A 288,358-nucleotide genomic window follows, 5' to 3' on the forward strand; every position below is an offset into this window, starting at 1 on the left:
CACGATCTTATAATCTCATTATGGTAATGATATGCAGGGATGTACAAGATCTCACAATCTCATTATGGGAATGATATTCAGGGACGTAGGAGATTTTACAATCTCATGGTAATATTTTTTTTTTTTTTGTATACTGCATCGAGGCTCGTGAAAGAGCTAACATTAACTTCACAAACAAATCGACCGGACAAACAAAGTACACAAAAAGAGGGAGCGGAAGACAAGATGGGGAGAAATGGGGAAGCACACACACACAACATCCGAGAGCAGGGAGATGTGTGGAAGGGAGAGGGCCCGGGGGGAGGAGGCGTGGGAAGGGGGGGGGGGGGGGAGAAGTATAAAGCACAAGGACACCAAGGACTTCCAGGACAAAAGTTGGTATTTCTAAAAGTGGAATTGGGGTGAAATTAGCGGGGGTAGAAAAGATCAAGGTTTTGGATGGGGGAAGATAAGAGATGGTGGTGAACAGCTGTTTTAAAGACTTGGAGGGTGGAGTGGGATTGAAGAGAGTGAGGGAGTTTGTTCCAGAGGCGGGAGAAAAGAGGAATGAAGGAGTGAAGGTGAGCAGAGAGTCTTGATTTTGGCAGTTTAACCAAAAGAGGGTTGCAGGCACATCTTGTGCGACCTGTAGGAATATTTGCGGGACAGAGCCCAGAGAGAGCTGGGGGGGGGCAAGGCCAGAGAGGAGTCGGTAGAAGACGGAAAGACCACCAACCTGCCTGCGGTGAGTGAGTGAGAGGCCCTTGGAGTTAGCTTCATCGCGGGAGATTCCAATGATTCTGAATGCTTTGGTTTCAACAGCGTGAAGGCGAGCTAGGTGTGAGGCAGGAGCACCAGCCCAGAGGGGAGAGCAGTATTCCATTGAGCTGCGGATGAAAGCGTTGTATGTGGTGAGGAGCTCAGGTGTGCCAAGGAAGGACTTCGCACGACGGAGGATGCCCAGTCGGCGACTGGCTTTGGAGGCCAGATTTGAAATGTGGTTTTTCCAGGAAAGATCATGGCAGATAGTGAGACCCAAAAGCTTGAGTGACAGAACTTCTTGGAGAGGATTATTCAGAAAGTGGATGGGAGGGTTGTCCAGTCGGTCTTTTCGGACAGACATCGTAAGAGTGTGAGATTTGTCAGGATTGAAAGACATGTTCCACTTGTTTGCCCAGTCTGTGATTTTGTCAAGGTCTGTAGAGAGTGAGGAGGCTGCAGACTGCCGATCTGAGGGATGAAGAATGGAGCGACAGAGTAGAGTCGTCAGCAAAGAGATAGAGAGGATTGTCAAGAGAGTCAGAGAGATCATTGATGAAGACCAGAAAAAGCACAGGGCCCAGAACACTGCCTTGGGGAACTCCAGCCTGAACAGGAAGAGGAGATGAGAGAAACCCATTCAGGGCCACACGTTGACAACGACTAGAGAGGAAGTCCGCCAGCCATGCGTGGAGATTTCCATGGATACCAAAAGAGGAGAGTTTGGTGAGCAGAGCGGGGTGCCAGACCGTATCGAAGGCACGTGATATGTCAAGGGAGACTGCTCTAATTTCCTGTTTGGCATTGAGGACCTCCATCCATTGTTGAGAAAGCAGAAGCAGCATGTCCAGAGTGGAGTGTCCAGGTCTGAAACCAAATTGATGATCAGAGATCAAGCCATTGGAGAAGAGGAAAGATTTCATATCTGAAGCAATGATGGATTCCATGACTTTGCTGATAATTGGGAGAAGGCTGATTGGTCTGTAGTTGCTGGGATCTGTTTTTGCACCTTTTTTGTGCAAAGCGGTGATGTTGGCAGATTTCCAAGCAGATGGAAGATGACCTTGAGCAAAAGAGAGGGTGAAGAGAACAGAGAAGGGGAGTGAAAGAGCGGAAGAACATGATTTTAGGACCCGTGGGCTGATGCCGTCAGGTCCGGTTGCAGAATCAGAGTCGAGGGTTGACAGAAACTTTTCCACCTTGTCAGGAGGAAAGGACACAGAGTCCAGGAGCAGCTGGGTACGACTGGGTACGGTGGGTACAGAGAGGGATGGGTTTGGGACACAAGATTTAGAGGCAAACAGAGTTGAGACATTCAGCTTTTTCACGTGCGGAGTCAGCCGTGTGGCCATTTAAGGTGAGGGAGGGGATGGAGGGGGAACAAACACCAGAAACAGATTTCACCAGACGCCACCAGGATTTGGAAGAGGGAGACAGATAAGAGAGTTTGGTCCTGAGGACGGAGAGATATTGTTTCCTGGCTCTCCTGAGGGTGGACACACACTTGTTTCGGGCTTTGTGAAAGGAAATGAGATTTCCTTCCGTTGGATTTGCTTTCCAGGAGACGAAAGCAAGTTGTTTCTGGGCAATAGCCTCACCACAAGATTCCCTGTATCATGGATGGGAGGAAGGGTATGACAACTGAAGACGAGAAGGGATAAATCTGTGCATGAGAGAGAGCAATTTACTTTGGAAGAATTCCCAGGATGAGTTGATGTCAGAGGCAGTAGAGATGGGAGACCAGTCCAGATGATTGATGGCTGCTTGAAGACCGTGCCAGTTGGCCTGAGTGAAATGCCAGACTCGTCGATGCTGAGGAGGCTCTCTGAAAATGGTCAGAGAGATGTCCACTTTAACAAGCACATGATCAGAAGAGCCGATTGGAGCAGAAGAGCAGCAGACATTTTCAGGGAAGTTAGTCATAACCAAGTCCAGAAGAGAAGATTCTCCGTTGACTGAGATCCGGGTTGGGAAATTGACAGATTGTGTCAGTCCCAGTGAGTCACAGAAGTCCTTTGCTGAAGAGCCATGGCTGGTGAGAGAGGTACCCACCCCCAGCCAACTGGCATGGTGACAATTGAAATCACCACATATGAGGAAGAGAGAGTTGGGATGGGTAGATAGAAGTTGGTCCATATTATCAGACAGCGAGATGTAGATGGAGTCATCACTGTTTGGTGGACGGTACAACACGGATATGAACAAAAGGTGGGAGCGAAGGGGAAGCCGTAGCCAAAGGTATTCCTGGGGCTGAGGTGGAGAGAGGGCAGTGCAGGGCGAGTGAGGAAGAGTTTTTTATAAAGATAGCAACCCCACCTCCAGGACGAGGCTCAGGTCTATCATACCGGAGGAGGGAGTAACCTGGGAGAGATACCAAGGAATCAGAGACATCATGAAGGAGGAAGGTTTCTGTTAAGCAGATCACGTCTGGTTTGTCAGAAGCAACCTGTATGGAGAGATCAGTTAAGTTTGAGCGAAGGCCCCGGATGTTTGAGGTCCATACTGTTAAGGAAGAGGAAGGGGGAGCATCGGATACAGAACAGGGGGAGGGGGAGGGGGAGCGGTAGGGCAGGGCAGGATGTGGAAGAGGAGGAAGAGGTAGGGAGAGCTGTTGCAGGTGTGTCAGAGATTACAGACCTTGGAGAAAGGGAAGAATGGGGTGGACAAAAGGTTTGATGGTGTTTGGGTGAGGCGCAGTGAGGTGTTATTTGAGGAGGGGGAAGAGTGAGGCAGAAGGTTGAGGAAGATGAAGGTGAAAGTTGGAAGGGGGAAGAAGCGGGGAGGACGCTTTGAGGAGGAGGGGTGAGAGTGGAGTCTAGGAGGGGAGGAGTGAGGGAGAGTCTCGGAGGGGAGGGGTGTGGGGGGAGTTTAGGAGGGAAGGGGCAGCGGGGGAGATTTGAAAGGGATGGGTGTTTGGGAAGATTTGGGGGGGAGGGGGAAGGGGGAAGATTTGGAGGGGAGGGGCGTGATTGGATTTTGAAAAGTGTACGATTTATGGGAAACGAACATTTATTGCAAAATGAGTTTCTTGAGACATTCGAGTCAAAAATACGTTTGAGGACCCTGAAGGGTGGGTGGAGTTCTGGAGAGTTTAGGGAATGAATGAAAGATGCACTGTAAGAGATGGAATTTTTTTTTTGAATGAATAGAATTGGTGAGCAAGTCGAAAGCATCCTTTTATAGAAGAAGTAGAAAAAAGTGTTATAGAATATGACATAATAATAAAGTTCTTCAGGGGACAGATGAAACATGTATTAACAACTTGATCACGTGATCTCGAACAACGTGGTCGAAGAACGAAAGAACAAATAACGAAGAACGAAAGAGCAAAAGAACGAAGAACGAAAGAACAAATAAGAACGCATAAGTGGATAAGAACAGGGAAGGAAAAAAATTTTTGGTTTTTTTTGAGATTTTAAAACAAGGGAGTATGGGTGAAACGACCATGAAAAACAGAAACCGAAAGTAGATGCAGCGTGATCGAAGAACCGCTGAGACAAAAAACAAAAGCCTCAAGCCAAGGTCTGAGGACACGGTAGCCGACTAGTACTACACTAGGCCTCAGAATACACGATACGAAAAAACCGACGATTCTGTACACAGGTATGAAAAACCAACACCAAGAAACCTATTAAAGTCACCCCAATAGGTACATACACCGAAAGAAAGATAAAGATACGACAAAAACACAAATGTGAAAGATCACTTAGCTTCGAAAGCGTGAGCGCATGGAACAGCTTCGAAAAGACCTGACCTCGCCGTGATCTCGCGAGACCTTCCTTACGAGACCTTCATATGCAGGGATGTGTGAGATCTCACAATCTCATTATGGTAATGATATGCAGGGATGTGTGAGATCTCACAATCTCATTATGGTAATGATATGCAAGGATGTACAAGATCTTATAATCTCATTATGGTAATGATATGCAGGGACATAGGAGATTTCACAATCTCATTATGGTAATGATATGCAGGGATGAACCACCTTTCGAGGCCATTTTTCCCCGCAAGCGGGGGTTGGCCTTTTTCGGGGACCGTGGTTGTTGTTTTTTTGGTCCCCTTTTTGAAGCAATGTTTTACGGCCGGATGCCCTTCCTGCCGCCAACCCTTTTTGTCGCCTTTTTACGACAACAGGAATTACCAGTGAACTGGTACTCAATTTGCCGACCTTGGAAGGATGACAGGCTGAGTCAACCCCCCTGGCGTTAATTCCAGCGATCGACCGGGATTCGAACCCAGGATCCGAGGATCCTAAAGCTGGCACCCTAGCCGCTAGCCCAACACCAGGCTGTATGCAGGGATGAACGAGATCTTATAATCTCATTATGGGAATGATATGCAGGGACATAGGAGATTTCACAATCTCATTATGGTAATGATATGCAGGGATGAACCACCTTTCGAGGCCATTTTTCCCCGCAAGCGGGGGTTGGCCTTTTTCGGGGACCGTGGTTGTTGTTTTTTTGGTCCCCTTTTTGAAGCAATGTTTTACGGCCGGATGCCCTTCCTGCCGCCAACCCTTTTTGTCGCCTTTTTACGACAACAGGAATTACCAGTGAACTGGTACTCAATTTGCCGACCTTGGAAGGATGACAGGCTGAGTCAACCCCCCTGGCGTTAATTCCAGCGATCGACCGGGATTCGAACCCAGGATCCGAGGATCCTAAAGCTGGCACCCTAGCCGCTAGCCCAACACCAGGCTGTATGCAGGGATGAACGAGATCTTATAATCTCATTATGGGAATGATATGCAGGGACGTAGGAGATTTCACAATCTCATTCTGGTAATGATATGCAGGGATGAGTGAGATGTCACAATCTCATTATGGGAATGATATGCAGGGACGTAGGAGATTTCACAATGTCATTATGGTAATATGCAGGGATGTGTGAGATCTCATTGAATGAATGAATGATCGTTTAAAGGCCATTTTCCCCGCTGGAGCAGGGGTTAGCCTTGTGGGCCCCATCACAATATGCCCTCCCTGGCGCCAACCCTTAGTCGCCTCTTACGATGCATGCGCAGGGATACATTATGGTAATGATATGCAGGGATGTATGAGATCTTATAATCTCATTATGGTAATGATATGCAGGAATGTATGAGATCTAATTTCATTATGGTAATGATATGCAGGAATGTACGAGATATTTTAATCTCATTATGGTAATGATATGCAGGGATGTGTGAGATCTCACGGTAATGATATGCAGGAATGTATGAGATCTTATATCATTATGGTAATGATATGCAGGGATGTAGAAGATCTTATAATCTCATTATGGTAATATGCAGGAATGTGTGAGATTTCACAATCTCATTATGGTAATGATATGCAGGGATGTATGAGATCTCACAATCTCATTATAGTAATGATATGAAGGGATGTATGAGATCTCACAATCTCATTATAGTAATGATATGCAGGAATGTGTGAGATCTCACAATCTCATTATGGTAATGATATGCAGGAATGTGTGAGATCTCACAATGCTAATGATATGCAGGGATGTGTTGTAGATTAGTGTACAATAAATCGAATGTCCACACCTCAAGAACAATGTCAAGATTTATTCAATGAAGAAGTCATACAAACCACTCCGTTAGTCTTAGACAATGTAGATTTAAACGAAACATCCCATGGGAGTAAAAGTACCGAGACGCTAATCTTCTCCCACAAAATCAAATGGCTTTTAATAAACATTCATTTGCTTTTCTCAGGCTTTCATAGCTGAAGGTAGACATGTCATACACTTACAACTTTATTTGAGGCATGAAACACGATTAAGTACATGTACATTGATAACATTCTATAAGATTTTATAAGTATGTTTCCATAAACACAATTAAGTACATGCATTTTAAGAAAACACATGTACATCTTTACTTACTACATCAAGGTAAAACAATGGAAACGAATCCCCAATAAACAAATAAATTGTTAAAATTGCATTCAGGAACAGCATTCAGACTTGTTTTTAATGTCCATTGTTCATGCAGAGGAGAAACAAAACAAAACCAGGGTTTCCGTTTCTGTGGAGAGTTCAGAGGATTGAGAGACGAGCGATGAGGGGATGATCGAGCATTTCACCGGCCAATGGTAGAGACCGAAGGAACGGCTGTCAGCTGCGCGAGGAGTCCGGTGGTTTCATCCACGTCCGGTGGATCATCACGAGGCGGAACTTCCTTCTCGGTCTCCTGAGGTTATAGAAGTCAGGAAGAGTACAGCACACAAGGGTGTTCAAAATGGTCTAACAGGGTATTCATTTGCACCACAGACCTGCACCTTGTGCTCATTATAAACACTAGGGCATTGCCCGTACTATATCTATATCTAAAATTATATCCCCCCCCCCTCTATTTACATGAAATGGTTTGGTCCAAAGCGAACGGCTTCCGGAGTTTGGTAAAGAAATCGCCATCGCGTGCACAAACGCGCAGGAAAGCGAATGAATCGCAAATTCGTTTTTATTAGTTTTAAAACATCGTTTAACGCCAACATAGCGCCAACATAGTTTGCAAACGTGAAATAAATGAATACGCTCTCAAATGTGCCATCCGAGGCAGAGTGTGTCCGCCACGTTCGGCACACGCGATAGTTCGCTGCTCTCTGATTGGTTGAATCGTTTTTTGGACATAGCTCGGTAAGTAATTGTCCGATTAATATGAAACCTTGAAAAGGCACATCCTCGGGTCCCCAGCAATATACCTGGCAAGTTTAAAGTATATCGGACCCGTGGTTGTCGAGAAACAGCGGTCACAGACAAACAAACGTACAAACGTACAAACAAACAAACACACAGAGATTACTGGAATTATAGATAGATATATGTATGTATATATGTATATATATATATATATATTGTCACGCGTAAGTCACGCGCCTAGTCACGCGCGTAACGTCGCGTGTCAAGCGAGCAGCGCGTTCTTCAGCAGTTTCTTCTGTACGACGCCTTGACATGCGTCCAGTGTTGTCTGCCAAGCGAGCAGTCCGTTCTTCATCCGGTTCTTCTGCACGACGCCTAGTCACGCGCGTAACGTCGCGTGTCAAGCGAGCAGCGCGGTCTTCAGCAGTTTCTTCTGTACGACGCCTTGACATGCGTCCAGTGTTGTCTGCCAAGCGAGCAGTCCGTTCTTCATCCGGTTCTTCTGCACGACGCCTAGTCACGCGCGTAACGTCGCGTGTCAAGCGAGCAGCGCGTTCTTCAGCAGTTTCTTCTGTACGACGCCTTGACATGCGTCCAGTGTTGTCTGCCAAGCGATCAGTCCGTTCTTCATCCGTTTCAGCTGCACGACGACTTGTCACGCGTCCAGTGTTGTCTGCCAAGCGAGCAGTCCGTTCTTCATCCCTTTCAGCTGCACGACGCCGTGTCACGCGCGTAACGTCGCGTGCCAGGCGAGCAGCTCGTTCCTCGTCAGATTCCATTGCGCGTGCACTACGTGCAGCTTCGTTCTCGTAAACGACGACTCGATTGGGGCATTGTCTTTATCTACAATCTATCTATAAGATAGACAGTAAGTAATAAGTATATAGCCGGTAAGTATAGAGCACTTTCGTAAGGCCGGAAGTGAAGTCTACACTGTCCGGAAGTTCGCATATCGCATATCTATCTATCTATCTATTAATGCCCAATTATTCAATTATCGCCAACGTATTTTGGCTTTTTGCAATTTAATCGCAAGGAAAAGTAGAAAGAGAAGAGGGAAAAAAAGAAAAGCCTTGCCTTGCTGCAAACAGCTGCTGCAAACAACAACAACATGGAAGGCTGCACTGTCCGGAAGTTGGCATATCGCAGTTACGATTATTTTAGTGTTAATGGCCAATTATTCAATTAGCGCCAACGTATTTTGGCTGTTTGCAATTTAATCGCAAGGAAAAGTAGAAAAAGAGGGAAAAAAAGAAAAGCCTTGCCTTGCTGCAAACATCTGCTGCAAACAACAACAACAGTGAAGTCTTCAAGTTCGCATATCGCATATCTATCTATCTATCTATTAATGCCCAATTATTCAATTATCGCCAACGTATTTTGGCTTTTTGCAATTTAATCGCAAGGAAAAGTAGAAAGAGAAGAGGGAAAAAAAGAAAAGCCTTGCCTTGCTGCAAACAGCTGCTGCAAACAACAACAACATGGAAGGCTGCACTGTCCGGAAGTTGGCATATCGCAGTTACGATTATTTTAGTGTTAATGGCCAATTATTCAATTAGCGCCAACGTATTTTGGCTGTTTGCAATTTAATCGCAAGGAAAAGTAGAAAGAGAAGAGGGAAAAAAAGAAAAGCCTTGCATTAACGCATTAACGCTTGCATTGCATTAACGGTTCGGCACACGTGATAGCTCGCTGCTCTCTGATTGGTTGAAGCGTTTTTTGGACATAGCTCGGTAGGTACTTGTCCGATTAATTACAAACCTTGAAAAGGCACATCCTCGGGTCCCCAGCAATATACCTGGCAAGTTTCAAGTATATCGGACCCGTGGTTGTCGAGAAACAGCGGTCACAGACAAACACACAGACACACAGACACACAGACACACAGACACACAGACACAGACACACAGAGATTGCTGGAATTATAGATAGATGAAAGCTTTTTACCTCCGCCACCCAAGGTAAACGGAGGTTATGTATTCGCCACTGATTGTATCTGTCAGTTTGTCTGAACAAGATATCTCAAAAAGTTGTGGACAGATTCAGACAAAACTTGGACAGGATGGGTGTGTGACAAGGACGAATTGATGATTTTGGTGAAGAAACGGATGTGAGAATTTTTTAAAAAGTGATTCTTCACCATTGAGATTGGGCTAAAAACGACATCCAGCAGGATATCTCAAAAAGTTATGAACAAGTTGACAAAACTTGGTGGATGAGTTGGTTCGGTGAAAAGAACAAGCAGATTAGATTTTGGTTCAGGTCCGCATGCAGATCCGGCCTATCGGTCCGATACAAAACGTATACTGTTGAGTTTGGTGGAGGTATTCACTCTACCGAGTGCAATTATAATTACCTCTGCTCCCAAAGGTGGATGCAGGTTATGTTTTCACCCGTCTGAACAAATCCACACGAAATTTGGTGGATGTTGGTATGCGATCTGGCCCAAACGATTAGATTTTGGTGACGATCTGGATCCAACAATTTAAGTGATTCTTCACCGTTGGGAGATGGGGCTAAAACGATATCCTACTATATATATATATATATATATATATATATATATCTCAAAAGGTTATGGCTGATTCGGCCAAAACTTGGTGGACAAGTTGGTTCAGCGACGAGAACAAGCAGATTAGATTTTGGTTCATGTCGGATCCAGATCTGGCCTATCAGTGGGATACAACCTGTAAACTGTTGTCGGGTGGAGGTATGCGCTCTCCCGAGTACAGTTCTAGTTGATACTGTGCTATCTTGTATTCCATTTGTTTTATTCGATTTGACCTAGCTTGTAGTTTCTGTGGAAAATTCTGCACACATTCGCCATTCAGCACGATTATTCGATTTAAACAAGATTGACTGTTAGTGTCAATTTTTTTATGATGCAAAGAAGGTGTAGCTACAAATCAATCATGAACACGCTTGACGGCCATCATGCTTTACAGGAGTAAAGTGAATGGTGGACCCCAAGTGTGGACACTAGTCCCTTTAAGATAACATCAGGAGGATGTGAATAACAAACTTATTCATGCAGGTGGAGGCTTTAATCATGGAGGATTGATCACATCACCTCAAGGTCATCAAAATATCCACAGAACTTAGAATTTCTCAAGGCAGAGTTTTAACCGTCATCATGAACCCTTTGCCGGTGCTCAGCACATCTCAATCAACGTCCTACAAATTTAATCCATCAATATTGGCTTAGCGGTGAGGGTGCCAGCTTAGGATCCTGGGTTCGAATCCCGGTCGATCGCTGAATTAACGCCAGGGGGGTTGACTCAGCCTGTCATCCTTCCGAGGTCGGCTAATTGAGTACCAGTTCACCGGTAATGTCATAAAAGGTCCTTTTTGTCATAAAAGGCGACAAACAGGGTTGTCGGCAGGAAGGGCATCCGGCCGTAAAACATTGCTTCAAAAAGGGGACCAAAAAACAACAACAACCACGGTGCCTGAAAAAGGCCAACCCCCACTTTGCGGGGAAAAAATGGCCTCTAAAGGTGGTTTTAATATAGCCAAGACGTGGCTAAATAAGTTATCTGAAAACTTGTTTTATTTGGCCTGGAGAGTTTGATGATCAAGTGGATCGAGTGTAGTCGTACAATGGAAAACGAACACGATGACAGGTCTGCCAATCGTGTCCCATTCCTAGATTTCATGAACCCCTCCGGTACGTCCAATCACATTTGCTTACCATAGTGGCCTCTGGCATATCCACTTTGCCTTTCACACAAAGTAGGGTGTCACGCACTTTGTCAAATTCAGCGTTACTGCAGCTCAGCAAGTCCCGCGGTGGCAAGGTGAGCTGCTCACACAACGTATGTGCAACATTAACCACAGGTATGCAAGGTGAACCCAACATATACAAAATGTCAAGGATGTTTATAATCACTCAGCAGGTGCATTGTGATGAGGTAAAACACTGGTTTGCATTACAAGGTGAGTCGAGGGAAAAAGCAGGTTCTGGCTCACATTAAATTTAACATTGAAGTCAACGGGGAAAATTAAGGAAACTTATTGACTAACACTCCTCTTGAAAAATTGCAACCTTTCCTCCCTCCCCCATTTTCATTATACTCGACCCAACAAATATTTATTTCATTTTTAGGCAATAGCTTAATTTTCTTAAAAGCAGAATCACCATCTAAAATATTGATTACATTAGAATTTAACTCTCGGTTTAGGTATCGCTGTTGAGCCAATGTGAAATGATAAACTTCTTGCTGATCTCATCTGACCCCCTCCCAAACCACATATCATTGAGATTATAGTAAATTATTTTCCCATCGATTTCTTGGCAACATTTACTTTTTTTGCCGAATAAATACAATGTATCAAAACAAGACAAATTTCAATCAATCTCATGTAAAAAGGATACTGAAATATATTTCACCGATATAAATTTGAACAAAGATAACAATAACTTTTGGATTAATCCTATTATGAAGGATAATACGAGCGACTCAATCCCTTTTAAAGCAAGAGCATTCTCTGCCTTTGGGAAGCCATCAATTAAAGTAGTTATAACAAAAGTTACCATTATTTATGGAGATCTATAGCAAACTCGAGGAGGTCATGAAAGATGTAAAAGTATCAAAAAATAAAACTTTTTACTGAAGCTTCCGAAAAGGAGGACCAAACCATTATCTCCAAACACGGTGAAATTTCTATATTCTTCAATAACCCCAAAGATGTAAAACTTGATGAAATGAGAGAAGTTAATATAACGGGTGAAATGTCATTTGTTCAGTAGTAGTTAGGAACCATTTTAAAATTACCTTTAATATTAAATATAGTAGTTGAATCTGTTAATGAAAAAAAGTATGGATAAAGATGGTAATGTTTTTTCTACTAATTAAATACGAGTCATAATTCAAGTGTTGGTGTTGGCTTAGTGGTTCGGGTGCCGGCTTGGGATCCTAGGATCCTGAGTTCAAATCCCGGTCGATCACTGAATTAACACCAGGGGGGTTGACTCAGCCTGTCATCCTTCCGAGGTCGGCAAATTGAGTACCAGCTTGCTGGGATGAACGATCCCAGTGTGTACCCCGGTTTAGAATAGGTACACCATATCCCTGCTCATCGTAAGAGGTGACTAAGGGTTGGCGTCAGGAAGGGCATCCGATCATAAAAACTGCCTCAAAAAGGGAACCATGAGGTCATGGGGCCCGCAAGGTTAACCCCCGCTTCAGCGGGGAAAAATGGCCTCAAAACGATCTTCATTCATTTCATTTTTTCAAGCCTCAATTTCAGGCCTCAATTCATTCAAGTGAAGACTTCGATTATGATAGTGATGACAGTGTTAGTGAGGCTTTATCTTCACAAGACAGTTATGATACTGAGTTTGGTCTAATGATAGCTATGAAATTCGTTTTATAGATGATTATGAAAGCACCGATTATAGTGAAGATGATTTTTAGTTTTAAGTAATCTTTTACTATATAAATATGATGAATCGAAATGATATACCAGATGTTGAGCCTCTTGAATTCCCTGATACTCCATAATTATGATAAATTAGAGAATTGTCCAGCTTGTGATAGAGTGGGATGAAATAGTCAAAAGCCCATAAACAATGTTTATCTTTTAATTAATGATAAAAATATAAAAAGAATAACTATTTTAAAATTACACCACAAATGAATTACTTTGCAAGATTAAGAAAAAGAGCAATCAGAGATTACAAACCCTCACCAGGATGTATTTTGTATTAAAAACAAATATGGCGGCCGAACCACGTGATCGATGACGTCAGCATTATTTTTTTTCTCCACCAATTTATTTCTAGATTATGCTCAAGAAATTTCATCTTGATCAGATGATGTTTTGTACTTGTCAAATTATGATGTCATAATGGAGGCACCTTTGACATTAAAAAACCACCTTTAGAGGTCATTAGAGGTACAATCGCCCTCTAACGGAACTTCCTGGTTAATACATGCTCGGCTTAACGCAGACACTTTGTGCTAAAGACGGTCAATTCTCGCAGCGGTTGTGCACTGCGCACGTGCAATTTACGTGTAAGAATCTTGCGTTTCATACTTTTATTGGTACAAATTTGCGTGGGGAATATGACGATATTCGTGTGTGTAAGCATACGTTCGTCGACAAAAGTTTTGAAGTCTTGGTTCGCGAGATCAGTTGTTTGTAGATGAGAAGCGAACGTTGAACGAGCTCTTCGCTAAATTTGCCAGTGGAGAATTTGACGATGGAGATGACATTGGTGACATCTTTGACCTTTACACCTTTGACATCATTCACAGATGTTATTCCACGAGTTCTTTACAATGAGCCATGTCAATTTTTTTTTTCTATTCAGCGCTTTCGGAGATAGAGGTGCAAAGTTTTTCGTTTTTTCAAAGATAGCGGCCGAACCACGTGACCGATGACATTTTCTTTCTCCACAAATTTAGGTCTACATGACGCTCAAGAAATTTCATCTTGATAGGATGAAGTTTTGTACTTGTCGAATTATGACGTCATAATGGAGGCACCTATGACATTAACATTTTATTCCCGAAGAGTTCTTCACAATTTTTTTTTGTTTTTGTTTTGTATACAAGATCGAGGCTCGTGAAAGAGCGAACATTAATCACAGACAAACCGACAAAACAAATAACATCGGGAGCGGTAGACAAGATGGGGAGAGAGGGGGAAGGACACAAAACATTTGAGAGCAGGGACCGAGAGACACGGAGACATCAAGAGATCTGTGGGAGGGAGAGGGCTTTGGGGGGGAGGCATGGGAAGGGGGGGGGTGGGAGCGGTATAAAACATATGGACACTGCCAGGACTTCCAGGAAAGAAGTTGGAATTTCAAACAGCCGTCACTCAATCTTTTTCTATTCAGCGCTTTCGGAGATAGAGGTGCAAAGTCTATCGGTTTTTCCCATGATGGCGGCCGAATCACGTGACCTATGGCGTCATAATTATTTAAAAAATTATACAGGTGGAGTTGCACCTATGGTGAAATTTTCCTGTCAATTGGTCCAACGGTTGCAGAGAAAATCATATTTATTCTGTGCGGACAAACAAACGGACTCAAATGCAATACCCTCCTCTGGGGAGGGTAATAAGACATGAACGTTAAGTACGAGGGTGATAAACCTTTTACAATGGAAGAGATTGATAAAATTAGGATGACGTTTCAAGGATTTATGTTATTTGCTATTCACGATTGTCATTTTCAGGGAAATATGAACACAAGATATTATATCAATAAAATAATGAATTATCTTGAAATTAAACCTGAACTCAGGATAACAGTTTCTCAAAAAGCCTGTAGAAAAAAAAAAAAAAAAAAAGGATGACTTTTTTTCCAAATATATAAATTAATAATTTTTTACCTGTTTGGGAAAATAAGATACAATTTAACAACCATTAAAATGTTCCAAATTCATCAAGATATCTAATAGTTGGTTCAAGTGGTTGTGGAAAAACCTGTTTGCTTTTAAAGATGCTCCTTACTCCCTCCCAACTTTTTAGATTATGATAATTTAATAATTTTCACAAAGTCAAGTTTTCAACCCGAGTATCAACTATCACAAGGTTTTAATGCAGATCTTCAAAAATGATATCGGTTTATTTAAACTTCAAAACAAACTAAATGATTATAATATTGAAGATATAATACAACTATTTTGTGATACAAAAAAAAGAAAACAAAACAAACCCATAACTTGTACTCGGTGATAATACGGATGATATACCTTCACCCCAAGATTTAGATAAATCAAAAAAGAATCTCGTTATCTTTGATGATTGTGTTAATGAGAGAAACCAAACGGTTATGGATAGCTACGACACAAGAGGGAGACATACTTCTTGTAATTGTATTTAGTCAATCTTCCTGTAATCTTAGTCAATCATACTTTCAACAAGAAACAATGCCAATACTTTTATTTTATTCAAGTTAAATTCAATAGATGTAAATAATTTTTGGAGAGACAATTGTTCTACGTTATGTTATTAAAAGGAATTTGAGGATTACATGAAACACAACTGGAAAATATAAATATATTGTTGTGAAACAAGATGATACTTGATGTTTCCCAATAAATAAATAAATGAATGAATGCACAAGAAAGAGTAAGAAGGTTTAAGGAACAGTTGCTTTCAAAAGTTGTAAAGCAACAGGAAGAGATAAAAAAAAGAAAGGAGACAGAAACTAGCAGGTGAAGAAGCGTTTGAAAGGAATTTTTTTTTTTTTAAACCGCTTTTAAAAACTTTCCAACCCTCTACAATTCCCACAATAGAATACACTCCTGGAAAACCTCAAATGCTCGAAGATTTTAGTCAAGTGACAGAGCAAGAATTATGGGATATAGGAGAATTAGAATATGATGGATTATTTTAACTAGAAAAGGTAAATCAACCTTCTGATTATGTTGTGGAAGCTTCAAAACTGAATATTCAACGGATACAAAAACCTTAGTGGGTCTCATTTCAACAGAAGAAAGTTTCAGAAACAGTTTCATCTCATGAAAGAAAAGGTATCGATACATAATGATAAATTGGCGTTCTTGAGTTCTGCTCAATCCCCTATTAAATTAATCCCTAGATTAATGTTTCTTCTAACAAAATATGGAATACATGCAACCTGCAAAAGAACCTGCTTTTTCCCCTCTACTAAGGTGTATCATTCATAGGGGTGAAGCTGAAAGTGGAAACAAGGTACAGTATGCTCTCACCTTCTTGAGTTTGGTGGACACTGGTTGAGCCTTCTTCACCTTACGTACCTTACTCCAAGCAATACTAAAAACGTCTTTCGACCCTGTTGCCTTCACCTTGTGCTTTCCCATGCTCTGTACACGACCGTCCATGGCAAGTGGTGAACATGCACACATCACGGAATTAAAAAAGACATTGCATGAGAATAGATAAACCACCTGAAACACAAGTGGCAAAAATAAAGTAAAAGTGAAAAACAGCGTCCACAAACATGGGCAGGACAAGGTATTTACGCCCCTGCGGGCAAAAATAAAAACCTCATCATTTGTTGAACTGGTTATTAGGTCGTTAAAAGAACGTTAGTCTTCAACCGACTCAATTTCAGAAAAAAACATCAATAAACAAAATCCCACAACCATGAGGGGTGAAGGCAAGATGATAGAATGCCCAATTCAACCTTCAAGTTGCATATTTCGGGTTGGGGTAGGGGTGAAGGGCAGAATACCACTCCCTAATACCGACGCCACTTTATACCACCACTTGCGTACATAACAAACAGATGGCACTTATAGTAGTCTTACTTTGGTAAAATGCCAGAGGCATAGAAAAGGCCCATTTATATAAGGGTATGTGCCATGTGGCTGAGTAGAGAAAAGAAGGGAAATTCAAAAAATCTCATGTGCATGCTGTACTACCCTTGTGTTCTTAGGAGGAACCAAGTAATGCTCTAGAAAAGTTCATATGAAGGGGCACCAATTTGAATCATGCAGCTGCATGAAGAAGTAAATGTATTTTATTTGCCAGATGTAGGACACCCCTTTATATAGTTCCTCCTCAAAACACAAGGGTAGTCCAGCATGCACACAATTTTTTTTGAATGTCCCTTCTTTTCTATTGTTTGACATTTTCTACAAGCTAGGGCAGTGGTTCCCAACCTTTATGTACTCGCGACCCCTTTCTCAAAACCCGAAACACACGCGACCCCCCCCCCCCCCCCTGCCATCAGCCGTTTCAGTTTTACAAAAGTATCACTGGAATTCCTTTTCTAGGGACTCAAGGTGTCCGGTAATCTCATCCTTCAGGAACTGATCTAGTTCGCCCTCACTCATCCATCACTCCGCAGAGTTTTTCAAACATGGCGATGTTCCCAAGATTGACTTTCCGACGCCAGTTCTGCAGTTTGGATATGAAGGCCCGTAGATTGTCTTGAAATAGGAGAACGTGTGTTTCCCTTCTCTGAAATTTCAAATTCAGCTTGTTCAGCTGGTCAAAAATGTCTGCCAAGTACGCAACCCATTTATTCCACATTTTATCATCGAAGGGAGCCAGAAGATCTCTTTTCTTGCACTTCCAGAAAGAACCTGATTTCGTCTTTCAGCTCGAAGACCCGATTCACAACGTTCCCTCGCGACAACCAGCGTACAGCCGTGTAGAAAAGGACCTCATGGTCAGCATCCATGTCTTTGCAGAGTTATTTGAATAGATGAGTGTTGAGTGCCCCAGCCTTCACGTAATTCACAATTTTGATCACAGAATCGAGCACTTCCCGCAGAGTAGCAGGAAGCGTCTTCCTGGTGAGAGCATATCGGTGGATCATGCAGTGGATGCCCTTAGCTTGGGGAGCCAGCTCCTTCACTCTTGTCTGGAATCCTGACTTCGATCCTAGCATAGCTGGTGCTCCGTCCGTACAAACCCCACACATTTCCCCATTGCAGACCTTCGGTATGAAAAAGGTAGACACCTTTTCCATGACGTCAACAGCTTTTATCATGGTTTCAAGTGCACTACAGAAGAGGAATTCTTCTTTGATGTCGTCTGAATGAATGTACCTCACGAAGCCAAGCAACTGAGAAAATGAACTCACATCCGTTGATTCGTCGAGTTGAAAGGAGAACAACGGAGAATCTTCGATTTCATCCAAAACCAGCTCTTTCACATCCATAGACATGAGAAATACGCCTCTGAAGAGTATTATTCGACAAAGATACTTGCTGCATCTTCTTCGCGCTGGCTTCCCTGAGAACGAGCTTCACAATCTTCAACCTGCAGGGTTTGATAAGTCTCTCCAATGGTGTGAGGCTTTTTGTGTTTGGCAATTTCCAACGCAACTTCATATGAGGCCTCCACTGCTGCTGCACTATGTTGCTGAAAAGACCCACTAGCATCGAGCTTTTGACGTTTGAGAAGCTCATGGCGTTTGAAGAACTCCAAATCCTTCTCTGCGTGTTCCGGATGCTTCGTCTAGGTGACGCTTAAGTTTCGAAGGTTTCATCGACTCTGCACTCAGGACAACATGGCACAAGACGCATTGTGGTTTCTCGACGCCGTTGTTGGCGAGTACTGTGGTGAAGCCAATGTTGAGGTAGTCTTCGAGTATTTGCACCTTTTAGCCATTGCTTCAGATCTGTAAATACAAAAACCCGGAAATAGACTATGTTCATCTTATATCGGCAACACATCGAAAAGAGCGAGCAAAAACTATAGCCAACTCCACCGGCACAACATGTTGTGTGTTCTAGGTATCAGCGAAATGAAAGTTGGGTAATGTTCCCTTCTCCCAAGGCTACCAAGTTCTCTCGATCCCCCAGCCCACCCTCCGCAACCCCCTGGGGGGTCACGACCCACAGGTTGGGAACGTCCCTTTTTGCTGTGAAGAGAAACAGGTTGAGATGGTTTGGTCATGTGTTGAGGAAGGATGAAAGTGACTGGTTGAGAAGAGTGATGGAAATGAATGTAGAAGGAAGTAGAGGACGGGGAAGACCGAGAAAGACTTGGCTAAAGATGGTGGAAGAAGAAATGCGGGCAAGGGGGTTAACAAGGAGAGATGCAGAAAATAGGGCAAAATGGAGAATATTGTCATGGGGACCGCAAGGCTAACCCCCGCTCTGGCAGGGAAAATGGCCTTAAAATGCCTGTTGTTGTTGTAGGGAATGTCCCTTTTCTCAACTTTGCCACATGGCACCATTATAAAAAGGGGCCTTTTCTATGCCCCTGGCATTTTTCACAAGATACATTTTAAATACGAACAAAACGCATTGGTTCATCGTACAAGACTTTATTCAAGAAAATATAAAAGACTTGAAAAAGTAAGGGGAAAAAAAATATATATATTCAACCCAGATGGGATTCAAACCCACAATCCCCAGCTTGGGAGTCTGATGCTTTATCCATTAGGTTAGGCCATCAAGCCAGCATATTATATTTGGGTAATAACATTTTGAAGAGTTATAAAGTGTGTGTGTGTGTATATATATATATATATATATTTAATTTTAAGGCAAAAACTATAGCACTTAGGTGTAATTTATTTTGAAAGCCATTAACTAGACCTATTGGCCGATGTATATTCCAAGTTTCAGCTAGTTTCAATGTTTAGCCTTTGAGATATGAGCGCTAACACATTTTGGGTGGATGGACGGATGGACAGACACAAACGTGATTTTTAGGGTTTGCTAAATAAAACAAGAATGTGGAAACAGACTTCGCTGAAATTTGGAACACATTACCTCATCGTACAAAGCATTTACTTCTGAAATCTGCAGCCGATTTCGTCCAGTAGAAGCCGAGAAACATATTTTCAGTCCCCATGTTAAAGTTGCATACAGAGAAACGATCCCTTATATAAAAGGGAGGGGGCGCTTTGCGCCTCCCTTCAATTCATTGAATCCGTAACCGTTATATTGCTACCTTTCTATTGTTGTTCTACATACCTTGGACTGTTCAGAAAAGATCTGAGGTCTCATGTACCTCTGAAATATGGGTGCTAACCTTGCTGGAGCATGAATTCAAAAATGGGAGCCGGTGTTCATTTTGGGCAAGAGGATCTTGGAAAGGGGCTATTTTGTATACAACATTTCTGGAACCTTTTCATAGCCCTAAAACAGTTCTGGAACCTTTTGATAGCCCTATAATAGTCCCAGAACCTTTTGATAGCCCTACAACAGTTCATAGCCCTGCAATAGTCCCAGAACCTTTTGATAGGCCTAAAACAGTTCCGGAACCTTTTCATAGCCCTACAACAGTTCCGGAACCTTTTTATAGCCCTACAACAGTTCTGGAACCTTTTTATAGCCCTACAACAGTTCTGGAACCTTTTTATAGCCCTACAACAGTTCTGGAACCTTTTTATAGCCCAACAGTTCCAGAACCTTTTTATAGTCCTACAACAGTTCTGGAACCTTTTTATAGCCCTACAACAGTTCTGGAACCTTTTTATAGCACTACAACAGTTCTGGAACCTTTTTATAGCCCTACAACAGTTCCAGAACCTTTTTATAGCCCTACAACAGTTCCAGAACCTTTTTATAGCCCTACAACAGTTCCAGAACCTTTTTATAGCCCTACAACAGTTCTGGAACCTTTTTATAGCCCTACAACAGTTCCGGAACCTTTTTATAGCCCTACAACAGTTCCAGAACCTTTTTATAGCCCTATATGTTCTGGAACCTTTTTATAGCCCTACAAGTTCTGGAACCTTTTTATAGCCCTACAACGGTTCTGGAACCTTTTTATAGCCCTACAACGGTTCTGGAACGTTTTCATAGCCCTACAACAGTTATGCAAACTTTTCATAGGCCTACAACAGTTATGGGACCTTTTCATAACCCTACAACAGTAATGCAAACTTTACGTAGCCCTACAACAGTTCTGGAACATTTTCATAGCCCTACAACAGTTATGCAAACTTTTCATAGCCCTACAACAGTTCTGGAACATTTTCATAACCCTACAACAGTAATGCAAACTTTACGTAGCCCTACAACAGTTCTGGAACATTTTCATAGCCCTACAACAGTAATGGGACCTTTTCATAACCCTACAACAGTAATGCAAACTTTACGTAGCCCTACAACAGTTCTGGAACATTTTCATAGCCCTACAACAGTTATGCAAACTTTTCATAGCCCTACAACAGTTCTGGAACATTTTCATAACCCTACAACAGTAATGCAAACTTTACGTAGCCCTACAACAGTTCTGGAACATTTTCATAGCCCTACAACAGTAATGCAAACTTTTCATAGCCCTACAACAGTTCTGGAACATTTTCATAACCCTACAACAGTAATGCAAACTTTTCATAGCCCTACAACAGTTCTGGAACATTTTCATAGCCCTACAACAGTAATGCAAACTTTTCATAGGCCTACAACAGTTATGGGACCTTTTCATAACCCTACAACAGTAATGCAAACTTTACGTAGCCCTACAACAGTTCTGGAACATTTTCATAGCCCTACAACAGTTATGCAAACTTTTCATAGCCCTACAACAGTTCTGGAACATTTTCATAACCCTACAACAGTAATGCAAACTTTACGTAGCCCTACAACAGTTCTGGAACCTTTTCATAGCCCTACAACAGTTATGCAAACTTTTCATAGCCCTACAACAGTTCTGGAACCTTTTCATAGCCCTACAACAGTTCTGGAACCTTTTCATAGCCCTACAACAGTTATGCAAACTTTTCATAGCCCTACAACAGTTCTGGAACCTTTTCATAGCCCTACAACAGTTCTGGAACCTTTTCATAGCCCTACAACAGTAATGCAAACTTTTCATAGCCCTACAACAGTAATGCAAACTTTTCATAGGCCTACAACAGTTATGGGACCTTTTCATAACCCTACAACAGTTATGCAAACTTTTCATAGCCCTACAACAGTTATGGAACCTTTTCATAGCCCTACAACAGTTATGCAAACTTTTCATAGCCCTACAACAGTTCTGGAACCTTTTGATAGCCCTACAATAGTCCCGGAACCTTTTGTTCAGACCTCGTGTAATGAATAGTACTGCACCATACACTATACAGTAACAGATTATATTTGCATTCACAAATCTCAAATCAGTAAAATTAACCTTATCAAACCTCTCACCGGATTACAAGGGTTATGTAGTTTCGTCTGAAAACCACTGGAAAAGGGGGGGAGGAGGGGGGGGGGGGGGGGGGGATAAAGAAAACTTCGTGAAAAGGCGAAAATCCGAAAGGAAACGTTCAAATCCACGGCACTCGCCTCCTCAGCTTGACGTGTACTAATCTAATCAGGTGATGTTACTGTACCGGAAGTCACCACAGCGCGGTCTTTTAAACAAAGCCGGAAGTACCTTGGAGACGTGAAAAGCCAAGCACCGAAACCTGTACCCTGTCCCGCTTCGATCAGGCTGATTCGTTCCTCGTGCAACTTCAATACCGAGTGGATCACCTGAGCGCTCTTGTTTTAGAAACCATTAACACCTGAAACGCCGAATTACTCAACACAACTTTACAACTTTAAAATTCAGAAACACGTCGCCTACATCATTTAAATCTCCTCACACACAAGGATAGATGTAAAATTAAAAATTCCATTTTGCTCGCAGGACAAACGCGCCGTCCGAGCAGCGGATCGTCCGGCACGTGCGGTTGGAAACCTCGTGATGCAAGCGCCCGCCTTTGATTGGTTGGGGGCGTTAAAGTGCAATTTCCCGCCAAAAATCTTACCGGAAGAGTTCGTCTCTGCATCGCCTGATCGGCGGGTTATCTGCATAGACCACGTTTACAGGTGACTGGTTCGGTACTTTCGGTTCGGTGACTTGGAAGTAGAAGCCGTGAGCGTGCAGCGCGATTGCGGGGTGCTGATGGACCCCGGCGGGACGCGCACACCTGGGGATGAACAGGAGCGATGATGGATCGGTGTGCGCAGCTCAGGAATCGACTGAAGCAATGGGAAAGTGAATTCGTGCGGAAACATCAGCGAAAGCCGCACAAGGTGAGTGTGCGCTTTGTCTTCACCACTATATATATGTATATATATCACATATGTACACATCATATGTGACGTTTCAGAGTTATTTCATCCCCCTGAGCTGTTATCGTGTAATTGTGACACTCAGAATGTGCCGTTTCGTCCACAGGTCGACATCGATGCGGAGACAACAGGTATCAAAGGTAAAGTTCACCTGGTGTTCGACGTGAACGTTTAATGCAGAAGCTCGGAGTTCCCACACCCATGAAGCACCTGTATCGTCTGCCCAATGGGACCAAAGGAATCCCACCTTGTGGGGTCGGGCACACGAGTTTTCCCCCTTCGCTCACCTCCATCCTCCGCATCCCCTCCTTGCATCGTCACCCATGTTACTCTCCACCCCACCCGACCATGGTCCGACGAATATTGTGATGTTTTACAATGGAGTCTTGGGTTTTACATCGACCCAATCCTTGTGAACATCACCTGGCAGATGTCACGGCGCCATTGCATGTTCCGGTCGGTGGTGGTGTGCTTGAAGGTGCTACGTGTGTGTGTGTGTGTGTCCCACAGATGTGTATAAAGAGTATGCCTCACTCAAAGGGAATGGCAGAAACCGAGTGCAATCTGAGGTCAGTGAGTGGTGCTCGGTAAGCAATCGTCACGTTCACCACCGAAGGTGGACCTTATGTTTTCACCTTTGTCTGTGAGCAGGATCTCTCAAAGAGTTGTGGACGGATTCAGACGAAACTTGGTGGACAGGTTGGGTTTGTGACGCGGACAAATTGCTTCGATTTTAGTGAAGATCTGGATCCAAATACTACAATATTTTAATTTGTAATGCGGGGTATTAATCTGTGGTATTAAGTGGGGGGGGGGGGGGGTATGAAGTGGGGGGGGGGGGGGTATGAAGTGGGGAGGGGGTAGTATTAAGTGGGGGGGGGGGGATGAAGTGGGGGGGGGTATGAAGTGGGGTGGGGGTATGAAGTGGGGAGGGGGGGGTATGAAGTGGGGAGGGGGGGTATGAAGTGGGGAGGGGGGTAGTATTAAGTGGGGGAGGGGGTAGTATTAAGTGGGGGAGGGGGGTATTAAGTGGGGGGGAGATTAAGTGGGGGGGGGGGGTATCAAACGGAGGGGATATCAAGCGGGGGTATTGAACGGGGGTTATTAAGTGGGGGTATTAAGCAGGGGTATTCAACCGGGGGGTATTAAGAAGGGGGTTTGTGGGGGGGGGGGTACCAAGCGGTGGTATTGAGCTGCGGTATTAAGTGGGGGAAGGGGGGAGGGGTATTAAGCTGGGGGGGTATTAAACAGGGAGTATTAAGCTGCGGTATGAAGCAGGGGTATCAAGCGGGGGCTATGACGTGGGGGTTATTAAGCTGCGGTATTAAGTGGGGGAAGGGGGAGGGATATTAAGCTGGGGGGTATTAAACAGGGAGTACTAAGCTGCGGTATGAAGCAGGGGTATCAAGCGGGGGCTATGACGTGGGGGTTATTAAGCTGCGGTTTGAAGCAGGGGTATCAAGTGGGGGCTATGACGTGTGGGTTATTAAGCTGCGGTTTGAAGCAGGGGTATCAAGCGGGGGCTATGACGTGGGGGTTATTAAGCTGCGGTATGAAGCAGGGGTATCAAGTGGGGGCTATGACGTGGGGGTTATTAAGCTGCGGTATGAAGCAGGGGTATCAAGTGGGGGCTATGACGTGGGGGTTATTAAGCTGCGGTATGAAGCAGGGGTATCAAGCGGGGGCTATGACGTGTGGGTTATTAAGCTGCGGTATGAAGCAGGGGTATCAAGTGGGGGCTATGACGTGGGGGTTATTAAGCTGCGGTATGAAGCAGGGGTATCAAGCGGGGGCTATGACGTGTGGGTTATTAAGCTGCGGTATGAAGCAGGGGTATCAAGTGGGGGCTATGACGGGGTTATTAAGCTGCGGTATGAAGCAGGGGTATCAAGTGGGGGCTATGACGTGGGGGTTATTAAGCTGCGGTTTGAAGCTGCATTATTACCTTTCAAAAAGGTGAGGATGGAGTTGGATGAAGCTTTGTGGATATGTTGGGTGTGACGAGGACAAATTGTTTCAATTTTGGTGAAGATCCGGATCCCAGAAAATCTTAATTTTTTAAGTGATTCTTTGCCATTGAGAAGTGGAGTGTAAATCAGTTTTTAGCATGATATTTCAAAAAGTTGCTGACGACCAATGACAAAACTTGGTGGATTATTTGGTTCGGCGACGAGAACAAGCGATTAGATTTTGGTTCAGGGCCGAATCCAGATCCAGTCTATCTGTGGGATACAAAATGTAAACTGTTCAACCTGGTGGAGGTGTGCTCTCTACCAAGTACCGGTTTCGTTTTCATTTGGTTCACAGGGTATTGTTTGGAAACCTTTACATGGCCAAATAAACTCACCTATGGGTTTTAAATGTAGATCGAGGTGTGTTTGAATGATACAAACATGGATGACTGAATGGTTTCTTCGTTACATTGTTTTTATTTTGTGCAGGGACTGTTCATTCCCACATGCCTCCTGCAGAGCGCTTGTATTTGGCCTTCGAACTTAGCTTGGGATGTGTACGTGCTAATGGCTTTTGGCTTTTCACTGTGGCAGAGCGATGAAACCTGGGGACAACATCTCAACCGAGGGTCAAAGGTCATGAAACGAGATTCAGATGCTCGAACCCTGGGCAATCCGACTGCTGTCTGCGGTTTGAAGCTGAAAGCCAAACTGGCTCAGTCGTACAAGGTATGGAATTTTCCTAAAATACAAATTGTTTTTTTTTTGTTTGTTTTTTTGTACACAGGATCGAGGTTCGTGTAAGAGCTAACATTAATGACAAAGAAAACAAACGGACGCATAAGACGTAATAAAGGGAGTGTGAGACAAGATGGGGAGAGAGGGGGAAGCACACAAGTACAACATTTGAGAGCAGCGACATCGGGAGATCTGTGAGAGGGCTTGGGGGAGGAGGCGTTGGGTGGGGGGTGGTGGAGGAATAAAACACATGGACACTGTTCGGACTTCCAGGAAAGAAGTTGTTATTTCAGAAATGTGGATCTGGGGTGAATTAGTGGGGGTAGAAAAGATCAATGTTTTGGATGGGGGAAGATAAGAGATGGTGGTGAACAGCTGTTTTAAAGACCTGGAGGGAGGAGAGGGTGTGCCAATTGTGCCAAGGTTTAAAGGCAAGGTGTGCGAAGGAAGGACTTCGCACGACGGAGGATGCCCAGTCGGCGACTGGCTTTGGAGGCCAGCTTGGAAATGTGGTTTTCCCAGGAAAGATCGTGGCAGATAGTGAGACCCAAAAGCTTGAGCGACGGAACTTCTTGGAGAGGATTGTTGAGAAAGTAGATGGGAGGGTTGTCCAGACGGTCTTTTCGGAGAGACATCGTGAGAGTGTGAGATTTGTCAGGATTGAAAGACATGTTCTACTTGTTTGACCAGTCTTTGATTTCGTCCAGGTCTGCAGATACTGAGGAGGCTGCAGACTGCCGATCTGAGGGATGAGGTATGGAGCAGCAGAGAATGGAGTCATCAGCAAAGAGATAGAGAGGATTTTCCAGAGAGTCGGAGAGATCATTGATGAAGTCCAGAAAAAGCCCAGGGCCCAGCACACTGCCTTGGGGAACTCCAGCCTGAACAGGAAGGGGAGATGAGAGAAATCCATTCAAGGCCACACGTTGTCTATGACCAGAGAGGAAGTGTGCAAGCCATGCGTGGAGATTTCCACGGATACCAAAGGAGGAGGGTTTGGTGAGCAGAGCGGGGTGCCAGACCGAAGACATGTGATATGTCAAGGGAGACAGCTCTTATTTCCTGTTTGACATTGAGGACCTCCATCCATTGTTGAGACAGCAGAAGCAGCATGTCCAGAGTAGAGTGACCTGGTCTGAAACCAAATTGATGATCAGAGATCAAGCCATTGGAGAAGAGGAAGGATTTGATATCTGAAGCAATGATGGATTGCATGACTTTGCTGATAATTGGGAGAAGGCGGATTGGTCTGTCGTTGCTGGGATCTGTTTTTGCACCTTTTTTGTGTAAAGCGGTGATGTTGGCTGATTTCCAAGCTGATGACAGATGACCTTGAGCAAAAGAGAGGGTGAAGAGAACAGAGAGAGGGAGTGAAAGAGCGGCAGAGCAGGATTTTAGGACCTGTGGGCTGATGCCGTCTGGTCGAGTCGAGGATTGACGGAAACTTCTCCACCTTGTCAGGAGAGAAGGACACAGAGTCCAGGAGCAGTTGGGTTCGACTGGGTACGGTGGTTACAGAGAGAGATGGGTTTGGGACACAAGATCTTGAGGCAAACACAGAGTTGAGGCATTCATATTTTTCACGTGCGGAGTCAACTGTGTAGCCATTTGAGCGAAGGGAGGGGATGGAGGGGGGACAAACACCAGAAACGGATTTGACCAGACGCCACCAGGATTTGGAGGAAGGAGACAGGTTTGAGAGTTCATTCTTGAGAGTAGAGAGATAGTGCTTCCTGGCACTCCTGAGGGTAGACACACACACTTGTTCCGAGTTTGGTGAAAGGAAATGAGATTACCTTCCATTGGATTTGCCTTCCAAGAGGCAAAGGCAAGTTGTTTCAGGGCAACTGCCTCACCACAAGATTCCGTGTACCATGGATGGGAGGAAGGGTAAGACAACTGAAGACGAGATGGGATAAATCTGTGCACGAGAGAGAGAGCAATTAAATTATTGTACAACAATTCGTACTGTATTATCCTGTACATTGTGGAATTCTGATAGTTTCTTTGTACAAGCATGTTTTAATTGTTATTGTGTTGTACAAATAGCACAATGGTGTCTCTATCCTGCTTTGTATCAAACTCCATTGGCATAATTATCAATGTCTCACAATTCCACGTATATAGCATCTAAATCTACTTGTACGAGTAACTCCTTTATTAGTTCCCTTCCGGTTCCACCGGAGGGGACTATAGGTTTGCTCTTCATTTGTCCATCCTTCCGTCCCACCTGTGGTTTTTCAGACTTTTTTCCCATACCCTTTAACATATTTAACGGAAACTTGGTACCTGGTTTTATGATGATAACTTACAGAACAAGTTCGAGTTTCAGGTTGTTTCGTCAATTTTTCAGAATTATGCTCTTTTTTTGGAGTTAGAAAATATCCCATCGGTAGGAGACATGTATTGCAAAGCAATTCTCGCTCTTGTTCGGTTTGGCCCAGTTGAAAGTCGACTTTTGAAATCGTGCTCACCACGGTGGATGACGTCACAGCATTCCGGTGAGCGGACCTTCAAGCTGAACCCTCAAAGGATTGTTGTTGTTTTAATTTACCCTTGTCATGCAATTGTTGTATGCAATGCCTAGTGTTGGCTTAGCGGTTAGGGTGCCGGCTTGGGATCCTAGGATCCTGGGTTTGAATCCCGGTCGATCGCTGAATTAACACCAGGGGGGTTGACCCAGCCTGTCATCCTTCCGAGGTCGGCAAATTGAGTACCAGCTTGCTGGGATGAATGATCCCGGTGTGTACCCCGGTTTAGAATAGGTACACCGTATCCCTGCGCATCGTAAGAGGCGACTAAGGGTTGGCGTCAGGAAGGGCATCCGGCCATAAAAACATTGCCTCAAACAGGGAACCATGATTATCACGGGGCCCGCAAGGCTAACCCCTGCTCTAGCGGGGAAAATTGCCTTAAAACGATCATTCATTCATTCATTCATTCATTCATTCATGCAATTGTTTTATGGCTCTCCCATCCTGGCAAATCCAATACCTTCCCATCATCCTCGTTTGAGTGGAATATCTGCTAGTTTTGCAATATCTGAAAGTGATCAAAGTTTGCAAAACACCTCCATCACGTGGCCAGCTGTCCTGTGCTTCAGTTAGCATAGCGACCTGCCTTAAGCAGTCACCTGTCAGAAGGAACGAGTGACCACGTATTAAAGGCAGGTTCAATGCATTAAGTATGTGATTATGAAGAAGAGGTTTCTTAATGGACTTTAATGTGATCCTTTCTGTAGCCAGCACAGCTTTGTTGTATTGATAACTCCAGTTCATCTCCTGCAGGTTCGGTCGATGCGACTATCGACTGTTAGCCCTCGCCCACCCGGAGGGAGCCAGTCTAGGAGCAGTCCTGTTGTTGGGCCTGTTTCAACAGATCATGCTTTGGTAAGCCGGCCTAAGATGAAGGTTGATGAAGGACCCTGTGATGAGGAGCTAGGTGGTCATATGGGGACATCAGTGTGGAGAACTCCACCGACGATACAATGGAAGGCCTTGGACGCAGGTTGGGTGGAACGTTGCAGCAGTGCGGCCGGGATCAAAACGATGACGTCCGATACTGCCACGGGATCTTTAATCGACAAACACCTCGAGTCGGAACCAACATCAGATGGTGACGTGAATCCCTCCTTGACCGCCACGTCAAACAGAGACTCTCTGAAACCTATGAAACCATCAACAGGTGGGTTTGATGCTTGCCTTGTAGAGATAGCCAGGTCACCCTCTAATGCTGCTGATGCTTCACAGTGCGGCCTGGCTGTGCTGGAGGACGTGGAGAGAAATGGTGGAATGAACATTTCTGAACGTAAAACGAAGAGGGCAGCCTCGAGCATTGTGGAACCCACAGAAAGATGTACTGAGCGAACAAGTAAACGTGTGCAGAATCCGTCGGGAGGATTGGAGCGAGTCGTAACCCTGCCGGCCGGTGATGCTGACGACCCGCAGGAGGGAAAGGAACGCATCGGCTCCGGTGACTCGCAAGCAGATGAGCATACAGGCAGAGGCCGGAGATCGGCAGCAAGTGGAAGCTCGAGCCGAAAAAGGAGTCGCTCTGCACAGGAGATGAGCGGGACACGGAAACGATGTCGGAAGGCTGAGAAAAGCACAAGTTCAAAGGGTTGTGGTGTTGAGCGTGATACGTACTCGGGTGCACCTACTGGAGGAACCGATGAAGAAAAAGGAAGAGTTGTGAGAGGGAAAGACCATAAAGGAAGATGTAGCCCGTCATCTGAAAACCTCTTTGGGGAGTTCGAGGATGTGATTGTGAGCAGGACGAAGAAACAAACCGGAGCGAAAATCAGGTTTGTTGTGGGTATTTGTGGCTGTTTTTCTTTTCATCTTGTCTGTCGTGTCTCAATGCCATTGGTCTGCTTGGTTTTCCCCCAACAAATGTATGCACAACAGGAATCCGAGCGGATTTCCTTTCGGATAAAGCAATGGACCTTCTCACGATGTCCCGTATGTCGGTCCCGAATCTTGGTGTTATTTTGTCCTGTCGTACTCGTACATGGGTTGGTGGCAGGGACAAAGCTGTTTGGTGGAAAGACCATTGTGGTTCACCAAACAAGTTTGGCTCTTCCTCGATGTGTCCTTTGTACCTGTATTTCCTTCATTGTACGTGTATGGAATTCGGAGAGCTTCCCCGATCTCTTAGCTCATGACGCATGCAATGTAATTCGTTCGTTATAACCGATGATTCATTCCCTCGGTGACACTGACAGTTTATGCCATCTCTTCCCACTTCGCCCACCTCCTCAGGTCGAGTGGAAACTTTGTTCGTATCAACCTGAAGAAGAAGGTGTTTGTGAAAGGTCGACGCGCCGGCGCCAACCTCCGAAAACAGGTTTTCTTTTTCAACCATTAATTGGATTTGCGGATGTAGTACAAGTACAGCTTGTGTCAAACTTTGGAACCTTCGGGAAGTTCTTTACCAACCTAGTCGCGTTTGTTCCATGCGGTTTGTTGGCGATGGTGAAGGTATGCACGTGACAGTTGGTATCCGCCCATGTACTATTAGTTGAGGAATCGTAACACCCGGTACAGAACCGCTCACAGAACTCGGGTTGGGTGCTGCAAATGAATTGGCTGTCACAGAGCAGAAGGCGTGGCTTGTCCTGATGACCACAACCTAGCTCCAGCAGACATCAACCAGGGTCTTCACAGATGTGACGTATAGTCGTGCTTTGTCCCTCATTTGCTCACTCGACACTGACTGGTTAATCAAAATGTCAGACAAAAGTAGTTAAGGGGATCAGTTTGTGCACCTTTTTAGCAGATGGAAGGTGGAACATGACCAAGCCCAAATGACGAGGTGAAAAGGGCAGAGAGAGGATGTGCAAGACCAGCAGAGCAGGTTTCTAGGCCACGTGGGCTGATGCCGTCCAGTTGCAGAGTCAGAGTAAACAGTTGAAAGAACCTTCTGCACCTTCTCTGGTGCAAAAGATAGAGTCCATGAACGGTTGCGTACGACAGTGAGGGATTGGGAACACAAGATTTGGAAGCAAACACAGAATTTCAGCCTTCTCACGAGCAGAGTCGGCTGTGGTGCCATTTGAGGTGAAGGAAGGGATGGAAGGGGAGCAAACACCAGAGACGGACTCGAATTAATTAATTAATCAGTCATTGTCTACTGATGTCCTTGTAATTTATGTAAAACGGCGCTGATGTGTACCTGCACCTTTTGGTTTATGTATGAGATCCATAAACCTTGCATCAATAAAATAATTATACATAAATGAAAATACAAATATATGTATTGTTACAGACGCGGTTTTAGATGTTAGTTTACCGAGCGGTTTGGTATTACCGCGTCCGCACAGTTTACCCGATTCCACTCGAACGTTGACTAAGTCGCGCTATGCTAAATCAATGAAGGAAAGGACACAACGGCTGGGATGAATGCAACGACACAAGGGGTACAGTTCTCAAGACCTCCGGAGGAGGATATAATATTGGTGATGCAGAAACGGGTAGATTACACGGTAAGAGGTAAAGCACAGAAAGATGGGCACTTAGACACAATCTTATCTTATCCCCGACAGACCACAGACAAACGGGACAAGACTGACTTACACGGGGATTGATGTCAGGGAAGGACAGGCAGTCGATAGCTCAAGGTGCACCTTGGCTCAGGGACAGGATACAGCTCGGTCCAGTCCAGAGATGCGGGGAGGTATCGCAGCGCTCGGTTGGTGGCGTCTCTCTTCCTTGCAGTCCAGCGCGCATCTGACGTCACCTCCCCCTTTCTGCGCATGCTCAGCGGGGAGTGACACGCCCTCGGCTCGTTAGCTCCGCCCCAGATGGAATCGGTCCGCCGCTCCTATTGGGTGCGGGGGGGTTACCGGGCTCCGCCCTTGACGAGGAGCTGACAGCGAGCCCCTGCGTGGTAACCCCGTCGGAGCACATGTTCAATGGCGGCTAACCAAGCCGGAGTGAGGACGCGCACTCCCCGCGCCGCCGCCGCTGTTGTTGTTGTTGGTGTTGTTGTTCCATGAGGAAGAGATGCGGGGAGGTATTGGGAGGTCCTAAACTTACTAATGGTGCCATACAATCACATTCTGGTGCAACGAAGAGTCAGAATTAATGGAAACGAGTCCTTAACTGACATAGACTAAGAATAACTAGCAAGATGTCCGAAAGTTGTCTACGTGAGATGCGGTGGACCTGGATGCGACATTTAATGGGGGAAATAGGGGAAGGTCGGGTCTACAGAGTGCTGTTTACAGAAAATGGGACTAGGGAATGGGGGATTGGGGATAGTTGGGAAGTATTGGGGAAATAGGGGAATATTTACAAGCGGATATGGATGGAGGCCAAATCCCATATCCGCAACAGTATGTACAAACTCCTCCAAAAGTTTGGAAGGAAACAAGTGGAAATGCAAAGGACACTTTTTCTGCTTACACAGGTGTGGAAACAGAAGTGGAAGAAGAAGCAGGGAGGTGGTGGTGGTGGTGGGTATGGAGGAAGTTGGCGCAGCCAGGAGGATGATGTATGCTTCAAATGTGGCACGAAGGGTCACTGGGCGAGCAAGTGTCCTGGTGAGTGCACCTGTAACTTGCTTGGACCTTTTTTGAACGTGAAGTTATTAGCTTTTGTATTTTGTTATTTTGTCCTTCGGGAAGTAACCGGGTGTTGGGCTAGCGGCTAGGGTGCCGGCTTAGGATCCTTGGATCCTGGGTTCGAATCCCGGTCAATCGCTGAATTAACGCCAGGGGGGTTGACTCAGCCTGTCATCCTTCCGAGGTCGGCTAATTGAGTACCAGTTCACTGGTAATTCCCTGTTTGTCGTTAAAGGCGGCAAAAAGGGTTGGCGTCAGGAAGGGCATCCGGCCGTAAAACATTGCTTCAAAAAGGGGACCAAAAAACAACAACAACCATGGTTCCCGAAAAAGGCCAACCCCCGCTTTGTGGGGAAAAATGGCCTCTAAAGGTGGTTTTTTTTTGTCCCCCGCCCCTCCGACAATGTCGGAGATGGGGGACATTCAAATTGGTTCCATCCGACCGACCGATATTCTGTCCATGTACGTTTGTGTACGCGATATTTCAAAAAGTGTTGAACATTTAGCTTTTGTATTACAAATATCTATTCCTCATGACGTTATCTCAACCTGATTGGATCACAGCGGTGATTGGCTGAATTCTGCTGCCCTGGGCAACCATCCCCGTAACTTAGCATGTGTACGCAGAAACAGTATTTCAAAAACCATTCAAGATTGAGCTTTCATGTTACACTGTTACAGAGATCTATTCCTCATCTATATATTAAAGTAGCGGCAGTTTTGTGTCCGTTCCTTCACGCTATGTCATTATGTCTATGAAGTCATTACAGCGTACGATGGCTGACTCCACCGGCCGCCATTTAAATGTATATGCCGTTCAGGCTGAACACGTCGTCAAAGTGGTCAAACCTGTCATATATCACAATCGCCATGTTCTACCTTTACGTTTTTCATTCAGTGTGAAACACAAACAAACCAATTGTTAAAATGACCATCAAATATCGAAAGCAAAGGTGTTACGACCCTTCCAACGACACGGTACTTATAGGCCTTCGGCTTCATGCCTGACCTTCAGGCTGCTTTGGACAAATTAGCCCAGGTTTCTTAATGGAGTAGTATCATTTTAGTAATAATAATAATAACGCTCACAATAATATAGTAAATATAACCGTAACACTTTAATCCCAATGTCGTGAATGCAAAGTTAATAGATTGAAGTGGTGTATTGTTCATGAATCAATGATAAGCGGTGCACGGTCCTGATAACCACAGGAGTAAGGAATTAGTCTTGGTTTTTTTTATAGCAATATCGTTTTCTTAATAATGATAACGTAACGTTAATATTGTAGTAAATCTAATCGTAATACTAATCCCTTCGTAGTGACTTCAAAGTTCCTGGAGGTTAAAATATATCATATACCGCAATTGCCATGCTCCACCTTTGCATTTTTCATTCAGTGTGAAACACAAACAAAGCGATTGTTAAAATCATATGCGCCATGGATCTGCATATGTCATGCATACGTGTCATGGGTCTGCATACGTGTCATGGGTCTGCATACGTGTCATGGGTCTGCATACGTGTCATGGGTCTGCATACGTGTCGTGGCTCTTCATACGTGTCACGGCTCTTCATGCGTGTCGTGGCTCTTCATACGTGTCGTGGCTCTGCATGCGTGTCGTGGCTCTGCATGCGTGTCGTGGCTCTGCATGCGTGTCGTGGCTCTGCATGCGTGTCGTGGCTCTGCATGCGTGTCGTGGCTCTGCATGCGTGTCGTGGTTCTGCATGCGTGTCGTGGTTCTGCATGCGTGTCGTGGCTCTGCATGCGTGTCGTGGCTCTGCATGCGTGTCGTGGCTCTGCATGCGTGTCGTGGTTCTGCATGCGTGTCGTGGTTCTGCATGCGTGTCGTGGTTCTGCATACGTGTCATGGTTCTGCATGCGTGTCGTGGTTCTGCATACGTGTCGTGGTTCTGCATACGTGTCGTGGTTCTGCATACGTGTCGTGGTTCTGCATACGTGTCGTGGTTCTGCATACGTGTCGTGGTTCTTTCAACGACACAGTATGTATAGGCCAATGATACTGTACTAACTAATGTTTATTATTAAAGGGGTGTATTATTTCAGAACCCACGACGTTATCTCCCATGGCCAACAAGGACTTTTATCATTACAACAACAACAACAGGCATTTTAAGGCCATTTTCCCTGATAGAGCAGGGGTTAGCCTTTTATCATTGAAGATAATAAATCGTACCGCAATGACGTATTAATACTATACTAATTGCCTATACACTGCCCAAACAAAGGGAGGGTTTACTGTGGAACTCTGTTCCACAGGTCCCTGCTCATGTAATGTAAAGACGGCACTTCGGTATTTTCTGTGAAGTTCATAGGAGAGAACAGCGATGGGAAAATTCCAATAATGGACGCTATTTCCGTATTTACCGACGTACACAGACTTTCTGGTGCCTGGTGGATATATGATCACTTTGATCACGGTAATGTGCTTGCAAGCTTTTGTACTCGGCCAACCTCTCCAAAATACCTCATGAAAACTACAATGGGAGTAATTCACATAATCATGGTCATACGTAAGCATCGCACCCCATCCGGATGAAATGGGTTAAGAAATGAATCAGCATATCGGAATAGCACCTCAATTCCACTATAATCACGGCATGTTTTTCTGACAACGAAAATACGGAAACTTCAGCATGGGTCGTTACAAACAGGGAAAAATAATTTCCCTGCTATATGGAAGGAGTTTCACCCAGGTGAATGTAAAGTGTTTTTGCCAATCTTTAGTTGGTTTTTCCATACAAATTTTTACCTCCGCCACCAAAGGTGGATATGGAGTTTATGTTTTCACCCCTGTCTGTCTGTCTGTCTGTCTGTCTGTTTGTTTGTGAACAAGATATCTCAAAAAGTTGTGGACGGATTCAGACGAAATTTGGCAGAGATGTAGAGTATGCGACAAGGACGAAATAGATTTTGATTCGGATCCGGATTCAGATCCGGCTACTATAATTTTTTAAGTGATTCTTCACCATAGGGGGATCGGGCCAACAACTATACATAGCAGGATATCTCAAAAAGTTATCGATCGATTTGGACGAAACTTGATGGACAGGTTGGGTGTGTGACAAGGAAGAATCGATTCAATTTTGGTGAAGATCCGGATCCGGCTGGTAGAAGTTTTAAAGTGATTCTTCACCATTGGGAGAAAGGGCCAAAAACGATACAAAGCAGGATATCGCAAAAAGTTGTGGACGGATGATTTTGATTAAATGTGATTCTGTATTGTGATTTTCTGATCTACTTTGGGATACAAAACGTAAACTGTTCACCTGGCGGAGGTATGCTCTCTACTGAGTGTGGTTCTAGTCGTGAATAAAATTATATTGAAGGTGGCAGCTGATAGTGGCCACACAGGGAACCTAAGATGGAGGTTTTGGTGGCCAGTGGCACCCAGACCACCGCTTATTTCGAACCCTGCTTGTACTTGCTTTCCTGTATTTTTTAGTATTATTTTTCCTTGTTAAATTGTATCATTTGTGATTTATTAAGAATTCACGTATGGAGTATTGGAGTGCTTTTCCGTATCTCCTGTAGTTTACTTAATTATAATGGAAAATAGTTGACGAGTTTAAGTTGTATCAATTTAAGTCGTGTTTGCAGGAACGTAACCCCGACCTTTTTTTTTTTTTTTTTTTTTTTTTTTTTTTTTGTATACAATATCGAGGCTCGTGAAAGAGCGAACATTAATCACACAGAAAGACAAACCGACACATAAAACATATAACATAGGGAGCGGTAGACAAGATGGGGAGAGAGGGGGAAGGACACAAACACAACATTTGAGAGCAGGGACCGAGAGACATGGAGACATCTGAGAGAGGGCGAGGGTTTTGGGGGGGGGGGGCGTGGGAAGGGGGCAGTGGGAGAGGTATAAAACATATGGACACTGCCAGGACTTCCAGGAAAGAAGTTGGAATTTCAAACAAGGTGGATCTGGGGTGAATTAGCGGGGGTAGAAAAGATCAAGGTTTTGGATGGGGGAAGATAAGAGATGGTGGTGAACAGCTGTTTTAAAGACCTGGAGGGAGGAGTGGGATTGAAGGGAGTGAGGGAGTTTGTTCCAGAGGCGGGAGGAATGAAAGAGTGAAGGTGAGCGGAGAGCCGAGATTTCGGCAGTTTAACCATCAGAGGGTTGCTGGCAGATCTTGTGCGACCTGTAGGAATATTTGGGGGACAGAGCACAGAGAGAGCTGGGGGTGCAAGGCCGGAGAGGAGTCGGTAGAAGACAGAAAGACCACCTACCTGCCTGCGGTGAGTGAGTGAAAGGCCCTCAGAGATAGCTTCATCGCGGGAGATTCCAATAATTCTGAAAGCTTTGGTTTCAACAGCGTGAAGCCGAGCTAGGTGTGAGGCAGGAGCACCGGCCCATAGGGGAGAACAGTATTCCATTGAGCTGCGGATGAAAGCCTTGTATGTGGTGAGGAGCTCAGGTGTGCCGAGGAAGGACTTCGCACGACGGAGGATGCCCAGTCGGCGACTGGCTTTGGAGGCCAGCTTGGAAATGTGGTTTTCCCAAGAAAGATCATGGCAGATAGTGAGACCCAAAATCTTGAGCGACAGAACTTCTTGGAGAGGATTGTTGAGAAAGTAGATGGGAGGGTTGTCCAGATCATTTCCACATGGTCAATGATTTTTAGTCATGGGCGTGTGCGGTTCGGTAAATAACGACGTATGCCATGTACGTGTGCATGTGCAGCGCTCATGGTCGAAGAACCACCTTTAGAGGCCATTTTCCCCCGCAGAGCATGGGTTGGCCTTTTTCGGGCACCGTGGTCCCCTTTTTGAAGCGATGTTTTATGGCCGGATGCCCTTCCTGCCGCCAACCCTGTTAGTCGCCTCCTGCGACACACAGTGAATTACCAGTGAACTGGTGCTCAATTTGCCGACCTCAGAAGGATGACAGGCTGAGTCGACCCCCCCTGGCGATAATTCAGCGATCGACCGGGATTCGAACCCAGGATCCTAGGATCCCAAGCCGGCACCCTAACCGCTAAGCCAACACCAGGCTGGGTCGCAAATCGTTCTTTATTTTCCATGGCTAGTCTGAGTGGGGTGACTGCAAGCTCAACATTAACAATCCCAACATTAATAATCCCAACATTAATAATATACCAGTAAGTCTTTAAAAGCTTCTTACACGATTGCGCTGACGGCCGATCACCAGGCCGGCATATCGGCCGCACATGTGTGGTTTCAATTCATTCTTGATGGCCACAAATATTTCAAAAGTGATCTCGTTCAGATTGAAGCATTTTGGGAATTCGACCACGGAAAGAAGCGCTGTTTGTTTAAAATGTAGCATAAAATATCTGGTGGCTCTTCGACGACATGTAACTTCATTCATCACCTGAAAACTCACCTGGAGAAGTAAATTTATTTTCCCATTCTTATTAAAAAGTAAAGGCCCACCTAGACCTGCTGAGCCTCCTCACTATACCGTGAAAGAGGCAAACAAGAAAATGGCCAGCTCCAGCTCGAAGAATGTGTGAAAACTCTTACGTCCAGAGCTGTGACGAAATTGGTTGCAAATTTATAAAATATGAAGAGTTCAGAAATGATCTTTTCACACATCCTTGCATAGGATAAGCTGAAGAATTCATTATAATAAATAATACAAATAACTAATCTATATAGTATGTAATTAGAAGTGTTTGTGCATTTTAGACTAGACGGATTTATGGAAAAAGGCCATGTATAAGCCTCTCGGTGCATTTTTCGGTAAAAGTTGGGAAACTCACTTTTTAACATAATTAAGGTTTGCTGAATTCGATTAACCCGGTTTAGGGTTAACGATTAATTAATCGATTAACCCGATTCACTTAGGCCCAGTGAATGATTCACCGCAGTCTGCGCTGCGTTATGTTTACGTGAGAAAATGTTCACATCGACTTTGACTTTCAACTCAAAATTAACATTGAATATTCACGTCACAAGTCGGTTTCTTTTTATTCGAAAGACTTTATTTGTACAGTTTTCATTTTTTGTTTACAACAACAACAACACAACAACAACATGCATTTTAAAGGCCATTTTCCCTACTAGAGCGGGGGTTAGCCTTGCGGTCACTATGACAATCTTCTCCATTTTGCCCTATTTTCTGCATCTCTCCTTGTTAACCCCCTTGCCCGCATTTCTTCTTCCACCATCTTTAGCCAAGTCTTTCTCAGTCTTCCCCGTCCTCTACTTCCTTCTACATTCATTTCCATCACTCTTCTCAACCAGTCACTTTCATCCTTCCTCAACACATGAGCAAACCATCTCAACCTGTTCCTCTTCACAGCATCAATCACAGGCTCTATTCCCATCATCTTTCGCAATTCATCATTTGTCTTCCTCTCTCTCAACGATACTCCGCACATCCGTCGAACCATTCGCATTTCCACCCTTTCCAACCTTCGTTGCTGCTCTACGTTCATTACCCATGTCTCGCTCCCATAAATCATAACACTTCTCACACATGCAGCATACACCTTTCCCTTCAGCTTCAACGACACTCCCCTCCTCGTCAGCACGCCACTCAGTTCCCGAAACTTCTTCCATGCACATCTCACTCTAGCAACCGTTGCAGAGTCTGATCCACCTTCTCCATTCAGCGTGTCTCCGAGGTAGCAAAATGTTTTCACACTTTCCAGCTTCACGCCGTCTCCAAGATCTAACTCAACATTTCCTCCATCTGCAGCTCCCTCTGTGCACACCTTACATTTGAATGTAGCTGCCACACTGGTAAATGACCCTCTCAAACCACTACATTTTTGATGAACCCACTCGGCACACATTGTACATTGAATGGAGTTCACACATATGGGACTTGGCGGGAAGCCCGAGCACAAAGTCTAACTTCGTCTATCTTCACACATTAATTTCATGAAAATCATGAATGAACGTCACAACTTACTTCCTTGTCTCGTCCTTTCACATCCTTGTCTCGAGCGATTGATGCATTTATGGTGACACAGTTGGGAATTTTGCGACCAGAGCAGTAAAATGAGGTTCAAATTAATCAGTCAGGTAAGTACAGCAAGCAAACCGAAATATATCTGACAGACGTGGGCCTCCCAAGATGGCGGCTGCACTTGGTGGTGACAAATTTGCTCTGCTCATAATCTTTCCAGTCTTGTATACAGTTTAATGCCCCAGCCCTCCTTCCAGGAAGTGCTCTTGAAAAGTACTTGATGTAGCACTCAATGTTATTCTTGCGTTTCTCGTATCTTTCAGGTTCGTTTCCCTCACTTGCAGCTCCTGCTTTGCCAGAGGAGGAAAATGATGAAGAAGAAGAAAAGGAAGAGGCCCTTCCTACTTTGGATCAGATGGCAGAACAAGCACTCCAATCCAGCAACCCTTCAATGGGTCAGTCAGAGCTAATTATCACTTCAATATTTATTTCTATCTATTTCAGGAAAGGTTTTTGTGGCTTGAGGAAAGGTTTTAAGACCCCAAACTGAACTCTTTTTTTATTGTACAGTACCAGCAAATACCTACCGTCGCTTTGCTGATGGGAATATTAGGGGGAGGAGTAGAGTGGTGAGAGAGGGACAGAGAGAGGTCACAAGGTGGCATTTGCAGTTTCACCACATGTGCCCATCCACAAACCTTCCTGGGAGTTCCCTGAATCCACCGTTGTTGGTTTCATTGAAATCCGTTAATCTGTTCTCAAGTTATAGCCAAACAAACAAACAAACAGACAGGCAGTACTCCTTTTGTAACACAGAAGACTAGCACATTAACAGTAGGGTGATTGCGTCATCCCCCCCCCCCCACCGCTCCTCCCTCCTCCTCCTCCCCCTCTTCCCATCTCTCCCCCACCCCCCCCCCCCAATATTACAATGACACACACACAGGGGGAGGAGGTGGCGGCTGTATGGGGGAGGAGGCGGCGGCTGTATGGGGGGGGAGGAGGCGGCGGCTGTATGGGGGAGGAGGAGGAGGAGGCTGTATGGGGGAGGGGGAGGAGGAGGAGGCTGTATGGGGGAGGGGGAGGAGGAGGCTGTATGGGGGGGGGGGAGGAGGAGGAGGAGGAGGCTGTATGGGGGGGGGGGGGAGGAGGAGGAGGAGGAGGCTGTATGGGGGGGGAGGTGGGAGGCTGGAGGTGGAGGAGGGACGCTGGAGGTGGAGGGACGCTGGAGGTGGAGGAGGGAGGCTGGACGGTGGGGGAGGGAGGCTGTAGGTGGGGGAGTGAGGCTGTACGGTGGGGGAGAGAGGCTGTACGGTGGGGGAGAGAGGCTGTACGGTGGGGGAGTGAGGCTGTACGGTGGGGGAGTGAGGCTGTACGGTGGGGGAGTGAGGCTGTACGGTGGGGGAGTGAGGCTGTACGGTGGGGGAGTAAGGCTGTACGGTGGGGGAGTGAGGCTGTACGGTGGGGGAGTGAGGCTGTACGGTGGGGGAGTGAGGCTGTACGGTGGGGGAGTGAGGCTGTACGGTGGGGGTATGGGGGAGGGGGAGAGGAAGTCGATACTCACTTAATACTCACAGCAGGCATGGCTTAGTACAGGGAAAGAGTAGTGGAAGGGACTGTCTCGGACGGACACATTCACTCTTTTACGGCCTGATTATAGTATTGAATATATTGCATGTCTCTATATGTGTTTCGATGAGGATGTAAATTAAATGGAACACGTGTAAAAAAAGCAAAAAAAAAGCTGTTCTTCTGTCTTCTACCGACTCCTCTCCGGCCTTGCTCCCCCAGCTCTGTCCCCCAAATACTCCTACAGGTCGCACAAGATCTGCCTGCAACCCTCTTCTGGTGAAACTGCCAAAATCAAGACTCTGTTCACCTTCACTCCTTCATTCCTCTTTTCTCCCACCTCTGGAACAAACTCCCTCACTCTCTTCAATCCAACTCCTCCCTCCAGGTTTTTAAAACGGCTGTTCACCACCATCTCTTATCTTGCCCCATCCAAAACCTTGATCTTTTCTACCCCCATTAATTCACCCCAGATCCACTTTTCTGAAACACCGACTTCTTTCCTGGAAGTCTTAGCAGTGTCCATGTGTTTTATACCTCTCTCCTCCCCCCAAGCCCTCTCCCTCCCACAGATCTCCCGATGTCCCTGCTCTCTACTGTTGTTCTTGTGTGCTTCCCTTTCTCTCCCCATCTTGTCTCCCGATCCCTTTAGCATATGTTTTATGTGTCAGTTTGTCTTTTTGTGATTAATGTTCGCTCTTACACGAGCCTCGATCTTGTATGCAAAAAAAAACAAAAAACATTATTTACAGCATGTAGTTGTAATTGTTGTTAGTCATCATGGCTGTGGTTGTTGTTTGTGTGCTCTTTCCGTTTCCATCACACTATGTTGCACGGTCAAATTCGAATAATTGTACCTTGTCAAGAAGCGCAGTTCCTCACAGACGACTTCTTGCCAATGTAGCAGCATATGGTATATAGACAGGAAGTTACTCAGATGGATTACAGCATTCATGACAGGGAGACAATAGAGAGTGACCATCAATGGGACAAGTTCAAGTTGGACTCAAATGAGGAGCGGCATTCCCCAAGGGAGCATCCTTGGACCTCTGCTTTTTATCATGTTACTCAATGATCTGCCAGATATCCTTGAAAACTGCATCTCCATATTTGCTAATGACCGAGGCTTTCACCAACACATTTCATCAACAATCCTGACAGCCAAACAAAAAGGCCGTAAACATCACTACATTTAAAAACGGGCTGTATAATGTCTGGTCGCAATTTAGAATCCAGCCCGCTAGGCCGTAGCTCATGCGCGGTCAAAAGTTAACACAGTAGTACAGACCGGGATATTACAGGATACCACCTACCTTCCCGCAAGCTGATATGTGATGACAGGCTTATCTTTAGTCAGCCCAACTTCACCTTGCAGGGATCTTTGCCGCCATTTTGATTCGGCCTACTCAAAAAGCCTTGCCTTGGAAACACGATCTACTCTCACAGACCAATTAAAGTATATAATTGAAATATGATTTTGGATTGGAGGATCGGTTCCCGTGGCCTCGATAGGTATTAAAATCTGGAGTGAAATCTGAAAATGTTATTAGCATATATGAGTATTTATTTGAGGAAGGCTATGCGGCCTAACAGTGGGATACAAAATTCAGCCTGGCAGAGGTATGCGTTCTTCTGAGTGCGGTCCTATTTATTTACATAAACATACCTTGAGATCTTGTGATGCTGTTGTCCTACATTTACATGCTTTACGAACCCTAGAGATGGTGAAAATACTGTACATGTTAAATTGCACAATGTCTGTTTGTAATCCTCTAGGAAAGCGACTTGAAAGTGATCTGTCTCTCCACAGATGTGCAGGAAGGTGGAGGTGATCCACATCGACCTTGGCAAGTGGCGATACCTGCTCCACCCTCCCCACCTCGTCCACCCACTCAGTGCTCACCGTACTACTCACTGGGTAGCGACGGCTCACTCAGAGGTAGAGAAACGGTACCCAGTCGGTGTTATGTTCTTGTGGAGTTTGTACCTCTCGTACAAACGGCCGTACAACAGCAAAGGTTTTGTTCGCTGTCGAGCGGCGTTAGGGGTCAATTCGATGCTAAACCGAATGAGTTTGGAGGGAATGAACCAGCCTAGTCGAGCTTTGGCCAAAGAGGAAAGTCATTTCTTGGGTGTGAGGAAAAAGCACACAAATGAGGTAAACTCTGAGAACCTACGCGTGGACAGGTATCGGATTAGCATGAACGTACTGTTAATTCTAAACATATTGTCATGCGACTCCCCCTCGGTTAAGACCGGGGAAATCACGGATAGCAATCGAGCTTACTTGAGGTGTTCGGGTCAATGGCGGATTTCCTATACACGCGTGGGAGGCAGAAAGAAAGAAAGAAGAAGCGGCGAGATTTACCTCACGGTCCGCATGTGCCAGCGTCTTCACCTTGTGGAAATTAACTCACACGAACATGGAATTTAGAATAGAAAATAAAATAATAAAAGGGTTTATTTACAATAACTATCGGGACAAGGAAATGCAACGATAAAAACTAAACCTAGGTTGGGATCCCACTCAGACTTCAACAACAGGACACAGGAAGAATGAATAAAAGAAAACGTTGCATTTGCGTAGTGTGGCTTATCTGTCTGGATGTCAGGAATCGTTCGGCCGTTCAGGCTCCGTTGTTGGTGCGAAGCAGGCCTCCCCGCACCCCCCCCCCCTGTTCACCAGGCCTCGATGTGTCCTTGTTGCGCTCCGTCACGCTTCAGCGGCGAGCCTCGCCCGCCCGCTCGTCGTTCGCACGCAAACGCAGGGAAGGAGAATAGTCAGTGCTGCGTCTCTCCACCGTCTTTTGAACTCCTCCTTCCTCCACCAAAGTCCGAAGGCAAGAGAAGGTCCAGCACAAAGGGAAGAGGAGAAATGCCGCTGAGCGAGAGGTTTTACTCGCCGTCTCGTGACGTCGGCTCTCTTCCCCTCCAACCAGCGCGTCGCCCCTTGACCTCTCGAATGTTCCGATCGCGTCCGTCCCCCTCTCATTGGCCGAGCGCTTTTTCCCTTCGTGTCATGCCATTGGTCGGTGCCCAATCAGTGTGTCGCTCCTTCCACCAATCATGGGGAAGCTTTCTGCCCCTCCCCTGACCCATCACACGTCCTTCCCTACTCTCCAATCAGCGACATGCTCTGACTCGCCCCTCCCCCCCATCAATCAAGAGTCCTTCTGGGCGTGGCAATTGCCTGCCTGGTCGATGTGTTTGCCATGGCGCCGTAGTGCGTGGTTGCTTCCTGTTGGTTCTTCTGGTCAGTCATTGTGAGAGGGGAGTATTTATTAATGTGTGCGCTAATGGGGTTAACTAATGTATGTGATGTATTGCCCTAAGGGGCACCGGAATGATCACAGAGGGGACGACACACCGGGGAATTAGCATAAACCCTAGAACTACTTAACATGCCCCGCCCCTCGTGGCGGGGACACAGATACGCAGCTTACCCCGACAACCCGCCTAGACAGAACTTATTACAGGTGAGGATTCCCTATCACGACAGTCGAAACACCTATCTATGCAGATCTACCTGGATCTATATATCCCCCTAACCCACCGACATAACAATATTTACTCAAGTCGAAAAAACACGCTCGAGCATATATCCAGTTGCATGTTTGCCTTGGCTACGAGGCTCTAGATTTGATCTCCAATTAATCTGCACTGGTTTACAAGAATGACCTGTGAGGTGGAACACTCGAGGATTGCTCTGATGACGAAACTCAAAAACGTCACAGGTGATCCTCGATCCATAAACACTCGGAGGTGAAACGTTTTGGGTCTTGGTAGGGCCTAGTCCGGAGATTACAACCGGCGAGAGAGGTGACCCTTTATGGCCACGCACGGACTTTGTGTTGATCACGTGTGTGGTTGACCACCTTGTCTTTTGAAAACTCGTCACCAAGAGAGTCAGACTGTGAGGTTGACATAGTTAAATTAAAAACCATAGATTGTCGATGTGCAGATAAAGTGAAAACGACGAACACTTCTTCCTGCAGGTGGACATTGCGGGGTGAGGTGGCACTGAATGCCAATGGTGGAGTTCACCAAACAGGCCTCAACCACTTGATGACGTCACAAAAGAGTTGTTTACAGTTCATTTGTATGCCAATGATCTACGTATGGCGTTTAACTTCAATGACCCATGGTTGGCTATAGCTACGGTCCACCTTGTGTTTGCATAAACCTTCATGTGATGTAAGACTAGCACACGTGTGAGGATATCGGGTTGTTGTGGTTTCTACCTCCGCCACCAAAGGTTTTCACCCCTGTCTGTTTGTCTGTCTGTTTGTCTGTGAACAAAATATCTCAAAGTTGTGGACGGATTTGGACGAAGTTTGGCAGAGATGTAGCGTATGTGACAAGGACAAAATGATTAGATTTTGGTGAAGATCCGGATCCGGATACTAGAATTTTTTAAGTGATTCTTCACCATTGGGAGATCGGGACAAAAACGATACATATCAGGATATCTCAAAAAACTTGTGGACGGGTTTGGACGAAACTTGGTGGACAGGTTGTGTGTCTGACAAGGACGATTCGATTCGATTTTGGTGATCTGAATATGGATTCGGATATGAGAATTATTTAATTTTCGAAGTGATTCTTCACTATTGGGAGACGGGGCCAAAAACGATACATAGCGGGATATCTCAAAAGGTTATGGATGGATTTGGACGAAACTTGTTGGACAGGCTGTGTGTGACCAGGAAGAATATATGCAATTTTGGTGAAGATCCGGATCCAGATAGTAGAATTTTAAAATGATTTTTCACCATTGAGTGATTTGGCCACCCAGGCGGAGGTATGCCCTCCACCGAGTGCCGTTCTTGTTTAATCGATGTAAGGATCGGATGTAGTCATGGATTTCTTTTTAAGCTTTATAATGTCAATTGTTTCCTTTAGTCACAATTTTGTTTGTACTTCCTTGCAGACACCCCTCGGGAGGTGGATGAAACGCTGCACCTGCTTGGATATGAGGAGTTTCGGACTGGTCAGGAGGAGGCGATCATGAGGGTTCTTTCTGGTAATCATTACCTCCGCCACCAAAGGTGGACGGAGGTTATGTTTTCACCCCTGTCTGTTTGTTTGTTTGTCTGTGAACAAGATATCTCAAAAGGTTGTGGATGGATTCGGACAAAATTTGGTGGACAGGTTGGGAATTTGACAAGGACTATTGGATTCAATTTTGGTGAAGATCTGAATATGGATTCGGATCCGAGAATTATTTAATTCTAAGTGATTCTTCACCATTGAGAGATCGGGTGTAAAGCGATTATATAAACATGATGTTTTTAAAAGTTATGGACGAGTTACGACTAAACTTGGTGGACGAGTTGGTTTGGTGACGAGAACAAGCCCATTCGATTTGGTTCAGGTCCAAATTCAGATACAGCCGATCATTGGGATACAAAACATAAACTGTTCAGCCTGGCGGAGGTTTGTGCTCTACCGAGTGTCGCTCTAGTTCTGTTTGTGTTGGTCATCGTTAGTAGCGGATTGGGTACGATTACAACCTGTGAGGAAATATTGAGCGTACAGAATGAATGAACTTGTCTTTCTGCGTCCCTCAACCCAGGCATGTCCACCTTGCTGGTTCTGTCCACGGGAGGCGGTAAATCCCTGTGTTACCAACTACCAGCGTTCATGTATGCTCGCCGCTCGTGCTCCATCGCTCTGGTCATCTCTCCACTGGTGTCACTCATGGACGATCAGGTCGTGTTCACAGCCCCAATGGATTCCTCTTGTTCTCGGTCCACATGACCTGCAGTCCTCGTGTTAAATGGAACTATTTACCTCTTCACTTTGTTGTCCTGATTGAGATGTTTCTGTCAAGTGTTTTAACTTGGCGAAAAGCACGAGCAGCACACACTACAGCTGACATTAGCTTATATGGCGAACTGCACCATCTGTCCAAAATCTCCGCCATTTTAAACGGTTGAAATGACACACGATGGACATGCCTTTGCTTGCTTGGTACAATGCATTGCGGTGTAACGGGAGTTTCTGTAGCTCAATACGGCAGTCATTGTGGGAAAAGACTTTGTACCGACTGCACCAAGAAGACCTCTTGTGATATAAATGTATATTGGATGCCTGGTGTTGCCTTAGCGGTTAGGGTGCCGGCTTGGGATCCTAGGATCCTGGGTTCGAATCCCGGTCGATCGCTGAATTAACGCCGGGGGGGTTGACTCAGCCTGTCATCCTTCCGAGGTCGGCAAATTGAGTACCAGCTTGCTGGGATGAATGATCCCGGTGTGTACCCCGATTTAGAATAGGTGCACCGTATCCCTGCGCATCGTAAGAGGCGACCAAGGGTTGGCGTCAGGAAGGGCATCCGGCCATAAAAACATCGCCTCAAACAGGGAACCATGATTGTCATGGGGCACACAAGGCTAACCCCCGCTCCAGCGGGGAAAATGGCCTTAAAACGATCATTCATTCATATATTCATTGGATGAGACTTTGTACTACATTTGCCTGATGCTGGGTTATGAGATTGTTTAATTTTGAGAGTTGGATAGAGGTGAAAAAGCACTCAAACCTTTACTTGTCCAAGGAAGAACATGTGCCATAATCGTACGGATATTCGGTACGAAGTTATCATGACATGGATATTCAGTACAATCGTCGTTTATTGTAGCTACGTGAGCTTTATCATGTCTATGGTACTTCATGTCAGCCCTTGTGTTCGGCGCTTGCAGGTATCTGGCCAACCGGCTGGCCTCCGAGCTGCCTGTCTGCACTCCAACATGACAAAGAAACAGCGCGAGGCTGTTGTGCAGAAGGTGCATCCTGCCCCCCCCCCCCCCCCCCCCCGGTCTCACCCCGATACCATTTTTACACATTTTATCCATCTCTGCCCTTTTGGTTGACATGGTTTCTGTTTATGATCTGCTCCAGCCACATGGAATGTGTTTCTTCGTATAATTCAAAATCCAGTGGAATCCACTTGTTCTTGTCATGCAGTCCCTGGGATGGCAGATGTATCTGAAGGCGGTTAGTGGGTTAGTGCTACATCAGTGGTCAATCGTCTTCCTCTGAGAGGTTGCTCAATAAAATCTATGGTGGACGGTATTTCAATGATATATAGTTTATCTCATTGCTCCGGTAGGATAACTATTCAATTGGAATTACAAAGTATTTTAGATCCTACCTTGGACCTCTCAAGCACGTCATTTGATCTGACTTACTTTTGGATGTTCGCCATTCATCAGGCCTCATGGTACCTGCAAGACAGTTATCGACAAGGAAGAGTTTTAATTATGAGTTGATCAACCTTCTGAGGGATAATGGGAATTTGTAATTTGTTTGGCGTACCAAACGTATGGTTCTTTCCTTTGTTTGAAACCGTATGGTACCAAACGTATGGTACCACACGTGTCTTGTTTTGACGATTGAAACCCAGCACCAAATTCCCATGGGAGTCATACGTTAATCGTGCAACGGTGGGTCTTCAACCAAAGTGGTATATATATATATACAGTCATGTGAAAAAGTAAGTACACCCCATGTAAAGTTTTACCTATTTAAACATATTTCAACATACAGCTATTTGATCTTCATTTCAACAATATTGACAGATAAAGGTGATATAATATAACAAATATCATGAAACATTTACATTTTACAGTCCATTGTATAATTTAAATAAACATAAATGCAAATTTCGCATGTGGAAAAAGTAAGTACTTTTATCACTACTTCAAATGGCTAAAATTAGAATCAGGTGTACCAGCTCAGGTGCAAATGATTAGAACATCGTAAGAGAGGATCTTGGAGGAACCTGTCTCATTTAAACCTCAGACATTTAGTTTGGTTTGCTCTTTGTTGTTGAAGTGTGCGGCATCACCATGCCTAGATCAAAAGAGCTCTCTGAGGACTTCAGAAAGAAGGTTATAGATGCCTATGAGTCTGGGAAGGGATTTAAAAAGATCTCCAAACAATTTGAAATCAATCATTCGACTGTCCGGAAGATCATCTACAAGTGGAGAAGATTCCAAGCAACTGCCAACTTGTTCAGGGCAGGCCGACCCAGCAAGTTCAGCCCGAGAGCAGACCGCAAGATGCTGAAAGAAGTCTCTGAGAACCCCAGAATGTCATCACGGGACCTACAGGTAGCTCTTGCCACTGTTGATGTCAAAGTGCACGAGCCTACCATTAGAAAGAGGCTGCACAAATTTGATCTACATGGGAGGTGTGCCAGGAGGAAACCTTTGCTGTCCAGAAAGAACATCAGGGCAAGACTAAAGATTGCCAATGAACACCTAGGCAAAGACCAGCACTTCTGGAACAATGTGCTCTGGACAGATCAGTCAAAGGTAGAGCTATTTGGCCACAGTACCAGAAGACATGTTTGGTGAAAACCAAAGACAGCATTTGACCACAAGAACCTGATACCCACTGTAAAGCATGGTGGTGGAAATATTATCGTTTGGGGCAGCTTTGCTGCATCAGGGCCTGGGCAGCTCACCATCACAGAATACAAAACAACAACAACATGCATTTTAAGGCCATTTCCCTGCTAGAGCGGGGGTTAGCCTTGCGGTCCCCATGACAATCTTCTCCATTTTGCCCTATTTTCTGCATCTCTCCTTGTTAACCCCCTTGCCCGCATTTCTTCTTCCACCGTCTTTAGCCAAGTCTTTCTCGGTCTTCCCCGTCCTCTACTTCCTTCTACATACATTTCCATCACTCTTCTCAACCAGTCACTTTCATCCTTCCTCAACACATGACCAAACCATCTCAACCTGTTCCTCTTCACAGCATCAATCACAGGCTCTATTCCCATCATCTTTCACAATTCATCATTTGTCTTCCTCTCTCTCAACGATACTCCGCACATCCATCGAACCATTCGCATTTCCACTCTTTCCAATCTTCGTTGCTGCTCTACGTTCATTACCCGTGTCTCGCTCCCATAAATCATAACACTTCTCACACATGCAGCATACACCTTTCCCTTCAGCTTCAACGACACTCCCCTCCTCGTCAGCACACCACTCAGTTCCAGAAACTTCTTCCATGCACATCTCACTCCAGCAACCGTTGCCGAGTCTGATCCACCTTCTCCATTCAGCATGTCTCCGAGGTAGCAAAATGTTTTCACACCTTCCAGCTTCACGCCGTCTCCAAGATCCAACTCAACATTTCCTCCATCTGCAGCTCCCTCTGTGCACACCTTACATATGAATGTAGCTGCCACGCTGGTTAATGACCCTCTCAGACCACTACATTTTTGATGAATCCACTCAGCGCACATTGTACATTGAATGGAGTTCACTCCAACACCCTTCCTACACACAGCACAGGGCCATTTCCCAGTTCTTTCCACCTCACCACATACTTTACCACTTGCCATCACCTTCGTCTTTCCGATATTCACCTTCAGACCTTTTGTCTCCATACATTCCTTCCACTTGTTCATCTTTTCCTTCAGTCCATCCATACTTTCCGCAATCAACACCAGATCATCTGCATACAACAACTCCCACGGTAAACCCTCCTTTACGTTCTGAGCCAGCACCTCCATCACAGCTACAAATAGTAGTGGACTTAGTACCGACCCCTGATGCACTCCCACCTTCACCTCAAACTCACCACTGTTCCCGTCCTTCGTCCTTACAGCTGTGCGCGCTCTTTTGTACATTGCCATCACTACTCTGATCAACCATTCCTCCACTCCTAACTTCCTCAATGACGATGTCAATACTTTGCGTGGAACCCTATCGAATGCTTTCTCCAGATCAACAAACCCAAGGAACAACTTCTTCCTCTTCTCGTACTTCTCCTGCAACTGCCTCACAATAAAAAGCGCGTCTGTCGTTCCTCTTCCTGGCATAAATCCAATCTGCATTTCGTCGATCTTCACTTTCTTCCTTATCATCCTCTCCAACACCCTTTCCAATACCTTCATTCCATGCTCCAATAACTTTATCGCTCGGTACGAGCCACACTCCAGAGGGTCACCTTTCCCCTTGTATAGAGGGACGAGGGTATTCAGTTCCCAATCCACTGGAATGCAGCCTTCTTTCACCACCAGATTACAGATCTCTGTCATTCTCTTCACACCCCAACTTCGTGCTGCCTTCAACATATCTCCCACAACTCCCGTCGGCCCTCCCACTTTTCTACTCTTCATTGCTTTTATTGCTTCCTCAACTTCCTTCTCAGTTATCTTCTCTGCCGGTCCTAAAACTGGGTTACTCTCTCTGTTGCCATCCCATTCATTCTCTGTATTCAACAGCATTTCCATATATCTTTTCCATCTTCCTTTAATTCCATCTGGGTCGACAACGATTTGTCCCACTTCATCCCTCAAGCAACTCACCCCCATCACATCACACCTCTCTTTCGCTATCTGCTTTGCAATCCTGAATACTGCTCTCTGACCCTCTTCCAAATCCAAGCGTTCTCCGAACATTTTCCTCCATGCCTCCTGTGCCTTTACTACCTCTTTCTTTGCAGCCTTCTTGGCTGCCTTATAACTTTCATGCTCTGCTGTTTCTGCTCCCGTACCCTTTGCCTTCTGCCACACCTTTAACTTCTTCCTCTTCTCGGCAATCCTCTTTCCAACTTCATCATCCCACCACCATGTTTCCGAGTGCCTCGGTGGTCCTTTTGTCCATCCACATACCTCACCAACGGCTCCCAACAGACTAGCTTTCATTGACATCCAACCACTTTCAAGCTCAACCACATCATCCTCTACCCTACTCAGCCTCTCTTTTAATGCCTCCCTTACTGTCACCTCTTTCAACCTCCACACCTTCATTCTCGGTTGGTACTTCACCCGCCGAGCTCTCCTCGCACCTTTCACCCTTATGTCGCAGACAACCAAGTGGTGCTGTGAAACAGCCTCCTCCCCCGGGATCACCTTTGTGTCCCAGAGGTGCCCCCTATCTCGCCTACGCACCATCAGGTAGTCGACGGTTGTCGTCGACCCACCTGACGTGTATGTAACAAGCTTATTGTCCTCTTTCTGGAACTGAGTATTACAAATCAACAAATCAGTTCCATCAGCAAACTCCAAAATCCTTTCACCTTCTCCATTTCTCACACCATATCCGTAACCCCCATGAACTCCCTCAAAACTATCCATACTCCTTCCCACATGTCCATTTAGGTCTCCTCTTACCACAACAACTTCCTCATCTTTCACGTTTTCCATCAGCTTCTCTTTAGCACACCAGAACTTGTCCTTCTCTTCATCGCTTCGACCAACCTGTGGAACATATCCCGAGATGACGTTCACCAAGAGCTTTCCAATCATCATTTTCACAATCATCAACCTATCACTCACTCTCGTCACTCACCGCACTGTCTACAAACTCCTCAGAAAACAGGACACCAACACCATTCACGCCCTCCAGGCACCCTTGCCACACAAACTTGTATTTCTGTCCCTGCCTACACTTCACCATTCTCACACCACTTCCCTTCCATCTCGTCTCTTGCACACAACATATGTCCACTCTTCTTCTGAACAATACTTCCACCACTTCTCCTGATCTCCCCGTTATTGTCCCTACATTCCATGTCCCAAACCTCAGAAACCGATCTCCACTTCGGGGTGTACCCTGCGCATATGTAGTTGTAATATCACCATCACAGAATCCACTATGAATTCTTCATTGTACCAGAGGGGTGCTTGAGGATAATGTGAGGCCATCTGTCAGAAAGTTGAAGCTCAAACGAAGGTGGACCTTGCAACATGACAAGGACCCTAAACATACCAGTAAATCCACCAAGGAATGGCTGAAAAGAAAGAAATGGAGGGTTCTGGAATGGCCAAGTCAAAGCCCGGATCTAAATCCCATCGAGATGTGGGGGGATTTGAAACCAGCTGTGTATGCAAGAAACCCCACAAACATCGCACAGCTGAAAGAATTCTGCATGGAGGAGTGGGCAAAAATTTCTCCCAGTCGATGTCAGAGACTGGTAGACCGTTATAAGAAATGCCTACTTGAGGTTTTTTCTGCCAAAGGGGGCAATACCACCTATTAGAGCCAAGGGTGTACTTACTTTTTCCACATGTGAAATTTGCATTTATGTTTATTTAAATTATACAATGGACTACAAAATGTGAATGTTTCATGATATTTGTTATATTATATTGAAGGAGCTGTGCTCCAACGCGAGTCGAAAGAATTGACGCGACCAAAGACGGAAATTCGTCCGAGTTGCTTTATTGCATGTATCAAACTCGGGTACTCTGAAAAGCCCGTTTATCGGGCAGCAATATATATACACATTTATGCCGGAGCGTTTGCCCGGGAAAAGCGAGACCGGGTGTCAAGGGCGAGTCCTGGAAAGGCGAGTCTGGACCTGCCCGGGCGTGCTGGACGAGGCCTGGCAAGTCGAGAGCGGGCATGCCCGGGCGTCCTGGACGAGCCCTGGAAAGGCGAGAGCGGGCATGCCCAGGAGGTTCGGGCGAGCCCGGGAACAGCGAGTTCGGGCATGCCCGGGAGAGGCGCGTCTGGGCCCGTCCGGATGAGCCCGGCATGGCGATTGCGCCCTGGCCGCGTCCTGGCAGGTGCAAGGCGATTGTGTACACCCAGCGGTAACCGCTACAATATCACCTTTATCTATCAATATTGTTGAAATGAAGATCAAATAGCTGTATGTTGAAATATGTTGAAAAAGTCAAAACTTTACATGGGGTGTACTTACTTTTTCACGTGACTGTATATATATATATATATTGTTACGTTTGTAGGGGGTAGGCATTGATTACCTTAGAACCAGGTCGAATGCATAGATTGGTGTGCTCCGATTATCGTGAAGAAGAAGAACCACCTCGTGTAATAAGTAGGGACTTTGTATTAGACCGCACTGTCGGGTTAAGTTTGTATCTTCGTCCGCACTACGAGGAGTTGGGTATGTTAATTCGCTCAAGGATTATGGGTAATTATCCCTTGTATGTCATTACCTCTGTAATTTATTTCCTATGTCCCTTTTGGCACCACACCGTAGACACATAGCCAAGCCACGCAATCGCCCGCATTTAAACTCACCAATTAAAAAGTTAACCGAAAGTCATGCATTAAGCACTGCCGCTGACAACCCTGACTTTGGAAGCACACGGGAAGAAAGATCTGTGAGGTCATGCCCAGAAGGGCAGTGATTGGTCAGGGTTTTGATTGACGGGAAGGACGGGTAAGACGCACACGCTGATTGGTGAAGCACGACACATGATGTCAGAGCAAAGTAGTTGGAGCAGCGGACATTTTCCCCCTCTCGTTCTGGATGCCATAGCGAACGGTCATGGTTGCTCCTCTCCTCACCCTTCTCGGTTTTGGGTCTGGCAGTAACGGTTGTGTGCCGGCATCTTCTCCTCGTTCCCCTGTTCGTCTGGCATCTGGGCATTGAGAGTGAACATTCCCTCTTGCGCCTCTCGTTCCAAAAGCGATAGTGGATGTTTGTGCTTCACCCTCTGCACGGGGAGGCTTCATCGCGAGCAGCTGTGTTCCGGCATTGGTCTGATGGTCGTGAGGCGGAAGAGCCGCGGATGGAGAGCTGCAGTTTTCCCCAAGAAAGAACGACGAACTGCACGACATCTCCTGTCCATTTCGCGTGCGAGGCCCGGAGTGAAGAGATGCACAGTGAGGCCTGCTTCACGCCAATGAGCGCGTTTCACACGCAAAGGCCTCAGACGATCTTTTGACGATTCCTGGCAAGACGCACCGATCGAGTGAGCTAAGTGCAATTAAAGCCACACGTTTATTTTACATATCATTATATTTCCCTTTGTCTGTGTGTGGGGACGTCCCATTGAGGATTTTATTTACTGTGCATTATTTTGTATTACCGGCATTTCTTTTAATAAAGCCGGTATTTTTGGACATTTTAATTTTGTGTTCATTTGAGTTATTTTTGCAGGTTTGAGGACTGCATATGGGATCCGTGAAGATAAGGCTCCGGTTCTCCCCCTCCCTCTCGCTTTCCCACACGTATTCTTCGCCATTTGAACTGAACGCCTCGGAGTAACAGCTCGTTTGGTCATCCATGCTACCTTAAGGTATTCACCAAGGGTAGTCACGCGACAATATATTGTTGCGGTTTTGAGAGTGTACATATAACATCATTAAAGGTTAAAGGTTTGCCCCCTATACTAGTTAGTCCACAAGCAACACGTAGGCCCCTTAGAACATTAGTTATGTCATAGTATGTGTGAGGATCAGGCCATTTCCCTAGTATCATCTGCGTTGTGTAAAAGAAATAAGATAGGCCCCGTTCATTTTGCCTCCACCCTCCAAATCTACCTCGTTGGGCAGAATCCATCCCACGCCCCATTTTGGCTATTGCACCTCGCATTAGGATGCTCCCTAGTCAAATGACACGAGGTAGGCCTGAGAGAGGGAGGAACGCTGCATCAAGGGTGGAGCGGCGGAGACAGCAACGGTAAGAGCCATAACCAATCAGGGCTTTAAGGGCATGGTGTGAGGGGCGTGGTAAGGGCGTGCCTATATAAGCGCATGCACAAAGCCCTTAAACAGGACTCGTGGGGAAAGGGTGTGCTAAAGAGGACTTACAGAGGGAGCTCGTAAAAGGACTCGTGGGGAAAGGGTGTGCTAAGAGGACTTGCACGATTCGCGCGTGAAGGAGGACTTACGCAACCGCGCTGGTATCAAGAAGACTGTGCTGAGGATTGGTTGAAGCAAAGGACTGTGAGGACTTGCACGATTTGCACTTTGTAAAGGACTTGTATTGGGAGCGCATACGAAATTGGTTTGGGAGCGCATACAAATTCGTATTGGGAGCGCATATAGCACCGGTCCAGTTATTACGTACGCGACCGTGGCCGCAAGTAACCGCCCAGCCAGCCTTACCGTTCACCTCGCATACATTTCCCGCGCCAACGACACGCAGGGAGCTTCTGCCGCCCTGACCGTCTTCTTCGCGGTGCAAGTCGGGGACCGGAGCGAACTGCCTGGATGCCATCATCCCTGACCATCAACCTGACCATCTGCAATTCCCGTGTGAGTGTGTCTGTGTGGAACGGGCCCGTGTCCTGGGATAAGTATAAGACTGTATAAGGCTGCACTGTGTTCTTCTTCTTCTTCTCATTGTACATAGTGTAATAAACCAATTGTTATTCCTTGTTTCTTCCTGATTCGACCGTATCGGTGATTTCCTCCATTGGGTAAGCGTGGCACAATTAGGAACCGCTCAGATCGGGTTTAGCCATTGATAACGGCTCAGGTCACGGTTCGCTACCGCTCGGCGTTTCCACCTATAACCGTGATTCGGGCTGGGCTTATTTCCTTGCTTCCAAGGCTGCGTTGGTACTTAGGTACTAGGAATTCAGCCAACAACCCTTTTTAACACCGCCCGGAAGGAACGTCATAGCCCCGGATCCCGTCGGCTAGTAAAAGACAAGGGGACTATTACCCCCTTGGTAAGGGGAAAGGCCGACGAGGAGAGCCGCAACAATATATACACTACATGACCAAAAGTATGTGGACACCCAAACATCGAACATCTCATTCCAAAATCATGGGCATTAATATGGAGTTGGTCCCCCCCCCCCCCCCCCCCCTTTGCTGCTATAACAGCCTCGACTCTTCTGGGAAGGCTTTCCACTAGATGCTGGAACATTGCTGCGGGGATTTGCTTCCATTCAGACACGAGCATTAGTGAGGTCGGGCACTGATGTTGGGCGATTAGGCCTGGCTCACAGTTGGCATTGCAATTCATCCCAAAGGTGTTTGATAATGTTGAGGTCAGGGCTCTGTGCAGGCCAGTCAAGTTCTTCCACACCGATCTCGACAAAGCATTTCTGTGTGTGGACCTCACTTTGTGCACGGGGGCACTGTCATGCTGAAACAAGAAAGGGCCTTCTTCAAACTGTTGCCACAAAGTTGGAAGCACACAATCGTCTAGAATGTCATTGTATGCAGTAGCGTTAAGATTTCCCTTCACTGGAACTAAGGGGCCGAGCCCGAACCATGAAAAACAGCCCCAGACCAAACTTTACAGTTGGCAGTATGCATTTAGGCAGGTAGCTTTCTCCTGGCATCCGCCAAACCCAGATTCCGTCAGACTGCCAGATGGTAAAGTGTGATTCATCACTCCAGAGAACGCATTTCCACTGCTCCAGAGTCCAATGGCGGCGAGCTTTACACCACTCCAGCCGACTCCTGGCATTACGCATGGTGACCTTTGGCTTGTGTGCGGCTGCTCAGCCATGGAAACACATTTCCTGAAGATCCTGACGAACAGTTGTTGTGCTGATGTTGCTTCCAGAGGCAGTTTGGGACTTGGCAGTGAGTGTTGCAACAGGGGACAGACGATTTGTGCACGCGACCTGCTTCAGCACTCAGCATGCCCGTTCTGTGAGCTTGTGTGGCCTACTACTTCGCGGCTGAGCTGTTGTTGCTCCTTGACGTTTCCACTTCACAATAACAGCATTTACAGTTGACCGGGGCAGCTCTAGCAGGGCAGAAATTTGATGAACTGACTTGTTGGAAAGGTGGCATCCTAGTCTACGGCCCATTCTACTGCCAATGTTTGTCTATGGAGATTGCATGGCTGTATGCTTGATTATATATACCTGTCAGCAATGGGTGTGGCTGAAACAGCCGAATCCACTAATTAGAAGGGGCGTCCGCATACTTTTAGTCATGTACTGTATCTTATATCTATAACCCTATTTGTGAACATCTGTTTATTCGGTGTGCCTCATGGACAGCCTAAGGAAGTGACTTAGAGAGGGAAGAGGGGGTCCATGAGGGGTAACTTTTAACGACACAAAACACGGGCGCATCAGATTTAGACTAGGGGCGTCCCCAAGGGGCGTGGCAGCGGGGCGTGGCTTCCCCTGACTATAAAAAGCCCGCAGCTCAATGTGTTGTTCATCCGCAGCTCAATGGAATACTGCTCTCCCCTCTGGGCTTGTGCTCCTGCCTCACACCTAGCTCGGCTTCACGCTGTTGAAACCAAAGCTTTCAGAATCATTGGAATCTCCCGCGATGAAGCTGAATGTGAGGGCCTTTCACTCGCTCACCGCAGGCAGGTAGGTGGTCTTTCTGTCTTCTACCGACTCCTATCTGGCCTAGCCCCCGCCCCACCCCCCAGCTCTATCTGTGCTCTGTCCCCCAAATATTCCTGCAGGTCGCATAAGATCTGCCAGCAACCCCCTTCTGGTGAAATTTCCAAAATCAAGACTCCGTGCTCACCTTCACTCTTTCATTCCCCTTTTCTCCCACCTCTGGAACAAACTCCCCCACTCCCTTCAATCCCACTCCTCCCTCCAGGTCTTTAAAACAGCTGATCACCACCATCTCTCATCTTCCCCCATCCAAAACCTTCATCTTTTCTACCCCCATTAATTCTCCCCAGATCCACTTTTTTGAAATACAAACTTCTTTCCTGCAAGTCCTAGCAGTGTCCATGTGTTTTATACCTCTCCCTCTTCCCATGCCTCCTCCCCGCAAGCCCTCTCCCTCCCACGGATTTTCCGTTGTCCCTGTTCTCTGCTGTTGTACTTGTGTGCTTCCCTCTCTCTCACCTTTTTTTTTTTTTTTTGTGATTACTGCTCTCCCATCTGGGCTCTCCTTTTGTGATTTGTGATTACTACTCTCCTTTTGTTTTGAGATTGCAATGTTTGCAATGATTTTGAGAAATAAGTTCAACATGATGGCCGTTCCCTTTTTCTTCATTCAGATAGAAACTTCACAAATGGATGCAGTGATAATATCAGTAATAATAAGAAGTTACAACTGTTGTAATGATAACGATGGTGACATTGATAATTGTTGCATGTTAGGCCAAGGACGGGAAGTTGCATGCACTGCTTCTCTCCCCCGAGGCATTGGTGGGTTCAGGGAGGTTTGGCTTTGGTGGTTGTTTGCCTCCTGCCAACCAGTTACCTCCAATCTCCTTTGCCTGTATCGATGAAGCACACTGCCTCTCCGAGTGGTCCCACAACTTCCGGCCTTCCTACCTGCGCCTCTGCAAGGTGATAATTGAAGTGGGGATTGTGGGAGGGCTTGCAAGAGAAGGTGCTGGAGAGTTGCTCAAGTTAATTATAGGTGAACATCGATAAAGTGTTCGGTGTGGGGGTTTTTATATATATATATATATACACACCATACTAAGCAACGTTTGTCTTCTTTCTACCCTTAAGGATATTAACTTTAAGTAATGCTCATTGTTGTTAAACACCATTTGGGTCTTCCATTTCCTGGGTTTGTCAATTACAGATGACTTGCAGAGTACCCGTCCTTCGGGCGATCTTGTTCTAAGCATGCAACATGTTCTTCTGACACATACCTTTATTTGTGCGGTGAATATGCTACTGACAGCTCCCTCAATCACTCCCGAAAATAAAATAAACACGTACAGATACATTCAAAGTACACCACCCCCATGCCAAATATATAAATATACTCCAGCGCTACACTGTCGTGTCCAAATGTTAGCTTCCTAGCTCAAAAGGTGCCTGAGATATTGCCCAGATGAGAAAGAAAATAAATAAATGATTAATAATGAAAATAAATAAATAATCATGAAATAATTAAATAATTTACCAATTGGCTAATATAACACATAAACCACCACCGTTTCATCCGAATCTGTAACTTAAAAAGTCATTAATCGAATGATTAAATAATTAATCGATTAATTAATAAATCAAAAATAGCCTTTGCAGTCAAATCACTTGGTCATTGTCGTGTCCAAATATCAGCTTCCTAACTCAAAAGGTGCCTGAGATAATGCCCCGATGAGCAAGGAAATAATAAGTACTTAATTAATCGATAATAATTAAATAACTTATCAATTAATTCATTAATCAAAAATCCAAAAATAGCGTTTTTGCCAAAGCACTTGCTCACTATTGTGCCGAAATTTCAGCTTCCTTGCTCAAAGGATGGCCGAGATATTGCCCGGACAAACAAACAAACAAATGGAGTGAAAACCGAGTACTACCTTTCAGCGTGCGTCATTGCCGAGCCCCCTTCGGTGCCCGGCAATGACGTTATGCAGTGCCTGGAGATGGCATAGGAAAGGAGTGGTGTGCAACAAGTACAGATACATTCAAAGTACACCGCCCCCATGCCAAATAATTAAATATCCTACAGCCCGGCAATACCGCAGTGCAGCTCATAGAGACTGTATTGGGAGGGAGAGGTGTCCAATTGATTGATTAATTGCATAATTAAAATCAACAAATAATGATCATAAAATATTTTCTTTATCAATTGCCTAATAGCATACCTAAAGTACCAGTGCTTCATCCGAAGCTGCAACTTTTTTTAAATTAAAGAAGCAAACAAGAAAACGAACAAGAAACCGGAGTGAAAACTGAGTACTCCCTTTCAGTGTGCGTCATTGCCAAGCCCCCTTCGGTGCCCGGCAATAGCGTTATGCAGCGCCTGGAGATGGCATAGGAAAGGAGCGGTGTACAATAACTCGGGTTATGTGCAAGAAGCAAAAACATGCCTACTGCTCATAATTCAACATACTTCACTGGACTGGAAAAATTGGGTCAGGAATACTGTACATATTGTAAAGGGTGGGACTTTTGCAATACCTTCTCCCACCTGTAGGCAGCGCTACCCGATACAAATTTACATGGAGAATTTGCGTCCCCTCTCCCTCCCGAAGAACACCAGCAAAGATAAAAACACATATACACTAATTCTGTTCATACTGATCCTATGTAGCCAATTGGGCCAGAACTGTAGGAGGAGTAGCACAACAGACAAACAAACACAGACCGGTCTGTGAATTATATTGTAAGGATGTTTATTTGTATTTGTTGATTTTGCTTTGGATACCACACCTTGACGAGTGATGCGAGTTATTTCACTTAATTTTTTCCCTTCTTTATTCTGAAACACAAATCAATGGCGATCTTCTACTGAAATTTTAGCTATTTTGTTTTAAGCTAACGGTTAATCCTGATAGATCTGTATTCGCTTTGTGGATGTGTCAAGGAATACCTGAAAATGAGCCATCAATTACATTTGATTGGTAAATGTGATAGATTAGCTAAACCACTTCATATTAGCTCTGCCGATGTGTCGTTTACTTTGAGTTGTGATCACAAGTTTTTGAGGATTCTGATCAATGTGAATTAAAGAACAATGTGAATTAAATTAAAGATGTACAGTATTAATAATGGTCAACGTTGTTAAACTGTGGCCTGTAAAACTATTCAACCCCTACCAATAATGCCACATTGAGATGAATTACGAATTATGTAGAAACATTCTTTTCCAAATTAACTCTTTTATTAAAAACTGAAGAGATCAAAATAAACACTGTTATAGTTGAAGGAGGCTATATATGAACATAGGAAATACCGGCAATAGGAATACCGGCAATAGGAAAATCCGGCAATAGGAAAATCCGGCAATAGGAAAATCCGGCAATACCGGCAATAGGAATACCGGCAAAAAAAACATGTATGAATCAAAATTCACTGGTTGCAAAGGTATTCAGCTCCTTGGGTCAGTACTTGGTGGAAGCACCTTTTGCAGCAACGACTGCTGGAGTCTTTTTGGGTAGGTAGGTGACAGAGACGGTGACATTTTCGCCCATTCTTCACGTGAAAATTGATCTAGTTCTGCCAAGTTTGATGGGAATTGTTGATGGACTGCAAATTTTCAGGTCTCGCCATAAATGTTCAATTAGTCCATAAAGTCAGGACTTTGACTGGGCTGTCCAAAGAGGCCTGCTTTGTGAAGGGAGCAGGATATTGTTGATAGATGAACACTGACCTCCTTCTCGGACATGGAGTCTTGTCGATCTTTCAAAGTCATTGTTGGATTTACAGCGACATCCCGAACCAGTTTCCTGCTTGTCTGGAACCTGAGTTTGGATGGGCGACCTGATCTGGATAGAGTCTTGGTGGTATGATGCGTCTTCCACTTCTTCGTGATGGATTTCACCATTCTACTCAAAGGATAATGAGTGACTGAAATCTTCTTTGACCCTCTCCTAAACGGTGCTTCTCCACCACTTTGTCTGACTTCTTTGGAAAGCTCCTTGGTCTTCATATTTGCCTTGTTGGTTGACCAAGCGAGTTGCACGTTAAAACTCCTTAGATAAGTGGGGGAGATTAATTTTTTTAACTTTAACAACTGATTACATGCAGTAGTACAGCGGATAACAACAACAATTGTGCATTTTATGAGAAAAGCATGGAATTTCTAACATAGTTAGTGCATACCATAAGGTTTATTTTCAGATGTGGAGGGAAGTCAGATTTGACCTCTGAGGACCGTGAGAGGTCAAATCCAAAATGGCCGCAAGTCCACGAGTCTAATGTTCAAAGGTGCTTAATTTTGGAACCAAATAGTGTAGAAAAACATTATAGGTGTCATTTCCAACTAAATTGGGGATGCTCCTGATGAGCTGTGGGTTGCCTTTGGTGTCGGGTCAAGCTTTCGGTACATAGCTGTTCACGAAATTGTTGCCACATTGAATCCAACACAGTGTCTGACTCTCCCAATCTTTCACGCTTTCACCGGGTGTGATACTGTATCTGCATTCGCTGGCAGAGGAAAGAAGACTGCCTGGGAAACTTGGAAGTCTTTCCCAGAGGTGAATGATGCTTTCAATTAACTCCGAGGCATGCCAAGTGAGGTCAGTGAAGGCTCAATGTTACTGCTGGAGCGATTTGTGGTGCTGATGTACGACCGAACCAGTGAGAGCACGGAAGTGAATGATGCCAGGAAACAGCTCTTCACACAGAAGTGTAGAACTCTAGAGAACATTCCTCCAACCCAGGCAGCACTCAAGCAGCACATCAAGCACACTTGCTACCAGGCCAACTGTTGGAACCAGACATTGGTCATGGATCCAGAGATGCCAGACCCATCTGACTGGGGCTGCATAAAGGAAACAACTGGGTGGCAGCCTCTTTGGAGCACTCTCCCTGAAGCATCAAAATCGTGCCAAAATCGATCCACTGTGGCTGCAAGAAAGGGTGCACTGGACGCTGCAAGTGTGCCAAAGCTGCACTCAAGTGCACTGCACTGTGCTTCTGTTCTGGAGACTGTTAGATTTTGATCATTACCAATTTTCATCATTGCACTTAATTTAATGCAAGCTTTGGTGGACATACTTGGTTAAAAAAAATAAATAATAACCACCTTTAGAGGCCATTTTAACCCGCAAAGCGGGGGTTGGCCTTTTTTCGGGAACTGTGGTTGTTGTTTTTTGGTCCCCTTTTTGAAGCAATGTTTTACGGCCGGATGCCCTTCCTGACGCCAACCCTTTTTGCCGCCTTTAACGACAAACAGGGAATTACCAGTGAACTGGTACTCAATTAGCTGACCTCGGAAGGATGACAGGCTGAGTCAACCCCCCTGGCGTTAATTCAGCGATCGACCGGGATTCGAACCCAGGATCCTAGGATCCTAAGCCGGCACCCTAGCCGCTAGCCCAACACCAGTGGACATACTTGGTTAACTACAGTTATTTTTTCAGAGGTTATTGCATCATTCCTTGCAGTGTAAACACTTTTTTTTCATCATTTCTGGTCTTTGGGTGTTCTGTACCTATCCCTCCCTGTACCTGAAAAAAATTAAGTTTTAAAGTTCAAATGACCTTTTTCCAATAGCAGTTCCAACTGCAGTATCATAAAAATAGATATTTTACGTAATTTGACCTTGACCGTGACCTAAATGCATGTCCTTGAGTTCTGGCGATCTCAAAAGTATCACCAAATGAATGGGCATCCCCAATTTAGTTGGAAATGACACCTATATTGTTTTTCTACACTGTTTGGTTCCAAAATTAAGCGCGTTAGAACATCAGAACCGGTGGACTGGCGGCCATTTTGGATTTGACCTCTCACGGTCCTCAGAGGTCAAATCTGACTTCCCTCCACATCTGAAAATAAACCTTATGGTATATACTAACTATGTTAGAAATTTCATGCTTTTCTCAAAAAATGCACAATTTGTTAAAATATGAGAGCTTACCCGCTGTACTATGAGAGCTTATCCGCTATATGAGAGCTTATCCGCTATATAAGAGCTTATCCGCTGTACTATGAGAGCTTATCCGCTATATGAGAGCTTATCCGCTGTACTATGAGAGCTTATCCGCTGTACTATGAGAGCTTATCCGCTATATGAGAGCTTATCCGCTATATGAGAGCTTATCCGCTGTACTATGAGAGCTTATCCGCTATATGAGAGCTTATCCGCTATATGAGAGCTTATCCGCTTTATAAGAGCTTATCCGCTATATGAGAGCTTATCCGCTATATGAGAGCTTATCCGCTATATGAGAGCTTATCCGCTATATGAGAGCTTATCCGCTATATGAGAGCTTATCCGCTTTATAAGAGCTTATCCGCTTTATAAGAGCTTATCCGCTATATGAGAGCTTATCCGCTATATGAGAGCTTATCCGCTATATGAGAGCTTATCCGCTATATGAGAGCTTATCCGCTATATGAGAGCTTATCCGCTGTACTATGAGAGCTTATCCGCTGTACTATGAGAGCTTATCCGCTATATGAGAGCTTATCCGCTATATGAGAGCTTATCCGCTGTACTATGAGAGCTTATCCGCTATATGAGAGCTTATCCGCTATATGAGAGCTTATCCGCTTTATAAGAGCTTATCCGCTGTACTATGAGAGCTTATCCGCTGTACTATGAGAGCTTACCCGCCGTACTACAGGTGAAACCTATTATACTTATTTTGTAAACTTTCAAACAAATAATATGCTCCTGAAGTGATTCGGGTTAATGAGGACTGGGTTTGAATATTTATGCAACCGATTATAATCATCCGATTTTCTCTGTTAATCGCAGTTACTCATATTATATCTGAATTTTTTGTATTACATATGGGAGTAGTTTGTGAAGACTCTATATATTAAGCTTCATTTGAAAGCACCGTGAAATAAGCTCAGGTGGCATAATAATAGTACATGAGGTCTCGGCTCATGGAAGAGCAGATGGACAGAACAGAGAAGATCGTCTTGGGACACAGCAAACAGGGCAGGTGTGCATCAGGCTGGCCTAATGTTTTCCTGTTGTGGGATTGTTTGCTGTTTTTAGGTATTGCGAGAGAGACTTGGCGTCAGTTGCGTGCTGGGTCTCACGGCAACAGCCACATTGACCACGATGCAGAACTTGGCTCCTCACCTGGGCCTACCTGCCACGGAAGTCACGTTGCCCGTCTGTCTCGCTCGCGTGCCGCTGAACTTGCACCTGTCCGTATCTGCTGACGGCAATCGCGACCAAGTAACCACTAGTGAACTGCATTCAAGCACATCACCTGCAGGACTTTACCTTTAAGAGCTAGATAAGTAGTGTTCACCATTTGCACATTCTCTCGTAAAAGGATCTATCGCAGCCAAAAGTTGAAATGGTTGTTGTGAGGTTGTAGGTAAAGTTTTTTAAAATGTCTCTTTGGTGCTGTTCGACCTTTAGATACCGAGAGTAAAATCTTTTTGTGTAATGTTCTAATCCACGACAGAGGGTCCAATACGTTGAGGATGAAGAGGAGCGATTGCAGTTTGAAGGATAAAACAAGATGTCGCTGCTCCCACAGGCGCTGGTGCGGTTGCTGTGCGGTGAGCGCTTCTCAGAGCTGTGCGCGGTCATCGTCTACTGCACCCGGCGAGACGAGACCGAGCGAGTCGCGGCTTTAATTCGCACATGTCTTCAAGATGTCGTCGTGCCCCGTGCGGGAACTAACGTGGGGCAAAAAAAGCAAGCAAAGATGGCCGCTTACAGGGGTGAGATCTCGACAGGCCATTGCAAATCTCCTTTGATCCACGTGACCAGTGAATTAGATTGTACAGTGACCTTCACAGATGCAACAAAAGTTACTCATTGTGATGTTCACCACAGTGATCGTTATTGTAATTTTTCCTCCTTGTCGTCCACAGGGTCCATGTCGGCCTGCGCTGAGGCCTATCATGCGGGTCTTTCACCGATAGAGCGCAGGCGAGTCCAGACTGCTTTCATGGGGGGCACCTTGCGTATAGTGGTGGCAACTGTGGCCTTTGGGATGGGGCTGGATCGAGCCGACGTGAATGCCGTCCTTCATTATAACCTCCCTCGGAGCCTGGAGAACTACGTGCAGGAGATAGGCCGTGCGGGCCGCGATGGGCGACCTGCTCATTGCCACCTGTTCCTCAACAAGCAGGTTCTCCGGCGAAGAGTAGTTTTAATTAAAATAATGATGGTTTGGTAAGCAGTCTAAGGACGCCAGAGAGGCACACGGTGGTTCAACGGGGTGCGGTTCACAGAGATTCTGTGCGGTGCAGTGTGGAGTGGCTCGCATGGGATTCGGTGTGGCTCGCGTGGCGTTCGGTGTGGCTCGCGTGGCGTTCGGTGTGGCTCGCGTGGCGTTCGGTGTGGCTCGCGTGGCGTTCGGTGTGGCTCGCGTGGCGTTCGGTGTGGCTCGCGTGGCGTTCGGTGTGGCTCGCGTGGCGTTGGGTGTGGCGCGCATGCTTAACTTGAGTTGTGAAAAAGGTTCTTGTACAGGAAGGACTATGATATCGGAATGTTAAAGAAGGTCGTTACAGATGGTGTGTTAAAAGTACAAATACACTCCAGAGTCAGGGATTGGGGGGAGGAGAGGAAGTTCTGAATTTTGGAGTTTGCCATCTTTCAATTGTTTTCCTGAAATAGCTGCATCTACCTTTGTGCTTTAATTCCTCAACATCCTCTTGTGTGCATTTCTCGCAAAAAACATTGAGGAAATCGCACTTAAAATGGCTGTAATGTTTCGTCTTCATTTTGTGCTGCAAAATGCTAGCTGATGTGTTTGGCCTCAGGGGACAGACATGCTTGAACTTCGCCGACACGTCTTTGCCGACTCTGTGGACCGCGTGTCCGTGAAGCGTCTTCTGCAGAAGGTGTTCGCTCCGTGTCGCTGCCGTGCCCTCCTGACTTTGACCGAGCAGGTGAGAATCCCATTGGATGTTAACGTGAGTTCCTGTAATGCGCTACTCGCGCAATGTCCAATGGGTCCGCTTGTTGTCCGACATACAACCTGTTTGTTTTGGATTGGTGTGTGTGGTTATCGATTTCGACATCATATCGTATATGATGCAGACAAGGTGTTAATTTTGTGCAATTAAAATTGTGCTCATTCACACAGGTAGGTTTTGTAAAAGTGAATTCTCTTCATCATTACTTGCAAAATCGAAGATTTTTCAAGTATATTGGTCGTTGCGTTTGTTATTCTGTCTGTTTGTCTTTGTCACTCGCCTATAGGTCACAATTCTAAATTGATCGTAATGAAACTTCACCAAGTTGTAGAGGTCGTCACAATTGAGAAGCCTATTGATTAATGAGGTCAAAGGTCATCTGGAGGTCAAATTTCTAAGTCATTTTTCATCCAATTGACTTGAAAAATGAACCGCATTTGCATATCGAGTCACTAAATTGGGAAACCAACTATTTTAAGGTCAAAGGTCAAACTCCCAAAATCTGCAATTTTCATCTAAAAATCCATTTTCATCCGATTGACTTGACAATTAAACAGCAATTGCATACTGCATCAATGAATTGGGAAACCAACTATTTTAAGGTCAAAGGTCAAACTCCCAAAATCTGCAATTTTCATCTAAAAATCCATTTTCATCCGATTGACTTGACAATTAAACAGTAATTGCATACTGCATCAATGAATTGGGAAACCAACTATTTTAAGGTCAAAGGTCAAACTTCCAAAATCTGCATTTTCATCTAAAAATCCATTTTCATCCGATTGACTTGACAATTAAACAGCAATTGCATACTGCATCAATGAATTGGGAAACCAACTATTTTAAGGTCAAAGGTCAAACTTCCAAAATCTGCATTTTCATCTAAAAATCCATTTTCATCCGATTGACTTGACAATTAAACAGTAATTGCATACTGCATCAATGAATTGGGAAACCAACTATTTTAAGGTCAAAGGTCAAACTTCCAAAATCTGCATTTTCATCTAAAAATCCATTTTCATCCGATTGACTTGACAATTAAACAGTAATTGCATACTGCATCAATGAATTGGGAAACCAACTATTTTAAGGTCAAAGGTCAAACTTCCAAAATCTGCATTTTCATCTAAAAATCCATTTTCATCCGATTGACTTGACAATTAAACAGTAATTGCATACTGCATCAATGAATTGGGAAACCAACTATTTTAAGGTCAAATGTCAAACTCCCAAAATCTGCATTTTCATCTAAAAATCCATTTTCATCCGATTGACTTGACAATTAAACAGCAATTGCATACTGCATCAATGAATTGGGAAACCAACTATTTTAAGGTCAAATGTCAAACTCCCAAAATCTGCAATTTTCATCTAAAAATCCATTTTCATCCGATTGACTTGACAATTAAACAGCAATTGCATACTGCATCAATGAATTGGGAAACCAACTATTTTTGATGTCAAAAGGTCAAACTTCTAATATCAATTTTCATCTGAAAAATCATCAATTTTATTGATTGACCGGAGCTTTGATTGATTGTCAATTTTAATCTTGATGAAATAGACAATTTGATGTATCCATGGCAACCTTTTTGGGGGAGGGGGAGGGGGGTGGATTTTGCAATTATCATGCTCTGCATGACGTCTTCTTGTTTTTGTTTGCTTGTCTGAAACTGAAGTGATTCTCCATTTATCCTTCTGTATACTTACCTGTCTTCACCCCAGGCTTTCTATTGAGCTTTGTCCTTCTTCTTTGTTTTGCCAGACTAATGTTGATGGTGCGATGGAAGACTCATTAATGGATGATTTTGATGAAAAGCCATTTCCTGATGACAATGTCAAGTCAAAATCGCTGCTTTTGACAGAACCATCTGTCTCTTCCTCTGAGTTACATCTTGACAGAGATCCCTCTGTCCAAACACCTGCGTTTCCTGCAGGTGAATTTTAAATACTGGTATTGTCTTTTAAAACTTTTATAGAGTAAGGAGAGAACGGTTTTTGTAGATCCAGGACTATGACATGAAATAGAAAATACATTCTGAGGAGTGTGTGGATGAAGACATTCCGGCCTAGAACATGTCTAACCTGTCAAAGGCTAAGTCTCACTTTGGTTATTCAAACTACAGGTGGGACGGAAAAAGGCATTGGAAACCAGTGGCGGGCCAGTGTGTGCACGGGGCATGACAGAGCACTACCCATGGAGGAGCAAATACAAAGTCTGGACATCCGTGAAGGAGGTGAGGGAATGCTAGGAATGAAATGTGATTTAAAAAGATGGAAACCTGTGCGTTCCTATTTTCGGCTCTTCACAAGTGTCAAGTTGTCCCATTTGTGCGTTCCTCCCTCATAGACCAGCTGTGTGGATGTACCCATGTCCCACATCATTATGTTGAGAATTTATTTTTTATGGCATAGCCCATAGGGAAAGTCTATCAGTGTTGTCTGTCCTTATGTCCGTATGCCCCTCACAAATGTAAACCAATCAAAGCTGAGGATATGGTCACATGAGGTGATATGATTACGTCTGTGATGTCATTACTGTGTATGACTGCTGACTACCCACCACCATTTTGATTTCTATCCATTCAGGCCGAACATATCGTCGAACCTGTCATATATCACAATCGCCATGCTCTACCTTTACATTTTTCATTCAGTGTAAAACACAAACAAACCGATTGTTAAAATGATCATCAAATATCGAAAGCATAGACTTTACAGGTCTTCCAACGACACAGTACATATAGGCCTTAGGCTTCATGCCTCGCCTTCAGGCAGCTTCACACAAATCAACCCAGGTTTCTTAATGCAGTAGTGTTGCTTTCGTAATAATAATCATGTTAATCATAATAATATAATAAATATAATCGTAACACCGCAATCCCCTTGTCGTGACTGCAAAGTTACTGGTTTGAAGCGGTGTATGGATGGTTCATTGTTGACTCGAAACGTATAGAATAAACCATATGGTTTCTCAATGCAATCTCTTCACTTCCATGGTGACAGACAGCTTAGAGACTTACAGAACTTTAAAAAAAATTAACACTGTCCTGTCCGCGGCTGGTTACCACCAACCCTTAGACTGATGAGCCGAACCAGCTTCAACTCCCGAGGCGATCTCCAATTTTGGCGGTTATTGACGGTGCGGGACTGAAGAACCACGAAGTGTTTATTCTCGTGAACACACGGGTTTATTCTAGCGAACACACGGGTTTATTCCGAACCCCCCCACCACCCCCACCCCCCAAGAACAAAACAACAAAAATGTTCCAATGAATTATTTACAATAGAATAAGGCGTGGAATGATAAATAAAGAAAATAAATGCGAGGTAAAAATGCTAAGGTGAGGATCCCCCACACAGACACAACCGCACACAGGGTGAGGTAAGAAAATAAGTCATGCACTTAGCTGGACCAGAATGGATCCTATGAAGGGTCGGCAGTTGTTGAAGCCTGAAGCCACACAGGCGGGAAGCCCCAGAAGACAATGGTGGCCAAAGCCGCGCATCGAAGGTGCCGCGGGTGCCTGGGAGTGAGGCATGCAGGGAACACGGCCCTCATTCTCTTCTCCTCTGTCCACCGCTTCACACTCCTTCGGTTCGATAATTATAAAAATCCTCGTTTTAGGTAAAGGGAAGCACGGCCACGTCCTGACGCACACCAGCACCAGCCTCCACACGGGCACCACACAAAACGCTTTCAATCCAGTCAGAGACTCTAGGTCTAGAACCTTCCTGCACGGAAGCCTTCCCTTCGGCACTCCGCCCACGTCATCGGGCCGCGTCACTCCGGGGGAGCGGGAGAGGGGGGTGGGGGGGGAGTGTGGCCTGCCGGTCCTGTGTCCCACCCATCGAACCATTGTAGCTCCGCCTCTTTTAGGCGAGCCTGTGCCTTATGTGTCCATTGGAGTGTGAATAGCTTAGCCAGATGGTGTTATAAATGTTAGGGATGGATACAGAGGGTATTACGTACAGGGGAAATTATCCTTAATCACTACTACTAATTAACACAACATCACCCCTCGTATGATGCACATTGAAACACAACCTTAAGCTACATTTTCCCTACTTATTACATTGAAATGCTCCTACACATGACATGGTCCATACTATTTCTATTTAATCCTACCTTTTCTATGGTATTCTCTAACCTACCCCATAAACGTAACAATACTTTGCTAAGTGGTATCCCCACCAAGGTCATACTATCCTCTTCAACTAAAGTATCAACCAAGCTTAGCTACGCCGCTGTTAGACTTTGTCTTGTTTTACTCTCGTACATTGAGAAACTCATTTAAGTGATTCGTTGGCCAAACTTAAACAATGAAAGCCTATTTTGTATCATTCATTGCTGTTGTGTTCATCTGCAGGCATTGAGACATTACTGTGCTACTTGGAGCTGCATGCAGATGTGGGCCTGCAGGTCTTGCATCCCACATACTGCACGTGCAGGCTCCAGTGCTACGGAGGGCCGGAGCAGCTTCGAAGGGTTAGCCGCAAGTAAGAAATGACTTGGGAGTCCATTTCATAACTCATCTCCACACATTTGACCTCTATTGATCGATCACCTGTTACAACTGCTGATACTGATAGGCTGCTGCATTTGAAGCATGCTGTCCCAATGAAAGTTGAACAAATCGCCTGCTCGAACATGTCAGAGAAGTCGATGTGTGCTTGTCAGGAACCAAAGTTTATGACCAGGAAAGCCATGAGTTGAATCAGCTTTTGTAGGCCAATAATATTGGTTTTTCTTCAACATAGCCTGCTTTTCTGGTACCACAGGTGCCAGGCTGTAGCTGTGGCTTTGGGCCGTGCCAAACTGGGTGACTCGCACTCTCGATTGCCCGACGAGCTACAGTTCGACGTGGTCGCTTTGGCAGACTCCATGGGCTGGGATCCCACGCTCGTCAAGCGTGACCTTCGACAATTGCAGTGGACCGTGGGAGCGGATGGCAGGCACAGTATGCCACTCACATTCCAAGTCATCCGCCCATAACCACCCACTTACTGTGACATCACATGTGCACCTGCTTGCATACCAACACATCTACCCCACTGTACCCACTGCATGAAGAGCACAAACATTTCACCTAAGGCTCTGTGTGCACACCTGGGTATGAAAGGTAAGGGAAGCTTTATTTTGGTAATTTGTTGCATCCGAATTCCTACCCAATCCAAGTCCTTGAGGGTGGACAAAAGAGCATTAGAGACACAAAGCCAGTACCCCTGAGATAATGAGTGTTTGACAACCAATGATTCAGAAAATTTCTGTATTAACACCTTCACGTCACCTCAGACAACACACAAGCTTCCATTTTTATTTGCTACGTTGTAGCACATTTATGGCTGACAGGATGGTCTGGAGGTATGTACATTCACCTTTAACCTGGTTAACCTGCGTCTGAATCCCGACCCAGCTATAACCGTCATCCCGGTCTTTCACTGGCTGGATGAATCATCAATGTGTGTGCCGGATGGACGTTAAACGGGCGTCCCATCTGCCAGCATTAGTTGATGGACGTTAGACCCCACTGTGTCTTTTATGAAGACGGCGAGTTATTGCCGGCACAATTAAATTCCTGCCCTAACTACTGCTGGAAAGGCAATGGTAAACCACCAAGTATAACCTCTGCTCAGGAAGCTGGTGTGGTGGCACCGACACTCTGTGAAGAGTATGGTACATGAGAGAGACAGAGACAGAGAGACGGCACAAATTTGCTTCAAATATCTAAATCAGAGGGAAGTTTTTAATGCAAACTGTCCATCCGTGCAGAGTGATGAACTCAAGTGAATGTTTATGTATTGAAAAATAATAAATGGCCATGTATTGGACTATTGTATCTTGTTCGCAACTTTCTGAACTCCCCTCACACGGTGGCTGTGTGGGGTCATCCATCCATCTCCTACCATTTCCCTCGGCGTTCACATCTGCTGCATATTTTTTGCCCCGTCGCACCGCGGAGCGAAAGGGGGACTATGGATTTCCCCTCCGTCCAGGCATGCGTGCGTAAGTGAAGAACCGCAGTCGAATTTGGTGTGGGTGCAACCCACGTCAAAATCCAAGATGGCCACCACCATGTATGTCTGAACCTTGAGCGGAATATCTTGAAAAATAAGCGAAGTACCAACTTCTAATATGGCGTGCTGGTGTATCTAGGCATAAGGAAGAAGGTTATTGAAAATTGGGTCGCCACGTCAAAATCCAAGATGGCCGCCTCCATGTATGTCTGAACCTTGTGAGCGAAATATCATATCATAGCATGTTTTCTGCGTCTTCCACTTTGTCAACTCACATCACTTCCCCGACGGGGGACCTCGGCGTAACGCTTGTTACCTTTGTTTTCCAGCACGTTCTGGTGTCCTTGTGGAGTTCTCGGACCTTGCGTTCCATTTCCGTGCTCCCGGTGACCTGCAACCAGAGCAACTGGACCAGCTTATTGACGCCACGTACGAGGGGACGGTGGAGCAGGAGCGACGGGGTCTATTCAGGCTCATGAATGCATTCAGAACTTTCAGCAGGTCTTCCGTTATCTCTTCGAAAACATTTTTCATTTCAAAACGTTTAAGCGATCCGTTTTTAAAACATGGGACGGTCCTTTTTCGGCGTGGCATCGTCCTGCACATTATCATAATTTGTGCCAATGTACAATGTTTCCTCGTACCCTCCAGTGTGGCGTTTCCGTCATACGAGGCGTGCGCTGACAAGTGTGACATCGCGAGGAGTGAGCGGCTAAAGCAGTGCCTCTCACAATACTTCGAGAGGGAGCAACAAGCAGGAGAGGGTCATGATGAAGATTATTGCAGCGATGGTGACAGCCAAGCAGAAAGTGGACCTTATACCAGTGGGGTACGTGCTAGTCCTCACGTGGCCAGCGCTATGGAACGAGTCTGAACATTCGTTTGCCATGGCCATGTGTGCATCTAACACAAAACTTTCATCATTTTTACAGGAAGCTGGTCCCACGAACCAACAAAAAGGCCAGGTATGGTACTGGGGCCCACTCATCATTGATCAAGTGGAAAACCCCTATCTCTCGGCAATAGTTGTGCTTGCCCCCAAACTTTTCTGCATTCATTACCCCGTTCGCGCAGAGCGAAAAGCGGAGTTGAGCGATTGGTTCACTTTGTCTGTCTGTTTACAAACGTCAGAACGAGATTTCAATTGAATGTTAATTTGAAAACGAATCGGAAAACAAACCTGTAGTTTTGAAATACTTTGGCTCTGCATTTGGCCTGACCGCAACATGCGCAGAGCGGAGTGGGATAATATTTATACTCTGTCTGCCTGGCACTCAAAGAAAATTGAAAATCATTCCAAACAGGAAACTTACTTTTTGAAGGCTGCCATAAAGGACACAAATAACAGACATGAAGAACTAATGTAATGTGTTAAATAATGTGGTGTAAAAGATGCCGCATCAATAGTGGTAAAATTCAGGAAAAATAATTTCTACAACCTTTAAAATCTTTATTTGATTTCAATTGAATTAAATAAATAATTATATACTTGAAACACCGTATACCACAAATCGCCTTTTTGGCGTTTTCCAAACTCTTCCGTATAACAGTTCTTGGGCAAAATACGTTTTTTGTTGTTTTTTTTACATCATCTCCACCAATCAAAGTTGCTGCCCGCATACCCCCAGCTATGTCCTTATTTCTCAAGACTGCATGGGCCAAGTTGTTCTATGAAGTCTCTAGTAATACATACATTGATCGCACTTTGATTAAAGAGTTTTCAACTGCCCATGGACGAGCAGATGTTGAGCATGGCTTCAAACTCCATTAACCAATTGTTCCTTATTCAATTGGGGGTGTTGAGTCGAGGATTTCATTGCGGATGGTTTAAGCACACTGCATGCCTTCAACCATTCCACAATAAAACTGTAACCATCTTTGTTTTGATGTTTTCAGCGCCAGGACATTGAAGATTCGATCAGAAGGGACATACAAACATTTGTGGGTCTTCATCATGATCGAACATTCACCCCACGGGCAGTGGTGCGAATCTTCCATGGCATTGGTGAGTTGCGGAAGAGTATCTGTAAACAATTATCCCTGAGATTCAAACTGTTTACTCACTGGATGCCCATGACTACAGATCCACATGATTGATACACCTGTGCAGTTTTACCCATTGCTCAGCATCTTTTTGGTAGGAAATTGGTGATGTCGGTCTTCATAATCCCCAAAGTGAAATTGCCATGTTTTAATCGGGGTCGGTAAGTTCAAATTCAGTTTTGGTGGTTTGGGCTTCACTGAGGCCGAGTTAGAGATTGATGGAAGAATGGATTCGACTATTGTATCCCATGACTCCGTGTCACACAGACAGCCCGTGCTTTCCTGCCAAAGTGTGGGGCCGTGACCGGCGTTACTGGAGACGTCACCTCGACTTCGACTTCCATCGATTACTGGTGCTCACGCGTGAGGAGATCACTGGATTCCGCTGACCTTTGACTTTGTGTTCTTTGCATCATCCTTTTACTGGCGTTCATTGTTGAAGTTTCACAATTTACTATAAAATTGTGCACCTTATTATTTTTTATATAAATAAATTTTACAAGCTTTGCCTCGTTTCTCCATAAAGTAGGAAATGCCGTCGCATAGCGAGAAATGAAGCCGAACACGAGCGAACCATTTGATGCATTTTACTCGAATTGGTTCATATATGACACACACTTACCATCAAAAGCACAAATAGGGCATGATAGCAACTTTGTAAACAAATTGGAAAGATATCAGTACAATTCATGACAAACTTTAGGCAATTTAAATGTTATAAAAAGATGCCCAAAACGAGTAGTCAAAATACAACGCCGCACACATCTTTCCTCAATCAACCACCAAACCACCATTTTGTCAGCTCCTCTGTCTATAAAGTGATATTAAAGCAAATCGTGAGAGGTTCCCCATCATTCAAAAATAGAAATACTGTTTTATTTATCCTTCAGCATGTATTTGCTCCAGTGAAATGTGTTTGGCTTTTGTGCATTAGAAAGGTTTCGAATTTGCAAAGTTAGACAATCCAATGTGTGAAAACATCCATTTTACAGGTGGCTTTTGACCCTTTCATCGCTACGAGAGAACTTTTCACAATTTCTCTCCGTTTTATCAATATTAGTGACCATCTTCATACCAGAATCAGCCAGGGACTCGATTTGCTACATTTGAACAAACCAAACAAAAACTGCAAATAGACGGTATATAACCAATTTGTTATTAAACACATTTCAGCCGTGCACAAAATTGAAACAAAAACAAACAAAAAAATATGTTGACTAGGTTACACAATGGAACACTTAAGGTAAAATGTGTGTAAAATGGTGGGCGCGCGTCGGCTCGGAGCCACGGTTGGCCATGTTTGGCTCGCAGCCACGTTTGAGCGTGCGTCGGCTCGGAGTCACGGTTGGCTTGGAACTACAGTTGGGCGCGTGTCGGCTCAGCCACGGTTGGGCGTGTTAGCTCGGAGCCACGTTCGGGCGCGCGTCGGCTCGGAGCTATGGTTGGGCGCACGTTGGCTCGGGGCTGCAGCAGGCCTCAGAGCGTGTTTGTGTACATGGTATGCAGCATTCTATGCAAATTCGGTGCCACAGGTGTGAAACAAATTGCAGATACTGGCACTGGGAAACATGGCCAATAGCACAAAAAAGGATGGAATGCTATTCAAAAGAATAAAACGGTTGTCAAATCAATTTATCCAAGTTTGCTTATTCCATGATGTGCACAGATTATTACAGTAAACAACTTCTAAAACAAGCAGAACTCTGTGCAAGGAAAAGGCACGACAAGTAAAGAAAATATGGATGCTTCAAATGTCACTGCATGGCTATCTCCTGGTTCCTCACATTGGTATGTAATTGACATTTTAGAAGTTCTATTCCTTTAGTTATTTTGAAGAGTTAAGATATCAGATGAGGAGGTTTTGACTTGGGGGGGGGGAGAGAGAAAGCGGACGGTTGGTGGGCATACAAACATGGCCTATGATAAAAGACGGGGCTTAGCCGGTTATTGGGAATGAAAAAATGTAAAGGTCGTCAGTGGGTTAGGATTATCATGTCCGAAAGCGATGGCAAAAATGAAGCCCACACATGACCCCACAAACAAAATTCAGGGAAGGGATGGATGGGTGGCTGAGGTCAGAGATCGAGCATACGAACGGTGGGATAGTTACGATCGGACGCTCAGAGCCATGCTCAGAAACTGCTCATAAGCAATGGTAATCCAGCCATCCCGATCTGTATCCTGCATCTGGAAGGTGTTGCTGAGTGTCTGGAAAGAAGGATAGATTGTCGGGATTTGTCCCAAAGATAAAGAGAATCACCGATAGATGTTATCGGAAGGAAATAGCCAGTGCATAACCGTACAAGAAAAGATTTGATAAGGGATTCAAAAACCGGAGAGTAATCTGTAAAAACAAACAAAAAAAAAAACAAGGGGATAATGAACATTATGACCAAAACGGTTACCTGTAACGTTACGCAGCACTGGATAAAATCGTCAAAGGCAATCTGCCCACGGTTTTGCCGATCGAAACGCCAGATCAGAACGTCGTAGAAAGGCTCCGAAAACTTGTAACCTATAGGAGGAACAGGAATTGTATACTTGAGGCTGACACACTCAACTAGACACAAAACTTGGATGCAGTGACAAAAAAGGCACAGGTGCACGTCCACTTATACAAACCAAAGCAAGTGAGGGCGCCCTTCATCTCATTCTTGTCTATGAAGCCCGAGTTGTCTGTGTCGAAGCTGCGGAAAACACCCTGCCAGTCGGTGATGTACTTCCAGAGGCCAACAAATGCCTGGAAATTTATGGTTCCCTTCCTTTCACGGTCAAACATGCCTGCCACGTGAAAAAGCACGGTAACAGTATTACTCATGTACATGGGACATAAACTCACCACCTCTACCTGCATCACATGCCCTCCAGCTTCAACCTGCTGTTAGAAAGCCACCTCAGATTTTCACCCATTTTAGCAAGTCTTCAACATTTACACTTCACAGACACATCTGTCATGTGATGTAGGAAGAACATGAATTACAAACAATCTGTTGGGACAGACCAGAAAAAACTCAACATGGGAGGAATCCAAGGGAAAACGAATATACTCCTCACCGATTATGATTTGTACCGTCTGCATGTTGAATGGTGTCCACGTACCTAGGACAGCAAACGGAGCAGACAGGGTTCGTTCTTTCATGTTGTATACAAGCAATGGCAGATAATCACATTTCCTGAGCGCTTGGTGCGGCGTGAGCAAGTATTTAGAGAAGATCAAGTGCATTTGTGTGAACACGAGGCCCAATTCTTGGTCTGGGTTCCAGACTCCCACGACAAAAATAAAAGGATAAAAAACGCACAAAAATGTTAGTAAATTTGACAAAGGAGAGGCAAAAAAAACAACCCACCAACATACTTTGGAAGCGCATGGGGATGAATGAATCAGTTGTGTGTTTTAGATCTGGAGGCCAAACAGCAAATGTCAAAAAAAGAAAAAGGAGGCGGCCATCAAAAAGGAAGTGGTTGGGAACGAGGAACTAATAATTTATCTTCCCTCTTTCAGCTTTCCTCCTTCATTCTGCTCTCTCTCATATCACGCTTTCTCTCCGACCGCTCTATCTTTATAATTGTTGTTGGTTCAACATCTCCCTCCTTCCCCATCAACAGTGGTGTCCCTCAGGGTTCTTGCCTGTCTCCAATACTCTTCTTTCTTCTACAAATAACCAAATGCACTCGTATGCTGATGCCTCGACATTACATTCCTCCATGTTTTTACATTACATGCCATTCAATCTTCATCTCGTTTCATCACAGACACCTTTAAATTTGGATTTGGACAAGTGCTCCCAGTGGGTAAAATGTGATTAAGTTACATTTAATGCTTCTAAAACTCAATTTCTTCCCATCCCACTCAATCCCTCTCTAAAACTCCTCAAAACTCTCCAATCTCCTTTTGAAAGCTCCACAATTACACCATGTGATTCAATAAACCTACTTAGGTATTACCCTAACATCAGATTTATCCGGTAATCCACACATTACACATATAGCTAAGTCTGCCTCGAAGAAATTGGGAGTCCTGTTCAGATGTCGAAGATTCTTCTTCTCTCAGCAGTTGCTTCACCTATATAAAGAATTGATTTGTCCTTGTATAAAGTACTGCTCTCACATCCTGGGAAGTTCTAGCTCCACATACTTACCGGACAGAATTTAATCCAAAGTAATCCGACATCAACTCTCCCAATCTGACCTCAAAACTCAACCCGCTCAAATTACGCCGCAAAGTTGGTTCTCTTTCTCTTTTCTGCAGATATTACTTCGGTTTCTGCTCCCAAGAACTTCTTGCTTGTGCACCTCCGCCATTAGCGAGACCACGGAATACTCGACAAGCCACTACATCTCATGATTATTGTGTGTCCATTGGCAACTCAAGGGTGGGCCGTTATGTTTGTTTCTTCCCCTCCACTGCCAAACTCTGGAACTCTTTACCTTCCCTTGTTTTTCCAAACACTTACGACCTTCCCCTTTTCAAAAAGCATATTTTTTACGAGTACTTCCTCAAAAACTCGGACTATTCCGTCTTTCTTCACTTTTCTATCATTGCAGCTGTTCTATTTAAGGCCTGGCCTCGATATCTATATCTATCTATATATATATATATCTATATATCTATATATCTATATATATATATATATATATATATATATTGTTACGGATCTCAAGGTCGGCCCCTTTTTCCCTTACCAAGGGGGGATTAATCCCCTTGTCTGCGACTGACCGACGTGAGTCCTGGGGGTCCCAACGCTCCTTCCGGTCAGGAGCAGCCAGGGTATTTGGTCAACGAAAAGTCCCAAGGACCTGAGTGCCACTCCTGATCGTGAAGCAGGGGAGGGACTCCCGCTCGAACCACGGTTTTAGATGTCCTAATTGCCGAGCGGTTTTAGCAGCCCGCGGCTCGAGCCATTAACAAAGACTAAACCCGATCCTAAACGTTGGCCAAATCGCGCCACAGGTGTTCAATGTGGAAACCTCTAAAGCGACCGAATGTGAAGAAGCAAAAGGGGTAAAGAAAGAACATAGGGATTTATTAATTATTTACACACAACCAAAGCAAGAGAAGAAAAGAAATGTAATTTACAGGGAAAAATAGAAGACACAGTGCAATTCTACTTATACAAGCTTACTTATACCCAGGACAATACAGACAGAACGAACTCACTCACACGAATAGGGAATTGCAGATTGGATTGGCTGGAGGGAGAGGAAGGTGGGACCACAGGGCTGGAAGGTTTGGCAGGGCGGCACAGCAAGCAGGTCCTCTCCGGGCTGGAAGCGAGCAAGGAGGCGGCAAGCACACGTATTTTCGTTGCACGCGGCAGGGGCTGGTTGTCGCTGCACGCCTCTGGCTCCCTCTGTCATCTGCTGGGTGGGGCTTCCCTCTATGGGTTATATATCCACGCCCTACCAAGCCATAGCCACACCTTACCAAGCCCTGCCCACCGAGTCCTGGTTGGGCGCAAGGGCTTCCTGGCTCCACCTACTGAAGACGATGGGCCGGCCACGCCCTTCTCCCCCGAGTCGACCGTGTGCGTAATGGAGTTTTGGGGTGAAGAAAACAGCCCAATGCAACGGTGGCGAACGCCGCAGAAAACAGCCCAATGCAACGGTGGCGAACGCCGCAGAAAACAGCCCAATGCAACGGTGGCGAACGCCGCAGAAAACAGCCCAATGCAATGGTGGCAAACGCCACAGAAAACAGCCCAATGTTACTGGCACTTTGAAGAGATGATTTGGGGGAAACTTGAAAAGGGAACTATCATGTCATTTGGTGCAATGCAGAGTCAACTCGTGGGAAACAGAGCCTTAAACTAACATAGAATAAGAAATAACTATAGAGAAGTTCTATGGTGGCCTACGTGCTTGTACATGGACTAGCTAAGGGGACAACCTTTGACCTTTACACAAATGGAGGTATTTACAAGAATCATTACAATTTACAGAGGGTGATATTTACAACACAGGATTCTCAAATCTGCAACAATATATATGTATGTATATATATATATATATATATATATATATATATATATATATATATATATATATATATATATATTGTTACAGACACGACTTTGATGTTATGGTGGGCCGAGCGGAATGGCCGCCGTGTCCGCACAAGTTACCCGATTATACTCGAACCTTGGCCGAGCCGCGCTACGCTAGATCAATGAAGGAAAAGGACACAACGGCTGGGATTAAAATGACACGACACCAGGGATACGGTTCTCAAGACCTCCGGAGGAGGTTATAATATGGCGGAAGGTTAGATTACAGGAATGAGAGGGACAGCATAGAAAGATAGGCACTTAGACACACTTATCTTATTCCCGACAGACCACAGATAAACAGCACAAAACTGACTCACACGGGGATTGATGGCAAGGAAAGCGGGCAGTCGATGGCTCAAGGTGCACTCTTGGCTCAAGGACAGAATCGACCCGGTCCGGTCCAAAGATGCGGGGAGGTATCGTCGCGCTGGGGGTGGCGTCCTTTGCTCTCCGTAGTTCAGGCGCATCTGACTTCACATCCGGTAAGTCGCTGCGTATCTCCGGCGGGGAGTGACACGCCCTCGGCTCGTTAGCTCCGCCCCAGATGGAATCGGCCCGTTGCTTCTCATTGGGTGCGGGGGGTTACCGGCTCCGCCCTTGACGAGGGGCCGACAGGCAGCCCCTTCGTGGTAACCCCGTCGGCGCACATGGGTAATGGCGGCTAACCGAGCCGGAGTGAGGACGCACACTCCCCGCGCGCGCCGTTGTTGTAGTTGTTGTTGTAGTTGTTGTTGTAGTTGTTGTTTGGGGAAGAAGATGGGAGGAGGTATGGGAAGGTCCTAAACTCACTACTGGTGCCATATAATCACATTCTGGTGCAACGAAGAGTCAGAATTAATGGAAACGAGTCCTTAACTGACATAGACTAAGAATAACTAGCAAGATGTCCGAAAGTTGTCTACGTGAGATGCGGTGGACCTGGGCACGACATTTAATGGGGGAAAAAGGGGAAGGTCGGTTCTACAGAGTGTTGTTTACAGACAATGGGACTAGGGAATGGGGGATTGGGGATAGTTGGGGAGTATTGGGGAAATAGGGGAATATTTACAAGCGGACATGGAGGCCAAATCCCATATCCGCAACAATATATATATATATATACAGTGGGGAGAACAAGTATTTGATACACTGCCGATTTTGCAGGTTTTCCCACTTACAAAGCACGTAAAGGTCTGTAATTTTTATCATAGGTACACTTCAACTGTGGAAGACGGAATCTAAAACAAAAATCCTGAAAATCACATTGTATGATTTTTAAGTAATTAATTTGCATTTTATTGCATGAAATAAGTATTTGATCACCTACCAACCAGTAAGAATTCCGGCTCTCACAGACCTGTTAGTTTTTTCTTTAAGAAGCCCTCCCATTCTCCACTCATTACCTGTATTAACTGCACCTGTTTGAACTCGTTATCTGCATAAAAGACGTCTCCAGACCGTCTCTGACCACAAAGACCGCAAAGACCGACCGCAAAGCCGTCTCCAGACCTGTCCACACTCAATCAGACTCCAACCTCTCCACAATGGGCAAGACCAGAGAGCTGTCTAAGGACATCAGGGACAAATTTGTAGACTTGCACAAGGCTGGGATGGGCTACAGGACAATAGGCAAGCAGCTTGGTGAGAAGGCAACAACTGTTGGCGCAATTATTAGAAAATGGAAGAAGTTCAAGATGACAGTCAATCTCCCTCGGTCTGGGGCTCCATGCAAGATCTCACCTCGTGGAGCCTCAATGATCATGAGAAAGGTGAGGGATCAGCCCAGAACTACACGGCAGGACCTGGTCAATGACCTGAAGAGAGCTGGGACCACAGTATCAAAGAAAACCATAAGTAACACACTACGCCGTCATGGATTAAAATCCTGCAGCGCACGCAAGGTCCCTCTGCTCAAGCCAGCGCATGTCCAGGCCCGTCTGAAGTTTGCCAATGACCATCTGGATGATCCAGAGGAGGAATGGGAGAAGGTCATGTGGTCTGATGAGACCAAAATAGAGCTTTTTGGTTTAAACTCCACTCGCCGTGTTTGGAGGAAGAAGAAGGATGAGTACAACCCCAAGAACACCATCCCAACCGTGAAGCATGGAGGTGGAAACATCATTCTTTGGGGATGCTTTTCTGCAAAGGGGACAGGACGACTGCACCGTATTGAGGGGAGGATGGATGGGGCCATGTATCGCGAGATCTTGGCCAACAATCTCCTTCCCTCAATAAGAGCATTGAAGATGGGGCGTGGCTGGGTCTTCCAGCATGACAACGACCCGAAACACACAGCCAGGGCAACTAAGGAGTGGCTCCGTACGAAGCATCTCAAGGTCCTGGAGTGGCCTAGCCAGTCTCCAGACCTGAACCCAATAGAAAATCTTTGGAGGGAGCTGAAAGTCTGTGTTGCGCAGCGACAGCCCCGAAACCTGAAGGATCTGGTGAAGATCTGTATGGAGGAGTGGGCTAAAATCCCTGCTGCAGTGTGTGCAAACCTGGTTAAGAACTACAGGAAACGTCTGATCTCTGTAATTGCAAACAAAGGTTTCTGTACCAAATATTAAGTTCTGTTTTTCTGATGTATCAAATACTTATTTCATGCAATAAAATGCAAATTAATTACTTAAAAATCATACAATGTGATTTTCAGGATTTTTGTTTTAGATTCCGTCTTCCACAGTTGAAGTGTACCTATGATAAAAATTACAGACCTTGTCGTGCTTTGTAAGTGGGAAAACCTGCAAAATCGGCAGTGTATCAAATACTTGTTCTCCCCACTGTATATATATATATATATTTGCGGATTTGTAATTGTTGTAAATATCACCCTCTGTAAGTGTAATGAATTCTTGTAAATATCTCCGTTTGGTGTGTAAAGGTCAAAGGTCGTCCTCCTAGTTAATCCATCGCATACACACAGGCCACCATATACCCTTCTAAATAGTTATTTCTTTATTATGTGTATTAGTTTAAGGTTGTGTTTCCCATTAGTTGACTCTACATTGCACCGAATTGAAATAAGATAGATTCCCTTTCATTCCCAAAGCCTCCATTCCCAAAGCCTCGATTGCCAACTGCATTCGCCCTCCATTGAACACGCGGTCGGTTCGGAGAAGAAAGGCGTGTCTCCGCCCTCGTCATCGGAGGGAGGAGTGAGCCAGCCCCAATCAACCAACCAAGGATGAGGGGTTTGGCTTGAGAGGGCGGAGACAGAACGACCGGGGAGGTTCGCGAAGATTCGAGGGTGTGGCCTATATAACCCGTCACGCAACGCCCCCACCAGAGATGCGTCAGAGTTGGCATTCCACCGGGAGAGAGTTGAGTGGAGTTGTTCAGTTCAGTGGAGGAGGAGCAGTGAGGTTGAGCTCAGTTGAGGAGGAGAGAGTGAGACACGTGGAGAGGAAAGCGAATGAGAATCGGCACGCCCTGCTCGCGATACCAACCAGCACTCTGAGAACAACCAGTGCGTGCACGCGAACATCAACGTGCCGCGGTCTTCGGATCTCCCTGTCGCCCGTTCTGTGAACCAGAGTGCGAGGAGTCGGAGCTGTCACCTCCAGCCCTGCCGTTTGCACGAACCTGAACCTCCTCATCCCTCCACCCATTCCTGCCATTCCATCCTTTTGTGTATGTGAGTTTGTTTTGTGTGTCTTGTCCCTGGGGTATAAGTAAGTCTGTATAAGCTAGAAATTGCACTGTGTCTTCTGGTCCTTCCATCCTTTGTCTTTATTTTCTTATCTTTCCTTCTCCTTGGTTACTTTTCATTGTGTACATAATAGTTAGTAATAAATTATATTTGTTCTTCCTACTTTTGCCTTCTTCTTCTTCACATCCGTTCGTCTTTGAGGTTTCCACATTGAACCCCTGTGGCGCGATTTTGGCCAACGTTTCGGAATCGGGTTAGTGAATGCTAATGACTCGAACTTCGGGTTGCTAAAAACTGCTCGGCAACTAGACCATCTAAAACCAGGGTTCGAGCAGGGGAGTCTCTCCCCTGCTTCGCTGTCAGGAGTGGCACTCAGGTCCTTGGGACTTTTCATAGACCAAATACCCTGGCTGCTCCCGACCGGAAGGAGCGTTGGGACTTCAGGACTCACGTCGGTCAGTCATAGACAAGGGGATTAATCCCCCCTTCTTAAGGGGAAAAAGGCCGACGTAGAGATCCGTAACAATATATATATACACACACACACACACACACAGTAATACCCCGGCCTACATCATTAATTGGTTCCATAAGCCTCGTAACTCGGTTTTTGACGTAAACCGGGAGTAATGTCTTTAAAATGCCTTAAAATGAAGGCAAACACCGTAATTCGTAAAACTAGAGTAAATAACTGGAGGAGGCTGCGGCTTCGCCCTGAATCTTTGCCGCTCCCCGTCAGGAGTCCCTCCGTTGTTTTCTATCGGTCGGGTCTTCTCCTCGAACGGGGTGACCGGCACGGACGTGTCGACCGTGAGCTGGCTTGTGTGCCGAGTGGCTCCGCGGCCCGCTTCACCACGGCATGCTTTACCCAACGTGTCCGAGCAGTTTCACCGGTGGTCGTGTCGTGTCGTCTGTGAGGAACGAACGAGCTCAGGGTTCCGTGAACCAGGCCGCCCCGGGGATCGACGCTCGCCTCCGAGTCGTAGGCGTGCCCCGTCTTTCCCCGAGCGGCCGAAGTTGCTTGCTTCTTTATTTTTGGACGATGCGATGTACGCAGAAACGACGACGTACAGGCAGGCATTTGCAAATCCATGCACATCGATCGGTTCTTTCAAGGATACGCATCAACAACAACTTGCTACTCCCTGCACCACAGATGTCAATTTCCAAACAATTTACCTACTACTCCCTCTACCTAACTTTAAACTACCCTCCCCGGGTATTCGTGAAGGGATCCATCCTCCCCCATCCACTCCTTCGCACCATGCACTCCACACCACTCAATCCACACTACTCACTCCACACACCAAATATTCTCTCCATTTATCCACTTGCACCCCATGCAAGTAAATCACTCAACACCATTACAAATGTCCTCGATACACCACTCATACACTTTCTCCGGTCATCCCAGACCATTGCCTCATTTCACCAAGTTCAACGATAACCAGATTCTCACACACAACCATTCTCGACCAATGCCTCATTTCTCCAAGTTCATTCCAAAGATCCTCATTCAATTCCTCATTTGCACCTAGAGCTCATCCTCATACTCACACACATGATACACCAAGATACACCAAAAGCGGCCTCAGCTTGATGTCGCCGGTGCAATTACCCCCAAGCATTAGCGTTAGCCGCTCCTTCGCGACTTTGTAGCCTGGCATGGTTCTCTCCTCCTTCGAGATAAAGGAAATGATGATGTAGGAGTGACGTAAAGTCGCACATAATGACGTTCGCTGAACTGAAATTTACTCTAGAAGAGTGGCGTAAAGTCGGATTTGACGTAGGTCGAAATGGCGTAAAACGGGGTATGACTGTGTGTATATATATATATGTATGTGTATATATATATATATATATATATATATATATATATATATATATATATATATATATATATATATATATATATATATATATATATATATATATATATATATACACACACACACATACACCCAGCCCTGGTGTTGGGCAAGCGGCTAGGGTGAGGGCTTAGGATCCTAGGGTTCGAATCTCGGTCAATCGCTGAATTAACGCCAGGGGCTTGACTCAGCCTGTCATCCTTCCGAGGTCGGCAAATTGAGTACCAGTTCACTGGTAATTCCCTGTTTGTCGTAAAAAGGTGACAAAAAGGGTTGGCGTCAGGAAGGGCATCCGGCCGTAAAACATTGCTTCAAAAAGGGGACCAAAAAACAACAACAACCACGGTCCCCGAAAAAGGCGAACCCCCGCTTGCGGGGAAAAATGGCCTCTAAAGGTGGTTATTTTATATACGGTATATATATCTGTGCAGCGTCTGTCCTGTTGTCCTGTGTCGTCACTGAACTACTTTCTCAAACTTTTGTGAAATCGTACCAAACTTCTGGTATGCACATATCTCTCCCATCGGTATGTCCTAAGGGTCATTTGTTTGAAAAACTTTCCAATTTTTTTTTTTTCGAATTTTTTTCGGAAATCTTTTTTCTTCCCAATTTCAATTGTTTATAAAATGTGATATCACGTATATTACAAATACATTTGTGCAAAATAATTGTTTGAATTACGATTGGTTTAAACCATGACAAAACGGCAACTCGGGTACAGTCATTTATCTCTATATCTACACATCTGGGCAGTGTCTGTTGTCACTTAACGACTCCCTCAAACTTTTGTTTCCGTGGTTGTGAAGTGTTTTTAATAACGTTGTGGTGGTTTTGAATGACGAGGTGGTGAGGTATTTTAAATTACGTGGTGATGAGGTGTTTTTAAATGATGTGGTGGTGGGGTGTTTTTAAATCACGTGGTGGTGAGGTGTTTTTAAATCACATGGTGGTGAGGTGTTTATAATTACGTGGTGGTGATGCGTTTTGAATTAATTGGTGGTGAGGTGTTTTTATTACTTGTTTTATGGCTGTGAGGCGTTTTGAATTACGTGGTGGTGAGGTGTTTTGAATTACTTGGTGGTGAGGTGTTTTGAATTACATGGTGGTGAGGTGTTTTAAATTACTTGGTGGTGAGGTGTTTTTATTACTTGTTTTATGGCTGTGAGGTGTTTTGAATTACTTGGTGGTGAGGTGTTTTTATTACGTGTTTTATGGCTGTGGGGCGTTTTGAATTACTTGGTGGTGAGGTGTTTTGAATTACGTGGTGGTGAGGTGTTTTGAATTACGTGGTGGTGAGGTGTTTTAAATTACTTGGTGGTGAGGTGTAATCGTCCCAAATTTCCAGTCTGCACCTACCCCTCCCCTATGTATGTGCTGAGGGGTTCTTTCTTGAAAAAAAAACATTCAACCTAAATCTTCAACCTAAATTGCCTATTAAAATGTAATATCACAAACACAACAAATACATTTGTGCAAAATAATTGTTTGTATTATGATTGGTGTAAATCATGACAACGCAGCAACTCAGGTACAGTCATTTTCCTCAGCTAAAATAAGCCCGTTCCTCAGTAACGACGCTTGGTGAGGCGAGCGCAGCGAGCCGAGCCAAGCTAGTATATATATATATATATATATGGGAGCGTACGCTGGATCAGCATGTCGCTGCGTCCTTGGACGACTCCTCAGCACCACCCCGACACACACCACTGCTTGTGCTACGGAATGAGGTGTTTTTTTACGGCAGCCGGAGTGCAAATCCTGCCTCCATCCTCCTTGAGAGAGGACCCAGTACCCTGGTACTCATTTCGCCAACCTCAGAAGATTGACAGGCTGTCAACCCCACCTGGTATTAATTCAACAGCTGAACGGGATTTAAACTCAGTACCTTAGGATCCCAAGTCCGCCGCCCAAACCAAACAATGAAATACCTTGACTGAGAAAGAATTGTATAAATTAGCATGCTCCGAGTATCGCGAAGAAGAAGAACCCACCTAGCTGCAACTCAGTAGGGACTCTGTATAGAATAAGATCATATATGTGTCTCCATACGAGGTGGGAACCCTGGTGTTGGGCTAGCGGCTAGGGTGCCGGCCTAGGATCCTAGGATCCTGGGTTCGAATCCCGGTCGATCGCTGAATTAACGCCAGGGGGGTTGACTCAGCCTGTCATCCTTCCGAGGTCGGCTAATTGAGTACCAGTTCACTGGTAATTCCCCGTTTGTCGTTAAAGGCGGCAAAAAGGGTTGGCGTCAGGAAGGGCATCCGGCCGTAAAACATTGCTTCAAATAGGGGACCGAAAAACAACAACAACCACGGTTCCCGAAAAAGGCCAACCCTCGCTTTGCGGGGAAAAATGGCCTCTAAAGGTGGCTTATATATACGAGGGGTGAAGCTATGCTAATTAGGTAGGGCTTAAGGATAACTCCCAGTGTATAATTGCCCCTGTGATCTTCCCTCCATCATTATTACAATTAAAAAGCCAGTAAAACAACAACAACTATAACAAATGGACTCAGTTGCTCACAGTGCCACCAAGTCCGACCAGCTCGGCACATATGCCGATCGTGCCAACCAAATCCCGCCTCACGACAGCCGACGTCATCCGAACATTCCCGAACAGATTGGACTCTGCCCCTGACGACTCGTGGTGAGGAGACCACGCCCCAGGTTTCGTGATTGGTGGAGGCGCAATGGATGATGGGATAGCGCTCGGTGATTGGACAGTGTGACGTCATCGTGGAAGATTTGAGAGCCGAAGGGAAAAAAAGAAAAAAAAGATGCGTCTGTCTCGTCTAGAGTGGACGCTGTGGTTTCAGGTGCGCTGGTGAGGACACGTGTCGGGGCTTTGGGACTTTTGCAACGTGGAAGGAAGAGGTGTTGGTTGATTGTTCCCTGCAGAGAAGGAGGGGGTCACGAGCGAAACAGAGGGATCCTGCTTGCTTGCCTCACGCCGGCTGCTGGCTACGGGCGCGACTCCGTGCCATTTTGTGCGTTTCCCACGCGGTGGTTCGAGGCGACGACCAGCAAGCCTTACCAGCCATTTGGGGACGCAAAGCTGAGTGTCGGCCGATTACCACAGCATCATTTATTTTCTTTTACTTTCGTTTTCCCCTTGTTTGTATACGAGGCTGTGTGGAGACGTCTCAATTTAGGAAAGTTTTTTTTTACCTCACATACATTTTATTGTCTTTGCATTTATTTTCATTAAATCATTATTTGTAGAATCTTACTTTTCTTGTATTATCGATTTTGCTGTCTCGTCTTTGTGTTTTTTGTATACAGGATCGAGGCTTGTGAAAGAGCTAGCATTTATCACACAAAAAAAAAATCAAACAGACACACAAAGTATATAATAAGGGGAGCGGTCAACAAGATGGGGAGAGAAGGGTAAACACACAAACACAACATTTGAGAGCAGGGACATCGGGAGATCTGTGGGAGGGAGAGGGCTTGGGGGGAGGAGGCATGGGAAGGGGGTAGAAGTATAAAACACAAGGACACTGCAAGGACTTCCAGGAAAGAAGTTGGTATTTCAAAAAAGTGGATTTGGGGTGAAATTAGCGGGAGTATAAAAGATCAAGGTTTTGGATGGGGGAAGATAAGAGATGGCGGTGAACAGCTGTTTTAAAGACCTGGAGGGAAGAGTTGGATTGAAGAGAGTGAGGGAGTTTGTTCCAGAGGTGGGAGAAAAGAGGAATGAAGGAGTGAAGGGGAGCAGAGAATCTTGATTTTGGCAATTCAACCATAAGAGGGTTGCAGGCAGATCTTGTGCGACCTGTATGAATATTTAGGGGACAGAGCCCAGAGAGAGCTGGGGGAGCAAGGCCGGAGAGGAGTCGGTAGAAGACTGTTTGTGGGTTTGGATTAACCCCTGCGTGTGTTTCCGATCAGGCAAGACTTTGAACCTTCCCGCGCATGTCACTACCGCCAAGTTGGGTATACGCTTCAGAGCAAAGCTCGTTTCGGCCATTCGTCCTCTTGGGGTCTTAACCACGGGGACACGACAATATTTATATTTATTTTGATGAGGACTACATAGTCCGTAAAATATATAAATATGTGATGTACAAGCTCCTCCGTGAGCTTTAGATCACCGTTTAGTGGAAAAAAACCACAAATAACTCCAATAGTGGGGCGGCTTAGCCCAAATATTCAAAAGAATTGTGCATTTTGTGATACAAGCACCAAATTTGGCACAAATGTACATTAATATGTTGCGAACATTTTCAGATATTGGGCCACTTGAAATTCCGTAATTTTTTTTTTCAAATTTTTTCAAATTTCGTAATTTCAAATTTTTCGGGTGACACCGTCACAATTTCGGTCTTCGAGGCCGGCCGATAGGCAAAGTGTGACCGGAAGGGACGAGGTTCTCCTGACCACGTGGCCCTCGATCTGGGAAGCGAGAGGCGTTGCATTAGTGGACGCGCCCCTCACGCCCGACTTTTGGGCGGCCCCGGCAGGCCGTTTGTTTTGACGTTCCGTGACAGGCCCCGCACCCCCACCTCCGGGCCGACCGGAAGCTTGTGCTGAGTACATCGTACCTGAACAACTCAGTGAGGCAGAACACAGCAGTGCACACCAGGGTGACCCCTTCAGTGCATAAACCAATTAACCTGTCCACTGCAGGGCATATAGAAATGAAGTTATTTTCTGCATATAATAATAATATAAGTTCAGTTCTATATAACAATTTCTGTTATCACCACTACCACTACAACTACCACTACTACAAGCTTTGTCTGGAATTTTGTGGACTAACAGACAAACAGACATACAGACAAGCTGGGATCAAAACATTACCTCCTTCCACCATTGAGTGTAGAGGTAAACATCATGGAAATTATATCATGCCCTAGATTTAATTCATGCTTACCCGTGTATTTGCTTCACTGGTTCACAAGGTCTTTTGCATACATGTAATTCAGACTCTCGTCTTCATTGCTGACCACACAATGTTCGCAACATATTAATGTACATTTGTGCCAAATTTGGTGCTTGTATCACAAAATGCACAATTCTTTTGAATATTTGGGCTAAGCCGCCCCACTATATCGGCCGGCCTCGAAGACCGAAATTGTGACGGTGTCACCCGAAAAATTTGAAATTACGAAATTTGAAAAAATTTGAAAAAAAAAATTACGGAATTTCAAGTGGCCCAATATCTGAAAATGTTCGCAACATATTAATGTACATTTGTGCCAAATTTGGTGCTTGTATCACAAAATGCACAACAGGTTTGCTATGCTGCTACACTACAACCCTTTTACCTAACCTGCATGTATGATCTATTTGGCTATTGCCCAAGCCTCAAGATCCATACTCATTTAGACAGATATTATGAGACATTTACCTTCTGAACATAAATGCAGAGGAGACATATGGCTTGATGTCCCCTTCAATGGAGAGTCTACAGGAAGCATCACTCTGCCTGTCTGAAACGTGCCTGTTATCACCACTACGAGTACAAGCTATGGCAGTTTGTGATGAAATTCTGTTTAACAGTTCAAGGCCCCTCATAATCTGCATTTTGAGCCTCACCATTGGACAGGGCCTGCTGGAGCTCAACTGCAGAGAGAGATCCACTCCTATCTTTGTCCAACCTGCATTCCAGGCAAAAAGATAAAAAGATTCAAAATTCATCAATCAAAGCGAAATAATCCAATTTTGCTGTGAAAACGACAGAAATGAAGCAACAAACCAACTTACTCCATTTTGTATGAATGTTATATTGATGGGTACTAATACTACCCTTCGTGCAATTCGTTAAAGTGATTCAACATCTCTGCTACTTTAACGGCCACAATTCCCACATTTTTATTGTGGGATCAGTCGAAATGAGTTTTACTCCGTCTGGAACCCTGGTGTTGGGCTAGCGGTTAGGGTGCCGGCTTAGGATCCTAGGATCCTGGGTTCGAATCCCGGTCGATCGCTGAATTAACGCCAGGGGGGTTGACTCAGCCTGTCATCCTTCCGAGGTCGGCTAATTGAGTACCAGTTCACTGGTAATTCCCTGTTTGTCGTTAAAGGCGGCAAAAAGGGTTGGCGTCAGGAAGGGCATCCGGCCGTAAAACATTGCTTCAAAAAGGGGACCAAAAAACAACAACAACCACGGTTCCCGAAAAAGGCCAACCCCCGCTTTGCGTGGAAAAATGGCCTCTAAAGGTGGTTATATTATATATATTTCCACCCACTGGCTGGCCAGGCCGAACATTCAAATGAAAGCAGACTCTGGCATGATGGTTAGAGCATCCACTTCGAGTCTGGGAGGTCAACAGCGCTGGTTTCTTGCTTGACGCTCAGCTTGAAAAAAAGGATTGGCATCCATGAGGAGGAGGAAATTCCTGGTTAGGAAATATCCCATGGAGTGCGGTGGGAAAGGTGACAACACGATTGTTGTGGCATCGTTGGTACCCAGAGTATTGTGGGAAGTGATGGCACTTCCCCAAAACTCAGTGGCTGTGTTTGTCTCATCTAACATTATTGTGTTGTTTTGTGTTTTTTTCTGTATGTCCATGCGTGAGATGGGTGTTTGGCAGCTCGACTACAAGCCTCAGATCCTGCTTTAAAAAAAAAAAAGAAATAGACATTTGACCAGGAATTTGTAATTTTTTGAGGGTGCGGGCAATAACTCGAGTATGCCTCACAAAGGAAACTGTGGGACCTTCACCGGCCAACTAATGATAGCAGATGGGACACCGCACACGATTCCTCGCCCTGCCTATGAAACATAAATCGGACAGTTTATAGTCGAGTTAGGAATCAAATGAGCTCTGAGGGGTGGTGGGTTGGGGGAGGGGTTGGGGTGAATGGATGGTGGGAAGGGGGGTTGGGAAACGCCATTGTCTCTGTCTTTTGATTAAACCAGTCAGTGAAGCGACGGGCGAGATTGAAATGAAAACGAGAAATGTGTTACAACCTGCACAGAGAAACAGGTCGAATAGACCACAGTGGTGAAGTAATAAAACATTTGGTAGTCAGTTGATGATGTAAGCCTGGTGTTGGCTTCGCGGTTAGGGTGCCGGCTTGGGATCCTTGGATCCTGGGTTCGAATCCTGGTCGATCGCTAAATTAACACCAGGGGGGTTGACTCAGCCTGTCATCCTTCCGAGGTCGGCAAATTGAGTACCAGTTCACTGGTAATTCCCTGTGTGTCGCAAGGGGCGACTAACAGGGTTGGCGGCAGGAAGGGCATCGGGCCATTAAACATTGCCTCAAACAGGGAACCATGATTGTCATGGGGCCCGCAAGGCTAACCCCCACCCTAGCGGGGAAAATGGCCTTAAAACGATCATTCATTCATTCAGTCAGTTGATGATGTGAAGCAGCCAAACTTGAAGGCTAAGCCGTAGCGGCACGTTCACGGGCCACTCCTGCAGGATTCGTTGGCTGTCGTCGTGCTGCGGGCCAGTTTGTGCAGAACAATAACATATATATATATATATGGAACTGTGTGGTGCAGGATCTCTGGCTCGCTCCGGTGAGATCAATTGGCTATCTTATCAGAATGCAAACTGCCCCCAGTGATTCACGACCAATAAATAGACCTAACGGCACTTCATAAATGATGAAATTTTCCCATATGCTGGTTGAATTTATCATGATCTACAGACTCAGACACAGTGAACCAACACGGCAATTTTGGTTCACCAATTTAATAACAGGACGACTAATTGGTCCACCAGTGAAGCGACAGGGAGGCTCTGCTCGTATTCTAGTAATGTCGGTAACTACTGGAGGACAAGCTGAGCTTGGCTCACATGGGCGTGGCTTCAAATCAACAGGTAACTTTCGCCCGGTGTCGGTACGGCGTCGTGTTTCAACAATTTCTGAGGCTTGTTTCCCAGGTAGTGAGCATGTTGGTCAATTATGAACGCTGACGGCTCGAAGTGGCCTTTACAAACAACATATTTTGAATGAGCATACGTTTTGATATTGAATTTGGATACAACAACACAACATGCATTTTAAGACCATTTTCCCTGCTGGAGCGGTGATTCGCCTTGCGGTCCCCATGACAATCTTCTCCATTTTGCCCTATTTTCTGCATCTCTCCTTGTTAACCCCCTTGCCCGCATTTCTTCTTCCACCATCTTTAGCCAAGTCTTTCTCGATCTTCCCCGTCCTCTACTTCCTTCTACATTCATTTCCATCACTCTTCTCAACCAGTCACTTTCATCCTTCCTCAACACATGACCAAACCATCTCAACCTGTTCCTCTTCACAGCATCAATGACAGGCTCTATTCCCATCATCTTTCGCAATTCATCATTTGTCTTCCTCTCTCTCAACGATACTCCGCACATCCACCGGACTTTTCGCATTTCCACCCTTTCCAGCCTTCGTTGCTGCTCTTCGTTCATCACCCATGTCTCGGTCCCATAAATCATAACACTTCTCACACATGCAGCATACACCTTTCCCTTCAGCTTCAACGACACTCCCCTCCTCATCAGCATGCCACTCAGTTCCCGAAACTTCTTCCATGCACATCTCACTCCAGCAACCGTTGCCGAGTCTGATCCACCTTCTCCATTCAGCATGTCTCCGAGGTAGCAAAATGTTTTCACACCTTCCAGCTTCACGCCGTCTCCAAGATCCAACTCGACATTTCCTCCATCTGCAGCTCCCTCTGTGCACACCTTACATTTGAATGTAGCTGCCACACTGGTTAATGACCCTCTCAGACCACTATATTTTTGATGAACCCACTCAGCGCACATTGTACATTGAATGGAGTTCACTCCAACACCCTTACTGCACACAGCACATGGCCACTTCCCAGTTCTTTCCACCTCACCACATGATTTACCACTTGCCATCACCTTCGTCTTTCCGATATTCACCTTCAGACCTTTTGTCTCCATACATTCCTGCCACTTGTTCATCTTTTCCTTCAGTCCATCCATACTTTCCGCAATCAACACCAGATCATCTGCATACAACAACTCCCACGGTAAACCCTCCTTTACGTTCTGAGCCAGCACCTCCATCACAGCTTCAAATAGTAGTGGACTTAGTACCGCCCCCTGATGCACTCCCACCTTCACCTCAAACTCACCACTGTTCCCGTCCTTCGTCCTTACAGCTGTGCACGCTCTTTTGTACATTGCCATCACTACTCTGATCAACCATTCCTCCACTCCTAACTTCCTCAATGCCCATGTCAATACTTCGCGTGGAACCCTATCGAATGCTTTCTCCAGATCAAAAAACCCAAGAAACAACTTCTTCCTCTTCTCCATGTACTTCTCCTGCAACTGCCTCACAATAAAGAGCAGGTCTGTCATTCCTTTTCCTGGCATAAATCCAAACTGCATTTCGTCGATCTTCACCTTCTTCCTTATCCTCCTCTCCAACACCCTTTCCAATACCTTCATTCCATGCTCCAATAACTTTATCGCTCGGTACGAGCCACACTCCAGAGGGTCACCTTTCCCCTTATATAGAGGGACGAGGGTACTCAGTTCCCAATCCACTGGAATGCGGCCTTTTTTCACCACCAGATTACAGATCTCTGTCATTCTCTTCACACCCCAACTTCCTGCTGCCTTCAACATGTCTCCCACAACTCCCGTCGGCCCTCCCGCTTTTCTACTCTTCATTGCTTTTATCGCTTCCTCAACTTCCTTCTCAGTTATCTTCTCTGCCGGTCCTAAAACTGGGTTACTCTCTATGTTGCCATCCCATTCATTCTCTGTATTCAACAGCATTTCCATATATCTTTTCCATCTTCCTTTAATTCCATCTGGGTCCACAACGATTTGTCCCACTTCATCCTTCAAGCAACTCACCCCCATCACATCACACCTCTCTTTCGCTATCTGCTTTGCAATCCTGAATACCGCTCTCTGACCCTCTTCCGAATCCAAGCGTTCTCCGAACATTTTCCTACATTCCCCCTGCGCCTTTGCTTCCTCTTTCTTTGCAGCCTTCTTGGCTGCCTTATAACTTTCATGCTCTGCTTTTTCTGCTCCTGTACCCTTCGCCTTCTGCCACTCCTTGAACTTCTTCCTCTTCTCGTCAATCCTCTTTCCAACTTCATCATCCCACCACCATGTTTCCGAGTGCCTCGGTGGTCCTTTTGTCCATCCACGTACCTCACCAACGGCTCCCAACAGACTATCTTTCATTGACATCCAACCACTTTCAAGCTCAACCACATCATCCTCTACCCTACTCAGCCTCTCTTTTAATGCCTCCCTTACTTTGTAATTTGGATGTTCCTGGGTTTTTGAACCACAAAGCACACGGTCATTGACGATCCTTTCATGGGTGAAAGATGCAAAAAAAATTGAATTCTGAGTTCTGTGGGTAAATGTCTCAGCGATTGGAACAGTTAAAAGTTTGGCACATTGGCATCTTGAACGCTGGAATAACTTGTGATGAAACGCAGACATCCTGGTCTGTCAAATGAGCTGTGGCCCCGTGAAGTCAAACAAATTGATGGAGGTAGCTCATTTGCATAACCGATGTGAATATAGTCCGATTATAAAACACGATTATCCAGCTTATTATTCCCCCCCCCCAAAAAATGTTTTTGTGGTGATGGGTTAGGGAAGCCTGGTGTTGGCTTAACGGTCAAGGTGGCTTGGCTTAAGATTGCAAGGTCCTGAGTTCAAGACCCTGTAAGCTGTTAAATTAACACCAGGTGGGTTGACTCAGCCTGTCATCCTTCCGATGTCGGCAAAATGAGTTCCAGATTACTGGGATGAACGAGCCATTTGAGTAACCTCCGTCGGAGTGGCGACCCGTCCAGGATTGTGCCCAATAGTCAGGAAACTGCTTTGGCAACCATATGTGTCTGAAGATGCATAAATAAGTGCTCATCATCAATGGGTTAGGGATATCCTCTAAAACACATCTCTTCAAAAAATTTAATGATACAAAAAAAATATTCAACTGAAACTTGGTACATGGCTTAATTATGATGTTACAGAACAAATTTTAGTTTTGGGGCGTTTCGCCAATTTTCACGGAGTTATGCCCTTTTTGCTTGGAACAAGAACATTCCTTGGGACCAGTCGGGGACACGTATTGCAAATCTCATTTCTCCCTTTTGTTTTATTAACTAGCCTCCATTTTCTCCTATACTGATACGAGTCCGATTCCAGTTCCCAATATTTTTTGTATCCAATAAATACCTTCAGTTCAAACACCATGATCTATTGGTGCATCTCGGTTTTACAGCTCATTAGTCGACCATACTACTCTGTACACTACACAGCTACTCCTTGAAGGTTGCCAATTGCCCTCCCACTAGTTTATCCCAATCTAGGCTATCCCAATCTATCCCAGTCTAGTACACTATAGCTCAAGGTTTGCCTTCATGAGATCGAATAACCTGACTCCACGATCCCGACCCGTTAACACAATCCTCACACATCATGTCTTGGTCACTCGTCCCCAAATGCTCGACTACATCCCATCCACCATATTGGGATCATTACTTTGAAAAAGTCGAACCCTCGTGGGCCGATCTACAAACCGCTCAATCCTAGACTAGGTTCTAGGAATTCCTCATCTGCTCCACCTCCTCACTAATCATGGACCCGATCTACCCTTGGCAAATTTAAATCCTCATAATCGGTACTCCTCCCTCAACACGTGGCATTCTGGATTCTTCACGAATCCTCATTTCCTGCTCTTCCCTCATTGCAGAGGCCCTATAAAATCATCCTATAACAATCGCACTATCCTAACAACCCCTAATCCATATCCATGTGGAATCCCCTCCATTCATTCCCTCCTGGGGGTCCGAGTCATTACATACCAGCTCTCATACATTACAAGGAACCTCGACGCTGGAGGCCTTTTGGCCCAAAGCCTGCGCTAGTACTAGTACTAGTAGTACTACCAACTTATGCTTGTTCGTCGGTGCTATATCCTTTGAAATGTTCAACGGAGCATCACGACCCATTTTGAAAAACCCTTTAGTACGACTCGGTCGGGATTCGAACCTGGAGGCTGGAGCGGACGCTCCGACAGTTACACCACGTGTTTCAAGCAATCGTGAACACATTCCGATACGGTCACAAGGACGAGATTCCACCGAAAATAATATTACTAAAATATCAAACAGGGAAAAACTCACTTCAGGAACAGTCCCCATAGTAAGTTCTGGTCCAACTGCGATACAAAACTTCCCGCCATTCGAATCTGAAATTATCAGCAAGACACCGCAAAGGATTAGTCTTCGGAACCAGATTCAAACAACGGAACACTGATGACCACGATGACTAGCTGACTCACTGACTGGTTGTGACTGTGACTGCTACAGTGCCACACGACCACACAAGGCTAATAGTAATAGTAATACTAATGCGAAAAACGACTTCCGTCTTCACTGTGCGGATGGCTCGTCTTCCTGCCTGAGACGATCTTCCTTTGTTACTACGACACACAAACCTCCCATCACTGAGAAACCAAAGCGAATTAGAAATAATAACAAACATAAAATTATGTAAGGCTTATTGGCCGGAAACGGCACCAGTGGAACTATTACCAATACACCGCAAAAGAATGCTCACGAGGGAGTACTAAGAGGGGGTACAGAATACGTTATACCGAACATCTACAAATTGTGCTTGTACATTGATCGTCAGGAAGATTCGCTCAGGTACAAACAGGATGAAGTGGAATGAATAATTTCAAATAAAATCTCAACCACCAACAGCGCATAAAAATTACCTCAGTGTGCAGGGAAAACTGTATTGATGTATTACGTACGCAAAAAAACGGGATTTGAAGCTACACACCTGCATGCCACATATACCTGTCCTTTCTCTTATGCCCGCAACTGATCCCACGAATTGACAAATATAGTCCAGAGTCCAGTGTATATACAAATATAGTCCAGAGGATAGGCCTAGTTGATGCAATATAGGAACGAATGAAAACTTTGTGTTAAAGCATGAAACATGACACACATCGACATCATTCCCACAGTGACATCTCAAATTTGGCTTTTGCTGGCGTGGCGGCCATTTTACAAAATGCTAAGTCGAACCGTCGTGAGAACCCTCGTAGCAGAGGAGCATTTTACAAAATGGCCGCCGTATCCCAGAGTAATATCCCATATATCGGAAACTAAAAGGTCATTTTTTGGTGTCTTCATATATGTTTTTGATGCCAGGGCGGTCTGGAACGACTGACTGTCGACAAGTACAGAAAATATGCCTCGAGTCATTGTTGTCAACGTGCTCTTCCAAATAGACTAAGAATTCCTGAAATATGTTCCCAAAAGCATTTAAATATATTGTTATACATGTATAACATTGGTAATACAAGGAGCAGGTTACATAATAGGTATAGCAGAGGAGCAGGTTACATAGGTCTACACAGGAGCAGGTTACATAGGTTTAGCAGAGGAGCAGGTTACATAGGTCTAGCAGAGGAGCAGGTTACATAGGTCGAGCAGAGGAGCAGGTTACATAGGTCCAGCAGAGGAGCAGGTAACATAGGTCGAGCAGTGGAGCAGGTTACATAGGTCCAGGAGAGGAGCAGGTTACATAGGTCCAGCAGAGGAGCAGGTTACTTTGTCGAGCAGGTTACTCAAGAATTGGTCGCTTCGTCTCCTGACCTGCACGTCATAGTCAAAGGAAAGTCTTTTTGGCTGCATTTCTAATGTGTTTTGGGGTCTTCTGGGTCTTTGGTTGGGTCTTCTGGGTCTTTGGTTGGGTCTTCCGGATGTTTTGGCTCTTCTGGGTCTTTTGGGTCCTCGGGGACTTTTGGGTCCTCGGGGACTTTTGGGTCCTCTATGTCTTTTGTGTTATCTGGGTATTTTGGGTCCTCAGGGACTTTGGGGTCTTTGGGGTATTTTGGGTTCTCAGAAACTTTGGGTTTTTTTGGGCGAATCAAATCTCGACTTTACATTTTTAAGGTAAGTGCACTACGTCTGAACTCGTGTTTGAAGACAAAATTACAACTGAACTGAATTAAATATGATGGAAAACTAAACATTCCATATCAACCTGGATTGTGGTTACAAATTGGGTTGTGTTTACAAATTGGGTTGTGGTTACAAATTGGGTTGTGGTTACAAATTGGGTTGTGGTTACAAATTGGGTTGTGGTTACAAATTGGGTTGTGGTTACAAATTGGGCAGTTTGGCAAAGTGGATCAGGTGAGCTGAGACAACCTGGTGGCAGTTTGGCAAACTGGTTCAAACTGGATCATATCAGTATCTCCACCACTGCCCTCTCTCCACCACTCCCTTCTCTCCACACTCCCCTCTCTCCACCACTCTGCTCTCTCCACCACTCCCTTCTCTCCACCACTCCCCTCTCTCCACACTCCCCTCTCTCCACACCCCCATCTCTCCACCACTCCCATCTCTCCACCACTCCCCTCTCTCCACCACTGCCCTCTCTCCACCACTCCCCTCTCTCCACCACTCCCCTCTCTCCACCACTCCCCTCTCTCCACCACTCCCCTCTCTCCACCACTGCCCTCTCTCCACCACTCCCCTCTCTCCACCACTGCCCTCTCTCCACCACTCCCCTCTCTCCACCACTGCCCTCTCTCCACCATTACCCTCTCTCCACCACTCCCCTCTCTCCACCACTCCCCTCTCTCCACCACTGCCCTCTCTCCACCATTCCCCTCTCTCCACCACTCCCCTCTCTCCACCACTCCCCTCTCTCAACCACTCCCCTCTCTCAACCACCCCCCTCTCTCAACCACCCCCCTCTCTCAACCACTCCCCTCTCTCCATCATTGCCCTCTCTCCACCACTCCCCTCTCTCCACCACTCCCTTCTCTCCACCACTCCCTTCTCTCCACCACTCCCTTCTCTCCACCACTCCCCTCTCTCCACCACTCCCCTCTCTCCACCACTCCCCTCTCTCCACCACTCCCCTCTCTCCACCACTCCCCTCTCTCTACCACTCCCCTCTCTCTACCACTACCCTCTCTCTACCACTCCCCTCTCTCTACCACTCCCCTCTCTCTACCACTCCCCTCTCTCTACCACTCCCCTCTCTCCACCACTCCCCTCTCTCCACCATTCCCCACTCTCCACCATTCCCCACTCTCCACCACTCCCCTCTCTCCACCACTCCCCTCTCTCCACCACTCCCCTCTTTACACCACTCCCCTCTCTCCACCATTCCTCACTCTCCACCACTCCCCTCTCTCCACCATTCCCCACTCTCCACCACTCCCCTCTCTCCACCACTCCCCTCTCTCCACCACTCCCCTCTCTCCACCACTCCCCTCTCTCCACCACTCCCCTCTCTCCACCACTCCCTTCTCTCCACCACTCCCCTCTCTCCATCACTGCCCTCTCTCCACCACACTGCCCTCTCTCCACCACTCCCCTCTCTCCACCACTCCCCTCTCTCCATCACTGCCCTCTCTCCACCACACTGCCCTCTCTCCACCACTCCCCTCTCTCCATCACTGCCCTCTCTCCACCACTCCCCTCTCTCCACCACTCCCCTCTCTCCACCACTCCCCTCTCTCCACCACTCCCCTCTCTCCACCACTCCCCTCTCTCCACCACTCCCTTCTCTCCACCACTCCCCTCTCTCCATCACTGCCCTCTCTCCACCACTGCCCTCTCTCCACCACTGCCCTCTCTCCACCACACTGCCCTCTCTCCACCACACTGCCCTCTCTCCACCACTCCCCTCTCTCCACCACTCCCCTCTCTCCACCACTCCCTTCTCTCCACCACTCCCCTCTCTCCATCACTGCCCTCTCTCCACCACCACTGCCCTCTCTCCACCACCACTCCCCTCTCTCCACCACTCCCCTCTCTCCACCACTCCCCTCTCTCCACCATTCCCCACTCTCCACCACTCCCCTCTCTCCACCACTCCCCTCTCTCCACCACCCCCCTCTCTCCAACACTCCCCTCTCTCCAACACTCCCCACTCTCCACCACTCCCCTCTTTCCACCATTCCCCTCTCTCCACCACTCCCCGCTCTCCACCACTGTCTGCTCTCCACCACTCCCTTCTCTCCACCACTCCCCACTCTCCAACACTCCCCTCTCTCCACCACTCCCTTCTCTCCACCACTCCCTTCTCTCCACCACTCCCTTCTCTCCACCACTCCCCTCTCTCCACCACTCCCCACTCTCCACCACTCCCCTCTCTCCAGCACTCCCCTTTCTCCAGCACTCCCCTCTCTCCACCATTCCCCTCTCTCCACCATTCCCTTCTCTCCACCACTCCCTTCTCTCCACCACTGCCCGCTCTCCACCACTCCCTTCTCTCCACCACTCCCTGCTCTCCACCACTCCCTTCTCTCCACCACTCCCCTCTCTCCACCACTCCCCTCTCTCCACCACTACCTTCTCTCCACCACTCCCCGCTCTCCACCACTCCCCTCTCTCCACCACTCCCTTCTCTCCACCACTCCCTTCTCTCCACCACTCCCTTCTCTCCACCAATCCCTTCTCTCCACCACTCCCTTCTCTCCACCAATCCCTTCTCTCCACCACTCCCTTCTCTCCACCACTCCCCTCTCTCCACCACTCTCCACCACTCCCCTCTCTCCAGTACTCCCCTTTCTCCAGCACTCCCCTCTCTCCACCATTCCCCTCTCTCCACCATTCCCTTCTCTCCACCACTCCCTTCTCTCCACCACTGCCCGCTCTCCACCACTCCATTCTCTCCACCACTCCCTGCTCTCCACCACTCCCTGCTCTCCACCACTCCCTTCTCTCCACCACTCCCCTCTCTCCACCACTCCCTTCTCTCCACCACTCCCTTCTCTCCACCACTGCCCGCTCTCCACCACTCCCTTCTCTCCACCACTCCCTGCTCTCCACCACTCCCTTTTCTCAACCACTCCCCTCTCTCCACCACTCCCCTCTCTTCACCACTCCCCTCTCTTCACCACTCCCCCCTCTCCACCATTCTCCACTCTCCACCACTCCCCTCTCTCCACCACTCCCCTCTCTCCACCACTCCCCTCTCTCCACCACTCCCCTCTCTCCACCACTCCCCTCTCTCAACCACTCCCTTCTCTCCACCACTCCCCGCTCCCTCCCCTCTCTCCCCCACTCCCTTCTCTCCACCACTCCCCTCTCTCCACCACTCCCCGCTCTCCAACACTCCATTCTCTCCACCACTCCCTTCTCTCCACCACTCCCTTCTCTCCACCATTCCCTTCTCTCCACCATTCCCCTCTCTCCACCACTCCCCTCTCTCCACCACTCCCCTCTCTCCACCACTCCCCTCTCTCCACCACTCCCCTCTCTCCACCACTCCCCTCTCTCCACCACTCCCTTCTCTCCACCACTCCCCGCTCCCTCCCCTCTCTCCCCCACTCCCTTCTCTCCACCACTCCCCTCTCTCCACCACTCCCCGCTCTCCAACACTCCATTCTCTCCACCACTCCCTTCTCTCCACCACTCCCTTCTCTCCACCATTCCCCTCTCTCCACCACTCCCCTCTCTCCAACACTCCATTCTCTCCACCACTCCCTTCTCTCCACCACTCCCTTCTCTCCACCATTCCCTTCTCTCCACCATTCCCTTCTCTCCACCATTCCCCTCTCTCCACCACTCCCCTCTCTCCACCACTCCCCTCTCTCCACCACTCCCCTCTCTCCACCACTCCCCTCTCTCCACCACTCCCTTCTCTCCACCACTCCCTGCTCTCCACCACTCCCTTCTCTCCACCACTCCCCTCTCTCCACCACTCCCTTCTCTCCACCACTCCCCTCTCTCCACCATTCCCCTCTCTCCACCACTCCCCTCTCTCCACCACTCCCCTCTCTCCACCACTCCCCTCTCTCCACCACTCCCCTCTCTCCACCACTCCCCTCTCTCCACCACTCCCCGCTCTCCACCACTCCCCTCTCTCCACCACTCCCCGCTCTCCACCACTCCCCTCTCTCCACCACTCCCCTCTCTCCACCACTCCCCGCTCTCCACCACTCCCCTCTCTCCACCACTCCCCGCTCTCCACCACTCCCTTCTCTCCACCACTCCCCGCTCTCCACCACTCCCCTCTCTCCACCACTCCCTTCTCTCCACCACTCCCTGCTCTCCACCACTCCCTTCTCTCCACCACTCCCCTCTCTCCACCACTCCCTTCTCTCCACCACTCCCTTCTCTCCACCACTCCCTTCTCTCCACCACTCCCCTCTCTCAACCACTGCCCGCTCTCCACCACTCCCCTCTCTCCACCACTCCCCGCTCTCCACCACTCCCCTCTCTCAACCACTGCCCGCTCTCCACCACTCCCTTCTCTCCACCACTCCCCGCTCTCCACCACTCCCTTCTCTCCACCACTCCCCACTCTCCAACACTCCCCTCTCTCCACCACTCCCCGCTCTCCACCACTCCCTTCTCTCCACCATTCCCCTCTCTCCACCACTCCCCTCTCTTCACCACTCCCCTCTCTCCACCATTCCCCACTCTCCACCACTCCCCTCTCTCCACCACTCCCCTCTCTCCACCACTCCCCTCTCTCCACCACTCCCCTCTCTCCACCATTCCCCACTCTCCACCACTCCCCTCTCTCCACCACTCCCTTCTCTCCACCACTCCCTTCTCTCCACCACTCCCTTCTCTCCACCACTCCCTTCTCTCCACCACTCCCCGCTCCCTCCCCTCTCTCCCCCACTCCCTTCTCTCCCCCACTCCATTCTCTCCACCACTCCCTTCTCTCCACCACTACCCACTCTCCACCACTCCTGCTCCCTCCCCTCTCTCCACCACTCCCCTCTCTCCACCACTCCCCTCTCTCCACCACTCCCCTCTCTCCACCACTCCCCTCTCTCCACCACTCCCCACTCTCCACCACTCCCCACTCTCCACCACTCCCCTCTCTCCACCACTCCCCTCTCTCCACCACTCCCCACTCTCCACCACTCCCTTCTCTCCACCACTCCCCTCTCTCCACCACTACCCACTCACCACCACTCCCCTCTCTCCACCACTCCCTTCTCTCCACCACTCCCTTCTCTCCACCACTCCCTTCTCTCCACCACTGCCCGCTCTCCACCACTCCCCTCTCTCCACCACTCCCCTCTCTCAACCTCTCCCCTCTCTCCATCACTGCCCTCTCTCCACCACTCCCCTCTCTCCACCACTCCCCCCTCTCCACCACTCCCCTCTCTCCACCATTCCCTACTCTCCACCACTCCCCTCTCTCCACCACTCCCCTCTCTCCACCACTCCCTTCTGTCCACCACTCCCTTCTGTCCACCACTCCCTTCTCTCCACCACTCCCTTCTCTCCACCACTCCCTTCTCTCCACCACTGCCCACCCTCCACCACTCCCTACCCTCCACCACTGCCTTCTCTCCACCACTCCCCGCTCCCTCCCCTCTCTCCCCCACTCCCTTCTCTCCACCACTCCCTTCTCTCCACCACTGCCCACTCTCCACCACTCCCCTCTCTCCACCACTCCCCTCTCTCCACCACTCCCCTCTTTCGACCACTCCCCTCTCTCCACCATTTCCCACTCTCCACCACTCCCCTCTTTCCACCACTCCCCTCTCTCCACCACTCCCCTCTCTCCACCACTCCCCTCTCTCCACCACTCCCCTCTCTCCACCATTCCCCACTCTCCACCACTCCCCTCTCCACCTCTCCCCTCTCTCCACCACTCCCCTCTCTCCACCACTCCCCTCTCTCCACCACTCCCTTCTCGCCACCACTCCCCTCTCTCCATCACTGCCCTCTCTCCACCACTGCCCTCTCTCCACCACTCCCTTCTCTCCACCACTCCCCTCTCTCCATCACTGCCCTCTCTCCACCACTGCCCTCTCTCCACCACTCCCCTCTCTCCACCACTCCCCTCTCTCCAACACTCCCCTCTCTCCAACACTCCCCTCTCTCCAACACTCCCCTCTCTCCAACACTCTTCACTCTCCACCACTCCCCACTCTCCACCACTCCCCTCTCTCCACCACTCCCCTCTCTCCACCACTCCCCTCTCTGCACCACTCCCCACTCTCCACCACTCCCCTCTCTCCACCACTCCCCTCTCTCCACCACTCCCCGCTCTCCACCACTCCCCTCTCTCCACCACTCCCCGCTCTCCACCACTCCCCTCTCTCCACCACTCCCTTCTCTCCACCACTCCCTTCTCTCCACCACTCCCTGCTCTCCACCACTCCCTTCTCTCCACCACTCCCTTCTCTCCACCACTCCCCTCTCTCCACCACTCCCTTCTCTCCACCACTCCCCTCTCTCAACCACTGCCCGCTTTCCACCACTCCCCTCTCTCCACCACTCCCCGCTCTCCACCACTCCCCTCTCTCCACCACTCCCCGCTCTCCACCACTCCCTTCTCTCCACCACTCCCCGCTCTCCACCACTCCCTTCTCTCCACCACCCCCTTTCTCTCCACCATTCCCCTCTCTCCACCACTCCCCTCTCTCCACCACTCCCCTCTCTCCACCACTCCACTCTCTCCACCACTCCACTCTCTCCACCACTCCCCTCTCTCCACCACTCCCTTCTCTCCACCACTCCCTTCTCTCCACCACTCCCTTCTCTCCACCACTCCCTTCTCTCCACCACTCCCCGCTCCCTCCCCTCTCTCCCCCACTCCCTTCTCTCCCCCACTCCCTTCTCTCCCCCACTCCCTTCTCTCCACCACTCCCTTCTCTCCACCACTGCCCACTCTCCACCACTGCCCACTCTCCACCACTCCTGCTCCCTCCCCTCTCTCCACCACTCCCTTCTCTCCACCACTCCCTTCTCTCCACCACTCCCTTCTCTCCACCACTCCCCTCTCTCCACCACTCCCCTCTCTCCACCACTCTCCACTCTCCACCACTCCCCTCTCTCCACCACTCCCCTCTCTCCACCACTCCCCACTCTCCACCACTCCCCTCTCTCCACCACTCCCCTCTCTCCACCAATCCCTTCTCTCCACCACTCCCTTCTCTCCACCACTCCCTTCTCTCCACCACTCCCTTCTCTCCACCAATGCCTTCTCTCCACCACTGCCCGCTCTCCACCACTCCCTTCTCTCCACCACTCCCCGCTCCCTCCCCTCTCTCCACCACTTCCCTCTCTCCACTACTCCCTTCTCTCCCCCACTCCCTTCTCTCCACCACTGCCCACTCTCCACCACTCCCCGCTCCCTCCCCTATCTCCCCCACTCCCCTCTCCTCTCTACATATCAGTATCTATCCTTTTTAAACGGCTTTAGTTTCCTTTTCAGTTTTTATGCCCCGGCCGACTAAGTCGCCTGATTCATTAAGTTTTCAGGTTGTCCATCCAGCTGTCCGGCTGTCCGTCCGTCCGTCCGTCTGGCCGTCATAGGTTTTCGTTACCGCGATAACTTGAGAACGGCTGAAGGGATGTTAGTCAAACGTGGTGCAGGTATGTATAATGAGGTAAAGATGAACTGATTCGATTTTGGGGGTCATGAGGTCAAAGGTCAAAGGTCAGAGGTCTTGTTAGGTAAAAATCCTGTTACCGCAATAACTTGTGAACCAGTGATGGGATTCTGACCACATTTCGTACACTTATGTACAATGATGTAAAGATTAACTGATTCGATATTGGTGGCAAAGGTCAAAGGTCAAAGTCCGTAATAGGTCTATAACTTGAGAACAGTTGAAGTGATCTAATTCAAACTTGGTACAGGTATGTTTACTGATGTAAAGATTAACTGATTAGATTTTGGGTCCCGAGGTCAAAGGTCAGAGGTCATGTCAGATAAAAATGTGATAACCTGTGAACAGCTGAAAGGATATAAATTCAAACTTGCTGCAGGTATGTATAATGATGTAAACATGTTTACTATGTTTACTGATGTAAACATGAACTGATTAAATTTTGGGGTCAAGGGGTCAAAGGTCAGAGGTCATGTCAGGTTAAAATGTGATTACTTGAGAATAGCTGAATGGATTTAAAGCAAACTTGGTACAAGTATCTTACTATAATTCACCAAATGTCCGTTTGAAGGTACCGCAAAAACGGCTCAGCCGATCGCAACGATATTAAGGGTGGGTATTCCTGGGACCCCTGGGAGTAAAATAGGCTATATTGTTTTTCCAATTTTTCCAAGTTTTCCAATTTTCCAATTTTCCAGTTTTTCCAAACTCGATGGAATAATATTTACCGATATGAACAGTGATGTGGCTTTTATTGAAATTCTACAAATACTGTTTAGATTTTGATGAGAATTATGAACCTGCCGTGAATGCGGAAGTGGACAGATGACGGCAATGCGCGGGTTTGATAATATCCAAATACAACCGTCAATCAATCGTAATGTTAAATCGTGAAACATTAATCGTGTTAATCGTTTTGTTGAAGTATCAATTGATGATTGGAATTGAGTGAATACAATTACGATTTTGAATTCGTAATTGTATTCACCCAACCGTACGGAACTTCACATCAGGATTTAAATATTTGTTTATGTCACGAATGTTGTTAAAAGTTTATTTTTTATATTTATGTTATTTCATTTGTGATTGGAGTTATGCTGTTTGGAATGAAAAAAGAGATATCGAGTTCAAGTGAATGAAGACATGCTGTGATGGTTTCTACTTTCTAAACGTGAATTCGTGGATCGCCATATGCAGATTCGCCATCGACTGGGTATCGAACAAACGTACCCATTTGTTTGCCAACGGGTACGTTTTTCATGGAAGTCCTTCACGAACTTGCTGTCCATGTCTGACGTGCGACTGAAGGTGCTACAGGAATGTGGAATTTATTGGTTTCATGTTTTAGCATTCACCGTTTCTGCATTGTCTGTTCGCCTCTGGCCTCCCACCCGTGCGTAGCACGGGTACCTCACTAGTTGTAATGATTTAACAATGAGGGCGGAGGCATATTGGTCGACGTCTGACGTGGAAGAGAGTCGTTCTATTTTACTTTGTTTTCGCTCTTCAGTTGTAATTTTTATTTGATATCTAATGTGCCATACTCTTCACATGGATTCAGTTATAAAGAAGGTGCTGCCCAAGCAGCTTCCTGAGGAATGGTTGTACTGGGTGGTTTGCCATTGCTTTCCCAGCAGTAGTTTGGGCAGGAATTTGTAATTTGTTCAGGATGCCGGCGACAGCTTGCTGACTCTTCGAGAAGGACACCGTGGGGATCTGTGACGTCCATCACCTAATGTCGGTAGACGAGATGCCTAGTTTAACGTCCATCCGAGGAACAGCACACCTTGATGATTTACCCAGTCTGTGAAACACCGGGATGATAGTTTGTAGTTGGGTCGGGATTCGAACCCAGGCTGGAAGGCTTCGAGTGAGTGTGAGCAAAAACATACCATATACAGATTTGGCATTTAATATGGAATTTTTTTTTTTCTTGACTTGGGTTTACTTTCTTAACTCAGTATATCAATCTGGTGAGTTTCTTTTACACTTTGGTGATTTATTTGTTAAAAGAACCATGTCACTGATTGTCTGTCGCAGCAAGAAGTCAACAACAGGATTATATCACAGGTGGCGTGGCAAAATGTACGGACAGGTGCATTTGATGATTGGCTTCACAGTCGCGTACAAGGGTTGTTGCGTTCTGTATTCGTGGAAAACAACTGCTGCACATCTCCAAAAGTTATTGCCGCTTCCTCTGGAGATGGTCCGTCAACTCGACAATGCTGTTTGTCATGGAGTGGTGGCTTTACGAAATTACGGCATGAAACAGCGTGCTATTGCTCGGCAGTATGGCATCACTCAAGGTCAGGTGTCAAAGATCCTAAAACGAAATGCTCAGAGGGGTGTCCCTCCTCCAATACCGAGGCCAGGACGTCCCCGCAGAACCACAAGGAGGGATGATCGCCAGCTGCACCGGTTAGTCCGCAATGGCCATACCAAGTCAGCTAATCGGCTTAGGGCTGAGTGGCAGCAACTGACAAATGTGCCTGTATCCAGAAGGCTAGTCAACCAACGACTGGTTCAAGCAGGCTATCGTGCCAGGCGTCCCCTGAGAAAGCCATGCCTGACCAGACAACACCGCCAGCGCCGATTGCAGTGGGCCAGAGAGCACCGTCAATGGCAGCCAGGACACTGGAATCACGTGATCTTCAGTGACGAGTCTAGATTTCTGGTCTATCGTCAAGATGGCCGCGTCCGAGTGCGCGGACAAGTGCATGAAGCCTACAACAAAGATTGTATAGTGCCAAGAGTCCAAGCTGGAGGTGGTGGGGTGACCGTTTGGGCTGTTTTTCATGCAGGGGGCAAAACTGACCTGGTTGTTCTGAATGGAAACCTGAACCAGTTCAAGTACAGGGCCATTCTGGAAGAAACATTGCTTCCATTTGCTCGTGCAGCCTTTCAAGGAAACTTTGTCTTCCAAGATGACAATGCACGGCCTCATCGTGCTCGCATGATCCAACACTTTCTTGTTGACCGTGGTGTAGAGCATATGGAGTGGCCTGCCATGTCCCCGGATATGAATCCTATAGAGAACTTGTGGGCAGAATTAACGCGTCAAATCGCCCACTTGGACCAGCAGCCTACCTCTGTGCGTGAATTGCAGCAGGCTATTGTCACTGCATAGCAAGCGATTCCTGTCCAAACCTTGGCAAATCTCGTGAACAGCATGCCTCAACGTGTACGTGCTCTCCTGAATGCTCGTGGGTGTTACACGAAGTACTGAACTGTAATTTTACTGTCCGTAATCCCAGTCGTAATTTAACTTTTGTTAAAAAAATTTTTGGCTAATGTGCAAAATAAAGAGATACTTCTGGAAAACGTACAGAAGTTTAACACAGTACTGTCCGTGAATTGAGTTCGATATCAGTTTACATCACTTTCAAGGATCAATTTATTTGCTTCGAAATGTCAAATGTGGTTTTTGTTTCTTTTAAAGGTCACATTAACAAAATGTAGAATAAGTTCAACATAATTCCAATGAACTTTTGGTTCTAAGTCATCTTGAAAAGTAAGTTCGCCCCCACAAAAAAATATTCCATATTAAATGCCAAGTCTGTAAAACAGGCCGAGGAGTGGCGGTGTGGATGTGTGGGTGTGCGGGTGTGTGTCAGTGTGTGTGGGTGTGTGAATATGTGGGTGTGCAGGAGTCTGGGTGCAGATTTGTGGGTGTATGTGTGTGGGTGTAGGTGTGTGGGTGTGCAAGTTTGTGAATGAGGGTATGTGGATGTGCAGGTGCGTGTGGGTGTATGTGTGTGGGTGTGTGGATGTATGACTTTGTGGGTGTAGGTATGCGGGTTGTAGGGGTGTGGGTGTAGGTGTACGGATGTGTGGGTTTGTCGGTGTAGGTGTGTGGGTGAAGTTGTGCTGGTGTAGGTATGTGGGTATGCGGGGTGTGAGTGTGTGTGGTGTAGGTATGTGAGTGAAGGTGTGTGAGGTGTGTGGGTATGCAGGGTGTGAGTGTGCGTGGTGTAGGTGTGTGTGTGTAGGTGTGTGGGTGTAGGTGTGCGGGTTCAGGTGTGTGTGTCAGTGTGTGTGAATATGTGGGTGTGCAGGAGTCTGGGTGCAGATTTGTGGGTGTATGTGTGTGGGTGTATGGGTGTAGGTGTGTGGGCGTGCAAGTTTGTGAGTGAGGGTGTGTGGATGTGCAGGTGCGTGTGGGTGTGTGTGTGTGGGTGTGTGGGTGAAGGTGTATGGGTATGTGTGGGTTTGTGGGTGTGGGTGTAACTGTGCGGGGGTGTGAGTGTGTGTGGTGTAGGTATGTGGGTGAAGGTGTGCGAGGTGTGTGGGTATTCGGGGTGTAAGTGTGCGTGGTGTAGGTGTGCGGGTGTAGGTGTGCGGGTTCAGGTGTGTGGGTGTAAGTGTGCGGGGTGTGTGGGTGCAGATGTGTGAGTGTGCAGCAGCCAGCATTGTAGAACATGTAATTTTAAAATGTCGGCACAGCTTGTGTTGTGTAATCATTCTTTGGTACCTTTTCCATGTGTACGCCTTGATTCCAGTCCCGTGGGATCATTGAAACATGATTGCAGCTCCATTTTACGGATATACATGACGGTATTTAAACCTAGCAATGGTGCACGTCATGCCGTGACGTGACGTGAACAGAAGTACATGAACCTGCTCAACCTGCAGCACAATCATGAACAGAAGTCAGAAGTAATTTTTGTCGTTGAAATATCTAATATCCAATTACAAATATCCACGATTACACGCAAATGGAGCCACAAACAATCATTTCGATGATAACGCGGCGATAATTCATCAAATTACTGCGCCCATTTTATCACCGTTACCATGGCCGTGACGTCACTTCCTGGTAACGGCGTTTCGCCATCACCTGTGGAAGTTGCACTCGGGCATTTGGTGCGGATGAAGGGACCTCATCGAACCCGATGGCAGCAACTGAAAAGCAGGTAGAAATCCCTGTTCGTGCACTTATCTTAGGTGCGTTTTCTGTCTTGTCTTGTTATTATTTGGGAAATCGTGGTGTGTGCGGCGGTGTGTGTTCTGTGCTGTTTATAAGAGTTACATCGGATAACTGGAACGAGGAAAGAACCAAACATGAAGACCATCCGATTAGTTGCTCGGGTCTACTGCAGGAGGATTTGCGAAAAAGAAGAAGAGTATACTCAGGTGCGCATTACCTTTGAGTGTGCGACACTGAAGGCGAAGCTACGTGCGGGTGTGCGCAGCGTGAAGAGCAGTTAGCTCGTTATCTAATCACTAACGAGTGGTGTTTGTGGAAAATAAGGTTTACTTATTAAATGGGATAGAATTTGGTAACCCCAGTTATCTTCGTTTCGTGAAGTCAAATTAAACGGTTCCGGTAACGACAGGCCCTGCTTTGAGGTTGTCGACTTACTACGTACGCAAACATGGCGGAGAAGATGACTCTTCTCCTTTCTCCCCCCAAAACCTCTCCACACTTTCACTGTCCACCACTCCTTCCACACTCCTTAATTTCTTCCTGTCATCCCCTCCTTTACATCATATCATCCCCTCCTTTACATCATATCATCCCCTCCTTTACATCATATCATCCCCTCCTTTACATCATATCATCCCCTCCTTTACATCATATCATCCCCTCCTTTACCTCCTTTCATCCCCTCCTTTACCTCCTTTCATCCCCTCCTTTACATCATATCATCCCCTCCTTTACATCATGTCATCCCTTCCTTTACCTCCTCTCATCCCCTCCTTTACCTCCTCTCATCCCCTCCTTTACCTCCTTTCATCCCCTCCTTTACCTCCTTTCATCCCCTCCTTTACCTCCTTTCATCCCCTCCTTTACCTCCTTTCATCCCCTCCTTTACATCATATCATCCCCTCCTTTACATCATGTCATCCCTTCCTTTACCTCCTCTCATCCCCTCCTTTACCTCCTCTCATCCCCTCCTTTACCTCCTCTCATCCCTTCCTTTACCTCCTTTCACCCCCTCCTTTACCTCCTTTCATCCCCTCCTTTACCTCCTTTCATCCCCTCCTTTACCTCCTTTCATCCCCTCCTTTACCTCCTTTCATCCCCCTCCTTTACCTCCTCTCATCCCCTCCTTTACCTCCTTTCATCCCCTCCTTTACCTCCTTTCATCCCCTCCTTTACATCATATCATCCCCTCCTTTACATCATGTCATCCCTTCCTTTACCTCCTTTCATTCCCTCCTTTACCTCCTTTCATCCCCTCCTTTGCATCATATCATCCGCTCCTTTTCACCATACCATCCCCTCCTTTTCATCATATAATCCCCTCTTTTTTTCCTCCTTTCTTTCTCCGATCATACTGTTTTCTCAATTTACATTTTCTCAGTTCAGAACACCAACACTCAGTTTCTCAGTTCAGAACCTTTACACTTGTATGAAGTAAATAAATATGGCTTCGGTATGTATTCACATCTCAGGAAGGATATTTATTTAACCCCACAAGTTATTGACTGTTATGCCTTGTTGTTTTTGGTGTCACGGTGTTGATATAAATGTTTAGGAAACGACTCGGTTGATTGTGGGCTCTGCCATCAAAGGGGAGTTCAGACCTCCTCTCAGTTGGCCTCCCATCTGTAGAAGCTCATCTACCACCAGTATCACCAACTCGCTGTGAAGCGCGTTTTCCTAATCAGCACCTGTACCAGCACACTCTGTTTCACATTCCACACACGTTTGTTTTTACTTCACATTCATTCACGTTCTTCATTGAGTCTCCATTACACCCCCGCCTCAACCTTCAGTAACCCCCTCTCAATACTGTAACCCCACCCTCTCTACCTGTATGATGAATCATACAGTGCTCCAGCTCCTACGAGTACCACGTATCGCTGTATTTATATGCTGATGACGTGCTTGTGCATAATAGCGACTAACATAGCTAGCTAGCAGTGTTGTTCCTAACTATCATCTTTCTCAATATGCAGGTGCCACTTGGAAGTAAGGTAGATCGCAGAGAGAGGGCCCAGGGCATCAGATTCAGGAAAGTGTAGATATTCTAATAGATTGGGCAAAATATTGGCAAATGCAGTTTAACATGAAGGCATGTAAGGCCTCAGTCACACTGGATCGTACGATTTCTGGATCGTGCGATTGATGGCAATCTGGCCGAGGTACGACCAATCGTCATTGTTTGCTACGCTCTCCATTTGCGATCGCAAACAGCGATTGGTCTTAGGGGTCATCGTATGATTGGTGGTACGCGTGGTTGTTGCGATCACCAACGATTGGAGAAGATCAATTGCAAGATCAATCGTAGGTAATCGTACGGTCAATCTGGCAACTTGCGACCGCTCAGACAATCAATCGTGGCGACCTGCGAACGCTCGTACTACCGATCGTGAGGTTGAACGACAGGTGGCACCACCAATCGTCAGGTGGCAGGACCAGTAGCATGACCAATCGTGCGACTACTTGACCCGCGATCATGCACGACTGGTGGTGCGACCATGTAAGACCTGTCTGCGACCTCTTACGATTTGGAATCACAGGTCAGAAGTTTTGAACATGACCATCGACCTTGCTGCGACTGATTTTGCTCTGGCGATCACCGACGACCTATGCGACCAGTCGCGCGCTCTTTCTACGATTTGCCCGCGATTCACAAAATTTTCGGTCGCAGCTAGGTCGTAACCTGGTCGCAGGCCCGGTGTGACTGGGGCTTTAGGTGCTGGAGATGACTACGTATAATGAAAATAGGGACTACATGATGCAAGGGATAGTCTTGGAGCGTGTCACACAGAAGGGTCTGGGGGTGGTAATAGATACGGGGATATGCAGACAGCACAGTGTCAGGTAGCTATAGGTATAGCTAACAGAGTTTAGGTTGTATTTGTGGGGGGATACGTTCTAAATCAAAGGAGGTAGTTTTAACACTGTATAGGAATTTGGTGAGGGCCTCGTTTAAAATATTGTATGCTGTTTTGGCCACCACATATAAGGAAGGGCATCGCTGCCATGTAGCAGGTCTGGGGTCGAGCTACGCGACTGATTCTAGGACATTTGAAGGAGACAGGACTTCATCCATTGGAAAGGAGGTGATTGTGAGGGCATTCCATTGAGATGTTTAAGATAATGAAGGATGTAAACACGATAAGTGCAGTGGAGTTTTTCAGGAAAGTGAACAGTGCTAGGGCCAGGGGACATAGCTTGAGGGTTAAGAAGATGAGAGTTCGGACAGTTTTAAGGCAGGGGTCTTTCAGTCGGAGAGTGGTTACCTCCACCACCGAAGGTGGACGGAGGTTATGTTCTCACCTCTGTCTCTGTCTGTGAGCAGGATATCTCATAAAGTTATGGACGGATTCAGATGAAACTTGGTGGATATGTTGGGTGTGTGACAAGGACGACTTGATTCAATTTTGGTGAAGATCCGGATTGGGATCATGTCTATCAGTGGGATACAAAATGTAAACTGTTTAGCCTGGCGGAGGTATGCGCTTTACCGTATGCCGTTGTAGTTAATGCATGGCCAGTGTGGATGGTAGGTAGCTTGTATCTGGATGGGTGACTATACTGGGGTTGGTGTAGCACAGGTATGATGGGCCAAGTTGCCTCCTCCTGCACCAAAGTTCCTTATGGAGCATTTTCTTCCTTTTTGTTCTGATGGTGAAATCGTTAAGGTACAAACAGGGCTATTCAAGTGAACTCGTGAAGATACACGTGACCTTTGCACATTGATCTTTTTGGGTGGTGGTCCACAGTAATGCCTGATGGCGAGCTCTCCTTCCTTTCAAGCAACCCGTCCTCCTGGAGTGAACCTTCAACCCTCCGCATCTTACCCCCCTCACTGCCTCTTCACCCTTTCCCAGTCCGAGTAGTATCAATTCCACCACGAGGCTCTTCCCTTCCGCCCTCAATTTCCCTCATTGTGATTTTTTTTCGTTTACGGTTGAATGCACTTGAATCATGTTTCTATCTCTCCTTCTTTCATTCATCGACTTGTAATACCCTATTCTCAACCTCCAACACCCTGTGTTTATAATCCTCACTCTTCCTTACATAAAAGCCCTTCCAGATGGCAAATCTCAAAAGATGTCCCCCTCCATCATTCCTCCAAGGCCCCACTCCTCCCATGGCTGCTCGGTATCACAAGCACAAGTTGATGTCATTGGTTATAGTTCTCGGCATTTAAAGAGTTCAGATGTAGTCATGCGGATTTATTCACCGTTTGTAAATGAGTAAACGTTACGATGCAGCAAAACTAAGGTGCGCTCGCTGGACAAACACCATGTAACCTGCCCAAAAAATGACTCGCACAAAGACCGCCAACACCCCTTTAGGGTGGTCGTCCATGTTACGTTGGGATCCCAGGTTCAAATCCCATATACCGTATATGTGTTTGCAAGTTGTCTACACGTGTCCTTAGAATTTACGCAAAAGTATGCCGATGTCTGCTTTTGTCTTGGTGCTGCACCTGTTCAATTTAAATAGATAGACGTGCATGTTGTTTGTCTGAACAAAGCTCACACACGCTAGACTAGAAAAATTGGAACTTTGGCCATCCTTGCTTGTTTTAGATTCCAAAGTGGCAGAAATTTGCTTAAAATCCCTCCTAACCATTTCCCCCATTGATATATTGTATGGGATAGGCTCATTCCCATCACCCCTCCCCTCTATTACTCTCCCCCTCCCCATCCTGCACATCTCTCCCCACTTGCAGCAACACTCGTCCCACTGACTTCCTTTTATTCCATTCTAAATTTGTACCCATCCCTCCCTGCATCCATAGTAAAGTTCCTATAGGACTAGGTCACTAGGGAGAAGGGAGTAAGGGAAAATTGGTGTTTACCCCCTCCTTAATGTTTATATACTCTCCGCTAATCCCCTTGCCCATCCTCACCCCATGTTTTGGTTTCGTTGATTGTATTCCACACCCCATCCTCTCTTGTACTTGTTTCCCCTTTCCTTTTACTCTGTTCTTTTTTTCTTACCCCCACCGCATCTCCCATTACCCTCTTACTAGGGTGGTCCACAATTTCTTTTTTCCGAAATGTCATGTTCTCACCCTCCAGGACTGTTCCAATACCTAAAGAAATACTGCTGGTGAAATATAAATGAAATTGAATAATATTGATGGTAGCTCATGGTCATCAAAGTTTCCCCATATGGTCTTACACTAACGTCTTGCATTACCGGGGTATTCAGGGTATTCATAACTGCATTGCAGGGTATTCATAACTCAACTTAAAATTCCTGTAAAAGTATGCGTCAATCAGAAACTGTTTCAGTGTCCATGGTAATGTAAGACGTTAGTGTAAGACCAATTGGGGAACCTTTGATGACCATGAGCTACCCATAAATATTATTCAATTTCACCTTTATTTCACCAGCAGTGTTTGTTTAGGTATTGGAATAGTTCTGGAGGGTGAGAACATGACATTTCAAAAAAAAAAAAAATTGTGGACCACCCTACCCCTTACGTTCAAAAGCCATCCCCAAAAAGTCTGGCAAAAATTGTTGGCACAAAGTATGATAATGCAGTGACATGATCCGTGCAAATTCCAGGAGTTTATTCTGCTTAAGTATGCGGTATTTTTATGATGAAAATGCATGATCATTATCCACAAGCTTTGCATTGTGTTCTCATCTCGGCCTAGCCCTAGATGGTGCTGGTGGCATTATATCTCGACACAATGAGATCTTCTGAGCACCAGGTTTGGCCCGGTAAGCGAAACGTTGCAGCGAGTATCTCGAAGACCTATCTCATGTGGAGCTGATGGGAGGGAGGGCCACGGATTATATTTGTTATTATCAAGTTGACCATCTCTTGGTTTGATCACCATCAACGTGGTCGTTTGCATCGGTTTAAGGATTTTTGTGCCACTCTGACTTCTTGGCCACTTTTGGGTAGGTTGTTGTCGGAGGTCGGTTCCTCCTGTTGCTCGTTAATGTTGACGAGGTTTATCAACTGTGAGCTAACATGTTTGCGTTGTCAAGCGCAGGTGAATGGGAATCCACTCTAAAGTTTGAATTTTGTATCTTAAACTTTGGCAGCCATTAGGATGGACTTGTGTGCCGAGGAGTAATCGGTTTAAACTCGCACAGTCATTAAGGGTTAAGTAAACTTCTTTGTTCCCCCCCGCACCCCCACAACCCCTTATACCCCTGTTTTCTGCTGTCCCTTCACTTTGCGCCCCTGGTTTCCATCAAAGACTCAGGATTCTGTGGGAGTTGACTCGTCTCGTACAGGGAGTCTGCTTGTTTCAGACGGGCACCAAATTCCTGCTTCATGCGGTGAGCTTCCTCTCCTAATAACCCGCATCAGCCTTTGGTACGACCTTGTTACCTACGGGACAGAAACATTGTCTGTGTCTTGGCTCGTGTCGGAAATTGTTGATGTTTGCAGTGAGGACGTACGACAGTTTACCCAAACAGGTGAAGTACTATTTCAGCAAAGGATTTGTTTCTCCTTTTCCAAGACTTTCCTGGTCGAGACTGATGTGAGCGTGCTATGGAGCACGAGGAGCTGGTTGCAGAAATGCCGAAAGTGGAAAGCTTGCCGGTGTCCGAACGTCTGAAGCTGGCACGTCGCCGGCGTGCGCAGCAGCTCAAGCGCTGGGCACACCATGAAAAGGAGCAGCACGGGCAGCGCAAGAAGCGGGCAACCAAGCACAAACGACCGGCCGCTTCGTCGGCCGAGCCCGACTCCTCGGCCTGCCGGGTCCACTTCCTGCCGAGAGTGGCCCTTCTGGAGGCGTCGGCACGCAACGACGTGACCGAAGGTGTGTGTGACCTATGGGAGGCTTGTACGTGCATTGAATTACATGTGGTCGTGTACATCGTGACCACATTCCTGGAACGTCACATGCAAATGTTAAAAGCCGAGCTTTCTGGGTGGCAAACGTGGTTGGTAAACACTCTGTGGAGATGAAATCCGTGGCAAAATGCACAGCAGATCGATCTGTACAATAACATGTCTGTCTGTCTGTATGTCTGTGCTGCCATTGTTCTCAGAGATGGCCAAACGGATCTTCGTCACCTCTTTTTTTTTTTTCTTTTTTTTTTTGTATACAAGATCGAGGCTCGTGAAAGAGCTAAAACTCTTCATAGGTTCAACAGTGAGTGCTGGGAGCTTTTAGGCAAAAAAACGTTTAGAAATTTTTGAAAATGTTATTTTAATTTTTTTTTTTTTAATCGCTCTATATTGCCTCGATAGTAGCTAGGTGAAAGGTAATATTAAAATGATCCCTGACCCCATTCCTCATTGGAAGTGTTTTGGGCCTCCACAAAATGTTTTGTTTTTGAAAAGACAAACAAAACAAAATTTGATTTCTTCAAGATGCCAACAGGATTATAACAGCACCGGGCAACGCCGGGCACACCTGATAGTGTTTATTAAATGTGGCAACGTAGTACAGGTGAACAGTTCTGAAATGTTTTTGTGGATGATTTAGGAAATGCCATTAATTCCTTGTTCTGGAAAGAAGTTCCAACTTTTCATGCAACCCTAATTTCTCTTTCGTCTCCCTTGGATACCTGTCGGGTTTCTTCAGTGTCTCCTCCCAGGTTTTAGCGTCAGGGTTAGGTAGAACCTGGGATTTTCTTTCAACACACTTTTGGTTTTGCAGAAAATAATTTTGTTTTTCAAAAATAAGTAAAATGAGGTTTCGTAAGCTCTTGTTTTGCTCCAATGACGGTAGTTTAATGGAAACCTTTTTCGCTGATCACTTGTATATCTTTAAGGCTAAGCTTGCACGAAGGGGTTTATGCGTTTGTTAACGTTGGTTACTCGTAACTAGCTTCTAGTTACGTAATGGCAGGAATTTTCGAATTTGGGCAGTGGAATCGCGCACAATAGCAAACGCTTCTTTGAAAGGGCGTTTCCTCCTAATTTGGTCCTTTACTATTCAGGTTCATGGGTGCTAAAGGTAGCCAGGATGGCCTCGGTCACCAGGGTCTTGTAACAAGACCTTTCAGTGATTCAGTAGCCAACTAGGAATGTATACATTCATGCGTTGTTCACCTAGCATCATGATGTTACCTGTATACATTAGATGTTACCTGTGTACATGAGATGTTACCTGTATACATGAGATGTTACCTGTATACATGAGATGTTACCTGTATACATGAGATGTTACCTGTATACATGAGATGTTACCTGTATACATGAGATGTTACCTGTATGCATGAGATGCACCTGTGTACAATACATGAGATGCACCTGTGTACAATACATGAGATGCACCTGTGTACATCAGATGTTACCTGTATACATGAGATGTTACCTGCACACATGAGATGTTACCTGTATACATGAGATGTTACCTGTATACATGAGATGTTACCTGTGTATATGAGATGTTACCTGTGTATATGAGATGTTACCTGTGTATATGAGATGTTACCTGTGTATATGAGATGTTACCTGTGTATATGAGATGTTACCTGTGTATATGAGATGTTACCTGTGTATATGAGATGTTACCTGTGTATATGAGATGTTACCTGTGTATATGAGATGTTACCTGTGTATATGAGATGTTAGCTGTATACATGAGATGTTACCTGTATATATGAGATGTTACCTGTGTATATGAGATGTTACCTGTGTATATGAGATGCTACCTGTATACATGAGATGTTACCTGTATACATGAGATGCACCTCTATACATGATGCACCTGTATACATGATGCACCTGTATACATGAGATGCACCTGTAAAACATGAGACGCACCTGTATGCATGAGATGCACCTGTGTACAATACATGAGATGCACCTGTGTACATCAGATGTTACCTGTATACATGAGATGTTACCTGCACACATGAGATGTTACCTGTATACATGAGATGTTACCTGTGTATATGAGATGTTACCTGTGTATATGAGATGTTACCTGTATACATGAGATGTTACCTGTATACATTAGATGTTACCTGTGTACATGAGATGTTACCTGTATACATGAGATGTTACCTGTATACATGAGATGTTACCTGTATATATGAGATGCTACCTGTATACATGGGATGTTACCTGTATACATGAGATGTTACCTGTATACATGAGATGTTACCGGTGTATATGAGATGTTACCTGTGTACATGAGATGTTACCTGTGTACATGAGATGTTACCTGTATAGTGTATACATGAGATGTTACCTGTATACATGAGATGTTACCTGTATACATGAGATACATGAGCTCAATGAAAGCAGATGCAATGAGCAGAAAGCTCTCTATACTGTCGGTGCCGCATCACCAAACTCGACTGTGCATCGGTTTTTGAGGAAAACCAGTCAGCCTGGCTTTGAGTATGCTTCCTTTGAACGATGCACCTCAAAAGTGTACACGGCAGATTGGTTCACCCTCGTTTGCTGAACTACTTTCTTTGCGATCCCTCCCTGTCACGCCACCGCAGTTCGTGAGCTACTGAAGTCTGGAGTGGATTCAAACCTGTGCAACGAAGATGGCCTCACCGCCCTGCATCAGGTTACACGCGTACGCACGCACACAGCGCGTGCTTCCTCCGACAGATGTCGCGGATCGCGTGTGATTCCCGGGGCTGTCTTTCCTTTAATTTTGCGTAATCACTGTGCAACGCGAACACTTTACCTGGGAATATTACCCAGGCCGTCATTATCAAGCGATGCTTTCATTTGTTTTCCACTGATGGGATTTTAACTTTCATTTTAGTTGCTTACAGTGGATTGAGAGAGCAGAGCTTGAAATTACAAACAATCTACGAGGGTTATCCCAAAAAGTTGTTTCCTCAAAATTACACGTGTATGCTATCATTGTTAAGTGATACATCTGTTATCGAGTCTCTGATATCGCCAACTACCAGAAACTCGATAACAGATGATACTCGATAACCACCTATCGGAAACTCGATAACAGATGATACTCGATAACCACCTATCGGAAACGCGACAACAGATGATACTCGATAACCACCTATCGGAAACTCGATAACAGATGATACTCGATAACCACCTATCTGAAACTCGATAACAGATGATACTCGATAACCACCTATCGGAAACTCGATAACAGATGATACTCGATAACCACCTGTCGGAAACTCGATAACAGATGATACTCGATAACCACCTATCGGAAACTCGATAACAGATGATACTCGATAACCACCTATCGAAAAATCGATAACAGATGATACTCGATAACCACCTATCGGAAACTCGATAACAGATGATACTCGACAACCACCTATCGGAAACTCGATAACAGATGATACTCGATAACCACCTATCAGAAACTCGATAACAGATGATACTCGATAACCACCTATCGGAAACCCGATAACAGATGATACTCGATAACCACCTATCACAAACTCGATAACAGATGATACTCGATAACCACCTATCGGAAACTCGATAACAGATGATACTCGATAACCACCTATCGGAAACTCGATAACAGATGATACTCGAGAACCACCTGTCGGAAACTCGATGACAGATTATACTCGATAACCACCTGTCGGAAACTCGATAACAGATGATACTCGATAACCACCTATCGGAAACTCGATAACAGATGATACTCGATAACCACCTATCGGAAACTCGATAACAGATGATACTCGATAACCACTTGTCGGAAACTCAATAACAGATGATACTCGATAACCACCTGTCGGAAACTCGATAACAGATGATACTCGATAACCACCTGTCGGAAACTCGATAACAGATGATACTCGATAACCACCTGTCGGAAACTCGATGACAGATGAGACTCGATAACCACCTGGTGTTGGACCTGGTGATGAATCCCTGGTGTTGGGTTAGTGGCTAGGGTGCCGGCTTAGGATCCTAGGATCCTGGGTTCGAATCCCGGTCGATCGCTGAATTAACGCCAGGGGGGTTGACTCAGCCTGTCATCCTTCCGAGGTCGGCTAATTGAGTACCAGTTCACTGGTAATTCCCTGTTTGTCGTTAAGGGCGGCAAAAAGGGTTGGCGTCAGGAAGGGCATCCGGCCGTAAAACATTGCTTCAAAAAGGGGACCGAAAAACAACAACAACCATGGTTCCCGAAAAAGGCCAACCCCCGCTTTGCGGGGAAAAATGGCCTCTAAAGGTGGTTATATATATATTTTTTACTCGATAACCACCTGTCGGAAACTCGATAGCAGATGGTACTCGATAACCACCTGTCGGAAACTCGATAACAGATGATACTCGATAACCACCTGTCGGAAACTCGATAACAGATGATACTCGATAACCACCTGTCGGAAACTCGATAACAGATGATACTCGATAACCACCTGTCGGAAACTCGATAACAGATGATACTCGATAACAGATGATACTCGATAACCACCGATCGGAAACTCGATAACAGATGATACTCGATAACCACCTATCGGAAACTCGATAACAGATGATACTCGATAACCACCTTTCGGAAACTCGATAACAGATGATACTCGATAACCACCTATCGGAAACTCGATAACAGATGATACTCTATAACCACCTATCAGAAACTCGATAACAGATGATACTCGATAACCACCTATCGGAAACTCGATAACAGATGATACTCGATAACCACCTATCGGAAACTCGATAACAGATGATACACGATAACCCTGGTGTTGGGCTAGCGGCTAGGGTGCTGGCTTAGGATCCTAGGATCCTGGGTTCGAATCCCGGTCGATCGCTGAATTAACGCCAGGGGGGTTGACTCAGCCTGTCATCCTTCCGAGGTCGGCTAATTGAGTACCAGCTCACTGGTAATTCCCTGTTTGTCGTTAAAGGCGGCAAAAAGGGTTGGCGTCAGGAAGGGCATCCGGCCGTAAAACATTGCTTCAAAAAGGGGACCGAAAAACAACAACAACCACGGTTCCCAAAAAAGGCCAACCCCCGCTTTGCGGGGAAAAATGGCCTCTAAAGGTGGTTATTATTTATTTTTTTTACACAATAACCACCTATCGGAAACTCGATAACAGATGATACTCGATAACAGATGATACTCGATAACCACCTATTGGAAACTCGATAACAGATGATACTCGATAACCACCTATCGGAAACTCGATAACAGATGATACTCGATAACCACCTATCGGAAACTTGATAACAGATGATACTCGATAACCACCTATCGGAAACTTGATAACAGATGATACTCGATAACCACCTATCGGAAACTCGATAACAGATAATACTCGATAACCACCTATCGGAAACTCGGTAACAAACTCGATAACTCTGATAAATATCGAGTTTTTCACACTATTTGTCTTTCTTCATTTTTTCTTCCTCCTTTATTTACAAATCGTAATCCACAACTTCCTAGTGAAAAACAAATTCGACAAATTTCAGAAAATTAATTGAAACACAAAACTAGAATATCTTGGTTGGATAAGTGTCCACCCCTCCCCCCCCCCCCCCCCATGCCCCTTCCCCCAAGTTAATACTTGGTGGAAGCACCTTTGGACAGCAATTACAGGTGTGAGTCTGTTGGGACAGGTGTGAGTCTGTTGGGATAGGTCTCTACCAACTTTGCACACCTTGATTTGGCAATATTTGTCCATTCTACTGTACAAAACTGTTCAAGCTCAGTCGAGTTGAGTGGGGAACGTTGACGGACAGCAATCTTCAAGTCATGCCACAGATTTTCGATTGGATTTAGGTCGGGGCCATGACTGAGCCACTCAAGGATATTTATCTTTTTGTTCCTTACACACTCCAGTGTAGCTTTGGCTGTGTGCTTCGGGTCGTCATGGTGAAAGGTGAACTTCCGTCCCAATTTCAGCTTTCTTGCAGAGAGCAGCAGGTTTTCCTCTCGGAATTTCTGTATTTTGCTCCATACAATTTCCCTTTTATCCTGACAAGTGAACACATTTCCTGCTGATGAGAAACATCCCCATAACATGATGCTGCCACCAACATGCTTCACAGTAGGGATGGTGTTCTTTGGGTGATGTGCTGTGTTGGGGTTGCACCAAATGTAATATTTTGCATTTAGGGCAAAAAGTTCCATCTTGGTTTCGTCAGACGACAAAACGTTTTTCCACATGGCTTCAGAACCTCCGAAATGTTTTTTTTATACCTCAAACGGGACTCAAGGTGGGCTTTTTGAGTAATGGCTTCCTTCTTGGCACCCTACCGTATAGACCAGACGGATGGAGAGCTTGGGATATTGTTGTCACATGCACTTAGTGACCATTCCTTGCTATAAAGGCCTGTAGCTCTTTCAAAGTTGCCATTGACCTCTTGGTGGCCTCTCTGATCAGTGTCCTTCTTGATTGGTCATCCAGTTTGGAGGGACGGCCTGAACTAGGCAGGGTCTTGGTGGTACCATTCACCTCCCACTTCTTAATGATTGACTTGATTTTCCTCCAAGGGATATTCAAGGCCTTTGAAATATTTTTATACCCATCCCCTGATCTTTTTTAAATTATCTATATTGTTTTTTGAATACAAGATCGAGGCTCGTGTAAGAGCTAACATGATCTGTACCTTTTCATAACTTTATCGCGGAGGTCTTTTGAAAGCTCCTTGGTGCTAATGGTTGAGTCTTTGCTGTGAAATGCACTACACAGCAGAGGAATCCTCCAGGAACAGCTGATTTTATTCTGAAATATTCAGAATCACTACAATTTAACACAGGTGGAAGCCAATTAACTTGGTGTGTGATTTTGAAGGTGATTGGTTACACCTGAGCTATATTACAATTGCTATTATAAGGGAGGTGGACACTTATACAACCAATATAATCCAGTTTTGTATGTTTAATTAATGTTCTGAAATTTGTTCATTTACTTGTTCACTTGGAAGTTGTGGGTTATGATGTGTAAATAAAGGTGCAAAAGGTCTGTTTTAATGCATTTTAATTCCAGGCTATAAGGTAACAAAAGGTGAAAAATTTGAAAGGGGCGTAGACTTTCTATCGGCTGTGTGTGTGTGTGTGTGTGTGTGTGTCACTCTTGTGTGTGTATTGCCTTCATGGGTGCCGCTCGTGTGTGTATGTGTGTGTGTGTGTGTGTCATTTTCTTGTGTGTCGCTTGTGTGTGTGTGTGTCACTCTTGTGTGTGTATTGCCGTCATGGGTGCCACTCGTGTGTGTGTGTGTGTGTGTGTGTGTGTGTGTGTGTGTGTGTGTGTGTGTGTGTGTGTGTGTGTGTGTGTGTGTGTGTGTGTGTCATTTTCTTGTGTGTCGCTTGTGTGTGTATTGCCTTCATGGGTACCGCTCGTGTGTGTATTGCCTTCATGGGTACCGCTCGTGTGTGTGTGTGTGTGTATTTGTGTGTGTGTCATTTTCTTGTGTGTCGCTTGTGTGTGTGTGTGTGTGTGTGTGTGTGTGTGTGTGTGTGTGTGTGTGTGTGTGTCACTCTTGTGTGTGTATTGCCTTCATGGGTGCCGCTCGTGTGTGTGTGTGTGTGTGTGTGTGTGTGTGTGTGTGTGTCATTTTCTTGTGTCGCTTGTGTGTGTGTGTCGCTCTTGTGTGTGTATTGCCTTCATGGGTGCCGCTCGTGTGTGTGTGTGTGTGTGTGTGTGTGTGTGTGTGTGTGTGTGTGTGTCATTTTCGTGTGTGTCACTCGTGTGTGTATTGTCTTCATGGGTGCCGCTCGTGTGTGTGTGTGTGTGTGTGTGTGTGTGTGTGTGTGTGTGTGTGTGTGTGTGTGTCATTTTTTTGTTTGTCGCTTGTGTGTGTGTGTCACTCTTGTGTGTGTATTGCCTTCATGGGTGCCGCTCGTGTGTGTGTGTGTGTGTCATTTTCTTGTGTGTGTGTGCGTGTGTGTCATTTTCTTGTGTGTGTGTGTGTGTGTGTGTGTGTGTGTGTGTGTGTGTGTGTGTCATTTTCTTGTGTTTTGCGTGTGTGTGTGTGTCATTTTCTTGTGTTTTGCGTGTGTGTGTGTGTGTGTGTGTGTGTGTGTGTGTGTGTGTGTGTGTGTGTGTGTGTGTGTGTGTGTGTGTGTGTGTGTGTGTGTGTGTGTGTGTGTGTGTGTGTGTGTGTGTCATTTTCTTGTGTGTCACTTGTATGTGTGTGTCACTCGTGTGTGTATTGCCTTCATGGGTGCTGCTCATGTGTGTGTGTGTGTGTGTGTGTGTGTGTGTGTGTGTGTGTGTGTGTGTGTGTGTGTGTGTGTGTTGTATATGTCATCATGCACAAGTTAGAAGTTGGAATCCTTGAGTACCTGGCATTGTTATCATTGGAGAATTGATAATCCTGCTTGTTGGGAACGTGAACATAGAAGACTTTCAAATGCATTTGATGTGGATTAGTCATTCCCTTCATTCAAACCTTTGCAGCAATGTGGCAGCATTAAGTGGAGGACACAGCTGAAAAGGGAAATTTGTTGAATGGCTGTTACAAAAAGGGTTGCTGCAAAAACCAAGCACCTTGTCTTTTTTACCTGGTCTGAAATATTCTGAAAATTTGCTGAAAAAAAAGTGTTTGCTAAAAAATTGTCCCTGAAACGTGACGTGTGGCGAAGCATGCGCCACTTGCATTGTTTCATGTGCTTCCCCACAATGCCTTTCATGAGCAAGTTTTGTCTGTATGATAGTTTGCTGCACACAATTTCGCAGAAACCAATGTTTGAGACAAATTTTGATAACAGCTCAGAATTTTAAACATGTATCATTTCATTAACCTCTCCCCCCTCTCCCACCCCGACCCCCGTCACCAAACGCTGTGCCCGCCATGCCTTGTGCAGTGCTGCATCGACGACTTTGAGTGTGTGCTGAAAGTGTTGCTGCAACATGGAGCAAACGTAAATGCGCTCGATCATGAGCTGTGGACCCCCTTGCACGCCGCTGCTACCTGTGGCCATGTACACCTGGTCAACCACCTAATTTCCTAGTGAGAGCACCTTCATCTGGTACCTTGGGCATGTTATGAATTTATCCAGAACTCATGTCGTTGGATTCTTTGGGTTGGCCTCATAAACTTTGGCAAAACGAGGCACGTCACTGTGCTCACGTGTTTTGTGATTCTTTCTGTTTAAATCTCACCTTGAAATCTTCTTGGCTTGTGCTGTATTTTGTTTCCTTTTTACACAAGAACCATCTTCCCGAGTCTGTTGTCTCACTCTTCCCTCAGTGGAGTTCATGTCTAACCTGTCCCCCGCCCCCTTACCTGCCATGGTCTCTCCCATTTCTCCATCCAAGGTTGTTGTTGTTTTACACCCGGTCACCCGCTGAGCCCCTGTTCCCCCTTTCACTTGCAAATTCCCTCCACGTGTTGTGGTGAATGTGTGTGTTCTCACGCTATTGGTTCCCCTTCACTCCACCTCGTCTTTTCACCTTTTCTCGCCTGTTGTTCTCCTCTTCCATCAGTGTGGAAACGAGTAAGTAAAAAGTTTTCCAATTCCTGTTTTCATCTCCTCCTGTTTTATACATTCTGCACACTTTGGAGTTTGGCAGCTGTTTGAGGATACCCACCTGCCTTTGGGGGTGTATCGGGAGGGCAGGACTTGTGTCTGTGAGCAGTGTGCCTGCATTTTAACTTTTTACCCCACGCACGCACGCACGCACGCGTGAAAAGCGGGAAAAGCGGTTTTTCTTCTTTTGTTATTGTATACAAGATCTAACAAGATAAAGAGCTAACATTAACCACAAAAAAAAAAAAAAACGGACACATACAAAACATATAATAAAGGGAGCGGGAGACAATATGGGGAGAGACAGGGAAGCGCACAAGTACAACAGCAGAGAACAGGGACATTGGGAGATCTGTGGGAGGGATAGGGCTTGGGGAGAAGAGGCATGGGAATACGGGGTTTGTGTTTTGTGAGGCCATCTTCGTTGCACAGGTTTTGTGTGGGGTGGTGGGAAAGGTATAAAAGACGTGGACACTGCTAGGACTTTCAGGAAAAGAAGTCGGTATTTCAAAAAAGTGGATCTGGGGTGAAATTAATGGGGGTAGAAAAGATCAAGGTTTTGGATGGGGGAAGATAAGAGATTGTGGTGAACAGCTGTTTTAAAGACCTGGACGGAGGAGTGGGATTGAATAGAGTGAGGGAGCTTGTTCCAGAGGTGCGAGAAAAGAGGAATGAAAACGTGAAGGTGAATAGAGAGTCTTGATTTTGGCAGTTTAACCATAAGAGGGTTGCTGGCAGATCTTGTGCGACCTGTAGGAATATTTGGGGGACAGAGCACAGACAGAGCTGGAGGAGCAAGTGTTACATATTTATGTGAATGTATGTGAATTACTATTCAGGTCTTTGCTTATCAATGTGTAGTCGATTAAGGGTTGTTGTGATTAAAGGGTCAGGAGCCCTTCTGGGGAAAAGGAGACCGGAAACGAAAGAAGAAAAGACACGAGGTCCGGGAGAAGCGACGATTGTTTTTCTTCCTCGCCCAGCTCCGACGAGAGTTGGGATCGATACTGAGCAGCGTGGAAAAGCTGCGTTCCCAAGCCCGTCTGGCGAGAGGAGTTACCGGGACGTGTAACTAGCCTTTTGACACGTCAAGTTGCCGTGGGGCCGTGCACAGACCCAGCGTCCGGCACAGTTCGCCGCACCGTCTACAAGGACGCGTACGGGTCGCACTTTGGGACCTCGCGCGCCTTGCAAGCGGCGCTTGCTTTGCCCGCTTTGCTTGGCCAGGAGGTGTGCGCTGCAGCCGTGGTTCCCGGTACGGTACGTGCCCGGTGGAAGCACGTCCGCCCGGGGTTCGTTCAACCGCCCGTGTGCGGCGAAGCCGACCATAACCTTGTTCAGGAGGGGCCCAGAGACATTGTGAGGGACAGAGACCAAAGGGGTCGTGAGTACCCAAGGGGTCGGGAGTGGGGAAAGGGGACACACATATATAAGATGGCCATCTTAATCATCTCGGGGATTGATTGTTGATTGTGGATTGTTGATGGTTGTTGATTGTTGATTCCTTGGGGGAATATATTATTGATTACTCGGAATCCTTGGTGTGGGGTTTCTTATGGACTGGAATTCATCTTGATTGCGTTACGAAAGCGTATAAATCATATATCTTTCTGGCGGGGTGGCTCCCACGGTCCGGGGGTCACCGAGACCAGGTAGTTACCGGGAGGACCACGTAACAGAATTGGGGGCTCGTCCAAATTACGATTTGCGGATTCGCAATTGGGTCTACGTCCGGGATCTAAAATTGTATAAAATAATAAAATAATATTTTTATTAATTAAAATTTATTAATTAAGTATTAATTGGTAAATTTTTGGGGAAATTGGGGTAAAGTCTTGGGTGAAGGTTAACAGGTGTTAACGATAGTCACCATGGCGTTTGTGGCACAGAACTTTGCGGTAACACCAAGTGAGGCACAGTTCCGAGCGTTACTAAAGTCGGACCTCTTGAAATTGGCCAAACATTTTAACTTGGAGGTCCGAACTAATGTGAGGAAGGCAGAGTTGCAGACCACGGTGATACAATCTATGGTGGGATTAGGAACATGGGACGAGTTAGCCTGGCAGTAGCTACCCGAAGAACCAGAAGACGTTGAGCTCCGGAAACTGGAGTTGCAATTACGGAGCCAGGAACGGATCAAAGAAGAAGAAAGGAAAGCAGAAAAGGAAAGAGCAGAAGAAGAAAGGAAAGCAGAAAAGGAAAGAGCAGAAGAAGAAAGGAAAGCAGAAAAGGAAAGAGCAGAAGAAGAAAGGAAAGCAGAAAAGGAAAGAGCAGAAGAAGAAAGGAAAGCAGAAGAGAGGAGAGAAGAGAAACAAGCAGAGGAAAGGAGAGTGGAACGAGAACTCCAGGAAAGGTTAGCAGAAGAAGAAAGGAAAGCAGAAAAGGAAAGAGCAGAAGAAGAAAGGAAAGCAGAAGAGAGGAGAGAAGAGAAACAAGCAGAGGAAAGGAGAGTGGAACGAGAACTCCAGGAAAGGTTAGAAGGGAGAAAAGCAGAGGAGAGGAGAGCTGCAAGGGACCTCGAAGCAGAGGAGAGAAAAGCGGAAAGGGAATTAAAGGAACGTGACATGGAGCTTCAGCAAGAAATTAAATTCAAGGAGCTGGAGTTAATGAGAGAACGGGGAGAGGTACCACCCTTGCTGACGGGGTCGACACCTTGCCAGAACACCTGGGATGTGGGCAGACATGTGAGGCTGGTTCCACCCTTCAGTGAAAAGGAAGTCGCTAAATTTTTTCCACACTTTGAGAAAGTGGCTCGACAGTTAAACTGGCCGGAGGAGGCCTGGACCATACTAGTGCAAAGTGTGCTTGTGGGAAAAGGTCAAGAGATTTATTCGGCGCTACCAATGGACCAATGTGCAGATTATGAGGTATTGAAGAAGCACATCCTCAAAGCCTATGAGTTGGTTCCGGAAGCTTACCGGCAAAAATTCAGGAATGCCAGGAAGAGGGAGAGTGAGACCCACGTGGAGTTTGCCAGAGTGAAAGAAAACATGTTTGATCGGTGGTGCGAGTCAAAAGGAGTTGGGAAAGACTTCGAAACATTGCGTGACTTGATCCTGGTGGAGGAATTTCAACAGTGTGTCCACGAGGACATCAAAGTGTACCTGCAGGAAAAGAAAGTACCGAAGTTGTGGGACGCAGCCACCATGGCAGATGATTATGCCTTAACACACCGGATAGGGGTCCACGAACCTAACTCCTCGCCTAGATCTCCCCAGGGGAGGTGGGGAACAGCAGGTGCGGAGAACGACAATACATGGCGGCGGCCTCGAGAGGATTATGGGGACAACGCGGATACCCCACCTGTTCGAAATCAGAGAGCTGCGGGCCCAAGACAAACTTATATTTCGGGGGGCCCGAGGCAGACCACGAGTTTTTCCTCCAGGCCTACTTGCGCTTTTTGCAAGAAACCTGGACACTTGATGTCCAGTTGTTACCGCATGAAAAGGGAAGACCCAGAGCGGAGTCCGACTATTACCACTCCGAATGCGATGGCAAGCGTAAGAAATCGCCCACAGAAGAGTTACCGACCATTTATTTATGAGGGGTTGGTCTCACTCAAGGGAGACTTGACTAACCCAAGACCGGTTAGGGTTTTGAGGGACACAGGAGCCCATCAATCCTTAATGCTTGAAGGCATTTTGCCATTGTCAAAGAGTACCGCAACGGGTGATAGTGTTCGGTTACAAGGGATCGGTGGCTGTGTTAGTGCCCCACTTCATGTCATCCATTTGGAATCCAATTTGGTGTCAGGACCGGTCACCGTCGGTTTACAAGCCACGCTTCCTGTAGAGGGAGTATCTGTGATTATTGGGAATGATTTGGCCGGGGGGCAAATTTATGGTAACCCGAGGGTTGGTAAAGAGCACAGCAGGGAAAATAACACCCCACCAGCTCGGGATGGCGACAAAAGTTCCAAGTTATTTGTAGGGGGACTGAACTTCAACACAGAGGAAGAAGTTCTGACCTCTGTCTTCAACAGATATGGGCCGCTGGTGGAAGTGCGGGTGGTAAAAGACAGGGAAACGCAACGGTCAAGAGGGTTCGGCTTTGTCACGTTTGCAAGCACAAGAGACACCAGGGAGGCAGAGAAGAATTGGAATGGTAAGGATTTGGAGGGTCGGACCATAACAGTAGGGAAGGCATTTCGTAGGCGTCGAGAGGTCTACAGAAGAGGACAACTTGGCAGTAGTTTTGGGGTTGGCAGCAGCCGATATTACTATGGAGGCTCCCAGAGTTACGGCACCTCCCGAAAAAATGAATGTCAGAGCACTGGCCGAGAAGGAGACCGCCAGTCAGGTAACGGCTGGGACAAGTGGTCCCACCGTAACTGTTAGGAGTCTGGAGAAGTTGAAGCACTATATATACGGGGGAGCCGCCGAGCCAGGGCTCCTACACGGACTAACCGTGAACGCCACGTTCTTAAAGGCGTCCAGGTAGTGAACTTTCCTGCACGGACTAACCGTGAACTCCCCGTTCTTAAAGGCATCCATGTAATGAACTTTCCTCCCCGGACTAACCGTGAACTCCACATTCCTTAAGGCGTCCATGTAGGGAATACTCCGCTGGGCCTCCCGAAAAAGTGCTATAGAGAGGTTTAAATTTGGGGGCTTTGGTCACCACCTCTTAACCGTCATTCAAGAGAAACTAGAAGTGGTTGACGCTTGGTTCAGAGGGAATTAATCTAGGGGATTGTGTGAAATTTTGTTGCTTTATTTTTAAGTGATGACTGTGCCCGGGGGGAACTGATGAATTGGGGGGGGGGGGGGTGAGTTATCTGGTTTGTTTATCCAAGTTGGCCGGCAAAGAAAGTTTTCGCTGGGTTCAAACTTTCTTTCTTGAAGGGGGGGGAGTGTTACATATTTATGTGAATGTATGTGAATTACTATTCAGGTCTTTGCTTATCAATGTGTAGTCGATTAAGGGTTGTTGTGATTAAAGGGTCAGGAGCCCTTCTGGGAAAAAGAGACCGGAAACGGAAGAAGAAAAGACACGAGGTCCGGGAGAAGCGACGATTCTTTTTCTTCCTCGCCCAGCTCCGACGAGAGTTGGGATCGATATTGAGCAGCGTGGAAAAGCTGCGTTCCCAAGCCCGTCTGGCGAGAGGAGTTACCGGGACATGTAACTACCCTTTTGACACGTCAAGTTGCCGTGGGTCCGTGCACGGACCCAGCGTCCGGCACAGTTCGCCGCACCGTCTACAAGGACGCGTACGGGTCGCACTTTGGGGCCTCGCGTGCGTTGCAAGTGGCGCTTGCTTTGCCCGCTTTGCTTGGCCAGGAGGTGTGCGCTGCAGCCGTGGTTCCCGGTACGGTACGTGCCCGGTGGAAGCACGTCCGCCCGGGGTTCGTTCAACCGCCCGTGTGCGGCGAAGCCGACCATAACCTTGTTCAGGAGGGGCCCAGAGACATTGTGGGGGACAGAGACCAAAGGGGTCGTGAGTACCCAAGGGGTTGGGAGTGGGGAAAGGGGACACACATATATAAGATGGCCATCTCAATCATCTCGGGGATTGATTGTTGATTGTGGATTGTTGATGGTTGTTGATTGTTGATTCCTTGGGGGAATATATTATTGATTACTCGGAATCCTTGGTGTGGGGTTTCTTATGGACTGGAATTCATCTTGATTGCGTTACGAAAGCGTATAAATCATATATCTTTCTGGCGGGGTGCCTCCCACGGTCCGGGGGTCACCGAGACCAGGTAGTTACCGGGAGGACCACGTAACACAAGGGAGGGAGGAAAGGCCCTCCCTGCCTGTGGTGAGGGAGTGAAAGGCCCTCAGAGTTAGCTTCATCGCATGAGATTCCAATGATACTGAAAGCTTTAGTATCAACAGCGTGAAGCCGAGGTGTGACGCAGGAGCACCAGCCCATAGGGGAAAGCAGTATTCCATTGAGCTGCGGATGAAAGCCTTGTATGTGGAGAGGAGCTCAGGGGTGCCAAGGAAGGACGTCGCACGACGGAGGATGCCCAGTCGGCGACTGGGCTTGGAGGCCAACTTGGAAATGTGGTTTTCCCAGGAAAGATCATGGCAGATAGTGAGACCCAAAAGCTTGAGTGACAGAATTTCTTCGAGAGGATTGTTGAGAAAGTAGATGGGAGGGTTGTCCAGTTGGTCTTTTTGGAGAGACCTCGTAAGAGTGTGAGATTTGTCAGGATTGAAAGACATGTTCCACTTGTTTGACCAGTCTGTGATTTTGTCCAGGTCTGCAGAGAGTGAGGAGGCTGCAGACTGCTGATCTGAGGGATGAGGTATGGAGCGGCAGAGTGGAGTCATCAGCAAAGAGATGGAGAGGATTTTCCAGAGAGTCGGAGAGATCATTGATGAAGACCAGAAAAAGCACAGGGCCCAGAACACTGCCTTGGGGAACTCCAGCCTGAACAGGAAGGGGAGATGAGAGAAATCCATTCAGGGCCACACGTTGACTACGATCAGAGAGGAAGTCCGCAAGCCATGCGTGGAGATTTCCATAGATACCACAGGAGGAGAGTTTGGTGAGCAGAGCGGGTGCCAGACCGTATCGAAGGCACGTGATATGTCAAGGGAGACAGCTCTAATTTCCTGTTTGGCATTGAGGACCTCCATCCATTGTTCAGACAGTAGAAGCAGAATGTCCAGAGTAGAATGACCTGGTCTGAATCCAAATTGAAAATCAGAGATCAAGACATTGGAGAAGAGGAAGGATTTGATATCTGAAGCAATGATGGATTCCATGACTTTGCTGATTAATTGGGAGCAGGCTGATTGGTCTGTAGTTGCAAGGATCTGTTTTTGCACATTTTTTGTGTAAAGCGGTAATGTTGGCTGATTTCGAAGATGCTGGCAGATGACCTTGAGAAAAAGAGAGGGTGAAGAGAACAGAGAGAGGGTGAGATGGAGCGGCAGAGCAGGATTTTAGGACCCATGGGCTGATGCCGTCTGGCCAAGTTGCAGAATCAGAGTCGAGGTTGGACAGAAAATTCCCCACCTCGTCAGGTGAGAAGGACACAGGAGAGAAACTGGTTAAGGTGGGTAAAGAGAGGGATGGGTTTGGTACACTAGATTTTCAGGCAAGCACAGAGTTGAGGAATTCAGGTTTTTCAGGTGCAGAGTCAGCTGTGTAGCCATTTCAGGTAAGGGAGGGGATGGAGGAGGAACAAACACCAGAAACACATTTGTCCAGACGCCACCATGATTTGGAAGAAGGAGACAGGTTTGAGAGAGAGAGAGTGGAGAGATAGTGTTTTCTGGCTCTCCAGAGGGTAGACACACACTTGTTCTGGGCTTTGTGAAAGGAAATGAGATTTCCTTCCATTGGATTCGCCTTCCAGGAGGCAAAGGCAAGTTGTTTCAGGGCATCTACCTCACCACAATATTCCGTGTACCATGGGCTGTAGGAAGGGTATGACGACTGAAGACAAAATGGGATAAATCTGTGCATGAAAGAGAGAGAGTGCAGTTTACGTTGGAAGAATTCCCTGGAAGAGTTGATGTCAGAGGCAGTAGAGTTGGGAGACCAGTCCAGATGATTGATGGCTGCTTGAAGACAGTGCCTGTCGGCCTCGGTGAAATGCCAAACTTGTCGATGCTGAGGAGGCTCTCTGAGAATGACCAGAGAGATATCCACTTTAACCAGGAAATGATCAGATGAACCGATTGGAGCAGAAGAAGAGCAGCAGACATTTTCAGGGAAGTTTGTCATAACCAAATCTAGAAGAGAAGATACTCCGTTGACTGAGATCCGGGTTGGGAAAGTGACAGATTTTGTCAGTCCCATTGAGTCGCAGAAGTCCTTTGCTGAGTTGCCATGGCTGGTGAGAGAGGTACCCACACCCATCCAGCTGGCATGATGACAGTTGAAGTCGCCACATATGAGGAAGAGAGAGTTTGGAGAAGTAGATAGAAGTTGGTCCATGTTATCAAACAGCGAGAGGTAGATGGAGTCATCACTGTTTGGTGGACAGTACAACACACATATGAACAAAAGGTGGGAGCCAAGGGGAAGCCATAGCCAGAGGTACTCCTGGGGGTGAGTTTGAGAGAGGGCAGTGCAAGGAGAGTAAGGAAGAGAGTTTTTGATAAAGAGAGCAACCCCACCTCCAGGACGAGGCTCAGGTCTGTCATACCGGAGGAAGGAGTAACCAGGAAGAGATATTAAGGAATCAGAGACATCTTGAAGGAGGAAAGTTTATGTGAAGCAGATTAAGTCTGGTTTGTCAGAAGCAACCTGTATGGAGAGATCAATCAGGTTTGAGCGAAGGCCCCGTATGTTTGAGGTCCATACCATTAAGGAAGAGGGAGGGGGAGCATCGGATACAGGACAAGGGAGAGGAGGGGTAAGGTAAGATAAGGGGGAGGAGGAGGAGGTAGGGAGAGCTGTTGATAGTGTGTCAGAGATTTCAGAAGAGCGAGGAGAAAGGGAAGGATGAGGAGGACAAAAGTTTTGATGGAGATTGGATAGACAAAAGGTTTGATGGTACAGTGAGGTGTTGTTTGAGGGGGGGGGGGGTGGCAGAGCGAGGAAGACAGTTGGAGGAGATGGATGTAAGAGTTGGAAGGGAGAGGAAGTGGGGAGGAGGACGCTTTGAGGAGTTGGGGTGAGAGGGGAGTTTAGGAGGGGAGCGGCAAGGGGGGAGATTTGAAAGGGATGGGTGAGTTTAGTAGTGGAGGGGTGAGTTTGTATTTTAGAAAGTGTTGGACGATTTATGGAAAACGAACATTTATTGCAAAATGAGTTTCTTGTGATTTTCGAGTCAGAGATCCTTTTGAAAACGTTGGAGGAGGGGTGGAATGCAGGTGAGTTTAGGGAATGTAGAAAGGCAGAACTGTAAGAGATTGAATTTTTATTTGAAATGAAGAGATTTGGTGAGCAAATCGAAAACGACCTATTCAAGAAGAAGAAGAAAAGTCTTATAATATACTAGAGAATACAACACTTCAGGGGAAATTTTAAAGATTTTAAAACTAAACCGGGAAAACTATCTGGGGAAATTCCCTAAATGAGGGCATTAAGTATTCCTAAGGGGGATTAAGGATTCCAGGATGGGTTCAGAAGCAGGAACAGAAGAATAGGAGATTGACAGCCAGCAGAGCAGAGAACGAAGGAACGGGGAGGTGTATAAGCAAATGTGTTGGTACGGGAGGAGGGGCCCACTTTTTAATTCTTCGTTGATATTTTCTTTTTTTGAAGGTTAGGTGAAAGTGGATCAGAGGAAGAAGGAGAAAGTTGAAGGAGTATGGTGAAAACTAGGAATTATGGTATGGTGAATTGGTATGTTATTGAAGGAGTATGGTGAATTGGAAAGGTGTCGGCTGGAGAGGATAGAGTTATGAAGGAAGGAGAGAAAAAAAAATGGGTGGAACGAAACACGTGGTCATGATCGGTGGAGAGGAAGCCACTGGGAGAAAAGGAAATAAAGATTTATTCTTTTGAGTTAATTTTTTTAAGGTAAGTGTGGAAATATGTCTGAAAATCTATCTATAATTCCAGTAATCTCTGTATGTCTGTATGTCTGTGACCGCTGTTTCTCGACAACCACGGGTCCGATATACTTTAAACTTGCCAGGTATATTGCTGGGGACCTGAGGATGTGCCTTTTCAAGGTTTCATATTAATCGGAGAAGTAGTTACCGAGCTATGTCCAAAAAACGATTCAACCAATCAGAGAGCAGCGAGCTATCACGTGTGCCGAACGTGGCGAACAGACTCTGCCTCGGACGGCACATTTGAGAGCGTATTCATTTATTTCACGTTGGCAAACTATGTTGCCGTTAAACTATGTTTTAAAACTAATTAAAACTACTTTCATCGGCGATTCATCGTAACTGCGATTCGTAACTGCCGTTCGCTTTGGCTTTGCGAATGGACCAAACCATTTCATGTAAATAGAGGGGGGGGGATTGTCACCGTACTCGCAAGCCGTTCGCTTTGGCTTTGCGAATGGACCAAACCATTTCATGTAAATAGAGGGGGGGGGATATAATTTTAGATATATATATATAGTACGGGCATGCCCTAGTATAGACAAAGGAAAAAGCAATACAGTGAGAGAACGAAAGTAAATGGACAACAAACATCCACCGAGGAGACAGGAAAGCCTCGAGGGACAAGGTCTGAAAACGTGGCAGGAACAACCGACTATTACACACAGGTATGTATGATTTACACCGAGATCTTACTAGAAACACACAGCAGACAAAAACACAGTAAAAAAAAAAATACAGTTTTGACAAAAATACAAACGGGAAAAATACTTTACTTTGATAGAGTGGAGAGCTTGGAAAAACACAGCCTCGCCAGCACAAACCGGAAGCGGGAAGGTTAAGCAATTTGTTCACTTCTGTATGTCCGTGCATCTACAGACGTCAGTTTATGATTGGGGAACAACTTCATTTCAATGGAATGGTGTATTTTGAACATTCATCGGAACACTTACCTGAAATTTAACAGTACCTTGCCTCTGAATTTGTCCCAAACACACATGTGCAGAGAGGAGTAAGATAATTTTTATACTCTGTCTGTCTGTCTGTCTGTCTGGCAGTCAAACAAAATTGAAAATCATTCCAAACAGGAAGCTTACTGTTTTAAGGATGTCATAAAGAATAAAAACAACAAGCACGGATAACTAATGAAATGTGTTACATAAGGCGGTGTAAAAGACCATCAATGGCGATGAACTTCCAAAAAATTTTTCTATAACCTTTCAAATCCATATTTTATTTCTATTGAATTATGTACTTGAACAATGTGAAACACAAATTGCCTTTTTGGCGCTTTCAAAAGTCTTCCGTTTAGCATTACTTGGACAAAATATTACGACATGTTACGTCGTCATGACAAATCAAATTTGCCACTGGCAGGCTCCTTGTTTCTCAAGACAGTGTGGAGTAAGGTGTTCCCTGAACTCTCGTTATCTAGGATGTTGTGATTTTGATTTCTGACAAGGCCAAATTTCAATAAAACTGAGCTGCTCTTACGCAGTGCCAGCAGGATGGACTACATCTTTGAGTTGTTGCATTTGGGTTTTGTAGATTAAAACTCCCACAGTATCTTTGAAAAGTAGTCCATCTGGTCTTTGTCTGAATAATCTTTCTTGGTTTGCTTTATAACTAGCACTGCTTCTAATAATTTGGAGTCCTGGTGATATGAGACAGTCACGATGGGCCAAATTGCCTTTATTTGTTCCCTAAATGCATTGTAATACGCCGTGCTGTTGGTGTAGTGGTGTTGGTTTGCTTCACTATAATTTCTATTTTGGTATACCCCCTCCCTCCCCCCTTACCTCCCCACCCCGCAAACCTCCTTTCTAGTGGTGCAGATTTGCTTGCTGTAAATGCTGATGGAAACATGCCTTATGATATCTGTGAGGATGAAGCAACATTGGACTTCATTGAGGCTGCCATGACAGCCAAGGGTAAGATGTTGTTACATGTGCCATACATGACCCCAACACGGAGAAATAACTAACTACCATGACCAAGTGACTATGTGTAAATTTAATTTCATAGATAACCTCGGCTGACTTGTGAGCAGCTTTGAAAATGTAAATGTTGCTATTCTGGGTTAGAAAACCAAGGAGGATCCAATATAGAGAACTGGCATTTACTAGTGACCTACCTGGCAGCGTTGTTACCCTGTGCTCGCGAAGCAAAAAGCAGGGTTAAGCATTCAGTTGAGTATGTGTGTCGTGTGCCGTGTGCCGTGTCTGCATTTAAAAAATTCATTTTCTTGGCAACCGTTGGTCCGAATGACACGAAATTTTACCATAGAAGTGCCTCCGCCTGTATAATTTTTTTATTCATAGTTATGACGTCATAGGTCACGTACGGATGCCATCTTGAAAAAAACGTTACACCTCTATATCTCCCAAACCGCTCAATGGAAAAAATTGAAACATGGCTCACCATGTACATTGTACATGAAATGAAAATGAAAATAATGTATATGAAAATAATGTAAAAAAAATTCCATGTACATGAAAAACATGCACATTGTCAAGTACTCACCATGGGGAATAATATATGTTGATGGTGATGTCATCGGTGCCTTAATATGACGTCGTAATTCAAAGAGGGCCAAGTGGTAAGAGGTGGAAAGAGGAGGAGGTGGAAAGCAAGAGGGCTGTCAGATGCTTGTGATTGGCAGGTGGTGGCAGACCTAAAGCCACAATTGGTATTTCCAGAGGAGATCTGTATGACAAGGTTGCGGCCTGACATTGCCATGTGGTCAGGTGCAACAAGACAAGCCATCTTAGGGGAATTATCTGTACCTTGGGAGGAGAACATGGAAGAGGTGCACGAGAGGAAGAGAGGAAAGTACAGTGAGCTGGAGGCAGAGTGTCGGGAGAAGGGTTGGCGAGTTTCTTGTCAGCCACTTGAGGTGGGGCATAGAGGGTATATTGGCAATTCCTTTTCTGCATTTCTTGCTAGGCTGGGAGTGTGTGGGACAGAAAGAAGGAGGATGTGTGACAAGGTGGTCCAGGTTGCCTTGAAAGGCTCATTTTGGATATGGAAGAAGTTTATGGAGGCAAATCGAACGGTGTAGGTTGAGGTTGTGGGTGGTGGTTCATTTCAGTTCATTTCAGCCTAGAGGGGTAGTGACTGAGTGCGGAAGAGGTGTGTGTGTGTGTGTGTGTGTGTGTGTGTGTGTGTGTGTGTGTGTGTGTGTGTGTGTGTGTGTGTGTGTGTGTGTGTGTGTTGCAGGAGTGGGTGTGGTTTTGCATGAATGTGTTTTTGTTTGAGTGGTGCATGTTGTAAGGGTAGGTGGTCGGTTGGCTTTTTTTTTTGGTGTGTGAGTGAGTGGGGGAGGGGCTGTGGATTCTGGGAGTGGAGGCGGTTTTGTTGTTGTAGTCTGTGTTCTCACTGGCTGGGGTTGGGGATATGTACGCATCCGGGTGTAGCTGCTGCATGTGGAGGCGTATGTGCCCCTGCTCGCCCACCTTAGCTGGCAGTATTGAGGTTGAAGGGCCGAAACGGGATGATGCCGAGGACCTCAACTGAGGACCCGGTCAGTGAGGCACACTTGTGACCAGGTGTGTTTTGAAATTATATATATTTATGTATTTATATTGTTACGGTGACCGGAGCGGAATCTCAACTCCCGGCACCAAATGTGTTACGGTGCTCGGACAGGAATCCCACTCCTGAACACCAAATTGTTATGCTCCGTGGTTCGGGTTTACTATGAGGGGGTTAACCCCCGTTCCCTCCCGAACTTACCGGACCTGCGGCTGCCACGCACGAATAACTTTGTGCTTAGCAGGTTGCGAATCAGCAACTACGATCGCCGATTGGTCCATAATGTGATAGCTTAGCTGTACCACATGACGGTCCCAATTGGGGAACGCATCGTACCCTCCGGCGGTACACCAATTTAGATGGGCAAGTGAAGTTGGTAACTGCCCGAGTGATGGTAATGTCGTTACGGCCGATGTTAACCTGGGCATCGAAGCAATGACAATTGATTGATATATGACACACACAATGACATGGCTATGCAATAATACACAGAATCACCCAATCAATAATTCCTAATGACATAATAATTCTGAATGACACACACAATGACAATTGATGGCAATGGCAGATCAATGGAAAAGACTTTCATTGACAGAGAGAAAGGAAACGTTTAACAATTTGATTTATTACAGATATTTACAATGTATGAAACATGAAAACATGAAACTATGAAAAACAGACTCAATAGGAAACAAAAACGGACGATAAGCAGGAACTTAGCTTATTCTACCCCTTATTACGATCATTACGAATAAACACCACATTGGCCCAGCACACTTTCATGGGGGAGGGGGACGAACAAAAAAACGTAGGAAACCTGATAGCACAAAGGCTACGATGCTCCGGATGCCTCTCCTCGTGACGCTCCCCGTTCCGTTGTCGCCACTGAGCAGTACAAACAGATAATGACGATTCCAGCACAGACAGGCAGAGTGAGGTCGATCGTGAGCACGGCAGAGTGACCCAGGCCAAGAGAGGAGCACACGTGCTCAGTGAACCCAGCAGAGTAAGACAGGCCCAGAGTGTAACAAGCTTGCAGACAGGTCCAGAGTGGAATAATGCAGGTGTAGAGGCTTGCGAGAGGGAGACCAGCCAAGAGCAAAAATGTCCACGTGCTCATTTGGGCGAGAGAGAGCGACCAGAGAGAGAATCAATACAGGCACGTGTTCGGTCCACAATGTCCAAGAACCAAGAGAGTGCAAAAACGGTTCAAAATCCCTTTGTTCACCGTCGCCGAGGGTGGGGGGAAATCTTGGAGGTGCCTTGGCTCCCTATTGGTGGAGCCCGTTACTCCGCCCCACAAGTTTCACCCTGATTGGTGCGTTTCTGAACCTGGACACTATGGTGTGCCTTGGAGCCTGGTGCATTATCCCTTATGGGTGGAGGACCTATCTTTCCTTTTCCCCAACACATAAATACATAATAACCCAAAATAAGGGAAAGGGACGAAGATAATGGTCTGCTATGAAATAACTATTCCAAGGGACCTGTATGGTGGTTGCCATTACTTTTTAATGGTTTCCCAAAACTGCAAATATCTATATAAATAAAGGAGGTGTGTGTGTGTGTGTGTGTGTGTGTGTGTGTGTGTGTGTGTGTGTGTGTGTGTGTGTGTGTGTGTGTGTGTGTGTGTGTGTGTGTGTGTGTGTGTCTGTCTGGATGTCCGCTTATAACCCAAGAACTACACATCGGAGAAACGTTTTAGACACAGATTCGGAATCAGCATAAAATCCTGGTGGTTATAGGCTACTTTTTATTTTAATATCAATGGTTTAAAAAACCGGGCCAGCTGCAATTCCATGGTGTAGTTTGTGGCGGCGCTATTGCCCCTTTCTGATCCCATGATGCATTGTGGTTCCGATTCGCGATAAGGTCTATGCGCTATCACTGACACTTTTCCACCTTTTCCATACCTTTTAATCAGATTTAACTTATCGTCCATCGTAACCACATTACGCTTGGAAACACTAGCATTATCCTTCTTCGGACCCATGGCTAACACAGACACAGTAAAGGAATACTGTACGTCGCCTCTGTTTTGAATGAGAATCAGCAGTTGCGCGAATGTACAGTATACTGTACGTACATATTTATATATTTTTAATGTGCTTTTTATTGTATTTTAAATCGTTTTTTAGCTTCTTTTATTGTTAATTTATGTACTATTTTATTTATTTTAAATATATTTTTAAGGAAAACAAATGTTTTCACGAACGTAGGAGTGACGTAAAGTCGCACATAATGACGTTCGCTGCCCGGTCATGAAAGAAATTATGATTCTCTTGACAAAGTGACATGAAGATCAGACAGTAAACCTCCCAACTGAGTTTCTCAACAGTCGTCAGCCTCAATTCTAAAATCCTTAATTTTCATCCTATTGACTTGAACTTTGAATAGGATTTACATATCGGCTTACTGAATTAAACCACCAATTATTTTTGAGATCGGCATACGCCAAAAGGTCAACGTAGGCCAAAGGTCAACCACTTTTTTTTTTAGTTTCTAAAATCCTCAATTTTCATCCGATTCACTTGAAATTTGAATGGGATTTACATATCAGCAAACTGAATTCAACCAACAACTATTTTTGAGATCACCATAGGCCAAAAGAGCAACATAGGCCAAAAGTCAACAACAATTTCAAATTTCTAAAATCCTCAACTTTCATCTGATTGACTTGAAATGTGAAGAGGATTTGCATATCAGGTCACTGAAATTGAACCACCAATTCTTTTTGAGGTCAGCATAGGCCAAAAATTGCCGGCTTAGGATCCAAGGATCCTGGGTTCGAATCCCGGTCGATCGCTGAATTAACGCCAGGGGGGTTGACTCAGCCTGTCATCCTTCCGAGGTCGGCTAATTGAGTACCAGTTCACTGGTAATTCCCTGTTTGTCGTTAAAGGCGGCAAAAAGGGTTGGCGTCAGGAAGGGCATCCGGCCGTAAAACATTGCTTCAAATAGGGGACCGAAAAACAACAACAACCACGGTTCCCGAAAAAGGCCAACCCCCGCCTTGCGGGGAAAAATGGCCTCTAAAGGTGGTTTTTATATAGGCCAAAAAGTAAACATAGGCCAAAGGTCAACAACTTACGGTGAAGTTTTAAAAATCCTACATTTTCATCCAATTGACTTGAAATTTGGATAGGATTTGCATATCGGGTCACCTAATTCAACCACCAATTATTTTTGAGGTCTAAAGATGAAAATATCAATATGGGCCAAATTTCTAAAATCGTCAATTTTCATCTAATTGACTTAAAATTTGAAGAGGATTTGCATATCAGATCACTGAATTAAACCACCAATTATTTTTGAGGTTAACATAGGCCAAAAGGTCAACAACTTATTTCAGGAATATTTCAAGACATATTTCTGGCGCAGGGCAATCAATGAAGGTTGTAGGCCTGAACTTCACAGAACAAGTGTTTGCCCATGGCCAGCTGTACGTGGGCTGCTCGAGGGTTGGAAAACCAAGCAATCTTTATGTCTTGGCACCAAGTAAGAAAACCAGAAATGTTGTATACCCAGAGGTTTTGAGAAATTGAAAATTGAAAAAACGTCATGTAGGAAATGTACTGTGATATTGCTCTAAAATATACATGTTCTTTTCATCATATATTTGTATTATTCTTATTCAACCCGGGCGAAGCCGGGTACCTCAGCTAGTATATATATATATATATATATATATATATATATATATATATATATATATATATATATATATATATATATATATATATATATATATATTGTTACAGACGTGGCTTAGATGTTATTTACCGAGCGGTTTTGGTATGACCACGTCTGCACAAGTTACCCGATTGTTCCCGAACGTCGACTAATCGCGCTACGCTAGATCAATGAAGGCAATAAAGGAAAAGGACACACGGCTGGGTTTCAAATGACACGACACCCAGGGTTCAGTTCTCAAGACCTCCGGAGGAGATTATATTCGTTCGGAAGGTCAGATTACAGGGACGAGAGGTACAACATAGAAAGACAAGCACTTAGACACAATCTTATATTATTCCCAACAGACGACAGATAAACGGGACAAAGCTGACTCACACGGGGTTTGATGGCTAGGAAAGCGGGTATCGATGGCTCAAGGTGCACTCTTGGCTCAAGGACAGGGTACTGTACGGTCCAGTAGATGCAGGAGGTTTCACAGCGCTCGAGGTGGCGTCTTGTCGTCTCAAGCTGGGGGCGCATCTCACGTCACATCCGGCGCGGGGCCGCGTATATCCGGCGGGGAGTGACACGCCCTCGGCTCGTTAGCTCCGCCTCGTGGAATCGGCACGTTGCTTCTCATTGGGTGCGTGCGGGGGGGTTACCGGCTCCGCCCTTGACGAGGAGCTGACAAGGAGCCCCTTTGTGGTAACCCCGTGGAGCGCATGGTCTGGAGCGCGTTGTCTGGAGCGCATTGTCGATGGCGACTAACCGATCCGGTGGGAGGACGCACACTCCCCCCCGCGCAGCGCCGTGCCCCTCTGTTGTTGTAGACGGGGAAGAAGATGGGAGGAGGTATGGGAAAGGTCCTAAACTCACTACTGGTGCCATATAATCACATTCTGGTGCAACGAAGAGTCATAATTAATGGAAACGAGGCCTTAACTGACATAGACTAAGAATAACTAGCAAGATGTCCGAAAGTTGTCTACGTGTGGTGCGGTGGACCTGGGCACGACATTTAATGGGGGAATAAGGGGAAGGTCGGCTCTACTGATTGTTGTTTACAGACAATGGGACTAGGGAATGGGGGATTGGGGATAGTTGGGGAGTATTGGGGAAAATAGGGGAATATTTACAAGCGGATATGGAGGCCAAATTCCATATTCGCAACATTGCACCCTTCTCTACCCTCGGGGCGTCCCGACCCGATAAATTTTTACCTACTTTAGTGTGGCACGCAATGTAGTTCCCTCTACTATTAACTCTACCCTGAGTGCGACAGTTTTACAGATATTCACGAATGAGTAAATATGTCCCCCTGCGACGTTGCACCCTTCTCCTCACAGAAACACACCCACAGGATAACCGAATCCGGAAAGAATTCTCAAACTAAACATACAGCCGGTAGGGAGCATTATTTACACAAGACTACGCTGATATTTACACTACGATCCAGGACCTGTTTTTGGAGGAACACATGCAGATGTTATGCATAGAGAGAGCACGCATGCTAGCATCGATACACCAACCCACGAGTGCTCTGTGGCCGACGGCCTTTAATAACGTGCAGAGCACCCCTTCCAAGCATCAAGCACCACCCCATCACACAGTGAGCACCATCCGGTGCACCAATAAAGTGTTTATAAATCATTGTGTGGTGTCGCAGCCGGCCGATGTTCTGCCGCTGGTCTTGCCTTCGTGTGGTGCACTTGGCCTTCTTACTTCTTTTCAAAAATAAAGAAAGGCGCCAACCGCGTCCATTTCTGTATTTTGTCCTTCAGTGGTGTCAACTATAAGTGGTTCACCTGTTTGGCATAGGTGCCACGTTGACCCATAGGTCCTTCCACGGGTGGTGCTTGGCCGCAAAAGAACTGCGGTCCATTGTGGGTGGCCACAAACATTGCGGTCCGTATGGTGTATCGATCCAAGCAGCAAGCAGCGAAAGTGCAGGCCCACAACTGCGTAGCCAGCACCGCTCTCTCCTCTCTCTCTACCCCAAAGCCAGATCCTCGGAGGTGGGAGACAAAAGAAGAAGACAAGTGAGTAAGGTGGTAAGGGCGCAAAAGTGCACGCAATACAAGATGATGCACACTGGGGGCACATGGGAACCAGGTGAGACAGGTACGTTCCTATCGTACGCCCCCCCCCCCCCCCACCAGGTAACCTACATGGCCCCTCCCTTACCCCTTACTGCATCCACAAAACACAACACTACCCATAAACATCTACTTTACAAATCAACAAACATCCCTACTGTCTTCCCCGTTCCTCCCATAAACCAAATTCGTCTTCTCTCCCTCCTAACCAATCAAATTTGCCATTTTCAACTCTCATCAAAATTTGCCATTTTCAACTCAACATCAAAATTTGCCATTACCAATTCATCATCAGTCCCTCCTAGGAAGGGAGAGATGGAATCACCCCAATGTCTCATCCACGTCGTGATGCGTCTCACAAATCCACAGCAATCTCATTTCCTGCTACAAACCAAGAAAACACAGGTGTGGAGTCATCATCATCACCTCAGGTAAGTGGCTGCGTATGGTGCGACAGGTTCATCAATCCTAACTATCTCCTAAATGACTTTAACAACTTTACACTACCCGGGGTCTTTCTCCGGCCAAACCATTGGCCCTCTTACACTATGGGTTCTAAAAACCTATTCCCATTGGCCAAACTGTGGTGCTCTTCAATTTGGGGTCTCACTCCCCCGATTCATCTCCCGGTGCCCTCGCACAATTTCTGGGCTGTGGCGTGTACCTCTCCCAGCGGGTCTACCCACCTGCACACCTCCACCACTGTAGTTGCCTCCGAGCTTACCTGTTCCTTACCCTAACCTATCTACCTGGGGAAGGCCCTCTGGCGCTCTCCCCACTCCGTGCCCTCTCTGGCACTGGGCTGCCCGATCCACACCCGGGATCCTCAAGCACCCACTCACAACTACCGGCTCCCAGAGCCCACCTGCGGCCTCACCTGGCCGACATCCTCACAGTGGTGGAGTGCCCAACCAACTACACACACTAACAGGCTACACGCCCAGCCATTTCCACAACACTAATGCACCCATTCACAACACCATTCTGCAACCGCACCACAAATGCCAATATCCAACCACAATTTACCTATACCCTCTACCTAACACTTACACTACCCGCCCCGGGTACTCGTGAAAGGGGTCCACTCTTCCCCCATCCACACCTTCGCACCATGCACACCACTCCGTACCACTTACTCCAACTCTCTCCACACACCTGTACTTGCACACCTGTGCTCTCACACCTGGTGCCACCTGCACCCTTCTCTCCCCAAGCGCATTTGCGCTGATCCACAACACTCACTACTCATCCACTGCTCCACACACCTGTCCAGTTGCACACCTGTGCAATCACACCTGTTCAATCTTCACACACACGGCATCATCTCAGCTAACTACTCCCTTCTGAAACTTGCGCTTCCCAGTCGTCCCTTTAAACTATTGCGCTCCCTCGTCATTATAATCCATACTAAACTACCTGCGTCCCCACTACAGGTATCAGTCACTAACTAACCTTAACGTCACCTAATGCCATCTTCTAGGGCCCTATCCATATAACCTAACCCACCCGGGCTAGTTTTCACTGCCATACACCCCATAAGCTAGTGCTCCTTTGCCCCCCCCCGGGAAGGGATGGTGGATTTGCCATCCCACCACATCGGGGGTCTCTCACTACCAATTTTGCACATCAAATTTCAACAAATTAAAAATTTGCCAATCACTGCCCATCATCTGCCAATCACTACTGCCAATCCCTTGCCAATCATCAAATTTTGTTTTTCTCTAATTTCGGGGCCAAAACACTAACCTCATCACCCAGTCTACTCACTAATACCTCTCGGTGCGCCAATCCCTGTCCAAAGCCCGGCTTCGTGAAGCCAAGCAATGGATGCTGGTTGTTTTGTGCCAGCGGCTGGATGCATCCCGCATTCGGTGCAGGGAAGGAGGTTTACCCGGGCCGAGATCCCACGCACCATCTCGGCACGGAGCCATCCCATGGCTCGATCTCGGCCTGCCGGAATGCCTCACCAAAAAGTGGTCGCCATGACGACCCTTTCTATCCAGCTGCCCGCTCCACCTAGTGGAGCACGGACGCGGCCGTTCAAAGCGAGGCCCGGCACGCACCGAGGGCCCGCTTCGGCTAAAAGTCGACCTAACCTCTAACCTGGTTACCGTCGATGCTTCACCTGGATTCTTACACCCCGCAGCCCGTTCCTTGCTCACACATCCAGCCGTCTCCATGCTCCTCGTACCTTTCCTTTCACACCTCGGTACTCTCATTCCACTCACAGCCTTGGTCACACACCTGACCACCGAACACTTTGGCACACATTCGTTGCTCGCACACCTCACCAATACACCGCTTCGCGCCCCCTCCTCGGTCACCTCCTCTGTGACAATCACAGGTGTGCCCTCATTCGCACACCCAACCACGTGCCTCACCACCAACTCCAGCGTGCATTCCCACTCACGCTCTACCATTCCAGGTGTGCATCCTTCCATCCCAGGTGTACATCCTCGCTCACCTGTCACAACTAACTCACGCTCCATGTCACTCTCACTACTCTCACCACCATTCTTGACAGCGCACTCACCCTTACTCTTGACAGCGCACTCTTTCCTCAGGCACCTGTCCGTTACACACCTTTCTCGCGCACACTCTTGCACACACTCTCCCGTCACACCCTCTGTAACACTCACCACAGGCATGCATTCTTCCTTGCCTTTGACAGCGCACTCTCTCCCCATGCACCTGTCCGTTACACACCTTTCCCGCGCACACTCTCCCGTTACACCCTCTGTAACACTCACCACAGGTGTGCATTCTTCCTTGCCTTTGACAGCGCACTCTCTCCCCATGCACCTGTCCGTTACACACCTTTCCCGCGCACACTCTCCCGTTACACCCTCTGTAACACTCACCACAGGTGTGCATTCTTCCTTGCCTTTGACAGCGCACTCTTTCCCCATGCACCTGTCCGTCACACACCTCTCTCGTGCACACTCTTGCGCACACTCTCCCTTCACACCCTCTGTAACACTCACCACACCACGCTTCCATGTGCTCCCTCGCACACGCGCTACGACCGACTCATTCTCGCCAGCACCCTCACCCCTTGGCACGCACTTTTTCCTCACACACCCCAGAGTCGGACTTTCTCGCACACCCCCTCTTTCGCACACCAGACCTGTCGCACACTTCACCAACGGCCTCTCACGAACACCCGGGTCCATCTCGACCCCCAAGCTTATCAAATCCCCTGGCGCATCATACGCACGACCATATTGGTCACCACTTACACCGGGTCCTCTTCCTCTTCGCTTCTCCTCCATCACCTGCGAATCCCTCATCCGGTTAATGAGCACATCATCACGATCCAAACACAGACTTTGGACCAATTCTTTTATCTCCTCTTTTATCTCTTTCTCATCCCCTCTCCGTCGCTTCTTAATTTCGCTCACCCCTTCTTCCACTTCTTCTAATTTCTGCCTCACCTCTTTTATTCCCCGGTACGTCTCCTCAAGCTCGTCCTCCAAGGCTACCTTGACCGTTTCCATGTGCGTCCTCACCTGCCGGTCCTTCGTCTCCATTACCTCTATCACCTCGTCCAACCTCGTTGTCAGTCCCTCACGTACCATCTGACATTCCCTCTTCGTCGCTATCAAGTCGTCTTTTAGTTCTTTCTGTGTCGCTTTTAATCCTCCTAATACCGCAGTGTTCCTTTGAACCTGCTCCTTTACTTCTTTTTGTCCCTCCGTCAGCTGTTCCACCTCCTGCGTCAGGACCTCTATGCCCCCTTGTAACTTTACAGTCCCCTTTCTCACCTCCTTCTCCATGTGCTCCTTACAGTGCCTCACCTCCTCGCGCACTCCTCCGACCTCCTCACTCACTCCTCTTCTGATCTCCTCTCCCATCACTTGCATCTCCTGCCCAGATGCCACCCTCATCTGCTCCATTTCCTCCCTGTGAGCATCCAGTTTGGTTTCTACCCCCATTCTGACCCCCTCTATCTGCTGCCCCATTTGGTTAACTTCCCTTTCCGCTTGGTCCCTCATGTCCCTCAATTTGCCTTCCATTCTGTTTTCTAACCCCTCTAACCCAGTTTTCACTCCCTCTATCTGATTCTCCTGGGCAGCCATTCTATTTTCTACCCCCTCTAACCCCTTTTGCATCCCTTCCATTTGATTCTCTTGAGCGGCCATTCTGTTTTCTACCCCCATTAACCCATTTCTCACCTCTTTTATCCCGTTGTCTAACCCCTCAAAATTATTGTCTAACTTCCCAAATTTCTTGTCTAACTCCTTAAAATTATTGTCTAACCCCTCACCGGTACCCCTCGCTTCGTCCCTCATTACCCCCATTTGGTTTCCCATTACCCCCAATTGCTTCCTCCGAGCCCTCGCTTCGTCCCTCATTACCCCCATTTCGTTTCCCATTACCCCTAATTGGCCCTCCAATCGCTCACTCTGAGCATCCATTCGGTTCCCCATTACCCCCATCATTCTGCTTTCCATTTCTTCGCTATTCTGGGCCATAAGGGCCTTCATTTGTATGAAAAACAAGTTCCAATCCACCGGGGGCGCTGCCACGGTCGCGGGCGTGGACGCCGTGGCCATCTGCGAGGCGCCATTTTGCGCGCCCGCTACTTCGTGCGTGACGGCGCTATTTTGCGAACCTGCTACCCTCACTGCCTCGCTCTCCTCGCGTCCCTCAATTTGGTCCTGGACCGACCCTGTCTCACTCTCCCCTACCGGACCCCAGCTGTCTTGGTCTGCCATAGCGCGACTTTCAAAATTCGGGTTTTTATTTTCGTAAAACAAATTCAAATTTCGCCGTTATAATTTCGCGCGGGAAACGCGCTCCGAATCGATTCTACTTGTTACAAATTTGGGCCTAATAAATTTAGTCCCGGGTTCGAATTCCACTCCTCGACACCAATTGTTACAGTACTAACACAATTGGTGTCCAAAATTTGGGCTAAATAAATTTAGTCCCAGGTTCGAATCCAACTCCTGACAACCAATTGTTACAGACGTGGCTTAGATGTTATTTACCGAGCGGTTTTGGTATGACCACGTCTGCACAAGTTACCCGATTGTTCCCGAACGTCGACTAATCGCTCTACGCTAGATCAATGAAGGCAATAAAGGAAAAGGACACACGGCTGGGTTTCAAATGACACGACACCCAGGGTTCAGTTCTCAAGACCTCCGGAGGAGATTATATTCGTTCGGAAGGTCAGATTACAGGGACGAGAGGTACAACATAGAAAGACAAGCACTTAGACACAATCTTATATTATTCCCAACAGACGACAGATAAACGGGACAAAGCTGACTCACACGGGGTTTGATGGCTAGGAAAGCGGGTATCGATGGCTCAAGGTGCACTCTTGGCTCAAGGACAGGGTACTGTACGGTCCAGTAGATGCAGGAGGTTTCACAGCGCTCGAGGTGGCATCTTGTCGTCTCAAGCTGGGGGCGCATCTCACGTCACATCCGGCGCGGGGCCGCGTATATCCGGCGGGGAGTGACACGCCCTCGGCTCGTTAGCTCCGCCTCGTGGAATCGGCACGTTGCTTCTCATTGGGTGCGTGCGGGGGGGTTACCGGCTCCGCCCTTGACGAGGAGCTGACAAGGAGCCCCTTTGTGGTAACCCCGTGGAGCGCATGGTCTGGAGCGCATTGTCGATGGCGACTAACCGAGCCGGTGGGAGGACGCACACTCCCCCCCGCGCAGCGCCGTGCCCCTCTGTTGTTGTAGACGGGGAAGAAGATGGGAGGAGGTATGGGAAAGGTCCTAAACTCACTACTGGTGCCATATAATCACATTCTGGTGCAACGAAGAGTCATAATTAATGGAAACGAGGCCTTAACTGACATAGACTAAGAATAACTAGCAAGATGTCCGAAAGTTGTCTACGTGTGGTGCGGTGGACCTGGGCACGACATTTAATGGGGGAATAAGGGGAAGGTCGGCTCTACTGATTGTTGTTTACAGACAATGGGACTAGGGAATGGGGGATTGGGGATAGTTGGGGAGTATTGGGGAAAATAGGGGAATATTTACAAGCGGATATGGAGGCCAAATTCCATATTCGCAACAATATATATATATATATATATATATATATATATATATATATATTGTTGCGGATATGAGATTGGCCTCCATCCATATCCGCTTGTAAATATTCCCCTATTTCCTCAGTACTTCCCAACTATCCCCAATTCCCCATTCCCTAGTCCCATTTTCTGTAAACAACACTCTGTAGACCCGACCTTCCCCTATTTCCCCCATTAAATGTCGCATCCAGGTCCACCGCATCTCACGTAGACAACTATAGGACATCTTGCTAGTTATTCTTAGTCTATGTCAGTTAAGGACTCGTTTCCATTAATTCTGACTTCGTTGCACCAGAATGTGATTGTATGGCACCGTTAGGAAGTTTAGGACCTCCCAATACCTCCCTGCAGCTCTTCCTCATGGTACAACAACAACAACAACAACAACAGCGGCGGCGGCGCGGGGAGTGTGCGTCCTCACTCCGGCTTGGTTGGTAGGGGGTGTTGAAAGGGCACCAAGCCTTTCCAACGAGCCGCCATCGAGCATGTGCTCGACGGGGTTACCACGTAGGGGCTCGCTGTCAGCTCCTCGTCAAGGGCGGAGCCCGGTAACCCCCCGCACCCAATAGAAGCGGCGGACCGATCCCATCTGGGGCGGGGCCAACGAGCCGAGGGCGTGTCACTCCCCGCTGAGCATGCGCAGGAAGAGGGAGGTGACGTCAGATGCGCCCTCAGCTTGGAGAAAGAAGGACGCCACCTCCGAGCGCTGCAATACCTCCCCGCATCTCTGGACCGGACCGTGTTTGATTCTGCCCCTGAGCCAAGGTGCACCTTGTGCTATCGACTGCCTGTCCTTCCCTGCCATCAATCCCTGTGTAAGTCAGTCTTGTTCCGTTTGTCTGTGGTCTGTCTGGGATAGATAAGATTGTGTCTAAGTGCCTATCTCTTCTGTGCTTTACCTCTTACCTTGTAATCTACCCCTTTTCTCCACCACCAATTATATCCTCCTCCGGAGGTCTTGAGAACTGTACCCCTTGTGTCGTTTCATTTATCCCAGCCGTTGTGTCCTTTCCTTCATTGATTTAGCATAGCGCGATTTGGTCAACGTCGGGTGGAATCGGGTAAGTTGGGGAAGAATCGGGTAAACTGTGCGAACACGGCGGCCATTCCGCTCGGCCCATCATAACATCTTAAGCCGTGTCCGTAACAATTGGTGTCGAGGAGTGAGATCGGACCCGAAGCGCGCTTAACGCGCTCAAAATTACAAGTGACCGAAATTTGTTTTGTTTTAAAATAAAAACCCGAATTTTGAAAGTCGCGCTATGGCGGATCAAGACGGCTGGGTTCCGGTAGAGGAGAGTGAGGCAGGGTCGATCCAGGACCAAATTGAGGGACAAGAGGAGAGCGAAGCAGTGAGGGCGGCAGGTTCGCAAAATGGCGCCTCGCACATGGCTGCGGCGGCCGCACCCGCTGCACAAGTGGGAGGGATGGCCCAAATGCAGGCCCTCATGGAGCAATTTATGGTGCAAATGCAGGCGTCCCTCAAACTGCAGAGTGAGCAATTGGGGGTAATGGGGAACCGGATGGATGCTCAGGGTGAGCGATTGGAGGGCCAAATGGGGGTAATGAGGGACGAAGCGAGGGGTACCGGTGAGGGATTAGACAAGAAATTAGAGGGGTTAGACAATGGGATAGAAGGGGTGAAACATGGGTTAATGGGGGTGGAAAATAGAATGGCTGCCCAGGAGAATCAGATAGAGGGAGTGAAAAATGGGTTAGAGGGGTTAGAAAACAGTATGGAAGGCAAATTGAGGGACACGAGGGACCAAGCGGAAAGGGAAGTTTAAAAAATGGGGCAGCAGATAGAGGGGGTCAGAATGGGGGTAGAAACTAAATTGGATGCTCACAGGGAGGAAATGGAGCAGATGAGGGTGGCATCTGGGCAGGAGATGCAGGTGATGGGAGAAGAGATCAGAAGAGGTGTGAGTGAGGAGGTCGGAGGAGTGCGCGAGGAGGTGAGGCACTGTAAGGAGCGCATGGAGAAGGAGGTGAGAAAGGGGACTGTAAAATTGCAAGGTGGTATAGAGGAGTTGATGCTGGGAGTAGAACAACTGACAGTGGGACAAAAGGAGTTGGGGGACCAGGTAAAGAAGAACACAGCGGTAATAGAGGGTTTAAAATCGACACAGAAGGAGATGAAAAAGGACGTAGGGGTAATTAAAAAAGAGTGTCAGACGGTACATGAGGACCTGACGAGGAAAATGAACAAGGTGGTAGAGGTGATGGAGGTTAAAGAGCGGGAGGTGCGGGAGCACATAGAAAAAAATAAGGTGGAGTTAGAGGAAGAACTTAAGGGGGCGCACGAGGAGATGAAGGAGGTGAAGCAGAAATTAGAAGAAGTGGAAGAAGGGGTGAGTGAAATTAAGAAGCGACGGAGAGAGGATAAGAAAGAGATAAAGGAGGAAGTAAAAGAATTGGTCCAAAGTCTGTGTTCGGATCGTGATGATGTGCTCATTAACCGGATGAGGGATTCGCAGGTGATGGAGGAGAAGCAAAGAGAAAGAGGACCCGGTGTAAGTGGTGACCAATATGGTCGTGCGTATGATGCGCCAGGGGATTTACTGAGCTTGGGGGTCGAGATAGACCCGGATGTTCGTGAGAGGCCAAGAGTGAGGTGTATGGCTGGTCCGGAGGGTATGGAACGAGGGTGCGAGCGAGAGGGTCCGGTGATGGGAGAGGTGCGAGGTGTGAGTGAGCAAGGTTGTGGTGGTATGGAATGGGTAGCGGGTTGCGGAAGTGTGACCCATGCATCGACACCAACAGGGGTAGTTTTTAGAGGGACAGGGGAGGCACGAGAGCCCCTTGGGGGTAATGTACTGTGGGGGCCCGGCCGGTTCGGCCCCGCGCTGACCCCGCAAGGGGCGACGCACGGGGTCCGGCAGGCGGGCAACGACTCGCATACGAGGTGGTCCCACAAGGTCCCACTCGCGCCGTATGATGGTGGGTAAGGGTGGCATCCCTGCCACCCTACCCATGATGTGGGGCAAATGAGCAATAGTTTATGGGGTGTATGGCAGTGAAAACTAGCCCGGGTGGGTTAGGATATTGTGTGTAGGGATCTAGCGAAGATGACATTAGGTGACGGTAAGGTTAGTTAGTGACAAGGATACCTGTAGTGGGGACGCAGGTAGATTAGTGTGGATTATAATGACGAGGGAGCGCAATAGTTTAAAGGGACGACTGGGAAGCGCAAGTTTCAGAAGGGAGTAGTTAGATGAGATGATGCTGTGTGAGAACTGGACAGGTGTGTGGAGCAGTGTATGAGTAGTGAGTGTTGTGGATCAGCGCGAATGCGCTTGGGGGAGAGAAGGGTGCAGGCGGCACCAAGTATGAGAGCACAGGTGTGCAAGTACAGGTGTGTGGAATACATGGAGTATTGGAATGAGTGGTGTGGAGAGAGTTGGAGTAAGTGGTACGGAGTGGTGTGCATGGTGCGAAGGTGTGGATGGGGGAAGAGTGGACCCCTTTCACGAGTACCCGGGGCGGGTAGTGTAAGTGTTAGGTAGAGGGTATAGGTAAATTATGGTTGGATGTTGGCATTTGTGGTGTGGTTGCAGAATGGTATTGTGGATGGGTGCATTAGTGTTGTGGAAATGGCTGGGCGTGTAGCCTGTTAGTGTGTGTAGTTGGTTTGGGCACTCCACCACTGTGAGGATGTCGGCCAGGTGAGGCCGCAGGTGGGCTCTGGGAGCCGTTAGTGTCAGTGGGTGCCTGAGGATCCCGGGTGTGGATCGGGCAGCCCGTGCCAGAGAGGGCACTGAGGGGGTGAGAGTGCGAGAGGGCCTTCCCCAGTTAGTTAGGTTAGGGTGAGGAGCAGGTAAGCTCGGGTGGCAACTACAGTGGTGGAGGTGTGCAGGTGGGTAGACCTGCTGGGAGAGCTACACGTCACAGCCCAGAAATTGTGCGAGGGCACCGAGAGATGAATCGGGGGAGTGAGACCCCAATTTGAGAAGCACCACAGTTTGGGCAATGGGAATTGGTTTTTAGAACCCATAGTGTAAGTTGGCCAATGGATTGGCAGGGAAAGACCCCGGGTAATGTAAAGTTGTTAAAGTCATTTAGGAAATAGTTAGGATTGATGAACCTGTCGCACCATACGCAGCCACTTACCTGAGGTGATGATGATGACTCCACACCTGTGTTTTCTTTGTTTTGTGTTGCAGGAAAGGAGAATTGCTGTGTGGATTTGTGAGACGCATCACGACGTGGATGAGACATTGGGGTGATTCCATCTCTCCCTCCTTAGGAGGGACTGATGATGAATTGGTGATGGCAAATTTTGATGTTGAATTGGAGATGGCAAATTTTGATGTTGAGTTGGAAATGGCAAATTTGATTGGTTAGGAGGGAGAGAAGACGAATTTGGTTTCTGGGAGGAACGGGGAAGACAGTAGGGACGTTTGTTGATGTGTAAAGTAGATGTTTATGGGTAGTGTTGTGTTTTGTGGATACAGTAAGGGGTAAAGGAGGGGCAATGTAGGTTACCTGGTGGGGGGGGGGGGCGTACGGTAGGAACGTACCTGTCTCACCTGGTTCCCATGTGCCCCCAGTGTGCATTACCTTGTATTGCGTGCACTTTTGCGCCCTTACCACCTTACTCACTTGTCTTCTTTTTGTCTCCCACCTCCGAGGATCTGGCTTTGGGGCAGAGAGAGAGGAGAGAGAGGTGCTGGCTCCGCAGTTGTGGGCCTGTACTTTCGCTGCTTGCTGCCTGGATCGATACACCATATGGACCGCAATTTTTGTGGCCGCCCACAATGGACCGCAGTTCTTTTGCGGGCAAGCACCACCCGTTGATGGACCCCTGGGTCAACGTGGCACCTATGCCATACAGGTGAACCACTTATAGTTGGCCCCCCTGACGGCCACAATTTAGAAATGGACGCGGTTGGCGCCTTTCTTTATTCCTAAAGAAGCCAGAAGGCCAAGAGAAGGCAAGACCAGCGGCAGAACATCGGCCGGCTGCGACACCACCGGTGACTATGAACACTTTATTGGTGCACCGGATGGTGCTGACTGTGTGTATGGGGTGGTGCTTTTGGTGCTTGGACGGGGTGCTCTGCACAGTATTAAAGACCGTAGGGCCACAGGGCACTCGTGGGTTGGTGTATCGATGCTGGCATGCGTGCTCTCTCTCTATGCATAACATCTGCATGTGTTCCTCAAAGAACAGGTCCTGGATCGTAGTGTAAATATCAGTCTTGTATAAATAATGCTCCCTACCGGCTGTATGTTTAGTTTGAGGATTCTTTCCGCGATTCGGTTATCCTGTGGGTGTGTTTCTGTGAGGAGAAGGGTGCAACGTCGCAGGGGGACATATTTACTCATTTGTGAACATCTGTAAAACTGTCGCACTCAGGGTTGAGTTAATAGTAGAGGGAACTACATCTGAGTGCCACACTAACGTAGGTAAAAATTTATCGGGTCGGGACGCCCCGAGGTAGAGAAGGGTGCAATGTTGTGGATATGAGATTGGCCTCCATCCATATCCGCTTGTAAATATTCCCCTATTTCCTCAGTACTTCCCAATTATCCCCAATTCCCCATTCCCTAGTCCCATTTTCTGTAAACAACACTCTCTAGACCCGACCTTCCCCTATTTCCCCCATTAAATGTCGCATCCAGGTCCACCGCATCTCACGTAGACAACTATAGGACATCTTGCTAGTTATTCTTAGTCTATGTCAGTTAAGGACTCGTTTCCATTAATTCTGACTCTTCGTTGCACCAGAATGTGATTGTATGGCACCGTTAGGAAGTTTAGGACCTCCCAATACCTCCCCGCAGCTCTTCCTCATGGTACAACAACAACAACAACAACAGCGGCGGCGGCGCGGGGAGTGTGCGTCCTCACTCCGGCTTGGTTGGTAGGGGGTGTTGAAAGGGCACCAAGCCTTTCCAACGAGCCGCCATCGAGCATGTGCTCGACTGGGTTACCACGTAGGGGCTCGCTGTCAGCTCCTCGTCAAGGGCGGAGCCCGGTAACCCCCCGCACCCAATAGAAGCGGCGGACCGATCCCATCTGGGGCGGGGCCAACGAGCCGAGGGCGTGTCACTCCCCGCTGAGCATGCGCAGGAAGAGGGAGGTGACGTCAGATGCGCCCTCAGCTTGGAGAAAGAAGGACGCCACCTCCGAGCGCTGCAATACCTCCCCGCATCTCTGGACCGGACCGTGTTTGATTCTGCCCCTGAGCCAAGGTGCAGCTTGTGCTATCGACTGCCTGTCCTTCCCTGCCATCAATCCCTGTGTAAGTCAGTCTTGTTCCGTTTGTCTGTGGTCTGTCTGGGATAGATAAGATTGTGGCTAAGTGCCTATCTCTTCTGTGCTTTACCTCTTACCTTGTAATCTACCCCTTTTCTCCACCACCAATTATATCCTCCTCCGGAGGTCTTGAGAACTGTACCCCTTGTGTCGTTTCATTTATCCCAGCCGTTGTGTCCTTTCCTTCATTGATTTAGCATAGCGCGATTTGGTCAACGTCGGGTGGAATCGGGTAAGTTGGGGAAGAATCGGGTAAACTGTGCGAACACGGCGGCCATTCCGCTCGGCCCATCATAACATCTTAAGCCGTGTCCGTAACAATATATATATATATATATATATATATATATATATATATATATATATATATATATATATATATATATATATATATATATATACATACATATATATATATATATATATATATATATATATATATATATATATATATATATATATATATATATATATATATATATATATACACACACACATACATACATACATACATACATACATATATATATATATATGTATTGTTACGGGGTGCTCCCCTATCCCCTGGTCTCGGTAAACCTCCGAACCCTGAGAGGGTCCCTGGCAGAAAGATATGTTATCCTTGGTTGAAATTAACCAATAATGAAACCACACCAAGGGTTATGAACCAACAATCTATCTATAATTCCAGTAATCTCTGTACGTTTGTACGTTTGTACGTTTGTTTGTCTGTGACCGCTGTTTCTCGACAACCACGGGTCCGATATACTTTTAACTTGCCAGGTATATTGCTGGGGACCCGAGGATGTGCCTTTTCAAGGTTTCATATTAATCGGACAATTACTTACCGAGCTATGTCCAAAAAACGATTCAACCAATCAGAGAGCAGCGAACGATCGCGTGTGCCGAACGTGGAGGACACACTCTGCCTCGGATGGCACATTTGAGAGCGTATTCATTTATTTCACGTTTGCAAACTATGTTGGCGTTAAACTATGTTTTAAAACTAATAAAACCGAATTTGCGATTCATTCGCTTTCCTGCGCGTTTGTGCACGCGATGGCGATTTCTTTTCTTTACCAAACTCCGGAAGCCGTTCGCTTTGGACCAAACCATTGCATGTAAATAGAGGGGGGGGATTGTCACCGTACTCGCAAGCCGTTCGCTTTGGACCAAACCATTTCATGTAAATAGAGGGGGGGGATATAATTTTAGATATCTATCTATAATTCCAGTAATCTCTGTACGTTTGTACGTTTGTACGTTTGTCTGTTTGTCTGTTTGTCTGTGACCGCTGTTTCTCGACAACTACCGGTCCGATATACTTGAAACTTGCCAGGTATATTGCTGGGGACCCGAGGATGTGCCTTTTCAAGGTTTGAAATTAATCGGACAAGTACTTACCGAGCTATGGCGATTTAGCCGTTCGCCGTTCGCTTTGGCGTTGCGAATGGACCAAACCATTCATGTAAATAGAGGGGGGGGGGGGGGGTTCTGTGGTCGTTCGCTTTGGCTTTGCGAATGGACCAAACCATTCATGTAAATAGAGGGGGGGGGGGGGGGTTCTGTGGTCGTTCGCTTTGGCTTTGCGAATGGACCAAACCATTCATGTAAATAGAGGGGGGGGGGTTCTGTGGTCGTTGCGAATGGACCAAACCATTCACATCGAATCATCGAATCACATCGAATGGACCAAACCGTTCGCTTTGGACCAAACCATTGCATGTAAATAGAGGGGGGGGTTCTGTGGTCGTTGCGAATGGACCAAACCATTCATGTAAATAGAGGGGGGGGGGGGGTTCTGTGGTCGTTACTGCCACGTGGTTTCAAAGTTTTTTTTTGTTGTTGTTGTTTGCACGCATGTTTTTTTGCACCCACGTACGGGCACGCCCTAGGATGTTTACACACACACACCCCTACACAAATTTTTTTTTTTTTTTTTTTTTGGCAAGGAACGGGCACCCACGTACGGGCACGTCCTAGCTTATATATAGTACGGGCATGCCCTAGTATATTAAAAGCACACAAAAAAACACCATACAACAATGGGGGCAATCAATCCGGCAATCCAATCTTAAGATGGTACCCTAGCTCAGACTCACGGCACCCCCAGGGACTGAAGCAGAGCGCTTCTCAATGTCTCTAGAACACAACGGTGCTCCCGGCGAAGAGGCGATGGCGATGAGGCGGGTAAGGAGATGTAGGTAAGGCGGTGACCGTCACGTGGTCCCAGCCAACCCCAATTGGTGGTGGAAAGAGGAATCCCAAAGACGCTATCCAAACGTGCACATACACCGTGCAGTCGCGAACCACACCATATTCTTCAAAGGCTGCTGTTGTGCACACACATCCTCGGCAAACCACCGGAGGGCGGGACCAGTGGACGCGACTAACCAAGGGTCCGCAAACGACGCGCGAGGTCCCTGAAATGGCGGTCGGTTCTTCCTCGGGCCGCAGCCGCTAGGAGAAGATTCTCCGGAATCTCCCACCTGTACCTGGCTTCCGGCTTTTCCCCAACACCAACGATATCCACGATCGCACGAGATTCCTTTCCAAGACTCGAAGTTCCCTCTCCATGGACGCTCGACCACGCTGGGTGCGGAGCTGTTACCAAACGCCTCGTGTCACCTCTGCCTCACGCGCTCTTCCTCTTCGCTCCACCCCTTCCGGTGCCCTATCCGATTTCCGGCATCATTTTTGTCATGAGCCCTTTTAAACCTTTTAACCACAATAACCCTTACTGAGAACCAACAATAATAATAATACCAACAATAATTAGGGCCGAATCCGTAACAGTATATATATATATATATATATATATATATATTTATCTATACAACAATGACCAAGAGCTAGTGAGCAACAGCCGCCTCAGCTCTGATCATCTCATGACACTCATTCAACTCTGCCTCAAATCGACATACTTTGTATTCGACAGCACCATATATCATCAACATGAAGGAACCCCGATGGGCTCACCCATCTCAGGGCTCATCGCATAATTGGTGATGCAACACTTTGAACATCTAACACTACATGGTGATCCTTCTCCGAGGTTGTGGCTGCTGTTCGTTGACGACACATTCGTGATCATAAAGAAGGCGGATGGTGATCGTTTCCACACAAAGATAGATTCAACATGGCCAGCAATACAATTCACATGTGAAGTAAAACAAGCTGGTTCTCTACCATTCCTGGATGTACATCTTTCCAGGGACGGAAACGGCAAGCTACACACGCAGGTGTACCGTAAACCTACTAACACAAAGTATTGATTACCGTAGTGGCCATCTCACCTGCCACAAAATAAGTTGTGTTCGCAGCTTAGTAGATCGTGAAAAAACACTGCAGTGACCATGAGCAACGCCAGATGGAAATGCTGCACGTCACTCAACTACTGCGAGAAAACCTCTACCCAAATGCATTCATCAAATCTTGTCACCGGAAATCCAACTACGGCAACAACAATCCAACCACACATGGTGGCACTTCCACACATACAACACGCTTCTTAAACCACACGCCGTGTTCTACGTGAGTACAACATTAACATAACACCCACAAACATCGTTACGAGCACAGCTGTCAAAGCCAAAAGACCAGGTGAACAAATTTGACAGAATGTCATCTCTAACGTACAATGTGAAGATTGTGAAGCCAATTATGTGGGCCAAACATCCAAACGCTTAACTACAAGGCTAACTGAACACCAACGTGCTGTAAGACGACAAGACAGGTTGTCATTGGTTGTGACACACATACACACACACCAACACACATTCTCATGGAATCAGACCACGATCCTTGGCACAGAGTGAACCGCGAGATTGTCGAGGCCTGGTACTCTGATGAAAACTCCATCAACCGACACATTGACTTACATCCCACATACAAAGCACTACGCAATCAATTACAACGTCAAAAACGGCAGAGTCATTTGAATGCAGTGAAGCCCTGTGATTGGCGAGGACTTGGACCAATCCAATCCATGATGTGACCCAACGGAACTTAACTGTTAACACAACACTCAACGCCTCTGAGGAAGAGAACTAGTTTGTTCTCGAAAAGTCAGGCTATTAATAAAGAGTTTTAAATTATTTTACTGCTCAGTGTGCTATCCTTTACAATATATGTAATTGTAAAGTTATTGTAAAGTTATGCATTGTAAAGTTAGGCCATGCGATATTGGATAGGCCACATGAGTAATTGCAACTACATAGTGAATTGATTCTCAGCATAATACAGGAGATTAGTTTAGAAACAGAACATGAAAAGTGTACGAGGTGGACAATGCATGAGTGTTTTGTTTGCGAGTCCTTTGTTTTAACACACCTTGCTTTCGCACTGCCATATACGGTTTATTGTCCCCCGTCGCACCGCGAACCGAAAGGGGGACGATGGTTTTCCCCTCCGTCCGTGTGTGCGTCCGTGCAGGCGTGTGTGCATGCGTATGTGCGTGCGTGCGTAAGCGAAGGACCGAATTCTAATTTGGTGTGTGGGTGCAACCCACGTCAAAATCCAAGATGGCCGCCGCCATGTATGTCTGAACATTGTGAACGGAATATCTTGAAAAATAAGCGAAGTACCAACTTCTAATCTGGTGTGTGGGTGTATCTAGGCGTAAGGGAGAACGCTATTGAAAATTGGGTCGCCACGTCAAAATCCAAGATGGCCGCCGCCATGTATCTCTGAACCTTGTGAGCGGAATATCTTGGAAAAATAAGCGAAGTACCAACTTCTAATCTGGTGTGTGGGTGTATCTACGCATAAGGGAGAACGCTATTGAAAATTGGGGTGCCACGTCAAAATCCAAGATGGCCGCCACCATGTATGTATGAACCTTGTGAGCGGAATATCTTGAAAAATAAGCGAAGTACCAACTTCTAATCTGGTGTGTGGGTGTATCGAGGCGTAAGGGAGAACGCTATTGAAAATTGGGTCGCCATGTCAAAATCCAAGATGGCCGCCGCCATGTATCTCTGACCCTTGTGAGCGGAATATCTTGAAAAATAAGCGAAGTACCAACTTCTAATCTGGTGTTTGGGTGTATCTACGCATAAGGGAGAACGCTATTGAAAATTGGGTCGCCACGTCAAAATCCAAGATGGCCGCCTTGCGTCTTCCACTTTGTCAACTCACATCACTTCACCGACGGGGGACCTAGGCATAACGCTTGTCAAAGTAGTATTTTGGAGTTTGGTTTCAATAGTTGTTTATTACTCCCCACAATTCAGCCAAATTGTTCAGTCACTGTGTGACCTTTTCCCCAGCTTTGACGTGAGTCCAAACAGCCTCAATAACCAGTTGTGTAACTGAAGTGGCCTTGAGAACAATAATGTTCAAATCTGCATTTTGTAATAGGCCTGGCCATGGCCGTGAGTGTTCCTTCAGTCCTTTTTCCCTCAAAATGTCACATTTGCTGTAGACCCGACATCAATGTATTGCTGGAAGATGAATCCTCCCAAATTGTTCTTGAGGAATCGGTATGATGGATCAGAATGGTGCGGCAGTCACGGCGCTGTGAATCTCGTGCAAATCACCGACACCTTTGGCTCCATTACAGCACCGTACTTGTATTGTTCCTCCCCCATGCTTCACTTTCGATGTTTTCCTCTGGTTAGGAAAGCATTATTTTTTGCCATCCAACGAGTGAAAGTTTGTTGCTGCCGGACAATATTAAGCCTTGAACGTCCGATTAGAAGGCGATTGATGTTCATGCTTGTTTACACTTCCTTGTGTAAGTTCCACAAGTGCGATGCTTAGCTTAGGTTGTCATGAGTAGCACAATGGAAACCTGTTTCTTCTTGAAAGAGGTAACATTGCTTTACCCGAGTACATCCGATTATTTTATTTCATGCACTTTGCTAAGATTCGCAGGTATACATTGATTCCTGCTCCATGAAATTCCTAATGTTTTCTTATTTAGATTTAGTGTTTTTTGTTTTTTTACCATGATCTGATATTCGTGCATCGAAAGTAGTTTTATATCTTCACATTAGGCCATGAAAATGTGGATTAAGTGTGTCCTGTGCGTTGTTTAAACTACAACGTGCTTTTTGTTCAAGATATGAATGGTTGTTGTATGTGGCACAGGTACCCACCACCAGGGGTCACTCGCGTCATTGCCGCAGGAGCTTTCAAAGCCTCACCCTATTTTAGCAACAACATGGTGCACGTTTTCCACCAGATTTTCACATTGGTGCTCCGAGGGGTTGCTGGTAGAATAGATTGTCGTTTGCCTACTTTTTATGGGTACTCAAAGCAGGCTATCTTCAGTTATATCTCATGGTGCCTTTCACAATTATACGTTTTTAATCAGTTATATCTTCAGAATCATTGGAATCTCCTGCGATGAAGCTACCTCCAAGGGCCTCTCACTCACTCACCGCAGGCAGGTTGGTGGTCTTTCTGTCTTCTACCGACTCCTCTCCGGCCTTGCTCCCCCATCTCTCTCTGGGCTCTGTCCCGCAAATATTCCTACAGGTCGCACTGATCTGCCAGCAACCCTCTTATGGTTAAACTGCCAAAATCAACACTCTCTGCTCACCTTCACTCCATCATTCATCTTCTTTCCCGCCTCTGGAACAAACTCCCTCACTCTCTTCAATCCCACTCCTCCCTCCAGGTCTTTAAAACAGCTGTTCACCACCATCTCTTATCTTCCCCCATCCAAAACCTTGATATTTTCTACCCCCGCTAATTTCACCCCAGATCCACATTTTTGAAATACCAACGTCTTTCCTGGAAGTTCTAGCAGTGTCCATGTGTTTTATACCTCTCCCACCCTCCCCCCCCCCCCCCACCTTCCCGTGCCTCCTCCCCCCAAGCCCTCTCCCTCCCACAGATCTCCTGATGTCCCTGCTCTCAAATGTTATACTTGTGTGCCTCCCTCTCTCTCCCCACCTTGTCTCCTGCTCCCTTTATCATATGTTTTATGTGTGTTTGTCTTTTTGTGGTCAATGTTAACTCTTACGTGAGCCTCGATCTTGTACCCCCCCCCCCCCCCCCCAAAAATAGCACCAGGTTAATTCCTCTACAAGCCTCAAGCCTGTCTAACTCACCTTTCACCCTGTCACAGAGCGCATATGGGACTGCCCTCTGTTTACAAAAATGAGGATCCGTGCCCTCATTCGTGAAGAGCTTGGTCTGTACATCCTTGAGTTTGCCAAGCTCATTGTAAAGCAGGCCTTGATGCTTTTGAAGTATTTGCTCCGATCGATGCTCCAACCGACGTGGTGTGGTTTGCACAAGGTGAATCGCTGACCAGTCCAGCTTCATATGAATCGGCCAGTCATGACCAAGAAGGGATGGTCCACTTCCTTGAACCACATTTAACCTGAGATTGGCGTGTTGGCCCTGATAGCTCACCGAGACATCAGCTACCCTAATCGGTTTTATTTTCTCGCCGGTGTAGGTGTCCAGTGTGAGGTCTGAACTGACGACCTTCAGACTGCTCGGCTTACGAGAGGTCTGTTTGGTTATGATGGAGACTGCAGCACCAGTGTCGACTTGGTATGTGATAGGAGTATTGGTAACCTCCATGTCTACTGTTATTGGTCAAGCTTTTGGAGTTCCCACTGAATATAGACCCAACATTGGTTGAACATCTTGACCCGGGTCATCATCATTGTCCATGGCGGTGGTCGATGCCGCTCGACAGACGCGCTTAAGATGGCCCATCTTCTGACAATTCAAACGCACACAGTCCTTATCGGGACAAGCACGACGGAAGTGTTGACCTCCGCACCTCCAACGTGCCTGAGCGAGCACCTTGTCACCAGATCGTTAGTGTTTTGACTGTGGCCCACGGTATTCCCTAGTGTGTTGTCTCTTTCCGAAGGTTGTTCTCGGTGTCCGAGGTGAACCAGATACCCTGCGGATTTCCGTGCCGACCTCCTTGGTCTGACCGATGATGACTCGTACATCTTTGAGGGACTGTTCGGCAGCCGGTGCGGTTTCAACTGCATTGACGAATGTGATGTCCTCAGACTTGATGTGAAGTATCGCAGAAACCATCTTCTGATCTTGCAAACCGGAAATAAATCCATCCATGAGTCTGGCAGGATGCTCATCTGGCATGAACTTGCAGGTGACAAACAGATGTTTTAATCGAGACACAAAATCAGCGACGCGCTCTCCCGAGTTCCTCATCAAATTATCAAATTCATACCTCGCTAGTTGTGGCAATTTTTCAGCCTTAATATGTTCACTTCATCTTCTCGACGATAGATTGGAACATCAAGACGTCGTCTTTCAGCCTGTTAGGAGCGACCAAGTCACACAAAAGCCAATAATTGTCCGAGGACAGCAAAGAAAGAAGAACCTTAGCTGATCCTGGTCCTATATCTATAGCCAGTGAGGGGTGTAATCATTAAATAATTAATCGATAAATCAAAAAATACCCTTTACAGCCAAATCGCTTGGTCACTGTCATGTACAAATATCAGCTTCGTAGCACAAAAGGTGCCTGAGATATTACCCAGATGAGAAAGAAAATAAAGTACTTAATAAATCGATAATAATTAAGTAATTAGTCAACGGTTGATACTCAACCATTTATCAAAAAACAAAAAAATACCGTTTTTGCCAAAGCATGTGCTCACTATTGTGCCCAAATTTCAGGTTAATAGCTCAAAGGATGGCTGAGATATCGCCCGGACAAACAAACGAGGAAACAAAAATGATGATGTGCACTGAGTACTTCCTTTCAGTGACGTTCTTGCCCGGCGATGACGTCATTCAGCGCCTGGAGATGGAATAGGAAAGGAGCGGCGTACAATATTTGAATAACAGAGTCAAGTTAAGTTAATAATATTTGAGTTAAGTGACGTATACGTGCTGGTTGGTGGACATTTTATCTTCTTCTTCTTCTTCTTATTATTATATACATGAAAAAGAAAGTTTTTGTTTGTTTGTCTGCACGCGCTAATCTCCTGAACGGTGAAAGATAGGAGGAAACCTCTGAAACCAAAAATGTCAGGACGGGCCCCGGGAAGGTTATAGGCTAGGTGGCTAGGTGGCGAGGCCGGTCGAGGCCGCCTCGGCCGAGCTGGGCCCATTTCACAATTAATAGCTGAGCTGAATGATAGTAATCAATCTTCTACGGCCGCAAGTAAAAACTGAAATATAGTAGTAAGTTCATTCAAAAAGAACTAAAAATGTCGGGACGGGCCCCGGGAAGATTATAGGCTAGGTGGCGAGACCGGTCGAGACCGCCTCGGCCGCGCTTGGCCCATTTCTCAATTAAAAGATGAGCTGAATTATAGTAGTCAATCTTCTACCGCCACGAGTAAAAACTGAATTATAGTAGTAAATTCATTCAAAAATAACTTAAAATGTCGGGACGGGCCCCGGGAAGGTTATAGGCTAGGTGGTGAGGCCGATCGAGGCCGCTTCGGCCTGGGCTGGGCCCATTTCGCAATTAAAAGCTGAGCTGAATTATTCCAGTCAATCTTCTACGGCCGCAAGTAAAAGCTGAATTATAGTAGTAAATTCATTCAAAAAGAACTAAAAATGTCGGGACGGGCCCCGGGAAGGCTATAGGCTAGGTGGCGAGGCCGGTTGAGGCCCGCCTCGGCTGGGCTGGGCCCATTTCACAATTAATAGCTGAGCTGAATTATAGTAGTCAATCTTCTACGGCCGCAAGTAAAACCTGAATTATAGTAGTACATTCATTCAAAAATAACTAAAAATGTCTGGACGGACCCCGGAAGGTTATCGGCTAGGTGGGGAGGCCGGTCGAGGCCGCTTCGGCCGGGCTGCGCCCATTTCACAATTAAAAGCTGAGCTGAATTATCGTAGTCAATCTTCTACGGCCGCGAGTAAAAGCTGAATTATAGTAGTACATTCATTCAAAAATAACTAAAAATGTCTGGACGGACCCCGGAAGGTTATCGGCTAGGTGGGGAGGCCGGTCGAGGCCGCTTCGGCCGGGCTGCGCCCATTTCACAATTAAAAGCTGAGCTGAATTATCGTAGTCAATCTTCTACGGCCGCGAGTAAAAGCTGAATTATAGTAGTACATTCATTCAAAAAGAATCCGGGCAATGCCGGGTGCATTCGGCTAGTATTTAATAAACTTTACATTTTGTGTATTTCCTTTAGCTGTTGTTTTTGTCTGGTATGGTTTGAGTACAAAGCGGACACCAATGGGCTTTGCATTTTGGGATACTTCCTAGTTATTATTGTGAAGCCGGCAGATTTCTAATTTTGAAATTTGGTGATGTGAAGATTGTCTCGATTGAATGTGTACTTTTGAAACTAATTCCTATTACTGAAAGCTTGGTTTCAAGGTTTGTTTTATTCCCTCTTTCTTGCAACCCATGTGCATTCACAGGGATCACGCAGGAAGTGGTAAATCAGCGCAGAGCAGCACCTGAGGTGGCCATGATAAGCGACATTGAGGAGGCGATTAAGCACGACGGGAACCTGGACTGGCGCAATGAACAGGGGGCCACCCTTGTATGAAACATTTACTGTCCTCTTCAACTTTAAATATTTCTCAATCGAATGTTCATGATTTATCTCTGTAACAATACCTGTGATGGCCATAATGAGATGCATAAGAAAACCTGGACATGAAGAGGACACATCTACATCCAGACCTGAACCAAAATCTAATCGGCTTGTTCTTGTCACCTACCCAACTAGTTCACCAAATTTTGTCCAACTCCATCCATAACTTTTTGAAATATCATGCTATATATCGTTTTGGCCCTATATTTGGCCCTATATTTCAATGGTGCAGAATAATTTAATAAATACCAGTATCCAGATCCTCACAAAAATCGAAGTATTTCGTCCTTGTCACACACCCAACCTGTCCACAAAGTTTCGTCCGAATCCGTCCACAACGTTTTGATATATCCTGCTCGTAAACAAACAGGGGTGAATACATAACCTCTTCTCTGTCCACCTTCGGTGGCAGAGGTAAATATTCCAAGTGTGCGAGACTTCTGCAGGTTAAATGTTTCTGTGCAAGATGGCCAGCATGATGCTTGATCGAGATTGGAAGCCTGAATGTGTTAGTGTGTGCTTTGTAGTTTGTTTCATTTTAAGTGAAAAGCTCATTTTGGTGCATCCATGTAGAGCGCCATTTTGTTTTGTTACATTAAGATGCCAATTATTGTGGATCGTAAGGGCAGAAATAGCCCAATGGCCACGCTTATCCTTGTGTGTCCAGCTCCACGTGGCTGCTGCCCATGGGTGTGTACGAGTTGCGGAAATCCTGCTAGCCCATGGTGTGTCAGTGGATTGCCGTGATCGAGATGGTTGGGAGCCACTGCATGCTGCTGCCTGCTGGGGCCAGGTACCTTTGACTCCATCACCAATTAGCTGGGGTTGTATTTGTGTAATCTATAATAAATAAATAAATACATATACGTATATATACACACACTAGTATAAACGCTTGTCAAAAATGACTGGTTGGAACAGTTTATTTGACGGTACAGTCTCGTGAGTGTACCAAGGTCTGAATGCTCGGCCTCGTGTCGGGTGTGCTTTTATCTTCTTTATTTATTAAACATCCTACTGATGTAAACGAACACTCATTTTACTTTGCACGCTTTGCCCATCATGTGCAGCGAATTTCACCTCCATGTAGCTTGTATTTATTGTTTGTTTTTTTTAAAACGCTTCTGTACACCACCCTTGAGGCTCGGTTTGCAAACCACCTTCTGCAATTCCAATAGAAGAGACATAATTACTCATTTATGGAAAATGTTTTTCAAGTTTGTTTTATCCTCAGAAATAGACCGTCACGAACACACATTCATGTTAAAAGTTTGGCCTTTAAAACCTACACTTCATGAAGGGGGACAGACATCTATACAAACACACAAACTGACATCGTGCTTTATATATATATATATATGTATATATATGTATATATATATATATATGTATATATATGTATACATAACGCTAATCTCCTGAACATATATATATATATATATATATATATATATATTGTTGCGGATATGAGGACTGTATTTTTTTTTGATTGTGTTGTATTGTGGTAAATTGGTGATGAATATTGCTTGAGTCTGCGCCTCCTGCCTCCGGAGCTGTGTAAAGGTCAAAAGGGCGTCCCATAATTAGTCCACAAGCATACACGTCAGCTAATCATAGAATACCCCTGTTCGATAGTTATATCTTATTCTGTGTTTTAGGGTAAGGCTGTGTCTCCCATTAATTGAAATACTCCATTGCACCAGTGAAAGAGATAGATTCCCTTCATTCCCACTCCCAAAACTTCATTCCCACTCCCAAAACTTCCATTCCCAGTGCCAATTACCTCCCTTCCAATTGCCAACTGCATTTTGGGCGGTTTTCTCTTCAACCGCCATTGACCACGAGGCAGGGTCGGAGAAGAAAGGCGTGTCTCCACCTCGTCATAGAGGGGAGGAGTGAGCCAGCCCCACTCGACCAACCATGAGCCAGGGGTTTGGCTAGAGAGGGCGGAGGAAGAGCGATCGGGGAGGTTCGCAAAGGTTGAGGGGCGGGGCCTATATAACCCACGGCAGGGCGTTTTCCGAGGAGATGAGCTTTTACAGAGTCGAGGAGGGAGGAGATCAGAAGACAGGAAGGCCTTGAGTTGGACTAAGCAAGAGAGGAAGTTGTTGGACTGGGTGGGACTAAGAAAGAGAGAGAAAGAGTCCTGAAGCTTGTGAGGGAAGGAGAGAGAACCCGTCACACCAACCCCCCACCAGCCGCGTTGGCCCCACCAAGCATTCAGCTCCACCAAAGCTCCACCATGCTCCGCGTTGGCTCCACCAAGCGTTCACCTCCAGCGATCCACCTCCTGCGATTCCTGTCAGCATTCCCCGCGTGAGTCTGTCTTTTGTTTGTTCTGTCCCTGGGTTAATTAAGACTGTAGGTAAGCTAGCGTTGCACTGTGTATCTAATCTCGTCTGTAAATAAACGTGACTGCTTTCTTCTTGATTATATGTGTAAATAATAAATCCAATTACTCTTCTGTACGTCTTCTCGTCTTATTCCTTTTTCCTCTTTGTATTCGGTCGCTTTAGAGTTTTCCCGATTGAATAGCGGTGGCGCGATCCAGCCAAAGTTTGGGGTAAATCGGGTGTTAGAGTCGGGGAATAACTGTTCGGTCGCGGTAATACACCACCGCTCGGTCAAAATAACATCTTAACCGCGTCCGCAACAATATATATATATATATATATATATATATATATATATATATATATATATATATATATATATATATGAATCTATAATTTCCGTTCTCCAACCTAATGAGCGCACGCCGTGACGTCACCGCCACGTAAGTACGCCTTGCCTGCCAAGCTCCGGAGGAGCCATCTAGCAGTGTCATAATTTAGATCTTAGTTCAGATACTGTCACAAGTGCACTGCTGGATGGCTCCTCCTTATACATTTTCTGCTCGATGTAAATCGACCAATGGGACTGTTAAAAGGATCAACAAATAGCGAAAGCTTTGGAGTCAATCGGCATCACAGGCCATTGTAACAGTATCAGCCTGATGCTGAGGCCTCTGTTAAGTGCAATTGGAATCTATCCGAGTTATATAAGCACAATGTATTATATATGCACATAAGCAGTGAACACGTTTTTGCTTCAAACACGGGTTATTGTCCCCCGTCACACCGCGGAGCGAAAGGGGGACTACGGTTTTCTCCTCCGTGCGTGCATCCGTTCGTCCGTTCGTCCGTGCGTGCGTGGGTGCGTGCATAAGCGAAGGACCGAATTCTAATTTGGTGTGTAGGTGCAACCCACGTCAAAATCCAAGATGGCCGCCACCATATATATGTCTGAACCTTGTGAGCGAAATATCTTGAAAAATAAACGAACTACTAACTTCTAATCTGGTGTGTGGGTGTGTCTACAACCCACTCGCAAATATTATCGACTATTCCATGTTTTCTGCATCTTCCACTTTGTCAACTCACATCACTTCACTGATGGGGGACCCAGGCGTAACACTTGTTATTTTTGGGAGTGATTGAGGTCGCTGTCCTGAACACAATCTGTGCTTTAACGGATGATTAATGAGTTAGGTGTTTGTGATCAAGACGACTCTAATCACTCAGAGACCAAGTGATTTAATGTGCGTATGTAATAAGTAAATATGCATGTTCTTGCTGATTTGATCAATGGGAGTGGGGTTTCAGTTGTGGTGGGGAGGGAGGGGTTGACAAGTTGTGATGGGGAGTGGGGTCAAGGAGTTGTGTTGAGGGGAAGGGGAGGTTGAGGAGTTGTGGTTCGGGTGGTGTGGTGGGAATGTTGAGGACTTGGTCACATTTAACATATTATGTTCCTGCTAGGTATACAGTCCATAATAGGCTAATGCTGTGTGTCTGCCCCCCTCTTACTGTGCCCCTCCCCAACCCCCCCGAACATGGAATTACTCCTCGGAGAGAAACAATTAAGTAAAAGATTCCTCAAATTAATTCAAACGTACAGGATAATAATATTCAAAACAAAGTTGCACAGAAGAGATTGATTACATCTTCACGCATATAAAGTGCAGATTGTGCAACAACGAGAACCGAGATTTACCCAATGGAATGTTTTGAATAAATCAACGAGTTGTTGAACTCATTTTACTCGTTTATTGTATTTAAGCGTCGGGTGCATACAAATACAGCTCAAGACATTCCTGATATATTGTTGTATCCTGGAGAAGCAAATATGCCGAGTTTTCCAGTCGAACAAAATAACAAGAAATTTAACATAAAATCCAAGCAATAGTAATTGGTAAACCAAACATGTTCCGTTCCACCTCACCTGCCCAAGCTGAATCTTACAAATCGAGTCCCTGTGGATGTCTCGACGTTCGGCTCGACCCTCGAGGTACCGTCGGAATTACTCTACTTGAATCAGAATTTGAACCAACAATGGGGAACTGACTAGAAATCGGACTTATTACTCCCGCTAGGGTGTAATGCATTCGATCGTGTCCGTCCGTGTGTGTGTGTGTTCGTGTGTTTGTGAACAAGATATCTGGTAAAGTTCTGAACGGATTTGGATGAAAGTTGGTGGGATGATTGCCCTTGGGATAAGGAAGAATTTATTAGTTGTTGGTGAAGCTCAGGATATTATTCTGGATCTAGGAATTTTTTTGGGAAATTTTTACCATTGGAAGATAGGGCTCATTTTTTTTTTAACATTATCTTCTATATATTCTATATTTAACATTGTGATATGAAAATAGTTTTCATATTTGTTGTAAATGTTTTAACTCCTGGTTATGCGTTAGAGCGGTGTATATTGTCCCTAATATCCGAGGAACCATACTTGGTTCAACAGGTACATGGGGTTCCACAGGTACAGAAGCAGGTGACTGTTGACTATTTCTAGGTGTTGAATCAAGAACCTCCGACGTTGGTTCGTACTCAGGTAAACTTTGCTCCAATCCACCATTTTTACATAAATCGTCAGCTTCCTGATGGTCAGCATGCACATACCTACAGTTATTTCCTGGAACTCTCACCAGGTAACTCAGTGGACCCGATCATACCTGGAATGGTTTTCCTTCCCTCCTCTCATATTTCTGACATAGACGGATTGATACAAGTGAAATGATCTCATTTTAGTGTTAGGACCATCAAGGTGAACCTTCGAAGCGTTTTGTTTACTTTCTACCTTTCTTTTGTAAACAAGGGTTGACGATTGACAAACGAGTGCTGGGGTTTTTTAAAAGAACAATTTAGCCAGAATTACACCTGTTACCGTATTTGGAGTGTTCCAGTAATGCAAAGGTGCATTTGCTATTTTGTGGTACAACGTCTGCTATTTATTTGTCAGATTTCTCAAACATTTTCCTGAATGTCGAAACATTTTTCTCAGCTAAACCATTACTCGCAGGATGGTATGGCGGACATAAGGTGTGATCTATGTCATTCAATTTAAAAAAAAAAAAAACCGTTGCGAATTCATCTGCAATGAATTGTGGTCCGTTATCAGACACGACATTTTGCGGAAAACCATAAATTACGAACAATTATCTTAGCACAACAATGGTAGCATTTGTTGTGGTTCTGGACACAGGGAAAACCTCAAGCCATTTTGAATAGCTGTCTACCACGATCAAAATGTTTGACTTTTACTTCGGCAAAATCTATGTGGATCCGTAGGCCACGGCCACAACAAAAGCGGTACAACTTTTGGGGACATTTGTGTCTCTGCACAATCAGCACATGACCTAACCGTGTCCTCCATATCCAGTCTTGGCCACCAAATTAACGGCCTGGCTTTGGGGACATTTGTGTCTCCGCACAATCAGGACACGACCTAACCGTGTCCTCCATATCCAGTCCTGGCCACCAAATTAATGGCCTGGCTTTGGGGACATTTGTGTCTCCGCACAATCAGGACATGACCTAACTGTGTCCTCCATATCCAGTCCTGGCCACCAAATTAATGGCCTGGCTTTGGGGACATTTGTGTCTCCGCACAATCAGGACACGACCTAACCGTGTCCTCCATATCCAGTCCTGGCCACCAAATGAATGGCTTGGCTTTGGGGACATTTGTGTCTCCGCACAATCAGGACACGACCTAACCGTGTCCTCCATATCCAGTCCTGGCCACCAAATGAATGGCTTGGCTTTGGGGACATTTGTGTCTCCGCACAATCAGGACACGACCTAACCCTGTCCTCCATATCCATATCCAGTCCTGGCCACCAAATTAATGATTTGGCGAGGGCCTTCATCCGACACGTACCTGGGGTGCGTTAAATGTGATTCTGCAAGCATGTGTTCTTGAGTGGGAATGGTATAACTACACCTGTTTCCCACCCCACAATAGACACCCATCATTGACAGATATTTGTTATCTGCGACAACAATATGGTTGAATGGCCTTGTGTCCTAATTAGCATAATTATACCCCTCTGTTGGAGTCCATATTCGGCGCAGGAGTGTGCTCTTGTGGAAGAAATCACCAAACTTGGCCCAGATGACCTTTCATTTGTCCTCTTGAAAGTCTGATCCAGGGCAGACACTTTTGACCTAGTTAACACCTAATTAGCATAAATCCAAGAAGGGTTGCTGCAAAACAAGGCCCCAACTGCAATTCGACATATCTCGGCAGTTACTGCTCCAAATTAAACATGTTTGGTATGTAGATTGATACTTCTGACGATTGGCAATCAAACAAACTATGTTTTGTGACCATACGATGTCAAGTCATTGGCATTTTTGACCAAAAATGACAATAAACCGTATATATCAGCAACCACTGCACCAAGCTGGATATACTTGATATGGAAATTGATATTCCTTGGCGTAGGAGATCAAATACAAAATGATTCATGACCTAGGGAGGTCAAGGTCACGGGAAAAGGTCAAGATATTTGGGCGGGGCACAGTAAGCCTTTGGTGCAGCAAGAACCAGCTCATCCAAGGCCTTGGCGGTTCGGAGAAGAGAAGAGGAGTCGAATAAGGTTCCCATCCTAACTGTCTCAATCCAACCCCATGAACCGGGACAAGGGAACTCTAACTTGGTAACAAGAGAATGGCCCCACACACACCCAGCTTGATATGTCACTCTCTTGACATGCTCTATCAGTGTTGCCTTCGTCGGTGGAAGGTATTCAAAGCCTCGCGAGAACTGGGCGAAGATGTGTTGTCTCGTTTTGTTGACGTCGTTCTATGAGCAAATGACTGAGTACAGTGAAACAACGAAGCTTTCAATCGCAGTGACATCTTCCTCGCTTATCTCTTGTGGCCTGTCTATTTTGCATATTGACTAGTTCTTGTATCTCATCTTATTCATGAAAACGTAACAATGGAATACGCGACTGACATGCTTAATCAATTCCATCATGTTGCTGTCGTGTTTAGATATTTCCCCAAAATAAATTGGTCTGCACGAGTCAAATGTTGGTTTTAATCGATTGGTGACACCCTCCGATAAATTAACATATACTGCATACATGTATGCATATATTGCAGACTTCAACATATCGCCTTGACCACCAACGGTCAAGAATCATTTTGCATGTGATCTCCTAAACCCAGGAATATCAATTTACATATCAAATATATCCAACGTGGTTCAGTGGTTGCTGATATGTATGGTTTATTGTCATTTTCGGTCAAAACTGCCAGTGACCTTGACCTTTCCATGTGACCTTGACCTCGTATGGTAACGAAACATAGTTCATTCGATTCCTGATGACCAGAACTATCAATGTGCATACCAAGTGTGTTTAATTCGGAGCAGTAACTGCTGAGATATGTCAAAATGCAGTTGGGGCCGAGTTTTGCGGCGACCATCTTGGATTATGCTATTTAGGTGTTAATGAGGTCGAAAGTGTCTGCCCTGGATCAGACTTTGAAGAGGACATGTGAAAGGTCATCTGGTCCAAGTTTGGTGATTTCTTTCCATAAGCGCACACTCCTGCAGAATATGGACTCTTAACAGATAGTGGGGGCGGCCTATGTAGTCGGTTTCAAGTTCGTGTGCAGTTCATGTTAATTTTGGGCAACCACTATAAATGTATTCTACTGGGTCCTACTAATCGGAGAAATGATGTCGCCATTTTTTTTCTGTTGACCTTTAGTGACCTTGACTCAAGGTCAAAGTTCAAACGTCATTACAGTGACCATACTTCATTCAAAGTATATCGACCTTGGTACCAAAATGTGGCAAATTTCACAAGGAACATTGATTATGACATTTGTTTCGTCATTTGACCTCTCAGATGTTTGCAATATGCAAATGAATAAGCAAATGACCTAATTAGAGAAAAAATATGCATAATTAACATATAGTCTTCACCATACACGTAAATCCCATCACTTCGCATTATTATTGAATGCCAATCATTAGTTACCATCTCAAATGTGTTCTGCTGGATCCTAAACTGGAAAAATATGTTGCTTATTGTTTTCTGTTGACGTGTTCTTGATATTAACTGACCTTTGACATGGACTTGGCTTTACTTACCTTGACCCAAGGTGAAATGTCAAATGTCATTTTAACCATTTGATTAACCATGTGGGAATATCATGAAAAGTCAGAGTTGGACACTTGCTTATGGAATTACCCTGCGCTCGTGGAGCAAAAAGCAATCCGTAGCCTAAGTACGTACGTACTTACGTATGTCGTACGTATGTGTCTGCATTTTGTTAAGAGCGTCGAAAACCGTTCAGCAGAGTAAATTTGGAAGTGTATCACATGTTACATGACCTTTTGAGGTCAACATAAGCCAAAATTTCTAAAATTGTCAATTTTCATCTGATTGACTTGAAATTCTAAGAGGATATGCACATTTGGTCATTGAATTCAACAACCAATTATTTTTCAGGTCAACTTAGGCCAAAAGGTCAACATAGGCCAAGTTTCTAAAATTGTCAATTTTCATCCGATTGATTTTAAATTTGAAGTGGATTTGCATATCAATTATCAGGTCACTGAATTCAACCACCAACTATTTTGAGGTCAACATGGTCCAAAAGGTCAACATAGGCCAAGTTTCTAAAATTGTCAATTTTCATCCGATTGATTTGAAATTTGAAGTGGATTTGCATGTCAATTATCAGGTCACTGAATTCAACCACCAACTATTTTGAGGTCAACATGGTCCAAAAGGTCAACATAGACCAAGTTTCTAAAATTGTCAATTTTCATTCGATTGATTTGAAATTTGAAGTGGATTTGCATGTCAATTATCAGGTCACTGAATTCAACCACCAACTATTTTGAGGTCAACATGGTCCAAAAGGTCAACATAGGCCAAAGTTCCTAAAATTGGTAATTTTCATCCGATTGACTTGAAATTTTAAGAGGATTTGCACATTTGGTCATTGAAGTCAACCACCTATTACTTTTGAGGACAACATAGGCCAAAAGGTCAACATAGGCCAAGTTTCTAAAATTGTCAATTTTCATCTGATTGACTTGAAATTTTAAGAGGATTTGCACATTTGGTCATTGAATTCAACCACCAATTATTTTTCAGGGCAACTTAGGCCAAAAGGTCAACATAGGCCGTTGCTAAAATTGTCAATTTTCATCTGATTGATTTGAAATTTGAAGTGGATTTACATTATCAATTATCATGTCACTGAATTCAAACACCAACTATTTTGAGGTCAACACAGGCCAAAAGGTCAACATAGGCCCAAGTTTCTAAAATTGGTAATTTTCATCCGATTGACTTGAAATTTTAAGAGGAATTGCACATTTGTTCATTGAATTCAACCACCAATTATTTTTGAGGTCAACATAGGCCAAATTTCTGAAATCACGAATTTTCATCCGATTGAGTTGAAATTTGAAGAGTATTTTCATATCAGCTCACTGAAGACCAAGTCGCACCAACTCACATCAAGTCCTTCTCAAGACTGCACGCGGTAAGTATCGTATGCGTACCATCTTGTTAAGATTTGAGATCGCACCGTAAGTCTGGAATCTCATAAATATATCACCTATTTCATTCTAATTGAAGCCACTTTATTTTCAATTTCCATCTCTTTCAACCAGTGTTCATAGTTATTATTCTGCTGTTGGCCTCAATTGAAAGCTGGTTCTTGGTCGGGATTGAATGGAGAGTAATGGCTGTAATATGGCAAGTCGTGATGTTCAAATAATGAAAGAAAAACTACACTTTATAAAAAATAGCCATCCAAAGTATTAAGTCACCTCTGATGATTTCCCTTGGTTGTGGCTTCACTGTGGTGTTTGAGAAAAGGCTCGAGTGAAGAAATCTCGTACAAAAAAAAAATCATTAATGTGCTGTCAGCATATGCTCATTCCTCACTCCACAGCCCTGTCCATACTGACCAACATAAACTTCTTTCTTTCTTTTGTGATTAACAAACAAACCCCTGAAGTCACTCCACTGTTCATTTCCACATTTCTCCCCCCCCCCCCCCCCAAAAAAAAACCAGTGATAATAAGCAAATAAACTCATCGATTCAATTAATATAGTGTTGATATAGAGCAGGGATGACTGAACAAATGGCCTTCTCCCATGTACAAGTCCCACATGATGGGCCAAAATGTGCTCCTCCTGTGTACAAGTCCGGGATTATGGGCCAAATGGCCTCGTCCTATGTGCAAGTCCAGGATGATGGGCTAAATGGCCTCTTCCTGTGTACATATCCCACATGATGGGCCAGCTGGCCTCTTCCTGTGTACATATCCCACATGATGGGCCAAAATGTGCTCCTGTGTACAAGTCCGGGATTATGGGCCAAATGGCCTCGTCCTATGTACAAGTTCAGGATGATGGGCCAAATTGCATCTTCAATTTACAAGTTCCATTTATATCCTCGTAAATGCGTTAATGGAAAACATTTGTTTGTGTTTTAAACTGCTAATTATTTTGATCTTCTCTGTTATTACCTTGCTGCTCGCGAAGTGAAAAGTGGGGTTAAGCGATCGGGAATTGTGTACATACATACGTATGTCGTACGTACATATGTTGTACGTACGTGTCCGCATTTTAAAAATTCATTTTCTCGGCAACCGTTGTTCCAATTGACACAAAATTTTCACCATAGTATGCGTCTACCGTCTACCCATGTAGAAATTTTAGTGATAATTATGATGTCATAGGTCACATGGTATGGGCGCTATCTTGAAAAAAAGTCTGTACCTCTATATCTCCAAAACCTCTCGATGGAAAAAATTGGAACGTGGCTCGTTGTAAAGAACTCTGCATCGCGAATGTGCTGTTAACGATGACATCATTGGTGCTTTCATTATGACGTCATAATTCGACAAGTACAAAGCTTAGTCCGATCAGTTTGAAAGTTCTAGAGCGTGATCGACGTAAGTTATATTGGAGAATGTAAATTTATGACGTCATTGGTCACGTGGTCTGGCAGCCATATTGGATCTGGATCAAAGAAAAAACCCTTAAAAAACAGAAGAGTTGGATTGCACCAAGTTGACTGCACGGGGTAAGTATTCGACGAATACCATCTAGTTATTTATGTGTTCAGGTGTAGTTTTTTTTTTAATGTGTGTGGATTGCTGGTTTGAGTTCTAATGGGATTTTTAAAGGCGAAAATATTTGAGAGTTAAAAAAAGAAAAAAAAGTTTTATCTACGAGTTGTGCTGAGATGCTAGTATGGAGTATGCATTTAACGAGCGTGTCATGAGCAGTTATGCTTCGACCAGAAGACCGTCACCTTAACAGCCTTTTCTCATCGTTTTGTGATGATCTTGGTTGAATAATATTGTTTTGTGTTCATTGGTCGGCTTACCCCAGAATATGGGCCCGTGGCCCTGTTCTACATGTGGGAGTATGTTGTTGAGGCCTTTTTTGATTGGGAATGGGTTGAGAAGATGCTGGAGACTGTACATGCTGGGGAGTTGCCAAACAAATTAACAATGCATGCCTTGCTTTTCGAGATATTCCGTTTGTGAGTCAATTGATACGAGTGGCATCCTTGGAGCTATCTAATCCAGCAAGCAAAAGAGGAATGATGAACAAGGACAATTAATCCCAAAAGGAAAGTTCAAGCCTTTGAAAAGCCAAATTGAACCCTCGGTGCCACAAAATCTGCCTAGGACAGAGTGGAAATGGTTTATGTTTAACTTTACAATGGCATGAAGACAGGGAAATGATGAAAACCAGGCCTTGAGTTTCGTCTCATTTTGCTTTTCGGATTTCGTCGTCAAGAGGCAGAGAGATTAAATTGAAGGAGAATAGACTGTAAATATCTGCAGATAAATGACCTGTGGTCCGGATAAATTGGCGTCTGGTTCACGTGTCACTACACCTCCCCTCCCTTTCGTCCTCGAGTGAACATTTCTGAAAGAGCCGTCTTCCTGTCCCTCACCAGGTGGAGGTTGCGGAGATGCTGGTTTCCCATGGTGCCAGTTTTGATGCGAAGACCAACCAGGATGAGACTGCTATTGGCAAGTATACCCCTTGGTGCTTTAGTGATGGGCCTTTCATAACTCGTTTCGTAGCCTTGCCACGATACGTCGGGTCATTACACCTTCGTGTGCCAATGGCAAATCCCTTTCGTCATAAGTGGCTTTCGTCAACTTGTTTTTTTGCGTTTGAGCAAACTTTGAGAGTAATTGAGTGAAGAGCTTCAGCATGCAAAATCATTTTGCAATGTAGAAGTAGAACCACCTTTAGAGGCCATTTTTCCCCGCAGAGCAGGGGTTGGCCTTTTTTGGGCACCGTGGTCCCTTTTTGAAGCAATTTTTTTTTTTACGGCTGGATGTCCTTCCTGACGCCAACCCTGTTAGTCGCCTCTTGCGACACAAAGGGAATTACCAGTGAACTGGTGCTCAATTTGCCGACCTCGGAAGGATGACAGGCCGAGTCAACCCCCTGGTGTTAATTCAGTGATCAACCGGGATTCAAACCCAGGATCCTAGGATCCCAAGCTGGCACCCTAACCGCTAAGCCAACACCACGCTTTGCAATGTAGAAGTAAGAAGTTTAATAAGAAACAAATGTGAACTTCAATGACAAACAAATGAGGAATTCAATCGTAGCAGGCAAAATAAGGAAAACTAGAACAGCACTCGGTAGAGCGCGTACCTCCACCAGGATATGAACAGTTTACGTTTTGTATCGCACTTTTTTGTATACTGAATCGAGGCTCGTGAAAGAGCTAACATTTATTTCACAAACAATATTTTACACTGATTTATTTATTTATTTCACACTGATAGGCCGTATCTGGATTCAGGCCTGAAACAGAATCGAATTGGCTTGTTCTTGACACCTACCCATAGATAAATATGGAGATAGGGCAAAATGGAGCAGATTGTCATGGGGCCCGCAAGGCTGCTCTAGCAGGGAAAATGGCCTTAAAATGCCTGTTGTTGTTGTTGTTGACACCTACCCAAATCATCCACCAAGTTTCGGCCGAATCCATTCATAACTTTTTGAGATGTCCTGCTCACAGACAGATAAACAGGGATGAAAACATAACCTCTATCCACCTCCGGTGGCAGAGGTAATAAAACAAAATGGCGTTCACTCTCTTTAAAGAGAATTATTTTTTGAGAAAACTGATTATTGCAATTTTTTCCAGGGTTATATATGTTTCTTCGATTATTGCAATTTTTTTCCTGGTTTATATATGTTTCTTTGATTATTGCAATTTTTTTCCAGGTTTATATATGTTTCTTTGATTATTGCAATTTTTTCCAGGATTATATGTTTCTTTGATTATTGCAATTTTTTACCAGGTTTATATATGTTTCTTTGATTATTGCAATTTTTTTTCAGGTTTATATATGTTTCTTTGATTATTGCAATTTTTTTCCAGGTTTATATATGTTTCTTTGATTATTGCAATTTTTTACCAGGTTTATATATGTTTCTTTGATTATTGCAATTTTTTTTCAGGTTTATATATGTTTCTTTAATTATTGCAATTTTTTCCAGGTTTATATATGTTTGTTTGATTATTGCAATTTTTTCCAGGTTTATATATGTTTCTTTGATTATTGCAATTTTTTTTCAGGTTTATATATGTTTCTTTGATTATTGCAATTTTTTTTCCAGGTTTATATATGTTTCTTTGATTATTGCAATTTTTTACCAGGTTTATATATGTTTCTTTGATTATTGCAATTTTTTTTCAGGTTTATATATGTTTCTTTAATTATTGCAATTTTTTCCAGGTTTATATATGTTTGTTTGATTATTGCAATTTTTTTCCAGGTTTATATATGTTTCTTTGATTATTGCAATTTTTTCCAGGTTTATATATGTTTGTTTGACTATTGCAATTTTTTTCCAGGTTTATATATGTTTGTTTGATTATTGCAATTTTTTCCCAGGTTTATATATATGTTTCTTTGATTATTGCAATTTTTTTCCAGGTTAATATATGTTTGTTTGATTATTGCAATTTTTTCCAGGTTTATATATGTTTCTTTGATTATTGCAATTTTTTACAGGTTTATATATGTTTGTTTGATTATTGCAATTTTTTCCAGGTTTATATATGTTTTTTTGATTATTGCAATTTTTTCCAGGTTTATATATGTTTGTTTGATTATTGCAATTTTTTCCAGGTTTATATATGTTTGTTTGATTATTGCAATTTTTTCCAGGTTTATATATGTTTTTTTGATTATTGCAATTTTTTTCCAGGTTTATATATATGTTTCTTTGATTATTGCAATTTTTTTCCAGGTTTATATATGTTTCTTTGATTATTGCAATTTTTTTCCAGGTTTATATATGTTTTTTTGATTATTGCAATTTTTTTCCAGGTTTATATATGTTTGTTTGATTATTCCAATTTTTTTCCAGGTTTATATATGTTTCTTTGATTATTGCAATTTTTTTCCAGGTTTATATATGTTTCTTTGATTATTGCAATTTTTTACAGGTTTATATATGTTTCTTTGATTATTGCAATTTTTTCCAGGATTATATGTGTTTCTTTGGAGAAGATTGTCATGCGGACCGCAAGGCTAACCCCCGCTCTAGCAGGGAAAATAGCCTTTAAAACGCAGGTTGTATTTGTGTTTCTTTGATTATTGCTATTTTTTTCCAGGTTTATATGTGTTTCTTTGACGATTGCAATTTTGAGAGTAATGTGTGGAGTGGAAGCCGTTGAAGTTTCCTTTTGAGAATGATAAGTTTGGGCAATTGTTTTGCTCTTTGTGTAGATGGACACGCAGTAATCATTTGGACTAGGCCCTTTACATGTGTACGTTGTTGTGTTGTACCTGTAGGAGACGAGGGCCGAGGGATGCTGGTGGGGGCCATTGTGGGGGTGGGTAGTGAGGTTTGAGCAGTGATTTAGATGGTGGAAAATGAAGTGTGCTCAGTGATGTGTACGTCGAACACAGAGCTGCTGAGAGTAATTGGGGCAGTAGTGCTCTGGTGCGGTTTGGGAAGGAACAGCCTCCGGGTATTCAATTAAAAATGGGTGCAATTTATTACTTTGAAAAATTGCATTGGAAATGCGTTCTGCGTCGAGTTTTGAATTGAATTTTGCAATCTTTCCATGAAATCGATGCAGCAAATGAAATCAATGGAGTAAACTTTTCATTCTTTTTCAGCACCGAGTAGCAGATGACAGAATTTGAAGCTTTCAAGTAAATTTTGCACTTGCGGTGCTAAAGAGCCTGCTATCTCCAATAGTTTTTCCATCGTTGACGGTCTTCATGCGGCTTCATTACCTACCGAGTAACTCCAGAACATCGAAATTGTTCCACCCTGATGGAGGCAGCTCGCAAGGATCAAACCTGGTGTGGAAGTTGAGGAAGGTTTTCATTCTAAATGGTAATCATGCGGCAGGCCAACCGGTCTCGGATCCCATTGCCACACGGTTTGCAGCTGCAAGCCTTCGAGATTGAGAAGATCAGGAATTAATCATGTGTGTTCCCATTTGCATTCTGCTGCACTGCCCTCTGATCGTGCCCACATAATCGTTTGTGAGGGCCAGGCTGATGAGTGGATGATGAGACGGCATTCTCAATTGTGGTCTCTGTTTCCTGAAGATGGATTGTCTGGAGATGGGCATCAATCTCATCTGCCAGCCCTTGCCACCATTAGGGTGCGTCCTGGCACTGCATCACTATGGGAGCAGAAACAAGATTGGTTTATGTAGGATGGTTAACCCTTCCACACATCTCGTGCAAGATCTTGGGCCGAATTCCACGGTGATGTTCGCCTCGGCACGGGCATTGCTGAAAAAGTGCAAGAAGCTCATGTCCGATTGTAGAATGATCTCTCTGTGTCCGTTGTCTCTTCCTCCTCACTTCAGCCTTCCAAATGTGCTGCCCATCATTACCTCATGCCCATGCTCATCCACGATCTCTTCTAAAATCATTGATTCTTTCCCATCCTGTTCCTCTCTGGGCCATTATTACTTGTTTTTGTGTTTTCCCTTCGTTTCCTCCTTGTGCAAGTCCTTCCCCACCCTACCTTCTGGTAGTTTGAGAACCTGCCACCCTTTGTCCTACAACTCCTCCATGAGCTGAGACCTTTGTATAAAAAAGTTTGGAAGAGCTCCATCAGGTACACATGTGCCCAATAGAGAGACAGGTCTGCAAGTTGGCATTTTCATTATGCAATTGCTATACTCTAGTTGGAGGGGGTGGGATAGAAGATCTGGTTTATTTGAGATTATAAATGGGTGGTAAGGGGGGGGGGGGGGGATGGATTGAGTGGTCAACCTTTAATAATTAATGACTGGTTTTATTAGTTTGTTGACAAAACATCTGATTTGATGTACGATGAGATCTGGGTGGGGGGTTTGATCCCGCTAACCCTGACATAATCCGACACTCCATTATCAAAAGATGTCACACCAACATGCTTGATGCTATGCCACAGACCTGTGTGAGGACGAGGGACTGAAGAAGCACTTGCTCGACCTCAGGCACAAGCAAGACGCCATCTTGAAAAGCCAGGCCAAACCTCGGTCATCTCTCCAGAGGAGGACGTCCAGTGCTGGAAGCCGAGGGTATGGCCCGTCGCTCATGGGGCATGGTCTCCCGTTTCGGGCTTTAATTTATCCTGGAAATGGCTTGGGAACATGGGATTGAAGAAAGGTTTTCCTCACGCAAACAGGAGAGTTATTCTCGTTTGACGTTTTGTCAAGAAAAGTTATTAATTACCATGAAAATACCCACTCGCGAATGGAGTATCATTTGAGATGTACAAATATTGCACGTTCTGCCACCAGGAAATTATTCTATTTGAGAGATTTCTGTCAACATGAAAATGAAAAATCACTCTTAGAGCGACACTTGGCAAAACAGAACAAAGTGGAATGGCACTCAGTAGAGCATCCTTTTAACCTCAAAAATAGTTGGTGGTTGAATTCAGTTGTCGGATATGAAAATCCTATTCAAATTTCAAGTCAATTGGATGAAAATTGAGGCTTTTAGAAAATTGAAAAAAGTGGTTGCCCTTGGGCCTATGTTGACCTATTGGCCTATGCTGATCTCAAAAATAGTTGTTGGTTGAATTCAGTTAACTGATGTGTATATCCCATTAAAATTTCAAGTGAATCGTATGAAAATTGAGGATTTTAGAAAGTAAAAAAAAGTTGTTGAGTTGACCTTTGGCCTACGTTGACCTTTTGGCCCACGCTCATCTCAAAAATAGTTGGTGGTTGAATTCAGTAAGCCGATATGTAAATCCTATTCAAATTTCAAGTCAATCGGATGAAAATTGAGGATATTAGAAATTTGAAATGGTTGTTGACCTTTGGCCTATGTTGACCTTTTTGGCCAATGCTGATGTCAAAAATAGTTGGTGGTTGAATTCAATTCGCCGACATGTATATCCTATTCAAATTTCAAGTCAATCGGATGAAAATTGAAGATTTTAGAAATTTGAAATGGTTGTTGACCTTTGGCCTATGTTGACCTTTTTGGCCAATGCTGATCTCAAAAATAGTTGGTGGTTGAATTCAATTCGCCGACATGTATATCCTATTCAAATTTCAAGTCAATCGGATGAAAATTGAAGATTTTAGAAATTTGAAAAAAGTGGTTGACCTTTGGCCTACGTTGACCTTTTGGCCCACGATCATCTCAAAAATAGTTGGTGGTTGAATTCAGTAAGCCGATATGTAAATCCTATTCAAATTTCAAGTCAATCGGATGAAAATTGAAGATTTTAGAAATTTGAAAAAAGTGGTTGACCTTTGGCCTATGTTGACCTTTTGACCCCAAAAATATATAGGATTTTGTCGGACCACGTACTCTACCATTTGGTAAAGTTTTGTGAAGATCGGTTTAAAATTGTGGCCTGTAGGCAAGTATAAGTTTGTGGACAGACAAACACACAAACACACACAAACCGGAGTGAGCAACATACTTGCAAAAAAAAAAAAAAAAATTTTTGCCCAAATAACAAATAACAAACAAACACACAATTTTTTTTTGCCAAGTAATAAAATTGTTCCTGCATTTTATCGAAAGTGACGCTGAAATGTTAAAGATGGATACAGTAGGAGAGGAGAGATGTGAATAATGTCCACAGATGGTCTGTCCGAACTGGCCAGCGTACCAAAGTAGGAAGACTAGTCGGTTAAACATGGGATTGTGAAGCATGAGTACGTGCTGCTTGGCAGGGCACGCTGCGCTTCAGGCTCGTCTCCGGGAAGCTTACGCGTTGGAGCGAAGCACCGGCTCCTACAGTCGATGGAATGAAGGCAGATCGAAAATTGTGATCGTTTTCAGCAAGATTGTCAGTTTTTCATGAGGACAAGAGCGTTAACGCGATCAATGTACGTTTCATATAAATCCCGTACGTCCTGTTTCCCTCGTGTTGGTGCAGCAAAGTGTGTCGGCGGGCCAGCCTCAGGGAGCGAAGTGATCGCTACCGGCAGGAGAGGCGCGAGGAGGCACGCCTTTGGCTCGAGCTGGAGTCCGCTGAGCGACGAGCTGAGGGAGAGGGCGTCGAACATTCCACTCAGGTTTGCCCTAAGTTGTCGGCTCTTCACTTTCTGCCAGGCGGTGTTAGGCATGAACTAGACAAGAGCGTTGGAGTATACAACCATGTGTGACGTTTCCAGGCCGGTGATAAGATGTGACGTGTTCATCTGTACGGAGCGTGCGGCCGTGCGTCATGGTTCCAGCCAGATTACAAGATGTGATGTGTTTATCTGTGCAGAGCGTGCGGCCATGCGTGACGTTTTCAGGCCGGTGATAAGATGTGACGTGTTCATCTGTGTGGAGCGTACGGCCGTGCGTCACCTTCCAAACTGGTGATGAGATGTGTTCACCTGTACAGAGCGTGCGGCCGTGCATCATGTTTCCAGTCAGCTACGTTTTCCCTGGTACTCTGCGGAAGTTATGTAACGAGGGTAACTGCGATTTCAGTAAAATTTCACTCCACCAAGTCATCCATCTACTACGTACTGACGGCTCAGACACCTTTTTTTTTTTCTTTCTTTTTTTTTGTATACTGAATCGAGGCTCGTGAAAGAGCTAACATTTACTTTACAAACGAATCAACCAGACAAACGAAATATATAAAAACAGGGATCGGAAGACAAGATGGGGAGAGAAGGGGAAGCACACAAACACAACATTTGAGAGCAGGAAGATGTGTGGGAGGGAGAGGGCTTGGGGAGAGGAGGCGTGCGAAGGGGGGCGGGGGGGGGGGGGGATGAGAGAAGTATAAAACACAAGGACACCAAGGACTTCCAGGACAGAAGTTGGTATTTCAAAAAAGTGGAATTGGGGTGAAATTAGTGGGGGTAGAAAAGATCAAGGTTTTGGATGGGGGAAGATCAGAGATGGTGGTGAACAGCTGTTTTAAAGACCTGGAGGGTGGAGTGGGATTGAAGAGAGTGAGGGAGTTTGTTCCAGAGGCGGGAGAAAAGAGGAATGAAGGAGTGAAGGTGAGCAGAGAGTCTTGATTTTGGCAGTTTAACCACTGTAGTGGTGAAGCTCATTTGTTCCCCATGTAGGTTGATTGATGTTTGCCGAGGATAGTCATCACTGAACTTTGTGTTTCAACATTTTTATCCCCAAAAGAGTACTTTTTCACCATAATATTTGTTAATCTTGAAGCGATCAGGTGGAGATGTTTGATCTTTTTATTACACACATTTATTTAATCCCTCCCCCAACCCCCGCCTTCCCATGCCTCCTCCCCCCTAGCCCTCTCTCTCCCACAGATCTTCCGTTGTCCCTGTTCTCTGCTGTTGTACTTGTGTGCTTCCCTCTCCCTCCCACAGATCTTCCGATGTCCCTGTTCTCTGCTGTTATACCTGTGTGCTTCCCTCTCCCTCCCACAGATCTTCCGTTGTCCCTGTTCTCTGCTGTTGTACTTGTGTGCTTCCCTCTCCCTCCCACAGATCTTCCGTTGTCCCTGTTCTCTGCTGTTATACCTGTGTGCTTCCCTCTCCCTCCCACAGATCTTCCGTTGTCCCTGTTCTCTGCTGTTATACCTGTGTGCTTCCCTCTCCCTCCCACAGATCTTCCGTTGTCCCTGTTCTCTGCTGTTATACCTGTGTGCTTCGCTCTCTCTCCCCATCTCGTCTCCCGCTCCCTTTATTGTATGTTTTGTGTGAGCCGTTCGTTTTCTATGTTCCATACCTCCGAAAGAGCTGGAATTTGATCCACGTCCTCTTTTCTGGTACATTTTCATGTATCAAAATTTAATAAAATAAAACAAAATTGGTTTAAAACTTTTTAAAAAGAAGAAAAAAAACCGTGTAGCCCTAAAACATGTTTTTTCGTTTACTTGTATCATGTTAAGTAGCTTAGATTTGTTGGATATTTTTTATTATCTTAAGTTATCATTCTTGGAGCTCGTGTCTTCTTTGTCATTATTGGTGCAGATGTAATAGCAATGCTGATAGTGTTGGTTTTCCAACTGCTTTTTCAGGATGTCAACGAGTTGTCTGACACGAACACCAAGCAACCATCACAGCAGATCACAAGTTCAGCTGCGAACCACGTGGTCCTGGGTAACGGTAACAGCCAGAAGCCGTCACGGAAGCAACACGCCGCCCCACAACCGCCTGCTCTTAATCCCGTGCCAATCGGAGACGCTGATGAATATGTTTCAACAGCAGGCGGCCGGAAAAGTTTTTCACTTGATGGCGTGCGACACCGAACATTTGGCGGGAGCGACGGGGTGTACCGAGCAACCATGGTCGATACGCATGAAGTGACGTATGATCTAAGCAATAGCAATGGCGGTCGAAGGAACGATGCCCCAAGGCAAACTCTGTGCCAGCTGAAGAAGCAGCGTGCCGCGGCTATGAAACGGCAAAGACCCTTTTTTGAAAATCTTGCACCAGGCGTGGCTGGAGGGTCTCAAGAAAATGGGCCACTCGTCCCCATGCCAGAGGAGGCCGTCGTTAAAAACACGGTCTCTGCAGTGAGGAGCCGGGTTGCTCCGGTCAAGGATACCATACCTTTGTCTCGCTCTCCAAGTGATCCGGAGCCCGGTGGCCTAAGTTCAGCCGCATCGGATGAGAGAGATCCATATCGACCGCAGTTCAGATCTGCGGACTCGTTGGATCTCATCAGCGACCCAAAAGGCATGCGATGTTGCGTCATCACGTGATGCCAATCCTTTTGGAAAAAATAACAAGGCAAATGTTTTCTGTTGAACCCAATGAAGAGGTATGCTTTAGCACCAGTTTGGAAGATTTGGATTGGCTTTATCCTGGGTGTGTCATCTTGAGACTTTTGGGTGGTTAACTTTGAATTAAACCCCTTGCTTGGCACAACCCTTCACTACCCCTCACAAGCATTGGCTCATTGGCATAATCCACTCAAATATATTTGAGTCCGTCTCACATAACACCAGCAAGTAACAGGCCTCCATGAAGATCACACTGACCCTTGTTTCTGAAACCCCTTGATGACGTAAGTGGTGCCACGGTAATGAAGAACATTAAAATCCCAGCAGAATTACCAAGAAATGACAAACGGGTTCAATGAACTATAATTGGGTGGCAATATTTTAAACCCACCCCCCCTCCTTCCCCCCTTATTTTGGAGTACCAATGATATTGGTGGACATTTCGTATGGAAGGGGGTGGGGGCTGGATTAGACCTGAACAATGAGGATGGATCTACAGGATCAAATTCCTTTAACTTGGTACAACTAGTGGTACTTTGTTACTGTGTTTTATTATTTAATACTACTTATTTAATATGAACATGAACTGTTTTTACAAGGTTGTGTTACGGTGTACAAGTCTAGCAGAAAAAGTGCAATTTAATTGGTAGGGAGTGGTGGTGTGGTTGATTCCTCTGTGCCTTTTACCTCATATAAAATGAGAAGGAGCATTTGGAGGTTTGGGTATTGTGATGCGTAATGAAAATGGATGGGGTGTTGATGGTGTGATCACTATTCGGATTGTAGATCATGGAAATGGATCCATCCAGATTGAAACGATGGCTAACAGTGAATGGTGGTGATTGTGTGATGGGAGAACTCATGATGAAGGATGTGTAAAAGCACCGGAGGAAGGAAGGATGTGTAAAAGCACCGGAGGAAGGAAGGATGTGTAAAAGCACCAGAAGTTAGGGAAGGTGTATAAAGTACTGGAGGAAAGAAGGATGTGTAAACACACCTAAGGTAATTGGGAGGATGCATAAAAGCACTGAAAGTAAGGAATGTTGTGCGTAAAAGCACTGAAAGTAAGGAATGGCATGTGAAAGCACCAGAAGTAATGGAGGATGTGTAATAGCAATGGAAGTAATGGAGGACGTGTAATAGCACAGGAAGTAAAGAATGGTGTGTGAAAGCATCAGAAGTAATGGAGGATGTGTAATAGCAATGGAAGTAAGGAATGGCATGTGAAAGCAACAGAAGTAGGAATGATGTGCTCGAGATGCATCACATCCATGGGGGTCTCGGTGGGATGTGATGAAGATCCGGAGGAATGAGGCTCATCATAAGTAAATGCATTGGCTATGGGGGTGGGAGAGGATGGATGGGGGACGGGGAGAGGCGTAGGGGGAGGAATTGGGGGAATTCTGGGTTGTACCTATTTACACAACTCGGTGTACATTTATGACAGTATTGTGAATCCTTTTTCGGATGTGTTTTGCTCCTTTTGACTGATGGAATAATCTTTATTTAACAAAGTTGCACAGACCAAGGAGGGTTTTTCATAATTGATGAATAAATATTTTGACTGGATTACATTTGTCCAGTGGATGTATCTGCTGAAATATATTGTATTATTTTGTGGTTTTATTTTTTACGTTTCGTTAAAACGAGTCTTTCCCATAACACATAGTTACGTTTGAGTGTGTGATTTTTCTTCACCGACGACATGATTTGTTTCAACTTCTCAAATGTCATGTTGAACATTCGTGTGAATATTTACGAATAAAGTTTGCAATCGAGTCAGCTCTCGGCTCGATGTATGATGGTCATCGGCTCATTGAAGACCCTCTTACCTGGAAGGAGAAAACGCACCTGGTTTAACCGCAAGGTCTCACAAATAAATATCCTTATTTTCAAAAGAAAGGATCTTCAAAGATGTCTTTCATTTGGAAAAAGCAGTCATTTATTTTCTTCTACAACGTAGCAAAATAATTCTGGCTGACGAGGCATACCAGGCAATCACTTGTGTGCTTTTCTTTGCTCTCAGGTGCAATGGTGAGCACGGCTCGGAAGACGCTGCATCTTCGCTCCGATTAGTGAAATCGATCTGCTGAGCAGCGCCGTTCTGTTGGCAGCGTGATGTTTTCCAGTTGCTGTATTTGAGAGATGGACGCAATACTCGTACTATATCGCATTCGCTGCATCACCTTCGCACATTGTACTGAATGAGGCTGTGCTGTGTTTCTGTCCCCAGCAATATCCAAGAACTGATGTTTTTGAACAGCGACCGAGCTTCAGCTGAACATGTGCTTTTCAATGAGTTTATTGACCATAACCCAGGATTCAGGTCAGTAATATGCACCTGTCATTTCCTCCCCCCCCCCCCCCCCCCTCCTCACCTCTCCCTCACCCCTCACCCTTCCCACACCCCTTCTCTTGTTCCTCAATAATGACATCCAACATCTAAAGCACCAGCAACATCCCATCACTTTGCAATTTTGTTTCGTCTTCTTGATACACCCTCCGGCCTCTGCATTGATTATGATGGTCCATATGACGTATGACTGATCACAACATTATAGCCTTGTGGAAGAAAGCGGGAAGGAGCGCTGCGCCAAATCGCGTCAAAGTCGGTTTTCACCATAGCTTGGTGGGATGAGGCTCGTGTGCGCGTCGAAAGAGTCAGAGTCCCGCGAGCTGTCACTAACTGTGCCCTTGAACGGTCCTGGAACAAAAGGAACAGGTGGAGGATGAGTGAGCTCCTGCAGGTTTCTACGAAGCTGTCCTTCCCGAAGTTCAATGTACACTCGGGAAAACGTATGGAAAATAGACGTTACGGGGAACGCCATCAGTAAAATGCCACTCAAAATGCTGCTTAGGGCAACCACCTGTCCGGCTATGCTTCGTGGCACCATGTCACCGTAGCCTACTGTAGTCATGGAGATGATGGCCCACCAATAGCAGGTTGGAATGCTGCTGAAGTCGTGGATGTTGCTTTGCTCGGCCTCCTTGTGCAACCCGTGTCCTTCATCTACATATCCACTTCCACCCGAAAGCTCGGTTTCTGCGAGGAAAACAAGCGGTGCAAAGAGTGCCATTGCCACGCACATGAAAAGCAGTAGAAGACCAAGCTCACGGGTGCATCGACGGATGGTAAGTCCCAGAGTTTGTAGGCCTAGCGAGTGGCGAGCGAGGCGCATCACATACAGAATGCGAAGGGCACGCATTACACGCAGCAGAAGGCCCACCTTCTCAAGGTAACTGCTGCCGCCACCTCCTATTGGTCTGCCACTGTCGGTCTCCTCTGGCACAGCATTCACGATGAGCGTCACATAGAAGGGCAGGATTGCTGCGACATCGATGGCATTGAGGGGATCACGAACAAATTGCCATTTGCTTCTTGCTTGGATGAGCCGCAGTAGAAACTCGAAGGAGAACCAGGCCACACAGACCGTCTCCACCACAAAGATATTGTAACACTTTTGGGAGCATTCGCCCTGTACGGAGTGGACCAGGAGACCGGCACAATGGTACAGGTTAATGTCAAAGCATTCCTACTTTTTGTGATCTTAAAGTTCATCCAATCAAAACCTTTGTCGAAATACCAATAAGACAGTCAATTATTTATTTAAATATAGCTCAGCCTCTACAATGATTAATGAAAACACAATAGCGGAGACAGATGAGGTGAATAGATCATGTGTATGTGGCACCTTGCACTTGGTTGACTTGACGAGTGTCGTCATGTCTGAACCACTGAAGCAGTGCAGGTCAGGAGAGGATTTTGGAATTTGCCCATTGTCCAGCACATTTGGATAAGTTGGTTTGATAAGCTGAAGGGAAAGGTGTATGCTGCATGTGTGAGAAGTGTTATGATTTATGGGAGCGAGACATGGGTAATGAACGTAAAGCAGCAACAAAGGCTGGAAAGGGTGGAAATGCGAATAGTTCGGTGGATGTGCGGAGTATCATTGAGAGAGAGGAAGACAAATGATGAATTGCGAAAGATGATGGGAATAGAGCCTGTGATGGATGCTGTGAAGAGGAACAGGTTGAGATGGTTTGGTCATGTGTTGAGGAAGGATGACAGTGACTGGTTGAGAATAGTGATGGAAATCAATGTAGAAGGAAGTAGAGGACGGGGAAGACCGAGAAAGACTTGGCTAAAGATGGTGGAAGAAGAAATGCGGGCAAGGGGGTTAACAAGGAGAGATGCAGAAAATATGGCAAAATGGAGAAGATTGTTATGGGGCTAACCCCCGCTCTAGTAGGGAAAATGGCCTCAAAATGCCTGTTGTTGTTTGTTTGTCCAGCACATGTTGACCCACTTATTTTGAAAAGTACAATCTATCCAACGTACTGGATTCATTTTGTAAGACAATGGTGCGAAGCAGTTTATCGTCGGGTTGGGAATCAAATGTTGCAGCACAGAGGCGATGTTGCTATTTATGAGCCATCCTGTCCATCTACAAAAAGAGCGAATTTGAATGGAAATAAAGAGGAATAAAGCTCATGGAACCAAATATAAGATTTGGATACTTGTACGAACCACAGAAGTTCACTGCTGTTGGTGAAACGTACGTGCAGACGTACGAGTTAGTACTGACCTTCTTGGCACACCGGATAGCATGTTTATACTTGTGCTGAAGCTGTGTGGGGGATTGTTAAGGGGTGTACTTCCTGACTATAAACATAAGAGTGAACAGATGAAGATTCAAAGAGTACACCATTAATCAGCTGTTTGTTTAATACGAGATATTTAATATGCACCATAGATGTTTTTATAAGGAGATGTGCTGTGTTTAAAATGGAAAGCATGGAATTTCATCAATGTGGAAATATTTGTGAGGATTGCGATTTGAGGAACTCCAGGGAAGACCTCTGTATGGGGCAATAGAAGGTGATTATGGGATTCGACCGTGATCCTTCAGGTGAAATGGTGAGATGAAGTCTAAATCCATGCAGTAGACCGGGAAAGGAAAGATTCTCTTGCAGCCGGTATGTTATGAGGATGAGAAAACTAGGCCACAAATTGAGGTCATCAGCAAAGTATTGTGAGTGGTTATATGCAAGGAGATGGAAAGGTCATTCATGCAAGTCGAAACTGGAACAGCAGGCACTCGGTAGAGCGCACACCTCCACCAGGCTGAGGGGTTTACGTTTTGTATCCAATGATCGGCCGGATCTGCATCCGGACCTGAACCAAAATCTAATTGGCTCGTTCTTATCAACTATCAGAGTCGAGGTCAAAGTCGGAGATTCTGCAACTGGACCAGACGGCATCAGCCCACGGGTCCTAAAATCCTGCTCTGCCGCTCTATCTCACCCTCTCTCTGTTCTCTTCACCCTTTCTTTGGCTCAAGGTCATCTGCCATCATCTTGGAAATCAGCAAACATTACCACTTTACACAAAAAGGTGCAAAAACAGATCCTTGCAACGACAGACCAATCAGCTTGCTCCCAATAATCAGCAATGTCATGGAAACAATCATTGCTTTGGATATCAAATCCTTCCTCTTCTCCAACGGCTTGATCTCTGATCATCAATTTGGATTCAGACCAGGTCACTCTACTCTGGACATGCTGCTTCTGCCTTCTCAACAATGGATGGAGGTCCTCAATGCCAAACAGGAAATCAGAGCTGTCTCCCTTGACATATCACGTGCCTTCGATACAGTCTGGCACCCCGCTCTGCTCACCAAACTCTCCTCATATGGTATCCATGGAAATCTCCATGCATGGCTTGCGGACGTCCTCTGGTCGTGGTCAACGTGTGGCCCTGAATGGGTTTCTCTAATCTCCTCTTCCTGTTCAGGCTGGAGTTCCCCAAGGCAGTGTTCTGGGCCCTGTGCTTTTTTTGGTCTTCATCAATGATCTCTCTGACTCTCTGGAAAATCCTCCCTTTTCTCTTTGCTGATGACTCCACTCTCTGCCGCTCCATATCTCAACCCTTAGATCGGCAGGCAGCACCCTCTTTACTCTCTACAGACCTGGACAATATCACAGACTGGTCAAACAACTGGAACATGTCTTTCAATCCTGACAAATCTCACATTCTCACTTTATCTCTCCGTAAAGACCGACTGGAAAACCATCCCATCTACTTTCTCAACAATCCTCTCCAAGATGTTCTGTCACTCAAGCTTTGGAATATGGAATACTGCTCTCCCCTCTGGGCCAGTGCTCCTGCCTCACACCTAGCTCGGCTTCACGCTGTTGAAACCAAACTTTTCAGAATCGTTGGAATCTCCCGCAATGAAGCGAACTCCGAGGGCCTTTCATTCACTCACCGCAGGCAGGTTGGTGGTCTTTCTGTCTTCTACCGACTCCTCTCCAGCCTTGCTCCCCCAGCTCTCTCTGTGCTCTGTCCCCGAAATATTCCTACAGGTCGCACAAGATCTGCCAGTAACCCTCTTCTGGTGAAACTACCAAAATCAAGACTCTCTATTCACTTTCACTCTTTCATTCCTCTTTTCTCCTGCCTCTGGAACAAACTTCTTCACTCTATTCAATCGCACTCCCCACTCCAGGTCTTGAAGCCTCTCCTCAGTGAAAGACACATGAAAACCCGCTTGGAGTTTTAAAAAAAGCACCTAAAGGACTCTCAGACTGTGAGAACACAAGATTCTGTGGTCTAATGAAACCAAGATTGAACTGTTTGGCTTCCGTCTGGCCACTCTGCGATAAAGCCCAGATCGGTGGAGTGTTGCAGTGATGGTTGTCCTTCTGGAAGTTTCTCCCATCTCCACACAGGATCTCTGGAGCTCAGCCAGAGTGACCAACGGGTTATTGGTCACCTCTCTTACCAAGGCCCTTCTCCCCAGATTGCTCAGTTTGGCCGGGCGGCCAGCTCTAGGAAGAGTCCTGGTTGTTCCAAACTTCTTCCATTTAAGAGTTATGGAGGCCACTGTGCTCTTGGGAACCTTCAATGCAGCAGAAAATTTTTTGTAGGCTTCCCCAGATCTGTGCCTCGACACAATCCTGTCTCTGAGCTCTGCAGGCAGTTCCTTCGACCTCGTGGCTTGGTTTTTGCTCTGATATGCATTGTCAGCTGTGAGACCTTATATAGACAGGTGTGTGCCTTTCCAAATCATGTCCAATCAATTGAATTTACCACAGGTGGACTCCAATCAAGGTGTAGAAACATCTCAAAGATGATCAAGAGAAATGGGAGGCACCTGAGCTAAATTTCAAGTGTCATAGCAAAGGGTATGAATACTTATGTCAATGTGATATTTCAGTTTTTTATTTTAAATAAATTTGCAAAACTTTCTAAAATCCTGTTTTCTCTTTGTTTATGGGGTATTGAGTGTAGATTGATGAGGGAAAAAAATGAATTTAAACGATTTCAAAAGCTGCAACATAACAAAATTTGAAAAAAGTGAAGGGGTCTGAATACTTTATGAATGCACTGTACATAGAAATACCAAGAAATAAAAGCTCGCCTTCTGTATTCTTGCTTCATATTCATCTTTTGATCTCAAATCCGAATTTCTTCAGTATATATCAATAGCATTAATAACAAATTTGCCTTCGCTGTTTCCAATACTTATGGAGGGCACTGAATGTACTCAGCTTTGTCTTCAGTGTCCATTGTGGATCTGTCCTCGGTGATTGAAGGAACTGAGGTGGTGTACACAGTGATGGCCGATTTATGTAAGCTGCCACCAAGTCTTTGGGGATGGGAATTGAACAAGCTTCCCTTGTCCGAGACAAGTGGAAAGGTGAGATTTGGTATGTCCGACATCGTGATGCATTGACTGCGAGTCTTATCGAGAGACCACAGGTTACATTCAGTCTAATAGGTCGTCCAAGGTCGAACGAGTATCTTGGTCGTGCAGGAACCTGTGCACCATGTTTTGGGAGTCAAACAGACCAGTTATTGGAGGGAGGAATGTACTACTTATGGAGAAGTATATAATAACATGAAATTTACACATTAACTCGCATTGTCCCATGTTTTTGTCATGTGTTTGATCAAATTGAGTAGGAACATTGTATAACTGTTTGTGCCTTGTCAGAGCTAAAATAAACACTGTTTGAAGGCAAAGCATCTCAAACCAATTTGTTTCATTTTAGATAAATAAATTAGCACATTGTAAATTATTCAAATAAGTCTTATTACCTCAACCACCGGTGGTCGATGGAGGTTATGTTTTTGTCCCTGTTTGTCTGTGAACATGATATCTCAAAATTTTGTGGACGGATTATGACAAAACTTGGTGGATGAGTTGGTTCGGTGATTTTGGTTCAGGTCCGAATCCAGATCCGGCCTATCATTGGGATACAAAACTTGAACTGTTCATCCTGGCGGAGGTATGCAATCTACCGGGTACCGTTCTAGATTATTACAGCAACCAAAGCCTATGGAGGAGTTTGAACAGAGATCACATACAGGGACAAGACATTGGTTTACTTTTAAAGTAATTACAAAGACATTAGTAGACCATGGACATGTACATACACGGCAATAGGGCATGGGATTTTAACCGGTGTTCCCTGCATCAGGAGCAAAGGGTTCAGCTTGGTGCATGGGGTGGGAATGATATCGGAACAACCCTAAAGTTTGCTTTTGTTAATTTTAATGTGAATAATTAATAACCAGAATGTGACCAAAAGGCCGGAGGTGTTAAGGCAAGATATCCGAGTACTTACTGTTGACCATGAGTGTAATAACCTGCAGGGACCTTGGACAAATTCCAAATTCCTGTCGAAATCTATTGGGGTGCTGCATCAGTGGCACATCATTAATGATACAACAAACAGGCCAAATGAATTCAATCCCACTCCAATATGCATTTACTCGGCATGTACAGTCACGTGAAAAAGTAAGTACACCCCATGTAAAGTTTTGACTTTTTCAACATATTTCAACATACAGCTATTTGATCTTCATTTCAACAATATTGATGGATAAAGGTGATATAACATAACAAATATGATGAAACATTTACATTTTGTAGTCCATTGTATAATTTAAATGAACATAAATGCAATTTTCGCATGTGGAAAAAGTAAGTACACCCCTACTTTTATCACTACTTCAAATACCTAAAATTAGAATCAGGTGCACCAGCTCAGGTGCAAATGATTAAAACATTGTTAGAGAGGATCTTGGAGGAACCTGTCTTATTTAAACCTCAGACATTTAGTTTGGTTTGCTCTTTGTTGTTGAAGTGTGCGGCATCACCATGCCTAGATCAAAAGAGCTCTCTGGGGCCTTCAGAAAGAAGGTGAGAGATGCCTACGAGTCTGGCAAGGGATTTAAAAAGATCTCCAAACAATTGGAAATCAATCATTCGACTGTCCGGAAGATCATCTACAAGTGGAGAAGATTCCAAACAACTGCCAACTTGTTCAGGCCAGTCTGCCCCAGCAAGTTCAGCCCGAGAGCAGACCGCAAGATGCTGAAAGAAGTCTCTAAGAACCCCAGAATGTCATCATGGGACCTACAGGTAGCTCTTGCCACTGTTGATGTCAAAGTGCACAAGTCTACCATTAGAAAGAGGCTGCACAAATTTGATCTACGTGGGAGGTGTGCCAGGAGGAAACCTTTGCTGTCCAGAAAGAACATCAGGGCAAGACTAAAGTTTGCCATTGAACACCGTGGCAAAGACCAGCACTTCTGGAACAATGTGCTCTGGACAGATGAGTCAAAGGTAGAGCTATTTGGCCACAGTACCAGAAGACATGTTTGACGAAAACCAAAGACAGCATTTGACCACAAAACCCTGATGCCAACTGTAAAGCATGGTGGTGGAAATATTATTAGTCCGTGGGCTGAGTAGGGTTTACATGCACCCCCCCCCACAACTTAACCTCCCGGGTATGTCCATGTACCCCCCACCCTAGGGGTTAGGAAAAACCATGTGAACTGAAAAAAAACTCATTCCCTCATAGTTTGACCTCTGGTGACCTCATTAGTGACCTCATTTGCATATAACACATATCATTGTAAAGAGTGTCCCAGGACAAACATTTTGAGGGGTCATATGCAACCATAGGATGACTAGGTAAAAAATTATGGCCATTTGAATTTCGCCTACCCCTAATTTTCGGAAATCACTGACACAGGGGGGGTAACATCAAAATATGCGTGGGAGGTACCTTGGGAATGAGTTTTTTTTCTGTTAACATGGTTTTTCCTAACCCCTAGGGTGGGGGGTACATGGACATACCCGGGAAGTTAAGTTGTGGGGGGGGGGGGGGGGGTGCATGTAAACCCTACTCAGCCCACGGACTATATGGTTTGAGGCAGCTTTACTGCATCAGGGCCTGGGCAGCTCACCATCATAGAATCCACTATGAATTCTTCATTGTACCAGAGGGTGCTTGAGGATAATGTGAGGCCATCTGTCGGAAAGTTGAAGCTCAACCGAAGGTGGACCTTGCAACATGACAATGACCCTAAACATACCAGTAAATCCACCAAGGAATGGCTGAAAACAAAGAAATGGAGGGTTCTGGAATGGCCAAGTCAAAGCCTGGATCTAAATCCCATCGAGATGTTGTGGGGGGATTTGAAACGAGCTGTGCATGCAAGAAACCCCTCAAACATCGCACAGCTGGAAGAATTCTGCATGGAGGAGTGAGCAGAAATTTCTCCCAGTCGATGTTAGAGACTGGTACAGTCATAAGAAACGCCTACTTGAGGTTGTTTCTGCCAAAGGGGGCAATACCACCTATTAGAGCCAAGGGTGAACATACTTTTTCCACATGTGAAATTTGCATTTATGTTTACTTAAATTATACAATGGACTACAAAATGTAAATGTCTCATGATATTTGTTATATTATATCACCTTTATCTATCAATATTGTTGAAATGAAGATCCAAGGGCCTCTCACTCACTCACCGCAGGCAGGTTGGTGGTCTTTCCGTCTTCTACCGACTCTCTCTGGCCTTGCCCCCCCAGCTCTCTCTGGGCTCTGTCCCGCAAATATTCCTACAGGTCGCACAAGATCTGCCTGCAACCCTCTTATGGTCAAACTGCCAAAATCAAGACTCTCTGCTCACCTTCACTCCTTCATGCCTCTTTTCTCCCACCTCTGGAACAAACTCCCTCACTCTCTTCAATCCCACTCCACACTCCAGGTCTTTAAAACAGCTGTTCACCACCATCTCTTATCTTCCCCCATCCAAAACCTTGATCTTTTCTACCCCCGCTAATTTCACCCCAATTCCACTTTTTTGAAATACCAACTTCTGTCCTGGAAGTCCTTGGTGTCCTTGTGTTTTATACTTCTCCCTCCCACGCCTCCTCCCCCCAAGCCCTCTCCCTTCCACACATCTCCCTGCTCTCAAATGTTGTGTTTGTGTGCTTCCCCTTCTCTCCCCATCTTGTTTTCCGTTCCCTCTTTTTATATATTTTGTTTGTCTGGTTGATTTGTTTGTGAAGTAAATGTTAGCTCTTTCACGAGCCTCGATTCAGTATACAAAAAAAATAAAAAAATAAAAAAATAGCTGTATGTTGAAATATGTTGAAAAAGTCAAAACTTTACATGGGGTGTACTTACTTTTTCACTTGACTGTATATGGATAGGCACATCGGTATATATATATATGTATATATGTATGCGGATTAAATCCCACTCCAATATGCATTTACTAGGCATGTATATGGATTGATACATCGGTATATGTATGTATATATATATATATATATATATATATATATATATATATATATATATATATATATATATATATATATATATATATATATATATACACACACAGACTTGGCATTTAATATGGAATATTTTTTTTGTGGGGGTGAACTTACTTTTCAAGATGTCTTAGAACCAAAAGTTCATTGGAATTATGTTGAAATTATTCTAGATTTTGTTAATGTGACCTTTAAATGAAACAAAAACCACATTTGACATTTCGAAACAAATAAATTGATCGTTGAAAGTGATGTAAACTGATATCGAACTCAATTCATGGACAGTACTGTGTTAAACTTCTGTACGTTTTCCAGAAGTACCTCTTTATTTTGCACATTAGCCAAACATTTTTTTAAACAAAAACAAAAGTTAAATTACGACTGGGATTATGGACAGTAAAATTACAGATCAGTACTTCATGGCAGTTTGGATAATTACAGTTCAGTACTTCGTGTAACCCCCACGAGCATTCAGGAGAGCACGTACATGTTGAGGCATGCTGTTCACGAGATTTGCCAAGGTTTGGACAGGAATCGCTTGCCATGCAGTGACAATAGCCTGCGGCAATTCACGCACAGAGGTCGGCTGCTGGTCCAAGTGGTCGATTTGACGCGTTAATTCTGCCCACAAGTTCTCTATCAGATTCATATCCGGGGACATGGCAGGCCACTCAATATGCTCTACACCATGGTCAGCAAGAAAGTGTTGGATCATGCGAGCACGATGAGGCCGTGCATTGTCATCTTGGAAGACAAAGTTTCCTCGAAAGGCTGCATGAGCAAATGGAAGCAATGTTTCTTCCAGAATGGCCCTGTACTTGAACTGGTTCAGGTTTCCATTCAGAACAACCAGGTCAGTTTTGCCCCCTGCATGAAAAGCAGCCCAAACGGTCACCCCACCACCTCCAGCTTGGACTCTTGGCACTATACAATCTTTGTTGTAGGCTTCATGCACTTGTCTGCGCACTCGGAAGCGGCCATCTTGACGATAGACCAGAAATCTAGACTCACCACTGAAGATCACGTGATTCCAGTGTCCTGGCTGCCATTGACGGTGCTCTCTGGCCCACTGCAATCGGCGCTGGCGGTGTTGTCTTGTCAGGCGTGGCTTTCTCAGGGGACGCCTGGCACAATAGCCTGCTTGAACCAGTCGTTGGTTGACTCGCCTTCTGGATACAGGCACATTTGTCAGTTGCTGCCACTCAGCCCTAAGCCGATTAGCTGACTTGGTACGGCCATTGTGGACTAACCGGTGCAGCTGGCGATCATCCCTCCTTGTGGTTCTGTGGGGACGTCCTAGCCTCGGTATTGGAGTAGGGACACCCCTCTGAGCATTTCGTTTCAGGATCTTTGACACCTGACCTTGAGTGATGCCATACTGCCGAGCAATAGCACGCTGTTTCATGCCGTAATTTCGTAAAGCCACCACTCCATGACAAACAGCATTGTCGAGTTGACGGACCATCTCCAGAGGAAGCGGCAATAACTTTTGGAGACGTGCAGCACTTGTTTTCCACTAATACAGAACGCAACAACCCTTGTATACCCGACTGTGAAGCCAATCATCAAATGCACCTGTCCGTACATTTTGCCATGCCACCTGTGATATAATCCTGTTGTTGACTTCTTGCTGCGACAGACAATCAGTGACATGGTTCTTTTAACAAATAAATCACCAAAGTGTAAAAGAAACTCACCAGATTGATATACTGAGTTAAGAAAGTAAACCCAAGTCAAGAAAAAAAATATATTCCATATTAAATGCCAAGTCTGTATATATATATATATAACTGTGAGAAATAGTAGAAACTCCACAGTACAAGCAGGGCGTCTCATTTGCATTGAATAAATAATCGGGAGATTAAATCAGACGCGGACGGAGCTTCAGGACGTCGATCTTTAATTTGACAAGCTTTCGACCAACAAAGGTCTTCTTCTGAGTCGGCCCCAAGTTCAACGGAACAGCCAATTAAGGGGACATGTACACAGGGGTCATTTATAATGGAATTTACTACTAAATTTACATGTGAAGGTTCTAAAAACCGTTAAAAAAAAAAACATTATATATATATTGTTACGGTTTTTAGAACCTTCACATGTAAATTTAGTAGTAAATTCCCTTATAAATGACCCCTGTGTACATGTCCCCTTAATTGGCTGTTAATTAAAGATTGCACCTTAGTTAGTCCATGTACAACACGTAGGACACTTTAGGACCTCTCTATAGTTATGTCATTATTATGTGTTCCAGGTAAGGCTGTGTTTCCAATAGTTGACTCTACGTTGCATCAATCAAATAAGATAGGCCCCCTTTCGTTTTCCTTCCCAGCGGTGCGAGTGGTTTTCTATCCCGCAAGACGCCATTGGCCATGTGCTCTGTCTCGGAGAAGAAGAGGGGAGGAGCCGCCAAATCACGGGCGTGGCACCACCTCGTCATCAAAGGTGGAGTCAGAGAGCCCTTGCCAACCAACCATCGCTGAGGTGAGCCCACCGTTAGGCGTGTCAGCGGGGCCGGCGGCTTGATACGGCCAAGGCCAATAAAAGGGACTGCGAAGGCTGCTTAGGCAGATGAGTGAGGGACTGCTTACGCAGATGAGTGAGGAGAGGCTGGAGATGAGTGAGGGACTGCTTACGCAGATGAGTGGGGAGAGGCGATCTTGGAGAGGCACTCGGCGAGTTCACTTGAGATGAGAAGGGGATCACGCATCGCGAGCGAACGGTATTGAGAGAACGCATTGAGCGACTGAAGAGCGCATTGTTCGCGGTTAATTGAACTTCGCTTATTACGTACGCGGCTGAGCCACGAGGGTAACCGCAGAAGCCGACCTACCGTTGCCCTGTGATAGTCCCGCACACGCCAAACGACACGCGGAGAGCTCCTGCCGTTTAGTTCATCTGCTTCGCGGTGCGAGTTGGGGACTGGAGAACGAGCTACCTGGACGCCATACCTGAACCATCTCCTCCAGCCATTCCTGCTTTAAATTCCCATTTGTGTATGTGAGTTTGTGCTGTTTGTATTGTCCTGGGTGTAAGTAAGACTGTTTAAGGATTTGCGCTGTCTTCTTCTTCTTCTGTATATTGCTTGCGTTCCTTCTCTTTCTTTGGTTTTGTATAGTTAATTAATAAATACCTGTATCTCCTCTTACTTTGGTTTCTTTCTCGTCCGATCGTCTTCGTGTTTTCCCTATTGAGTACCTGTGGCGCGATTTCGGCAGGACCGCCTATAATCGGGTTTAGTCCTTTGTTAACGGCCCGCGTCGCAGCTTGCTTTGCTCGGCGCAATCCATCTATTACGCTGCGGCCCGAGCGGGAGTATTTCCTCGCGTACCGGAAGGCGCTGGTACTTAGGTCATAGGAAGAATTGGCCTACTACCCTATTCAGCGCTGACCGGGCGTGACGTCATACCCCCAGGACCGGTCGGACGGCCAGCTTAGCATGGGGGGGTTAATCCCCTTGTCTTGTTAACGAGAGTGCCGTCCTCAGGATCCGTAACAATATATATATATATATATATATATATATATATATATATATATATATATATATATATATATATATATATATATATATATATATATCTTGTTACGCAACTGTGATTAACACCACAGTTACGGATGGCCGATTTGCGAGACTTTAACTCCCGAGGCGAAAACTCAATGGCGGATTCAAACTCAACACAAACGCGCGGAATGGCGGGACACAGCGAAGGCTCCGCAACCTTACCTATTAAAATCAAACACCCAGGAAACTGCGTTCAAATATATACAGAAAATAATATAAGGATTTATTATGTAAAAGTAAAGCCAGTGAAAAAGCCCGCGCCGGTAAATCTAATATCCTAGATCGGGACGTCCCCACACGACTGACAGCAAACACAAAACGAGGGAGATGAATACGAAAATAACACGTCACGTCGTTCAAAAAGTACGCGGATGCGGCTTATCTGTCTTTCGTCGTCTTTGTGGCGGCCGTCCAACACCGCTCCTTTCGGCCCGATCGCACACCACGAGGTCCCTCGCTCCAAGTCCCACAAGGCCGAGCACCACGCACCAAAAAGCACCATGCGTCGACGACCTCCAACGCGGGCACAAACTCCACTTGACCAGGGACAGGAAGGACTCCTTTGATAGCCACTCGACTCGACTCTCTCGAACTGCAACGAACTGCTGCGAACTGCCGCGTGCTCTGTGTGCTCGGTGTCCTCGGTGTGCCCGGTGTGCTCGGCGTGCTCGGTGTGCCAACTGCCGACTGCGAACTCTCCACCAACTGCCGACTTGATCGCTCATCGACGTGTGTCCCCGTGTGTGTCCTGAAATGGCGTCCGACCGTCGCATATATTGGTGGCCGATGACGTCACATTGGCGCACTCCTCAGCCAATCATAGCCTCCCAACTCGCCGGCTCGCCCCGGCCACGCCCTCTGCGGCATGCTCCACTCTCGCTCACCGACCTCCGCGGTCCCTGTGCTACAACACGTGCCAGGCGAGGTTTGTAGGCCTTGGAGGTGCGAACGGCGGCGGCCAACCGTGGCGGTGTTTTTGGCCTGGTTTCCTGTCCATTTATTACGAAGTCAATGTCAGGGAAAGGGAATTATTTAATGTTGCGCTAAGGACCTAACTAATGTTTATGTGGTTTGCAGTGCCATAATGGACAAAGGTTTGACTACCAGGTGAGACTCACAGGGGCGTTACCTTTAATCCCTCACTATTTAACACTCGGACCTCCAGGTAGATCCACAATCATACATCTTACCCCGACAAACGCCTAAACATCAATAACTTATTACATGTAGAGTCCCTGTCACGACAGCCGAATACCTACCTATTCAGATCTACCTAGCTCTAGATGTTACTCTACCAAATTCATAACACAGCCCCCCCCCTGGAACCGTAGCTCCTGCAAGGTTCACCGCAGGCGCTACCATTCCAGCCTTAACACTTACTGTCACACACTTAATTAACCTATGAATTAAATCAGGAAGGGCTGTGGGAAGTGAGTCGGACTACCTACCTACACTTCCTTAACATGCTGAACCCCTTAACCATCATGCAAGTATGTACATTTTCTTCGTTGTTCCTGTGGAGGGAGGAAACAACCAACACACAACACTAACTTAACCACAAAACTTAACCATCTTTCCAAACTCAAAACTCTAACCTTTGTACATACCCCGGTCTACAGACCGCGTCCCCCGGTGGATGCCACAAGACTCAACCTTACCTGCGGGGCCATCCCCAATGCATCCCCCCCTAAATTTCCACGGGCCCTGTCCAGATGTTACAGGTGAGTGACACGGCTCGGTGGATTTCGCCCACATTCATGCAACACAGACCCCTTAACCACTCATTCTCATTCCATAGGTCATCAAGGCATTTCAAAAATCAACAAAGCACCTATTTCAATACACCCCCTGCAGGACCATGGCATTGATGTCATTCACGTGTGTGTGCATTCCTCAACTAGGCAGCGGGGAGGTACCGCACAAAAAGATGGTGGGGGCGCATCAGGCTGTGGTGCCCGCAGTCCCAAAAACAAGTCAACCGACTTACAAGTTCATTGCCCCCCCCCCCCCTTTACCTCTTGGCCCCGTGACAGCCCAACAGCCCCTTTCCGCCGTTACCTCGCCGGTGAGGGTCTCCACACACACCAGGCTCCTTTGCCTCCTGCTTTCGCGCAGCAACACGGGTCACCGGGGGACTTCCTCACCCCGCGGCGCCCAACCAGACCCTCCACCGACGAGCTCCAATTTCCAGTTACCACCGGCTGCCAGGGGTAATTGCCGCAGAGGGGGGTCCGCAGGCATCGCTCCTCAGAGCTTGCTCTGTACCTGCGGACACACACACCTTCCCCACCCACAAGACCCCAAAACACACTTCCTCCCCCCGCTGCCATTCAATTCTCCACACAACTCAGCACAATTCAGTACAATTCTTGGTGTAAAAGGTGTTACAAGGCTTGCCATGGCCTGCCACATGTGGAATCCCCCAGTTCACATTTAAACCATCACACATTTCCAAAAGCACATTTCCAAAAGCACAAGTATCGCCCCTCATTATCTCCAATAATCATCACTCACTCTCCAGGTTCCACTCTCACGACCACATCAAAACACCTAACCACAATACAAAAACATACGCCACCCACAAGACACTGTGGCTCCCATTCCATCCCCTCACCGGCCATGTCATCACTCTCACCCGCCTCCCAACTCCAATTTACATGTCCCCAATTTCCAAAGCAAGTCCTGAAGCCTGGGACAGTACTCCTCAAAACACTCACCTCATGTGCAGGTAGTTGCAGGTTGGTCAGGTTCAAGAGTGTCATCCACCATTACAATTCCCAAAATTTCACATTGGGCCTACCAAATCCTTCCAAATTTCTCTTTTGTCCCCACTACACTGGCAGGTATGTGGATCCGCATCCAACGGTGATCATCACTACACAACTACCTATGGCCACGACAGCTCTGCACCTCTACCGTGCAAGGGTCACCGGGACAAGGTGAGCAGTCAAAACGCCAACATGGCCCATGAGTGTCCATAAGGGTGCGACCCACCATCCATCCTTCGGCCCCCCTGCGAGGAACACAGCTGCAGCAGCCCCAGCTGGCCAATGTGGTGAGCACTTGCTGCCACAACACACACTACCGCACACACAACCTCGGCCCTGGGGGGCACGGTCGCAGTGCGTGGCATCCCTACAGCCACGTCCCCTGCACCTCCCCATCATCCCCCAGTCCGACTACAGAACTGCAGCCCCCCCAGTGCTCACCCACACTTGACCACACCAAGGTCCAGTCAACAGCCATGCTCCACCAGGAGACCCACCCAGAAGACATGGTCCACACGCCTCGGACACGCACAGCACCACGTTGACCCTCAGGCTACACAACTACATCCCCATCATCCCGCGTCCCAAATATCAGCACAGTTGCCCCTGCAACCAGTTGAAAGCTGTGTCTTGCTACCCTATTAATTTCATCACAGCCTCCAACACTTTGGTCTACACACCTGGATCAATAATGGCGTCACTGTACAGTGTCCACCATGGCATTTCAAAATCCACCCTTAAATTTCCATCTAACCCACAGATTACCCATGCCAAACATTTGTCACCTTTTACTAACCTCACCAAAGAAGGATGCTTTGCCATACACATGCCAGCCGAGCATGGCCCATATGCTCGGCTCGTTACACATCTCCCGATTCACATCCCCATGGCTCTCTTCCCAACCCGAGAGTCCATAAATCATAACGGAGCATCTGTGGAAGGTCACTCACACCATCATGTTCCACAGATGCCCCAATGGTTGTCCGGCAGGCTATCTCCATCCCTGTCCATTCGGTTTGACCCGCGTCCATCGACCAACACGGCATGGCAGGTCATCACATGCCAGTTGTCCCAAAGTCTCAGGGAGAGGGTGTCAGGTCGCATGCCCGGGTGATCACTACATCAGGCCCAAGCTGGCCATCTGCGGTGCCACCACCAAAGCGCGACCCACAACACCTCCCCCTAGTGGTCCTCAATATTTGCCATCCCAGGCTTGAGAAACCACCTCGGACCCCTCTGGAGGTCTTAACCCCCACCAGGGTCCGGTGACCCTGCCGGCCCGAGCCACCAGCTCGGACGGCGCCCCGACGGACAAGGGACGCCACACTCCACCAGACCCCCCGTGGGACCCAGGTCGTACCTCGACACCCAAGGCTGGACCCCACGTCCAAATCTCGCCATCACAGCCCCCCAGCTGGCCGGCATACCCAAATTTTGAAAGGGGCAACTTTTGCCCGAGGCCATCACCCATGACCTCTCCATGTCCAAATCCCGCAGCCCGGGGACCAATCCCCACCATGGCTGCTCCAAATCAAGTTCCCATTGTAATTTTATTTTAAATTTTATTTTACAAATTTTCATTCCCACTGCCAAACCGCAGCTGCAGGGAACAACCTCTACCACCGGTTGTTCTGCCCCTCCCTGCAGTTGATCCAAATTCCCTACAGGGACCAAATCTCCAGAAGCTCTATCTCCCGATCCTCCAAGATCCAAATCCAGCCCGGAGCCAACACACTCCCCCAACTGGTTGTCCAATTTTGGAGCCTCTGTTTCCAAATAGCAGTGTACAATGAGCGTCCCCTCGGTCATTCCAACCACCTCCTCGGACCAACTCACCTCATCTCCCAGGCTCCTTTGGGCCTGAACAAGCTCTACCTCCATGGGACTGTCACAGGTCTCCAGCCGCTGGATCAAATCATCCCCATCCTCATCATTTCCACAAATCATTCTTGGCCCCGCCAGGCTTTGATCAAGATCCCCAATAAATACCCGGTCCGGTTCTATTGCACGGACCCCCAAAAACTCTACCCCCTCTTGCTCCGCACCACCGCCCTGGTGCTGCACAATTCCAAATTCATCCCCCGGTTGGGGTGTTGTGACATCCACACGGTCCCGATAAACAACCAGGCCAGAATGTGGGAAACATTCCCCATTACAACTCTCACATTCCAAATTTCCTTCCCCGCTCACCTGTGAACACTCCACGTTTACCTGCAGGCATTCCCCATCTACCTGTACACATTCCCCATCCACCTGTGGACATTCCCCCTCCACCTGTGGACATTCCCCATCCACCTGTGCAATTCCAAATTTTGCCATTTTGTTTGCCAGCCCATCAATTTTAATACTCAATCGATCACTCATTCCCTTCATTCCTTCCCTCCATTCCTTCCCCTGCGACTCCATTTTATTTTCCAACCCACTTTTCATTCCTCCCATATCATTACTCATTTTATTTTCCAGCCCGTCAATTTTATCATTTAATTCCCGACTGGCTCGCTCACTCTGTGCGTTCATGTCTCCCCGAATTTCTGCAAGGTTTCGCTCACCCTCGGCCCTCCGAGCATTTATTAAATTTACTATGGTCTGGAGATCTATCGGGGCCGTCCCACTTGTTCCCGACTCCCCGGTAGGGGAGGGGCATAAGTTGGTGCTCGGGACGAGGGAGGTTCCAAGGCTCACCTCTGCATCAAATTCCCCTATTTCCGGCTCACTCCCAACGCTGACGGAGGCCTCGCTGCGTACTTCCATCTCATCAATTTCCGTCTTCCGACATCCGCTTTCCGGAAGATTGTTTCCCGCGCGCGTATTTATTTTAATAATTCCTGAAACAATTTAAATTTGACGAAGACGCGATATCGCGCTCCGTTTGCCCGATTGATTATTAAATTTCTCCGCCTCGACTATAAAAATTTTGCGTTCGAACGTCGGGCGCAATGTACGCCCGACCGTGTCGATGTCTCCCCGCGGACAAAAAAATTTGTCCGACCGTGTCGATGTCTCGCCCGCGGACAAAAAATTTGTCCGACGGGTTCAAATCCTACACTCCTGACACCACTTGTTACGCAACTGTGATTAACACCACAGTTATGGATGGCCGATTTGCGAGACTTTAACTCCCGAGGCGAAAACTCAATGGCGGATTCAAACTCAACACAAACGCGCGGAATGGCGGGACACAGCGAAGGCTCCGCAACCTTACCTATTAAAATCAAACACCCAGGAAACTGCGTTCAAATATATACAGAAAATAATATAAGGATTTATTATGGAAAAGTAAAGCCAGTGAAAAAGCCCGCGCCGGTAAATCTAATATCCTAGATCGGGACGTCCCCACACGACTGACAGCAAACACAAAACGAGGGAGATGAATACGAAAATAACACGTCACGTCGTTCAAAAAGTACGCGGATGCGGCTTATCTGTCTTTCGTCGTCTTTGTGGCGGCCGTCCAACACCGCTCCTTTCGGCCCGATCGCACACCACGAGGTCCCTCGCTCCAAGTCCCACAAGGCCGAGCACCACGCACCAAAAAGCACCATGCGTCGACGACCTCCAACGCGGGCACAAACTCCACTTGACCAGGGACAGGAAGGACTCCTTTGATAGCCACTCGACTCGACTCTCTCGAACTGCAACGAACTGCTGCGAACTGCCGCGTGCTCTGTGTGCTCGGTGTCCTCGGTGTGCCCGGTGTGCTCGGTGTGCTCGGTGTGCCAACTGCCGACTGCGAACTCTCCACCAACTGCCGACTTGATCGCTCATCGACGTGTGTCCCCGTGTGTGTCCTGAAATGGCGTCCGACCGTCGCATATATTGGTGGCCGATGACGTCACATTGGCGCACTCCTCAGCCAATCATAGCCTCCCAACTCGCCGGCTCGCCCCGGGCCACGCACTCTGCGGCATGCTCCACTCTCGCTCACCGACCCCCGCGGTCCCTGTGCTACAACACGTGCCAGGCGAGGTTTGTAGGCCTTGGAGGTGCGAACGGCGGCGGCCAACCGTGGCGGTGTTTTTGGCCTGGTTTCCTGTCCATTTATTACGAAGTCAATGTCAGGGAAAGGGAATTATTTAATGTTGCGCTAAGGACCTAACTAATGTTTATGTGGTTTGCAGTGCCATAATGGACAAAGGTTTGACTACCAGGTGAGACTCACAGGGGCGTTACCTTTAATCCCTCACTATTTAACACTCGGACCTCCAGGTAGATCCACAATCATACATCTTACCCCGACAAACGCCTAAACATCAATAACTTATTACATGTAGAGTCCCTGTCACGACAGCCGAATACCTACCTATTCAGATCTACCTAGCTCTAGATGTTACTCTACCAAATTCATAACTATATATATATATATATATATATATATATATATATATATATATATATACTAGCTGAGGTACCCGGCTTCGCCCGGGTTGAATAAGAATAAGACAAATATATGATGAAAAGAACATGTATATTTTAGAGCAATATCACAGTACATTTCTGACATGACGTTTTGTCAATTGTCAATTTCTCGAAAACCTCTTGGTATACAACATTTCTGGTTTTCTTAGTTGGTGCCAAGACATAAAGATTGCTTGGTTTTCCAACCCTCGAGCAGCCCACATACAGCTGGCCATGGGAAGTACCCGGCATTGCTGGACGGGGGAAGGGAGGGGAGGGGGAAGGGGAGGGGAGGAGAACGGGGGGGGGGGGCGGGGAGGGGGAAGGGGAGGGGAGGAGAGCGGGGGGGGCGGGGAGGAGAACGGGGGGGCGGGGAGGAGAGGGTGGGGCGGGGAGGAGAGGGTGGGGCGGGGAGGAGAGGGTGGGGAGGGGAGAAGAGGGGGAGAGGGGAGAAGAGGGGGAGGGGAGAAGAGGGGGAGAGGGGAGAAGAGGGGGGAGGGGAGAAGAGGGGGAGGGGAGGAGGAGAGAAGAGGGGGGTGGGGAGGGGGAGGGATGGGAGGGGGAGGGGGAGGAGGAGAGAAGGGGGGGGTGGGGAGGGGGAGGGATGGGAGGGGGAGGGTATAGGGGGGAAAGGGAGGGGCATGGGGGGAAGGAAGGGGGATGGGAGGGGGGAGGGGGAGGGGGGAGGAAGAAAGGGGGGAGTGGGGAGGGGGATGGAGAAATGGGTGAGGGGAGGGGGGAGGGGGATGGAGAAAGGGGGGAGTGGGGAGGGGGGATGGAGAAATGGGTGAGGGGAGGGGGGAGGGGGATGGAGAAAGGGGGAGGGGAGGAGGAGAGGAGAAAAGGGGGGAGGGGGAGGGGGAGAAGGGAGGGGATGGGGCAGGGGGAGGAGGGAGGGGATGGGGCAGGGGGGAAAGGGAGGGCCATGGGGGGGAGGGGAGGGGTAGTGGAGGGGAGGGGGGAGGGGGGAGGGAGAAAGGGGGGAGGGGGGAGGGAGAGAGGGGGAGGGGGGGAGGGAGAGAGGGGAGGGGAGGGGTAGTGGAGGGGGAGGGGGGAGGGGGAGGGAGAAAGGGGGGAGGGGGGAGGGAGAGAGGGGGAGGGGGGAGGGAGAGAGGGGGGAGGGGGGAGGGGGGAGGGAGAAAGGGGGGAGGGAGAAAGGGGGGAGGGGGGAGGGAGAAAGGGGGGAGGGGGGAGGGAGAAAGGGGGGAGGGGGGAGGGAGAAAGGGGGGAGGGGGGAGGGAGAAAGGGGGAGGGGGGAGGGAGAAAGGGGGAGGGAGAAAGGGGGAGGGGAGGGGAGGGGGAGGAAGGAGGGGGAGGAAGGAGGGGGAGGAAGGAGGGGATGGGGCAGGGGGGGAAAGGGAGGGCCATGGGGGGAAGGGAGGGGAGGGGGAGGGAGGGAGGGGAGGGGGGAGGGAGAAAGGGGGGGGAGGGAGAAAAGGGGGAGGGGTGGGGGAGGGGAGGGGGAGGGGAGGGGGGAGGGGAGGGGAGAGGGGAGGGAGAAAGGGGGGAGGGGTGGGGGAGGGGAAGGGAGGGAGGGGGACAGGGGGAGGGAGAAAGGGGGAGGGGAGGGAGAAAGGGGGAGGGGGAGGGGGGAGTCAAGTCGGAAGTCATTGTCATCAATTGAATGTCGCATTTATTTTTTATTCCCTGTCAAATGGCATTGGTCCCGCATTCCGAACCCGGAAGTCGGAAGTCATTGTCGGCAAAGTTGAAAAATTAATGTTACGAAATATGCTGATGACGTCATAATTTTAAAACCCGAAGGTTTTTTAAACATTTAAGGTGTGCTGTAGTTGCTCTGGGACGTACTGATTCCGAATATGAAGTTGAAAAATTAACGTTCCGAAATACACTGATGACGTCATAATTTTAAAACGCGACGTTTTTTTTTTTTAGTTGAGATTTTATTCGAATTTGAATTCCATTAAATTTCAACTGTTGGAAACATTAATTATTTCAATTTCCAACAGTTGAAATAATTATTGTTTCCAACAGTTGAAATTTAATGGAATTCGAATTCGAATAAAATCTCAACTACCGTTTATTCGTTCTTGGCGCGAAAAAATGGCGCGCATTTTGTCATTATGTACGACTTTACGTCACTCCTACGGACGTGAAAACATTTGTTTTCCTTAAAATATATTTAAAATAAATACAATAGTACATAAATTAACAATAAAAGAAGCTAAAAAACAATTTAAAATACAATAAAAAGCACATTGAAAATATATAAATATGTACGTACAGTATACTGTACGTACGCGCAACCGCGGGATCGGAAAGGGGCAATAGCGCCGCCACAAACTACACCATGGAATTGCAGCTGGCGCGGTTTTTTAAACCATTGATATTAAAATAAAACGTAGCCGAAAACCACCAGGATTTTATGCTGATTCCGAATCTGTGTCTAAAACTTTTCTCCGATGTGTAGTTCTTGAGTTATAAGCGGACATCCAGACAGACACACACACACACAGACACTCCTCCTTTATATATAGAGATATATATATATATATACATATATATATACATATTATATATATATATATATATATATATATATATATATATATAATATATATATATATATATATATATATATAGATATATATAGATATATATATATATATATATATATAGATATATATAGATATATATATATATATATATATATATATATATATATATATATATATATATACATATATACATACATACATACATACATACAGGCTTGGCATTTAAAATGGAATTTTTTTTTTTTCTTGACGGGTTTACTTTCTGAACTCGGTATATCAATCTGGTGAGTTTCTTTTACGCTTCGGTGATTTCTTTGTTAAAAGAACCATGTCACTGATTGTCTGTCGCAACAAGAACCATGTCACCAATGGCTTGCTTCTGCTTTCGTCTTGCTCACCAAATCTATTCATTCCAAAAAATATATATAATACCATCTCTTACAGTTCCTCCTTTCTACATTCCCTAAACTATCCAGAACTCCACCCCTCCTTCAGTGTCCTCAAACGTATTTTTGACTCGAAGGTCTCAAACTCATTTTGCAAAAAATGTTCGTTTCCCATGAATCGTACACTTTTCAAAATCCAATCTCACCCCTCCCCTCCAAATCCTCCCCATCACCCATCCCTTTCAAATCTCCCCCCTTGCCCCTTCCCTCCCCTCCCTCCTAAACTCCCCCCACACCCCTCCCCTCCGAGACTCTCCCTCGCTCCTCCCCTCATTGACTCCCCTCTCACCCCCTCCTCCTCAAAGCATCCTCCTTGCTTCTTCCCCCTTCCAACTTTCACCTTCATCTCCCCCAACCTTCTGCCTCGCTCTTCCTCCTCCTCAAATAACACCTCACTGTGCCTCACCCAATCTCCATCAAACCTTTTGTCCGCCCCATTCTTCCCTTTCTCCAAGCTATTCTGAAATCTCTGAAATCTCTGACACACCTTCAACAGCTCTCCCTACCTCTTCCTCCTCTTCCACATCTTACCCTACCCCTCCCCCCCCCCCCCTGTTCTGGACCCGAAGCTCCCCCTTCCTCTTCATTAACGGTATGGACCTCAAACATCCGGGGCCTTCGCTCAAACTTGACTGATCTCTCCATACAGGTTGCTTCTGACAAACCAGATGTGATCTGCTTAACATAAACTTTCCTCCTTCATGATGTCTCTGATGCCTTGATATCTCTCCAGGTTACTCCCTCCTCCGGTATGATAGACCTGAGCCTCGTCCTGGAGGTGGGGTTGCTATCTTTATAAAAAACTCTCTTCCTCACTCGCCCTCCACTGCCCCTCTCTCCACCTCACCCCCAGGAATACCTTTGGCTACGGCTTCCCCTTCGCTCCCACCTTTTGTTCATATGTGTGTTGTACCGTCCAACCAAACAGCGATGACTCCATCTACATCTCGCTGTCTGATAATATGGACCAACTTCTATCTACCCATCCCAACTCTCTCTTCCTCATATGTGGTGATTTCAATTGTCACCATGCCAGTTGGCTGGGTGTGGGAACCTCTCCACCAGCCATGGCTCTTCAGCAAAGGACTTCTGCGACTCACTGGGACTGACACAATCTGTCAATTTCCCGACCCGGATCTCAGTCAACGGAGCATCTTCTCTCTGGATTTGGTTATGACAAACTTCCCTGAAAATGTCTGCTGCTCTTCTTCTGCTCCAATCGGCTCATCTGATCATGTGCTTGTCAAAGTGGGACATCTCTCTGACCATTCTCAGAGAGCCTCCTCAGCGTCGACGAGTCTGGCATTTCACTCAGGCCAACTGGCACGGTCTTGAAGCAGCTATCAATCATCTGGACTGGTCTCCCATCTCTACCGCCTCTGACATCAACTCATCCTGGGAATTCTTTCAAAGTAAATTGCTCTCTCTCATGCACAGATTTATCCCATCTCGTCTTCAGTTGTCATACCCTTCCTCCCGTCCATGGTACACGGAATCTTGTGGTGAGGCTGTTGCCCTGAAACAACTTGCTTTCGTCTCCTGGAAAGCAAATCCAACGGAAGGAAATCTCATTTCCTTTCACAAAGCCCGAAACAAGTGTGTGTCCACCCTCAGGAGAGCCAGGAAACAATATCTCACCGTTCTCAAGACCGAACTCTCTTATCTGTCTCCCTCTTCCAAATCCTGGTGGCGTCTGGTCAAATCTGTTTCTGGTGTTTGTTCCCCCTCCATCCCCTCCCTCACCTCAAATGGCTTAACGGCTGACTCTGCACGTGAAAAAGCTGAATGCCTCAACTCTGTGTTTGCCTCTAAATCTTGTGTCCCAAACCCATCCCTCTCTGTACCCACCGTACCCAGTCGTACCCAGCTGCTCCTGGACTCTGTGTCCTTTCCTCCTGACAAGGTGGAAAAGTTTCTGTCAACCCTCGACTCTGATTCTGCAACTGGTCCTGACGGCATCAGCCCACGGGTCCTAAAATCATGTGCTTCCGCTCTTTCACTCCCTCTTTCTGTTCTCTTCACCCTCTCTTTTGCTCAAGGTCATCTGCCATCTGCTTGGAAATCAGCCAACATCACCGCTTTGCACAAAAAAGGTGCAAAAACAGATCCCAGCAACTACAGACCAATCAGCCTTCTCCCAATTATCAGCAAAGTCATGGAATCCATCATTGCTTCAGATATGAAATCTTTCCTCTTCTCCAATGGCTTGATCTCTGATCATCAATTTGGTTTCAGACCTGGTCACTCTACTCTGGACATGCTGCTTCTGCTTTCTCAACAATGGATGGAGGTCCTCAACGCCAAACAGGAAATTAGAGCAGTCTCCCTTGACATTTCACGTGCCTTCGATACGGTCTGGCACCCTGCTCTGCTCACCAAACTCTCCTCCTTTGGTATCCATGGAAATCTCCACGCATGGCTGGCGGACTTCCTCTCTGGTCGTAGTCAACGTGTGGCCCTGAATGGGTTTCTCTCATCTCCTCTTCCTGTTCAGGCTGGAGTTCCCCAAGGTAGTGTTCTGGGCCCTGTGCTTTTTCTGGTCTTCATCAATGATCTCTCTGACTCTTGAAAAGCCTCTCTATCTCTTTGCTGACGACTCTACTCTCTGTCGCTCCATTCCTCATCCCTCAGATCGGCAGTCTGCAGCCTCCTTACTCTCTGCAGACCTGGACAAAATCACAGACTGGGCAAACAAATGGAACATGTCTTTCAATCCTGATAAATCTCACACTCTTACGATGTCTCTCCGAAAAGACCGACTGGAAAACCCTCCCATCCACTTTCTGAATAATCCTCTCCAAGAAGTTCTGTCACTCAAGCTTTTGGGTCTCACTATTTGCCATGATCTTTCCTGGGAAAACCACATTTCAAATCTGGCCTCCAAAGCCAGTCGCCGACTGGGCATCCTCCGTCGTGCGAAGTCCTTCCTTGGCACACCTGAGCCCCTCACCACATACAAGGCTTTCATCCGCAGCTCTATGGAATACTGCTCTCCCCTCTGGTCTGGTGCTCCTGCCTCACACCTAGCCCGTCTTCACGCTGTTGAAACCAAAGCGTTCAGAATCATTGGAATCTCACGCGATGAAGCTAACTCCAAGGGTCTTTCACTCACTCACCGCAGGCAGATTGGTGGTCTTTCCGTCTTCTACCGACTCCTCTCTGGCCTTGCCCCCCCAGCCCTCTCTGGGCTCTGTCCCCCAAATATTCCTACAGGTCGCACAAGATCTGCCTGCAACCCTCTTATGGTTAAACTGCCAAAATCAAGACTTTCTGCTCACCTTCACTCCTTCATTCCTCTTTTCTCCCGCCTCTGGAACAAACTCCCTCACTCTCTTCAATCCCACTCCACCCTCCAGGTCTTTAAAACAGCTGTTCACCACCATCTCTTATCCTCCCCCATCCAAAACCTTGATCTTTTCTAACCCCGCTAATTTCGGTCCCCTTGTGTTTTATACTTCTCCCACCCCCCCACCCCCCTTCCCATGCCTCCTGCCCCCAAGCCCTCTCCCTCCCACACTTCTCCCTGCTCTCAAATGTTGTGGTTGTGTGCTTCCCCTTCTCTCCCCATCTTGTCTTCCGCTCCCTCTTTTTGTATATTTTGTTTGTCTGGTTGATTTGTTTGTGAAGTAAATGTTAGCTCTTTCACGAGCCTCGATTCAGTATACAAAAAAAAAAAAAAAGGTGTCAAAGATCCTGAAACTAAATGGTCAGAGGGGTGTCCCTACTCCAATACCGAGGTCAGAACGTCCCTGCAGAACCACAAGGAGGGATGATCGCCAGCTGCACCGGTTAGTCCGCAATGGCCGTACCAAGTCAGCTAATCAGCTTCGGGCTGAGTGGCAGCAACTGACAAATGTGCCTGTATCCAGAAGGCTAGTCAACCATCGACTGGTTCAAGCAGGCTATCATGCCAGGCGTCCCCTGAGAAAGCCACGTCTGACCAGACAACACCGCCATCGCCGATTGCAGTGGGCCAGAGAGCACCGTCAATGGCAGCCAGGACACTGGAATCATGTGATCTTCAGTGACAAGTCTAGATTTCTGGTCTATCGTCAATATGGCCGTGTCCGAGTGCGCAGACAAGTGCATGAAGCCTACAACAAAGATTGTATAGTGCCAAGAGTCCAAGCTGGAGGTGGTGGGGTGACCGTTTGGGCTGCTTTTCATGCAGGGGGCAAAACTGACCTGGTTGTTCTGAATGGAAACCTGAACCAGTTCAAGCACAGGGCCATTCTGGAAGAAACATTGCTTCCACTTGTTCGTGCAGCCTTTCGAGGAAACTTTGTCTTCCAAGATGACAATGCACGGCCTCATCGTGCTCGCATGATCCAACACTTTCTTGCTGACCGTGGTGTAGAGCATATGGAGTGGCCTGCCATGTCCCCAGATATGAATCCGATAGAGAACTTGTGGGCAGAATTAACGCGTCAAATCGACAACTTGGACCAGCAGCCTGCCTCTGTGCGTGAATTGCAGCAGGCTATTGTCACTGCATGGCAAGCGATTCCTGTCCAACCCTTGGCAAATCTCGTGAGCAGCATGCCTCAATGTGTACGTGCTCTCCTGAATGCTCGTGGGGGTTACACGAAGTACTGAACTGTAATTTTACTGTCCGTAATCCCAGTCGTAATTTAACTTTTCTTTTTGTTTAAAAATTTTTTTGGTTAATGTGCAAAATAAAGAGATACTTCTGGAAAACGCACAGATGTTTAACACAGTACTGTCCGTGAATTGAGTTAGATATCAGTTTACATCACTTTCAAGGATCAATTTATTTGCTTCGAAATGTCAAATGTGGTTTTTGTTTCTTTTAAAGGTCACATTAACAAAATGTAGAATAAGTTCAACATAATTCCAATGAACTTTTGGTTCTAAGTCATCTTGAAAAGTAAGTTCACCCCCACAAAAAAATATTCCATATTAAATGTCAAGTCTGTATATATATATATATATTGTTGCGGATCCCGGGTTCGTCGATGTACTAAGGGGGGTTTAGGCCCTGCTCCCCCTCGAACTCCAGGTCCACCAACCACAACTATAACAACAACAATATATATGTACAACAATATACATATATGTACAACAACAACAATGTATATATATATGTATGCGGATGACATGTCTCGCCCTACCTTATCCTCCTCAGCACGAATATCCGGCATAGTGCTCAGGCACAGGCTGACGCCCGTGATGGCCACAAATATTATGGACAGACAGGCGAAGACCTTTCCAGGTAAGCCTGACTGAGGGTCTTCAACCATGTCCCGCAGCTGTTCCATTAGTTGTGACAATCGCCCGCTCTCACCATCTCCCTGGGACACGTGGGATATTAAAAGGAAATTGGATGATAATTTCACAATTAATTAATTATATTATGAACTAAAAAATTACAAATTGAGCAAAATTGATTTCTTCACAATCATTGAATCCAATTCCACACAAGCTTAAAAAATAAAAAATAAACACAGGAGATACCGCAGTGGCGATGTAACGTCAGTGGTGACTACTATTGCCAAGATGAGGAAAATGGTGGAATTTGGCCTCAACTTACTATTCTGGAAATGTTTCACAACTCTTCTTAAAAGGTAAGTTAAGGTGACTGTCCTGGAATATGTTTCAGTCGTTTTAAATGCTGGTTACTAGTGACGTCATCATTACCCACGTGGAAGTCTCATTTACCTTTAAAAACAACAGATTGATTAATTCTCAAAAATGAGCTTCATGAAATGTAAACTCGACTTCTGCAGACATTGTGATAAACCACCTGCTCTTATCATCCCCTTCGGTTATCCTGTTAGTGGGCTGATGGGAAGGCCTAGAGGTAAACACGCTCACCTACAGGCTGTCGAGCTGGGTTTGAATCCTGACCCGGCTATAAACTGCCATGCAGGTGTATCACAGGTGCAACCACTGATGCTGCGCCGCGGCCTTGTGCTGCATACGCACAAAGACTTGTTTTAGTGTTACCATCTAAATCCCAAGCTCACGATGCAGGTTCAGATCCCATTTACCATCTGTTTGTCCATCATCAACTAATGTCCTCATAAGCAATCGACTGCTCCTTGAGGATTCTCAACACAGAAAACGTCTAAAACTGAATGGCTATTGTTGGAAAGACTTGGTTTTGTATATTGTTGGAAAGACTTGGTATTGTATATTGTTGGAAAGACTTGGTATTGTATATTGTTGGAAAGACTTGGTATTGTATATTGTTGGAAAGACTTGGTATTGTATATTGTTGGAAAGACTTGGTATTGTATATTGTTGGAAAGACTTGGTATTGTGTATTGTTGGAAAGACTTGGTATTGTATATTGTTGGAAAGACTTGGTATTGTATATTGTTGGAAAGACTTGGTATTGTATATTGTTGGAAAGACTTGGTATTGTATATTGTTGGAAAGACTTGGTATTGTATATTGTTGGAAAGACTTGGTCACTGTTTGAGTGACAGAAGGTTTGAGTGACAGACTTGGTATTGCATATTGATGGAAAGACTTGGTATTGTATATTGTTGGAAAGACTTGGTATTGTATATTGTTGGAAAGACTTGGTATTGTATATTGTTGGAAAGATTTGGTGTTGCGTATTTTGTTGGAAAGACTTGGTATTGAATATTGTTGGAAAGACTTGGTATTGTATATTGTTGGAAAGACTTGGTATTGTGTATTGTTGGAAAGACTTGGTATTGCATATTGTTGAAAAGACTTGGTATTGTATATTGTTGAAAAGACTTGGTATTGTGTATTGTTGGAAAGACTTGGAATTGCATATTGTTGAAAAGACTTGGTATTGTGTATTGTTGGAAAGACTTGGCATTGTATATTGTTGGAAAGACTTGGTATTGCATATTGTTGGAAAGACTTGGTATTGTGTATTGTTGGAAAGACTTGGTATTGTATATTGTTGAAAAGACTTGGTATTGTGTATTGTTGGAAAGACTTGGTATTGTATATTGTTGAAAAGACTTGGTATTGTGTATTGTTGGAAAGACTTGGAATTGTATATTGTTGGAAAGACTTGGTATTGCATATTGTTGAAAAGACTTGTTATTGTATATTGTTGGAAAGACTTGGTATTGTGTATTGTTGGTATTGTGTTGGAAAGTTTTCTGTGTAACTTGAAAAGGAAAACACATAAGATAATGTGCATGTGTGTGAAATCCAATTTGTTTATAAAATATTAAAGTTTATATGTATTATGTACCAACCAATTGCAGACATGTTGGGTGTGATGTATTCTGTGGGACAAGCCTTGGGCAAGCGCGATGTTTGTACACAATAATTATAGACAACAATTGGAATAAATGAATTGTACACATGTGCAGTGCGGCCTATTTTACCAGTCCTTCTTGGACCACAATTGCACATTACATAAATTTGCAAGTGTTGACATTGCAGACATATTGGACAAACGTGATATCTACATGATGAATACTGATGATAATTAGAGATAATGGATGAATTATATATGTACACATACTTCTGCAATAGAATAGAAAACTAATATTATGTTTGGCATTTTAATTTTTTACAGAAAAATTAAGAACTGCGAAGAGGTCCCTTTGAAACCAAGAAACTGTAACTGGATTGAAAATACATTTACTTCTTCATGCAGGTGTATGAATCAAATTGCCGCCCCTTTGTATTAACTTTTCTAGAGCATTACTTGGTTCCTCCTAAGAACACAAGGGTAGTCCAGCATGCACGCAATTTTTTTTTGAATGTCCCTTCTTTTATATTGTTTGTCACATGTCATATATAAAGTACCATATATAAAGGGGCCTTTTCTATAGTTTGTCACATGTCACGTACCATTTATAAAGGGGCCTTTTCTATAGTTTGTCACATGTCACGTACCATATATAAAGGGGCCTTTTCTATAGTTTGTCACATGTCACGTACCATATATAAAGGGGCCTTTTCTATAGTTTGTCACATGTCACGTACCATATATAAAGGGGCCTTTTCTATAGTTTGTCACATGTCACATACCATATATAAAGGGCGTTTTCTATGCCCTTGGCATTTTTCCCAACAATGTCCTTTAAATCCCACGAGAGTCCCCTCATCTGTCGCCGTGTCCTTGTCCTACCTGTTTGTAGTGTGTACATTAGAACACCGTTTAAAAAAAACGTGAATACCACAACAGCGTTGTGCGATTTGGAGATGAACAGATCATATTGATAACTGATATCTAATGATTACCTGAACATTATCATTTACACTTTGCAACGATTGTGGATTTCAAATCCTTATGCACACGGAAGTACAAAAGTGATCTTTTTTTTTTACAACGCAGGTGTCATTAAAATCACATTTTAAACCTCGTCATATCAAGCATTTGTGCGGCCTAGAAAACGAAAGTAAAAAAGTGTTTTCTTTTCATTTACACCTGAATATTTAAAAAGAAAATGGGACAAATACCATATTGCACCATGACTCCCACCTCCCAAATACCATGCCCCCTACCTCCCAAATACCATGCCCCGTACCTCTCAAATACCATGCCCTCTACCTCCCAAATACCATGCCCCCTACCTCCCAAATGCCATTCCCCCTACCTCCCAAATGCCATTCCCCCTACCTCCCAAATACAATGCCCCCTACCTCCCAAATACCATGCCCCATACCTTCCAAATACCATGCCACCTACCTCCCAAATACCATGCCACCTACCTCCCAAATACCATGCCCCATACCTTCCAAATATCCATGCCCCCTACCTCCCAAATACCATGCCCCATACCTCCCAAATACCATGCCACCTACCTCCCAAATACCATGCCACCTACCTCCCAAATACCATGCCCCATACCTCCCAAATACCATGCCCCATACCTCCCAAATACCATGCCACCTACCTCCCAAATACCATGCCACCTACCTCACAAACACCATTGCCCCTAACTCCCAAATACCATGCCCCCTACCTCCCAAATACCATGCCCCCTACCTCCCAAATACCATGCCACCTACCTCCCAAATACCATGCCCCCTACCTCCCCCCCCCCCAAATACCATGCCCCCGACATCCCCCATGCACTGTGTAAGTGTACTCCATCTGCTCCTCACTGTGCAATCCCTCCCATGCTCCTCGTGTGCCGTGTACGTAACCCCTCTCTGACCTATGCTGCGTGCCACCCTCACGTGCGTGCACCTGTGCACCTGGACGCCGTCGGTGATTTTGGCGTTGGCGGTGGTGTCCGCGTCCCGCAGCGCATCGTCGACCTCCCGCTGGTTTTCCACCACCTCCTCCTCCACTCGCAGGAGCCGTTGGCGGCAGCAAACCTCCAGGGCGGCTTCGTCGACCCCCCAGTAGAGCAGCTCGTCCCGGAAAGCGAGAGCGCACATCTCGCGTGCGCTGCGGAGCCTACCTGCCCGCAGGAAGCTCATGATGGCCCGGAACGCACCTGGGTGTCGGTCAAAGAAGAACTCGTTTCGCGTCACGTCGTAGTCGTCGCAGAGTTCGAGTAGCGAATCGAGAGATCGACACGAGCACAACCTGCCGAGGCGCGACGAGGGAAAGTCCGCCAGCGTGCTCACAGGTACCGCGTACCTGAAGCCCCCGACGTTCAGCACGACACCTTGCGATCGCGCTCCGTGCGCGTTCCGAGAGTCTGGCGCGTGCGAGTCCTGCAGGTAGCGTGCGCGCAGGTAGTGCTGACCCTTCACGGTGCTCCTGGGCGTTTGGCTCCGACCCAATCGATGTAGTATCACCGGGGACGTGCCGTAGCTGTCCAGCTCACTGTAGTCGCCATCATTGGTCCCCGGGAGGATGGGCATCGCGGGTCGTGCGGTCTGGTCTTCAGCTAGGACGCACGGTCACTGCCGGGGTTACTTTTTGCTACCTGAGGGGTGAGGGTTGGGAGAGAGAGAGGGTGAGGACCGGGATGAGAGAGTGAGGGTTGGGGATGAGAGAGAGGGTGAGGACCGGGATGAGAGAGAGGGTGAGGACCGGGATGAGAGAGAGGGTGAGGACCGGGGAAGTGGATGAGGACCGGGGAGGAGAGAGAGAGGGTGAGAGTGGGTGAGGGCCGGGGAGAGGGTGAGAGTGGGTGAGGGCCGGGGGGGAGAGAGAGAGGGTGAGAGTGGGTGAGGGCCGGGGGAGAGTGAGTGAGGGCCGGGGAGAGAGAGAGAGGGTGAGAGTGGGTGAGGGCCGGGAGAGAGTGAGTGAGGGCTGGGGGGGAGAGACAGAGAGGGTGAGAGTGAGTGAGGGCCGGGGGAGAGTGAGACAGTGAATGTTTTTGTCTGCATTTATCAGAAGGCATGATGAAGACCCCGGCCCCTCTACTCAAATCTGCAACAAGAGAGACGTTTACAAAGACAACGAACAACGTAACATGTTTGTGTTATAAAAGGGACGTTACTACGTATTCACCAACAAGATCGTCACAATATGGTCCAACAACCTGAAGAATACATTTTTTATATATTTACTTGAATTGTACATTGAATAAAAATTGTTGCCACATCTCATATTATTAATTTATCGAGTTTGTACTTTGCACCTATTACCTTTTAAGCCCCTCCCACAATTCACCCCACCCACCCCTCCCCTACTCCATCCGCCGTCCCTCGATCTCCACCTCTCTTTTTACCCCCCCCCCCCCACTTCTCCTCCCTTCTTACCTCCCCCCCCCCCCCCCGCTTCTCCTCCCACATTACCTGTGGCGACAGTCAAGAATGAAAAGTAGCAAGAAATCTTTTTTGTGTATTTTTTTTACACCGATAATCGTGGAGTCTCGTCATCCACGATCTGAACCCTGTCCATCCCTCAGCACCAATCAGTACCGTATTTACACATCTCGCGGTACCTGGTCTCTCAACACCCTCGTGGTACCCGGTCTCTCCAGACCCCTCGTGGTACCCGGTCTCCCAACACCCTCGTGGTACCCGCTCTCTCCAGACCCCTCGTGGTACCCGGTCTCCCAACACCCTCGTGATACCCGGTCTCTCTACACCCTCGCGGTCTGTTTACACCCTCGCGGTCTGTCTACACCCTCGCGGTCTGTCTACACCCTCGCGGTCTGTCTACACCCTCGCGGTCTCTCTACACCCTCGCGGTCTCTCTACACCCTCGCGGTCTCTCTACACCCTCGCGGTCTGTCTACACCCTCGCGGTCTGTCTACACCCTCGCGGTCTGTCTACACCCTCGCGGTCTGTCTACACCCTCACGGTCTCTCTACACCCTCGCGGTCTCTCTACACCCTCGCGGTCTCTCGACACCCTCGCGGTCTCTCTAGACCCTCGCGGTCTGTCTACACCCTCACGGTCTCTCTACACCCTCGCGGTCTCTCTACACCCTCGCGGTCTCTCGACACCCTCGCGGTCTCTCTACACCCTCGCGGTCTCTCTACACCCTCGCGGTCTGTCTACATCCTCGCGGTCTCTCTACATCCTCGCGGTCTCTCTACATCCTCGCGGTCTCTCTACATCCTCGCGGTCTCTCTACATCCTCGCGGTCCCTCTACACCCTCGCGGTCCCTCTACACCCTCGCGGTCTCTCTGCATCCTCGCGGTCTCCCTACACCCCTCTTATTGTAGACCGCACCTTACCTTGGTATCAACTTCAACGTGTGTCATAAACCAAATCGTCTCACTTACAATTGCGATCTTTTTCCGCCATTTCTTCGTCACTTCACAAAACCAACAAAACCATAGCAAGGGCTTCACCTCAGAGCGCAAACTGAATGCAAAGAACCCGCCACCCACCACCCACCGGCCACCACCCTCTCCACCAAGCACCGCCGGTCCACTCACCCCTCGTACTGACGCCAATCACCATGCATGGCTCCATGACCGGTGTCCACAGTGCAGCACCCTAACTTTATCTAGCCATGGTGGACCAACCGGTCACGGAGCGAGATCTGCGTCCCGACGTCTCGTGCTGTTGATCTTCTTTATTTTACTCCTGAAATTCCCGCCCCTCATAACCCGTGCCTCAGCTCATTCCCTTCTTCCCATAACCCTTCCCCTCATACCCTTCCCCTCATACCCTTCGCCTGCTACCCTTCTCCTCATACGCTTCCCCTCATACCCTTCGCCTTCTACCCTTCTCCTCATACGCTTCCCCTCCTACCCTCCCCTGATACCCTTCCCCTCATACCCTTCCCCTCCTACCCTCCCCTTATACTCTTCCCCTCATACCCTTCCCCTCATACCCTTCCCCTCATACCCTTCCTCTCATACCCTTCCCCTCATACCCTTCTCCTCATACCCTTCCCCCACTACCCTTCTCCTCAAAACCATTCCCCTTCTACCCTTCGCCTTATACCCTTCTCCTCATACCCTTCCCCTTATACCCTCCCCTTATACCCTCCCCTTCTACCCTTCCCCTCATACCCTTCCGCTCATACCCTTCCCCTCATACCCTTCCCCTCATACCCTTCCGCTCATACCCTTCCCCTCATACCCTTCCCCTCATACCCTTCCGCTCATACCCTTCCGCTCATACCCTTCCCCTCATACCCTTCCGCTCATACCCTTCCCCTCATACCCTTCCCCTCATACCCTTCCGCTCATACCCTTCCCCTCATACCCTTCCGCTCATACCCTTCCCCTCATACCCTTCCGCTCATACCCTTCCCCTCATACCCTTCCGCTCATACCCTTCCCCTCATACCCTTCCCCTCATACCCTTCCCCTCATACCCTTCCCCTCATACCCTTCCCCTCATACCCTTCCCCTCATACCCTGCCCCTCATACCCTTCCCCTCATACCCTTCCCCTTCTACCCTTCCCCTCATACCCTTCTCCTCATACCCTTCCCCCACTACCCTTCTCCTCAAAACCATTCCCCTTCTACCCTTCGCCTTATACCCTTCTCCTCATACCCTTCCCCTTATACCCTCCCCTTATACCCTTCCCCTTATACCCTTCCCCTTATACCCTTCTCCTCATACCCTTCCCCTTATACCTTCCCCTTATACCCTTCCCCTTATACCCTTCTCCTCATACTCTTCCCCTTCTACCCTCCCATTCTACCCTCCCCTTATACCCTTCCCCTTCTACCCTCCCTTCTACCCTCCCCTTATACCCTCCCCTTATACCCTCCCCTTATACCCTTCCCCTTATACCCTCCCCTTATACCCTTCCCCTTATACCTCCCCTTATACCCTTCCCCTTCTACCCTCCCCTCATACCCTTCTCCTCATACCCTTCTCCTCATACCCTTCCCCTTCTACCCTTCCCCTTCTACCCTTCCCTTATACCCTTCTCCTCATACCCTCCCCTTATACCCTCCCCTTATACCCTTCTCCTCACCCCCTTCCCTTTCTACCCTCCCCTTATACCCTCCCCTCATACCCTTCCCCTCATACCCTTCCCCTTATACCCTTCCCCTTCTACACTCCCCTCATACCCCTCCCCTTCTACCCTTCTCCTCATACCATTCCCCTTCTACCCTTCACCTTATACCCTTCTCCTCATACCCTTCCCCTTATACCCTCCCCCTTATACCCTTCTCCTCACCCCCTTCCCTTTCTACCCTCCCCTTATACCCTTCCCCTCATACCCTTCCCCTTCTACACTCCCCTCATACCCTTCTCCTTCTACCGTTCCGCTCATACCCTTCTCCTCATACCCCTCCCCTTCTACCCTTCTCCTCATACCATTCCCCTTCTACCCTTCACCTTATACCCTTCCCCTTCTACTCTTCACCTTGTACCCTTCCCCTTATACCCTTCCCCTTATACCCTTCCCCTTATACCCTGCCCCTCATACCCTTCTCCTTCTACCCTTCCGCTCATACCCTTCTCCTTCTACCCTCCCCCTCATACCCTTCCCCTCATACCCTTCCCCTCATACCCTTCCCCTCATACCCTGCCCCTCATACCTGCCCCTCATACCCTTCCCCTTCTACCCTTCCGCTCATACCCTTCCACTCATACCCTTCTCCTTCTACCCTTCCGCTCATACCCTTCTCCTGCTACCCTCCCCCTCATACCCTTCCCCTCATACCCTTCCCCTTCCGCTCATACCCTTCCCCTCATACCCTACCCCTCATACCCTTCCCTCATACCCTACCCCTCATACCCTACCCCTCATACCCTTCCCCTTATACCCTTCCCCTCATACCCTACCCCTCATACCCTTCCCCTCATACCCTTCCCCTCATACCCTTCCCCTCATACCCTGCCCCTCATACCCTGCCCCTCATACCTTCCCCTCATACCCTTCCCCTTCTACCCTTCCCCTCATACCCTTCTCCTCATACCCTTCCCCCACTACCCTTCTCCTCATACCATTCCCCTTCTACCCTTCGCCTTATACCCTTCTCCTCATACCCTTCCCCTCATACCCTTCCCCTTATACCCTTCCCCTTTTACCCTTCCCCTTATACCCTTCCCCTTATACCCTTCCCCTTATACCCTTCCCCTTATACCCTTCCCCTTATACCCTTCCCCTTATACCCTCCCCTTATACCCTTCCCCTTGTACCCTTCTCCTCGTACCCTTCACCTCATACCCTTCCCTTATACCCTTCCCCTTATACCCTCCCCTTATACCCTTCCCCTTATACCCTTCCCCTTGTACCCTTCCCCTTGTACCCTCTCCTCGTACCCTTCACCTTATACCCTTCCCCTTATACCCTTCTCCCTCGTACCCTTCACCTCATACCCTTCACCTCATACCCTTCCCCTCATACCCTTCCCCTCATACCCTTCCCCTCATACCCTTCCCTTATACCCTTCCCCTTATACCCTCCCCTTATACCCTTCGCCTTATACCCTTCCCCTTATACCCTTCCCCTTATACCCTTCCCTTATACCCTTCCCCTTGTACCCTTCCCCTTGTACCCTTCTCCTCGTACCCTTCACCTCATACCCTTCCGCTTATACCCTTCCCCTTATACCCTTCCCCTTATACCCTTCTCCTCATACCCTTCCCCTTCTACCCTCCCCTTATACCCTTCCCCTTATACCCTCCCCTTATACCCTTCCCCTTATACCCTTCTCCTCATACCCTTCCCCTTCTACCCTCCCCTTATACCCTTCCCCTTATACCCTTCCCCTTATACCCTTCCCCTTATACCCTTCTCCTCATACCCTTCTACTCTCCCCTTATACCCTTCCCCTTCTACCCTCCCCTTTTACCCTCCCCTTATACCCTCCCCTTATACCCTCCCCTTATACCCTTCCCCTTCTACCCTCCCCTTCTACCCTTCCCCTTCTACCCTTCCCCTTATACCCTTCTCCTCGTACCCTTCACCTTATACCCTTCCCCTTATACCCTTCCCCTTATACCCTTCCCCTTATACCCTTCCCCTTATACCCTTCTCCTCGTGCCCTTCCCCTTCTACCCTCCCCTTATACCCTTCCCCTTATACCCTTCTCCTCATACCCTTCCCCTTCTACCCTCCCCTTATACCCTTCCCTTTATACCCTTCCCCTTATACCCTTCCCTTTATACCCTTCCCCTTATACCCTCCCCTTATACCCTTCCCCTTATACCCTTCTCCTTCTACCCTCCCCTTATACCCTTCCCTTTATACCCTTCCCCTTATACCCTTCTCCTCATACCCTTCCCCTTCTACCCTCCCCTTATACCCTTCCCTTTATACCCTTCCCCTTATACCCTCCCCTTATACCCTTCCCCTTATACCCTTCTCCTCATACCCTTCCCCTTCTACCCTCCCCTTATACCCTTCCCCTTATACCCTCCCCTTATACCCTTCCCCTTATACCCTTCCCCTTCTACTCTCCCCTTATACCCTTCCCCTTATACCCTTCCCCTTCTACCCTTCCCCTTCTACCCTCCCCTTATACCCTCCCCTTATACCCTCCCCTTATACCCTCCCCTTATACCCTCCCCTTATACCCTTCCCCTTCCCCTTATACCCTTCTCCTCATACACTTCCCCTCATACCCTTCTCCTCATACCCTTCCCCTTATACCCTTCTCCTCATACCCTTCCCCTCCTACCCTTCCCCTTCTACCCTTCTCCTCATACCCTTCCCCTCATACCCTACCCCTCATACCCTACCCCTCATACCCTTCCCCTCATACCCTTCCCCTCATACCCTACCCCTCATACCCTTCCCCTCATACCCTTCCCCTCATACCCTTCCCCTCATACCCTTCCCCTCATACCCTACCCCTCATACCCTTCCCCTCATACCCTTCCCCTCATACCCTACCCCTCATACCCTTCCCCTCATACCCTTCCCCTCATACCCTTCCCCTCATACCCTACCCCTCATACCCTTCCCCTCATACCCTTCCCCTCATACCCTTTTCCTCATACCCTACCCTCATACCATTCCCCTCATACCCTTCCCCTCATACCCTTCCCCTCATACCCTACCCCTCATACCCTTCCCCTCATACCCTTCCTCTCATACCCTTCCCCTCATACCCTTCCCCTCATACCCTTCCCCTCATACCCTTCCCCTCATACCCTTCTCCTCATACCCTTCCCCTCATACCCTTCCCCACATACCCTTCCCCTCATACCCTACCCCTCATACCCTACCCCTCATACCCTACCCCTCATACCCTGCCCCTCATACCCTACCCCTCATACCCTTCCCCTCATACCCTACCCCTCATACCCTTCCCCTCATACCCTACCCCTCATACCCTTCCCCTCATACCCTTCCCCTCATACCCTACCCCTCATACCCTCTCCTCATACCCTCCCCTTCTACCCTCCCCTTATACCCTTCTCCTCATCCCCTTCCCCTTCTACCCTCCCCTTATACCATTCCCCTTATACCCTTCCCCTCATACCCTTCCCCTCATACCCTTCCCCTCATACCCTACCCCTCATACCCTACCCCTCATACCCTACCCCTCATACCCTTCCCCTTATACCCTACCCCTCATACCCTTCCCCTCATACCCTACCCTTCATACCATACTCCTCATACCCTACCCCTCATACCCTTCCCCTCATACCCTACCCCTCATACCCTACCCCTCATACCCTACCCCTCATACCCTACCCCTCATACCCTACCCCTCATACCCTACCCCTCATACCCTACCCCTCATACCCTTCCCCTCATACCCTTCCCCTCATACCGTACCCCTCATACCCTTTCCCTTATACCGAGGCTGCCCCCCTTGTAGTCGAGCCCGAACCCCGGGCCGTAACAATATGTTGATAACAGAACACACCCTGCAGGCTACAGCCGTTCATTAAACCAAAATCTGTGATGTTTAAAACTTTGTGACGTCACGGGGAGAATGCTGGTTAAAATACCTGGACCCACTTTGACCCCCATAGACACCCTTGGACTTCCATTTTCTTCGTGCCGTGAACAAACTTTGGTTCATCACATGTGATGAAGGTTGTGGTCAAGCGTCATCGAAATAAGTGTCGTTTTAGAGGAAAAAGCAAATTCCTATTTTGGGGGGCGTGGAGAGGGGGGGGGGGAAATCTGGACCCACTTTGACCCTTTGTGGAACCCCTTAGACCCCGATTTTTTTAAATGCCGTGAACAAACGAGTTGCCACATACCAAATAGAATTTGTGCCAAGTTTGGTCACAATCCCATCAGCAGTTTTGGAGAAGAAGTTGCAAGTGTTTACGGATGGATGGACAACCCGCCATCGCATAAGCTCCCCAGAACTACGTTCCAGGTGAGTTAACAGGACCAATAGTCTCACAATAACGTAGCTGAGCTTGTTTGATGTTCTCGTTGAAGAGGACAGTATAGGTTGGACAGAGCTGTTGGGTAACAAGCTATCAGGATAACCATTTGCCCTCAACACATTTTGAAGATGGTCCACCTCACTCATCTTGTCTTCAAAGGTAGATGGTAACTCACGTGCTCTTTTTGAGAGGGTGTGCACCACCGATCTTTTGTGTTCCATTGGATGGCAAGAATTGAAATCAAGGTAGCGATCAGTGTGTGTTGGTTTTCTGTACACCGTTACCTTTAAGGCTCCTTTGGGATCCCTTGCTACGAGTGTATCCAGGAAGGGAAGGGCTCCATTTTTCTCCTCTTCAATGGTGAAATTAATGGAGGAAAAAGTTTTATTTATGGTCTTGTAGCGGTTACCGGTAGCATGACACAATTACCCTGCACCGGCCGATGACGCAACCGGCGAGCGGTCACGTGTCCGGACTCGCCCGGGCATGTTGAGACTTGCCTTTACCGGGCGAACGCTTGCCTTGCATACCACGCCCCGTTGAGAGGCGTGGCTTATCTATTTGCATACCACGCCCCACCTGAGAGGCGTGGCTTTTGTATGTTGAGTTTCTGATATATATTGCCGCCCGTTCGATGGGCTGATTCAGTGCTTTTTGAGTTCTTTCGAGTGAGCTGGAAATAAATAGATCAGAGAAACTTAATTCCTGGCGTCGTCCATTTTGTCCGATATTATCGTGCGAGCACAGCTCCCACAATTGGTGACCCCTTTCTACGAACACGGCGATGGAGTCAGCTGTAGCTTTGAAGCTCCCGGGCTTTTGGGAATCTCATGCGGCCGTTTGGTTTGCTCAAGCGGATTCTCTCTTCGCCCTGCGGAACATCACGGAGGACACGACGCGCTACCACCACGTGGTCTCCGCGCTCAACGCCTCCTCCGCTTCCCGGGTTCTGAGCTTCCTACAGCACCCGCCGGACGCCGACAAATACGGCGAACTTAAAGGCCTATTCCTCGGTGCGTTTGGACTCACGGAGACCGAACGCGCACGACAACTACTACACCTCCCGGAGCTGGGCGAGGCCCGTCCATCCGAAAGCATGGACCACATGCTTGCTCTTCTCGGTGACCACAGCCCGGACTTCCTCTTCCGCGAGCTGTTCCTCCAGCGGCTACCCAGGCAGGTACGGTTAGCTTTGGCTAATTCGCCCATCACGGATCCTCGCACCCTGGCCAAGGAGGCCGATAAATTTTGCTCGGCCAGGCGACACGTCGGAGCGGCCGCCTGGGACCCTGGGCCGACCGTGGCAACGCCCGCGCCATGACCGGCGCCTCCACCGGCCGAGCTCCACCGGCCGAGTCCGCGCCACTGACGGCTGCGGTCGCCGCGACGCCCCGTCGACCGAACCCGACGCGACCGCCGGAGCCTCCACCAGACCGGACCATGTGCTATTACCACGCCAGGTTCAGCCAGAAGGCCAGAACGTGCCGCCAACCGTGCACTTTCGGCGGGTCGGGAAACGACCAGGCCGGTGCTCGCTGCCTGCCATGAGCGTCGGCCATTCAGGCAGCCTTCTGTTTATCACGGACACGGAGTCCGGGCGGCGTTTTTTGTGTGACACCGGCGCTCAGCTGAGCGTGATACCCGCCTCGGTGGAGGACAAACAGGCCGCGCTTTGCGGCCCCGCTTTGGTCGCCGCAAACGGTTCCTCCATCCGCACCTTCCGTTCGCGCAGCGTCGAATTCTGCTTCGGGGGCCAGCGCTTCAGGTGGGACTTCATCACGGTGAACGTGCCCATGGTCTTGCTGGGTGCAGATTTTCTTTGCGCGCATGGGCTTTTGGTCGACGTCAAACAGCGTCAGCTCATCAACGCGGAGACCTTCAGCTCGCTCGCTTGCTCATTGAGCGGCTCCACTCCGACCAAGCTAGCCTGCACGCTCCCGGCCGCGGACGATTTCACCCGCCTACTCGCCGAGTTTCCAGCCCTCACGCAGCCGACGTTTTTGGCCATCGCCATCAAGCACGGCGTCGAACACCACACCCCGACCACAGGTCCACTGGTCTACGCCAGGGCTCGTCGCCTCGACCCAGCCAAACTTGCCGTAGCGAAGGCGGAATTCGACACGCTGGGGCGATTGGGAATTGTGCGACGCTCGAATAGCGCGTGGGCCTCGCCCCTGCACATCGTGCCCAAACCGGGTGGCGGATGGCGACCATGCGGCGATTACCGCCACCTCAACGAGGCCACCACCCCCGACCGGTACCCGATACCACACATGCAGGACCTTTCCGCCCGTTTGGCGGGGCGGGTGATCTTCTCCAAGGTCGACCTCATTCGGGGCTACCACCAGGTACCTCTCCGGCCAGCCGACGGTCCGAAGACGGCTGTAATTACACCTTTTGGCCTCTTCGAGTTCCTCCGAATGCCGTTCGGCCTTAAGAACGCGGCCCAGGCCTTCCAGCGGCTGATGGACAGTGTGCTGCGCGATCTCACCTTTCTGTTTGTCTACCTGGATGACATTCTCATCGCCAGCACTTCCCGGGCGGAGCACCTCGTCCACCTGCGCACGCTTTTTGAGCGCCTCAGCCAGCACGGCCTCATCATCAACCCGGCAAAATGCCAGTTTGGCGTAACGGCCGTCGACTTCCTGGGACACCGCATCACGAAGCACGGGGCCGTCCCGCTGCCTACCAAGGTGGAGGCAGTCACAAGTTACCCACGCCCTCGCTCCATCAAGGCCCGACAGGAATTTTTGGGGATGGTAAATTTTTACCACCGGTTCGTGCCTCGCGCCGCCCAACTCATGCGCCCCCTGTACGAAGACCTCCGGGGAAAGCCGGCCAAGCACGACGTCGCCTGGACCACAGAGATGGACGCGGCGTTCACGGGCGCTAAGCTGGCCCTCGCCAACGTGACCATGCTGGCGCACCCGGCGCTCGAGGCACCCATCGCCCTCACCACGGACGCTTCCGACTACGCGGTGGGCGCCGTGCATGAACAGTGGGTGAATGGAGCTTGGCAACCGCTGGCCTTCTTTAGCCGGCAGCTTCGCCCTAACGAGCGCAAGTAAAGCGCTTTCGACCACGAGCTCCTGGGCCTTTACCTGGCTGTTCGCCACTTCCGCCATCTTTTGGAGGGCCGCCCGTTCATGGCGTTTGTGGACCACAAACCCCTGGTCTTCGCCATGGCCAAGGTTACGGAGCCGTGGTCGGCCCGCCAGCAGCGCCACTGCTCCGCCGTGTCCGAATTTACGACGGACATCCGGCATGTCACGGGCAAGGACAACGCTGTGGCCGATTGCCTCTCCCGGTCCGGCGTGAACGCCGTCCACCTGGGTGTGGACTTTGCCCGCATGGCGGCCGACCAGACCGCCGACCCCACGGTGCAAGCCCTCCGGACAGCGGACACAGGCCTGCGGTTGGCCGACGTCCCCTTTGAGGACACAGGCACTGTTCTCCTGTGCGACGTCTCCCTGGGCCAACCTCGCCCCATCGTGCCCACCGGATGGCGGCGGCACATTTTTGACGCCCTCCACGGCCTTTCCCACCCGGGCCGGAAAGCATCACAGAAGCTCGTGGCAGCGAAATTCGTCTGGCACGGGCTCCGTAAAGACGTCCGCGACTGGGCCAATGCCTGTGTCACCTGCCAGCGCGCGAAGGTCCACCGGCACACCCAGGCCCCGTTGGCACCATTCGACGTGCCCACGTGGCGCTTGGACCACGTCAATGTGGACCTGGTGGGACCCCTTCCCTCCTCGCGGGGCTTCACCCACCTCCTCACAATGGTGGACAGGACCACCAGGTGGCCGGAGGCCGTCCCGCTGGCATCAACAACATCTGCGGACATGGCGCAGGCCTTCATTGGCACCTGGATTGCCCGTTTCGGTGCCCCCTCGGACATCTCCTCCGACAGAGGCCCGCAATTCACCTCCGAGCTTTGGGGCGTGGTCGCCCAGGCCTTGGGGGTCAAGCTTCACCGCACCACGGCCTACCACCCCCAAGCCAATGGCTTGTGCCAGCGGTTCTACCGCTCGATGAAGGCCGCTCTCAGAGCCAGCCTCCAGGACGACGGTTGGGCCGACAGGCTCCCGTGGATCCTATTGGGCCTCCGAACGGCCCCTAAAGAGGACCTCCAGGCTTCCACCGCCGAGCTGGTCTATGGCCAGCCACTGCGCGTACCGGGCGAATTCATCCCTGACGCCACCGGCCCCTGGTCCACGGCTCGCCAACGCTCGGTCCTCCAGGAGGCCGCCAGGAGATTTGCCCCCGTGCCCACATCCCACCACGGCTGCCCCCAACCCCATGTCCCCCCAGCACTTCGCACTGCGGAGTACGTTTTTATCCGGCACGACGCACACCGGGGACCGCTCCGGCCGCCGTACGATGGACCTTTCCGGGTCCTGAAGAGGGACGACGAGTCGTTCACCATCGACATCGGCGGCAAGGCGGACCGCATCTCCGTGGACCGCCTCAAGCCGGCCCATCTGGACCTCGACCAACCTCCACGGTTGGCCCTTCCTCCACGATGGGGCCGTCCCCCGTCAACCAGGCCCCCCGCCCGACCATCCACCGCCCCGCCACTTACCACCCCCACACGAATCGTCAGGGGTCGTTTCGGCCGGGTCATCAAGACCCCCCTCAAACTGACTCTCCCGGTGCATGTTAATTCTGGGGGGGTGCATGTAGTGGTTACCGGTAGCATGACACAATTACCCTGCACCGGCCAATGACGCAACCGGCGAGCGGTCACGTGTCCGGACTCGCCCGGGCGTGTTGAGACTTGCCTTTGCCTTGCATACCACGGCCCGTTGAGAGGCGTGGCTTATCTATTTGCATACCACGCCCCGCCTGAGAGGCGTGGCTTTTGTATGTTGAGTTTCTGATATATATTGCCGCCCGTTCGATGGGCTGATTCAGTGCTTTTTGAGTTCTTTTGAGTGAGCTGGAAATAAATAGCTCAGAGAAACTTAATTCCTGGCGTCGTCCATTTTGTCCGATTTTATCGTGCGAGCACAGCTCCCACAGTCTCATGTATGATGCCCACCTCATCAGAGTGACAGATGACAAATGTGTCATCCACGTACCGGAACCAAACACGTGGTCGCACTAACAGGGCTGGAATGGTGCGTTCCTCCAAATCCTCCATCACCATGTTGGCAATCACAGCCGATACCGGGGAACCCATAGCGGTGCCATAAACCTGCTTGTAATCTACCTCATTAAATACAAAGTAGGTGGAAGAGAGGCAGGTAGAAAGCATGTCACAGACGTCCATCGGGCTTAAAGCTCCCGAAGTCTCTTTCCATCGATCATCTTCCATCAAACGCCGTTTTGCCACCTCAATAGCCAGGGCTATGGACACGTTGGTAAATAAAGACACAACATCAAACGAAACCATGGTCTCTTGTGCCTCGATGGTGAGCTGCTTCACTCTTTCAGCAAATGCTGTGCTATTGTGCACGGTTCGCTCTGTTGTCCCCACCAAATGCTTCAAAATGTTTGCCAAAAACTTGGATAGAGCATGTGACGGACCATTAATACAGGAAACGCTTAACCGTAGCGAAAATCCCTCTTTGTGCACTTTCGGGAGCCCGTAGGCCCTGGGAGCCACTCCCTTACTGCTGTACAGACGTTTGTACGCCGCAGCTGATAGTCTTCCAGTCGCTTTTAATTTGGCAAGCATTGAGTTTAACCTTCGTTCCTCCTTCTTAGTTGAATCTGCGGTTAACCGTTCATAAGTACTTTGGTCCGCCAACATATCCTGCATTTTGTTCGTGTATACAAGACGATCCATGAGCACCGTTGGTCCGTTGCCCGTCCTTTGTCCGCTGGTAAGAACTTTTTTTTGATTGAATTTGAATTTTGAATTGAATTTTGAATTTGGTCAGTAACGTCTCCGTTCATGAGAGCGGTGTGATATGGTTTAATTGGCTGTCCAGCTTTGCCCACCCCACTTTGAATATACCCCGCCCACTTTGCATATAAGGGGATGTTGAGATGATTTTATCACTCTTGAGGAAGATTAACGGAGGCGTGTGGCTTTGTCACATGTTGTTAATCGAAACGTTGAGTCATTGTTTGTTCAATTAAAGGTTGGAGATCTTACCATGGAGTCATTTGGATTTACTCCCAACCAAATCTTTGCATATATATATATATATGTATATATATATATATATATTGTTGCGGATATGAGGACTGTATTTTTTTTGATTGTGTGTATTATTATTATTATTGTTATTATTATTCTGCGCCTCCTGCCTCCTGAGCTGTGTAAAGGTCAAAGGGCGTCCCATAATTAGTCCATAAAGCATCCACACCACAGCCAATCATAGAATACCCCTGTTCAATAGTTATATCTTATTATGTGTTTTAGGGTAAGGCTGTGTCTCCCATTAATTGAAATACTCCATTGCACCAGTGAAAGAGATAGATTCCCTTCATTCCCACTCCCAAAACTTCCATTCCCCCTTTTCGTCAATTGCCAACTGCATTTTGGGCGGTTTTCTCTTCATCCACCATTGGCCACGAGGCAGGGTTGGGGAAGAAAGGCGGGTCCCCACCTCGTCATAAAGGGGAGGAGTGAGTCAGCCCCACTCAACCAACCACGAACAAGGGGTTGGACTTGGAGAGGGTGTGGAGAGAAACATCGAGGAGGTTCGCGAAGGTTGAGGGGTGGGGCCTATATAACCCATGGCAGGGCGTTTCCCAAGAGAGATGAGCTTTTACAGAGAGACGAGAGGGAGTCCAAGGAGTTGAGTCTGAGAGAAGTCCAGAGTTGAGCTGCAGATCGAGCCACCGCAACTGCATTTTACTGCAGCTGGAGCCACCGAAACTGCAGCCACAGCAGCGTGAGGCCTGGACGGCAGTTTGGAGCAGGGCCGCGAAGGAGCGGTGGCTGCCCAGCGAGTCGATCGTGCTGCAGGACCAGTTGGACCTCCCTATCCCGCCAGCCATCCACCAGCCACCCACCTGCCATCCCTATCATCATTCCCCGTGTAAGTGTGCTCGTAGTCTGTCTTTTGTCTTATCCCTGGGTTAATTAAGACTGTAGGTAAGCTAGCGTTGCACTGTGTATCTAATATCTTCTGTAAATAAACGTGACTGCTTTCTTCTTGATTATATGTGTAAATAATAAATCCAATTACTCTTCTGTACGTCTTCTCGTCTTATTCCTTTTCCTCTTTGTATTCGGTCGCTTTAGAGTTTTCCATATTGAGCAGCCGCGGTGCGATACGGCCAACGTTTGGGTGGAATCGGGTTCTAGTCGGGGAATAACTGTTCGGTCGCGGTAATACCACCGCTCGGTCAAAATAACATCTTTAACCGCGTCCGTAACAATTGGTGTCGGGGAGTGAGATACGAGGCCCGAAGCGCGCTTAACGCGCTCAAAATTACAAGCTGTTGGAAATTTGTGTTTTAAAGCAAAACCCGAATTTTGAAATCGCGCCATGGCTGGTCAAGGCGACGGGATGCCGGTGGGAGAGATAGACGGGGTGGAATCGACCCAGGACCTAGGGGAAATGTATGTGGATGAAAGAGAGGAGGAGAACATTGGCAATGTGGTTGAGGGGGTATCAGACGCGCAAAATGGCGCTCTCGCGCACGAGGTTTCAGGCGCGCAAAATGGCGCCTTTGCGCATGCGGTTACAGCGGCACCAAATCTAGCCGCGCCCGGGACCGTAGCAGCGCTGCTGGGGGATTCGGACCTGTTTGTGTTACAAATGGGAGCCCTTATGGACAGGCTAGAAGCCAAAATGGGGAACCGGATGGATGCTCAGAGTGAGCAAATGGGGGGCAAAATGGGCGAAATTTGGGGCAAAATGAGAGAAATGGGGGAACGGCTAGAAGCTAAATTTGAGGGGTTAGACAATAATTTTAAGGGATTAGACAAGAAATTTGGGAAATTAGACGACAAATTTGAGGGGTTAGACAACGGGATAAAAGAGGTAAAGAATGGGTTAACGGGGGTGGAAAATAGAATGGCTGCCCAGGAGAATCAGTTAGAGGGGGTGAAAAATGGGTTAATGGGGTTAGAAAATAGGATGGAAGACAAATTGCGGGAAATAGGGGAGCAATCCGCCCGGGAAATCGAACAGATGGGGAACCAGATAGAGGAGGTGAAAATCGGGTTAGAAAGTAAATTGGATGCTCAGAGGGATGAATTGGGACAGATGAGGGTAGCATCTACAAAAGAGAGGGAGGAGATGAAAGAGGAGATACGACGAGGTGTAAGTGAGGAGGGCTCGGGGATACGCGAGGAGGTAAAGCGAGGCGAAAAGCGTATAGAGAAAGAGGTGAGGAATAATACGGCTAGGTTACAGGGGGGAATAGAGGGTCTGACGAAGGGAGTAGAACAGCTGACAGTGGGACAAAAGGAACTAGAACGGGCACTCGGTAGAGCGCATACCTTCGCCGCAGCTACTGTTCTGTACTTGGCATGGGAGTGTAGGGAACAGAACAACAAAAATACGATTTTGACCTTTTCGTGACCTTGACCTTGACCTTTGACCCGATTGCTCCCAAAATCTAATCAAATGTGTCCCGTATAATAACCAATCATCCCACCAAATTTCATGCAATTCGGTTGAATACTTTTTGAGTTATGCGAATAACATACACACACACACACAGACATACAAATAAATACACAGCGATCAAAACATAACCTTCCGCTTTTGCGAAGGTAACTAGTGGACCAAGTGGAAAAGAACACGGCAATAATCGGGGGGTTAAAAGCAACACAAAAAGACATTAAGAACGAATTAATAGCGACACAGAAGGAATGTCAGATGGTACATGAGGGGTTGACGAAGAAGTTGGAAGAGGTGACAGAAGTAATGGAGACGAAGGACCGAGAGGCGAGGACGCACATAGAAACGGTTAAGGTGGCGTTAGAGGAAGAGATAGAGGGGGCGCACCGGGAGATGAAGGAAGTAAAGGAAAATTTAGAGGAGGTGGAAGAAGGGGTGAGTGAAATTAAGAAGAGACGAAGGGAAACTAAAAAGGAAATAAAGGAGGAGGTGATGGAATTGGTACAAGGTCTGTGCTCGAATCGTGATGAGGTGCTCACTAACCAAATAAAGAGGTTGCAGGTGGCAGAGGAGGTGCGGAGACGAGGTGTCAAGGTGAGTGGCGATATATTCGGAAATGTATATGATGTGAGGGGAGCTTCAGTCGGCTTGGGGGTTGATGTGGACCCGGGTGTTCGTGAGAGGCCGTTGGTGAAGTGTGCGACAGGTCTGGTGTGCGAAAAAAGAGGTGTGCGAGAATGTCCGACCATGGGGTGTGTGAGGAAAAAGTGCGCGCCAAGGAGTAAGTGTGCTGTCGAGAGTGAGTCGGTCGTAGCGCGTGTGCGAGGGAGCACATGGAAGCGCATAGAGGGGAGTGTTACGGAGGAAGTAACGAAAGAGTGTGCGCAAGAGGATGCGCGAGAAAGATGTGTAACGGACAGGTGCATGGGGAAAGAGTGCGCTGTCGAGAGTGAGGGAGAATGCACACCTGTGGTGAGTGTTACAGAGGGTGTAACGGAAGAGTGTGCGCGAGAAAGGTGTGTAACGGACAGGTGCATGGGGAAAGAGTGCGCTGTCGAGAGTGAGGGAGAATGCACACCTGTGGTGAGTGTTACAGAGGGTGTAACGGAAGAGTGTGCGCGAGAAAGGTGTGTAACGGACAGGGGCATGAGAGAAGAGTGCGTTGTCAAAAGTAAGGGTGAGTGCGTTGTCAAGAGTGGTGGTAAAAGTAGTGAGAGTGACACGGAGCGTGAGTTGGTTGTGACAGGTGAGCGAGGATGTACACCTGGAATGGAAGGATGCACACCTGGAATGGTAGAGCGTGTGTGGGAATGCACACTTGAGTTGGTCGTGAGGCACGTGGTTGGGTGTGCGAGTGAGAGCACACCTGTGATTGTCACAGAGGAGGTGACCGAGAAGGGGGCGCGAAGAGGTGTGTTGGTGAGGTGTGCGAGCGACGAATGTGTGCAAAGGTGTTCGGTGGTCAGGTGTGTGACCAAGTCTGTGAGCGGAATGAGTGTACCTGGGTGTGTTGGAGAAGGTGCAATGACGAGGAGCATGGGAACGGCTGGATGTATGAGCAAGAAAGGGGTAGCGTATGCGTGTAAGCATGCAGGTGAGGCATCGACGGTAACCGGGTTAGCGGTTAGAACGACATTTAGCCGAGTCGGGCCCTCGGTGCGCGTCGGGCAGCTTCGTGTGCCGCGAAGACCAGCGGGGATCCGAGCCACGGCGGGTTCGAAAGGACCGCCGTACGTGATCCACGCTGGGCCGCGTTTCGAACGGCCGCGTCCGTGCTCCACTAGGCGGAGCGGGCATCCCGATAGGGAGGGTCGTCATGGCGATCCCCTTTTGTGGAGACGTTCCGGCAGGTCGAGATCGGGCAATTGGATGGCTCCGCGCCGAGGTGGTGCGTGGGATCTCGGCACGGGTAAGCCCCCGTCCCTGCACCGAGTGCCGGACGCATCCAGCCGCCGGCACCGAAGAACCCGCATTCATTGCTCGGCTGTACGAAGCCGAGCTTTCGAAGTGAATTGGCGCACCGAGAGGATCTAATAAGTAGACGGGTGATGAGGTTAGTGTTTTGGACCCGAAATTAGAAAAACAAAATTTGATGATTGGCAAAGGATTGGCAGAGTGATGATTGGTAATGGTACAGTGATTGGCAGATGATTGGCAAAATTTTTGATTGGCTGAAATTTGGTGAGCAAAATTGATAGTGGGACCTCCCCGATGTGGTGGGATGGGCAATCCACCATCCCTCACAGGGGGGGGGGGCAAAGGAGCACTAGTTATGGGGTTGATGGCAGTGAAAACTAGCCCGGGTGGGTTAGGATATTGTGTGTAGGGATCTAGCGAAGATGACCTTAGGTGACGTTAAGGTTAGGTAGTGACAATGATACTTGTAGTGGGGACGCAGGTAGATTACTGTGGATGATAATGACGTGGTATGTGCTTAGTTTAAAGGGAAGACGGGGAGCACTAAGTTAGCAGGGCAACAGGTAGTTCAGATGATGCCGTGTGAGTGTTTTTTTTTTTTTTTTTTTTTTTTTTTTTTTTGTATACAATATCGAGGCTCGTGAAAGAGCGAACATTAATCACACAGAAAGACAAACCGACACATAAAACATATAACATAGGGAGCGGTAGACAAGATGAGGAGAGAGGGGGAAGGACACAAACACAACATTTGAGAGCAGGGACCGAGAGACATGGAGACATCGAGAGATCTGAGAGAGGGCGAGGGCTTTGGGGGGGGGGGGGGCGTGGGAAGGGGGCAGTGGGAGAGGTATAAAACATATGGACACTGCCAGGACTTCCAGGAAAGAAGTTGGAATTTCAAACAAGGTGGATCTGGGGTGAATTAGCTGGGGTAGAAAAGATCAAGGTTTTGGATGGGGGAAGATAAGAGATGGTGGTGAACAGCTGTTTTAAAGACCTGGAGGGAGGAGTGGGATTGAAGGGAGTGAGGGAGTTTGTTCCAGAGGCGGGAGAAAAGAGGAATGAAAGAGTGAAGGTGAGCAGAGAGCCGAGATTTCGGCAGTTTAACCATCAGAGGGTTGCTGGCAGATCTTGTGCGACCTGTAGGAATATTTGGGGGACAGAGCACAGAGAGAGCTGGGGGTGCAAGGCCGGAGAGGAGTCGGTAGAAGACAGAAAGACCACCTACCTGCCTGCGGTGAGTGAGTGAAAGGCCCTCAGAGATAGCTTCATCGCGGGAGATTCCAATAATTCTGAAAGCTTTGGTTTCAACAGCGTGAAGCCGAGCTAGGTGTGAGGCAGGAGCACCGGCCCATAGGGGAGAACAGTATTCCATTGAGCTGCGGATGAAAGCCTTGTATGTGGTGAGGAGCTCAGGTGTGCCGAGGAAGGACTTCGCACGACGGAGGATGCCCAGTCGGCGACTGGCTTTGGAGGCCAGCTTGGAAATGTGGTTTTCCCAAGAAAGATCATGGCAGATAGTGAGACCCAAAATCTTGAGCGACAGAACTTCTTGGAGAGGATTGTTGAGAAAGTAGATGGGAGGGTTGTCCAGTCGATCTTTTCGGAGAGACATAGTAAGAGTGTGAGATTTGTCAGGATTGAAAGACATGTTCCACTTGTTTGACCAGTCTGTGATTTTGTCCAGGTCTTCAGAGAGTGAGGAGGCAGCAGACTGCCGATCTGAGGGAAGAGGAATGGAGCGGCAGAGAGTGGAGTCATCAGCAAAGAGATAGAGAGGATTTTCGAGAGAGTCAGAGAGATCATTGATGAAGACCAGAAAAAGCACGGGGCCCAGAACACTGCCTTGGGGAACTCCAGCCTGAACAGGAAGAGGAGATGAGAGAAACCCATTCAGGGCCACACGTTGACGACGACTAGAGAGGAAGTCCGCCAGCCATGCGTGGAGATTTCCATGGATACCAAAGGAGGAGAGTTTGGTGAGCAGAGCGGGGTGCCAGACCGTGTCGAAGGCACGTGATATGTCGAGGGAGACAGCTCTAATTTCCTGTTTGGCATTGAGGACCTCCATCCATTGTTGAGACAGCAGAAGCAGCATGTCCAGAGTAGAGTGACCTGGTCTGAAACCAAATTGATGATCAGAGATCAAGCCATTGGAGAAGAGGAAAGATTTCATATCCGAAGCAATGATGGATTCCATGACTTTGCTGATAATTGGGAGAAGGCTGATTGGTCTGTAGTTGCTAGGATCTGTTTTTGCACCTTTTTTGTGCAAAGCGGTGATGTTGGCTGATTTCCAAGCAGATGGCAGTTGACCTTGAGCAAAAGAGAGGGTGAAGAGAACAGAGAGAGGGTGAGATAGAGCAGCAGAGCAGGATTTTAGGACCCGTGGGCTGATGCCGTCGGGTCCAGTTGCAGAATCAGAGTCGAGGGTTGACAGAAACTTTTCCACCTTGTCAGGAGGAAAGGACACGGAGTCCAGGAGCAGCAGGGTACGACTGGGTATGGTGGGTACAGAGAGGGATGGGTTTGGGACACAAGATTTAGAGGCAAATACAGAGTTGAGGCATTCAGCTTTTTCACGTGCGGAGTCAGCTGTGTAGCCGTTTGAGGTAAGGGAGGGGATGGAGGGGGAACAAACACCAGAAACGGATTTGACCAGACGCCACCAGGATTTGGAAGAGGGAGACAGATAAGAGAGTTCGGTCTTGAGAACGGAGAGATATTGTTTCCTGGCTCTCCTGAGGGTGGACACACACTTGTTTCGGGCTTTGTGAAAGGAAATGAGATTTCCTTCCGTTGGATTTGCTTTCCAGGAGACGAAGGCAAGTTGTTTCTGGGCAACAGCCTCACCACAAGATTCCGTGTACCATGGACGGGAGGAAGGGTATGACAACTGAAGACGAGATGGGATAAATCTGTGCATGAGAGAGAGCAATTTACTTTGGAAGAATTCCCAGGATGAGTTGATGTCAGAGGTGGTAGAGATGGGAGACCAGTCCAGATGATTGATGGCTGCTTGAAGACCGTGCCAGTTGGCCTGAGTGAAATGCCAGACTCGTCGATGCTGAGCAGGCTCCCTGAGGATGGTCAGAGAGATGTCCACTTTAACAAGGACATGATCAGATGATCCGATCGGAGCAGAAGAAGAGCAGCAGACATTTTCAGGGAAGTTAGTCATAACCAAGTCCAGAAGAGAAGATGTTCCGTTGACTGAGATCCGGGTCGGGAAATTGACAGATTGTGTCAGTCCCAGTGAGTCGCAGAAGTCCTTTGCTGAGGAGCCATGGCTGGTGAGAGAGGTACCCACACCCAGCCAACTGGCATGATGACAGTTGAAATCACCACATATGAGGAAGAGAGAGTTGGGATGAGTAGATAGAAGTTGGTCCATATCATCAGACAGCGAGATGTAGATGGAGTCATCACTGTTTGGTGGACGGTACAACACACATATGAACAAGAGGTGGGAGCGAAGGGGAAGCCGTAGCCAGAGGTATTCCTGGGGGTGAGGTGGAGAGAGTGCAGTGCAGGGCGAGTGAGGAAGAGAGTTTTTGATAAAGATAGCAACCCCGCCTCCAGGACGAGGCTCAGGTCTATCATACCGGAGGAGGGAGTAGCCCGGGAGAGATACTATGGAATCAGAGACATCATAAAGGAGGAAAGTTTCTGTTAAGCAGATCACGTCTGGTTTGACAGAAGCAACCTGTATGGAGAGATCAGTTAAGTTTGAACGAAGGCCCCGGATGTTTGAGGTCCATACCGTTAATGAAGAGGAAGGGGGAGCATCAGATACAGAACAGGGGGGAGGAGGGTTAGGGTAAGATGTGGAAGAGGTGGAAGAGGTAGGGAGAGCTGTTGAAGGTGTGTCAGAGATTTCAGAATAGCTCGGAGAAAGGGAAGGATGGGGCGGACAAAAGGTTTGATGGTGATTGGGTGAGCCACTATGAGGTGTTATTTGAGGAGGGGGAAGAGCGAGGCAGAAGGTTGGGGGAGATGGAGGTGAGAGTTTGAAGGGGGAAGAAGCGGGGAGGACGCTTTGAGGAGGGGGAGTGAGAGGGGGGAAATTGAGAAGCAATGAGGGTGGGGAGATTTGAAGGGGAGGGGTGAGGGGGGAGTTTGGGAGGGAAGGGACAAGGGGAGGGATTTGAAAGGGATGGGATATGGGGGAGATTTGGAGGGGAGGGGTGAGGCAGGAGTCTAGGAGGGGAGGGGCGAGGGGGCGTCTTGGCGGGGAGGGGTGAGGGGGTAGTTTAGGAGGGAGGGGGCAAGGGGGGAGATTTGAAAGGGATGGGTGATGGGGAAGATTTGGAGGGGAGGGGTGATGGGGAAGATTTGGAGGGGAGGGGTTATGGGGAAGATTTGGAGGGGAGGGGTGAGATTGGATTTTTGAAAGTGTACGATTTATGGGAAACGAACATTTATTGCAAAATGAGTTTCTTGTGACCTTCGAGTTAAAAATACGTTTAAGGACGCTGGATGGAGGATGGAGTGCAGGAGAGTTTAGGGAATGTAGAAAAAAGGCACTATAGGAGATGGATATTTTTTTTGGGATGAATTGATTTGGTGAGCAAGTCGAAAGCAGCCTTTTAAAGAAGAAGAAGAAAAAGGTGTTATAAAATATGACGGAATACATAACTTGAGGGGAAAGTGTAAACATTGAAGGTTAATGAGTGAAAACTATCTGGGGAAATGGGGGAGAAACACGTGGTCGAAGAACGAACGAACGAATAAGAATGAATAAACGAATGAGAACAGAGAAGGAAATGTTGTTGTTGTTGTTGTATTTTTTTTTTTTTTTTTTTTTTTTTTTTTTTTTTGAGTTGAGATTTACACAAGGAAGTAGGCTATGGGTGAAAAGCCTGGGAATACAGAGAACGAAAGTTATTGGATCACAAACGACGGACCGCTGAGAGAAAAACAAAGCCTCAAGGTTGTACAGTGCACACTGTACAAGGCCTCAAGACACGACACGGCAAACAGACGATCAATTTATGAAAGTTAAACACCGAGAAACAACCAAAGTTGCACACAATAACTTCACACACCGACAGATAAATACAGTTTCGACAAAATACAATTGTGAACAGACTTAACTTCGAAAAACGTGGAGACCGTGTGGAGCTTTGAAAATCCCTCCCACCGTCTCCAAGATCTCGCGAGATCTCCAAGTGTTGGAGGTGTATTCAAGTGTATTGAGCAGTGTGTGAGGAACAGGTGTGAGTGCACAGGTGTGCACCAACAGGTGTGTGGAATACATGGAGTGTGGAATATATGGGGTATTGGAATGGATGGTCGTGGAGTGAGTATGGTGGAAACAATGGAGTGGAGTGGATGGTGCGGAGGTGTGAATGGGGGAAGAGTGGACCCCCATCACGGATACCCGGGGCGGGTAGTGTAAGTGTTAGGTAGAGGGTATAGGTAAATTGTGGTTGGATATTGGCATCTGTGGTGCGGGTGGAAGAATGGTGATTGGATGGGTGCATTAGTGTTGTGGAAATGGCTGGGCGTGTAGCCTGTTAGTGTGTGTAGTTGGTTTGGGCACTCCACCACTGTGAGGATGTCGGCCAGGTGAGGCCGCAGGTGGGCTCTGGGAGCTGGTAGAGTTGTGGATGGGGCCCGAGGATCCGGAGGACGGACCCGGGTAGCCCAGTGCCAGAGGGCACCAGGGGGTGACAGAGCCAGGAGGGGCCTTCCCCAGTTAGATAGGTTAGGGTGAGGAGCAGGTAAGCTCGGGAGGCAACAGCAGTGGTGGAGGTGTGCAGGTGGGTAGACCTGCTAGGAGAGCTACACGTCACAGCCCAGAAATTGTGCAAGGGCACCGGGAGATGAATCGGGGGAGTGAGACCCCAAATTGAGAAGCACCACAGTTTGGGCAATGGGAATTGGTTTTTAGAACCCATAGTGTAAGTTGGCCAATGGATTGGCAGGGAAAGACCCCGGGTAGTGTAAAGTGTGTTAAAGTCATTTAGAGGATAGTTAGGAAGAAGAGTCTCCTCACACCATCTGCATCCACTCACCTGAGATGACGTACCTCCACACCATGCCAGGTTGTTTAATTATTTTTTGATGCAAATGTTTTGGATTGTGAGACGCATCATGACGTGGGTGTGACATTGTGCTTTGTGTTCCATCTCTTCCTCCTTATGAGGATTGATGATGAATTGATGATGGCAAATTTTGGATAGTGGGATTGTGGAGACGAATTTGGTATAAGGGAAATATGGGGAAGACGTGACAGTAGCGACGGATTGGTAAATGTGTAGATTTTTGTAAATATGGGGTAAGGGCAAGGGTAGTGTAGGTGACAGGGGGGGTGACGTACGGTAGGGACGAGCTTTCTCATTTCGCTCTCCGTACGCCTTTCGCCTTGCATTGCCTTATTGATGTGTACCCTTGTGACCTTACCCCTCGCTCATTTGTCTTCCCCCTTTTGTCTCCCACATGACCTGTGCGCCATTGGGCGCCGAGGGGAGCGTGCGTGAGTCCTCCATTGTGCACCCGGAATTCCCAGAACCAGCTGTCTGCATCGATGCACCACATTATGGACCACATGCCTGTGGCCGAGCACCACTGATGGACCCCATGGGTTGGGGCATGGCCCCTCTGCTGGAACCGGCCATGAGGGCCGGAAATCTTGCTGGTGGACCTTGGCCACAGGGCACCGATGCCCCACAGGTGAACCACACGTAGTCGGCCCTGTGGGCCATAAATAAAATAAATAAAAAGGACACATTGGGTGCATTTTTCAGTTCGAATAGGCCGCCAGTAAGAAAAGCAAAGAAAATGACAACTGGAAGAGATAATAATAGCCAGCAGAGGGAGCCGAAGAGCAAGAGACCACCTACACTCCTACAGGGTTAGGGGTTGTTGATTTATTTTTATCATTGAACATGCATTGAACACTGATGAACTGTGGTGACTGCACCGATTGGTGCTTGAGGGTGTGTTGGTGCGTTATAGGTGCTTTCATGGTGCATTGATGCAGAGCAGACTGTCTCCCCCCAGAAAGAACAATTACAGGTCCTGGGTTAGTTTTGTAAATAAAAGCAGAGTCATTGTAAATAATGCTCCCCACCGTCAGTGTGTAGTTTGAAGACCATTCCGCAATTCGGTTAACTGTGGGCGTAAGTCTGTTAGGCAGGGTGCAATGGAGCAGCGGGACACATTTATTTATGTTTTAAAACTGTCGCACTCAGGGTCAGGTTAAAAGTAGAGGGAACTACACCTACGTGTCACACTAAATAAAAGTTGTAGGCCCGGGGTGTTCCTAAGAGGAGGAGGGTGCAGTGTTGCGGATATGAGGACTGTATTTTTTTTGATTGTGTGTATTATTATTATTGTTATTATTATTCTGCACCTCCTACCTCCGGAGCTGTGTAAAGGTCAAAGGGCGTCCCATAATTAGTCCATAAAGCATCCACACCACAGCCAATCATAGAATACCCCTGTTCAATAGTTATATCTTATTATGTGTTTTAGGGTAAGGCTGTGTCTCCCATTAATTGAAATACTCCATTGCACCAGTGAAAGAGATAGATTCCCTTCATTCCCACTCCCAAAACTTCCATTCCCCCTTTTCGTCAATTGCCAACTGCATTTTGGGCGGTTTTCTCTTCATCCACCATTGGCCACGAGGCAGGGTTGGGGAAGAAAGGCGGGTCCCCACCTCGTCATAAAGGGGAGGAGTGAGTCAGCCCCACTCAACCAACCACGAACAAGGGGTTGGACTTGGAGAGGGTGTGGAGAGAAACATCGTGGAGGTTCGCGAAGGTTGAGGGGTGGGGCCTATATAACCCACGGCAGGGCGTTTCCCAAGAGAGATGAGCTTTTACAGAGAGACGAGAGGGAGTCCAAGGAGTTGAGTCTGAGAGAAGTCCAGAGTTGAGCTGCAGATCGAACCACCGCAACTGCATTTTACTGCAGCTGGAGCCACCGAAACTGCAGCCACAGCAGCGTGAGGCCTGGACGGCAGTTTGGAGCAGGGCCGCGAAGGAGCGGCGGCTGCCCAGCGAGTCGATCATGCTGCAGGACCAGTTGGACCTCCCTATCCCGCCAGCCATCCACCAGCCACCCACCCGCCATCCCTATCATCATTCCCCGTGTAAGTGTGCTCGTAGTCTGTCTTTTGTCTTGTCCCTGGGTTAATTAAGACTGTAGGTAAGCTAGCGTTGCACTGTGTATCTAATATCTTCTGTAAATAAACGTGACTGCTTTCTTCTTGATTATATGTGTAAATAATAAATCCAATTACTCTTCTGTACGTCTTCTTGTCTTATTCCTTTTCCTCTTTGTATTCGGTCGCTTTAGAGTTTTCCATATTGAGCAGCCGCGGTGCGATACGGCCAACGTTTGGGTGGAATCGGGTTCTAGTCGGGGAATAACTGTTCGGTCGCGGTAATACCACCGCTCGGTCAAAATAACATCTTTAACTGCGTCCGTAACAATATATATATATATATATATATATATATATATATATATATATATTGTTACGGAACCCAACGTCGGCCTCGGATCCCTTCTCGAGGGGGGATTAGTCCCCTCGTTTGTGACTGACCGACGTGGTCCCTGAAGCTGCACAAGCTCCCTCCAAAGGCAGGTGAGCAGCTTCGTTCGCGACCACGGATAAGATGTTAATTTGCCGAGCGGATGGCAGCCGCGGCACGAACCGTTAACAAAGACTAACCTGATCCTGAACGTTGGCCAAATCGTGCCACAGGTTTTCAATGAGGGAAAAGACAACAACGACGGATGTAGAGGAAAGAAAGGCAAAGGGTAAGAAATACAAATATGATTTATTTACTATTTACACAATTGAAAGCAACCAAGGAGTAGGAAAAGATAATAAAATAAAAACAGAAGAAGAAGAAGCAGACACAGTGAACCTTAGCTTACCTATAAACAGTCTTACTTAACCCAGGACAGAACATACAAAACAAACTCACGTACACAAGAGGATGGAATGGCAGGAATGGTTTGGAGGGATGAGCAGGTGGAATCACAGGGCACAGCGAGCAGGTCCACTCCGGGCGGGAAGCGAGGAGCCGGCAGCTCCTTGTATTCGGCTTTACACCGCACACCGGCAGGGTCACTCGCTGCCCCGTCAGGGCTTCACGCGGCTGGTTGAAACGGGGCTGGTTGAAGCGGCTCTCTGCAGAAATCAGCTGGGTCACGCATCTGCCGTATCTCTGACGCAACTCTTCCAAAGGCTTCCGCACGCGCTTATATCTCCCTCGGGCGATCAAGCCGCCGGCCTCCAGGACACGCCCATCGGTGAGGTCGCCTCGGCCCTGATTGGTCGTGAGGGCTCACCGATCCCGCCCTTAGAGGAGGCGTTGGCAAGGCCACGCCTTGTTCCCGGCGCTGGGCCGACTCCTCCCACCTTCGGCTCTGAGATGACCTCATGGCTAATGGAGTCTTGCAGTGAAAACAACCACAACCCACAGCTGCAGCAGAATGCAGCGAACCGCCCAGAGGAATTTGGTAATGCGGCTGACAAAAGGGGAATCCCATGGAGGTTCTGGGGAAATTGAAAGGGGATACTACCTTGTTTCACTTCGGTGCAATGCAGTATTAGTTAATGGATGACATAGCCTTAACCTAATACACACAATAAGGAAATAACTACCAACAAGGAGGAAATCTATGATTTGGCTACGTGATGGTATATGACCTAGCTAAGGGACGCCCTTTGACCTTTATACACAGAATGGAGGCAGGAGGGTGGTCTTTACAATTCATTACACAATAAAAAAACACAATTCTCATATCCACAACACTGCACCCTCCTCCTCTTAGGCATGTCCCGGGCCTATTACTTTTACTTTTAGTGTGGCACGTAGGTGTAGTTCCCTCTACATTTAACCTGACCCTGAGTGTGACAATTTTAAAACACAAATAAGTATGTCCCCCTGCTGCATTGCACCCTACCTAACAGTCTCACGCCCACAGCTAACTGAATTGCGGAATTGTTTTCAAACTATACATTTACGGGGGGGAGCATTATTTACAGTTGACGCTATTTTATTTACAAAACGCAACCCAGGACCTGTGATTGTTCTTTTGGGGGGGAGACAGTCTGCCCTGCATCGACGCACCAGAAAGCACCAAAACACCATCAAGCACCACAAAGCACCCTTTGGTGCACAGTCATCACAGTTCATTAATAAAAATAACCAAACAAACCCTGCTGGTGGTCTCTTGCTCTTCGGCTCCTTCTGCCGGCTATTGTCGTTTTTCCAGATGTTGTCTTCCTTCATTTTCTTACTGGCGGCCTATTTGGACATAATAAAAGTGCAGAACCGTGTCCATTTTTTTTTTTATGGCCCACAGGGCCGACTATTGTGGTTCACCTGTGTGGCATCGGTGCCCAAGGTCCGCCAGCAAGATCTCGGGCCTTCATGGCCGGTTCCAGCAGAGGGGCCACGCCCCAACCCATGGGGTCCATAAGTGGTGCTCAGCCACAGACATGTGGTCCATACGTGGTGCATCGATGCAGACAGCTGGTTCCGGGAGTTTCGGGCGCACAATGGCGGACTCCCGCACGCTCCCCTCGGCGCCCAGTGGCGCACAGTCCTTGTGTGGGAGAAAAGGGGGGGTGGGGGGGGGAGACAGGTGAGCGAGGGGTAAGGTCACAAGGGTACATGTCAAACAAGGCAATGCAAGGCGAGGTGCGTTTGGAGACGGAGCGGAGTAAAGCTCATCCCTACCGTACGTCACCCCCCCCCTGTCACCTACTCTACCCTTGCCCTTACCCCATATTTGCAATAATCTACATTTTTACAAATCCGTCGCTACCGTCACGTCTTCCCCATATCTCTCTTAATACCAAATTCGTCACCACAATCCCTCTAACCAAAATTTGCCATCACCAATTCATCATCAATCCTCATAAGGAGGGAGAGATGGAACACCAAGCACAATGTCACACCCACGTCATGATGCATCTCACATTCCAAACATTTGCACAATAAAAATAATAAAAACAACCTGGCATGGTGTGGAGGTACGTCATTTCAGGTGAGTGGATGTAGATGGTGCGAGGAGATCTCAATCCTAACTACCTTCTAAATGACTTTAATACACTTTACACTACCCGGGGTCTTTCACTGCCAAACCATTGGCCATCTTACTCTATGCGGTTTTAAGAACCAAATTCCCATTGACCAAACTGTGGTGCTTCTCAATTTGGGGTCTCACTCCCCCGGTTCAACTCCCTGTGCCCTTGCACAATTTCCGGGCTGAGTTGTGTAGCTCTCCCAGCAGGTCTACCCACCTGCACACCTCCACCACTGCAGTTGCCTCCGAGCTTACCTGCTCCTTACCCTAACCTATCTACCTGGGGAAGGCCCTCTGGCGCTCTCCCCACTCGGTGCCCTCTGGCACTGGGCTACCCGGGTCCGTCCTCCGGATCCTCGGGCCCCATCCACAACTCTACCAGCTCCCAGAGCCCACCTGCGGCCTCACCTGGCCGACATCCTCACAGTGGTGGAGTGCTCAACCAACTACACACACTAACAGGCTACACGCCCAGCTATTTCCACAAAACTAATGCACCCATTCAACCATCATTCTTCCACCATGCACCACAGATGCCAATATCCAACCACAATTTACCTGTACCCTCTACCTAACTCTTAAACTACCCTCCCCGGGTATTCGTGATAGGGGTCCACTCTTCCCCCATTCACACCTTTGCACCATCCACTCCACTCCACAGTTTCCACCATACTCCCTCCACGACCATCCATTCCATACTCCATATATCCCACACAACCATTCTCCATTCACCTGCAGTTGCACACCTGTGCAATCTCACCTGGTGCCACCTGCACCCTCCTTCCTCCCTGGACCATTTGGTCAACACAACACACATCACCATCACTCACTCATACACTGCTCCATCCACCTGTTCAGTTGCACACCTGTGCAATCTCACTTGTTCCTCACTCACTGCTTCATACACTTCCACGCTCAATACAATTCACAATCACCTTCTCACAATACACTTCTGAATACCTTTTTACACACACGGCATCATCTGACCGACCTATTGTCCTGCTAAACTCGCGCTTCCCCATCGCCCCTTTAAACTATTGCGCTCCCACGTCATTATAATCCAAACTAATCTACCTGCGTCCCCACTACAGGTATCATTGTCACTACCTAACCTTACCGTTACCTATGGTCATCTTCTCTAGATCCCTACACACTATATACTAACCATCCCGGGCTAGTTTTCACTGCCAACCCCATAACTCTATTGCTCCTTTTCCCCCCCAGTTGTGAGAGATGGCAGAGTTGCCATCCCACCACATCGGGCATCTCTCACTATCACTATCAATTTTGTTCATCAAATTCCAGCCAATTAAAAATTTGCCAATCACTCTACCAATCACCTGCCAATCATCAATCTGCCAATCCTTTGCCAATCATCAAATTTTGCTTTTCAATTTCGGGTCCAAAACACTATCATCATCACCGTCCATTAAACTTGAGCCTCGGTGCGTCGTTACATTCTCAAAGGCCGGCTTCGCACAGCCGAGCAATGAACGCGGGTGGTTTGGTTGTCTGCAGGTTGAATCCGTCCGGCATTCGGTTCAGGGAGGGGGGCTTGGTCGGGCCGAGATTCCACACACCATCTCGGCGCGGATCCTTGCGGGCCCGGGCCCGATGACCGAGGCTCGCCCGGTCGGAACCCCGTCCCCACGAGTGGGCACCGTCCGCTTCCTCTTACCCGCCCCTGAACCGGACCGGTCGCCTCGCCCGATGTTGGAGAATTTGTAGCTGAGAGACTCACAGGACTCCAATGACCGGACACAGGTTTACAAAAGGTCTGGTTTATTAACTGGTTATTCACTTCATTCCATTTACCAAATAATACCGCATAATATAATGGATCAGGTTAACTCTTTTCGCATGGTCCTTCTCGTTCGACTGATGTTCCTCTGCCACTCCCGTTGGTCAGAGCTTCTGGTAGCAGGTTCTCTCCACTCCACGTTTGCTCTCGTTTATATGGACAAACTGGACTTAATCCCCTCTCCGCTAATGCCCCGAGGTCATGCATGTACCAAGTCCTGGTATCAGCTCGCTCCCCTCCTGTTGTGAGTTCCGTTTACCAAACGATAGGGGGGTGCTTCAGCCAGGGGCTGTGACCAGGTGGACAAGAGATTATCATGTTCGGGCGCATTCCTGACTCATTTACAAACTCGTCTTTCACAGAGTTTGCATGTAAAATGTATCTGCTTTGTTACCAGGTTAATTAATAAGTTACCAGTGCCAATTAATAAGTTACACTGAGTTACACTTCCACAATTCCCTCATCTTTTTGTTTTTGTTTATATTAACCATTAATCTAAACATCAATATAAGTAAACAATCAATCACTACAAGTAAACATCATTACAAGTATAAGTAAATAATCAATCACTACAAGTAAACATCATTACAAGTATAAGTAAATAATCAATCACTTTGGTAATCAAATTCCCTTGGGCATACACCGTCATCCTGCAAGAATCACAAAACATTTCGTTGGTCATTGACTCCTTCCATATCGTTCAATCTATTGCATTTGCATCACAAATATATTTTCAAAACAACACTTCACCATCACCAAGATACAACAATTTCACTTCATTTTCAAGTTTTGTAAAGCATCTGCACCATCTGGTAAAAAACGTTTGCCTCCACACAAATGTTGACTTTGTTTGAAAGGAAGGGCTGATCACTTGTGTTTGAATCCTGGTATGAAACATTTTCTCCTAATGTCTTCATAGCTCCTGCACTACTTCGTGTAGGATTTCGCTGTTGTGGTAACATTGCGGAGTCATAGACTGACCCTGCTCTCCTTGTAGCATTCTTGCCACTTTTTGCTGTAAACCATAGTAATTCCTGAACACGGCCTTCACCCAGTTGTAGTCGACTTGCCTCCTCCCTCATTGTGAGTGGGCAGCAAGTATTGGTGTGACGTTGATTGGCCAGCAAGATGTGGAACAGGGATGCCGGATGCATCCACAATGATGTTGGGACCATGGTGTTCAGGTCATTCATGGTCCTTACCAGGAGCAACCAGCAGAATCGTGCACAGCTGTTGTGACAAGGGCACAGCCGTTTTTTGCAGCTCCATGCTGGTTCCCCGGACGTTGGTGAAGTAATAACATATGTCCCCGCATTTCACAGAGGTTGCCGGTAAAATGTCGTTGTCCTGCAACTTCTGATGTGGTGAATGTTCGAAGCCTTCGAACAAGAGTAAGTGATCGCCTTTCTTTCATATGTTGCAGTGTGATCCAGGCAAATGGTCACATAAATTTCCTTGGTGAAGGTAAGCATTCATCTCCAAGTTACACGGGAGAATGTCTTCATCATTCTTTGAGAAAGAGGGTGTATGCCACGATTAACTTCATTTTTTAGCCACAAATTTTCTTTCTCGAACTTCTTCCCAATTCCGTTAGCAATCCCTCCAAAATGTGATCTCGTCTTATCCTTATGCTCAGTCACATCTGAATCTGCTTTCCGCACACACTGGATCAGATAGGGTACATCTTACCATGAAATCAGCATAATCATGTATATCTTCCGACAGTTTCACATTCAACAATTTGTTGTTTTTCCTTAACACAAAAGTTATATTCATTTATATGCGTCACACAAATAATATTCAATCAGGTATGTATTTTATTACTAAACTAAGAATAGCATTGTATATGATTACAATCACAAACGGGAATACCTAATTCCCAACAACAATTTTTCCAAACCAACAAATTAAACATAATGTATTATTACCATAATTCCTCTCCACTTTTTCTTTTCCCTCTTTTTCCTAACAGTGTGTCACTCGTGGTGATATGAGTTCACTGATATTGTAATTGACACAACTCATAACATTGTCGTTATGCCATTATCTTAATTCTACTGTTTCATTTGCAACATCACTTGATTTAATCTTTTAATCTCAGTATTTATTCATATCATCATAACAATCTTTCTATTTTAGGTCCATATTTGTTTCTATTCTTATCAACCTCCTACGGTTTATCAATTTGTTCCAAAACACTGCAACCAAAGGTTTTAACCAAAGCTCTACCAAACTATTTCCAATTTGAACTCAAAATGCTAATTAAACAACAATTCAAAGAATTAACTTCAATGGGTCAACAAACTCATTTTATAAACAGATCTAATTTTCCCATCCAATAATTTTCCTTGCCAAATGTCATATTGCAACACTTTAATAAACCTTCGAAAAATGTCTCCCAAATCAATAAATTCCCTTTTTACTTCCCAAATACTCATCTGTAAATTACATATTCAATTACAGTTTTTCCCTATTTGTTTGGCCTAAATGGCCACTGAAGTGGCTGCCAACATGCAGTACCGTTTTTATCTACCAAGCAAGTATTCGTCCACATAAGATCTCTACCAAAATGTTGTTTGTAAAAACAAATCTGGGATTTCTGATTACATGGATGCACACTCTCAGGACATTTCAGGCTGCTTGTTAACAATCCACTACGATTAATTAATTCCTTTACCCACAATCAAATAATTAGTACAAATTGAGGATATTATCCCTATCACATTCATTTATAGATTCATTATGTTGGATCTAAATTTTCTCCCACTGCTGCAAGGAAGAACAATAGCTCTAATAAGTCTTTGTAATATCTCACTTCATTTACCCAGCATCGAAGAATTTATTTACTATCCATTCCCATCTGTTAACCAGTGACTTTGTTTGAACTCCAAAACTTAATTTGATGAATCCCATGTGTATGGTACCACTTATTGAAACCCCTACTTTTGTAGAAAATATCCATGTAAGTTTTTTTTTTTTGTTTGTTTTTTTACACCCCCTTAACTGTTGCTCATCCATTTCTATGCACCCAGTGAGTACTACTGACACCAGTATGCCAATATAGGTGTGCGAGATTAACAAATATGTTGCAGGTACACGTAACAGCGCGTTCTGAGTATAAATAACGTAACAGCGCGTTCATGTCTGCCCCTTGGTTTAAGATGCACAATGCATTCCGTTTTAAAACTCACAATAGTTCAAATCAGCAAGATTTTCTTTACTATTTTCCCATATCATCTATGCCTAATACACATCCATACATGCAGCACAATTTATATGCTGATAAAATTCAAGTTTATATATATATATAAATCCATGAGCAGAGTATTCTGGGAAGTCAGTGTAAGACCTCTCCCAAATTTGGATAATTTTGTACTTCCTCATTTCTTTTTATGAAGCTCATATCCATAAATAGCTATTATTCTCATATAAATTCTATCAAAAATGGAATCCCCAAATTACTCACAATTTTACTATTTAATTAATGGCTGCTCATAACCCAGCACATCAAATCTTTATATTCCATCTCCCTTGACAAAAGAGATAATGTTCATAATCAAATTTTATTTCTATTTTATTTTACGGATTCTCTGCATATTCAATCCCATCCACATAAAACTATCCATTTCCAGACAGGCACACTGTCGGTGTCAACAATATTGTAAGATTGATACACAAAACAATAAAAAACACTAACATTGACACACAAAAAATACACACACACATGCATTATGCGTATTTGTTTGCGTTGGAACTATTATTTACAGATCAAGATGGGTGTCAATTTTATTTCAATTTCATAAAATTTGTCCTTCAATTTTTTTTTATAAATGCTAATACACAAATGGACCAAAAAGTTTATTCTTAGAAAACCCCTATGATGTCACATTGAAATTACCCTTTCAGTTCCCACAATAATTTATCCAAATTTGACTACACACCCATTTACATGTCAGTCGACCACTGACTTATCAATCGTGTGGAACAATAGTCCGAAATTCCCACCTGATCATCATGTGACCCTTGTCACTTGGTTTCAAAAATTTGCAAAGCAATTGTTCCAACTTTGTAAATTTAAAATTGTGTGCCCAACATAAAAGATCCAATTTCGGCATGTGATCAATTAATTACTAATTTGCTTACAAGCAAAAGAAAAAATGAATAATTCTTGCTCCGAAAACTTTTCAGACCCAAGAATCATCGACAGTTATTCATGTTTGTCCAGTAATCTAATTTGTTGAGGCCAATCGTCATTTGGGATTTGTCGCAATGAAGGCCTAATCATTGTCTGAGGTATCGGTCAGCACTGGTACCCTTGATCTTGGTTTACCCTATTAACTTGTCTTCCTTTTGGTATACATGTGAAGAATCAGCTCTTCGTTGCAAAAGAAGTCCACAATAGCCTGGAATGGCGCAGCTTTATTAAAAACCAACTTATACAGATCCGGAGGAGGCCAAGACATCTACAGCAAGAGCCAGTCTCATGCCAAGTCAAGCCTTCCTGAAAACGCATTGATTCTCATTCACTTATATACGAATACGATTTATCAGAAAATCTCCGAGAGAACGAAGCGACTGGCGAGAGTCCCTCCCACCGTTATCATTCGGGGGAGTCAGCCTTTCCTTATCATTTGGACCAATTGTTTCTCTGGGCTCCGAGAAAACAGAACTGTAACTCACAAAGAGAAGAGTGTATGCTTAGCCAAACAAACCCATATATTTTATGGGTTTGTGTACATGAGTAATCCAAAGCATGTTTATACAGAGTCATGCGTTGCTGAGATTAAAACAAAATATATATGGTTAACGATCATGTCATTCTACTAGCATTACGCAAAAACAAGCGCATGTGGGCGTGGTTTTACGACCAGCCTCGAAAAAAGCACACGTATACAATTTGTTCAGCATGACCTCAGCGAGCCTTTTCTCATCCATAACTAAAACGAAGCAAAAACCCTTTATTAACTTTATGAAATAGCATTTTTAAACATCATATAAATCATAACACATTAGCACCCAACGTCTATAACTGAACTTTAGGCAATAACAAATCTACTACTTGACATTCCTTCCTCTTGTCTCGTCGAGACAAAGTATCTTAAGAGACAACGTGCCACATCGGGCTTTATTGAAAAATAATTGCGTAATGCGGGTATTAAAAAAAAATAATTGTGTAATGCGGGTATCTCCCAAGGGCATATCGTGCGCCCAAAGCGCCTCGCCCGTGCATTTGGCGAACGTGTCGTGTGGTGCGTGCTCGGAGCCTGAGGGCTCAGAACATGAAAGTCCATTAACGTTTCGGATCCACAACGAAGGTGTCTGGTCCAGATGAGGTTCTGCTCCGCCAGAGGGCCCATCACCTCCCCTGCGGAACTTGCTCCCCCCACCCTTTGCAGACCCAGTCCTTGCAGATCTTCGAGGTTAATCAACGATCATGCCCATGAGGTCCCTCACGTGCTGCTGTTCTGGGGAATACATAGTATTGTCAGTATCTTGTGTCTCAATTTCCTGGTCAGGGTACAGAGCGTAAAAATCCGATTCACTTGAAGCATTTGAACTTAAAACATTTGGAGAAAAGAGAGGGACTTCCTTTATGTCAAAGTCTCCCTTGGGCGCCTGGTCGGCTTGCGGGTCTAGGATATCCACGTCGGGTCCCTCGACCGCCAGACCCAGTGTCGCAATCAGATCCATAGTTGGGTCAGAAGGGGGCGTGCAGCTGTCGGCTTGTAATACATAAGCAGCGTTAGCCAGTACACGCAAGGGGTTTATAGCACAAGTATCACAGTCATCACATACACCGTTACAGGCAGCAGCCAGTTCCCACATGGGATCCACACAAGTATCACAGTCATTACAAAATTCAATGCAATTTTCTGGAGCGCCGGTCGCAACTGCCTTGTTGAAGGACCCGTTCAGGTCGACGGCCTCTGTGGTCAGAGCCATAGTCGTTGTCGGCGGCTTCTTCACTTTCCATCCTGTAAAATACTTTCTCATACAGAGGAGGACTAGAGATTTCATTAGTGCCCCCCAAATTACTACCCCGATTATCACAGCCAGTGCGGTCAATAACCACTTCACTATGGTGCCCGTCCATCCCTGGAACCAGTCAGTGAGCCAGCTAAATGTATAAGAATTTTCGCGCGTGATCCGATCGATCCAATAGTATGTCATGGGCCGTAGCGGTGTCGTTTGCCACCTTTTCTAGGGCCAAAGCCAATTTGTCTATCCGGAAACTATCCATGACTGTGCCCGCTCCTGGGAAGAAGAAACCAAACACCTTTTCCCATAGACTCCCGTGTAGTTTAGTGGTTCCATCTTCGTTCATGACTGACCTCTTATAACGCCTGTCCAAGGACTTTGGGTCTAGCTCATCCAGTATCTCAACGTCAGGAAGGACTGAACCCAGATAACATGTGCCCCCCCAATTATTTGGTAAATAGGGGTAAGCCTTGTCGCCGCATATAAACATTGTCCCATGGGGTGGGACCAGGTGGGTGGATAAGCACTGGAGTCCCTTTACCACCCCATTAATCCTACTAACCCCCCTAGAGAATGTTATAGCCGTTATGTTGTGGTTGCGTTTATCTTGCAGTACTATTCGTAATGTAATCCCCGAGCTCCCTTGTCCCAGCTTCCCGGGGAGAGTGTAGGCGCATTCTGATTCTCCCATACGCAAGTGGCCGGAACCCTGGAGGCAGACCTTCCCTTTCTGTGGTTTGACCCAGACGGGGGCAGGCCTCTCGGCCACATGGGCAATCATTGACGGGCGATAATTAAATTGTCGATTGCAACTCTTGCCGTTGTCAACCCCTTCTCTTTCCAGCGTGGTGACTAAACATGGGGAATCGATAGGTTGTGAGCAGAGGTCATTGAGGGACAGGGTAGCACTATCATGTGTATTCCTGTGGTGCCTGCTTGGGGAAAGCGCATGCACGACCAGCAGTGTGTCCTATTTTGAATTGTTGCCACTTCCCTGGCCACTTTCCAATATGTGTTTTCACCCTTCTTTGGGGCCTTATTCTGGGGTTGTGGCGTGAGTATGTATTCGATGCATGGTATGTAGTTCTTTTCGCCACCGGCCGCGCCAGGGGTCCAGACGCTGCACCGGACCTGCATGGTCATGTCTTTCCCTAGGCGTGTGCGTGTTTGTAGCTTAAAATCAGGGGTTCCCCATTGGTATCCTGGTTGGGCCAAGGTCTTAATGCTAGCTTGCCCGTCTTCCCGGAACTCTCGTTGCTTTTGTAGTACCATGCCAACGCGTCCAGGCCCTGCCGACAGTGCTAGCCAATTTATGTTCACCCAATTTGTGTGCAGGGCTTTCTGTTCGAAACATGGTAGTGATACTCTTTGTCCCCATGTTACGGTGAGGTGTCGGGTTTCGTTTTCGCATCTATTGGAATCGGAGTTTCCCCTAGCTGCTGTCGCTATCAATAGTATTGTACCTATGATTAGGCCCATCCTTACTGTGTTCTGGGGGTGTGGTGTCTGGTGCTTGTATGGCCAACTTACAGTGCGTGGCGTGGATCCACGAAGTCTTGCCCTCGCAAAAGACTGCCGTTGGTGTAGTCAGCAACACCTGGACTGGTCCCTTCCACCTTGGTTCCAAGGCGTTCTTGCAGGTGAAGTGCTCCACGAACACCTGGTCTTTTTCCTCTGGTGGAACACCTGGTCCACAAGTCTCCTGGGAGCGCCTGGTCTACAGGTCTCCAATTTCCTAATCCACTTTTTTTCAAGTGGATCCAATTTTATCCAATATTCAATTTTTAAATTCAATCCCATTTAATCCAGTCCAATTCAAATTAAATTCAATCCTTCTCTCAGCATCCCATTACCTGTTTCCAACATCAATAAAAATAAAATTATAAAATTAATAAAAAATCAATCATCTCAACTCTCAAATCGAATCAAAAAATAAAAATAAACGAAAATTACTTCAGCGAGAGTTTCAACTAGAATTAACACAAACAAACCACCATTAACCTCCATTAACACAAACAAACCACCATTAACCTCCATTAACACAAACAAACCACCATTAACCTCCATGAACCTCCCCCTATTATTTATTTATTTTCACGAATAAACAAATAATAGAAATAACCTGGTCTACTTCCAATTTCAATTCTGGTCAGTTCTGGTGTCTGGTCACACACAATGTTTTCCTCACCCACTGTGATTCGCTCACAATAGATTCTCACTGTTATGTCTGAAATTAAGCTACCCTACTGGGTATTCGTGAAGGGGGTCCATCTTTCCCAACCCCTTCCTTCACACCAGCCACTTCACGTTGTCCACCATACTCACTGAATTGTCATCAATTCTGAAATTCGTCTCATGAAAACACATCCCAGAGTCTAGTGTAACAGCCAGACAAACACATAGACACGCTGAAGACCCCAGGGTACCCATCAAACTAGCTTGTCCCCAGATCAACAACACAGCGAAACATGTAATTTTACTAAAATAATCACTTACTCATAACTAGCTGGATAACTAGCATAACTAGCTCAACACCTGGAACTCATAACTAATACTCATACCACTAATTACTCATAATAACTCATAATTACTTCTGTAATTACTCATGCCAATACTTACTCAAAATAATGTAATATCCCAATCTTCACCCTTTATGCAAATCGAAGCACCCCGGACAACCCACAACCAATATCAACCACTGTAGCCGCCTTCCCCTCCAGGCAGCCACACACAGCCACATACATCTCCATCCACGTCACACAAGACAACAGCCAACGAGTGTGTCCACCACACAGAAACCTTTGGCAATGCAACAACCGAACACCCAGACAACCAACAACGAAACCCAATCCATCTCCATGGCTCATCAAGCAGTTCCAACTTAATCCAGCTTCACATACCGATTTCCCCAAAAACTCGTGAAACTTCACCCCCATTCTGGAAAAACCCTGGACTAAACCCTGACACCCTAAATAACTTCAGACCCATCTCCAACCTACCCTTTCTGTCAAAAGTTTTGGAACGTGCTGTGGCCACTCAACTCAAACATCACCACTCTGCCAATAACCTGTATGAAACATCCCAATCCGGATTCTGCTCCAGCCACAGTACTGAAACTGCTCTCCTCAAAATCACCAGCGACCTTTTCTCTCCTCTGATGCCGGCAACCTCAACATTTTCATCCTCCTCACCTCAACGCCTCCTTTGACATCATCAATCACACCATCCTCCTCACCCTGTTTAGACCAGCTTGTGCCTATTAAACCCAAATCAGTTCACTCCCAAACCCACAAGGACCACCTACTACTCTCAAATTATCCACTCTGGCTCCGGAATCCCAAAAGCACTCTTCTCTACAATAAACAAACTAAATAAACAAACTTTACAACGTGAACAAACTCCTCAGCGCCCTGGATACCGCCACCTGTCATTCAGAGTAGACAACAGCATCTCCTTTCTGGCTTTCAGCATCTCCTTTCTCCTTTCTGGCATCCAAATGAAATTCTGGCTTCAAATCAACTTCCTCGAACTTAACTATGATAAATCTAAATTAATCTTCGTTTGCCCACAACCACTCATAACTTTGCCCCCCAAAAAACAAGTCACATTCTTTGTATATTGCCAACATTGTTCATCGTTTAAGTATCATCCAGAACTAAATTTTTATAAACCATCAACTTGTAGATGCATTTATTTATATCCCATTAACCCAAGAACTCTCAATTGCTTGGTTATATTTTAGTAATGTCATATATCCATATTTCTTTCCAAAATGTTCCTGATATACACATTAATCCCATCTGTCTTTGTTTCCAGATCAACTCAAATCAGGAAATCAACACAAATCCTTATTACCTCCAATCAATCCAAAATTAAATCAAACAATTCAAAACCAGATCGGATCAGCGATCAAAAATCATTTTTCCAAGCAACAATTCATTCAAAGACCAAGCTTAAAAACACAACTCTCATCTTACTGTGACAAATAAGCAACCAACCTACTTCACACTAAAACAAATAACTTTTCATCACCCCTTTCTTAGCCACCGCCTCTTACACTTAAACAGATCATAATTACTCACTCATACACTGTTGCCCATCACCCAGTTGCCCCAGACCCAAACACAGGTTTGAAATCCCAGTAGGTTGCTCTTCAATCCTAACCATCATGTGATCCCAACATCTCTCCATTTATTTCGTTCCTCATGGGGTTGGTGTTTTATGGCCTTTCAACAACAAAAACTCGATATTCTCTGTCCACTAATTATGTACATGATTTTGGTTTTACCCACAATATAATGTCCCGATATTCTCCAGATTTAAGTCCTATATATCCTGTCGTTAAAGCAACACCCTGTAGACTGACTCCGCCTGTCGTTCTTCCAAGGTTAGTGAATTACCTCTGACCTTTCCCTTGCATATCTCGAACAAAGGTCAACTAAACTTTAAAAGGTCAAACTTCGAATTGGTCAACACAAATGCATCGATGCATCTTCCAGCCGCCACTCCGCACTGTACCTTACTGTACGAACAAGACTTCCTGTTGGAACTTGGCTCCGGAAATTAATTATTCTGTCTTGAAATCGTTTATTTTAGCCATCTTAAATAAATCCATCCATCTATCCATCTTATAAATCCATCTTAAATAAAAATCCATCTTATAAGTAACGTATTCGTCCTGTGACATTGCCTGGCATATATGTCGCAGCCGGCCACTATTCCGACATGGCTCGTCTGACATGAACGTCCGACATCCAGCAAAGTCGAAATGACCCACAATGCATTTGGGCACACATCCTCCTCTGAGAGTGGGCGAGTTATCGCCGGCACTCTGAGCAAATCTCATACAGCACACCCGTGACTCGCGGCTCGCTCGGCTCCTGCCCCGTGACATCGCCAGAATTCTCGGATAGACGCTAAAATTCACAACACACATGACAAAAATCCGATTTAAATTCAGAGATCGCCGATCGACCTGGCACAACCATCTCAACGCGACGACGCCACGCCGCCCCCCGTCTTGGCGCGCACCCTCGTGCCTCCACACGAATCCCAACACTCCCTGCACGCCGCTCTATTCGCGTTCGCGGCGGGGTTTACCTCGCGTTGGGACATGCAGTCGGCTGTCATAACAAAGTGCTGTCATAACAAATCTACGACCTGACATGTAGTGAGCTGTCAGAACATTGAGCTGTCAGAACTCATCCCTAGCTAACAGGATCTCCGACGCTTGACCTCTCTGACCCAAAATGCACTATATGACACCAATTCCAAAGGTGAGCTGCCTCAGCGATACATCCCACACATACAATACACAATATCTGCCATTGAATGAACTCTTCAATTCAAGTAAAACACACATATTGATTCGAATTCTGCAACCATCTCCAAGAAACCGCTTCATATCAACAGTAAATCGACAAGGGCACTCCGGGTGCTTTCCTGACCCGATTTATATCAATTCGCTTCCCAAACAACTCCCAAACAGATGAAAATCCGGACTCAGTTCAGGACCTCGCCTGTTCTCTCGGATAGACGTTAAAATGGACATTCCCGGCCTGAATTTCCCCCAAGTCGAGCAGATCGCTTACAAAGTTTCACACCGAAACCCTCTGCTTTGCACATGACACACAGACAAACACATTGGCCAGACACACACGTCAATTAACATCCCAATATACATTTATTCCTCATTCATATACGAGTGAGTCTCCCATTCTTCGCGCGAAACTCAGATCGACTCAAATCATGCCTTTCTCCAGCCACTCCCAAACAATCTTTGCTCATTCATGTTACGTCTCTCATTCAAGGAAAAGGATTTTTGGGACTGGTTGGACGGGGGGTGGGTTGAGGTGAAAAAAAAAAAAGGGAAGGCAGGGCGGGGTGTTGGGGTGTTGCCTAGAGCCCTGGGACTGAGCTCAGGTCTTGGGGGGGTGGGGGGTGTTGCCTAGAGCCCCGGGACTGAGCTCAGGTCTTGGGGGGGTTGGGGGGTCTTGGTCTGGCATCTGGTCCAGCGGCATCACTCGCTGATTTACTTGTTTAACTACCTCCTTAATTGTTTTGTCCTGAACTTTGCTTCCTGAACTTGCTTCCTTTGGCTCTGAAGCTTCAAATTCCTACAATGCAGCTCCTGCTTCAATTTTCAATATTTCAAAACCTAACCTGTCCTTCTCACCCTGTGGCCACCTGGCCCATTTCCTGTGAGCTTATTTATTTTCTCTTGTCCACCAGATCCTGGCCTGCTTTATCTGGACCTCTTGTCTAGAACTTAGTCTAGAGCTTCCTGGCTTGACCTCGTAGTTGTCACTACCTTCTTGTCAAACCTACCTGGTACCTACGCATTTCACCCTTCCTGGCCATGTCCCTTTGGCCGTCTAAGTTAACCACAGCCCTCCTTCCCTGGCATGCAATGGCATACCCCATCTTGTCTCTGGGCTGTTCCTTCCTGGAAAAATCTTGGCCACCTGGTTTCAACCTATATGGCTGTCCGACCTCATTTTCCCCTCCTGGTGCTAACTGTAACTTTAAGCTTACTGTTAAGTCCTTACTTGTATCCTTACTTGTTTATCCTGGCTTTAACAAAGCTACGTCATTCTGAGGCCTAAATGAGCCTCTACTTACAATTTCTGTTCGAGTGCAGACAGCGCGGAAGACAAGGAGACTGAACCCGCTCGAAGGAGGAAGGTACGAATTTGGAATAATAGCCCTCTGATATAAAACAACTCCCACCTTTAATCAAATCAACGTGCCGGCGCCGGCCTCAGGTCAGCCTTCCTCCTGTCCCTCGGGCTCCGTTTCCCGTCCTCCGCGTCTGTTGACACCCCACTCCTGGTACCATCTGTGAAGAATCAGCTCTTCGTTGCAAAAGAAGTCCACAATAGCCTGGAATGGCGCAGCTTTATTAAAAACCAACTTATACAGATCCGGAGGAGGCCAAGACATCTACAGCAAGAGCCAGTCTCATGCCAAGTCAAGCCTTCCTGAAAACGCATTGATTCTCATTCACTTATATACGAATACGATTTATCAGAAAATCTCCGAGAGAACGAAGCGACTGGCGAGAGTCCCTCCCACCGTTATCATTCGGGGGAGTCAGCCTTTCCTTATCATTTGGACCAATTGTTTCTCTGGGCTCCGAGAAAACAGAACTGTAACTCACAAAGAGAAGAGTGTATGCTTAGCCAAACAAACCCATATATTTTATGGGTTTGTGTACATGAGTAATCCAAAGCATGTTTATACAGAGTCATGCGTTGCTGAGATTAAAACAAAATATATATGGTTAACGATCATGTCATTCTACTAGCATTACGCAAAAACAAGCGCATGTGGGCGTGGTTTTACGACCAGCCTCGAAAAAAGCACACGTATACAATTTGTTCAGCATGACCTCAGCGAGCCTTTTCTCATCCATAACTAAAACGAAGCAAAAACCCTTTATTAACTTTATGAAATAGCATTTTTAAACATCATATAAATCATAACACATTAGCACCCAACGTCTATAACTGAACTTTAGGCAATAACAAATCTACTACTTGACATACAGACATCCTCTTTTCCAATGTCCCATCCGTCCACACTTGAAACACCGGTTTCTGTCGTTGTCTGATCTGTGCACCTGTGCACTTGTATTGCTGGGCTGCATTTCTACATCCCTGAGTTGCCACTGCAATCTCTCGTTATCTCCTGAAACACGAAAAAATTCTCTGTACCGTCCTTTTTGGGGAGACAACTGGAAATCTGATGGGACAACTGTCACTTTCATTCCTAATTTCGAGGGCAGTTGTGCATTTGTCTCCTCCACTGTATCCTGTATCCTTTTTATTTTAAGTTCTAGATCCGTTATCCGTTCTTGCTGTTCCCGTTGTCTGGATTCACCATCCCAAAGATGGAATGCAAGCCAGTCTACCGTTAGATTCTGTCTCTTCCTGGCTTTCAATCTTTGTTCCAATCTTTCCAATCGACTTCGCTCAAATGTACCATCTCTTGGAAACTCCTCATCATGTCCCTTTGTCCACAAATACCAATTCTCGACCTGCCTTATAGCTTCTGCACCATAACGGTCGTACATATGATGTGTACAAGTACCTTTTTGTGGAATCTCTGGTTGTCCTTGTGTATTCTTGCAGGCTCCATTTCCCATTCTGCCTTTTATCAAAGTAGCGTTGGATGTGTTGTAGTTTGTTCCTCTAAACTAAAGCTTCACTCGTACCTCCAGGAAGGGTCTCTCCACCTGTTCACACGGTGATTTCCAGAGAATCTCCCTCAGCCGTGGCTTTTGCACAATCCAATCTCACAGATCAGTATTTGCAGATGAGCCGGAGAGGTGTCCGCTCTGTTGACGGGGAAATCACACAATGGTAACCGCACATATATATCTGTATATAAACTCACCACCTTGCTCAATTTTCCCAGGTTGTCTCCACATTGATAATATCTCGCAAAGATATCAAAGCTTCTTTCTTGAGACCGCATTTTCATCAATCAAACAATCAATATATTCAATTCAATTTATTCAGTTCAATTTATTCAGTTAAATTTATTCAATTAAATTCAATCAATTAGATTCAATCAATTAACAATTCAATCAATTATTCAATTTCAATTAATTCATCAATATTCATCAATAAATCAAATTAATCATTTTGGATGACTCCTTGCATAAGCCCTTTCCCCAATGATGTCAGGACAGGTCCATCCATTGACTGAGATCGAATCTCATCGGTCGTCACCTCTGGTTCGTACCTCATGTTAATTGATGAATCACCGTCCTGTCCTAGGGTCATATCTGACATATTTCCCCATTTTGCCTGGTCTCCACAAATTTTATTTGCAACCACTAAAGGCAACTCATCCTTCATTCGTGAGACAGCCAAAATGGATGGCAGATATTAAAGTTCTTTGGGAAAAATATCTCATCATTTTTCTTTTAATAGTACCCAAATCTCTTGGCAATATAAATTTCGTAAAACTCCTGAAATAAGACTGTAAAATTCCTTCAATCATGCTAAATTTTGAAACTCCATCGCTTGTAACACCCAATTTATCCCATAGGGCTTGAAAGTTCTTTCCAAAGTTCATGCAGCATTCTGCATTTGAACCCTATGATATCATTCATAATAATCATCATGATTTTATAGTCATGGTCCTATCATAATCATCTATTTAAAACGAACATTTCCTTTATCACCACAGCTATGTGGTATAATCAACAATAGAATAAAACTGTACATAGCAACAGGCTACCTCATGGCCACTTAGTATACCTATTGACAATAAGTCATAACAATATCGAATAATCATTGAACAATTCTAAAATCGCTTCCACTGCTCCAGCCGCAGCATTCGTCATTTTGTCTGCTCGTCCGCATTACCAAAACGAAATAAAGGGAGCTCAACCATTACACAGCGCTTTTAATGGCGCATGCCATAGGACCTCAACGCAATTTCGACTCGGCCAGAAAACGAGCAAATTTTTGCAGGATGTTAACTGGAATTAGTCGTGAAAATATATCCAAAATACACAAAAAATACACACCCACAAAAATAAACAACAAACCCAAACAAACCCAAGGTCGACCCTCTTACACAGTAAATTACATCATTTCAGCATCGCATTGATTGCTGAAATATTCCAGGGTTTATACACACCTTAAAAGAGGTATGCGTGGTGTTGCCCCCTCCCACGTTTATTCCAGGGTTTATACACACCTTAAAAGAGGTATGCGTGGTGTTGCCCCCTCCCACTTTTAATTCCTCATTAAATTCCTCATTAAATTACTTATTAAATTACTTATTAAATTACTCATTAAATTACTTATTAAATTACTTATTAAATTACTCATTAAATTACTCATTAAATTGCTCATTTAATTACTTATTAAATTACTCATTAAGTTACTCATTAAATTACTCATTAAATTACTCATTAAATTGCTCATTTAATTACTTATTAAATTACTCATTAAGTTACTCATTAAATTACTCATTAAATTGCTCATTTAATTACTTATTAAATTACTCATTAAGTTACTCATTAAATTACTCATTAACTTAACTTACATAGTTTCAGCATTGTATTGATTGCTGAAATATTCCAGGGTTTATACACACCTTAAAAGAGGTATGCGTGGTGTTGCCCCCTCCCACGTTTATTCCAGGGTTTATACACACCTTAAAAGAGGTATGCGTGGTGTTTCCCCCTCCCACTTTTAATTACTCATTACATCGTTTCCATTTAAAAAACATCGCTTCTACTGCTCCAGCCGCAGCATTTGTCACTTTGTTTGCTCATCCGCATGACCAAAACGAAATAAAGGGAGCTCAACCATTACACAGCGCTTTTAATGGCGCATGCCATAGAAACTCAACGCAATTTCGACTCGGCCAGCAAACGAGCAAATTTTGCAGGATGTTAACTGGAATTAGTCGTGAAAAATATATCCAAAATACACAAAAATACACACCCACACAAATAAACAACATTTATTCCGTTCAACAGAACAAACATTTCCTCTATCATGACATGCATGTCTTCAAAATTATATGACCAAGAGAAAAAGTAAAACTAATTAAAACTGCGGGCAGTGATGATCCGGGGACCATACCGCTCCATCCTGATTGGACGAGTGCATGCTAGAGTCGTTAACAACGACAGTCCAGATCCGATTGTTCAAAATTTCAACTCAATCGATCGAAAAATGAATGCAGGGATGCATTTTAAAGGTGCAGTGGCACTAACTGAGTTGCCACGAATATGGCCACGAAATTGCCAATATGGCCAATATGACAAAATATTTTCCTTAATCAATTGGCTCATAGCATAACCAATCTGTAAGTATTTCATCCGAAGATGTATCTCTGAGGACTTTTAATTAAATAAGTCATTTATAAATCAACGAGTTAATTTATTAAATGATTAATCAATAAATCAATATTTTCCTTGACAGCCACATCACTTGGTCCGTGTCATGTCCAAATATCAGCTTCCTTACTCAAAAGGTGCCTGAGTTAATGTAATGTAATTACTGTAATAAGATTACTGCAATTACTGTAATGATTACTGTAATTACTGTAATTACCGGAACTGTAATTACTGTAATTACCTCAGGTAATTACTGTAATGTAATTACTGTAATTTAATAAGAAATGTAATTAATTAAATGAGTACTTCATTAATCGCTCATAATGAAATAATTCTAACATTCCAAGTTCCGTTCTCAAGACCGAACTCTCTTATCTGTCTCCCTCTTCCAAATCCTGGTGGCGTCTGGTCAAATCCGTTTCTGGTGTTTGTTCCCCCTCCATCCCCTCCCTTACCTCAAACGGCTACACAGCTGACTCCGCACGTGAAAAAGCTGAATGCCTCAACTCTGTGTTTGCCTCTAAATCTTGTGTCCCAAACCCATCCCTCTCTGTACCCACCATACCCAGTCGTACCCTGCTGCTCCTGGACTCCGTGTCCTTTCCTCCTGACAAGGTGGAAAAGTTTCTGTCAACCCTCGACTCTGATTCTGCAACTGGACCCGACGGCATCAGCCCACGGGTCCTAAAATCCTGCTCTGCTGCTCTATCTCACCCTCTCTCTGTTCTCTTCACCCTCTCTTTTGCTCAAGGTCAACTGCCATCTGCTTGGAAATCAGCCAACATCACCGCTTTGCACAAAAAAGGTGCAAAAACAGATCCTAGCAACTACAGACCAATCAGCCTTCTCCCAATTATCAGCAAAGTCATGGAATCCATCATTGCTTCTGATATGAAATCTTTCCTCTTCTCCAATGGCTTGATCTCTGATCATCAATTTGGTTTCAGACCAGGTCACTCTACTCTGGATATGCTGCTTCTGCTGTCTCAACAATGGATGGAGGTCCTCAATGCCAAACAGGAAATTAGAGCTGTCTCCCTCGACATATCACGTGCCTTCGACACGGTCTGGCACCCCGCTCTGCTCACCAAACTCTCCTCCTTTGGTATCCATGGAAATCTCCACGCATGGCTGGTGGACTTCCTCTCTAGTCGTCGTCAACGTGTGGCCCTGAATGGGTTTCTCTCATCTCCTCTTCCTGTTCAGGCTGGTGTTCCCCAAGGCAGTGTTCTGGGCCCCGTGCTTTCTCTGGTCTTCATCAATGATCTCTCTGACTCTCTCGAAAATCCTCTCTATCTCTTTGCTGATGACTCCACTCTCTGCCGCTCCATTCCTCTTCCCTCAGATCGGCAGTCTGCTGCCTCCTCACTCTCTGAAGACCTGGACAAAATCACAGACTGGTCAAACAAGTGGAACATGTCTTTCAATCCTGACAAATCTCACACTCTTACTATGTCTCTCCGAAAAGATCGACTGGACAACCCTCCCATCTACTTTCTCAACAATCCTCTCCAAGAAGTTCTGTCGCTCAAGATTTTGGGTCTCACTATCTGCCATGATCTTTCTTGGGAAAACCACATTTCCAAGCTGGCCTCCAAAGCCAGTCGCCGACTGGGCATCCTCCGTCGTGCGAAGTCCTTCCTCGGCACACCTGAGCTCCTCACCACATACAAGGCTTTCATCCGCAGCTCAATGGAATACTGTTCTCCCCTATGGGCCGGTGCTCCTGCCTCACACCTAGCTCGGCTTCACGCTGTTGAAACCAAAGCTTTCAGAATTATTGGAATCTCCCGCGATGAAGCTATCTCTGAGGGCCTTTCACTCACTCACCGCAGGCAGGTAGGTGGTCTTTCTGTCTTCTACCGACTCCTCTCCAGCCTTGCACCCCCAGCTCTCTCTGTGCTCTGTCCCCCAAATATTCCTACAGGTCGCACAAGATCTGCCAGCAACCCTCTGATGGTTAAACTGCCGAAATCTCGGCTCTCCGCTCACCTTCACTCTTTCATTCCTCTTTTCTCCCGCCTCTGGAACAAACTCCCTCACTCCCTTCAATCCCACTCCTCCCTCCAGGTCTTTAAAACAGCTGTTCACCACCATCTCTTATCTTCCCCTATCCAAAACCTTGATCTTTTCTACCCCCGCTAATTCACCCCAGATCCACCTTGTTTGAAATTCCAACTTCTTTCCTGGAAGTCCTGGCAGTGTCCATATGTTTTATACCTCTCCCACTGCCCCCTTCCCACGCCCCCCCCCCCCCCAAAGCCCTCGCCCTCTCTCAGATCTCTCGATGTCTCCATGTCTCTCGGTCCCTGCTCTCAAATGTTGTGTTTGTGTCCTTCCCCCTCTCTCCCCATCTTGTCTACCGCTCCCTATGTTATATGTTTTATGTGTCGGTTTGTCTTTCGGTGTGTTCATGTGATTAATGTTCGCTCTTTCACGAGCCTCGATATTGTATACAAAAAAAAAAAAAAAAAAAAAAAAAAATTCCTTAATTTTCATTCGATTCACTTGACATTCGAATGGGATTTATATATCCGTCAACTAGTTCAATCAATCACTACATTTTATTCAACATAGGCCAAAGTCCACAACAATTTGAAAAATCCTTAATTTTCATTCGATTCACTTTACATTCGAATGGGATTTATATATCCGTCAACTATTTTATTCAATCACTACATTTTATTCAACATAGGCCAAAGTCCACAACAATTTGAAAAATCCTTAATTTTCATTCGATTCACTTTACATTCGAATGGGATTTATATATCCGTCAACTATTTTATTCAATCACTACATTTTATTCAACATAGGCCAAAGTCCACAACAATTTGAAAAATCCTTAATTTTCATTCGATTCACTTTACATTCGAATGGGATTTATATATCCGTCAACTATTTTATTCAATCACTACATTTTATTCAACATAGGCCAAAGTCCACAACAATTTGAAAAATCCTTCATTTTCATTCGATTCACTTTACATTCGAATGGGATTTATATATCCGTCAACTATTTTATTCAATCACTACATTTTATTCAACATAGGCCAAAGTCCACAACAATTTGAAAAATCCTTAATTTTCATTCGATTCACTTTACATTCGAATGGGATTTATATATCCGTCAACTATTTTATTCAATCACTACATTTTATTCAACATAGGCCAAAGTCCACAACAATTTGAAAAATCCTTCATTTTCATTCGATTCACTTTACATTCGAATGGGATTTATATATCAGTCAACTATTTTATTCAATCACTACATTTTATTCAACATAGGCCAAAGTCCACAACAATTTGAAAAATCCTTCATTTTCATTCGATTCACTTTACATTCGATCATTTCGTCGTGTCACCCATGCTATTTATCTGGCAAATTTCGTCAAAAAAAAAAAACAACAGCACTGGTTTTATTTCCTGGAAGCGTCCTGCAAAACGCTTTGCTTCTCGCAAAACGTCCGCCAATGGGAAGTAAAGGGAGGGAAAAGGAGCGGGAGGAAGAGACAGGGTGCCGGAATGGACATGAGGGACAATGCGGGACAGTGAGGGAGTGTTGGTATGCAATTTTTATCCAATCGCCATCTTTCACAGTAATTCTGGACCGGCATGAGGTGGGATTGTCTGTCATGAATTTATTTGTTGATCGAACGAGTTTTAATTTGTCTAAATCCGACCAGTCGTTTCCAAAGATATAAGCCTTTTTGTCGCAATACCATAAATTGGAATGAGGTAAAAATATATATATATAAATATAATTCCCTTTCCCGGTTCCCTGTCGCTCGCCGAGCGCCGAGCAAGTTGCTCGCTCGCCGAGCAAGTCGAGTGCTTTGAACAAGTGCAAAAAAAAAAAGAAGTACTTTATACGTGTACTGGTGGGTAAACGAGTGTACCGGCCTTACACGTCCTGGAAGCAAATGGTCGCAAGGTGCACGCTTGCTCCGTTTGCTCCCAGGTCACAGTAAGACCCTTAATGACCAGCGCAAAAATACGTATTTACAGAAATCATTTAGAGAAAAAAAAAACACGAATAAATTGCTACAGTCGTTTAACACGTTTCATCCTTGTATTACCTATGGACAATCGCCAGTCCCACACCCCAAATCCTCCATCTTCAGAATTCATATTTCATAATGGACAGATCCCCAAGAGGTCATGCTCACCTTGACCCTTGACGACGTCCACTCGAAATTCCAGCGGTGCCTCCAGATTGTTGGAGAATTTGTAGCTGAGAGACTCACAGGACTCCAATGACCGGACACAGGTTTACAAAAGGTCTGGTTTATTAACTGGTTATTCACTTCATTCTATTTACCAAATAATACCGCATAATATAATGGATCAGGTTAACTCTTTTCGCATGGTCCTTCTCGTTCGGCTGATGTTCCTCTGCCACTCCCGTTGGTCAGAGCTTCTGGTAGCAGGTTCTCTCCACTCCACGTTTGCTCTCGTTTATATGGACAAACTGGACTTAATCCCCTCTCCGCTAATGCCCCGAGGTCATGCATGTACCAAGTCCTGGTATCAGCTCGCTCCCCTCCTGTTGTGAGTTCCGTTTACCAAACGATAGGGGGGTGCTTCAGCCAGGGGCTGTGACCAGGTGGACAAGAGATTATCATGTTCGGGCGCATTCCTGACTCATTTACAAACTCGTCTTTCACAGAGTTTGCATGTAAAATGTATCTGCTTTGTTACCAGGTTAATTAATAAGTTACCAGTGCCAATTAATAAGTTACACTGAGTTACACTTCCACACCCGACAAGGCCCGGACTTGACCGTGCGGGGCGGGGCCAAGCCCAAATCGGCAACGACGCTTCGAAGAGAAGCGACGCAGCATCGATCCGCGCCGGGCCTAGCATCCAACAAAGCGCACCGCGCCCCGAGTGCTCGCATCGGCTATCCGTCGCCCTAAACGCTGCCCCGTTCAACGTCGATGCCTTACTCGCATGCCCACACGCACACGCGACCCTTTTGACACTCACAAAACCAGGCGTTCCAACGCCGCCCGTCCATTCCACACACTCTGTCCATTCCACCAACGCACTCCCTGTTACACACCACACCTCCCGCGCTCCTTCTTGCGCATACCCACCGTTCGCACACCTCGGTCCACACCTCTCCTCCGTTACGTCCTCCGTAACACTCACCATGGGCGTGCACTCTTGCATCCACCCACTACCGCGCTCTGATGTGCTCCCTCGCACTCACGCCACAACCAACTCAGGTGTGCTTTCTCGCACACCCTCACCGTTCATCCTATACGTGCATCCTCGCACCCGCTCCACCACCAACTCACTCCTCGTGTCACACTCTGTACACCCCGATGTGCATTCTCGCTCGCACTCGGTTTCACTCCCACACTTGATAACACACCCACTCGCCGACGCACACTTTTTCCTCACACGCGCGCCATTTCCACTCACACGGGACCCTTCACCAACGCCCGGGTGCCATATCGATCCCAATCGCGCGACAATTCTCTTCGCGCCAAACCCCCTCTTATAAAATCTCCCGGCACCACATACAGCCCGTCTCACCTTCGGGGTTCTTCTTCCTCCCTGCACCAACACCTGAAAATCTTTATAAGGATTTTTAAGCACAGCATCGTGAAGTGAGCACGGACTTTGTACAGTTTCCATTCCTTCCTCCGATTCCTGGGCTACCTCCGTCGTCTGTTCAATTTTAACTATACCCATTATTTCTTTTTCTTTATTCACCACGAGGACCGCTGGCTTTAATAAAATTCCCTCTACCTCAGCGGTCGCCGGCTGCCCCATACCCCGGGTCGCGATCTCTATACCCGTCATTTTACCCGCGCTTTTCTCCACTTCGCTCAACCAGTGCTCCTCGACCCGCATTACCTCCTCGTGCACCCGTGGGACCTGCTCGCCCAACCTGCGGTCTATGTCCCTCTCCAACCCCTCATTAATTTATTTGGCTTGGCCAACCATGCCCCCCAGTTTGTCCCCTAATCTGCTTCCGAATCCCTCAAATTTGCTTCCGAGTCCCTCAAATTTGCCTCCGAGTCCCTCCAATTTGCTTCCGAGCCCCTCAAATTTATTGTTCATACGTTCACTGGTACCCCTTGCTTCGTCCCTCATTGCCCTCGTTTCTTCCTTTTGGGTGTCGAATTTGGCCATTATTTGGTCCATAAAAAATCGCATGTACCCCGGCATCTCGGGCTCGGCTGCTGCGACCACGGGCGCGGCAAAATTTGGTGCCGCTACAACCACGTGCGCGAGGGCGCCATTTTGCGCACCTGATACCCCCTCAACCACCTCCTCATTGTTCTCCTCCTCCATTTCTCCCACATACATTTCCCCGCGATCCTCGGTCGACTCTACATCCTCTAATTCCCCCACTGGCATCCCGTCGCCTTGACCATACATGGCACGATTTTTAAATTTAGGATTTTATAAAACAACATTTCGGCCCACTCGTAATTTGAGCGCGCGAAGCGCTTCAGGTCCGAATCTCGCTCCCGACACCAATTGTTACGGAACCCAACGTCGGCCTCGGATCCCTTCTCGAGGGGGGATTAGTCCCCTCGTTTGTGACTGACCGACGTGGTCCCTGAAGATGCACAAGCTCCCTCCAGAGGCAGGTGAGCAGCTTCGTTCGCGACCGCCGATAAGATGTTAATTTGCCGAGCGGATGGCAGCCGCGGCACGAACCGTTAACAAAGACTAACCCGATCCTGAACGTTGGCCAAATCGTGCCACAGGTTTTCAATGAGGGAAAAGACAAAGACGACGGATGTAGAGGAAAGAAAGGCAAAGGGTAAGAAATACTAATATGATTTATTTACTATTTACACAATTGAAAGCAACCAAGGAGTAGGAAAAGATAATAAAATAAAAACAGAAGAAGAAGAAGCGGACACAGTGAACCTTAGCTTACCTATAAACAGTCTTACTTAACCCAGGACAGAACAAACAAAACAAACTCACGTACACAAGAGGATGGAATGGCAGGAATGGTTTGGAGGGATGAGCAGGTGGAATCACAGGGCACAGCGAGCAGGTCCACTCCGGGCGGGAAGCGAGAAGCCGGCAGCTCGTTGTATTCGGCTTTACACCGCACACCGGCAGGGTCACTCGCTGCCCCGTCAGGGCTTCACGCGGCTGGTTGAAACGGGGCTGGTTGAAGCGGCTCTCTGCAGAAATCAGCTGGGTCACGCATCTGCCGTATCTCTGACGCAACTCTTCCAAAGGCTTCCGCGCGCGCTTATATCTCCCTCGGGCGATCAAGCCGCCGGCCTCCAGGACAAGCCCATCGGTGAGGTCGCCTCGGCCCTAATTGGTCGCGAGGGCTCACCGATCCCGCCCTTAGAGGAGGCGTTGGCAAGGCCACGCCTTGTTCCCGGCGCTGGGCCGACTCCTCCCACCTTCGGCTCCGAGATGACCTCGTGGCTAATGGAGTCTTGCAGCGAAAACAACCACAACCCACAGCTGCAGCAGAATGCAGCGAACCGCTCAGAGGAATTTGGTAATGCGGCTGACAAAAGGGGAATCCCATGGAGGTTCTGGGGAAATTGAAAGGGGATACTACCTTGTTTCACTTCGGTGCAATGCAGTATTAGTTAATGGATGACATAGCCTTAACCTAATACACACAATAAGGAAATAACTACCAACAAGGAGGAAATCTATGATTTGGCTACGTGATGGTATATGACCTAACTAAGGGACGCCTTTTGACCTTTATACACAGAATGGAGGCAGGAGGGTGGTCTTTACAAGTCATTACACAATAAAAAACACAATTCTCATATCCACAACAATATATATATATATATATATATATATATATATATATATATATATATATATATATATATATATATATATATATATATATATATATATATTGTTACGGATCTCAGTTTCGGCACTCCCCTTACCGAGGGGGGTTAAATCCCCTCGTCTTTTAAGCTGGCCGTCCGAGTCCTGGAACTATCTCGCTCCTTTGCGGGATGAGATTGGCCAGGGTGATTGGTCAAGGGATTTCCCAAATACCTTCACCAATCTCTCCGCAAAGCAGGGAAATGAGTCCCCGCTCGAACCGCGGATGTGATGGTAGATTGCCGAGCGGTTTAGCAACCCGCAGCTCGAGCCGTTAACAAAGGACTAAACCCGACTATATCGGTTGGCCAAATCTCACCACAGGTACTCAATTGAAAGAAAGGACGGATGCGATCGGATTAGGGAAAACCAAGAAAGAACAAGTGTTACGGATTCGGCTCTAATGATAGTTGTTATGATTATTGTTGTTGGTTCTAAGTATTCTGGTGATTGTGGTTGAAGGGATAGGGTTATTATAGTTAAAAGGTTTAACAGCGCTCATGATAAAATAATACCGGAAATGGCATCGTGGGCCGGAAGAGGTCGAGGGAAGAGGAGGAGGACGTGAAGAGAAAGGAAAAGGTGGTGTTCTGACGAAGCTCCGCACCTGGCTTGGGCGAGCTTACATGGCGAGAGAACGTTGAGTCTGGGAAGGGAATCTTGAGCGATTGGTGATCGCTGGAATTGTGGAAAAGCCTGCGAAGCCAGGTACAGGTGTGATTCCGGAGAATCTTTGCCGAGCAGCGACGGCTCGAGGACGAGCCAGCCGCCATTACCGGGACCTCGCGCGTCATTCGAGGAACCTTGGGTTGGCCGCATCCGCGGGTCCCGCCATCCGGTGATTTACCAAAATAGGTGTGTGCACTAAAGCGGCATCAGAAGATTGCCCTGTGGTTCGTTGACTGAATGGGGAAGGTGCACATCCGGATCGCTTATTTGGGATTCCCTCTCCACGGTCAGGTTGCTGTTGGATTAGACCACGTGACGGTCCATGCCTTACCTACACCGCCGTACTCGCCTCTTCGCATCTTCGCCTCATCTCCGTTGAGTTATAGAGACATTGAAGGGTTGGGCTCCATTCACTGGGAGCGCGGCTCACTGCCGAGCTGCTGCTGAGCTGGGACTGGGATCTGTGAGTTTATGTTACGTAATAAGGTGGTACCATCTTGAGGTTAATTGTATGACTGATTGCTTTCATTGCTGTATGTTTTTCCTGTGTGCTTTTAATACAATCGGTTCATTTACCATCTTTGGGTGTGGTTCCACTATTGATTTGTTTTTGACACCGGATAACATATTTTTTCTGCCGGGGCTCCTCGCGGGGTTCGGAGGTTTACCGAGACCAGGAGATCGGTGAGGACCCCGTAACACAAGGTAATTTATTTACAAACCAAAAAGAAGAGGAAAGGAAAGCATGTACAGGACGAAGAAGAAGAGGCAGGACACAGGGCAGCCTTAAGCAGTCTTATATTATACCCCAGGACAAACAAACAGACTCACACGACAGGGAATGGCAGGAAGGAATGGCTGGAAGGAATGGCTGGAGGGAGGAGAAGGGTCCAGGCAGATGGTGGGCGTCGAGGTCCGGGCCGGTGCGCAGCGTCGAGGTTGGCTCCAGTCCACGCTCCGGGCTCGAGGCGAAACCCGGCGGCAGCTGCACATATTCGTTTCACTCCGGCTGACAACGTGAATGGATGGCGTAATGTCAGCGGACCCACTCTTCTGCCTCCCGATCCTTCACACTCAGCTCGACTCTCTTTGATCTCTTCATGAACCTTCTCACCCGTCTTTTCTGTACCTTCTCACTCGTCTCCTCTGTACCTTCTCACTCGTCTGCTCTGCCCAAGCAGTCCCTCGCAGCCGCTTTTATTGTCTGTGTAGGAATCGAGCCGCCGGCTCCGATGACATGCCTACCGGTTGGCTCACCTCGGTGCTGGTTGACCGGTAAGGGCTTGCTGACTCCACCTCTGATGACGCGTCGACGTGCCACACCTTGTTCTTGTGGCCCTGCCCCCTTCTTCCTCGGCTTGAGACCGCGTGTGTAATGGTGGCTTGGTGGAGCAAAACAGCCCAAGGCAACGACAGCGAACGCTATCCTACTGTTACTGCGGAGATGATTGGGGAAATTGAAAGGGGCCTATCTTATTTGATTAATGCAACGCAGATTCAACTATTGGGAACAGATCCTTAACTGAAACACATAATAATGAAATAACTACAGAGAGGTCCTATGGTTCGCTATGTGTTGTACATGGACTAACTAGGGTGCGATCTTTAACAAAGCCAATTGATGGGGATATTTACAGGGGATCATTTATAAGGGAAACATTTACTAAAATTTACTAGTGAAGGTTCTAAAAACCATAACACAGCACCCGTCTTTCCTCTAGGGCCGTCCCGGCCTGAAATAACTTTACTTAATGTGACACTCAGGTGTGGTAGCCCTCTACTATTAACCTTACCCTTGAGTGTGACAGTTTTAAAACAACTACGTATGTCCCGCCTGCTACGTTGCATCCTACCTAACAGACTCACGCCCACAGAATAACCGAATTGCGGAATGGTCTTCAAACTATACATATACGGTGGGGAGCATTATTTACAAAACACTAATTGGTATTTACACTGCAAACCCAGGACCTGTCATTTTGGGAGACAAAAGATCTTTTGAAAAGAGGAAGAAGCATGCACTGCACTGCACCGATACACAATACTCAAATACCCGGGGATGCACAATTGATATTGCAGTGCACCCCCAAGCACAAGAGCATTACAAAGCACCAAAGCACCAATCAGCACCAAAGCACCAATAAATACACAAAGCACCATCCAGTGCTCATTGCACACATAAAAACAAACTGATGACCTTTCTTCTTGCTTCTTGCTTCCCCTGCTCTGCTGGTCCGATGTTTCTTGCTGTTGTCTTGTTCTTTGCTTGCGGCCTATTTGAAATAATAAAAAGGCACACACACGTCCATTTTTATTTAGGGCCAACAGGGGCCAACTAAGGGTGGTCCACCTGTATGGCAAAGGGGGCCACCTCTCCGTGGTCCGCAAGCAAGCTTTGCTCTGGCCATCATGGCCGGTCCGAGCAGAGGGGCCAGGCCCCAACACGTGGGGTCCATCGGTGTGGTGCTTGGCCACAGAAATGTGTGGTCCATATGGTGGTGCTAGGCCGCAAGTCGTGCGGTCCATAAGGTGGTGTACCGGTCCAGGCAGGCTGTGCAGCGGCGGCTCGTGCACACAAGTGCGGCTACCTGCGCACTCCCCCCCCGGCCCCAAAAGAAACAAGCCGTGAGTGGGGAAGGAAAGGACACAGCAAGCATCGGGGCAAGGTCGCAAGGGTACACATCAAACAAGGCAATGCAAGGTGAGGTGCGCATGGGAGCGAGCGGAAAAAGCTCGTCCCTACCGTACGTCACACCCCCTCCCCCCCCCCCCCCATCACCTACCCTACCATTGCCCTTACCCCGTATTTACAAAACTCTACACATTTACAAATTCGTCACGACTGTCTCGTCTTCCCCATATCTCCCCTAATCCAAATTGGTCGACAATCCCTCTAACCAAATTTGCCATCAAGCCCAATTTCTCATCAATCCCTCCTGAGGAGGAAGAGATGGAACACAACACAATGTCACCCCCATGTCATGATGCGTCTCACCATTCCAACCAAACATTTGCACAAACCAGTGGTGTGGAGTCCTGTCATCACCTGTTGAGTGGATACAGATGGTGCGAAGACATTTCAATCCTAACTATACTTCTAAATGACTTTAACACTTTTACTCTACCCGGGGTCTTTCCCTGCCAAACCATTGGCCATCTTACACTATGTGGTTCTAAGAACCGAACTCCCATTGACCAAACTGTGGTGCTCACCAATTTGGGGTCTCACTCCCCCGATTCTTCACCCTGTGCCTTCGAACAATTTCCGGGCTGGGTCGTGTGGCGATCCCAGCAGGTCCGCTCACCTGCACACCTCCGCCACTGCAGTTGCCTCCGAGCTTACCTGCTCCTTACCCTAACCTACCTGGGGAAGGCCCTCTGGCGCTCTCACCCCACTACCGCCCTCTCTGGCGTCGGGCTACTCGGATCTGTCCTCTGGATCCTCGGGCCCCATCGAACAACTCTACTGGCTCCCAGAGCCTACCTGCGGCCTCACCTGGCCGACATCCTAACAGTGGCGGAGTGCCCATTTAACCATACATACACTAACAGGCCACACGCCCAGCCATTTCACTCCAATAATGCACCCATCCAAACACCATTCCACCACACGCACCACAGATGCCAATATCCACCACAATTTACCTATACCCTCTACCTACTCTTAAACTACCCTCCCCGGGTATTCGTGAAAGGGGTCCATCTTCCCCATCCACTCCTTTCGCACCAACCACTCCACTCTACATATTCCACACTACTCACTCCACACCATCCATTCCATACTCCATTCCATCTATTCCATTCAACCATTCCCCATACACCATGCTTCACCTGCACACCTGTGCCCACACACCTGGTGTCACCTGTACACCTGGTGGCACTTGCACCCATCTCTCCTCCAGGCTCATTCGCTCAATACAATGCACAATCACACCTTTCACCATACTCTGCTCAATGCACAATCATGCCAATCATCATGCTCACCACAAAGAACTTCCTGCACACACACTGCATCATCTAAGCTGACTACTCCCTTCTGAAACTCGCGCTCCCCAGACTTCCCTTATACTAAGCGCTTCCACGTCATTATAATCCAACTAATCTGCTACGTCCCCTCTACAGGTATATGTCGCTACTTAACCCTATAGTTACTTATGGTCATCTTTCTAAATCCTAACAATAACCTAACCCTCCCGGGCTAGTTTGCACAGCCAAAACCCCATAAACTATTGCTCATGTGCCCTGGTTGGATGTGAGGGATGGTGCATTTACCATCCCTCTACATCGGGCGTCTCCCATTATCAATTTTGCCCATCCAATTTTTTTTTTTTTTGCCAATCATTACTGCCAATCATTTCTACCCATCAAATTTGCCGATTCAATTTGCCAATCCTATTCACTATTCCCAATTTCGAATCAAAACACTATCATCATC

At 46.6% G+C, this 288,358-nt stretch overlaps 5 protein-coding genes and 2 long non-coding RNA genes across 22 annotated transcripts; 3 read left to right on the forward strand and 4 right to left on the reverse strand.

Moving 5' to 3' along the window:
• Positions 1-6,298: 6,298 nt before the first annotated feature.
• Positions 6,299-22,144, reverse strand: RBIS (ribosomal biogenesis factor). Its single transcript, XM_068099892.2, has 5 exons — positions 22,121-22,144; positions 21,936-21,972; positions 16,077-16,190; positions 11,081-11,191; positions 6,299-6,940 (listed from the first exon to the last, which is right to left on the reverse strand). The coding sequence occupies exons 3-5, from the start codon at positions 16,185-16,187 to the stop codon at positions 6,830-6,832; spliced, it is 333 nt and encodes a 110-aa protein (XP_067955993.1). The 5' UTR covers positions 16,188-16,190; positions 21,936-21,972; positions 22,121-22,144; the 3' UTR covers positions 6,299-6,829.
• A 394-nt stretch (positions 22,145-22,538) lies between these two features.
• RECQL4 (RecQ like helicase 4) lies at positions 22,539-75,565 on the forward strand. 6 transcript variants are annotated; one of them, XM_068127988.2, is made up of 26 exons: positions 22,539-22,808; positions 22,954-22,987; positions 23,358-23,434; positions 25,394-25,528; positions 28,825-29,840; positions 30,298-30,382; positions 32,447-32,579; positions 39,836-39,967; positions 42,892-43,020; positions 46,012-46,104; positions 46,657-46,793; positions 47,783-47,866; positions 58,849-59,040; positions 65,111-65,296; positions 65,607-65,793; positions 65,947-66,206; positions 66,841-66,969; positions 68,762-68,933; positions 69,123-69,233; positions 71,367-71,496; positions 71,779-71,957; positions 73,344-73,515; positions 73,666-73,843; positions 73,947-73,979; positions 74,911-75,019; positions 75,325-75,565. In XM_068127988.2, the coding sequence occupies exons 1-26, from the start codon at positions 22,722-22,724 to the stop codon at positions 75,444-75,446; spliced, it is 4,302 nt and encodes a 1,433-aa protein (XP_067984089.2). In that variant the 5' UTR covers positions 22,539-22,721; the 3' UTR covers positions 75,447-75,565. The 6 variants fall into 6 exon arrangements, with proteins under 6 accessions (XP_067984089.2, XP_067984090.2, XP_067984091.2 ...); XM_068127989.2 differs by having other exon boundaries at positions 23,358-23,416; XM_068127990.2 differs by lacking the exon at positions 73,947-73,979.
• Positions 75,566-75,628: 63 nt separating this feature from the next.
• PDCD6 (programmed cell death 6) lies at positions 75,629-112,562 on the reverse strand. Of its 6 annotated transcripts, none has more exons than XM_068127992.2 (7): positions 112,389-112,562; positions 98,694-98,758; positions 92,141-92,202; positions 78,112-78,156; positions 77,680-77,838; positions 77,463-77,572; positions 75,629-77,265 (listed from the first exon to the last, which is right to left on the reverse strand). In XM_068127992.2, the coding sequence occupies exons 1-7, from the start codon at positions 112,428-112,430 to the stop codon at positions 77,164-77,166; spliced, it is 585 nt and encodes a 194-aa protein (XP_067984093.1). In that variant the 5' UTR covers positions 112,431-112,562; the 3' UTR covers positions 75,629-77,163. The 6 variants fall into 6 exon arrangements, with proteins under 6 accessions (XP_067984093.1, XP_067984095.1, XP_078641138.1 ...); XM_068127994.2 differs by lacking the exon at positions 112,389-112,562 and adding an exon at positions 98,852-99,064; XM_078785012.1 differs by lacking the exon at positions 112,389-112,562 and adding an exon at positions 98,852-98,991 and having other exon boundaries at positions 78,112-78,321.
• A 205-nt stretch (positions 112,563-112,767) lies between these two features.
• On the forward strand, positions 112,768-193,652 carry LOC137414080 (protein phosphatase 1 regulatory subunit 16A). 5 transcript variants are annotated; one of them, XM_068099556.2, is made up of 13 exons: positions 112,768-112,830; positions 118,493-118,559; positions 119,048-119,129; positions 119,315-119,617; positions 122,265-122,335; positions 128,543-128,688; positions 140,504-140,607; positions 170,643-170,767; positions 171,489-171,614; positions 183,103-183,178; positions 187,587-187,716; positions 189,543-189,681; positions 191,604-193,652. In XM_068099556.2, the coding sequence occupies exons 4-13, from the start codon at positions 119,347-119,349 to the stop codon at positions 192,288-192,290; spliced, it is 1,875 nt and encodes a 624-aa protein (XP_067955657.2). In that variant the 5' UTR covers positions 112,768-112,830; positions 118,493-118,559; positions 119,048-119,129; positions 119,315-119,346; the 3' UTR covers positions 192,291-193,652. The 5 variants fall into 5 exon arrangements, 3 of the variants coding, with proteins under 3 accessions (XP_067955657.2, XP_067955659.2, XP_078641141.1); XM_068099558.2 differs by lacking the exon at positions 118,493-118,559; XM_078785015.1 differs by lacking the exon at positions 112,768-112,830 and having other exon boundaries at positions 118,484-118,559.
• LOC144893682 (uncharacterized) lies at positions 146,133-148,003 on the reverse strand. Its single transcript, XR_013624629.1, has 2 exons — positions 147,691-148,003; positions 146,133-146,703 (listed from the first exon to the last, which is right to left on the reverse strand). It is a non-coding gene; the product is annotated as an uncharacterized LOC144893682 (long non-coding RNA).
• Positions 193,653-194,519: 867 nt separating the features above from the next.
• Positions 194,520-225,242, forward strand: LOC137434838 (uncharacterized). The gene is made up of 3 exons (XR_010985951.2): positions 194,520-194,637; positions 222,796-222,882; positions 225,184-225,242. It is a non-coding gene; the product is annotated as an uncharacterized LOC137434838 (long non-coding RNA).
• On the reverse strand, positions 194,726-229,501 carry LOC137434836 (voltage-gated potassium channel regulatory subunit KCNG2-like). Of its 2 annotated transcripts, XM_078785016.1 has the most exons (4): positions 229,411-229,501; positions 226,815-227,497; positions 222,782-222,961; positions 194,726-195,787 (listed from the first exon to the last, which is right to left on the reverse strand). In XM_078785016.1, exons 2-4 carry the CDS (start codon positions 227,430-227,432, stop codon positions 194,915-194,917), a joined length of 1,671 nt encoding a protein of 556 aa, XP_078641142.1. In that variant the 5' UTR covers positions 227,433-227,497; positions 229,411-229,501; the 3' UTR covers positions 194,726-194,914. The 2 variants fall into 2 exon arrangements, with proteins under 2 accessions (XP_078641142.1, XP_078641143.1); XM_078785017.1 differs by lacking the exon at positions 229,411-229,501 and having other exon boundaries at positions 226,815-227,545.
• Between the last annotated feature and the right edge of the window lie 58,857 nt (positions 229,502-288,358).

This window comes from Myxine glutinosa, chromosome 9 (genome assembly GCF_964187855.1).
Source record: "Myxine glutinosa chromosome 9, kmMyxGlut1.1, whole genome shotgun sequence".
NCBI classification, from domain to species: Eukaryota; Metazoa; Chordata; class Myxini; order Myxiniformes; family Myxinidae; genus Myxine; species Myxine glutinosa.

What these genes read in the sequence shown, in the direction of transcription:
- LOC137414080 (XM_068099556.2), top strand. Translation starts at nt 119,347, where the DNA reads ATGGAGCACGAGGAGCTGGTTGCAGAAATGCCGAAAGTGGAAAGCTTG. An exon ending in CCAGGATGAGACTGCTATTG is followed by an intron (nt 183,179 to 187,586) that starts GCAAGTATACCC and finishes GCTATGCCACAG; the next exon opens with ACCTGTGTGAGGACGAGGGA. An exon ending in TCCAGTGCTGGAAGCCGAGG is followed by an intron (nt 187,717 to 189,542) that starts GTATGGCCCGTC and finishes GTGTTGGTGCAG; the next exon opens with CAAAGTGTGTCGGCGGGCCA.
- LOC137434836 (XM_078785016.1), bottom strand. Translation starts at nt 227,432, where the DNA reads ATGCCCATCCTCCCGGGGACCAATGATGGCGACTACAGTGAGCTGGAC. An exon ending in AAATCACCGACGGCGTCCAG is followed by an intron (nt 222,962 to 226,814) that starts GTGCACAGGTGC and finishes CACGTGTCCCAG; the next exon opens with GGAGATGGTGAGAGCGGGCG. An exon ending in TTCGTGCTGAGGAGGATAAG is followed by an intron (nt 195,788 to 222,781) that starts GTAGGGCGAGAC and finishes CACTCCGTACAG; the next exon opens with GGCGAATGCTCCCAAAAGTG.
- RECQL4 (XM_068127988.2), top strand. Translation starts at nt 22,722, where the DNA reads ATGATGGATCGGTGTGCGCAGCTCAGGAATCGACTGAAGCAATGGGAA. An exon ending in AACTGGCTCAGTCGTACAAG is followed by an intron (nt 25,529 to 28,824) that starts GTATGGAATTTT and finishes CATCTCCTGCAG; the next exon opens with GTTCGGTCGATGCGACTATC. An exon ending in GCGAATCTTCCATGGCATTG is followed by an intron (nt 75,020 to 75,324) that starts GTGAGTTGCGGA and finishes CGTGTCACACAG; the next exon opens with ACAGCCCGTGCTTTCCTGCC.
- PDCD6 (XM_078785012.1), bottom strand. Translation starts at nt 98,752, where the DNA reads ATGGCGGGAAGTTTTGTATCGCAGTTGGACCAGAACTTACTATGGGGA. An exon ending in CTATGGGGACTGTTCCTGAA is followed by an intron (nt 92,203 to 98,693) that starts GTGAGTTTTTCC and finishes CCTGGAATGCAG; the next exon opens with GTTGGACAAAGATAGGAGTG. An exon ending in CCAGCAGGCCCTGTCCAATG is followed by an intron (nt 78,322 to 92,140) that starts GTGAGGCTCAAA and finishes TTGTCGTGGGAG; the next exon opens with TCTGGAACCCAGACCAAGAA.
- RBIS (XM_068099892.2), bottom strand. Translation starts at nt 16,187, where the DNA reads ATGGGAAAGCACAAGGTGAAGGCAACAGGGTCGAAAGACGTTTTTAGT. An exon ending in TGTCCACCAAACTCAAGAAG is followed by an intron (nt 11,192 to 16,076) that starts GTGAGAGCATAC and finishes TTGTGTGAGCAG; the next exon opens with CTCACCTTGCCACCGCGGGA. An exon ending in ATATGCCAGAGGCCACTATG is followed by an intron (nt 6,941 to 11,080) that starts GTAAGCAAATGT and finishes CTATAACCTCAG; the next exon opens with GAGACCGAGAAGGAAGTTCC.